A 269,171-nucleotide genomic window follows, 5' to 3' on the forward strand; every position below is an offset into this window, starting at 1 on the left:
AAATAATGGGATATGCTGACGTCAGCAACTCCGGAGGAATGTCGTGTAGTCCAAAACCGGCTGTTTGCTGTAGTCCTTAGAAACTGAATTTTTGCTTTGAACAAAAACTTTGCTTTGAACTTTGAGTGCTGTAACTTTGCAGATGTTGTTTATGCTCAAACAGCAACATTACACACTAGCTAAAGTTAGAAAAGTGAAATTGTGTTTTACCACCACTTTAACATTCAATTTAGTAACCTTTTTAATTAGTTATGTATTATATTTTCCCAGTGAGTCTGTGATGCTATGTTAGTTCATTTTTAATTATTTAAATTTTTTAAAAAGTCTGATAACCTTCCCCCTGTGCCGTTCTCAAATCATGTTAGTGATGCAAAATACCATTCTCACATGTGTAACCAAAAGTTTAAATATATGGAAATTCTAATGAGATCTGAATTTGCAGTGGTACTTTTTTTTATTATTTTTTAGCTTGATCGCCTCTGGTTCCCGTATGATTCTGTTTTATGGAGCAGAGTGCACAGTCAGTCATGACTTTTAAAACCCTATATAGGCATCATTCACTTGGTGACTTACAAATGCTGACAGGGAAAAACGACTGAGAATCACACACTACCAGACTTTCAAGTTGGTCCGGATGCAAAAAACTCAAGAAAAATGTACCTCATTTCTAGGAAATGCATGACGGGTATCAAGATATTCTCTGACTGCTAAAAATCTGTGCTGTGCCCATCACACACTACGCAAATCTGCAGACTGACTTAAGGGATAGTTCACCTAAAAATGAAAATTCTGTCATCATTTACTCACCATCAAGTCGTTCCAAACCTGTATGAATTCTTCTGCTGTTTGATATATTTTAAGCTGATTTAAAAAAAAACCAAAAAACATTGTTAATTTGTCATGTGGCACATGTTTCTGTTTGAGTTTGTTGTGTTCAGAACAACTTGAACGTCTGGTAGTGTGTGATCATCAGTCGTTTAGTGCAAGATTTCCAGTTTTTCTCTGTAACCATTTACAAAGTCGGCAAATAGGATGCCTAGTGTTCTAAAAAAATCGGTTTCTTTAGTCATGTTGTTTTCCAGCTTTTTTTTTTTTTAGTAACTAGCAATGACTAAACTGCAAATCGGAGGAAAAGTTGTGTTGTGTATTCCAGCCTTTATAAGAATGGCAATGAAAAGCAAAACACAATTTGACATTTCATAATGCTAATATATACATGTCTCACCAGGATATGTTCATACGGTCAAAAATCACCCAGGTTTGTTCTCCTCCTGTAAACATTGTTTGCATTCCTGATTTTCCAGCCTGTCTTTAAAGAGCCCTCAATCCAGATGTCCAGGTGGAATACCAACCAAAGCAGATTTCCACTGTGAGCAAGACTAGCCATGTTCTTCGTTTTTAATGATCACTTAACCCAGATGTACCATCACTTGTTAAAATAAAAAAATAAAAAATCTCCACATGTGAAATGTTAAGATTATTAAAATGCACTCTATACAAATTTATGTGAAATATAGAACTCTCAGAAGTATGGGATCAGCATAGTGTGTTGTTAAGGTTTTTTATTAAACCTAACTTGATAGTTCTCTCAGATGCTTAACTCCCAGTAGGACTTCTGAGTTTTATTTCGCCCTCTGAAAACACTGAGGTTTTCCGAGGTCTTGAGGCTTACACCATGCCTGGGGTCGGAGGGGGAGCAATGGAAAGAATGTTATCTCCTGGCTGACTGAGAGGCTGCGTCTGTTTTATTTAAGAGCTTTGTGGCACAAAGCACGTACATAAAGCTTTGTGGCACATGCTCCTGGCTGGCACACTGCATGCGTTTACCATGCAGAAAAACAACATTAAAAACGAACAATGAACTTAATGCTCTGAAATATTCAACAACTTGTTTTAAGGTAAATCCGCTTTGTCACAAAATACAAATAAAAAAAATATTATTTATCAAACATGGTTTCAAAACAATTCAGTATGAGAGGTGTGTCATGATGAATGTTAAGGAAATAGGCTTGATTTATTGTTCTCCCTTAAAACCCTGACCTCGTATGTGGTAAGCCTGTTAACTTTGGCAAATCCTATGTTAAATCTAAACACTGTTTTATGCGATTGCTGTATTTTTGTTCCTGTAGACACCTACCAGACGACTCGTTTTATTACTGTCACCACTAAGCTGCCGAGACCCTGCAGCTGCCTGTCAATGGAAACTTTGTCACTTCTCAGCAACAACTGCTCTATCGTTTTTATGACAGATTAGAGACCTTACTATAAATAGACAGAGTTTCGACAAAAAGGAAAGTCTCAAATTACCCATGATCCAAAGTCGAAGTATCGCATTAGAGCTTAATATATACCAAACAAGAGGCCAAAAATAGATGCATCTCTGACAGTTTACTGTATACACCATATATAGAGCAGTGAATGTGATCAGCTCAGCCGGTTTATATTTCGTCCACTGAACATTTAACAATATTTTATGTTATGAAAGGCAGTGTGACGGATAAGTAGGTTTAAATACAATTGTCTTTCTCTCTAAATTTAAAGTTAAGGTTTAACATTTGTCATTAAAATGACATTGGTGGTGAAATCAGTACTGGCAGCCAGTATAAACCTTGTAATGTTTACATTCTGCATGTGCATCCACATACCTCACCACTGACTATGGATCACTGCTGTTTTGACAGTTTCTCTAAACAATTCCTCTAAAGCAGCAGGGTGACAATATGGCCACTTAAAATACAGTACAACTTAAAGTTCTCTCTGTTGACCCATGTGAGCCTCTCATTTTTACTCCTCAATTAAACCTGCTGCATAATATGACCGTTTTACTGTCAGAACTCATTTTAATTTGGAGACAGATGACCAATATTATGCTTAGAGAAGGAAATGTCCAATAAATGTGTTATAAATTTCAATGTTTTTTTCTAGCTGGCCAGACTGTCACACAGTAACTATCTATCTGTTTATCTGTCTGTAAGGCATATAGCCTGCAATCAACCCTCAAAATTCAAGATTTTTGAGGTCAAGATACCAGACACTTAGCTTTTTACAAATTTTCATAATAATGCCAGGTGTCTTTCATTCAGTTTTAATTTACAAATGTGCATTGGCTGTTTGTATACTTCCCATAAAAAAATAACTGTTTTTAAGTGTTTCAAATAAAATGATGATGCAACACAAGGATATTGTTAATATTTATTTAATAAATTATTAGACTTAATTTAACTTTATTAGGGAATTATTATATTGAACAAAACACAACCTTAAAGTCGGCATGAAACGTATAGAGCGATAATCATTTATTCCCTCACATTCAATTTTTACTGAATAATTTTCATTTTGGGGAAATTTTATATTCATAAATGTAAGTGCCTTAAAACAAAGCCATTGCTGCCTTAAATTTTCAAGTACAATCAACTTGGATATTTAAGTCATTTAACTTAAATCACATTAAACTGACATAAAATTAGTTCAATCTTGTATAACTTGTTGAAAATTGCTTAACTTCTTTTGATGAGTTAAAACAATGTAAAAACATGTTGCCATAACTTATTGATCATATCATTTTTTTAAAGTTGAGCTCTGTTATTTAGGAATTTTATGTGATTTTGCATTGCCTTGTAATTGTGTTTTCCTGCAATAAATGTAATTTCCCTATTGTGAAGTCGATATCGGAGTGGGCGGGACTTGATTTTGTCCATGGGTAATTGGTTGGATGGTTGTGGTTTGTTATTGCTGTGATGTCATGTGAGTGACAGGTTGTCCCGCCCTCGCGCCATCAGAGAAGAGATGTTGCTGCTAGAGAGAGGGGAAGTTAATATGAATTTTAAAAATAATTAATATATACTGATAAATAATTAATTTATAATAAATACTGGCATATTCTATTACAAGTTTTTGATTTCATAGTGACTTTAAGATAGCAAATTCTTTTTCAAAGCCATTTGCACTTTGGGTAGATTCGAGGAAGCTGCGGTGACATCAGTTTACGTGCACGGATTCACCAATTTCCCGCTTGTGTCGGCGTAAATTTGTTCATGTAAAAGTAGCCTGCGTTTTTGTAACGCAGCCCTGACCCTGCAGTTCCCGCCCCCGTGTCCCAGCCTCAGCCTATTCGAGCGGATCAATGAGAGCTGAGCTCATATTTGAACTGCTGCACACAGACAAAAACTTACTATCGAAGACGGGGTAGAAAATAGAGACGAGGCAGCGGAGTATGGGTTGTCACAACAGCAAAAATTGTGGCCAGGTCCCCCGGAAAAGGGTAGGTCGTTTTAGTATTTTCCTAAAAAATGCAAGTTTACAGTGATACACGCAGCAACGTTAGAGATGTTGCAAATACACCACGTGTAAATGTATTTGTATTATGGGAGCCAGTCTTGTTTTGTTCTCTCAAATCACTTGTTACTTCCTCTCTAATGCGTTAGTCGATGCGAATGCTCTCATGTTAGTTTGTCGGCTTGTGAAAGTTTTAATTAGACACAGATGACGGGTTCAGCACTGTTGTTTAAAATGTGCTGCATCCGTTATGACCAATTTAAGGTGTGTGTTATCCTACATCTAAATGCTATCACTTCGCTCACTTTTAAATTGTTCCGCATTTTGGTCAATATAACAAATCAGGATGTACGAATTTGTATTTTAAACATTTACCATTATCTGCAAATATTATTGATTTAATGGTGTCGATAAATATACTTGGGTACAACGCTTAGTCAATATTTCATTTCCTTTATAATAGAAGTAGTCTACCTCTAGAACCTCATTCGCGCTTTAAAAATGACCATTTGCAAATGCAAGGGAACAATCCGTGCATTCCTGGGGCCTTTAAACATTCAGGGGAAATCTGGCTTTGATAGCGACAGGGTCAAGCTTTCATTAGCCCAGATTGCTGAATGATTTAGATTCTCTGGGCTCGAATGTGACAGACACAGGGTCCAAAATGTCTCACTGCAAGTTTAAATGTGACCTATAAACAGACAGAGTTCCTTCGGTCGTGTTAATCACATAGCCATGTGTCAGTATACTTGACATGGACAACTGGAGAAGTGTGAAAAGTCTCTGAAGACTAAACACAGAAAGCTTTACACTCACTATTACAGCCTGCGTTGGAGTTGCATCAAAAGCACATAACCACATGACGATGAAGTGTAATAAAGCCAAGGGTTCATTAAAGTTCCAGAACATTTGGTTCCCTGCCACAGAGAGCCAGCAAATGCATAACAGTGTTGTTGTGTGGATTACTGAATTATGAGATGGAAGGCATTTCTTTTCTTGCTTTTTATTTCTGAATTCTCATTTAAACAGTCTCACATGGCAGAGAGAATCTCATTTGACTCTTATTTGTTTTTCTTGATTGAGGGTGTTGGCTTAGGCGAATAGTATGTTTTTATTATATGCTGCACAAAATGTTGATGTTTAGCTGCTCTTTTCAATATGACGAAGGAGAAAGGTGACCAGGGGCCTAGTTACAAGTTATACTGTTATGTCACTTGCTTTGTACGAGTTAAGAGAGAAATTTAGTTCACTGATAGTCTGCGCCGCAGCTCTCAAATCTTATTTGTGTTTTAAAATTTGTTTTTTGTGGAAAGCTCCAGAAATAGTGTTGAGAAACACTTCTCTAATCTGAAGTCAGGAGATTTTGCTCTCAGTGGAGAGACATTTTGCACTTGTGAGTGTTTTGAGGCTGTGTAAGGCTATGTCTCGGCAGACATTTGGCATGTAAACTTCAAAATGTTAAATCACCTGTGAACAGTGCCAGCCTTCTTCAAACATTCACACTGGGATGTAGAGCTGCACCATTCTGGATGAATTAAGAATCATGAATTATTATTATTTTTTTTAACAGATCATGATTCTGAAAAGATAACTAAACATGTAATTAACTAGAGGTTCTGATGAAATGTTAATTACTTCGGCCTTTTAAAAAAATATTTAATTTGAATTAGTTTGAGTGAATGATACAATGATTCACTCATAAAGACTATGAATGAATCTCTTGAAATAAAGATTTGATGACAAAATACATTTTTTAACAGTCATTTGTCGCCACCTACTGGCATAACGATGCAATTGATTTATTATAATTTTTAAAGCTTTTTAATCGCTGCCTTTAGACATCAGTGTTTATATCTGCACTATAAGCTTTTTTTCCCCAATACTTCTGTGATTTGAATTATTGGAACAGAAATAATGATACTGTGGTTGAAAAGACTTTGTGAAGCTGTTTCATTCCTACAGTATACATAACTCCTTTCTCTGGGTCAGCGGCAGCACCAACGCAGATCTGAATGTTCGCTGTGATGTACTTGTCAAAGGTTTAATAGACATAGCTCAATCATAGCGATTGCAATCTTTTTATGATTAATCATGCAGGAATATGGCACATTCTTTACTCCCTATGGATTTGAAAGCGCTCTTCCTGAATTTCAGTGCTTGTGAAATGTGTGGAGAGCATGCTAAACCAAGCAATAACTGTGTTAAAGTTTTCAGCTAAATGAAAGCCATTGTTTTGAGAAGTTATATTGTGGTGTTTTCTAATTTAGCTTAGTATCCACTTTGGATGTACACTACCATGCAAAAGTCTAGGGTCCGTAAGAGATATAATAAATAAATGATTCCGCAAGCCAAGTAGCCCATGCATTAAATTGATAAAGTTTCTATTTCGCTGTTTATCATGGATATTAAGCATCACAACTGTTTTTAACATTTATGATAATAATAATAATAAATGTTTCTTGAGCACTGAGCCGCATAAGAGAATGATCTCTGAACGATCATATAACACTGAATGATGATGTACAATGATGCTGAAAATTCAGCTTTACGTCACAGGAATGCAATATATATAAAATGTATTAAAATTGTTATAATATTCCACAATGTTACTGGTTTTACTGTATTTTTATATTTAAAATTTATTATTATTATTTATTATTTTCAAATAAAGCATAAGAGACTTATTTAGAAAGAGAAAAAAACATTCTTACCCACCCCAAACTTTTGAACGGTTGTAAATGTGTGGGATTTGAATTTTTTGTTCATCTGTTTTTGTTCTTATGAATATGATCTATATAGAATAAGCAGTGGCCTTGTTTGTTAAAATGTGTATTATTTAGAAATGAAAAGTAAGATTTCAGTTGTCCTACCTATTGAGAAATACAAGTCAAGTTTTCAAAGTGAGCTGTGCTACTGCAAGTGATTTGTCGATGATGTCATGCTTGTGCAATCTTGAGTGCATATTTCACCGGTATTGTAAGACTGCTTTGGAATGCAACAAATATCAATTTATAAGACACTTGTGAAACAGTTGCACATGTTGATCCAGGTTGTTAGCTAGTTTTTGAATGATTAATCCCGTGTCTGCTGCCGTTACCTTCAATGCAATAAATCAAACTTGTTTTGTTTTTTTCTCTTCATTTAGAAAAAAAATAAAGCACAAGAAGGTGAGAAGCACATAAAGGACATCAAACTTCAAGATGCAAGTGGTAAGTGCTTTCTCCCATTCATGTCATGTGAACATGTGCATGATGCATCTGCTATGGTTATCTATTAATGTGTGCTTTTCATGCGTATGATTCAGAGCCCTTTGAATGTCCCACGATCCCATTGTGAAGTGTGTTGTTCTTGGCAGAGCCAGGCTTTGGTAGTGCTGCTGATGTTAGGTTGCAGGGACCTGTTAATAGTCTTGTGTTGCTGGCCGTAGGCGATCCTAGCTTGCGCTCATGGATATATTGTTTCAGATGTACCGTTGAGCAAACAATGTATTGTTCAATTGTTCTCCCCTAGTTACACACTCTTCTGAGGAGCAACGCTCTGGTTTGGAGAATCACTTGGAGACTTATGAGTGGCAGCTAAAGATACTACATGCAGTTTTGACTGCTTCAGGAGACCAGGAGAGAGAGCAGCTCCTCAAGGACCGTCCTGGAGACATTTGCACTTTAGTCCACAGCATTACGGAGAAGGTAGGGTGTAAATAAAAGCTCTTCGTTATTGAAAACCTTTTCTTTTAGTCTTGTGAATGGAACTCTCGTAGCAAGTTCATGCAGCTTCATGAAGCCATTCAAGAAAGACAAGTATTCTGATCCCAGATTATGTCAGCAGCTTATACATTATGGAGCTGTCAACAGCAATAAACAAGACGTGCTTTTCCATTACAGCATAATTGGGATCACGGCCATTTCTGCGCACTGTTGTTCTGATTGTCTGTACAGGGTTTGGGAATGTGTGCTGTGGTACATCTGTCCTTGTGCTAACCTCTGACCAACAAAACTAAACCTGTTTGCAGGGAGGGATGTTATTCATTGCACTGTAAAGAGGACTGGCTTGTGTGTTTAAACACCGTAGAACGCTGTTTGTTTTAACAGGGGGAAACAAAAGATGATGGGGGTCGGGTTACCTTTCACCAAGAATTTATTTGTGATCTAAAACCTTGTAGACTTATTTATTGTATAAAATTATATATCACTGTTAAGCTAGTTGAGTTAAACACGCACACACAAACACACACACACATATTTACTTAGCTATTTAAATGGGGACATTCCATAGATTTGTATTGTTTTTAATAAACAGCTTTTTTTACATACTATAATCAAAACCATACCCTAACAGAGAACCAGTCTCTGCATTGTTACAATTTAAAGTGTCCCTATAATGCTATTTTAAAGGTTCCTTTTGTTTTGGAGGTCTCCTGTAATAGGTGTATTTAACATGTATCCTAATTTTCTCATAATATACTGTACATTGCAACATCACCTAATTTCTCAGTGTCTGAAACAGTTCGATAAAAGATTGAGTTTCTCTTAACCCCTCCTTTCCAGGAGCCGACTCTGCTCTGATTGGTCAGACGGCCCAGTCTTTAGTGATTGGTCTATCACTTACAGTGCATTGGAAAAGAATTGTCATATTTGAATTTCAGCTCCGGAGGGCTTTTGAACACTGATACACAATGATGCAAACCGTAACGATGGCGTTGGTTTTACCGTATCAATTCGAGCCTGAGTCCTCATCCATGCAAAGTGAATTTCCTTTCACAGCGCAGAAAACGGCGTCTTCTCGACATGTCAACGGCAACATGAACTAAACTCTTCCAGGCCTCAGCTACAACTACAGTGTTTGAGGATCAAAGTTGTTCATGGGCAGTCAATGAAGACTAGGCTTGCATAATGCAAATTTCTTACAAACCTACATTGGTTTGTGCAGGAAGTAAGACTGGAATTAATGACAACTCGTTTTAGGCAGTTCAGAATCAGTTCTTTGTTTTGAGAGACAATAACTCCATTGAGACTCCATTCGTCTGCATTTTGATCTTTGAAACTTTGCTGACCTTTTACATTCACAAACAGCTATTTAAACGCTACACAAAAGATGATATCCTAAAAATAAGGTTTTGTCAGATTTAGCTTAGTTTCTGTAGAGGTTTAAATTGCTAAGCTAATAAAATGTTTTATTAATGTGATCGTAACGTGTAGTTTATTCAATAATAGTTAAATGTTTTTTTTAATTATACAACATGTGAAATAAAACTAAATGTATAGCTCTGCTAACTGACCGTTTTCTAAACATTTTTTATAAGGTACATCCTCGGATGCTTTTCTAAACCGAAAGAGTTCACATGTATGCGTGTTCGCTACTTTTTTTCACTATCCATTACAGCTATCCATTTAGTTTTGTAAATAATTTTTACTGTGGCATTTTTAATAATTAATAAATTTCTTCTTTTTTTTTTTTACAAGGTAATAAAATGTTCATGAGAAATCAGTCAAGTTTGTTTAAATATTTAACTGGTAGTGTATGTGATATTCAGATTTTGGTCAATAATTTGTCTTTTATTTTTTAACCAAATTTGGTAAAGGTTATTAAGTAAGGGATAATGTACATCCAGCCGGTTGTTATCGCAGAATAAACCCAGACAGGGTGATCAGGAAATATTGTTATTGTATATAATTCTTTATTTAATGAAGTTTTCTTATGATTATTTTAATTTCTGCTACTCTGAATTTTCCATGGTAAAAAAGCCTTTGCTGCTAAAATGGCATTAAATAGTAAATAAATAAATGCATGATGTCTTATGTTAACAGGTAAAGACTGAGATAACCACTGATCTAAATGATCTCCATGAAAAACAGATGAGGAGCACCTTAGAACGGCATCATAGCACAACTGAAGGTCAGAGCATGGCAGCACATGTAATACTAACAACAGGTGTCAAGTACTGACACAAATGTGAAGTACCAAGTTATTTTGTCTAACACATCTAGTAATTATAGCAATATTTATTAATTTGCTTTACAGAGCTACAGCGATTACACAATGAAGAGAAGAACGTTTTAAATGAGTCGCATGCAGCAGCTGAGAATGCTTTGAAGGTAAAGCATGTCTATTTGTAACATCACTTCTCTGATTTGCCTTAATTCATTTAATTGAGAACTGATCTAATATACTTCCAACGTCATGCCAGACTTGACTTTGAAATGATTGGTCTGAACTTTCTATGAACTCAGGATCAGATTGAAGGGCTGACATCAGAGCTGAAGTTGTTCAACGAGTTAAAGCGCAGAGCGGAGGAGTCCACACTCAAGAGAGACCTTCAGAGAAATATTGAGGTTTGTTATGAGAATGGAGATTTATTGTCAAAGCATGCTTCAGATAGCTGTAGTATTCAGCTGCATCTGTTTTTTCATCCCAGACTCATGGCAGCCCTGGTGAATTCTGGGAGCAGGAGCAGGAGAGCCTGTTATTTGTCATTGAAATGAAGCTTGAGCGGTTACAGGACCAGGGGAACAAGCTGCTGCAAATGGAAACACTGGTAACTTTTATTGATATCTAATTAGAGGGCAAGGCTGTAACCATCATGTAGACATAGACCAATTTAGACCAGATTAATATGCAGTTTTCAATAGCAGATTCTTTAATTTTAAATTTGATCTCTTATCTAAAACAATTGGTTACATCCACCTTGTTAAAGCTTTATACTCACTCTCTCGGAGTAAGATAAATTATGTACAGAAATGAGAGCAGGTGCACATAATTTGTGTATTCAAGTTGCCTATTTGAATGTGGCAAATTGACCTATTTGTTTGCAAATAGAAATGCTGAAGTTTCCAACTGAGGCCAAAACCTTGATGCACGTTTTAGTAACTTTCTGCTGCTTGTTTTGTACTGCTTGTCAGGTAGAGAAGAATCTCTCATTAGAGGATCAGCTCCTGCATGTTCTCCAGCAGAATGAGGACTACAGGGTCCGGATAGAAAACTACCAGAGCCTCATACAGTATGTTACCTTCTCTTTGCAAACTAGTATTTTAAAGTGCCCCTGTTATGCATTTTCAGATATTACATTTCATGTGGTGTTTATTTAGCTGTTTGTGATTTTGTAAAGGTCTTCAAAGTTTAGTGATCAAAATGTGCTCCCAAAAGAACGAATCGATCCTGAACTGCCTGAAACGAGTCGTCAATAATTCCACTCTTCGGTTCTGGAAGCTTCCCCTGGTGCGGGGAGCATGAACCGGCCTAGATAGAGGAAATATGAGGGGTTGGAGCCGAGGTTGTTGTTGTTCCCCCGGCTCGAACCTCCCGGGTTCATGCAGCCCCGGATCAGCTCGCGGTCCTGCTGCTGGGCTTGGATGAGGGCCTGGAACCATCGTTCTTGAACGTCCCTCACCGCCAGCAGCGCCTGGTGTTGTTCTCGGTGAACTCCCTGAAGCGCTTGTACCACTTCCGCAAATGGCGTTTGCATGGCGGTGGCATTGGTCTTCCTCCTCCCGGGTTTCGGCACCACTGTGATAACGTTCGGGGTTGTGGGCAGGAAGAAGACAAGGAATCGGCTGGCTGGGACTCTGTAGACTCTTTAATTACTTAAAGCACAAAGTAAAGGGCGGGGCTTTTAACGCACCCAAAATTAACACAAACTCTTGTCGTCGGTTTCGTCATGCAGTTTCTCTCTGCGTGTGCTCAGAGTCCCAGCGTGGGCAGCTCTCTCTCTCTCTGTCACTGCTTAACACCTGTCTCTTGTTTCAGTAATTGGGGACAGGATATATCACTTGGACTTGATCCACTTACTCATCCTCCCACTCTTTCTCCCAGCAAAGACTTTGCTAAACCACGCCCCCCTTGCCACACATATCTATGTAGGTTTTTGATACATTTGCATAATGCCAGCCTATGGTCTACATTGGCTGCCCGCTAACAGCATCTGACCCCTTTGAGGGTCACAGTATTTTAGCTGAGGCCTGGAAGAGTTTGGTTCATGTTGTCGAGAAGATGATGATTATCACTAAAGATTGGACCATCTGACCAATCAGAGCGGAGTAGGCTCTCAGAAAGGAGGGGTTTAGAGAAACTGAATCCTTTATCAAACAGTTTCAGACAGGTGATGGTGCAATGTATATTATGAGAAAATTGTGTTTTTTGTTTAACCTTGGATGCATGTAAACCTATTGTAGGTGACCTCCAAAACTAAATGATCAACCTTTAAAATTGCAAAATAGGGGCACCTTAAAGTATTGAAACAAACTTTTGTGTTTTTTTTTCCATTGGGAAACAGTTTAAGTTTTACTGTAAATATGTCATGTATTTTAAGTTGATCCTCTTAAAAACACTCTGCTTCTGTAGTGCTATTAAAACATTATTCTGCTTGTTGTCCAGGCCAACAATGTTTGGGACAGGACTATTCGTTTTTCCAGCCAATGACAAGAATTTTAGCTTTTCTGTTTGCTATTAAGTCGCACAAAAATGTAATGCATGATCTCGGCAAGTTTAAAGGACTTTATGAAGACTCCATATAGATGGAACGGACTCGCCATTATATATATATATATATATATATATATATAATGTGCGCATTTTCTCTTTTCTAGTCTCTTATACTCCAAATATGATAAAATGCTGTAATTCCAAGCTTTCCTGGTACATGAACATGTATACCTGGATTGAACATTTGTTAGCTCAATTATTTGTATGTGGCGCCACCTGGCGTTTTAGATTCATGATGAGCATTTCCCCTGCTATTTACATGATTGGCCAATTATGAGTTTGAAATTAAATGTGTGTGTGTGTGTGTGTGTGTGTGTGTGTGTGTGTGTGTGTGTGTGTGTGTGTGTGTGTGTGTGTGTGTGTGTGTGTGTGTGTGTGTGTGTGTGTGTGTGTGTGTGTGTGTGTGGTGCGTGCGTGCGTGCGTGCGTGTGTGCGTGTGTGTGTGTGTGTTGGGGGGGGGGGGGGGGCATGCATTCAGGTATACTCCACTTTGTGGGGACATTTTTTGCTCCCCATGAGAAAATCCGCTTATAAGTCTTATATATTTTTATTTTTTTACATGTAATGATTTTTATACTGTACAAACTATATATGTCTATGAAAACTCAACACGCGTGTGATGTATAGACTCCATAAACCTTGTGGTCCTCTTTCAGACGACTGTCCAAAGAGCAGAATGAGCTGCAGGAGGCGCTAGAGAAACGTTCTCTGCAGAACCAGAAGCTCAGCCAGGAGAAAGAAGAGCTGCTCTTTAAGCTCCTGCACCGCAGAGACTCGTGCTCCTCCTTCCACCTTCCTTCAGTCATACCCACTGAGGTGTCTCCCAGCTGACTGCAACATCAACCCTCGCTACTGTATCCTCACCCTGCCTCGCCGAGGTGCCTTAGAAGACCTTTTTTTTTTTTTTTTTAAGAGTGCTGTGAACATGCAGTGCTGAAATGGACTTACACTGCATTTTATCATTTTAACTGGCTAAACAAATATTTTTGTACATTTTATTTGAAGAGACAATGCTTATCAGGATTTTTTTGGTTTCATTTATTATTTGAAATGGCTGTGGATATATGCAGTAGTTATTCATGTTTAAAGTCTATTTTTTTTTTATTGTACACAGTGTAGTAGTTTTTGCCTATTATTTTTGTTTTATTATTATTATCTCTTTCCAGGAAACAGCAATCAAGCAGGTATTGTGAGCAAAAAATTGATTATCTTGCCTTAAGACATTATTGGAGCCCAAGCACTTGTACATGTAGCATGAATATTTGGTCTCTTTTCAGATGCACTTGCACTTTTTTTTCAGTGTTTTTATTCGTTCGAGAGATAATGGGCTTTTGGTGATAACCCGTTTGTTTTATTCTACACTTTGCCACAGTATCTTTGTTTTAAGTCCTGCTTTTCAGCAGTAGGTAAATTACTGGTGTCCTACTGGGTAAAATCCAGTCGTTTTAGCTCGGGCAAATGTTTGTCCATACAACCAGTACACATGTATTTCAAGAAGAGAAATTATTCTTGAAATTATTTCATACTTTAAAAGCATTTTACGCATTGCATCTGATGGCCTTCTTTTTTGCAGTGGTTGATTTGCCAATTTAAAAGCATGAGTGGTAAATGGTTTCCCTTTGTGCCCATCTCTCTCTCTCTCCCCCCTTTTCTTTAAACTATTGTGATTCATGCAACATGTTCTGTCATATATACTGTTTGTTAACTTCCAAATCAGTGCCTTTGGTGTTTCCTGTAAAAATCAAGCAATAAAAGCTGCATCAAAGGGATGGTATTTGAAGTTCTGCACATTTCTTCCAGAACAAAATATTTAAACCACACACATAATACTGTTAAATGACAACATAATTATTCAGCAGGGGAATGTTTTGTTAGAAAGTTGGTTGTGGGAGATGGCATGGTTTTACTTTTCTCTTTGTTTTTTTCTTTTCTTGAATGAATATCAGGTTTGGTCAACTTATTCTCCACATTAATAGATTTTATGAACTTCAAATTGTAGATTGATAGGGCTAAGATGTTATTACACAGACTTTGTCCCTAGGGGGCGCAATGACTCAAGATAAAAACAGGCGTGAGTATTTTGTTGTTGTTCAGACAAGTTTTCTGGGTGTTACCTGTCGAAATGTTTTAGCAGGATTGTTAAATATTGGTACATGTATGTCATTCGTCAGTCAGCAATTCACTGAAATTACTGGATTTCTGTTTTGTCATGAGATTGCGTGTGCCTCATTCACACATTATGATATTAGAATAGTCTGGTACAAACAAGACTTTTTAATCCACATAGATTAAATAATAGCCTACATTAAAGCTTTAAGATTTACTTTAGTTTTCTGGCCCACAACTGACTTTTCCCTTTATGGATACGGTCACTCACCTCACACAACTTTCACTGTTGCATGTAATGAGACGCTGATTGGTGGGTGTTTCTAGTGACAAATAAGAGCATAAAGCCTGGCTGATTGACAGATTGAGACGTTTGCCCTGTGGTGCCCCCCTATTACACTACACCAGCACTTAACATGGAGAAGAGCCTGGCTCTTTTTGCTGGTTGTGCGGATGTTAGGTTCACTGGTTCCCTGAATGTTTGATATGTTTGGACAATACCTGCCCAGCACTAAGATAAGCACAGGTCAGCCCCCTGTAGTGATGTCAGGAGGTTCCCAGAGCATTTAACAGCCACCTGGGAGATTCTCAAGTGTTTTCATTCCAGCCCAAGTGAACATTAGCCACATCTTTATATTGTAAATAAAACAATTTCTTTATTCAATTATTTTATGAAAAAGCAACAATATTAAGCATTTTCATATGTTTGCCCCAAAAACTATTGGGTAGGACTTAGTTGGTGAAAGTGCATTTGCTCATTAGAACATCAGGCCATGACTCTAAATAGCCTAATTTAAAATAGGCTATGCTTACATAAGATATCTGACAAAAAAAATTTACACGACACATTTATTCTTTTAATACAAACGAGGTGGAGTGTAGGCTAATATATGTACGGTCTGGCGTCAGAAAACTGCAGTTTTGTGGTGTTTGATCGCTAAAAATCAAACATGGCGTTACCCTGAGGGAAAAGCAAAACGCTTTTTTGCTATTTGAAAGCATTTAGTCAAATATAGGCTATTAATTACAGCCTTAAAATGTGCCTTCTAATAGGCTATTAATACTAATAGATTTTTTACTAATATACTTTTTTTAATACAAAAAATAACCCTTCTGTTCTTTTTATTTAATTAACTATTTGCCTAATAATAGTGGGTTAATAATAACAACAATTATTTGCATCGTAGGCGATAAGGAGCCTGTGCACCTTTTTAAAGGATCTAGCTAGGCCTAAGGAAAATTCGGGCTATTAACAAAGTCATTATTCTTTTACTAATGTAGTCTGTTACTGAATCGGTTTTCTAACTCATTATGTAGCTTAGGCCTAATGCTTATTTAGTTCTAGTTTTTAATGTCCCATATTGGCCTAGCTCGCGGAGACGTCTATTTGATGTGCGTGTTTTTATCTGAAAGAAGTATTTTGCTCATCGACGCATTTGTTTCCTGTCATATGTTAAATAGACATTTCAGAAAACGCTTATGATTTAGATAAAACTGACTTTTTAAAGGCATTTGTCACTTTGTACACAGCAGATTTGACTTTGGCTTTCCAGACAAAGCGCTCTTTAAAAGAAATCTTGGAGACGAACGTGTTTTAACCTTTTAAAAATCCTTTAAAAATCGAATCATTTGTAATCTTAAGAGCACGATTTTATCTTGGTTGTTTGCGTTATCTTGCCTATTTTTTTTTTTCATATTGATATTTAAAAATTGTCGATCTGCTTTATTAAAACAGTAGCCTATAAGAAAACTGTATTTTTGAAAGAGAAAATCTGTAATTCAATCTCTTGCTCCACTGAGTTGGCGGGAAGGCGCGCGAGTTTACTCACCTGAGTTTACGCGCTGTCCCTTTATGACATCATCACCAGCCACTCAAATGTAATACAATACCTGTCTTTCATTCCATTATCTGTTAATTGCCCACCCCAAGCGTCACCATATGCATTAACAGTGCTCAAAAAATTTAGTGTTGCTATTAACTCACATTTGCTCCCATGTCGTAATGCGAAATGCGTGCACTTTCGAGTGGTTTAATTTATTACAATTTCCGTTTATTAGGCTATATAGATAACCTTTAAATTGTCAAGGGTTGGAGGCATACACGAATTTTCTCAAATAAGATGATTGCTATTTGGGGCTGCTGAGTTGTTCCTTATCACTTTGACTTAGAACAAAAAAAAGGTGAAAATTGCACCCCGGGGAAAACAGCTTTGATTAAAAGGTGTGGGGCTGGTTATCACCCCACTTTTTACACACCATAATCAGCTTGATTTCCTTAACTCCTGTTTCAGTACGGCAGCATGATATTTTAAACACGATGGGCCTATAGACTGATCGAATTTAGACCAGTGGATCATTTCACAAACAAAAGGCTATACGATTTTTCGCTTTCACGTGAAGGAGAATACAATAAATAAATACATTTTAATAAATTGTGTTTTGATCGATGTCAAACCACTTTACACAACTTGTGTTTTACATGAACGTGACAGTGAGGTGAAATGCTACTCATTTGTTTGTCTAGATCTATTTTTACAAATGCACAAAATAGCCTATACACAAAAATAAATTTTCAATAATGAACATGTTTTCAATTTCTGAAAATTAATTTTGATATTTAGTAATCGTGTGTGGTCTTGATATGAAACGAAAAAAGTGTCTCATTAAAAGGATGAAATAAATAAAAGAAAAATAAATGTTTGCTTAATCACTATGGCAAGTTCTTTATAACTGATTTTAAATCAGTTTTTCTGTTGATATTGTTTTAAACAAGCAGTTTTGTTTAAAAAAAAATATTGTTCTTGACTGATATTCTTGACTCAATGTTTAAAAATGCGTTGCAAATCTTTTTGATGTATATGTAGCCTATATATATATATATATATAATGCGTTGCAAATCTTTTTGATAGGCCTATATATATATATTTATATATATAGCCTATATATATAGCCTATACATATATATATATATATATATATATATATATATATATATATATATATATATATATATATATATAGCTCTATATATCTTTACATAGCATATATTTACGATACTTGTATTCACATGTTTAAAGTGCAAGTAAAGCATGTTATACGTCTTTATGGTTACACCGCTTGACATCTTTAGTCATTAGCCTATTCATTAAATGCATTTTTTGTAAATAAATAAAATAAAATAAACATGTTTTTAAAATTAAACTAACATGATTACAATGATTGTACTCTATGAACGTTTGTTTTAGATTACAAAAATATTTATCCTTATTTGTCATTGATCCATGTTTCACAGTGACAGGCCCATTAATCATCATAATTCCTTCACATTTCTATAGGACTAAAAAAATCATGCTTAACCTCCCCGGAAAGATCTGGAGAAAAGACAGTTCTCACATCAACCGGAATACCCCTGTACCCCTGGTTTCACAGACGAGGCTTAAAGGGATAGTTCACCCAAAAATGAAAATTCTGGAAAACATTAGCCTACTATGGAAGTCAATGGGTCCATCCACTGTTACCGACATTCTTTAAAATATCTTCTTTTGTGTTCAGCAGAAGAAACTTATACTTTGGAACAACTTGAGGGTGAATAAATGATAACAGATTTTTTTTAATTTTTGTGTGAACTATCCCTTTAAGCTAGTCCCAGACTAAAATGCATGTTTGAACTGTTTTTACTAAAAGTAGCCTAACTTGCACTGACATATCTTAAAATATGTTTTGTCTCAAGATGCACACCAGTAATGTTTTCTTAAGGCATGTTTATGAAAGCTACTTAAATATCCTAATTGAACTAAGGCCAAATCCTGGGTTAATCTAAGCCTTGTCTGTGAAACCAGGCCATAGACTTCAGAAATGGAAGGTTTGAGCGTCTCTTGCTCGTGAGTGTGACGCCATCAGTCACCGCTAGAGCGCTCTGTGCTGCAGTCACGTGATCCTCCCAGCGCTGGCTCCATTCCTATAGTTCAGATCAGATAAGATACAACATGTTTGCACTGTCTACTCGTCTAATTTGTCGGGATGATAGCGCCATGTGTCTGGTTGGTTAATAAATCAAGAGATTTGACGGGTAGAGCTGATCATTGAAATGATATCCCCTTTTTGGTAAAACAACAGTAAATTCATCCCAAAAATTAATTTAGTCATCTTTATTATTCAAATGTGAATTATTTAAATGTGGAGGACTCATTATGAGGTAATGAAGGTACAGTGTAATAGTCCAATAACTTATTATTAACCTGTTGCCATTGGTATATTTTTTTTTAATATAGGCCTAATTTGTAACGTATAGCCTAGGCTACTTATTTTATACACTAAAATGCACTATGCTTATGCACTATGCTTATTTTTCCTTTTCTTTTAATCTCTGAACAAATTCATTATAGTTGCCACTTACTGGTTTCAAATATCCCAAATTTAGACAGAGCAGTAGACTGACAGCTTAGATGAGGTAGTGAATGAGTTGTTTCTGTCTCTTTGAAATATGTGCTCAAGGTCTTCAGAAACTCCTTCATATGTCTTCAGTTGCCCAAAGATATATGGTGAGTTATGGCATTTTTTGCATAGCTCTCATACAGGTGAAAACATGCAGAAGAGATCCAGTTTAGTTAATGGTACACCAACCCTGAAGCACACTGTCCCAAGGAACAAAACATACATTTTTCGTTTAAAAGCTGACTGTACAGTCTCTATTACTGCTAGACAAAGTTGGACATGAAACTGACACCACATACACACAAACTAAACAGCTATCACATATTAGTGCTAAATGGTCACAGTATAGACTGCTGTATTGCCCTCATGGGTTCAAGGACACTGGTGTGCTCTTAAAAGGTGACTCCCTAATGAGTCTGTTCTTGGTCGATACAGGCAGATTAATTAGACCAGGAAGTCTGTGTGCTTCATGAAACTGCCACCAGGGATCTTCCTCATGAGTTTTTCTTTTTTTTTTTTTGATGGCACAATAGACCAGTGTTTGAGGTCGCAGAGCATTGTGGTATAGCGATCACTGATCGTTCCCTGCACATTAAACTCTTGTTTAACGACACACATGGACACTCGTCCAAGTCCTCAACTTATTTATATTAACAATATTTTCCAGGATTAATAGCTTGTTGTCATCTTATAGTCCTGCAACTGTGGGCACTATACAACTCTGAACCCGTCAGATGTGATATTGGTGCCGGTATTAGGCAAGGATTGCACCTGTGGCGGCTGAGAGCGGGAAGGAACGTGAGTGACGTGTGTTACATCAGTGCTGGATGATGGACAAGAGATGCAGCTTAGCTACATTCCTTCCATACGCAAGTCTCTCTCTCTCTCTCTCTCTCTCTCTCTCTCTCTCTCTCTCTCTCTCTCTCTCTCTCTCTCTCTCTCTCTCTCTCTCTCTCTCTCTCTCTCTCTCTCTCTCGAGCTATTTCAGTGTATATCATATTTGAAAGAAGAAACAAATTTGGAGTCAATCATCAGCAAGGATGCTTTTCAAAGTCAGTCCTTTGATCAAACGTTTCCTGCCTTAATCCATCAGCCTGTTAGCACTTTTTGAGTCATTTAATTAAGAGCAAAAAGCCTTATACTTGAGATACTTGCTTATTTTTGCACCCAAAGTTGAAACTTCTGACATTTACAGACCCTCATGTCCTTATAAACCTGTATGATTTTCCTTCTTCAGTGTAACATAAAAGAAGATATTTTAAACAATGTCTCAGTGTATTTCCCGTACAATGCAAGTCTGTACAATAGAGAAACTGATGTTCAAACATTTTTTGCCAAACAATAATTCCAATTTTCCTATTTATTTTATTTTGTTTTTGTGGAACACAAAAGGAGATATTTGGAAGATTTCTTTTCTCTACAATGAAAGTCAATGTTTTGTTTCTGGACCCCATTGACATTCTTTGTAGTCAATGACTCACTTTTCACACAAAAAAATTGGTTGTTTCTAAAAAATTGGTTCTGCCATAAAATTTCACGTTTAGTCACCTCAAATATCCAAATTGTTACTTGGTGCAACTCCACATTACAAGTTGACTAAACTTAAAAGTTTAAGGCAGCACACACACTTACTTTTTTTTAATTGAAACAACAATTTATTACCAGAGAAATAGAGACATTGACTGTAAAAAAATTGCCAAACCTTAATTCCCAATTCCACGATTTGTATTTAATTTTATTATCATTTTGATTCAGTGTTTTATTTTTATTTATTTTTTTATGAAAGTCAATAGGGTCCAATGTTATTTGGGACCCCAGTCTTTCTTTGTAAGAACAAAAACAGTTCAGAAGAAATTTTTCAACAATATTGGAACAACATGGGTGAATAAATGATGATGGAATGTTAATTTTTGGGTTAACTGTCCCTTTAATGTAAATACTGGGTATTACAAAAGCAATGTATATGGAAAACTAATTCCCAGTTCAAAGATTACACCTTTCAAACATCAGAACGAACGATCTGAATGAAGCGGACGTCGTAAGAACACAATGTAATGCCAAAACAAACAATGCATCAACATGAAAACAGGAAAACAAACAAGAGATGTATAAAGGCTTAATTGTGCACACCAGGGAGCCGTTTGGGCTGGTTAAAGTCTCTATTTAAAGCCCGTCACCTTTAGGGATTTCACTGGAAACATACGCCACCACAGGAAGACCCCAGGGGCAACGGAGACACCCCTCTCCTCCCCTTAGCCCATCTCCCTTTTACAAAGGAGAGGCACCCTACCTTGACACCTGTCAACACATTAGGTGTCAAATAAACTACCTTTCAACCTGGGCCAGCAGGTAGGCAACTCAAAGGCCTTACTTGACAGCATGGATCAGTGTTCTTAAGTCCTTGGGCACAATACTAATGGGTTCTGTTGCCTCAAACTTTTCGACAAAATAAAGTCCAGCTTGAGACAGCCTGTATGTAATTTGTGAGTAAGTTTTATTGATATTTATCAGTTTGTAACTTTCTCAGAATTATTATTTTAGGAGTGTTGCAGCAAATCTTCCAGCTGTCAGGATCGCAGCTGTATGACAATAAATCTTTATTTTTTATTTTTTTATGGCTACTTAGGTGGTAATTTATCTTTGAAAATTCTAAAGGTGTCTGGTCTGGATCAGATAAGGCCACTCTGACATCCCTCCACCCCTCCTTCAGGGCCAGTGTGGCAGAGATTCACTACAGGAATGAATTGAGAAAGTAATTATACGTTTAGCACACTCCCTATTGTAGGGGAGACCGGGGCTAGTTGTCACATGGAGAGTTTGTGATGAGAGCTATATCACGACTAAGGTTTTGCATCATAAGTTCAATTAAACAAATGTGTGTTTTCTCTAGCTGTGGTTTTGTAGGTTGGCGCCAAACCCCAAATTCAAAACCCCATTTTAAATTAGAATATTTTTTGTGGACAGTAAGGATCATTCAGGTGAGAATTCACATGAAGGTTTTAGCGATTATTCATATTCATTAATAATAACTATCAGGTCAGGGCAAGTTGTCACATCATATGTTTTAATTGTTATATTGTAATACAAATCAATTAAAAAAAATGGTATATATTATTTTGTTACCTTTTACATTTTTTTTGTTGTTTCATAATTTTTGTGTTTCATAAATATTTGACTATTTAAATTAGCTGAAAAGGCTATAATAGCCTGTTTATTAGCAGTTGACAGTTTACTCCACTGTTGGATTACAACATTGAACCCCATTGACTTTCTTTGTAGTCATGACTCATGACTTGGTGAGTGCCAGCAGAGAAACTGACTTAATTTTAAAAATATTATTTTATTTTATTTTAACAAGATTTTAATCAAGTTTGAGTTTAAGTTTACTAATAAACATTAGTTAACTACATTAGTTAGCATGAACTAATAATGAACTGCACTTAATTTGGGCATTTATTAATCTTTGTTCATGTTAATTTCAACATCTTGTCAACATTAGTTAATGCACTGTGAACTAACATGAACAAACAATGAACAGCTTTATTTTTATTAACTACCATTAACAAAGATAAGTAATAAATACAGTAATAAAAAAACAAGTTCCTGTCTCGTCTGAATATAATGACACGTTAGTATGTGAACACGCAATGAAAGTACTTGAAGGGAAGTGATTTGGCATTAAAGCAAGTCTGGCTCCAGCATGGTTTGCAATCATTGTATTAGTCACAGAGGCGGTCGAGTGTATTACTGAAATTTTCAGTTGAAATATTTCTTTGAAAGTTCAGTTGAAAGTTGTCCAGGGTGGTTGTTAACCACTACCAAATAAAGTGCTGAAACATAACCCTTTAGAAACCACTTAATAAGAGTTTGAACCACTAATATTTAGATGTACTGCCTGTACCACTTTTACCGACATCTATAAGTTTGACAAAGTGGTAATGCCAGTTGATTTGACTGCAGCAGGATGCCTTTTGCGTCACTGGAGTGTAGAAACACGCAGTGCAGATGGTAACATAGTTGTCAGCCACCTATCAGGAGGAAACAAAAACATCCCGTGTCATAAACACTGACAAAGAGCATTTGTTTGATGTTGGACGCGTCCCAACGCAAATACAAAAACACTGATGAATCAAAGATATTGACATGCAGAATGTCATGTAACTGCTGATGGATTCAGCGAGTTTCATAAACCCAAGATTCATCTCTTACACAGCATGAGGAATGTTTTTTTTTTTCTTCTTCTGTAGGATGACTTGGCAGTCACAGCATACAGAAGGTACAACAGGTTTATGACTGAAATCTGGAAGAACATCCTAGAGATATCAGAGCTCAGTAGTCTTATGTGGTGTCTGGCTTTTTTTTTTTTTAATATTGCCATGTTTAGTCAAGCAATTTGTATGCTATAGTCTCTCAATGAATGGGAAAATTCTTAAATTTTGCTTCCTCTCTAATGACCTTTAAGTATGTCAGGACTTCAGACAGTGTTTCTGTGTGCTCGAACAGGCTGACAAGATCAAATATCTCTTAATGCTTGTAATTCAGTGTAAATCATGGTGACAAATGACTAGTACCGAAATCTTCCCATGGATTTTGGGAAATGTGAAAACTCACCCTGCCAAGGGGAGCTGAGTCACTTTAAGACAAATAAAAGTAAATGATCAGTTTATGGTGAAGGTGTTTCAAGTCCAAACTTGAATGATGTAACCTTTCATTAGCAAAGAATAGACTGTTTACTCAGTAAGGTTTGAATTAAAAACTCTTCAATGTCAGGTGCTTCAATGCCTGTCACCTGAGACACCACAGTCTGACTCGTCTTGCTTGAGGCCTAATCATTTTGGACTGCTCATTTGTCAGATTAGTTGAAATAAAATGCTGCATGGTTTTTTTACATGATTTTTCATGTCACTTTCCCAAGTATATTTCAGAAATGTCTTTTGGTTTGTGATGATGCATTTCATAACTCATTTGGAATTTCAGATGTTAATAATAAACAGAAATGTACTTATATTTTATAATAGCTAGTAATGTAAAACACAAATGCTAATAGTAAATGATTGATGGGAACCCAACTTTCAAGTCACCATGAAATCAAAATGGACAACTCTTGTTTTTTTAATGGATTGTTGCAGCATGATTAATCCATGCACATCATTATTTTTAAATTTAGCCTATGTGCCCTCGTAATCTTAAATCTAAATAACTTCCCTTCCCTCTTGCCGTGACATCTCTTCTCTGATGACGTTTACAGGCGTGAGGGCGGGGCAACCTGTCACTCAAATGCGATCGACCAATAGCAAACCACAACCATCCAATCAATTCCTGAAATCAAGTCCTGCCCTACATTTTAAAAAAAATGTATGTCTGCATGTCCATTCTTCCGTTAAGGTGAAAGGAAACCAATACCGACCAAAGAGTTCTGACAGAGCTTCACTTGTTCAGTGGCTCCACAAACACCGCTACTGAATTTACAGGATCAAATGTGTAGTTAAAGACAATACATATTAATGAATGAAATATAGTATCACACATTTTGTTTGTGTGATTTTATTTCATTTTACAAAAAGATTAAGTATTGTTACTAAATAAGGCAGAGTTGTCAAATTCCATTTATGCTCCAAAAATATATTAAATTGTAAACACACTTAAATATTGTTTTTCGAGTATTTTATTTATATTAGTCTGTCATGGTGAAACAATGCAACAGATCTTTTCTTCCATATTGTAATGTACATCGGAGTAATACAGATTATCCACAAGACAAAAAATGTAGAGATAGGACTTGGTGCCAAGCATCGGTTGTTGGTTGGATAAAAGCAGTCAATTGTAAGACAGTGGTGGGGTTTATGTAGACTAAATGATTGAAGTCCACCATAAAGGCCACCAGAGAGAAGGCGATCATTTCAGCGGAACATCCAATTACAAGGTCGAAAATTAAATAATAATAATAATAATATAAAGACATGCATGATGAATAGTTCACAGTAAGATCAGTTACATGCATTTAGAAAATATATAGGTTGAATTTTCATTTCATGGTGACTTTAAATTCAACAAAACAGTTCACTTAGACCTTTTTTTTCTTGCTGAATCTGAAGTTACTCATGAATACATGTGATGGGAATGACACAGACATATGGGTTTATAGACTATAATTGTTCACTGTATAATTAGACTTGAAAGAATCAATCAATCTGCGCCTGAAGGGACATTGATGAGAAATTAATGGAATGTGAGGTCTCTCACACAAATAATAGAGTTGGTGCCATGCCTTGTTTGAAAGACTATTTAAATAAAACTGGTATATGTCACTCACAACAGATAGACACAGCTCATTTTTAATAAACAAAGGCCTTGGCCACACACAAAACTTTGATATGAACAGCTTAAGCCACGCCTTTCAGTATCACAGGAACAGACAGGAAGTGAAAAATGACATGAAACATGAAACATTTCCTGATGCAACATGCAAAGGATTTGTAAAAAACGAATAGTAAAAGGTGACATGCTGCTAAACTTCATTTAGTGTCAGAGCAATTGTTAATGTCATTTGGCTTTGGTAACAAACCACAACGCTAGTGACTAATAACGCTTTAATTTGTGGTTGCTTCTCAGGTCATGTTGGGAACAGTGGCTGCGAGAGCAAACTCTCCCCGAACAGACACACCAGAAAACAGTTGGGGGATTAAGGCATCAAGCATGTGAAAACAGATGCTGCCTTAAATGAAAGCGGTTCTGTCATCTCTCTTGACAAGACTAAACTTCAAGGTCCACTGCGGGCACACAGGAATGATTTATCCCTCGTTTTATAAGCACTAAATATAAGTACATGCCCACTAAACAGAAAGAGAGCTAGTGAAAATCAAACATATGACTATTGTGAAGTTCCTAACATGGGGGGGGGTCAAAGTAAAGCATTTGGCCGTTGGAGGTGAAGAAATGTTAATCCTGAATTAAACGATCTGGCACTTTACAAAATACGAGACAATTACACGGATAATTATACCAAGCCTTCACACAGTGCCCGTGGGTCACAATTAGCATAATGCAGGCTTCACACAAGGAGCACTCAAGCGTCTCCAGGTGTGCCTGTTACAGTGCACAGACCAACTGAGAAGGTGAGGAGTGTGTGGTTGTGTATGTATGTGTGTGTGTTCAGGTGTGAGAATGTGTGTGTTTGTGGGGGCAGGAAGAAAGAAAGAAAGAAAGAAAGAAAGACGACTTGTAGCAAGAAAGATGACAGCCAATGTGATTTTGATCATCTGTCTTGATAATTTTTATAATCTAAGAATCAAAATTGATCTTTTTACATACATGTTCATTTTCTTGTTTTGCACGCTTCATGAGTACATGTTATTCCAAACATATACAGTTTTATCGTAAAATATTTTTGACCCTTAAACGTACACCTCGGGGCTTTAATGACCCGGGACGTCATTCACTACCCTCCTCCTCCTCATTCATTTTCAAGTTAGACATCTACTTTCTGAGCATTCCTCAATCAAATCATTATAAACAATATAAGAAGAAAAAATTATAAAACTATAAAAGAATGCCTGTTTTCCCTTTCATTTTTTGTAAAAAATTATATAGGGTTGCTAACAACCTGAGGTGTGTAACAGTGTAAGTATATTTTTCTGCTCAACAATAATTGAATATTTGATGACTGAATAAGTGCAATTCACCTTTATTCTTTAAGGTGGAAATGTCTGATACACAATGATGAAGTGTCGTTTCACTCATAGTTACCGCAGGCAGAAAACAAAAGAATAGGAAATATCATCAGCAAAACTTGAAATGGCTCAGTGATTTACTGCAGAACAAGTACTGAACACAGCAAATATTAGTGTCACTATCACTTGATCACTTGATGACTGTCACTTCTGGTGAAGAAGCTGTCAGCGATCAAAATATTGATTTTGAAGATGTTGAAAATGATAGTTTTGATAATGTGTTTGAGATGCTGAATGTACTGGGAAATGAGTTCTGATGAGGACCGTTATGATGGTATAAAACATCTGCTCAAACTGAACCCTTACAAGCTCCGAAAGGTAACAAAATATGCTTTATTTTATTCTTCTGTAATTCTTACTCTATTATCAGGAGAGTTTTATATTATTGCGACAGGTAGAGATCCACCCGTATTAGTTATAGATATGGGTCGCTAAAGACCCGGATATGTAATAATGATTGGCAAAACATTCATGCATTTAAGGGTCAAATATAATTACTTGCAGTAACCTTTCTTTTCCACTGATGTCACATAGACCATGTGGGCTGACAGATAATGTTAACCAATGTGCTAATTTAGCAAATTCTGATATGTAACGCCCACTTTTCCTAAATCAACCAATTCCCGATGGATAAAATCAAGTCCCAACCTGCATGTTTTCTCATTTAATATCCTGTTTCACGACACCACATTGCAGAGGTAAATTAGGTTGCAAACTGCAATTGACGTTGACTTCAATCATTTCTAAATTTCACTTCACAAAAAGCATAATACACTAATTATATACACCAAAACTCCTCCTGACACAGCTAAAAATAATCAGAGTTCCCTCTACAATTTCCACCAGAAATCCGATTAGTCTTTTGGGACGCATTTGAATTGATTTTTGTGCAGAAAACATATTTTGAATAACCTTTAGATGATCTAAACATACTAATTATGCAGTATTATAGTAGCATTTATTGGGGTTTACCTGTCACACAGCTAGTTCATATGTACCAGTGAGTTTCTAAATGGTGTTTAATTGTATGATTCCTCTAATAGGGGCCTTGGAAGCAGATCTTATGACATCTTTCTTACTGGATATTTTAGCCACCTCAGGACGGCCATCTGTACAGCCAGCTTGGCTTCTCTCATTAGATCACCGTCATCTATTGCAGACGACATGTTCACAGCCAAAACATCTGTCTTTACTGTCTATAGACACAAATAGAGCAAATTCACAACTAGGCAAAGTTATTTGGTGTTGTTTCACTCAAAAATGAAAATTCTGTCATAATTTACTCTCCCTCAAGTTGACCATAACCAGTATGACTTTTTTCTTCTTCTGCTGAACAGAAAAGAAGACATTTGGAAGAATATGGGTAACCAAACAGTTGATGGACCATTAACTTCTATAGTATGGAAAAGCCAATGGGATCAATCAACTGTTTGTTTACCGACATTCTTCAAAATTTCTTCTTTTGTGTTCAGAAGTAAATGATCACAGTATTTTCATTTTCAGTGAACTATGCCTTCAGTTCACTTAAAAAGTATAATTTACTCGTTTTGTTTACTATAGTTTTGTTCTTCTGTGCCATATAAAGAAGATATTTTAGTGACCATTGACTTTCATTGAATGGACAAAAAAAAAATCTTTATGTTCCACAAACTGTAAAAAAAATTAATTGTTGAGGGCAACTTTAAGCATCCATATTTTTAAGTTCTCTCAACTATTCTCTTAAAAGTTGTCCTAAATAACACTACTTTGTTTTGTCAAATTAAATTTCTTATCTAGAGATTTAGTAACTAAAGATTTCTTGTTGACGCTTAATATCTTAACTGAACTATGCTATATTTGTTTGTAAAAAAGCCTACACTTCATCCTACTACACAAAGGTAACCAGGAGATGTTAATAGTTGTAAAATGCTGTACATAGCACTCAACACCAAAAACACAAACTTCAAGAACAGTGACAATGAGATAAAAATTATTAATCATCACAAGCACCAATGTTTAAGTGAAATTATAATCCTATAACAGTACCTGTATAATGTATTTATTCTGCAATGCATGCTGCAAGAACTTTCAAACCCTTAACATTTCATCAATATTGTTCAATGTGAATTTATTTGTTCAGACAAGAGTGTTTAACTGTTGGGACAACATTTGCGGTAATTCTGTTGGTTTTATGTAGTTTTAATATTTGCGACTCAAAGGGTTTTGTATTCAAAGTATGTAGTTGCCTTTTTTTTTTACAGTGCGGAAGAAAGTCATGCAGGTTTGGAACGACATGAAGGTGAGTTGTCACTTTTGAGTGAACTATCCTGGTAAATCATACCCATGTTTTAAACATGTTAGATTAAAGAAGATCATTTCATCATATCAACCCACATAACTTTATCTGATTTATGTGGTGTTTTCCCTACACAGTTGACCTTTGAGTGATTTAACGTTGTAATTTAAGTACCGTGAAGTCATTGGTCCATCTGACTGCGTGTCATTATGGACGCTCTGGCTCCAGTCCAGGCCCTGAGGGCCGCTGTCACGGACATCATCAGGACTTCCTCTTCTTGAGCATCAGGGCCCCCTGCCAACACTACAGCCACAACAGGGGGTTTAAACCACTAAAGACTCCTCAGTCTGTCAGGTTTGAGCTTATAGACTCCTTCGGCTTGACATTCTGCAATCATTAGAAATGTTTAAACTGACTCCATAGGACATTTTCTGTGCGTTTCCAAAGCAATCATGCTAATAAATCAATCACGTCCGCTGCCATCTGAAGCGCAAATCATTTCCATTGTGTTTCCAACTCTTCAGTCAGATAATTATACAGAAAAAATTTGTCCAGACGCACATTGACAAGACATTGACATAACTGAGAATAAAAATGAGGCAGAGCATTCTCTCTGCTGAGCAATTCTGCATGCGGACAATAAACAATAGCAGCTCGCATTTGTCTCACCAAACTGCCAGGCGCAATGGTGCTCCTCCCCGCTGTAATTTATGCGGGGCTGAAAGCCGCTCCAGCGTGGATCAGGCCTTCTGCTGGTTGCACTCATCCTGGTGCCCAGACCTGTTCTCTTGTTCTTCCAAACAACTGTGACTGTTTTAATTCTGCTCACTGATTAGCCCGAATCAATTAAAATGGCCATGCTGGGCCCAACAGCAGCACAGCATGGGGCACTTAGAAACGCATTTATCAGTCCTGGCCTCTTAATCATGCTTTAATTACAGCGCGGCTCTAGGGAGATGAAGGGCTACATTAGTGCAGCGCTGCTTGTTCCTGCTATGCGAACGGTAAAGTTGCTTCACTTGAGCAAAATGGCTCAGTTCTAATGGCTAATCATAATTTTTCAGACAGGTAATAACGTTTAAAGTATAGGAGCCATTATACAAAACAACCTGACATTTTGGCAAAATGCTACTTTGAGTGTTGAACTAATTTCAGGTTGATTTTTAAACACGTCCGGCTTTTACTAAACACAATCAAACATGATGGTTATTTAAGAAATTCATGACTGGTTTCAGAACAGCAAAAGCTGTGTTGCATCATGAATTCAATACACTTTCTCTCCTGACAGAGACGGATTTAATGCTAAACTTTTATATAGGGTATCACTGAAGAATGGTGGAAGCATTGTTTTGAAGGCAAATCAATAATGATTGTGGTTTGTCAATTAAAGCTGCTTTTACTCTAATCCTCCCTTATTGTGGAAAGACTCAGGCATAAAGGGGAAAAAAGTGAATCGGTTTAATGCCATCTAATGACGTTACCTCCAAAATAGCCCCATACTGCTGGGAACAAGCTAATCCATGCCTGGTCCTTTTCTAGTGGTCGTTTTCAAACTAGCCGCCACTCCTCCCACTCCTAAACCTCTCATGGAGAGTGAATACAATAGACACCTGCAGGAGACGCCGTCATCCCAGGTTCCCAAAAACAACTCCCTCATTACGAGCGGCTGGACTGGAGCTCACTGTATTATCACGAGTGATTAGTGATCACTTCCTAGGCTTCAGCTCTGCGGTGAGTGGGCATTCCAGCGTTTGCGTGGCCTTTCATCTGGTCATCGCTTTCATGGCATGTGGTGTGATATGAAAACATGTTTGGCCTGAAAGACTAGTTAAAGATGCACTTAGAATGTATTGTGTATCGCATGTATCATCCTCATTTTAACATGTACGTAAATACAAATAAATTGAGTTAAAGTAAAGTATAAATACTTTATTAAAAAGTTTAAATTAAAATTAGAAATGCTGTCTTGGCAACTAATTGAAATTAAATCTAGCTCAGTCATGAAACTCTAGAGGGCACATGCTGATAGGTCCTTTACATACAGTCTGCAAGCGAACACATCATTACCGCATGACACATGCTGATTGGAATCTGCTGATCCTGTAGCCAATGAGATTGCTTGCTCAAAATTTAAATAGTCTGGTTTGGTGTTTGCTGTAAGCTAGTCCTGCAGCATGCTATCAGAGTTCCTCTTATATTGTGGATTATTTTATATGGTGTATTTTTGTTGTTTTATTTGTTTCTGCAAAGCGCTTTGAGGTGTACAGTTAAAGGCGCTATAGAAAATAAAGGTTATTATTATTAACTCCTCCACCTCCCCAGCTCCACCTGCCTAGATCTGATGCGGGATTTATGTATGTCTATTTATGCAGCAGCAGCAGCAGCAGCATGTCTTACATGCTCACATAGGTGTGTCTGTGTATCTATTAGCAGATACTTGCTCTGCAGCAGCAGCATCAATAATCAACAGCAGCGTAGCAGATCTAGTCCGCCAAGACCAAATAAATTAAAATTGCCATATTCAAGAACGTGCTAAAGCTATTGATTAACTACATGATTAAAATAAGTTTAAGTTCTAAAATGACTAAAACTTAAATAAAAATAAAATAAAAATTTGTAAAACTTAAGCTAAAATGAAAACTGAAAATATAAAAATAAAAGCTAATTCAAAATCTGAATAAATACTTAAATAGTAAATAATACTTAAATAATACTGCATCATTAGGGGCCGAAATGATCATATGACCAGACAAATATGACTCACTTAATAAATCTCCCGGTTATTGGACACTATTGCACTGAATAAATTAATCATGACTGACTGCTAATAGCTCATTACTTTTTTTTACTTAAAATTTGTCTAATTTAAAAACGTGCCCAGAGGGTCGGTATTTGATCGTCCAATACAATCCAATTCATGCATCCTATTGCCACAGGCCTCTTTAGCTCTCAACCATTCAGGAGCTGAAAAGAACACAGATTAAAGCTTTCCTTTAGTTGTCCCTACATAAGCCTGTCTTCCTCTGAAAGCCCCAGGGCTTTGATGATTCAGTTTTGTGACAGGTGGAATGGACATAAAGGATTCAGGAAATGAAGATATTTAAGAAGATTCTTAAATTGTTCTCTCTTTTATTGCATCAAAAGCTGAAACAGATTGGGAGTTAATTGGTCACATGAATTTATGCCTGAGAAAATATTTACTTCAAGTCATATGTTGGCAGTTCACTTAGTGTGACATTTAGTGTGAGATCTATGCTTCTCCAAATACTTTCAGCGGATTCACACACACGGAACGTCCAATCACAGTCCATATCCCACCACTTTTGGGAGTTGTCTGGAGAGAGTTATTTCAGAGTGTCGGCGGTGGAGGTAGAGCATCCTTGTGTGCCAAGAAAAGCCCTCGCAAGGGAAGAGCGGAGGACAGATGGCCCTTCCATTTGAAAACAGTGTTTGGTGTGCTGCAAGAGACTCTGGAGATAGTTTGGACTTTTCAGCAAGTTAAGAGTCACGGAAAGCAGATGCTTCTGCATATGGTTTTCTTCAAATGATTCATTTCATTAGTGTGACTAATGCCCTTAAAGTTATTAGGATTTATTTACTTGGTTAGTTATTCCCCTTAACTTAAGGTGGCTTTGTGTTTATCAACAATGAAGATCAAATCAGGTAGTTACCTAGCTAGCTAGCCTGTAATTGAGTTAGCTAACTATTTATCCTGTGTTTCTACCCTTCTGCCAAGGTCTTTGTGTTTACTTTCAGATCACTAGTTAGTTAGTTCATTCGTTCGTTCCACTATTCTATACCCTTCTGTCAGGATCCCTACGTGTTTACCTATCCCTAGATAATTATATAGTTAAGTTAGATTTTCTTTGTTTTGATCCTTCTATCAGGGTCAAGAATAAACATCAGCTCATTATTTATTCATTTATTTAGTATTTTGCCTCTTTCTACACTTATGTGTTTATCGAGACATCTCAGTTAGTTAGTCAGTTAGGTTTCCCCTGTTTTCATCCCCCTGTCCGGATCAATATATGTTTTATTAGTAACACTTTAAATTAGGGTACAATTCTCACTATTAACTAGTTGCCTATTAGCATGCATATTATGGGATATTGGCTGTTTATTAGTACTTATAAAGCACATAATAATGCCATATTCTCCATGACCTTATTCTCCCTTAATCCTACCTAATACCTAAACTGAACTACCTTAACTATTAATAAGTAGTAATTAGAAGTTTTCTGAAGTAAAAGTCATAGTTAATAGTGAGAATTGTACCCCAATCTAAAGTGTGACAGTTTTATTAGTTTTAATAATTAGTATTTCCTCTGTTTCTACCCTTCAGCCAGGGCCCCTATATACCAAGATCAGATCAGTTTGTTAATTAGTTATTTAGTTAGTTAAAGTTAGCTAGTTATTTTTTTCCCGAGTTTACACTTTTGTGAGGGTTCTGTTTATCGAGCACAGACGCTATCTCACTCCTCGGTTTACTTTTGACCCTTCTGTCAAGGTCTACATATGTTTTATTCGTTTTTAGCGATCGTTTTTATAGTTAGTTAGTTAGTTTTCCCTCTGTTTCCACTTCTGTAAAGATCCTTATGTGTTTAGGGAGCATAAGGATCAGATCACTTTGATCTGAAGTGGCAGATAATAAAGAATACAACAAGTCAGAGACAAAGAGCACAATATCAGAGACAAGCAGGTAATGAATATGGCATTTAGAGCAGAGGAAGTGGGCGTCCCTCATCAAGTGGGCAAACTCTCATTAGAGGTAAATCCTTGACAGATTTCACAAAGCACCCTTTTGAAGTCTTGGCTCACTCTGATACTGCCATTCAGAGTCTTCAGTTGTAAAGCTTCTCAGAGAGAGCAAAAAAACCCACATAAAACCATTTCAGCACTTTACAGAGTAAATCTGAATCTGAGGCGGAAAAAGAAATGAGTTTAATTTGGGCCATCCTTACATGCTCATAAACATTAAAAAAAAACTCTGTAAAATGTCTTTTGAGTGTGCGCTTACAGTTTATTAACACTGAGAGAGACAGACAAAAAAAAAACACATGCACATCTACAAAATAGAGAGTCATTAGGCAAAATATTAAGATGGCTGCTCTGAGCAGAAGTGCGGAAAGTTGCACGCTTGGTAAAAATACCTTCCTCTCCCTGGCAGAGGTGCCAAGCCCCGAGGCAGAGGGGGCGTGGAGTTTGGTGGAGCTTGCCGGCACCTCGGAAAGCCCAGAGCAAACAATCTGTCATGACAACAAGATGGTACCTTCATTATCGGCTTCATCGCCCCACACCTTCTCCTCATCAGCAGAACGGGCTGACAGCTGAGGTGCCAAAGCTAGGCGGGCACTGCTGCTCGGCACTCTGGGAAAGGGACCGTTCCTGGTGTGCTTGGTGTCCCAGGTGCTGCAGATCGCACATGCATGCGCATAAACTCACATGCAAAGTTATTGAGCTCAAACGCACATACACAAACAGACCAGCATGTACACACAGCCAGATACTGTTATTCCAAAAACAGTGGATATTACTATATAATTATCGAGCTCATTTGATACGGACACAGTCAAGGAGCCAAAACATTGAGCTGTTCATTTGCATTGTACATCATTCCCTAAAAAATTTTAATTTCAAAATGTTAGCGTATAATAGTATAGGCCTATATCTAAATATGACTAGTTTCAAGCCAAACTGGCTTCAATAATAAAAAATGTATTTTAGTGAAAAATATATATTTTTAAATATTATTATAAAGCAATGCATTATAATAATATTTATTTGCACAAATATATTTTTGAGACATTTAAGGGTAACACTTTAGTTTAGGGTCAAATTCTCATTATTAACTAGTTGCTTATTAGCACGCATATTAAAGGATACTGTTTATTAGTACCTATAAAGCACATATTAATGCTTTATTCTGCATGACCATATTCTACATCCCTTAATCCTACCCAGTACCTGGATCTAACATCTTCCTCACTAACTATTAATAAGCAATATTTATGAGTTTATTAAGGCAAAAGTCATATTTACTAGTGATAAAAGTGATATGGACCCTAATCTAAAGTGTGACCCATTTTAGTAATAAGGCATGCTGTTTGCCACATATATTTGGCATATAGAAAAAACATTTTGTTTCGCTGTATTGAAATGTGTGGAAGCTTGTATCCACCCTGGAAACTTCCTGACTTCTTGCTTTTTTCCACAGAATTGTGAGGGGGGAAAAAGGCAGAATATAAACGGGTGTTGCTGCAGAGCACACATGCATACGGAAAAACTCACATGCAAAGTTATTGTGCTCATACTTATAAGCAATCATACGCAGATACACAAACAGACCAGTATGTTCATACAGCTACAGATACTGTTATTCCAAAAACAATAAATAATCCCATTTAACCATCAAGCTCATTTGATATGGAGACGACTGCAGAGCAAAAACACTGAAGCATTAATTTGGATTGTAGACTAAACATCATTCCCTTATTTTATGGTTGGCACGCAACCGCTGCCATAAATTCAATTCCTGCCAATTTGTCTTTGTTGATAATTGGCTTGAGATGACAGGTTTGGTTGACGTTGAAGCAGCGGAACTGCAGCGACGGTGTTTTTGTTACGGCCGGGTAAAAACTCCAGACTCTGTGATCTTTGAAAGGTTCTTCGGGTCTAAGTGTTCCTCGTTTCCTCGATGTTGAGTGTCAGGGGTGTGGGGTCTGAGCTGTACACTTCCCCTGGGGCGCTGCAGGTGTGTAAGCCGGACCGACAGCGCCAAGAGAGTCCCGACATAAAGGAAGAGAAAATAAACAAAATACGACGCAGGAATGCCACATTAAAATTCTATGAAATCCCAAGCTGTCAGGCCCCTTTTGAGAAGCGAGGACCCTTTAAATCCGCATAGTGCTGATTCAGTGACTTCAGATGGAGGGATGCTATGTGTGAATCAGACAGAATTCCCTAAAGCATGGCATCCGGTGGGATAGGGCTGGGCCTCCTTGACTAATGTGCCTGATTTCACACAGCCCATATAACACCTTCACAACCGGCACCTGAACCCGTGTGAGTGCGAGTGATAGGAGAAACTCAAAGTGCCTTCTGCGAATATTGATTTTCAAGTTAAACCAATGATTTAGCTCTGATACAAACAGAAGCAGTCCTTACAGTCATGTTGTTAGTCGTTTGTGTATGTGCGAGTGCATGTGTGTGTGTTGTATCCTCACTGCCATAAAAACAGCTTGCGAAAGCAGCACGTGCACGAATGTTAATACACGCTGAGATGCATAAACAGGGCACATCACATTGTGTTTGTCATCCAAGTCACATTCTCACACTGTAAGTTACCCATAAACCTCAGAGATATGTTGATAGGCCTGTCATCATCTTCGCACAATTTTCTTCGCAACTCCATGCAACCTAATTAGAGACCCAAATGTGCCATTGACAAATGCAGAACGTCTCGCAATATTTGAGTACATGAACAATAAATTACCATAAACAATACACTAATAAAACACATTAAATTATGCCATAATCTCAAGCTAATTATGTACAGTCAAAACTAAATAATCACATCAGCCTTTATGAATTCTGAAAAAAAAAATTGTACTCCTATCCCAACTAACAAGGCAGAACCGAACACAGACTGCAGTTCAAGTTAGAGGCAGTCAAAGGCATCAAACAATTATATATATATTAGATTTTAAATACATTTGAAAATGTTCAAAACTGTACAGATATTCTTAATATTTGCATACACTACATATATTATCATTATTTGAAATATATTTTGGTTAGGAATTTTTTTTTTTTTGCCAAATGGGAAATGTGCTTTATAAAGGCACCTAAAAAGTTATTATATAAATCTTTATAAATTATATATATATATATATATATATATATATATTAATATATATATATATATATATATATATATATATATATATATATATATATATAAAATGTTGGTCAGTAGAGGTGATTACAAGCTTGTTTAATCATTTTCTTCAAACTGCAGAAAACGACTTCAGTATGAAAGTTTTACTTTTGACTATCATTTTATGTGGATCTAGGAAACTTATTGTGCTTATATAAAAAAAAAACAATACGAAAAAAGATTAGTTTCATAAGAATCATGATATTGAAGCTAATCTTTTTTTTAAGCTTCTCAAAGTAAACTGTTTTGTAATTAGTGTATCAAAAGTATTATGAGCCGGAAACAAAGCTGCGTTTCTTGACATCCCTCATAGGAGAAGGACAATAAGTCTGATGGAAAAGACTTGTCTTTACATGCCATCTGTCCTCAGCTCTGACGCTTGCTCTAATTACTGCTTCTCCCTTGGCTAATGCTCCCTCATTAGGCATCGGGAGCATGTGCAATCCACACAAGCACTGCGAAATTTGCACTAAAAACGCTAGCTGGAGCCATAATGGGATCAGAAAATCTGTCTGGTGCGAAAGGCAATTCACACTCGCGGCTAAACGCTCATTTTGCTTTTCTGTCTCTCTTAAATTTGTGCATCATCCACTACAACAACGCTGTTCCAATCTCAGATTCTTGCTCCAGCATGGAAGTTTCACTCGTGTCCTCCTGGATTGCACAGTGCTTCCTTAGACATGAAACTTGCATAGAAAGATAGCAACATATTGGCATTTCAGCAAGCACTTTCAAAGGGAATTGTTTTTGTTCATTCACCGTGCAACAGTGTTAATTGATCACTGTTCAAAACATCTGAGAAGTTTTCAATGGTTTATGAGAGCAATTATGAGTTTTTATCTGGAAAGAAATCTATGTTACTATCTTTAGGTGGGTGACTTCTTGCACACCACACAGCACTTTCTTGACTTGTTTTTCTTATTGTGTTAGATTTTTGTTGTTAATTCCTCCTGTTTTGGGAAACCAACAAAGAATAAAAGAAATGAAAAAACACTGAATGTTTGGAAGCAATTAAAACTCGCTTCTAAAAACCCGTATCAGTCAACAGAGGCAAAGGCTGCCTTTGTTCTAAGCTTAAATTTGTAATTGCTCCACAGCAGAAATCTGCTACTGTTTGCTGTTATCTTGTTATCTATCAAAAGAATGAGGCTCAGAAATGTAGCATCAGTTGTCATTATTAAAGCTCAAGGGTTTTCAATGCATTCCTCAGAAAGGACTGTAGGCATCAGTTGCCAGATATGATTTATGTACAATCAAAAAATACTAACCACTGATATGAAATCTCTGTATGTATATTTCTTTATTGTGATGGATGTTATATGTTCTTCACCACTTACCTTTAGTATTTAACGTACGTTGTCAATGCAGTCAAACACAGGTACCTTGTTCACTTCCTAGCTGATGTCACAGTGTTTTAATAAAGAGTAAAATCACATCTTAGTAGGATATAAGTCAACATTTGATCCACTTCCAAAGTTTTTTTTAATTGTTATATTTGTATCATTAGATATTGAGTAAGTTGAAAGCCAATACTCACGTTTAAAAGTGTAATAAAAGTTATGAGCGTCACTGGCGCGCAATGGATTCTGGGATAGGCTAGGCTGTGAAGGATCCATCTGTTGTATCCTTCATTGTCCGGGAAACGATGGACGCATTTCAAGGCCGCATTTGAAGGAGCCTTCGAATTTGGACAGCCAAATAAAGTGCTTTGGGTTTGAGTTTAAGTTTGGCTCATGATCTTGCTCCCCTCACTCCTTCCTGTCTATCCTACATTGCACTGTCTAATAAAGCAGTGGTTCCAAACCTTTTTGAGTCGAATTTGCATTAAAGGGAACTGAGTGTTGTTGAGGCAGAATATAAGATGTGATTTCAATATACATGTTAAATTTGTTTATCATTTTAATTAAGTTAAATTATTTTAATACAATTAATTTAAATAATTATTGAACTGAACCGAGTCAACATTGAACTGACTCAAAGTGAATAATGAAACTATTGAACTGAACTGAATCAATATTGAACTGAATTGAGCTGAATAATGACCATATTGTCTCCTGTAAGAGCTGCTTTATACCAGAAATTGAATTTGTTTCATAATTGATGAATTATACAACATTAACACTTTTATTTTCCTGTTTATGAAACAATGTGTATTGTATAAAGCGCTATATAGATAATGTGACTTGACACAAAACTAATATGTATATTGGAGGGGGCATGTCCCATTAGGGTGATCAGTCAATGACTACATGTGTCTGAGGTGGGAAAATATGACTTCCCTAAAGTTCAGCAGTAATCTTTGAAATTATTTTTTTAAACAGATGGCATAATTTCCTGAGATAGGCCTGTAATATTCAAAAACAGTGGTTAGCTCCTTCTTCAGAGCCATAGAGAAATCTTCAGAGGTGAGTGAGGACTGAAGCATGGCTCCAGTTCTGTACTGTTCCCAGCTCTCCTCTCTCCCACACAGAGACCCACACCCAGCCCCTGTCCATCTGCACCGGCAGGCACCTCAGCTGGGAGAGTCGCAAGCACCAGCCTCCCTCTTCTGTTCAGGTCAGAGTCCTTCACACTCAATGACATCATCATTGTCTGTCAGTCACAGAAAGCCGTGGGCCTCCTGTTTCAACACAGACTTCAGCCATGCCAACAAAGTGCCTCCAGCACTTAAAACCCAAGCATTACAGATGAACGCAGATCCGCTGTAGTGACACCGTACATCAAGAGACCTTCTTTACGTGGGCTCCGTTTGTTTGCTGCGCCGGGATGTGCTGAGTAGCTGGCCGCCTTTAATGTGTGCAGACGGCGATAGAGAGATGTGAGCCAATCCAGCCATCTTGTACTGAGGATTCAGGGCTGGACAAGCGTTTGCCATCTGTAGCTGCGGCAATGCGTGAGTCTGCAGCCAGCCCACATTGTGTCAGCAGCAGCAGCCCCGGTACTGAGGATTTTTAAAGAGCGCGTTTGAAATATCTCACCCCTTTCTGTTGTACACCATCACCCACTAATGGAGCATGAACTTTAAGGGGGTGACATCAATTACTTCAAAAGATATAATGAGTGTAAATGGTTTATCTTAAGTGCAAAAGAGGAACTGGGAAGGAGCTCATTATGTAGTCAGTGATTATCACCTGCGTATTAAGTGTTGTTAATAGTTATGGAAATCCTCATGTTACACTGCACTGGAAGTGTCATTATAGGGGCTCAATATACTTGCTTAAATAATGACGGAATTGTTTAAGGAAAAAATATATTTGTAAAAGGTTACATTTCAAATCTGTCATTTTTGGACATTAAAATACTTTCTTAGCCAAACAAAAATATGTAGAGAGACATTATATAGATATTAAAGGTAGCGGAGGTAATTTCCGGAACAGCTAGCAATAGCTTTATAGCATGAGGTACCACCCTTACTTCAGAGCGTCTCCAAAGCCACGCCTCCTTCAAAACACATGAATGCACACAGCAGAGTCTGCAAAGCGTCACGAGTTGAGAGACGGCGTTAAATTACCTCATGTCTCAAAGCACATAACAATACAATAATAATGATCATGACCAATTTAAAGAACACTTACCAGAATGCAATGATTGGATGAACATTTTATGGTCCTACACGTTCCACAGACGAGATATATATATATATATATATATATATATATATATATATATATATATATATATATATATATATATATATATAAATACATTTAGCCCACTTAACTTAGTGATTGCATTCAGGATGTGAAGAGACTTTCAAACAGCATATAACCAAAAAATTCTAGAACAAATCACCTACCCTGGCTTTTACATAAAAATGTACTCTACACGTAAGCCATTTTATAACTTTTCAAAAAGCTGAACACTTTGTTTTAGTATCATGACCAACCAGACATGGCAACATTGGCTCAAACAATGTTTATTTTTTTGGAGGGCTATTTTACCAATGGCAAATAGAGGAACAATTGGGAAAACTGTTTGAAACTTGAACTTCGACTGGCCTTATCGATCAATGAGATTTGCCGCTTGCAGTCAGGGAAAGAGTTCAAAACTGAGCTGTCAAGTTGGACACAGCAGATGAAGTGGATTAGATGCAGTATTTGTCCAATAAACAGACTCGTAATATAATTACATATGTAAACTTCAAAAATGTGAAATTATGAAAATGGTGATGTCATGCGAATTCTGTTTAGTCTATAAGCGCGTAACGTGTCTCTTTACAAAGTGACATCGCCACATACTGGCCTGGCATTAATAATACAGCGCTATGAAAATTGTTTTAACTGTTTTAAAATCATGGATTGAGACTGAGGCTGTCTTGAATGGGACCACTAAAATGACTCCAGTTATCAGGATCATCTGCGCAGGAACAAGTCCACAGGTGTTACCATAGCAACCCAGTCCACCTTTACTTCCTACCATCACCCTCAGGGTCTTCCAGCTGACAGTAAGGTGCTTTAAATCACAGCTCAGGCGAGAGAGACACATGCTAAAACTTCTAAAGTTTGCTCCTCCCCACTTTTCCATTTCTGTTCCTCACCTAAACGTTCTGTCATGTCGCACTGTATTAAAATAGCCACTTCTGATCCAAAAGACTTTTCTGTTTTAAGCCTTATTTAGAAATGATGTTTTCATATGTGATGGCTAACTGCTCTTTCGTGACATGAAAAAAATAGCTTTCCTACTATAAAAACTCTCAGAATTCTAGTCCAAAAAGTGCAATTATTGAAACTAAACAGACAGTAATGTAATAGTTAGTAATATTAGCTATGTTAAAGAATTAGTTCACTTCAGAATTAAAATTTCATGATAATTTACTCACCTCCACGTCATCCAAGATATTCATGTATGTCTTTCTTCAGTCGAAAAGAAATTAAACTTCCCAGGATTTTTCTCCATATAGTGGACCAACGGGTTGAAGGTCCAAATTGCAGTTTTAATGCAGCTTCAAAGGGCTCAACACGATCCCAGCCGAGGAATAATGGTCTTATCGTTTGGCTAGGCAAGACCCTTATTCCTCGGCTAGGATCGTGTTGAGCCCTATGAAGCTATATTAAAACTGCAATTTGGATATTCAACCCATTGGTTCCCATTGAAGTCCACTATATGGAGAAAAATCCTGGAATGTTTTCCTCAAAAACCTTAATTTATTTTCGACTGAAGAAGAAAAGACAAACATCTTGGATGAGTAAATTATCAGGAAATTTTGATCTAATCCTTTAACATGTGTACGTTTATATGCACAACTTTTGTTTCAATCGGACTAAATTCCTTCCGATTGATGAATCCAAGCGTAGGTAGTGTTTATGAACGCAAAACATGTGATCGAGTTGACGTGCGAGTTTATAGGCTGTCACAAACTTCAAATCGGAATAGATTTTTTGAGTTTCCAGCTGTTTGCGCCTAATAACTATTCTCCTACATTGGTTCTTTATTTGTTTTAAACTGCAGACTTAATAGGTATCTATTTATGGTCATAATTTAGAAACAATGAGCATATGAACCATTTTGCCGGGGCGTTGGACTGGTGGGACTTTGTCCTGCTCCACTTCACAGACACTGAGTGAAAGGAGAATTTTAGAATGATGGGACACTCATTTATATGACACTTCATTCAACATGAAAAACAGCTCGTTCCGTGCGTCATACGTTTTTAAGCTATTTCAAAGTCATCCACATGCGCAGTCCTTTCAGTTTTGGTTTTCAATTCAATCAAGTGTTTACATGTTCTCTCGATCGGATTAGAAAAGGAATAAACCACCCCTTTTAATCCGATCGAAATTTTGTTCGGATCGATTAAAGTGTTTACATGAAGGCTTTTCAGTCTGATTGAGCCTTCAATCTGTTTACTAACGGATTATTTGGTTGCATGTAAACGTAGCCATCAGATCGGTTGAACATAGAATTCCATCGGAAGCATAAACAGAATACAGTGATTATGTTAATGTGATTTTGCACATAGTTAGAGTAACCAGATAAGCTCAAACATTGCAGATCAAAATCACACACACACACAAAAAAAATCACACTTCTGAAGCTCATGCAACAGATTTACATATTACTCCAAAAGAATGAGTCAGACAATGTACCACAGATCCCAGTGAACAGGTAGGTGTAGTGGAGAGACTTGAAAGTCCCGCAAAAAAAGAAAGAAACTAAAAGCAATGATCATGTATACAGGATCGAAGAGGTTTGCCTGTAAACATCTTAATTTGCTTAATCCTTAATTACTCTGGTTATTAAAGACGACTTAATATGCATTATTTAACTTTCTTTAGTGTGTAATATTGCAGTTTCAGCATGAAAAAGATTTGCAAAGTAACAAAGAACAAAGTCACTCCAAAGGGAGTTCTATTATTAGTGAATGTGTGCTGTTTCTGGACTCCCTGAAACACCTCCATTGTAGTCTTGTGTTGTCATCTAGGAATGAACATGTCACAATATTCCTAATTTTAATAACAACCACCCAAGGCACAAAAAAAGAGGTGAGGCCTGGTTGAGTTGCATCAGGAGACTGTGTCTCATTTCTGAGACTGCATCCTCCGGGAAGTCTCATTTGTTGGCAGCATACATCATTGAGGCTGCCTCATTTCAATAAAGTAACCATTACATAACCAAGTCATCAAGAATTTACAACCTTCATCTGATACATTTTTGAAGGCATCATAGATGTATCCTTCTTTGCCTTTGATATCCCACAATTCTGTGTTTTCCATTCTGCGAAAGCATCGGCATCTGAAAGTTGCGGTTGTTGGTCAGTTTGTGTGTAAAATGCATTTTTGACCAACGTTTTCCACTTCTGATGTAATTTCTATTGAGAAAATACTATTGTAGTCTTTAAATATTTGCTTAGTTCTCACCAAAGCTCACTCTATTTTGCTGTTTATCATTAAACCGCTACACTGCCTTAGCCTGTCTGAAATCAGTTTCGTGATACCTTCATGAACAAACACTGTCTGCAAAGTCATTGGCTGAATCTGCAATCAGGATGTGTAGAATAAAACTACATTTAACACGAAAACAAACCCACAGCCAGTGTTTGACAGACTACCAACATGGAAAGTGCCACACACACGCAAGAAATAAATCCACATCAACACACACAACAACATTCACATTCGCACACAAAATAGAGTCGACATCCTTCCCACACCTGAGGTGGCGAAGCTTTCACCTCCCGATCGCATACAGGTGTGAAAGCAAACACAATGGATCTTTATTCAGGTTGAATCACGTGAAGTCTCATCAAACGCAACACAGGTGCACGGCAGACTTTCGGATCATCAGACACTTTAGAAGGTGGATATTTGATCTAATCACTCCATCAAGCAGCATGAGAAGGAAGCACCTAATCGTTCACTTCCAGAGAGCATCAACAAGGGTACACATCTGTAACAGGCCTGTGTTTTGTGTCATTCCATTAGGGAAATCAGTGCCGTATTTAACCCCATTTGGCGTGATAGGAAGACAGCAACACCAGCCGCTATATATACAAGCCTCAGCTCCGTTCGCACAACCCCCGTGGTCTCATTTTATGCAGTGCTGCATCAAAGGGGAAAAAGAGGATAGAGTGATGTTTACCTATTCACACCTCTGATGAGTGCAGGAGAATTGAATTCATGCTGAGAGTGGAATAATTGATTTGGACGGCAGCTGCACCAGGAACATCTGGGGTCTTTCTCACACCAGCACATCTTCTGATGACATAATAAAATAAGGATGAACAGCGAGGCAGAGTCATTTACACCAATATATCCCTGTAAATACATTCACATACGGCATTAAAATCTCAAAACTGTTCCCTAATGAAATGAATTAGCCTTTTCTTTACAGTAGTGGTGTGACTTTGTTAATCGAATCTTCAAATATATTATTTAAGTCATCTTTAATTATCAGATTACTATAAACACGAGTCAACATTGCATTTAGTAGGATTGTCACTTGAATGCATCGCTAATATCCAATTGGGGCGTACCGGTTGATGTTTGCGCCCTAACTTGGGGCTCTTTCCTCTTGTGCCCCGCTCCTGTTTCTGGCATCTGGTTCACTGAGTAAATTGGCTGTACAGACACCCTTCCTCGCTCTTCTCGGTTCTGTGGCGCTCCCATTTAAAAAGTGAGAAATTATAATTATCAGAATTATGCTTTTAATGATGCGTTAATTAGACTCCTACAGTGAGATTAGCAAGTGCTTATGAATTATTAACTGTGAAGTCTTTCCAAAATTTGAACAGGCAGGACGCACTAAATTTGCTTTTTGGTGATTAGCGTGATGGAAAATAACACAACAGACTGTGGTGCATATGCTTATGATTACAACTTTAAGTGCATTTATTTAACTCTATCACACACCGGCGGTTTTGTGCCAAGATTCTGTGCAACCAACTTCTTGGGCAAAGAGCCTTGCGCATTCGTACTTTCTCATTAACAGAAACATATGATGAATCATTCGCTGCCAAAAGTCTTTTTTAGCACACAGCAGATATATATAGCGAGCGCTCTTTCTGTTTGGTGTTTTCACTTTGATGCTTTGACAAGGTCACTGTAATGATGTATGTGCTTTCTTTGCTAATGTATTCGTCAAATCTTCTCCTCCAATCTGTCAGCAGCAGGGAAAACAATGAGGATTCATAGCGCACCTTACCGAACCGCCCGTGAGTGAGCACGATGGACGTTAAATAAACAAGCCTCCCTGCAGCCAATCCTGGCTCGTGTTACATGAGCAAAACCTAACAGAGCATGGTAAAACTATTTGGGTAATCCCTAGTTGTAATAACTAAGTCAACTGTTTTGAATTGAGAGAGCAGCCTCTGGACCAACCGCAGTGGTCATGGCCGCCCTCTTTAGCCCAGCGTGTAACGCTTGGTCTGAGCTGTCTAAACTTTTGGATGGAAATAGGCCTGCTAATTTGCAGGATGTGGGCACCACACCCCACTTGGCATGCATGAGTGAAGAGTGCACCCAGGATACATCACACAAAAGACCATTTAAAGGGAAGGGATAAGCCTGCTCTTTGCCCGCACTCCATTTTAAACAAATAACCAATAAATAACCCATGTCCAAATGGCCAATTTAGACAGCGCCAGCATCAATTGGTCTGCGGACTATTAGAGTGAAGTGAACAAAAGAGACGCCTGATTGAAGCCTACATCTGTGATGCCATGGCGAATGATTGAATTATTCCACAGAGATAACCAACACATCTTTCTCTTTTTAGTAATACATACGGGATATTCAGTCAGCTAGTTATTATGGCAAAATAAACCCAGACTGGGTCCCGATACAAAGCAGAGGGGTCTTGTATCAAAGGTTTTTTTTCACGTAGTAAATAAATGGACATGAAATATTGATTCGACTGGCCAGTGAAAAAGATTAGACACTGGACAAACATATTTAACACCAGAAAATCACAGATGACAAATCACAATCAAGTATTCCAGTTGTGTAATATACTGTATATATTTTAAATTTTGTAACATTTTTAATATATTAAAAACTGTATATATATATATATACACACACACTCACCTAAAAGATTATTAGGAACTCCATACTAATACTGTGTTTGACCCCCTTTCGCCTTCAGAACTGCCTTAATTCTAGGTGGCATTGATTCAACAAGGTGCTGAAAGCATTCTTTAGAAATGTTGGTCCATATTGATAGGATAGCATCTTGCAGTTGATGGAGATTTGTGGGATGCACATCCAGGGCACGAAGCCCCCGTTCCACCACATCCCAAAGATGCTCTATTGGGTTGAGATCTGGTGACTGTGGGGGCCATTTTAGTACAGTGAACTCATTGTCATGTTCAAGAAACCAATTTGAAATGATTCGAGCTGTGTGACATGGTGCATTATCCTGCTGGAAGTAGCCATCAGAGGATGGGTACATGGTGTCCATAAAGGGATGGACATGGTCAGAAACAATGCTCAGGTAGGCCGTGGCATATAAACGATGCCCAATTGGCACTAAGGGGCCTAAAGTGTGCCAAGAAAACATCCCCCACACCATTACACCAGCACCACCAGCCTGCACAGTGGTAACAAGGCATGATGAATCCATGTTCTCATTCTGTTTACGCCAAATTCTGACTCTACCATCTGAATGTCTCAACAGAAGTCGAGACTCATCAGACCAGGCAACATTCTTCCAGTCTTCAACTGTCCAATTTTGTTGAGCTCTTGCAAATTGTAGCCTCTTTTTCCTATTTGTAGTGGAGATGAGTGGTACCCGGTGGGGTCTTCTGCTGTTGTAGCCCATCCGCCTCAAGGTTGTGCGTGTTGTGGATTCACAAATGATTTGCTGCATACCTCGGTTGTAACGAGTGGTTATTTCAGTCAAAGTTGCTCTTCTATCAGCTTGAATCAGTCGGCCCATTCTCCTCTGACCTCTAGCATCAACAAGGCATTTTCCCCCACAGGACTGCCGCACACTGGATGTTTTTTCCTTTTCACACCATTCTTTGTAAACCCTAGAAATGGCTGTGCGTGGAGTGCCATTGAGAGCCACCAGAGGGCACTCCACAACGGTCTATTGTCATTCCCTCACAAACTACATCTCCCACAATTCTGTGCCTGGACTCATTAGCACTCATTGTTATTACCTGTGTCTCTTCTTCTTGTTTGCTCACTCTATATAAGCCTGGTTCTTTCTGTCATTCCCTGCAAAGTCTTGTTTAGTGTCACACTGCAATTCCAAGCATTTTCCCTGCTTTCATGTCTCTTGGATTGCTTACCTGTTCCGTGGATTACTCTTTTGCACGTGTTCCCTGCCTTGTTGTGTTTGTTTGTATGGACTACCTGCCTGTATTTGACCCTGCCTGTACTTTGGATTACGTTTTTGGATTACCCTGTTCAATAAATACTGCATTTGGATCCACAACCTTTATCTCTCAGAGCAATCTGTGACAGAAGACTTTGCCTATATGGATCTAGCAGTTAAGTTAGTCCATATGCGCCAAGGTAACCACACCGCCAAAGAACACATCCATATTTTCCTGGACATTGCAAATGTTTCTGAACTGCCAGATTGTTTTCTCATCGACTTTTTCTGTCACAGACTTAACCGTCCGCTCATGGACAAACTAATACAAGATGCTCCTCGAGGGTCATTCAGTGACTTTTTGGACTATGCCCTGCTTTTGTGTGGTTCCTCCTTCACTGTTGGGGAAGTTGAGGAGGACATGTCCCCTAAATGGTTTTTGGGGAGGGGCATCACACTCCAAGATACAGTGGCCACGGAGCTTGGTCCATCACTGTCACCAGCATGCCCAGGTCTGATGATTGCTAGTCCTGTGTTTTATGTACATCCCTGTCCTTTGGTTCCCACACCAGAGCCTGAGCTTCTTCATGTCATGCCTGCCGAGCCTGAGCTTCTTCATGTCATGCCTGCAGAACCTGAGCTTTTTACGGTCAACATCACCCTTCCAGAGTCCTCCAAAAAGATGGCCGCCATTTCTGAGTCAGCTTTGGATGATACAGTGCTGATCATCATAGCCAAGGCTATTTTGTGTGTGTGGGCAGCACACATCAACTCCATACTGTGACCCATTAGCCAAGATGACGCTGCCATTCCAGAGCCCTCAGACAAGATGACCGCCGCCATTCCAGAGCCCTCAGACAAGATGACCGGCGCCGTTCCAGAGCCCTCAGACAAGATTGCCACCGCCGTTCCAGAGCCCTCAGACAAGATGGCCACCGCCTTTCCAGAGCCCTCAGACAAGATGGCCACCGCCGTTCCAGAGCCCTCAGACAAGATGACCGCCGCCTTTCCAGAGCCCTCAGACAAGATGACCGGTGCCGTTCCAGAGCCCTCAGACAAGGTGGCCGCCACCACGCCTGTGTCTTCAGACAAGATGACCGGCGCCGTTCCAGAGCCCTCAGACAAGATTGTCACCGCCGTTCCAGAGCCCTCAGACAAGATAGCCACCGCCGTTCCAGAGCCCTCAGACGAGATGGCCACCGCCGTTCCAGAGCCCTCAGACAAGATGACCGCCGCCATTCCAGAGCCCTCAGACAGGATGACCGGCGCCGTTCCAGAGCCCTCAGACAAGGTGGCCGCCACCACGCCTGTGTCTTCAGACAAGATTGCCGCCGCTTTGCCTGTGTCTTCGGACAAGATGGCTGCCACCACGCATGTGTCTTTGGACAAGATGGCCGCCACCATCCCTGTGTCTTCGGACAAGATGACAGCCTCTGCCCCATAACCGTTGGATCCACCCCGGCCGCCTTCTCAAACTGCTCCGCTCGCTCCGCCCGCTCCGCCTCAGTCTTCAGGCCCTCTTCCGCACAACGGGCCTGCCCCTCCATCCGTCTCCGCTCCAACCTCCCTCGTGGACACTTTTAGGAGCGTCTGGAAGCCGCCACTTTGAGGGGGGGCTATATAACGGTCACCAGCTGGAGTGCTCTTTAGAGCCACCAGAGGGCACTCCACAACAGACTATTTTCATTCCCTCACAAACTACATCTCCCATAATTCTCTGCCTGGACTCATCTTCCCTCACCCTTTATAAGCCTGGTTCCTCACCCTATATAAGCCTGGTTCTTTCTGTCATTCCCTGCGAAATCTTGTTTTGTACTCACACTGCAATTACGAGCATTCTCCCTTGTTTCATGTCTCTTGGTTTTTGGATTTCTTGCCTGTTCCGTGTATTACTCTTTTGCCCGTGTTCCCTGCCTTGTTGTGTTTGTTTGCATGGACTGCCTGCCTGTACTTTGGATTACGTCTTTGGATTACCCTGTTCAATAAATACTACATGTAGATCCACAACCTTTGTGTTTTAGAGCAGTTTGTGACACAGACATCTTTGCTTTCATTTTTTTAAACTTTTTTTACACATTTTAGTGTTTTTGCTTTTTCACGACGAGGAACAATGAGAAAAAGATGAGATAAAAATCTAAAATAACCTATGACAAAACAACAAAACATGTGAGGATTTTTTTTATTTATTTTTTTACTTTGACTGGACAGGTAATGCTTAAACAGGATACAAATTTGTAAATGTTGTAGAGTTACTTAATCCTGTGAATATATATTAAAATAAAATATCTACTACCCTTGTGACCCATAAGAATGGCAATGGTAACAATGATTGTGTTCAATAAAAAAAGAGAGATAAAGTGCATTATCCTGACTATTATCAGCTGTCTAATAAAACTTTAGGCACAGTATTATACATTATCAATGACTACAGATAACACTCCATTACTAATAATTTTGGCTTTAGGGGTCCTTGACTATGAATGCACCACATCAATTACCTTAAGATGTTCTATATTTTAAATTTTGTGCTATAACAACTAAATGAACAAATGTTTAATTTGTTTCCTATAATACCACATTGCTTGGTGCATCATCATCCTGCATGCTAAACTTATATCTAAATATGTTACAATTTAAAAGTAAATCCACATCATTCTTAAGGGGGGCATCTTCTCACATCCTACTACTATAAACTCCTTCAAGTCCTGTCTCTTTGTGTGTGTGTGTGTGTGTGTGTGTGTGTGTGTGTGTGTGTGTGTGTGTGTGTGTGTGTGTGTGTGTGTGTGTGTGTGTGTGTGTGTGTGTGTGTGTGTGTGTGTGTGTGTGTGTGTGTGTGTGTGTGTATATATATGATAAAGGCCATTATTTTCCATAATGTAATGATAAAAATTAAACTTTCATATATTTTAGATTCATTGCACACCAACTGAAATATTTCAGGTCTTTTATTGTTTTAATACTGATGATTTTGGCATATAGCTCATGAAAACCCAAAATTCCCATCTCAAAAAATTAGCATATCATGAAAAGGGTCTCTAAACAAGCTATTAACCTAATCATCTGAATCAACTAATTAACTCTAAACACCTGCAAAAGATTCCTGAGGCTTTTAAAAACTCCCAGCCTGTTTCATTACTCAAAACCGCAATCATGGGTAAGACTGCCGACCTGACTGCTGTCCAGAAGGCCATCATTGACACTAGGGGTGTGCCATATCAACCGCCCACGATAATACCGGTATACATTTTTACATGATAAAAAAAGTGTCATATCGCGATATCAATGATATAGCGACGCGATGACGTATGGCGCATTTACGTTCCCTAGCACGCACAACTACAACACCTGTCTGAGCGCGAGAGCAGCCTGTCAGCCTCCGATGACGATTTAGCAATTTCACAAACAGCTTGAGTGTTCTGCGGGGCTGCCGACGCGCGTCTTCTCTCCCGCGCGTTTAGGAGTCGGGACATGACTGAATGGTCTCTTGCACAATCGGGCCATCAGTGCATCGTAACTAAATATAATTTATAATTTTATAACTATAATATAACTTATAATTTTCAAGTCTTCTTAATTCTTATCAGTTTAAACATTCAAGCGGTTTTAAACCATCCAGTAAGCTACTCTGCGTGCATACACAGAGTACAGCTCACGAGAAACTAAAGTTATTTTTTGCGGATTATATCGCTTTAATGGGGGGAAAAACGCAAAATTGTGTAAAACTTCCGGTCTTGGTAAGTATACTCATAAACACAGTCGGTTATCTATAAAACGCATGTGACAGTGTACCAGACAGTATAATGAAAACAGCAATGGTTCCGTGCACTAGCTGTAAAAGTGACAGCAGCCATAGGCTATGCGTCTGTCATTAATGTTTTCGTCAAAATAACAAAAGATAGCTTTAAATGTAATGAATGAGAATTATTAGCCTATGTATTTATTTTTATCAGGAAACAGAACTAAAAGACTGTGTTATTTTACATTTGATTTCTTTATTATGTTTCTGTAGTATTTCTGAATACTGGTGTTAGACCTACACACATTTAACATTTAATTCAAAGATTGAAATCAAGCTTCCTTGTGTTGTGTAAACTCTTAACAACAAAATTACCATATTGTAAAAACGTAATGAGTGAGCAAACATTTAGGCGAGATAAACATAATAAGAAAATTTTCAACAACAACAAAAAAAATGTCTATATCGTCATAAATATCATTATCGCAAATATTCTTGAAATATCGTGATAGAATTTTGAGGCTATATCTCCCACCCCTAATTGACACCCTCAAGCAAGAGGGTAAGACACAGAAAGAAATTTCTGAACAAATAGGCTGTTCCCAGAGTGCTGTATCAAGGCACCTCAGTGGGAAGTCTGTGGGAAGGAAAAACTGTGGCAAAAAACGCTGCACAACGAGAAGAGATGACCGGACCCTGAGGAAGATTGTGGAGAAGGACCGATTCCAGACCTTGAGGGACCTGCGGAAGCAGTGGACTGAGTCTGGTGTAGAAACATCCAGAGCCACCGTGCACAGGCGTGTGCAGGAAATGGGCTACAGGTGCCGCATTCCCCAGGTCAAGCCACTTTTGAACCAGAAACAGCGGCAGAAGCGCCTGACCTGGGCTACAGAGAAGCAGCACTGGACTGTTGCTCAGTGGTCCAAAGTACTTTTTTCAGATGAAAGCAAATTTTGCATGTCATTCGGAAATCAAGGTGCCAGAGTCTGGAGGAAGACTGGGGAGAAGGAAATGCCAAAATGCCTGAAGTCTAGTGTCAAGTACCCACAGTCAGTGATGGTCTGGGGTGCCATGTCAGCTGCTGGTGTTGGTCCACTGTGTTTTATCAAGGGCAGGGTCAATGCAGCTAGCTATCAGGAGATTTTGGAGCACTTCATGCTTCCATCTGCTGAAAAGCTTTATGGAGATGAAGATTTCATTTTTCAGCACGACCTGGCACCTGCTCACAGTGCCAAAGCCACTGGTAAATGGTTTATTGACCATGGTATTACTGTGCTCAATTGGCCTGCCAACTCTCCTGACCTGAACCCCTTAGAGAATCTGTGGGATATTGAGAAGAGAAAGTTGAGAGACGCAAGACCCAACACTCTGGATGAGCTTAAGGCCGCTATCGAAGCATCCTGGGCCTCCATAACACCTCAGCAGTGCCACAGGCTGATTGCCTCCATGCCACGCCGCACTGAAGCAGTCATTTCTGCAAAAGGATTCCCGACCAAGTATTGAGTGCATAACTGAACATAATTATTTGAGGGTTGACTTTTTTTGTATTAAAAACACTTATTTTATTGGTCGGATGAAATATGCGAATTTTTTGAGATAGGAATTTTGGGTTTTCATGAGCTGTATGCCAAAATCATCAGTATTAAAACAATAAAAGACCTGAAATATTTCAGTTGGTTTTGCAATGAATCTAAAATATATGAAAGTTTAATTTCTATCATTACATTATGGAAAATAATGACCTGTATCACAATATGCTAATTTTTTTAGAAGGACCTGTATATATTCATTTCAAGTTTTCATTTAAGTTGAATTAGAAATTATTCAGATTTCAGAAACGGCTTCCGTTGAATCAAGGCACTGCTGACATGCCCATGGCAATAACGGATTAACGGATTGTTGCATGGATATTAAGTACCTCCATACATAATGCAGTGAAACACTGATAGAGCTCAAAAAAAAAAAGAGTTCATCATATCAATTTCCCATCTGACAATGTGTGACTTATGAAGTGCATTTTAATGAACCATTGTTTCTTTGATATTTCCTGCTATGCGTTTTTCTCCACAGGGCGTCAGTGAGTGTGTTAGTGGGCCGGCGGGTAGAAAATAACACAATGCAATATATATTATATAGAGACCTCCGACAATCGCACTGAGCAAATACTCGTCGGCAGGTTTTGTTTTTGCACAGGTTATGCAAATCAGTCCTCGTTGGCTCACTGACTCGTTATAACATTAATTAACACAGTGCTACCTTGCTCAATATTTGGTAACAGAGCCACTGTCTGCGGATGTAAAAATTTACAGGATTCCAATTTTAATGAGGGAGCAGAGCACAGGTGTGCTAATGAAGGGATTGGCTCATTTGAATAAAACCATCCTGTTTGGGAGAAAATTAATTAGCAACACTGGAGTAAACGTTGACACCTTTGAACAGAGATGGTGAAATTATACCATAATGCAAATTTACCTTTGATGACAAAGGTGCTCCTGCCTTATATCTATTTAGTAAAGTTTGTTAATCAGCATCTTTGTGTTATCAGAGGTTAGTTAGCCTACTTAAGACATTCAATTGTGGGACTGAATTGCCGCCACATAAGCACTAATAGTCACAAGGTAGAGTTCAATAAGCAGCGTTTTTACAACTTTCCCTCTTCATGTTTAGTCTCCATTTGAGGCTAAATTTACATGATGCTCACTCTGCCCGTCTCAATTTTCCTGCCTGGATTACCATGTTTAAGCCTTATTTTCAGGAGACAAGACGAGCTAACTGCAGCTTATTAAAAACTATGAGGAGGAATTTTACTGACATTCAAGACAGAGCAGATAATAGGGAAATACCATGTATTTTCATGAAGTGTAGAGGAACGTAGTCTTAACCCGAGGCCTGATATTAAAACGTTCTTCTGAGCTTAAGGCAGCAATTAAGGAGCGTTGTGAAACAAGTGTTAGATACTCAAAAGTCTCTCACATGATACCTCTGAGTTTAACACTTTGAATACGCACTTGAGGCTAATGCTTTTCATAGTTGCTGTTTCATCCGCTCTATCTTGGAGGGACCACACATTTTCCACATCTACTGAAAAGTATGGCTATAAATCTAAAGCTTTACATTCAGAGGGCCTTTAGCCGATGGCTAAACAGCACGTTATCATCCAGTGTGGCTTAAAATAAATCAGTGAAAGGGTTTCTCCATATTTTTAAGCAACATGGACCAGCAGTCAGTCTTCTGATGCTTTTTCAGGACCCTGATTGTTATCTTGCAAAAGTTTTTGATTTTGCTTTACTAAAGATATAAAATAAAATAAATACTTAAGATATAAAATATTATTATATATATATATATATATATATATATATATATATATATATATATATATTTAAATAACTGTAATTAATTTCACAATTTTTTCAGCTCATTTTTTAGAAAAGGAATAATGTATATGCCCAAAAACTTTTTACTTTTATAAGAATAGAATTTGTTGTACTTATTTCTGAACCATGATGAAGTATATATACATCCACCATGTGACCATGATTGACCCCACTGAATTCTGATGTAATAAAATCAACTGCAAAGAATAAATCTTTAGTTATTGTTAAGTATAATTTAACCCATTCGGAGCAACTTTCTTTACACTTATAAGCACTTAAAAAGATCTCTGTTCATCTCTTTTTTTAGCTTTCAAATCCTGTGGCATTATGGGATATAGGACATATCATTTCATGAATACTAGTGCTGCGCCCCAAATCGAATAGTTCCTAGTACTATACTATGCGAAAAACAGCAAGCCAAAAGAGTAGTATGTCCAAATACATATAGTAGGCCAAAAATGTCCCCGGATGACATACTACTCCTGCTGAGATTCTTTGGGCATTCAATGGATAATATAGGAGAGGAGAGGATTTATGAATGGGGCTGAAGCGACGCTGGTAGGTCACCAGGGAGGTAACAACATGGAGGATACACGTAGTACATCCAAATTTCAATCATACTACCCATATTCATACATTTTGGCATATTATATAGTATAAATATGTCTATACATAGGCCTATAGTCTATTTATAGCATACTTTTTAATGGTCGCAAAGTAAATTAAAATTTAAATGTACCTACTCACACAGTACGCGATTTCAGACGCAGCATACAGGTGCTGATCATATAATTATTATCATCAAAAAGTTGATTTATTTTAGTAATTCCATTCAAAAAGTGAAATTTGGATATTATATTCATTCATTACACACAGACTGATAAATTTCAAATGTTTATTTCATTTAATTGTGATGATTAAAACTGACAACTTCAGTATCTCCAAAAATTAGAATATTACTTAAGACCAATACAAAAATAGGATTTTTAGAAATGTTGGCCAACTGAAAAGTAAGAACATGAAAAGTATGAGCATGTACAGCACTCAATACTTTTGCCTGAATTACTGCACCAATGCGGCGTGGCATGGAGTCGATCAGTCTGTGGCACTGTTCAGGTGTTATGAGAGCCCAGGTTGCTCTGATAGTGGCCTTCAGCTCTTCTGCATTGTTGGGTCTGGCGTATCGCATCTTCTTCTTCACAATAACCCATAGATTTTCTATCGGGTTAAGGTCAGGCGAGTTTGCTGGCCAATTAAGAACAGGGTTACCATGGTTCTTAAACCAGGTACTGGTTTAGAACATAACTTTGGACCACTCAGCAGCAGTCCAGTCTTTTTTGTCTTTAGCCTAGGCGAGACGCTTCTGACGCTGTGTCATCGTCAATAAAAAGAGAGCCGCACTTGATCCAGATCAAGTTGATAGATTGGTGTTTCTAGCAAACAATATTAAGAAATGAATTAGGCCTTACTCCTGTCCTGCCGCTGTTTAAGTCTTGACGTTATTGTTTGTGCAGTGCTGTTCCGATTCAGTTTTTTTTTCCATGTAGCCTTTTTTTGTGATTGCCTATGCATAGTGGAACTTCATATAGATTAAGTTGATAACCTGCTGTTTCAAACATTAAGTCAAAACATTTTTTGCAGACAGGCTATGGCCTGAGTCCTGTTTATGACTGTCAGACTGTTAATAAATTTGTAAATTTGTGATTGAATCTCCGTTACGGTGTTTTTTTCGGGGGGGGGGGGGGGGGGGGGCGCTCTCGTAGATATTCGAATACATTGCATGATATTTGATATCAGTTCGAATTTGATTTTTCTCAAAAGTGACAGCCCTACTGCCTTGTGGTATCGGAAATTTCCTACTTCCCACTTTTGAAGTCGATTACTAGCTCGTCACATTCAAGATCTTTGTTGTCGGAAATAACAGCAACTATGGAGGACACTAGGTTTATTCTTGCCTATAAATTGGGAAAATCTTATTAAAGCCATTAATTGGCCAACATTCACCACGCTATCTATAGTCATCTTGCTAACGATTGTGGAATTTCAGTCAAATACAGGCTATTTTTGCTGTGTATAATACATACATCAATGGTTATTCATGTAAATATGCACTACTTTAACGACGAGACATGGTAATGTAGCAGTTGTGAAAAAAACGAATAAAGAATACCAATTCTAGCCTCAATCACAATCATTCACCGCTCCGCCATGTTTAAAGTTTGTGGCCCACCCCATCTTGGGAACTTGGGTATTAAAAAAATTATCCCTGAACTTCCCAGTGGTAAATATGACTTGAGAGGGCATTCATGTCCAATTTTCAACTAGGAAACTTGTATTTATGATAATTCTGATAGCACATGAAGGCAGTATTAATCCATCTCTTTTGTCCAATTTCAACCACTTCTGTCCTGTTTTCTTTAAGGGGATGGTCTATGGGAAGGTAAATGTATGGATTTTTTTCAGATCTTCGGATCAAATGGACAAAATAAGCTTGTACATATAACATATGAACGTGAAAGGAGACGATGGAAAAACACACGGAGAGCATCAGCTTTTGTTTCTGCTCTGACAGCTGCAAGATCATGCCGAATGCTGTGAGTGAGTGTTTGAAATCTGGAATGGTAAGAGAACATTGCGCTAGGTACATTTTTCGTCTTCAAATCAAACTGGGATCTTCAGCTGAAGAAAGTTTACATCCCATCTGGCTAGCGCGTTTACCCTTAATGTTTATGTGTTAGGACAAGGCGGAGAGTAGGCGTGTGTTCGAGCGCATTTGACCAAAAAAGCAATACGGTCAATGCGTTTTCGACTATCTTTAGAAGTGGTCAAAAGTGGACAAGATCAAAAGTTTTAGACCTTGTTTTACACCTGTATTTAGCGTCATCCACTTATGATCCAATCGACCAAAACGCATCTTAATAGCCTACCATGTGTAAACAGGGCCTATTTGTCCATTCCGGTTCAGTTCATAGCACAAGTTTTCTGAGAATGCGGTAGTGCATCCTGAAAATAATGCACAGCTAACAGAAACCTTCACTGGCCTTTGGTGAATCACCCTTTTGAAAAAAACAAACCTCGAACTGTGTAGAGTCTATATTCAAAAAAGGAATCTGTGCCAGTCCGTGCAATGAAATCCGAACCACAGCGACAGACATGGCATACTTACTTGCTCAGGTGTCTTTTTTCTTTTTATACACCTTGTTGGAAATTTTTGGTGTCTTGGTATGCAACATAATAGATCCGCTCAGATAAGGCGATCACACAATGGAGATTCCGCAAATATTGGATTCATCTGCGCAAACAAGCAGTATCGAAACACAACTGGCGTAAAAATAACTTAATATCCGCAAGTGACATTAGTATGTTTCAACCACAGGTGGAGATAGAGACCAACGTTTTAATTCTAATTCTAAAGATATCATTGTAATTTTAAGCTATAATAATATATGTCTAATGTATTATTAGGAGCTAAGCAACACATTAAGTAAGTTTTTCAGCAGCATATGATGACCATCAGACAGAAGTGTAAGGATGCATTGTAAACTTCTCTGTCAATGGTCTCTTTCTTTACTGTCATCTATAAATATATATAGGAACTGTTAAATATAGTCACAGCAACCGGATTGCCGTGATGCCGATGCACTGATTTCCATCATAATTCTGCAACCAGAACCAGACTGGGCCCCTTAAATAGTAATGTGCTAGAACACAAATAGGGGATGCGTGATCGCATTGGAGAAAACCTGCTGTCGGGTGTTGATTCGCGCTGTCTGGTGAGTGCCAATGGGGACGCACGTCAGTTTTATAGCTGAGCTGGGAGGAGAGGCGTTGGCAGGGAAAGAAATGCGCTCATCAATGTTTATTAATCACCGGCATGATTATGATACTGTAGAATTGCAGTATTTTTATACACGTTGAGCATGCACAATCGTCTACAAGTCGATTTACTTAATTAGTCACAGGTCTGTGTGAAAGCCATGCAAAACTGTTTCTGGTATAAGCAAAAAGCCATGAGTGTCATTCTATCAGCTGTCACTCAAAGTCATCTGCTGGGCCTGCTTTTTCTGTTTTTAACACACACGTCAGAGTGTCTCAAGCTGTTTGCAAGGAATCAAGCATTGAATTTTCTACATGAACCGCATGAAACAAAGGAGCAACAGCTCACACATGTCAGAAAACTCACAGTGTATCCATTCAAATGACAAAAAATGCAAGACGTAGGTAAGTGATGGGGACAGGAAAAAGATATAGAATTTCGATATTTAAGAAATATCACGATTGCAAGTGTGAAATTATTTTTTATACAATAGTTCAATAATTGAGAGGTTCAAGGGTTAGTTCACCCAAAAATGAAAATTATCCCGCACGCTCAAGCCATCCTAGGTGTAGCTATATGACTTTCTTCTTTCACCCAAACACAACTGGAGTTATATTAAAAAATATCCTGGCTCTTCCAAGTTTAGTTTTATAATGGGAGTGAATAGTAACTGAGATTTTGAAACCCAAAAAAGCACATCCATCCATCATAAAAGTAATCCATATGGCTCCAGGGGGTTAATAAAGGCCTTCTGAAGCGAAGAGATGCGTTTTTGATAGAAAAAAATATCCACATAACTTTATAAACTATAATCATTGGCTTCTGGCCAAAGAGTGAACTCTGATCCGACGCATGACGTATTGATGAACATGGAAGCGCAGAAGATAGAGCAAAACAAAAACAAGGCTGGTCACAAATTAGAAGTCTAAAATGAGAATTCTTAAAGAGAAATGTCAGAGGAGCTTGTGTTTGCTGCCCACTGTGCCCAGCCATATTTGTTTGAACCACGAGAGACTCTCACCTAAGTTTACGCTATTCCTACATCATACGTCATACAATGTGTCAGAGGTCACTCTTCCGCCGGAACTAGACTCGTGTACGGGCGTTACCAGCGGAAGCTGGTGATTGTATTTTATAAAGTTATAAATATTTATATTTTTCTTACAAAAATGCATCGCTTCGCTTCAGAAGGCCTTTATTAACCTCCTGGAAAATCTCTATTCACTCCCATTTTAAAGCTTGGAAGAACAAGGACATTTTTTATATAACTCCAATTGTGTTTGGCTGAAAGAAAGAAAAAAGGATAATTTTAATTTTTTTGCCGAACTAACCCTTTAAATATCAAGTATTAAATACTAACATTTCTGACAAAGTGAGTCCATATATTTATTCTTTGCAAAAAAATTATATTTATTCTGCCAATCAAATTAGTGGACAACAATTGTAAATTGTATCTTTCGCTTAAAAATAGGCCAGCTAGTAAAGTCACCTACACATTCAGATTTTGCATAATCAATTACTTATTTTGAGCATTTATCAATACAAAAGATACGCCTAGTATATTAAATGAGTAATTATCATTCATAGCTTTTGACTGATTAACAAAGGTGCATACCATTTTCATTGCACAAGACTTCTATCTGCAAAGACTTAAATGATTGTTATGATTGTTTTGACTGCCTCACGGTCTTTGTCCATTCAACACGCTATTAACTGATATTTCTGTGTAATTACTCTGTCTGTGTGTTTAACAAACACACAGACACTCACAAAAGAAGCTGGTATGTTTTCAAAGAAGCAAAGCGGCATGTCTGCAATAATTCAAATATTTGTAATCAAAACAGAAAACTCTCACTGACTGTTTTGGGTACACAAAAAAGCCGGGCCAATCAAAATATTGTTGCGCAAGCAGAAAGTCAGAAGCAATTTACGTTTGAAAGATCGATTAAACCACTGATGAGCGTGCTTGGTTTAGCTCAAGGATTGTGGATCGCCAACAGTCATTGTGCATTAATTAGAGCTCCTAACACTGATTCACAAAAACCAATCAATTACTCTTCTAGACTTGACTGTCGGTACCCTATAATTGGGTGACTGCTTTCCTTTTCTCAAGTGCCCCGCAGCCAATCATTGCAGACCAAACAGGTGGCAGCAGAGGAAACAAGCTCTTCCAGTCCATAAAACTGGCTAACTAGCTCCTGAAAGTTGCCAGCCTGCAATTATCATGTCATTTGTGTTGTAAATCACACTGCTTCTTGACATGGTATCATCAGTTGCAGCAATTTCATGCAGCACATCTACCCCCCACCCTAAAAAAAGAAACAAATGCTAAAAAGTAAAGACATTTCAGGTCATTTTCACATGGAAGAATGAAAAGTACGTACTGGATTATGGTTTCAGTTTCAATAAACGTAGCTGGAATTGAGTAGCTGTGAATGTGGTTCATAAATCAGCACATTTGTGTGACATTGTCCCATATAGGCAGAAGAGATGGCCCTCCCTACTGTACGTTGCACAATAGACTCAAACGCAGGTAGCATGTACTTCCCCCTTCTCAAGTCTAAACTTCCCCGAATGCAGCATACCCACACACATACCAAATTTTTATCCTGTCATCTGGAAAAGGGCGTACAACATTTTTATAATGCCTTTTGTGCATCATAATACCAAATAATTCTGCCTTGGAAAAGTAATAAATCTTAAAGTAGGATCCTGCATTGTCGTGTTTTAATTTTCCAGTGGAAACTCGTAATCATGGCAACCCATAAACTAATAGCAAAAGGTTGTTAAGTTTAGTCATTTGCACAGTTATTCAGACAATTTTAGGAATACTTGTATTTAAAAAACACATAGCCTACCTAATTGAACATTGACATTGTTTATAGCCTCACTGAGGTACTGTATGTTCTTACCCTCTAAACACATGGTAATTGCTCAGCTGCAGTTGATACAGCCACAAATAAGGCAAATGAGTCACTGTTACATAGATAAACACCAAGATCTGATTTTTTTAACCCTCAGATATCATCAATTACACCAGCTTATAAAGAAAACATATTTGAATCAATAATTTTAACAGCAACATAAGCCATTAGATGACTGTCTATTAATATCTTAACATTTGCTCCAGAGAAACAAGTGCGATGCCATCTTGAGAATTTTGCGCTTGAACTTCCGTTGCTGCGGTTACTCTGTAACGTTATATGGCACTATCGAAGAATAATTAGCTGGTGAAGTGGGTTTACTCAGAGTTAACGAAAGTTACCATAAGCACTGTAATGTTTGAAGCGGGTGTCATAACAAATATAAACGGGAAGATTTTAAAACGAGCGGTTCATTAATTAATCAAGATCTTACCTTTATGCTGTGGAAATATAAACCGCAGTGGCGTAACTTTGCTTTGAAAAGTGGTGGGGACACCGCACAACTCGTTTTGCTATTTGTTTATTTAATAACCGAATTTACTTGGGGACTGAGTTCAGAGTTGGAAATACACTTAATTTCCACTTTGATGTAGGCCTACACACATGCTTGTATCACATTCACAAATATGTCTAGCATCCGAATAAGCAAAACGTAACATTCACAACACATCTAGGTTAGCCTAATAAATATATCAAAATACGCAAAATCAGTGAACTTGGGGACTGTTCGTTTTTTTATTTAAACGATCTGTAGTCAAAAAAGACTTGACCCTCCCATCGCCTGTTCGCCAGTAGGCTAATAAATTTTCCTATGACCCTCCAAAATGATTGTGAAAAAAGGCGACCCTCCCTGATAATTTATTGATTACGTTTGCGCTTTGCAAAGATGTTCAGTATGCCATTGTTTTTGGTTTTTTTTACAACCGGGATAAACGACTAAACTCCTGCTTTCTCATCTTAGTAGGGCTTTAACGATAGACCAAACCTACAATTCGGTTCGTATCACGATTTTTGATTTTAGATTTGAAGAAGAAAAAAAAACATGTTTTCGGTGCTGAAGCAGTGGTGATGCCTGACGCGTTCATGTAACATGGCGCTGCCAATAAAATATCTTAAAGCTGCCACAAAGAACCAGCAAAAGTAATGATTATGAATATGTCAAATATAGCAAGGAGACATTTTAATTGTTTATTAATAAACAAGTGTGTCGGCTGCAAAGATGAAGTTGACGATGCTGACTCGCGATCTTCACAGTAGTGAACGCGCCAGAGAGAAATGTACATTTCATGGATTAAATAAGCAGAGAGCAGTCTGTTTTCTTTCGTTTTGAATTGTTCTGTTTACAAGTAGGTCTAGACATTTCAAGCTTTCTATATATTTCTCAGGTCTGTGAGAGGCAAGTACATTTTACGCTGAGTTTCGGTTCATTTATGAGACGCGAGTCCAGTTCACGCGCCGGCGCCTCCGTGATATGTTATTTAACCTTTATTTAACCAGGAGAGTCCCATTGAGATTCAGAACCTCTTTTTCAAGGGTGACCTCGCCAAGACAGGCAGCAGTACAAACACATAGGTACAGACAAATAATGCAGAAGCGCTAACATTTCATGTAATCATTTAAAATAATGTTTACAGTCTGAGAGCATTTAGCCTACATATTAAGGCATCTGCCTCTAAATCTTTCATTTTGGATTTAAAAGCATTTAGCGAGATTAACTCATTGAGTTTCAAATCCTTTTGCAAAGTAGGCCTGTGCAGAATACAAAAATGCCTTCTTTCCCGTTTCCGTACGTGTCACGGTATACAAGTTCATTGCTTCTTTCTCGTCTCGTGTTTATGTTGTTGTATGAAAGCACGTGTGTAGTGGGCGTGAATGAGTGTCATTCCTTGATCCGCTCCAGCTGATCGTCATCACATCACCAGCTGCAGCCGATCTCATCTCACCATAAATGGATGTTGTCTCTCCGTGTGGTGTTCCTGTTGGATTCGTTGGATGTTTGTCTCTCCGTGTGGTGTTCCTGTTGGATTCGTCGTCGTCTCTTCGTTGGATTGTCGTTTGGGTTTCCACTGCACTTCACGGGTTCGTCTTCGACCATCGAGGTCCCTGCGTCATCAGTCAACACCCGTGTTCCTGTCTAGCTTTTCACTGTTCAATAAAGAACTGAGTTTGACCTGCGATTGCTTCCGTCCTGTTTTTGACAACCATGACAGTACGGGCCTTGATGATATATTTTCTATAGGCCTATTTACTTCTTATTTATTAAATCCAGGCAATTGGTTGATGAAACATTGATTAAAATTAAGATACAATTAATAAAAAACGAAATTCACTTTAATGAAAGGCTTTGTGCTTTCTGTTTGAGGTCTCTGTGAAAGTTTTAAAGTCGCTTTCAGAGCGGTCATGTCCCTAACGGAGAACTGTCACGTCCGTAACATTTTTTTTCCTCATAAATGGAACACGAAAAATAAAATAAAAATAATATTTTATGTTCTATGGAGGCCGACCATTCTTCATCCGGTTAGTATTAGGCTACTTTTGTTGTGCGTAGTGTAATTCATAGAATTACTAAAAAATATTTTGCCACTTAAAAGTTAAAGATTTTTTGTGTCATGTCTCGTGTATTTCCCTCATATTAAATATAAAACGCATGTGTAGACTGATATTTTTCTAATGTCTGGACTCCTTTATTAGGGGAGTATGGATATATAAACAGACGTTTCAGTATTAAACGCATTTTCTGAGAATTTATATTTCAAGTTATGACTGCAAATGTCACGTCCATAACGCTGGAATTGCCCAATTTTAAAGAATTTATCCTCAACTAGTTTTTTTGGGTGTAGGTCTACGTATTTTACTATGTTAACTTCAAATAATACTAATAGTAATTTAAAAATAGCTCTACGTCTTAGGCCACGTCCACACGAAGCCGGTGCGTTCCCTATCCGATTATTTTTTTTCCTTGTTCTAAAAAAAAAACTCCGTAAACACGGCGTCGTCTCAAGAAATATCTGCGTCATATCTCCGTGTGGACGAAACACCAATACGATAAAAAATGTATACGTATACAGCGAAACGCGTCTTCGTGTGGACGGGCCCTTACACATCACACTCCACTGTTATGGTGGCAATTTCAGTAGATTTACTCACTAACATTGTTGTGGGAACACAATAAGAAACTAAAATATGGTAGTATCGTGCTACAGCGCACATTCTATCAGCTACAGTTCTGGCGCCTCAGTCCCAATACTGTAAAACTCGACGTACATTCACATCACATATTAATGCAGCGGTAGTTCCACGCAGGAAACTGTTATTGGCAATCACAACAGATATTCATCATTGAGAGGACGTTGAAAAGCTTCTGACCGCCGGAAACAAATTGTTAAATTAATGAATTCGATTATGAAGGATGCCGATTTGTAGATTGTGCGTTTCCTTTAATATATACCTTCCGCAATCTATTTTTCAATTACTTTTAAAAAGTGGTGGGGACAATATCGAGCCTGGCAAAAAGTGGTGGGGACATGTCCCACCCGTCCCACCCGTAAATTACGCCCCTGATAAACCGGAAGACAGAACACAACAGCGCCGATTAAGGGGCGGGGCTACACAGATTTTTTCCTAAAAATCTCTTATTAATGCTTGTAGTAAACTTTTATTAGCTTCTTTTCATCAAAGAATCCTGAAAATTATCACAGTCTACACTAAAATAGTAAGCAGCAGAATTGTTTCCAACATAAAAAGATAAAATGTTTCTTGAGCAGCAAATCAGCATGATTTCTGAAGGATCATACTAAAGACTGGAGTAATGATGCTGAAAATATAGCTTGGCATCACAGGAATAAATTACATTTTAAAAGAAAACAGTTATTTTAAAAACTAATAATATTTCACAATTTTACAGTTTTTAAAGTATTTTTGCTCAAATAAATTCAGCCCTCACTGTAAAAAGAAGTTGCTGCCTTTTTTGCCTGACATTTGTAAGTACAATCAACTTGAATGTTTAATTTATTTCTACTTAAATTACATTAAACTAACATTAAAAAAAAGAGTTGGATGTTGAACTTATTAAAAAAAAAGTTGAAAATTGCTTAACTTATTTTGGATAAGTTAAAGCAATGTAAAAATATATGTTATCATAACTTGATCATACAATTATTTTATGCATAAGAGACTTAATTCTTTCAAAAAACATTAAAAATCGTACTGACTGCAAACTTTTGAACATAATTTAAATTATAAGTTTCGTGAAATGCTATTAATGATAAAAATTTCTAGAAATAAATATTTATCAAAGTAATTGTATTAGAAATTGCAATCACTGACCAATTTTGTTTTCAACATTTATAAGAAAGAGAATTAATAGCAATGAGCAAAGCTTTTAGTTGAATTATAGCAACATTTCACAGACAAGGACATAAAATGTATGTACGAAAAGAATTTGGATAACTTTGTCATTGGTTAGACAAACTTTGTTTGTAGGATAAATAAGAAGCAACACAAGTTTCGATTAACTTGATGAAGCCAAATCAGTATCCCACTCTCCGCTTGGCATCAGTCCAGATCAAATTACTGTGAGTTAGATGAATTATTTCACTTAACATAGTTGGGAAACATCACAGACTGCTCTCTACACCTACATGCTTCCAACCATCTGTTCTTTTGTTTACACCTCTTCATATCCATGGCAACAACATGGGGGCAGGTAGCTAGTCGGAAATATTTGTAAGTAGCATAGCCCTCATAAGATTAATGAGCATGTGTTTAAAGCAATGTGCTTTGACACAGAATGATATTTGGATATTGTTGCTTCACCATAAACTGTGATTCCAACAAGGAAGCAATCAGTCAGTCTAAACTATGTTACACACATAATTGAAAATTAGGCCTGTGTGATTGTCAGTAATTCACATATGTTGCATCATATCTGTGATAAAATCACCTGTGTAGTCTTCAGAAATAGCTCAACCTTCTATTTATCATCATGTGTTAACACTGATAGCGTCCTGTCTGTGCGATCATTACTCATACAGGCTGAGAGTGGTAATTTTGCATACACAAACACTGCGACTTCGGTGGCTATGTTACATTAGTGAAGTTTGACTACCCACACAAAATCTATTGGGAGGTTATACATTTGTTGTTCTCAATTTTATTTCGTTTCGATACGCTCACAGAACTCAGCTGAAACAGAATCTGCAAGATAGAAACAGTCTTTGTTTACACTATTTGAGTGAGATATGTTTTTTTTTTTTAATGGAGTGGATGTTTAAATTAAGTCTATTATCTGTCTGAAGTGTTGTGGCCTATAAATATGTTTTTTGTTTTTCTTGCTGTGTGTTTCAGAAGTGTTGTTTCCTGGGGACTTCTTTGACTAAAGACAATATGAATAGATTGTTCTTATATTATCTTTCACAGTTTATAGGCATTGCGACTGATAATGAGGCTATGTATTAACATCTAAGGTGATGCAAATATGCAAATTTAATACATTTCTGTCACTCAGGCCCATAGGGATTAGCTGGTGTAAATTACAGTACATAAAGGTGACATGGATGCATTTTAAGCTGACTGAAATATATGTGTGTGTGTGTGTGTGTGTGTGTGTGTGTGTGTGTGTGTGTGTGTGTGTGTGTGTGTGTGTGTGTGTGTGTGTGTGTGTGTGTGTGTGTGTGTGTGTGTGTGTGTGTGTGTGTGTGTGTGTGTGTGTGTGTGTGGCATCATTTATTTGATAAAAACAGTAAAAATGAAATGTGAAAAACGCTATTATTACCATTTAAAATAATTATATTTAAATATATTTTAAATTGCTCAAGAAACGTTTCCTATTCTTATTATCAATGTTTAAAACAGTTATACAGCTTAATATTTTTTGTGGGAACGCTGATCATTTTTTAGAAATATTAAAAAGAATAGCATTTATTTGAAATATACACTACTGTCACTTATAATTGAATGCATCTTTGCTGAATAAAAGTATACTTTTTTTTTTAAATCATACTTTTGAATTTTATTTGTGTATCATGGTTTCCACAAAAATTGTTTCTTGAGTGCCAAATCAGCATTATCTATAAAATTATTTTAATGAGCCATCAGATGAGATGCACAACTGTAAGCGAACCGTTAAATGATACAAACACAAACTAAATCAACTCAGAAACATATTTATGAGTGTTTTCACAGCCCAGCGAAGGTAATGGTGTTTGATACAGTGCTGTTTTGAACGGGTTTTGGCGTGACACTGTTTGCACATGTAAATCCAAAGGTGGAGTCGTTTGTTCACTGTCGAGCGGTTAATTGTTCAGTGAGCATGTACACTATTTTTGGAAGAATTTCTGTCTAATGACACCTGTCTGTTTTATTAACCAATTAAGCTGTGACTCAGGAATGCAAAAGCATAGTCTTGAAAAAAACAACAGACAAATCACTGCTAAATGAGCAGATTAGAACATAATTATAATAACAAAGGATAAATAATTCCTAAACAGTCTTTAAGTTAAGGTTTTATTATCTAATAGTCTGCAGAAAAAAGTTAAACACACACATAACAAAAGTTTCCTGAACAATGAAGACAAACGAACGGGGTTACAGTGCGTATCACCTTAAAGAAAACCCAAAAAAACAAACAATCTGCTATGAAGTGCTACAAACCATTCTGGGTCTTAGAGGTTAGACTGCTTTTTCCCCCTCGTATTTAATTGAGTAAAGAAAGAAATTCAAACAATTCCTAAGCTTCTCTAGTCCACTGATATTTGATCAGTTCAAGAGCCGTTGTGGTAACAAATATGAAAGAAAAATATTTCTCACACGATACATGTAAAATCTTCAGTAAGCTTTAACCCAGATGTAAAACACAAAATAAAATTTTGGGTTTGGAGCTCAAATGCATAGAAAAGTTCACTCATTCAGAATAAATAGAACCATTTCAAATGGATATCTGACTGATATTTGTCACTTTAAATTTGAAGTGTTTGCCTGCTTTCGTAAAAGAATGACATTGTATAAAATACGCACATCCATTTTTTTTAGAAGTACATCTATGTGTGATTTTTCATTCACAGACTGGATCGACTGGTGTTAGACTGTGGGGCTGGCACTCTAAATCAATTTAACACTACAAAACATTGATCAATCTATTCATTAAGGTGTTCATTTATTATTACTTTCGTCATCCAGTACACTTCTTTATGATGAAAATGTTCTGACTGATAACAAAGAAGCAAGAGAGAAATGAAAACTTACACACACAAAAAGCATACAAAAAAGTCTCTGAGATGGAATGTGATCCAAAATGAAGAGGTCCATGTGTATTGCATACAGAAGTCTTTTACAGTCAAGTCTTTCGGAGCAGTTCAGCTGCCGGCGTCCTTTGTTCAGTCGACTCTGACTCGGTTCCTTAGTTTACACACCAAGTTCAGTTCATCACACTGTCCGTCTGAAAAATATCGTTCTTTTTTCCTGTGGCAGAGATCCGTCAACATGACTGATGTTTATTACCAGAGATAACGCAGCCGTACGATATCAGTCTTCTGAAATGACGTCAATGTCCTCAGAGCTGCCCTGTTGCGTGGCCACCCTCCAGCGGCTCACATGCTGACTGCCCTTCCTCTTCTGCAGCGACTCTGGTGACTCTTCCTCCAACTTCTGTCTCTTGTGTTTGGTCCTTCTGTTCTGGAACCAGACTTTCACCTGAACAAGAACGAGGCCATTTCAATATATCAGCTTATCTAGCCACAGCCATAGAGTTGCATATAGAATTAATATATGATAATAGATAGTATATATTAGTAATAATATATATTAATTAATATGTTTTTAAAATGAATGTTTTAACTATTTATCCTTTTTTTATTAAAGCAAGTTATAAAGCATATCTTCCCCATGCTATTAAAATACTTTGGCGGCACATTATTATGCCATATAAAAACATGCTTATGCCTGCTGCTTATGTGAAATATGATTGTTGTTGATGTAATCTCTCAATCTGGTGAGGAAATCATGAATCGTGATTGCACGATATGTGGAAACATATTCTAACTATGTGTGCTTGACCGGGATAAAACAGTATGTAAAAAAAAAAGCAAACATCCAAAATAAAAGTGATTGTAAAAACAAAATGACTGATTGCAAAGGTTTACAGAAGGTGTCTAAAAGTCTGAAACCACTAGAGAAAATGCTTTGCATTTTTATAATTTAATAAAGGTAATTACAAATTATATTATCAGTATGAACATTTTAACGAAACTTTATTTGTTTATTTAAAAATCTATTAGACCAAATAAGAGTCGCTGCAAAAAAGTAATAACTTAATAACTAATTAAAAAGGTTAATTAAAAAGTCTAAAACCACAAGTGAAATAGCATTTTTATAATTAAATTAAAAAAAAATTGAACATTTGAACTAAAATTAATGAAAAAAATATATTTTTAATTTAAAAATGTATCTGTATAAAACTATATGTTAAAAAAAAAACATCCAAAATAAAAGTAACAAAATAACTAATTTAAAAGATTCATATATGAATATTTTTAAATTTAGATAAAAAGATTAACCTGTAAAAAAAGTTGCTGCCTTCCATTTTTAAGTACAATCAACTTGGATGTTCAAGTCACTTCAACTTAAATTACATTAACCTCACTTTAAAAAAAAGAGTTGAATCTTGTTTAACTTATAAACAAATTTGAAAATCGCTTAACTTATTTTGATGAGTTAAAGCAATATAAAAAACAAATGTTGTCATAACTTACTGATCATATATTTTTTTACAGTGTACCAGGCATCCAAAAGTCTAAAATAAGTTTCTTATTTTATCTCATAACATTTATTTATTTTATTTATTATTATTAATTTATTTTTTACTATCCCATTTCTTTCCACGTCCAGATTTCTGTTCCCCGATTTTCAGTGGTGTCTCAGACTTTTGAACCCCTCCGTATTTCACAACAGGCATTGCTCAAGCCTAACAATCCAACACAAGTACGTATGTGAATGTTTGTGAAGCCGATTGTGAAAATAACCAATAAATGCATGTTGTATGCTTTGGAATTTATACGGCCTATCCCAAGGCAATGAATGATGAATTGCTTCCGTCCTGTGAGGAACTAGATGAGTAAATGCGTGTTCACATCCCATGCCGTTAGCAGTGTGTGTGTGTGTGTGTGTGTGTGTGTGTGTGTGTGTGTGTGTGTGTGTGTGTGTGTGTGTGTGTGTGTGTGTGTGTGTGTGTGCGCCTCTGCCTCTTACCTGTGTCTCTGTCAGGCACAGCCCATTGGCTAACTGCTTGCGCTCGGCTCCCACCACGTAATGGTTCTTCTCAAAGGCACGTTCCAGCCGCAGCAGCTGCGACGGGGAGAAGGCCGTGCGGATGCGCTTGGGCTTGCGAGAGAAAGGCCCGTGTAGCAGCAGGTTTTCCGGGCTGCTGTCGTCACCTGGAGACAAGAAGCAGGGGAATATAAACTATTTCATAAAGTAATTTCAATTAACCCAATGGATACTTTAATAGTGCAAATGTATAAACGAAAATTTAAAACTTTCACAACAAAAACACAAGGAAATGTGTACATTTTAAAGATTTTAAACTGTGACTCACGCGCCAAATATGTTTACACTTTAAGAATCGTGCTGTTGAAATCCTAATGACATCATTGGATTGCTTTTTCCTTTTTGAAGGCATTACAAAATGAAGTGATGTGAATTCATAAAAGAATTTAATAAAAAGTCAGCCATTACGTTGACATTTCTTCATTTCGCAGATCTATTATCCAAAGGCTCTTTATGCTTTTATACAAAATAAGTGTTTTACATAGCATAACAATGCTGACATCAAGCACAGGATTGCATGTCTTAATTGAGCCACATGAGTTGATTTGAATAATTCCAGGTCAGTTCCAGACACGGCTGATGTAAAGTGTGTTCACACCGCATCATTCATCCCAACCGAACGTCTGTACACTCAGACAGCTCTCTGTGCATTCAAAGATGAGTCTTTAACCTTCGCCCCTCATAATATATGGCATTACCCTGATTTTCATACAAATGCAAGGCTGCTAAAAAATAAATAGACATCAATGGTTGAATAGATGCAAAAACATTTGTGATGAATATCTTAATTGTCAGTTAAGCAAATCCAAATCCCCTACATTTGGTCTGATTATATTCAACATGAGGCAATAGTAAAATTTTGTCCCCATCAGTATCAGGGCAAACGTGATTTTCGCTCGACCCCAGACAACATCTGGAGGGCAGAATACGTGTGCCGTTTATTGCAAACACACAAAGAGAGAAAAACATTTTTCATAAACAAATGGATGAGTAATTTATGTGACCACTTTAGTGTTTGGAGAGCTATGCTTGAAAGAATCTTCAGAAAGGTGATGACCGCAATCACGTATAAACAAAATATTCTCGCGGAGCGGTTACAGGGATGATAGAAGTGACAGACCATGATCTTTTGTCAATGAAAAAATAACCAAAAGGTTTCAACGTTCGCATCAGGTGTGCGACCGCAAATGTACATCGGTAACATGCAAACATCTCAAATAGGTGTTTGGTTTAATAACGACTTTTTCTGAGCACGCAATTCGGCTGGGTTTATGAATGCGGTTGGTCCATGCCCACACATAGGCCGTGAAGCTGCTAAAAACATCAGTGGCAATTGCTAAAAGCATATTAATGCATTAAATGGAAGTTATGAAATATATTCAGCCACCCAGAAATACTTTCACAATTCCAAAGGCTGGCTAAATCCTTTAAACGACAAATTTAGATAAACTAATTTAATCTAAATCCATAAAAGTTCAGTGTGGACAGAACCCATTGTATTTTTTTTAACACTGATCATCAAAAGAAAGCACAATGATGCACCAATTCTGAGCACAAAAGCTCACTAATGGCATCAGCGGAAGATGAAAAGAGGATTAGCATGAGGCTGTTCGGACTTTAAGTCTTTTAAAAACTCCGAAACCAAGCCTTTATCTGCAGACAATAGCTTTGAACTGACTCCTTTCAGACGAGCATTAAGCCATCACAGAGAAGCAACTTCAACTCTCAGCCTCAAACACAGCGATGCTTCATATAAACACATTTCAAGGCGTCCCACTGCGGAAAAGACAGTTGCAACATGTTTGTTTGCATGCACAGGATGACTAGTTCGTAATGGTCGCTGTTGCAAGCCTCCATTAGCAGAGACTTCCCAAAGGTCCTAATAATGTTTGCACTTTACTTCTATTTTACTAAAAGGTGCATATTTTCTGTCACAGCACTGTCATTGACAACTCCTCTCAGCTGGTGTGCCGAAAACGCTTTGAACACCAGAGGCAAAAACAATGGAGACATATCCGTGCAAAAATGAGGGGAGCAGGGCGAAAGAATGTAAATAATGAGTTCTACGCGGTTTGAAGGTGTTGAAAAGCCCTCCTTAAACCTTCCTCAAGGTGCACTGCGCGCCAACCAACCGAAACCGAATACTCGGTGTTGTAGTGGCAACTTTTAGAAACTTTAAAATCAAAGTGAAATCTTATTTGGTGCACGCTCAGTGCTCTCGGCCTGGCATCATCAGCATGTGTGGCATCACCTCCGTGTCTCTCGAGAGAGGTGGTGGATCAGACTAGTAGCAGGCCAGAACACTGACAGAGACTCAAGCCTCCTGAAGAGCTGGGAGACCCTCCGGGGGTTTGGACTCAAACACACACTGGCCTATCCATGGCAAGAAAGCCCCCAACACGAGGAAAAGGGAACCAGATGGCACCCGGATCAGCTTTACTACCATTCCCTTGGCACAAACAAGCTTGGTCTTGTCAGTGCCGTTCTCATTAGAGGCAGGGAGAAGGGTGGCCTATAGTGGGAAAGAAAGAGACTGTACCCTTTGGTCTCTCCTACAGAAAGAGTGTTCCCTGTTACACCGCCTCCCTGAAATTTTATCCAATATTTTACAGGCAATAAAAAAAAAAAAAAGTTATATATTTCCAAAAGATTTAACTGTTATTATCTGTTGTTATTGTTATTATATTATTACATTATTATTACATTGTTATGTAAGCTTTGGAATAAGGCCTCTAAAGAAAGACATCATAAATAAATCATTCTATCAAAAGTTAGACAAACTGCTGACAACACTGTTTACATATATATATATAGGCTATATGTGTGTGTGTGTGTGCAAAAGCATGCGTTTGTAACTTAACTGCTATTATTATATTATTACATTGTTACAATATTTTTTTAATTATATTGTGCTTTGGAATGCGGCCTCTAAAGAAAGACAATCATTTCATCTACAGTATCAATAGTATTAAAAGTCTGCTGATAACACTGTTTATACATCTATAGGCCTTATGTGTGTATATATATATATATATTAGGGGTGTAACTATATATATCGTGTCTATATATCACTATACAAAAATGCAACAGTATGTATCGTGGATAGTGATAATCTATATTGTGTATAGTTCACCCAAAATGAAAATTACTGTGTGAGAAAAAAATTCAATTTTACAGAGTTTTAGTGTCAGTACTTCATTAAACTACTATATATAATGTCAAATATAATGTATAATTACATTAGTGCAATGAGGGAATATTTGTGGGTCCTCCTGATAATGCAAAATGTCTTATGTTACCAGTAAAAAATGGCCTACACTATTTTAAATATATCTAGTCAGTCACAGAGTGCAAGCATATTCGGCTAAAATAATTTTTGTTAACGTTTTACCATTTGTCTTGGATTATCGCAATAGTATCGTGAGCTCAGTATCTTGATATGTATCGAGTTGTGACATAAGGGTATCGTCACACCCCTATATATATATATATATATATATATATATATACATATATACATATATATATATATATATATATATATATATATATATATATATATATAACTGCTATTACTATTATATTATTACATTATTATTACATTGTTCTCATATTATTACATTATGCTTTGGAAAAGAAAGACAATCAAGTCTGCTGATGAGACTGTTTATGCATCTGGAACCTCACAGATTTTTATTGTAACCTGAGAGCGCACAAATCTCAGAAAAATGCATCAGTGCCACTGTCACAGTCTGTGAATCGTACCCATAACACAAAACCCTCCTCATGTACAACAGCAGGCCGGTCTGGGATCCTGTTTACCTTGTCCCGCATGACGGATCCGAGGACATGGACACATCTCTTTTACCATTCAGGAAGTGCTAGAGTTAAAACCCATGGACACATTAGCACTGACACTATCCTCGATAGGTGATCCGTTCCCACACAATCCCCACGGCTGCATTTAGTCTTGTCTAAACAGTAGTTTTCTGGGTTATTGGACACCATCAGTGAGTGGATCGGCTGTGTGTGTAAACAAAGAGGCTCTATCTGAACCCCGGATCTGAGTAATAGTGACAACAACCTCTGACTTCCACCAATTACCTGAGCAATGCCCTCGAGGACTGTGGTGCAGCTCAGGACCATATAACAGCAAATGTGTCTGGGCTTCTCATCACAGCCCACCAAGCAGGCTTAAGGAAGTCAGACCGGCCAGAGCTACTGATAGCAGCTTTAACCAATTGCCTGGTAAATAGGACCTCCTAGTATTCATTACACTTTTTAAAAGGACTCCCCAAACAGGACTATCAAATCAATCAAACAATATTATTGTATTTGATTTTTAATAATAATAGTAATAAATTAAAGAAGTTTGAAGAAACATAATTCTCGAAGAGATGGAGATTAAAATGTACACAATTTAAATCAAATTAAAATAAAGCTCTTAAAGAAAACTTCATTTCAAGGCTGATTTTTTTTTTTTTAAATACAACAGCTGCCTATTAAATCCACGAGGTAAAGACCTTGTCCAAATAATTTTTTTAAAAGCTAACCTGTCATTAACAGTGTTTGCATTATTATGGTAATTGTAAGTGCTGCAAATGTTTATGAGCCTTAAAATAACAAATGTGTTTACTCTGTGGAAGAATCACAAATGTAAAAGAAAGATGTTGCATGTAGCACATCGAATAGCCTACCTCAAAAAATATTCACATGTAATTGTAATTAATTTTGTCCACCCACAATAGTGTAATTTAATTATTGAAATGGATTATGTATATCGTATAGCCTACATTTAAAAAAGAGAACGGAAACGACGTAGAAATACGGTGCATCTTTGAGAAGATACACAAACAAATATTTGCAAAATAATTCAAATAACAGTAAAATAATGTAGGCTACTTTAGTTTTTTTATTATTATTGAGAAATCTGTATTCAAATTATCCTAAACGATGGAACTTATCATGAAAGTATAATTTAAGTAAAAGCCTATAGCCTAATTAACTACCTACATTTATTTAATCATTCATATAAATGTATATGCTTCTGAAAACTGTGATAATAATCTTTCTTTATTTTAATAATCTTTAATAATGAATTATTTATATATTATAATACACAATGAGAGCTAAAAATGTTTCAAACAAACAGAATTTCTTTTTTGTATCGAACAACGTTCCATTCTTTAATAACAAGGCTATATATGTGCTCAAAATAAATGAACGCTCTTTCATAATGTTATGACAACAGCAAAAATAATTCACGTTTAGCCTATTGCTAATGTGGTAAAATGCATCTAATTTAAATTCAAACCATTTTTTAATAGACTAACACAACTCGCACGGCATCATTTTCTCATGAATCTGGAGTCCTTTTTTATTTTTTTAAAAATCGATGTTTATAAAAATAAAAATAGGTTTATATTCATCTGATTAGGTATTTATCGCATAGCCCGTGCGCATCGCAATATATAACAATTTTGATATGATATTAAAATAAAACATAAAATCAATATATAGGCCAAAGAGCTGCTTAAAACCACGACTAGGCTGCCTCATACTTAAACTCTTTTCAGTCTTTTTGTAGTTATTAAGCTTTTCTTAACTTCATGGGCACCGTTTCAATCTCTCACTCCATCTCAACATCCCAGAACTGATCTTTACCTTGGAATCGATGACCCAGATATCTGTTCCTCAACACCCACGGGTAGAAGTTGAGGGCGTCCCTCTGGTGAGGGCTGAAGAAGGGCTGTGTGGGGATCTGGAGGTGACGCAGAGACAGCCCGGAGTTGGTGGAATGAGTGGCCGGGTCTGTGAACATCATCTCTGGGCTGCTGCTGTACAGTGTCCTGCCTGAGTTCTGGAAGCAGCTCCCAAAGGGGGAAGGATGGATGGATTCAGAGAACCTCAGAGCAGTGGGTCTGATGGGCTCATCCGCAGCGGCACTTGAGGAATTGGAGTCTTTACCCACAAGAGATTCAATAGTGAAGCACTTCTTATTGTGCTGGAACATTGTGATGGGCAACAAAAAATACTCAGTCAATTAAATGCAAAAAAATCGAACAGGAAGTCAACCAATTGTGAACCCACGTCTAAAAAAAAGTCAAAAAGACAATATTTATATAGTCCCTCTACAATCCATAACTTCATAAGGTTCCTTTGGCTCCTTCAATTTCGTGGGATGCAATACACTTCCAATAGCTGCAAATAGACGTGTGAGATTCTGTCACCAGTTGTGTTTAAAGTCATTCAGATCTCATCTCATGCATGTCCTTGTCAGAGCAAACCTCGAGCATGTGAAGCAGACATCAGCTCCGATGCAGTCAGATCGCTGCGAGCTCTTGTGATCGATGATCCGTCAGCTTGTGCGCCAGCGCTCGTCATGACGAGCTAACTTCAATACCTGCTCCCTCAGAGCTTCGACAGCGAGGTGTGCTGCGCATGCGCAGATCGGCGAGCGCCGCACTCACACAATTACAGTCATTTTGTCTTGTGTAAAGAAATTCTGTAGGCTATTTGACCAGAAAGAGTTCAACAACACACGAACGGATGTGTCAGAACATAATCTATGAAGTTAGGATACCTAGCTACATTTAAAATGTGTTGAAGCTTTAAAACATAGGCTACTCTTTCTGATGCATGGCTTAGTGGTCAGCAGGTATTGCCATTACAATTTGTTTAATTTTATTACACTGTTAAATGTTTTTTAATATTTTTTATTTATTTAGGCTATTTTTGCGAAATAGGCTAAAGCAGGTGAAATGAATTTATAGATTTTGTTTTGCTAGGCTATAGTTTAAATGAACGGCCTCATAATTCGTCACGATAGCCTATTCATTTCGTTATTATTTGCCTATTAGGCTACTTTATTGTCTTCTTACAGCCGAGATATAGCCTATTTATTTCGGTTAATAATTTTTCACACACTGTATCATATTTATAAAAAATATTCTAAAAGTGTTTCCTTGCTAGGCTTCTGCATTTAAATGATCTATTTATCTTATGTGTCTAGGCTACACATTAATAGGCTACAAGTGCTATCGGTAGGCTACTCTGTAAAAAAATATGGTGTTGGTTTAACTTTTAAAAAGTAGGCTAGCCTAAGTAGGTTGCTTAGTTCATTGACATAAAATAAAAAAATGCAATGGAGATTGGTTTAAACAACAGAAACTCAAAATGTTATTTAAGTTGATAAGTTGAGACAAAAGAAACAATTTACAAAAAGAAATTGTATTGGACAAAAAAAGTCATTTTTTTAGTGTACAACCAGTAAGAATTAAAGCCTACACATGTAAAAATTCGTTGTAGCAAGTAAAATTATTAATAATAGTAGGCTAATAGGCTAATAATAATACAATATGCCAATAATAACAATAAAAATATTAAATATCATTAAAATCACACCACATGCATCCATGTCATTTTTTCTATTATAATTTGCAGCATTCACCTACTAGTTTTTTTTATTACCCTTGTTGTTTTAGCTATAAGGATACCTTACAAGTGAAGAAAATTATAGAGAGAAAATTATATATTTTTTTATTTGATAGATTTGTTTGATTTATGGGCCATTATGAGCATATAGAACATTAACTAGTGAAATAATCAATCTGGTTTACACATCTAACACTTATTTTTATTTTATGGATAGAAATCGCCATCATAACAAGAGAACTCAGGAATCTGAGCTTAGTTAAGGAGTTTATGAAGGTGTCTTAATGAAGCAGACACAGATCAAGGGAACCGGGCATTGATCTCTCGGCTTGACATGTCTCGAGTGCCTCTCCTTGTCTCATTTGTCAGTTACAAACGCAATAAGTTGTTGAGAGAGGATGGAGGCTAATGGGGTGGATCAGAGTCTCGGAAACCCTGGACAGATGTCACCCTTTTGAGAAGGAACAATCGTGGCTCAGGAGCCACACAAAAGCCCCCCTGCTCAGGCCTTTCACAATCCACCCAGCGGAAACCCATGTGAACCACGCAGGGCACAGACCCCATTGAGCCCCAAAGCAGCCCGTCTCCAGCCCTCTTGTGCCTCCCTTCTCAGTCCCTCTGCATATAATTAATAGCTTTCTCCGGCCAATTTTGTCCCCTTTGCCTCAAATACAAATGGCCATTAACATCTATTAATTTTGCCTCTGGCAATTGATTGCAGAGTGTGCACAGCTGAAAGGCTATAACAGTTGGAGTTTTTGTAAGCACTCTGGGTGTGAAGGCGAGTTAAAATGTGATTATTGTTCCCCTGCCTATGGAACTAACTGGTGTTAAACCCTCTTTGAACACGGAGAAGCCAAGATTGGTTATTTTACTAGTCATTAGCTGACTCAGAGAGGCTAAATTAAATGGATGACAATCAATACCTATTGACTTGAGGAACATTATAAAATAGCATGTTCATGAAATCCCTTATTCACAATAAAAAAATTAGCGAATTAAAGATACATTACAAAAAAGGTTGAATTACGCTATTCAATTGTAAAACTTCTCTTCTCAGATCATAAATAGAACTCAAATCTATTAATAGTGTTATCAGACAGCCACAGTAAAAACCTTTCTAACTGCCGAATGCATATATTTGCAAAGTATTTTTTTAATAGAAAGTTAATATTTTGCAATAATTCAGCTCTTGATTCTAGGATTTAGATAAAAAAGAAATAAATGCAAATATATATATTAGATAGTTGCATATATATATATAGATAACAACTGAAAATAAAATACAAATATAAATATGAAATATTATGACATTCAACATTTGCAAGATGTAGGGAATGTATTTGGAAAAACTAGGCCGGTTGATGTCAGGCTCACAGTCACTGTTTACTAAGGCACTCAGAGTTAGTATTTATTTGGTCGTGTAGCCTAGTCTGTTTATCCACTAATAACTATACAAAGTAAATGTATTAAACGTCATGAATGCTGGGACAAAAACTCAAGGATTTGATACAGGCTTTTTTTTAGTTGCTGTTCAGAAATGTGGGTGTGTGGTGCACCATTGTGTACAAACAACGCCCTCTGCTGTACCAATGAGTAAAAGACACAGAGCACATCCATTAACACAATGCATTTAGACATGCTTTTAAAATCGATAAATTAAAAACATATATGGCCGGCACTTAAATGTTTAAGTAGTAAAACGAACATGGCATGGTGTAAGTAGGTCTACATGAGCCGCCGGGCCGATAGACTTCATATTGATTGTGATTGTAATTGACTGCGTTTCCAAAGCCAACTATCGCAAGTTTGGTCGTTATTTGAGCTCAATGGAACTTGCTACCAAAGTTGGCTGACGACACTTTTTGAAACGCATTTTTGGACTGTCTTTTACCAGAGGCGCGCGGAGAAAGCAAGAGCTGAGGCCATATATTTTCTCTCAGAATTTAATTTAAAACCACTTATAGTTGCTATAGCTGCTCCAGCCTCCAACTTCTTTGACATTTCAAATTTTCTGAAGAGACTTAATCAATTTATACAATGCACAGATTGAATTTAGGCTTTAATTCATATATATTTATTCACATATACTTTATTCACATATAAACATCTATCAGTGAACAGAAAGCTCAACCAAACCTGCTTAACACATGAATGAACCTCATTGGTTCTCGCACATCAAGCAAACATGCTTCCATTTACCACAAAAGATTTAAATTGTGATTTACAATTGTGAGTTGATGCATATGTTTATATGAATAAAAGCCTAAATTGAATCTGTTCATCATTTAAAGCATTCGTGTCTCTTAAGAAATTTTGGCCTAAACCGCTCAATTCATACGGATTAGTTTATATCTCTTTATTAACTTTTTGAAGCGTCAAAGTGGTAGTTGCATTGCTGCCAATGGAGGGACAGAAATCTCTCAGATTTCATCAAAAAGATCTTCATTTGTGTTCCGAAGATGAACGAAAGTCTTACGGGTTTGAAACCACATGAAGGTGAGTAATTAATGACAGAATTTTCATTTTATTTTTATATTTAAAGTAACACTATGTAGTTTTTCAACCTTCATAATATATTTTCAAGACCATTGTGATGGTACATCGACTTACGTTAAATGAAACGTCTGCCATAGCCTGACAGTGTCTGTATGGCTTTTACTGGCACTATGTAACTTCGGGTTTCGGGTAGTAACTGGAGCACAAAAAGAACAACAAAATTCGACCGCTTTACGGCATACATAGTTTTTCTTCGTTTGTGATGTCTTTCATAAAATCATGCATCATACTCTACCTTGTCTGTGGCCATTGTTGATTCCAAAGCCGGTGCTGGATAAACGGCGAGCGTGCGCGTGCGACTGTAGGCTGAAGTAGGCTAAATTATTTACGACAGCGATAATGGACAATTCCGCTTCCAACCTGTAGGGCGACCGCAGAGGAAAAGTTCCTTGGTGTTGCTTTAAAGTTGCAACACCAAGGAACTTTTGCTTTAAAGCAACACCAAGGAACTTTTCCTCTGCGGTCGCCCTACAGGTTGGAAGCGGAATTGTCCATTATCGCTGTCGTAAATAATTTAGCCTATACCGCAGCCTACTGTCGCACGCGAGACGATAAACTCTGTTTATCCAGCACCGGCTTTGGAATCAACAATGACCACAGGCAAGGTAGAGTATGATCCATGATTTTATGAAAGACATCACAAACGAAGGAAAACTATGTATGCCGTGAAGCAGTCGAATTTTGTAGTTCTTTTTGTGCTCCGGTTACTACCCGAAACCCGAAGTTACATAGTGCCAATAAAAGCGATACAGACACTGTCAGGCTATGGCAGACGTGTCATTTAACCTATTGTAAGTCGATGTACCATCACAAGGGTCTTGGAAATATATCATGAAGGTTGAAAACTACATAGTGTTACTTTGAGCCTCGTCTGTGAAACCAGGGGCTAGTTATTATAGATCCATATTAGTCAGAACAAATACATAGTAGGCTACTCTCACTATGCATGCAACATTATCACAGTACCTGCTAGTTTGACACGTGAATCCTCGTTGAAGCTCCGCATTGTGTGATTATCAGAGAATGAAGAACATTAATTATTATTATCTTTGACATTCAGGTACAAGTTAATTAATAAAAATTAGCATTTTTTATTATTACTGATATTGGTTTTTTTCAGCGTATTAGAGTAAGACTAAAGTCCTTAAAACTACAAAAAAAGTAGTATGGAAAATTGATACTGTGACAATAAATGTTCAAAATCAAAACAAAAGCTTCATCATAGTCACATCCCTTTGACTCCAGGGGCCTATACCATGAAGCCGGTTTAACTGGCTAGACAGCTATGTTTCAGTTTAGTTTGCACCAACCCTGGGTTTTAGGCACCATGAAAGTGGTTTGGTTTATAGCAGTGTTCATCGCCATAGTAACTTGGCTAAGAGTTGCAGGTAAGAGATCTCAAACCGAAATTGGACCAATCAGCTGTGAGCAAAGGATAAAGTCACTCCACCTGTTTTCTACTCCAAATTAAAGGTCACTACATAGCAAATGATTTTTAAAGACAAAATCGTCTGGCTTTTAGTAACACTTATTTAGAATAATAATTTTGTATGATTTAGATATTATTAATCGATCTTACGTACAATTTTAGTTTATCAATTATTTTTACGCAGTTTAAATTAATAAATATATAAAGGTAATATAAATACGCTTTAGATTCAACAGATTAAGCTATCAAATGACTACATGTGAGCTTAAAAGTTCAATTCTCTCAATACCTTTATCAACTGTATGAACTAACTTCACAATTTTTACTTGCACTGATATAGCAAGACTTTTTCATTTAGTTGTCCTCATTCATAGACCGCTATTTTCTTCTTGCTGTGTAGATTTGTTTAAATTCTTAATTCTTTTCAATCTCGTAATATCCTGCAGAAGAGAGAAGTGAATTGCGCTGCTTCTCTCGTGAGAAATGAATCACAGTTTCACTCTCTCTGAGCATGCGATTGGCTGTTCGCTACTGATGTCACACCTAAACTCAGGATCAAAGCCTGAGTTGACAGATAGTTGATGATCAGCATCATGGTACTAACAAAGCCTGGTTGGATTGGTTTGGTTTTGTCAGCTCAAAACTAATTCTTTAACCCGGACTTTGTTCAACTACCATCATGGTACAGGCCCCAGCTCTTCTCCTCTTTACACATTTTTCTCTCTCTGGTCAAAAAGTATATTTAACTAGTACTTCAAATATTTCAACATTTAAAAGGCTTGCAAGCCCTTTGACACTTTAGGTCAACAAAATCCATCTTAACTCATTAAATAGTTATAAATAGCCATTCATTTGCTGAAGATAAAATTAAGCAATAGTTCATGAAAACACAACACAGCAAAGTTCATTAACTGTATAATGTTGTGGAGCTAGACAGGATCTAATGGCATGTACACAAACCTCCCTTGAAATCCATTTTCTTTTTTCTTGAAACATCTGAAAATAGAAGGGACAGAATGTCCCAGGAATGACAAATTCTCTTTCCACACTCAAACTAGTATTATTGCTCTGTAGGTGACTGTGTAGAACCCTGTTTTTTAAAAAAGACAAAGCAATTGTTGAGTCACATTTTCTTTATTTTTTTGGCAAACATGTTCTGTGCAGTAGTGTAGCAGTTTGTTGCCACAGGCACAATAATGCATCTTAGTCTGGACAGAGTACTCATTCACAGTTTTTGTTCAGGCATTGCTAATAAAAACAAGTATGTGACGTCAGAAGTTTATTAACATTTGCACCGAAAGCTGTTTTTTTGGATATGGCTTCATGCCTCCAGTTCATTGGGTCTCTACATAATCCTGTGAGTGTACGTTATAACAGCATTCCATGCGTTCTGAAACAAGGGGGAAAGTAAAAAGACTTGAAATAAGGAAACATTTTTTTATATATATATATATAAATACTGAATATTGTGCAAATACAAAGTACCCTTAAACCCATTTCATGTATATATAATATTGTCCTTTTCAAGACATGATTTTGAATTCAAGCAAAAAAGAAATAATTTTGTCAAGACAGGGATGAGCAAATACTCACAATTGCACTAAGAGAAACAGTTCAAAACAATCCACCACTACAACTGAAATATTATAAAACTCATTAAAAATCTGACATTTGGATGCTCGTATTTGCAAAGTTGATGCTGCAACCTCAGTGTAGTACCTGACATTGGTCCATAGATCAGTTAAAAAATAAGGCAGCACTTCATCATGGATGAAGTCAACAACACTGTCCTATAAAAATAAATCCTCAGAGAAAAGTTATTTTCCCACTGTCATGTATTCAAGTCCTTTTGGTTAGACAATCACAGAGTGACTGGCACTAATAATCTGTGAAAGCTTTTCGTGCCACCAGAATGCGTATCGTTTTGGAGTTACAGGTCCTGCTCAAGCACTTCAACTGGACTGGCACCATGGGGTCTGGCTGAGGTCACACTCTAGTATGATGCTGATGACAGTACATGGAGCTCCACTGATGGTCACTTCCTTTCTGGACTCCACCTTGTAGCGGAGGTTAGAGAGCCCACCCTCGGGGTCCACCTTAAACTGCTCCTGTCGAAAGCAGACAGATATCAATCCAAACATTGGGACGATGCTGTCCCGACATAAACAGCTACTGATCAGAAAACATCTGACAAACTTAGTTTCATTTTAGAAAGACTGGAAGTGTATATGTTTGTAAAGCTGTGTCGACATGCCTAGTCTTTATTAGTAGTACCTTTCCACACCTTACAATAATAATAAACTACAAAATAACACAAACTGAATCATGGGAATTATGTAGTGACCAAAAGTTCTAAAAAAAAACAATTTATATTTGATCTAATATATTTATATATTTAATTATATTTCTATTTTATCAAAATGTTTAAGATCATTATATATATATATATATATATATATATATATATATATATATATATATATATATATATATATATATATATATATATATATATATATATTATAAAGACAGCTTATTCATTAATCCACATCTTTATACCAATTTAAATATTGGCAATGTGAGTGAAATTAATCAAATTTAAGATTAATACATAATCATACCATAGCGTTAATCCATTCCTATCCATTTAAGGTATGCTACCATTTAAAACCTTAAAACCAGAACTTTTTGTTTTCGCATGAAAGCAATACATTTATCAAAAGTGACCGTGAAGACATTTATAATGTTACAAAAGATTTATATTTCAAATAAATGCTGTTTTATTTTAACTATTCATCAAAGAGTCCTGAAAAAAATGATCAGTTTCCACAAAAAATAAAATAAAAATCTGTTTTCAACATTGATAAGAAATGTTTCTTGAGCATCAAATCATCATATTAGAATGATTTCTGAAGGATCATGTGACACTGAAGACTGGAGTAATGATGCAGAAATACAGCTTTGCGATAACATGAATCAATTACAGTTTAAAATATATTCAGTAAATATATATATATATATATATAAAACAGAAAATGGTTATTTTAATTTGTAATAACATTTCATGTAGTATTACTGTTTTTACTGTATTTTTAAGAGACTTAAGAGACTACTTCTAAGGAGGTACTGAGGTGTTTGTAAAAAATAATTATTTCTACCTGCTTTTGTGCAGCGATCCGCTTCTGGTCTCTCTTCCTCCAGGCTGGATCATGGACGTGTCTAAATGTTTTAGTTCCTGTAGTAATACCCGTTGGCCTAAAAAGCTGCAGAGATTTGAATTGTCACGATTAAATGACTTATAAAATGAAACGGCACCAACTCCTCATAAATCCTATAAGCAGGTGCGTAGGAATAAATAGTGTAAAAGTGTTCAGTCTTTTGGTACCTCAAGTTTAGCCGTTTTTAGTCTTCTGAAAAACTCGTCATCTTCTCTTCCCCATCCCCAAAAGCGATTTGACATCCCATTGCACTATAGCAAAAAAATAATCACAAGCAATTGTAATTTGCAATGAAATTCTGTAGTCTTGGAATGAGTACTGAATGTACAAACGTATTCAGGTTTCTTACCATTTGATAATGTTTCTTGGTAAGCAGCAGGATCCCTCCCACATACGTCTTATAATGATATAAGGGATGGAGCTCTGGAGAGGCCACATGGAAAGGCCCCTCCTCTGGGAATCCATAGTCCAGATCCTCATTTTGGGGCAACAAGTCCACATCATGCATTGCAATGTAGTCCGTGTCATTACCACTTTCCATGTAGCCAACATTAATAAGAGAGGCACGATTGAACCTGACAAAAATGAGAGTCAAAATCCAAATTGTTTTACTCCATAACACTTCTTGTTCCTGCAAAAATAACATATTTATTCCTGCAATGATTCAAGTGCCCCTAATATGCTATTTTAAAGGTATAGTTCACCCAAAAAGAAAAATTATTCTATGACTTACAAGCCATCCTAGGTATATATGACACTCTTCTTTCAGACGAATACAATCGGAGTTATATTTAAAAATGTCCTGGCTCTCCCAAGCTTTAAAATGGCAGTGAATTGCCTTTTCATGTTTTGAAGTCCATAAAAGTGCATCCAGGCTATCCATGATAAAAGTGTGTTAAAGAAGAATGTCATATACACCTAGGATGGCTTGAGGGTGAGTAAATCATGGGCTAATTTTCATTTTTGGGTGAACTATACCTTTTATTGTGTCTCCTACAATAAGTTTACATGCAACTAAGGTCAAAAAACACTTTAATTTTCTCATAATATACATTTTCTCACTCTCAGTGTCTGAAATTGGTCAGACGGCCCGATCAGTTGTGATTGGTCTACTCTCCTCTGATTGGTCAGATGGCTTGATCTGTTGTGATTGGTGTACACTGCTCTGATTGGTGAGATGGCCTGATCAGCTGTGATTGATCTACTCTGCTCTGATTGGTCTTAACGTATCAATTCAAGCCTGAGTCCGTATCTGTTGGAAGTGCCTGGAAAGTGGATTTGCTTTCGCAGAGCAGAAAACAGCGTCTTCTCGACACATCGACAACACGAACCAAACTCTTCCAGGCCTCGGCTACAACTACAGTGTTTGAGGGTCAAAGTAGATGCTGTTCGTGGACAGCCAATGGAGACTATAGGCTGGCATTATTCAAATTTGTTACAAACTTGCGACCGTCCAAGGATGAAGTAAGACCGGAGTTACTGACGACTCGTTTCAGCAGTTCTTTTTTGGGGGAGACAATAACTAACTTATCTGCGCTTTGATCATTGAAACTTTGCAGACATTTTACATTCACAAACAGCTATTTAAACACCAAATGAAAGGTAGTATCCGTAATAGCATAATAGGGGCACTTTAAAGAATCACTAGCAAACACAAAAAGTGAAGACACATAGTAAAACTACTCACCGAAAGCGATCCACTTGGTTTATAATAAATATTTTATGCCGTATTTTCTTGTTGTTGAGGAAAGCATGCATGTAAGGGACAAATATAAGCAGCTCTTCGAAGCGCTCTCTGAATGGCACGATGAGGGCCATTTTGTGAGGGCCCCAGGAGGGGTCATCAGCAGAGGAGGGCTGTCTCTCTATGGGACAGGGCTGATGAGGGAGGTGGTTGTATCCAACAGTCTGGTTCATGTCTCCTGAACAAGTCAGCTGCACCCAAAGAAGGGACCCCAAAACAAACACCATGCAGAACCCGAAGAGCTTCCAGACGGTGCATTTCCTCGACAGAAAACTGCAAGCATTAATGCATTTGTGTGAAAAAAATAAATAATTGAGCTAATTCTGATATATCACATGTCAAGCATTCATTAAAAGGATAATAACAGTCCCCTGCAAACCATAAAATCAACGGTCAGCATCTGGTGGTTATACGGATGCCGTTCCAGACACACAAAAAGCACTTTAAATAACATATGACGTTGCTTAATGAGTGCAACCGACGTATTCCCTTTAAACCAGGAAGTAAGTGTTGCGACGAATCAAAGTACATGTTAGAATTCAGGCGAATACCGGCAGTATTAGTGGGAGGTACATTCTCATTCTTGAGAGCATTTGATTGAGTGCAGGATGAGTCATCAATACTTCTGATTAGTTTTCCTAGAAAATAAATACCATGCACTTGTATTGCTCAACCAGACTTAACCCCATAAAGTCTACTGTATGTTTGATACATGAATTTTTAAAAGGTTAGTTCACCAAAAAATAAAAATTCTGTCAGAAATTACTCTCTATGGGAGTACTCTCTATGGCCGCACAAAAAGTATTCTCGTCGCTTGATAAACTTAAGGCTGAACCACTGTAGTCACTTGGACTATTTTAAAGATGTCTTTACTAACTTTCTGGGCCAGCAGATGCAATTACCAAGCAGCCTTTGAAGGAGTGAGCCAGCTCTCAGATTTCATCAAAAATATCTTAATTTGTGTTCCGAAGATGAACGAAAGTCTAACGGGGTTGGAACAACATGAGGGTGAGTAATTACTAACAGAATTTTCATTTTTGGGTGAACTATTCCTTTAAGGCCTCTAAATTAGCAACATGATAAAAACCTGTGCTGAAAATCATACACTATGATTCTAATCTACTACATGCCCTATGTTGTCTGATTAATAGTTCATACCTTTTTAGCAAGTAAATGGCCTTTTAGTATAATTGTAAAAAACATTCCCCTTTAGGTTGTTGGTACACCTCTCATTGTTGGGAAATTTGTATTGATTTTTACAAAGTAAACATAAGAATAGCTTTTATATAGTTATTAATATTGCAAGATGAACACTTACTGAACTGACGTAACTTATTCTAAGAAATTATGCATATCAAATATTATCCATCAGGCTTTTGATTAACATTGATTTGATCATCTCTTAATCATCATTTTATTGAATTGCATTATAGGTTTTGCCTCCCACAATTGAAATAATAGAACTTTAACAATAAAACTAAGAATTTAAATATCTTACTAAGACATATTACTGGGAGATATGGAGTGACTACTGATATTTATATTCATTTTATGCGAGTAGTCTGTTATAAAAATCTCATTGATTTAGGATACATTACAAGCTATCATTTTTCCATCTTACTTTTTGGCCATACAAATGTCAGCAACTGCTCCAAATTGCATATTTTTGCTCAGCTTGGGCCTAGAATGTAATAGAATAGAATATTGAATATAGAATAGAATGTATGCGTTGTATTTTCCTCCTAGAGTGTGAGCTCCATTTTGAACCATAAAGCTTTATGCATCAAGTATTATATTGTATATAAAGCATATGCAAACTTTTTTTATGTTCTTATATATTTAGACTGAAGGTTCAATAAACATTTCTTCTAATTATGATTTAAAATGTCAGGCTTTACAGGGTTAAAACTCTTCACACTTAACGTCACACTTATACTCACTGAACCTCTCCATGATGCTGCATCCTTTGACTTTCACTTCTTGATTTTTATGAAACAAATGAAACAACTACTAGCAAACGGAGATTACATTTCTTTTCATAACCCACAGACCAGCATTTCCAAAGAATTACAGCAATTCAGCAATTGGAACAAGTTTATATATATATATATATATATATATATATATAGAGAGAGAGAGAGAGAGAGAGAGAGAGAGAGAGATCACATGTTTATATGTTATGATTAAAGCGTTTACCTTCTATCATCTTTGAAATACAGAACAGGTTTTCTCCGTGAAGAATACATCATCTTTGTGCCTGTCAGTGCAACACTGTAACGTTACCACTCATGAAGTAGTAGATCGCAATATCTTCACATATACAGCCTTATGACGTCTACATGTTAAAAAAAAATCAAATTTCTCGTTTGCAATAGTGTATTTTGTCTCTTTCCATCATGAATGATGTATAACTTTAAACCACATTCTTCTTAGTTGTCATTTTAAACGTTTTCTTGCATAGTAGGTGCGACGCCAGTCACTCTATCTCAAATCTATATAAACCTAATTCTTCCTCGTTATGTCTGATTAACGTTAGAGCATTTCGTGAGTTCAGTTACACGTCACTCATAACGGTACGACAAATAAAACGCGCACGATATCGCGTGATGGCTTTAGGACAACACGTCCGTCTGACACGTGTTACAAGCCCCTAACATACTATATAGTTTGACCTTATTTAATACGGCGTGTCATTGACGATAAACGTTCAAAAACTTAACAGAACGGTGACAAAAGAAAAAAAAATTACACGCTGGCTGGAATCGTCCGTCTTTAAAATATTCCTCTGGAAACAGTGTACGGAATAATGTTCCTAGGATTTTCTGCCCTAACAGTTATATTTAGTTTAGAGACATTATTAGACACATATTGCTATTTTTTTACAGTTATATGCACAAAGCGAAGGTCACCAATAGACAGTGGAAATCTGAGTGCAATGTGTCATGTAATAATGTACAAAATATGACTACACTCAAAAGCAATTGTGATGTGAAGTTCGACTCTTTTCCGCGAATCGGTTCTTTTGAAAAGTTCGTTTAATGAACCGGTTAAAAATATCAGTATTATTTTACGCTATTGCATGTTCATCCCCATAGTATTATGCACCCTATTAAAGTTGTATATGTAGGCACAAACTACTTTTTACGTTTACCGAATTGGACGCCTAAAGTGTAAATGTTTGGAATGCACTAATGTCTGTCAACACAACAGTGTTTCATATCATTAGCCAATCTGACCAAGGTGTGTAGTAGTAGTGATAAAACACTCCACTAGTAAATTAATTCCTCAACATAATTTTACCCAAACTGTGACGTGGACATTAAAACTGAGCCAATGTTGGGGGAGCGGGAAACTTTATTTTTGAGTGCAATTATGGGTTGATTTCTCACCAGCAAACTTTTCCCTCCCCTATCCCCTTAAAAAGGTAACCCCATTTCCCTGTGGTTGCTTATAAACTAAAATGACCAAAAAAAAAAAAAAAAAAAAAATACAATGAGAGGGCAAAGCAATTCAGTGAGCAATAATCGGTGTGACAAAACACTCAAAAAGCATGCTAATTATTATTTTCAAGAAAATACAATGACACCAGCTATGGTAACTAAAAAAGCAAACACAAATACATTTTTTAAATGTTTACAGTGTATTCTGGCCAGAACACTTTGAGGGGCAAATAATCTGTGAAATCTCTACATCAACCTGAGCACGTGACAACAGGAAAATAAAGATGTGAAAAAGAAAAATGACAATAATGTATGTGCAAGATATCATTACGAATTTCACAGGAAATTGAGGAAATCTCATTCGATTAAAATATGTCAAAACTTCAGTCAGATTAATAGACAACGGATAATGGGGATTTAAGTATTCAAGATAAAATATTTTTTTTCAATGTGCCAAGTGCTCACAATTAAACATTTTACCTTTTGATAACTACATTTTGCCATTTATTTAGATATATACACTTTAAACACACTTTTATGCAAAATCATTGAGGTCACTGTCAAAGTGTAGCCATCAAAAGAAAAGAACGCCTAATACTAACATGATCAAGATCACAAGGATGATTAACAAAAATAAAACGGGGGTATAGAAGAGAAAACATGAACCAATTTTATAAAGAATTTAAAAAAAGAAAACACCAAGAAACATTCACTCCGAGGAAAACTTTAAATATCATACTAATTACTGCATAACCAAACAACAGAAGAAATTTACACCTGCCACCAGGATAAACGCAGTTATTTGTGTCATGTAAATGCTTACGCAAATAATCCAAGGACATTTAGGAAAACATCACACTCACAGCCCAGATAATTTCTTCATCTGCTTTCTGAAACAAATACTACTGTTAACAACTTAAGACGCTATAACAAAAAAAAAAATTGTAAGGCAACCACTATGCAATTTGTGTTTTGAATCCATTATTTGAGTGCCTTTCACCTCAAAACAGTTTAGAACAAACTGTAATGCATTTCTGAACAGAAACTAGATTCACATCACTTGGGGTGCGGCACTGAAACGAGCAATGTAAAACCAATCAATGCAGTATAAACCAGGGGCATTTAGGGTGGGAACTGAACTGAGAGCACGTCGAGTTTTCAGCAGTCTTGACCACACAGGAAGCAGGCGATCTTCAAAATTGTGTGTACTATCAACATAAAAAAAATTCCAAATACAGTTCTATACTAATTTCTTGGCCTCAAAGAAGCTCTTGAGATGTCTCATTTGCCAAAAACCAATGGCCACCAGGATCAGCGTCTGGACGATAGACCACCACAGAACCCTCTGATTGGTGCTCTCGCTGGTTTGTCTGAAGCGTTCCTCGCGATACTGAAAGTAAAAAAAAGATTCATGTAAGGGTCATTCTTGTGCGCAGATGGCAATGGCAAAGTGTATTGCATGTTCCACTAACATGTTCTTATCTGCATCGGTGGAAGAATGCCCTGGAAATAATTTGGTTGCGTAGGATCTGAATCAGCCAGATCTCAGTTGCCCAACCCGCAGGACACTTACCCTCTGATAGTTCTGCTCTTTCTGGATCTGATCCACCTGCTCCATCAGCTGCCGAACTCTCAGCTGCAGCTCCGTGAGCTTGTCTTTCGCAGCAATTTCTGCATAGTTGTTTGTATGCTCACCAACTTGGATGTCCAAGTGAACACGCTGTATTGATAATTCAAAAGCAGGCATTGTTTATTAAAAAAAAAAAAAGATAAGCAATTTATATATATATATATATATATAGATATAAAATTTAATAAGATAAGCAATTTATTTATATATATATTATATATATACACATACATTATGAGTTGACAAAATATTAAAAACATTTTTTGTAATTAGTAGATTAACAAATCCTTACTTGCAATAATGTTTTGTCAATTTATCTGGAAGAAACTTTTAGCAATATACTTTAAATTTGGCATGAAACAGAGGTCATGATAGACTTTTCTTCCGCAATGTGACGTCTGAATGAAACGGCTTCCCAAACAAGAAAATTGTAGGGCGGGACTTGATTTTGTCCATTGGGAACTGTATGGATGGCTGTGCTTTGCTGTTGCTGTGATCTCATGTGAATGACAGCAGCGCCAGTAAACACGTCATCAGAGAAGAGATGAGATGTGGTTGCAATAGGGAGGGGGAAGTTGTTTTGATTAAAGATTACGAGGGCATATGGATTTAATAATAATGATGTGCAAAAATAAATCATTTAGCCTATAATAAATACTGCAATATTCCATTTAAAAAATTGTAATTTCACGGCGACTTTAAGAAAACCAGAAGATGTGATGCACAAAATTAACTCACAAGCATCCCACCAGCAAACAGAGCAAATTTGGAAGAATTTGAGTGCAAGCAGATTTGATGCTCTCCGGGTGTGTGGGAGGTGAAAATAAATCTGCCTTCAGATCCATACTGGCGGGACAGGATCACCTGAAACCCAGAAAAGATGAGCATGATGAAAAACAAACAAACTGGGCTTTTATTATTCACAAATCTTTCATCAAACAGACCTTCTCATCAGGATCTTTCACTTCCACGAACATCCCAAGTCCTTGAGTTGCAGGCAAATACTCTTCTTTCTGCTTGTCATAGAGCTGTGTTCGATAGTTACCTGTTTAAAACAGAATTACACACTTGTAAAGAGAGAGAGCAATGTCATAAACACAAACTACTTTGTTGAGCACCTAAACAGGTTAGAACAAACTGTAAGAAATACACTAAACACACGTCGTTATTATCTTGGAGTTTGATGAGGAGTTACATCATATTCACTTGATATTGCAGTACAGAATGTCACTTGGGCATTCATGATATTTCAATATCAGAATCTTATCTCATAATTTACATCCTCGTTTAACTTGAGTCAAAGTGGCAGGATGGATCACTATGGCGTTACCTAAGAACTAAGTTACAATGTTTTTAAAAAAAAGAGTAATAAGCTAATGTTGCTTACCAAACCAGTAAGCCGGTAGATGTCGGTATACATGTCCTTATGCTAATTCGTATAAATTATCTTTTGTAATTTCTTTTTTGTTCATTAAAGTCAAGCTGGTTGCCAAACGAATGAACTCTACCAGACAAACCTGCTCGTTAGCACTAGGCTAAGCATTAACGTGCACTTCAAACTTGGTTTATTCTGTTTCTCTTACTTACCTATTATCATGGTTTCGTCTGGTATTTCTTCTATGAAGCATTTCTTTTCAGTCTCGCCAATATGAAAGTACAAGGCAGACACAAAACTGTTGTAAATATTTAACAACACTACCAAATAAAGTGTAAACTGCATTCTGATTGCCACCATCTTGACACTACCGGTGATAAGTACACTGCGCCTGCGCAGAGACTCCAATGCCACGTAACCCATCGTCGGCCATCGTCCAATCACAAGCGGAAGGTGCAATCCCGAGATTGTACATGGTCATTGTAGTTTAGTGGTGGGGCTTTTGATTCAACTCAGTGAACCGAATCTTTTGAAACTTTCAAAATGATTTGTTTAGTTCAATGGCCAGCAGGTGGCGTGGCGGGGAAAAGTTATGAGGTTAAATTATCTAATTTTGTGTCTCTGGAAAACAGCGATCTTTATGATTGTATTGTGTTGAATATACATTTTTTTCTGTCTATTTGTTAATGAGGGGTTTGTGGAGAACACGTTATAGTTTTTATTTTGAAATAAAAAGATAAAATTACTATATCAGCTTCATAAACTACAAAAATAACTTTATGATATTCACTTTTAGATGATCAGGATGGTTACTTTGTAAGATAACGCTCTATACATCCCTGTTTTTTGGTTCCAGGTTATTTTTTAACCATACTTTCTATAAAGACTATAATTAACTAGGCTATGTTATGAAAGATATATATATATATATATATATATATATAATTTGCATATGAATGCATTTTGTTGCTGCAAAGATGTGTCCAAGGATTAATGGATTGGTCAGATGCCAAATTTAATTTAAAACAAATGAAAACGAGGCTGTAAGCGATACAGTCTATTTAAGGTGTTGAACTGTTTTAAAATCTTAGATGACATCTAATTTTCACAGCTGAAGTGTTTCTGCGACACCACTAGATTGCTCCAATGTTTTTGACGTCACTAGAAAGTTGTAGTTAAACTAGGCCTACTAGAAGATTCACAGAATTAAATACTCATATTTGCACTAAATCAACACTTAAAACGGTTTTGTCTGATGTGTCAGAGCTTCGTTCAAGGCATTCAACTGTTAAACACAGACACAACACGATACAAATTTTAATCGATCCGGAGTTGTTGGACAAAATCATTGATAGTAACATTTTTATTATACTAAAATATTTCTCAGGACAAATAATCATTTCAGTCCTGGAATTAATTTTGAGGGGTAAACCCTCCTGTTGCCCTCAAATCCGATAACATCTTTTACCCACTGGGGTCAATTTGACCCCAGTAATTTAAACCTCCAGAATATGATTTTTTTTTTTTACAAAGGTTTGTGTCTCAGGTAATTTATATCTTTGTTGACTACTTAAATAACCTTTTAAGTTGACATCCACCCACCACACATGCAGATATGTCCGAGACTGAACTCAGGCGATCCCCGCGGTACAGCGGAAGTGGCAGGAAGACGTAACGTCTCAGTTCCCTACGCAGGGAACGAGGGTTACATACGTAACCGAGAGGTTCCCTTCCGTTGTCACTCCGAGTTACGTCGGATGACGACGAATGGGGTTACCAGTCTAATCACGCCACCCTCTCGGCTGTCTTCCAGTGCCCTGCGTAAATCTGAGATCCCTGTCGTGATACTGGCACGGACGAAGGACTCCTATTTAGCACAGGAATACCAAGGTACACTGGGGAGCATATCCCATAGCTTTATAGGAAATATGCAATTATTGCCAACCCAGAGGGGGGGGGGGGGGGGGGGGGGGGGGGGGGGCGCTTAGAGAATACACATATGACCCGAATGAATGCATATGGAGAACACTGGGGTGTCCAGCCGCAGGTGGAATATTTCAACCCCAGGGGTGGCAAGGTGGCTTGCCAAGGGAAAGACACATGCTCAGAGAGGCTTACAGTGGAAATACACATGTGGGGGTCGCTCAGGGGAGGGACCATGCACACGGGAGGCACCTAGCTGACGCGCAGGCAATAGACACTGGCGCCGATGTCAGGAGTGCTGGAGGAACTCAGGGCTTTCGGGGAAGCTCACCTGAGGAGAATATCGCACATTTCCAGTCCGTGGAGTGGAATGGCGAGCAAGCGAAGACACCTGAGTGGGTCCAGTACTAGCTGGTTGAAGCGAGTACATGAGAGGACACTGGCTCCACTCGGAGATAGTAGAATCTGGCCAATGTGTTAGGTGTCGCCCAGCCTGCAGCTCTGCAGATGTCTGTTAGCGAGGCGCCATGCGCTAGAGCCCAAGAGGACGCCACACTCCGGGGAGTGGGCAGTCACACCAAGGGGGCACGGTCGACCTTGCTGCTGGTATGCCAAAGCAAAGGCGTCCACTATCTTTTCCAGTGAGAGAGCCTTTCCCTTCAGCTTCCCACCAAAACAGACAAAAAGCTGGTCTGAGGTCCTGAAACACTGCATTCTGTCTACATAGGGGCGGAACGCACGTACTGGACAGAGCGGAGAGCACGTACTGGACAGAGCAGTGCCAAGGCTGGGTCTGCCTCCTCCAGGGGCAGCGCTTGCAGGTTCACCACCTGGTCCCGGAAAGGAATGGTAGGAACCTTGGGCACATATCCGGGCCGGGGTCTCAGGATCACGTGAGAGTAAGCAGCCCCGAATTCCAGGCACGCTTCTTCAATGGAGAATGTGTGCAGGTCCCCTACCCTCTTGATGGAGGCCAATGCAGGCAGGAGTGCTGTCTTCATTGACAGGAACTTAAGCTCCACTGATTTCAAAGGCTCAAAGGGAGCACTCTGCAGGGCATTTAGAACCACTGAGAGGTCCCAAGAGGGAACAAGAGGAGGGCGAGGAGGATTCAGTCTCCTCGCTCCCCTCAGGAACCTGACGATCAGGTCGTGCTTTCCTACGGACTTACCTTCCACTGTAACATAGTGTGCGGCAATAGCGGCAACGTATACTTTTAGGGTGGAGGGAGACAGCCTTCGCTCCAACCCTTCTTGAAGGAAGGAAAGCACGACACTGATCGAACATCTCCGGGGGTCTTCTTGGTGAGAAGAGCCCAGTTGACGAAGAGGTTCCACTTAGCGTAGACATGTCTCATGGACGATGCTAAGCGGAAGTGATGGTAACCACCACCGCTGGTAGTAGGATACTCAACCTGCCTCATCCCGTCCAGGAGCCACACGTGGAGGTTCCAAAGATCAGGACGAGGGTGCCAAGGGTGTTTAGATGTCATTTTCAAATGAGAGAGATGGAGAACATAGAGAGCACACAGAGCACAAAGAGAAATGGTTTAGAAAGCTTCTGTTCATGCTTTTACAATGTTTGCTCCTCCCCTTTGTTTGGTAAACCCTGAGAATTATGTTTTCCCCTCCCCCACGGCATCGGGGGAATAAATTTATGTAAAATTATAATGAACATTATACAATTATAACATGTTATAGTGACCTCAATAAAACAACCAAAACAAATGTGTGTGAAATTTTAATATTTCTTATGTTTTATACAGCTAAAAGAGCCTGGGGTCAAATTGACCCCAAGGAACACCGATGCTTCAAAATGTATACAGGACATTGAAAAAATATCAGAAGGTTAATTCTATGTTTACAGAATTGTCCCCATTAAATTAGGAAAAGTCATTAAATCTGAAGCATTTTTTTTTTTTTTACATACGTTAAACATTGAATGGGGTCAAATTGACCCCAAGGATAATAGGAGGGGATGAATGTATAGTACAACACATGGCTAAACTAATACAAACAAAAAAGGAAAACACATGATTAACAAGTCAACTGTTATAGCTGCTTTATTTTCTCACCAAAAGCTTAGTTTTACAGTCACTGCCCATTTGCTCTCCAACAGAAAACTTTTGGGAACTTCTTTCAGAAACTGTTGTAAATCAGTGCATTGCAATCACTTCATATGCGTCAAAAAAATAGCAAAAAGGACTTAAGAAACAAACTCACAAGGCTGAATTCTTGTTGTTTTCCTGCAGAAATTCTAAAAATGACAATTTGTTTTCTTCTTTTCCCCCCAATATTGGTTAAAAAACAAGGCTGAAACAATATACTGCAGAGAGAAGGGACCAGGGTAGTAACTTTAGAAAATAAGCTAAAATATCTACATTGATTGGATCAATTTAAGAGATCAATTCATTAGTTTGATTTCTTTTGCAGTCCATTAAAACCCTCTTAAGTAAATCATACAGGTTGTACACAGCATTATTAGCACTCCAGATCAGAACAAAACAATGAGTAGATGAAACAGATTAAGGATCAAAAACAATAATAAAAAAATAAAACCACCAAGAATTTAGAAATGTAGTGTATACACAGCATATACACAGAAATAAAGATATACTACTGTTGAACACATTGGAAATGTGTAATCTACTACATGTAAGCAGACCCAAACTTAGACAGACCAACATAAAGAAAGGTTTCTTTGAAGCCACCAATCCTACTCCATCCAATCAAGCACTTCAACAATATCAACATTTGTACAGCTGTTCGAAATTCACATTAATGTTTTTCACCTACAATCTCCAGAGTTCTTTAAAATCCAGATGTTCAGTAGAACCTCTTGTTCCTCTCCTGACGCTTCTGAAAGACGACAGCACCAACAACTGCACAAACCACAATTCCCAGCAGGGCACACAGAAGAAGTAGGAAGACCTTCCAGCCAGTGAGGGGTGAGCTTCGAAAATTTCCCGTTGGATCATCAATATTGTCTGTTTTGTGGGAGAAGAAATGTAAACATGACAAGCAATTGAATGAAAAATCCTTCTACCAACTATTTGAATTCATCAGCTGTGTTACCTTTTGGTGACTTGAGGAGACTGACACTAGGCTCGATCTTCGTCCAGTCCTGGTTGTCCTCCTCAGGAGTATGTTCTACCATCAGCTGGTACATCTTCATAGAGATGATGTCATGGTTATCTGCACAGAAGAAACACTGCCGTGATGTCTGGCAAAAGGCATCAGGACTACTGTGGAGATTTTACAACACTTACCAGAGAGATCTCCTGTGGCCGCAGAAGACCCAAAATAGTATCCTGTAGGGAGGCGGACGCCCCCAATATCAATACATTCTCTCCAATCGTTCCTGTCATCCACATCTACCATAATCTGTGAAAACATAATATACAGTAGCTGTGAAAAACCTCTATACATATTTAATATAATAAAGGACTTATCATAAGGAACTCAAAACATATTCTCCACTGAGCTGTTGCTAACTTCACATGTTTCTTTAAAGCATGCAAATATATATATATTAATCCTAAGGTTCAGGGAATGGAAAACGAAAGTCATGAAAAAAATGGTCATAACCGTTTCAGTGTTTTCAAATTTTTGTAGTTTACATGGAGACGATTAAGGTATCATTTTCAAAAATGTGCAATTTGAAACCAGTTTTCAAAAGTTTGCGTTTTCAGGGCCCAAAAACGCCCTTGTCGTGTAAATGAATGGAATGATGGATTCTGATTGGCTGTCAATGTTTTTTTTTCGTTTATCAACTGAAGTTGTCGCTATAGTTGTCGTCCTTAGTGTGAACGTGCCATACCGTTCAAAAGTAAGTAAGGGGTCAAAGTAAAGGGTCAGTAAATTGTCGTTTTTTTTATAAAGAAATTGATACTTCTATTCTGCAGGGATGCATTCAATTGATCAAAATTGACAGTAAAGACATTTATAATGTAAATATAACAAAATATTTATATTTCAAATGAATGTTGTTCTTTCCAACTTTCTAATAATCAAAGAATCCTGAAAAAATATTAAGCAGCACAACTGTTTTCAACATTGACGATAATAAGAAATTTTTCTTGAGCAGCAAATCAGAATGTTTTCTGAAGGATCATGTGACACTGAAGACTGGAGTAATGAAGCTGAAAATTTACAGGAATAAATTACATTTCATAATATATTAAAAAAAAAGAGAACAGTTCTTTGGAATTGTAATAATATTTCACAATATTACAGTTTTTTTGTTACCATCCTGATTATTACTATCTACAATTATTGAGCTCTTACCGTAAGTCTGCCTTTGGAGTATCTAACAGCCAGATATGTGTCATGATCTTTGTTTCTGACTTCAACAGAGCATCCTCCCAATTCAGTAGACCGGCCATCTTTCCCGTGATCGTACGGCAAGGAGCCGTTACTCACCATTGCAGAAATGTAGGGAAAAGAGCGCTAGAGGACCAAAATGAATATGAACAAAATTTATTTCATTGATTTTTTTTTTCTATATTGATGACAAAAATACACTGAAAGTTACCAAATGATGGTACTTTGTACCTTTATACAGCTGTTACTGAATAACACAGAATTATCTAAATTTATAAAAGTTCACTGCTAAACTACTAAAATCAAAAGAATAAACAGTGCATATTTTTTACAAAATGCTTCAACAACTAATGAATGATAAGGGTAAGAAAATGACATGGACCACATGATGCAGGCAAAACAAAGAAAGCATTGCTTACTTGAAAAAAATGTTGAAAGATCATTTCGGAATATAAAGCAAATCAAAAGAGAGTGAAGGGATAGTCCAAATAAAAGATATTCTCCTCTACTCGAAGGATTGTTTCTCTCAGTCCAACATCTGAAAGCAAATACCTGGCACATAATCCTATTCAAACTATCCCTTGAAGTTCAGTTTACAGATGAGGACAAAACCTCAGATGAGCAGAAGTAGACCAAACATGCCAGAAGTCCAGTATTCTTAACGCTTCAAAACATATTTGGTAGTTTGGATATAGATATCCTTGCATTTTAGTCTCAAGTCAATTTCTGATCATGAAAAAGCAAAGCTTTCATTCAGATGACGGTACAAAAACACAAACATTTTACATCTCTCAACTCACATCCGGAGCCTCATCGTTAGGGTATGTGTCTATAAAAATGGCCAACCCATGGAAATTGCCACTACTTCCAAACACGGTGCCTGTAGAGAAAGAAGGACCCATGAGTACGGCTCACTTACATCCAATCCTTGGAGATCATTGCGGAAGGTATCCACAAAAATAGCCAGGCCTACAAAATGGTCTTGGTTTCCAAAGACTGGGCCTAAATGAAAGTATGACACAATCAACTGCAGGGAAGAAAGAGCAGACTTGCAAATGGATTACAGATGGACTACACACACACACACACGCACAGACAGACAGCATTATAACTCATTACAGTTAAAATCATGAAGTGCGCAATGGAAATGGTCAGCGACAGTGCTCAAAACAGGACCTGAACCTGCAATTTTCCTTCACAGGATCACAGCTTTCAAACTTACCAGGATGTAGTCTCTCCTTCGTGTACCAAATGGCAAAGCCATCTCCATGGAGATTCTTCTTTCCTGATCCATGAACTTTAAACTGCACATGCATCTCCCAATCCTTCAAATAGCATGGCTACAAAAGGCAGAAAAGTAACATTGCTCATATAGCTTTGTTTAGCATTTGTTAAGATGCTGTATTCTGGGGAAATTTCGCAATCAAAGACCATTCGTTTAAATGGGAATCACATGATCGTGAATTTCGCACGAGGGCGAAAGATCTCCCAACTCAGATTTTGCATCGGGTTCAAGTTGGATACATGAATTGAGAGTTGATCAACAGGAAGATACTTGGTTTGAACGCAAGTGTGAGATGCATTTGACAACATACAGTGGACATTATTTGCCAGTGAAATTTCACGTGACATTTCTCTTATTATGTGATCTAAGGGTTCTTTAAGACATTAATATTAGTACTGCAACTTGTAATGTCAAATAAAATTATTATAATTATAAGGGATGCACCGATAACACTTTTTCCAGAACAAGTCCGATACGGATACTTTTATTTTTAGTTCTTGCCAATGCAGAGTACCGATGCCATATTTTATCTTTAATTTAATAGCACAGTGAATATTTAGAGCCGCTCCAGCAGGGCTCAATCAGAGCATTTCGTCATTTTCTCTGTCTTTTGTTGTTAGATTAACATTGAGGACAAAGACAGCAGTAGGTTTAACAGGCTGCTGTCACTTTAAGAGCTAAACGTATCCGACATACTGTTACACAGATTTTATTTTCAACCGTTTATATTCACAAGACATAACCGATTGTGTTTCACAAGGATACCTTCGTATTAAAAGAATTTGAATCTTTTTTTTCATATTTTATTTAAGTTAACGTTTATTTTTATTTAAGTAACAAAACCTTTTTTTGGTTTTAGTTTCAGTTTACTATAAAAACCTCAATTTTAAAGTCCAGTTTCAAACTCAAAATAAAACACTTAAACTTATTTACTTGCATGTCATGTGACCATTAAGTGGCATCAGAGAACCGTGAACATGCAAATGTGTGGTTAAAATATTGACATATTAAAATCTCACAGGGTACTTCAATACATTTTTTACATCTAAAGGGTTCGGCTGACAAAAAAAAGTTTGTGAACCCCAGCTAGAGGTTTTTAGTTCTTCAAGGAAGTTTTACTCACCACTGTATTCCAGATGGACCCTTGTTTGCTCCTCTCATCCGGAGTTAGACGCACATACTGGCTGGTTACTAAAGTACTTCCCCAAAAGTCCCACTGACTTGAGGGACTCGTTCCAACACCTGATCGTCAGATAAATGAATAACCATATAATTTATTCACAGAGAGTGTCTTGGATGTCAGTCACAAGGTTCTCAAGAGTGTAATGTGAAGCTTGTCCACACACTACAAACCATGAGAGCATTATGAGATAAACATGAACAAGACATCACATACACTGGGGTTAAAAAGCCTGAGACCACAATGAAAATATTGAATTGTAAATTTACACGCTGTAAACATTTGTTTGTCATTTTACATTTTTATTTTAAAAATGCTGCAAACTTTTGTAAATGCTGTAAGATGTAATTTTACTGTGAAATCGTCTGTCAAATGTATGTTTTTGGAAATAGAAACTATTAATAACCATATAATTTACAGTGAAAAACATTAAAAGGACATTACCAAAAGCCCCTGAGATTATATCACATGACATGAGATTATATTTTACCTCTGACTTTGTTTTCAGAAATGTAAAATTAGGGGGTTTTGTTACAATTTTTGTGTTTTAATTAATGTTCATACATTATTTTATCCTCATATATGTTACCCTGATGGTGTTTTGTTTTTGACACAGATACTTGTATTTGTTTATTTTTGCACAAATGTGAGGTGTAAATATGTGCATATTTATATAGTGTATAAATAACACAACTGCTTTCTGCTACTTTTAAAATATTTGGATATATTTGCGCATGTATGGATGTACAAAACAGTCAATGTGCTATGCAAGAATTTTTATTTATTTATTTATTTATTTATTTATTTTTACAATTAAATAGTGTTTTGAAAATGTCCATGCTCTGCGCGTGAAGGCAGATTCCTTTACAACCTGCAATACAAATGCAAACTACCCTCACCTGTTCAAATAAAGGCGCTGACTAGTTTTGTTTACACTACGTAACGTTAGTGTTCCTGTAAATACTCTACTGTAAACTACTTATTTCCCTGTGGTACATGCTCCCAATAAAATACATGATCTATGACATTACAAAATAAAAGGTGAAATCCTACTCAAGGTAGTGAACAGAAAACTTTAGTGTTTAGTACGTTAGTGAGGATGAGGCTAAATGAGGTAAGAATAAACAACACTAGCAGGACGCTACAGCAGCTACTCACCCTGATATGGCTTAATGAGCGAGTGCTCCCGCTTTAAGTGCTCCGCATTCCCGTCCGTTATATCTGAATATACGGAAGAAAAGTGGAGTAGCCATAAAAGTAAGAGCATTCTGTGACACGCCGGGATTTTACGAGTTACACTTGGTTGAGTATGAAGCCATAAAGCTGGGCTTCTTTCTCGTGCCATTTTTAGCGTCTTCCTTCCTCCGCGCCTTCACTTCCTGCGCAGAGAAGAAGAGGCAGGCTGTGTTTCAAAGCCTAGTGAGCTGCCTACTTAGACAGGATATTTGGGCATCATGGGCACGAGCATTCTTACGCATAAAAGCGCAGTCCAAGTAGGGGGCTCACTAGGTTTGAGACACAGCATCAACATTTACTTTTCAAGATGAATTGTTTTGTTTTAATATAAGTTATAATTTGTTGTAAATTTGCCGTTTATCAATTAACATGCACATATGTGTTGGTGTCCAACATTCACTTTATATTTTAAAGAAAATGACTAAAATTAGCTGTAGAGCCGAGTTTCAACTTGTCTGTAAAGTGGCAGACATCTTTCTTTTTTGTTTGTTTTATGTTGATCCATTAAACTATGTAATATATATATATATATATATATATATATATGTGTGTATATATATAAATTTTTACAAAATACTTAAACTAAAAAATAAAAACCTGAATAAGCTAAATGTAATTCCAGCAACAACAAAGCACAAGCATTTTCTTACTGAAAAGTGGTTTTATTTTGAAAACTAACTTTACAGCCAAGGCACCTATTACAACATTTTATTGACATGCATGTTTAACCAGTTCAACATCATAGATCAGTGCTTGCTCAAGGACCTTGTCCTTATTCTGGCAAATGTCACATAATGCAAATATACAATAAATGCACTTGAGAAGAGAATTAATATCATATTTATAACAAACATTAAAAATGCACAGCATCCTTTTGGCAAATACATAAAACATAAAATAAATTATCAGTAGGCAGGAATGCCGCAGGGAAGAGTTTTAGATGTTTTTGTTTTTTTGAATCATAATGCTTAGCAACATAACAAATAAAGAGCATGGTGCATTATGTAAGCTTTTTTCCGCTACAATGTTCTGCGTGAACATCATTGATGGGTTGGGCATATTCTGAATGCCAATCCCTCTGGAAAATCTTCTGCAACTGGCTCTGAACGGTTTGCTGGCCCTGTCCCACTGCAGAACCTGTCTGATTCACAACAAGCCCAACCCCTGCCGTCTGGGTGAAGTAATTCTCAGACCAGTTGGAAGTTCCTGTAAAACACAATATAACACTCGATCATTGTAGCAGGATTATAAATATGACATTCACTTTATTGCACAACTCATATTCACAGTGCTTCAAAAATGTAAACATGGACTGTTTCCGTCGGCAGGTTTTTACGATGAAACCTGCCGTCAGATTGCAGGAATATGGAAAAGCATGCAAATGTGAAATTGTGCATGTAGACAGCTATCATACCAATGTGAACAACTCGATCAGTCACCATGTACTTGGCATGGTTGACACGTGCAAACGGAATCCTCTGCTGCTCTCGTGTTGAGGGCACCTCGAAAACTTTCTGTATATAAAGGGTTTATAGGCATTAAATCACCAGTGGTGCCTTGATTTATTTATTTATTTTAAATATAAAGAGCAGAGAAACGTACAGTATAAATGTTGCATCTCAGAGGGGGCTTGTTGAGGACTGACAGAGACTGAAGAAAGACAAACATGGCACCAGGAGAGTGACTCCAGCAACTGACCAACAGCTTCACTTCAACACCTCTGGTACAAGCAGCCTCACGAAGGGCCGAGTCGATCACAGGCCAAAACCTAAACACCACATACATGCACATTTAATACAATTTAAAAATGATTAATGTTATTTTAGTATTGAGATACAATTTTTAAAAATATATATATTTTAAATTAGTTAATTTTCAAGTTTCATTTTAGTTAAATTATCCGTAATTTTGTGTTTTTGTCATTTTTATTAGCTATTGATTTAAAAAAAGGACATATCTATACTTTTTATGAATTTTCATTTCAGTTTTAGTTGTAGACATTTTAGTACATCGAAATGAGAAATGTCGCTTTGGCTACTAGTTGTAAGTCGAAGTATTTTTTAAGTGCCTCTAATATGCTTATTTTGGATATTACCTTTCATGCATTGTGTAGTATAGCTATTTGTGAATGTAAAAGGTGTGTTTCAAAGATCAAAGTGCCTAATAAATGTTATTGTCTCCCAAAAGAAAGAACCAATTCTGAACTGACTGAAATGGGTCAATAGTAATTCCAGTCTTATTAAACCAGTCTTACGAGTCTTGTTTAAATGTCATTGGCTGTTCGCAAACAACGTCTACAAAGACACAAATTTTGGTTCATATTGTCGACATGTCGAGAAGACGCTGTTTTCTGCACTTCTAAAGGATGAGGACTCGAATTGATACGGTAAAACCGACGCCATCTTTACTGTTTGTATCACTGTGTGTCAAGTGCTGAAGAAGCCTTGGCAGATAAAATTAAAACATGGTAATTGTCCTTTCATTTCTGACATGCGCTGTAAGTGGTAGACGAATCACATGGTATTACCATCTGACCAATCAGAGCAGATTAGGCTCTCGGAAAGGAGGCGTTTCGAAAGGACGAATCCTTTAACGAACAGTTGAGGAAATTAAGAAAATTAACGTGTTTTTTGACCTTGGATAAATGTAAACCTATTGTAGGAAAACTCCAAACCTAAATTAGCAACCTTTAAAATAGCATAATAGGGGCACTTTAATATTTAATTTTATTTCGGTTAACGTTAATTTCAATTTTTATGGTTTTAGTTTTACTCAATATCAAATGGTAAAGATTACCGAACGGGCTCCGTGAACTGGGACATGGGAAGGTAGTCCATCACAGACACATAAATGAAGCGCTCAGCATCAGTAATCACTGACAGGATGCTTGAGAGGTCATCAGAACGCCCATATGATGATAAAGGAGGAGGGGAACTCTAAACGAACAAGTCAAAAATTGCCATTAAAATATTTCAAACATTTCTGCTCACACAAAAAAAATGCATGTCATGTTAAGAAACAAATGAAAATGAATGATATAGAACATACATACAGTCCATGCAATGTATTCATTAAAAAGCTAAATTTTTCAGAAATGAAAAAGGTGACAATATGACAAAAAGACAACCTTTCTACACAACGCATAAGAAAAACTCATTATGGAATAAATGAAAACCAGCCAACACAAAAGAGTCAGAGAATGAGTGGAATTGTGAGCGGGTTGAATAAAATGATTGCAAAACATGCAATGAAAAAATATATATAATGAATATGGTGAACAAAAACCAGACCAAACAGTAAAGTCAACTTGTGAGAGAAACACAACTCACAGACAAATAGACACGTGCAGGGACACCGTTGAATTTAACAGCTAATGGGTACTTAGAACTGGAGAGGGCGGAGAACCGGCCTGGCCAGAAAGGAGGTAGAGATCCATTCTTCTGAGCTCCAATGTCCCAGTACACGTCAAATATCCGTGAAGCGTCCTGTGCTAGACAGCTGCAGTCTTCCACAGTCACTCCAACCTCTTTCACCTAGTAGAAATATTGACTATATTTTAGCATAAGCATTTATATATTTATAGGATTGTTTATTTGGGTTGATGGCCATTTTGACATTATAGTCTAATAAACTGCACTGAATAATGAATAAAAATAAATAAAATTACATTATGTACATGTCAAGGGCATTGCATGTCAACAGAAACCTCCAATAAGATCCATTTACCATCCAATAAGATAATGATATTGATAGATATTGGCTGCGTCCGAAAGCTGCCCTATCGAGCAATGACTTTGCAGGAACTTTGCAACACAAAACTGATTGCTGTTTCACCTGCGCAAGTTCCTCGTTAGTTTCCTAGGTTGTTAATTAGTTTCACACACTAGCTCTACTGTCACATAATCTAACACACAGAATTGTGGGATATTGTAGACACCGAAGGATAGCATTTTCCAGCGTCCGGACGCAGCCTTGGACTCACCTGTGTAAGAGAACGCCAATCCATGTTTGCGCTCCCTAAATACATATGCTTCTTATCCACAACCCACAGTTTGGTATGCAAAATGCCTCCAGTGATGCTCTGCAGGTCAACTCCCCTGACGTCAGCCCCTAAAAGAGAAAGCACAAAGCAAGTAAGCTGAAGGGAAAAGGCTGCACAACATCCTTTCAAACTCATTCAACCTCTTACAATTCTCAATGTGTGCAACAAACATGCTGTTGTACCTGTTGCTACCAGTTCGTCTGTGTCTGCAATGTATGGCTGAGGGGCGTTTACTGCAATCTTCAACTTCACTCCTTTTGGTTCCAGCTGCTTCAGTTGGTTGAACACTTTTTTGCCCTATAGAAAAGATACAAATGAACTGCCTTCCCATATAATCAGGATCAAGACTATCCTATTATTATCATATGCCGATAACAAATGTTCTAGAGCGCATTATTCTCACTTATGCACAGTAAATTGACCATGGCACAACATACCAGCAAAGAGGAGGGCTCCGTAAGGCCCATGTCTGAATCTCGAAGTGTGAAATAGAAAGCACCAATGTGGACAGAGCTGTTTGCTCTGTTTAGTAGATTAGTCCAAGTCTCTGAAATGCTTGGAAGGTGTGGCGAGCCTGAAGGGAAGCTGAGGCCCTCTGGGACACTCTCAACAAGAGTGAGCCTGATAAAAGAACATTTAGAAACACATTTAAACATCTCAAACTCACCATTTAAAAAGTTAAAAATTCTTCAGGATCCGTTTCCTCACCTACAGTCAGAGATGCACGTCTCTTGAGGCATCCAGAAACGTTCCAGACAGTGAAGCTCCAGTTGTGACATCAGGTGTGACATGGATTTAGGGACTCCATACTGCCAGATATGCAATGCAAATCCACCAAAAAGAAGGAGAATGGAGGGCACGAGGCAGAAAAGGAAAAAGCTCCTTCCTTTTGTCTGCTAAAACAATATAAAAATAAAGTGAAAGACATACTATTTACTTATGCTAGCATCTATCTAACAAAGACATATGCAGATATACGTAAGTGATGAAATTGCTGTTTTGTGGCTTTTTCATTTCACATATCTTCTTCTGTTGAAATTCTGTTCTGTCTTTGATGGCAAAACAAATATTTTAAGGCAACTAGATTTAAATACTTCGAATTTGTATATGCATGCAAATCAAAGAGGTCAAATTAGCCCAGAGAAAGACATTCTGGTCTGCAGATATGGCTTTAAATGCAGTATTTTTCTTTCTTACCTAGTATTTTTGTCACGTTTCCAGTAAAAAAAATAAAAATAAACATTTTTAGAACAAGATACATTTACTTGAGGAGCAAAACGACTTGTTTTGTATAAAAATGATGTGAGTTTGTACTTAAATCAAGACAAAATATCTTGGTAGCCCATTGGCAGTTATTTTCCCTGTTTTAAACAGAAAACTGACTTTATTTTGATAAATCATTCAGAAAACCTAATATATTATGCCTTGTTGATTCTTAAGTAAATGTATATTAATTTAAAAATGTTTAGATAGTTGTACTGGAACACAAGAAAATGATTTTCAGTGATTCCCTTCTTCAGGGTAAATCTATGTCTGTTCACTTAGAAAGGTAATTGCATGCCTTTCCTCAACAGGAACAACAATAGTATGCTTGCCTAAGCAAACACCATTAATTTTGCATATTGCATGTAATATAATTCACCTCACCTTTGAGGGTGTACACGTTTTGGCCTGGGTGTGTTTTGTGGGACTAGTATTGCCAGTTTTGGTTCCCTGTCGTGTTTCTTTGATGCATTTTTTACTATCTAAAGGTTTCTGCATCTTAGCGGTTTCATCCTGACCACTAACTGTGAATCCATCACCCTTATCTGAAACAAAGCACTGTTCCACATTGTACTCTGTGACACGATTTTCTTCTGTCCAATGTGATTGGGATACACTTCCTTTTTCCTCACTCAAAGTTTCTTCAAAAGCTTGAGCCGAGGCCTCGCGTTGATCATCAGAGAAGCACGAGCTCAGATCCTCTACAACATCATCCTGTGCCGACATCTGCTCATCTTCTGAGACGGTCTCTGCACTTACAGTTTCAAATTCAGAAACAGGCTTTACGACGAGATCATTGGTCTCATAGATGTCCCTGAGTGGGGGTCGCTGCAGTGGCATGTCATCCTGATCAGAGTCTTTTGTAATCTCAGGCGTTTGATCAAGGGATTCATCTACTTTCGGAGCTAAAAGAGTGGAGGTGTGATCCGAGATATCACCTTCAAAGAGAACATCAGCAAGGCTTGTGGGTAAACGAGCCGATGGTATGGGCAGTGCTTTTTCTCTCCCCCCAGATACTGACATTTTCCCTCTTCCAGCCTCTGTAGAGCCAGCTTTCTCTTTTTGGCCCTGCTGGCTGGATCCATCCATCTTCAGTGATGACTCTGCAGTCTGGATGGTGACTCGCTTGCGGCCCAGGGAGCTTTGAAAGGTAGGAATGCGGGACAACGGTGGTCTCCCTGCTTTACGGGATTCCTCTCCATCCTCCTTCCTCTCGGACGTTGCTTTCTCATTCGCTTCCTCGTCTATCAATTGTTCTGGTGATCTAAAATATACATCCTCTGGTTCCTATAGCATAAGTTCAAAAACATAATATAATGCAAAAACATAACATAATGGGTGTATACACATGCAACATATATATGCAATTTGTTGTTTGTATACATACACTTTGGTACATATGTGTGAGTTGTTAGCAATTATAAAATGCAAGACTGTAGATATATAGATAGCATAAAGGTTGTATACAAATAGTGTATATTTAATTTGTTGTTTGTAGACACTCTTTACACTTGGATACGGTATGCTATTATCAAGTATGAAATGCAAAATGATCTAAGATGCAAAGACTGTAGACTTGAAAGATAATATAATCAACTCCATATCCCTTGATCTCTAAATGCAAGACTGGTTAACAAGTAGCAAAACGTTTGTCTAACATTATGCAAGGTCAGTAGAAGGCGTGTGCGACAATCTGAAATGTTTAAACGCTAAAGAAAAAAGCTGTAACCATTTTTAAACACCAAGCCAGCAAGTTTGAAACCCTAGTTAGCACGCAAGCTACTCACCATGACCACAGGCGATAACTATTCTCAACGTATCCGTAACGACTAACTATTTTCAAAAATAAAACGGTAAAAACAAAACGTATGACGAGGTGGTAAACTTGTTGTCGGTCCAGGCGGATACAGTTGGTAAAGGAGATGCTGTATCTGTCTGCGACGTGGCTGCAGAACTACAGCTCACAGTGCTGTACAGTGAAGAAAAGAGAGCGAGAGAAAGAGAGAGCGATAGGAAAAAGTGAGGAAGAAAAACCTCGCCTACTAAACACGCTATGAGTTCAGACGTTATAAACCACCTCTGACTCACAGCCTGCGAATATATACTGACCGCACATCATCAGTGCGACTGACATAACTCTTGATCATATTATGAAATTATGAGTTCATCAAATACAGTAGAGTGTGTATATATATATATATATATATATATATATATATATATATATATATAACTTAAAATGGTGTTATTTAAACCAAGTTGTTGATTTGCTCGTTTTAGTCAGTTCGTGTAATGAAAAGCAAGTTTAAATCATAATGACAGGAAGGGATGACTATTGACATGATGACGGTTATTGATGGGATGGCGCAATTGAACTAACCGCCGTTTCTCAGTAGTAGAAGTTCCATGTTTGATTGATTGAGGGCTCCCCTACAGGCCAAAAGCGGTAATGCAACAGGCGTTTTTCATGCGTCCTGAAAGACTTCAATTGACGCCCTCTACCACTGTAAAGCCTGCCCAGTACATAATGCAAAATAATTCCTAAAAAATTAAGGTGGCGGATTTCTTTGTTCCTCTTTTCCCCTTTTTGAAACTCCTCTGTACCTTTGAAGAATTTGGTGAGAAAGTATTTTAAGGATAGCATCGTCGTGTTTTCGTTACCATTCTTCGTAGTGGGCGTGGTCTTGCATGAGGAGGAAGTCACGTTTGTTTACGTAATTACCAGTATGTACCGCCTGATGTCGCCATAGATGAGTCCGTTTGAAAACGCAGTGCATAAACACCGAAAAGGACTTTAGTGATGAGGGAAAGGATTTATTGGATGTGTCACATAGATTACATCGTCGGTCATGGTCATTTGTAAGGTATTGTTGAATTTATTTGTGTAATATTTTAGGGGATTGTTTTATAGAATGTGTGTCACATATTTATATCAAAACCGAGACCGACCAATGAACTAGCACATCGATTTTAAACTCTTATCTAGCAACGTTAGCCACACAGCTAGCCACTAGTCTAAACAAGTGGCTAGATGTCTAAACAAAGTCATTTTGATACAATGTTTCAGTGCTAGAATGAGTTAAACAGTTAAAAACTATTAAAATCTGTGCTACACACCGTGCAGATGAGCAGGGCTTGCGAATAAACAAAAGTCGGGCTGTCATTCGCGACTGTCAAATCAATGGCTGTTGTCAGATTAAATAGGCTTTTGTTTTCGACGAGGAAGATGGTATTCTGGGAATTCAGTGTCAGTTTTTTAGTTGATGTAAAACTTGGGTGTGTTACTGTAGTTACATTAAACGCTTTCACTTTTATTTTGCAGATCAAAGGTTGAAAAGGGAAATTCTCACAAAGGACTTTTCAGAAGTGTGTTTTTCTCGTCGTGCAGTTTGATCCTGGCTTCACCATATATGACAGAATATCATATAATGATAATCAGACAAACACAGGACGGCTGGATTTCTTTGACCATTTTGCTAATATGATTTACACTGACATTTTATGCCATTTTAGTTTTATTTTATTTTGATGCTTTGGTTTATACATTGTTTTGTATAATATTTTTCTCACATCCATCATCATAATGCACACTTCAGTTCCACCTTCTCCCATGAAACCAGCCGTGGCCCCATCAGTACAGCTGGGTGTCACGGTTCTTTACGCCTGTCTCTATGGGGGTCTTTTTTTAGTCGTATACATTCAGCTTTGGTTGCTGTTACTCTACCGGCATAAGCGATGGAGCTACCAGAGTATTTTTCTTTTTCTTTGCCTGTTCTGGGCAGCTCTTCGCACAACACTCTTCTCGTTTTATTTCCGTGATGCCCTTGCTGCCAACCACCTGTCCACTCCAGTCTACTGGCTCCTTTATTGCTTCCCAGTGTGCTTGCAGTTTTTTACTCTGAGTCTCTTCAATCTTTACTTTACTCAGGTAAGTCAAGTAAAAGTTACATATAGAAAGATTTGTAAGATGTTTGCTCGGTTGAGAAATCAATCCACTCCCTAAAAACAATGTTTCATTTTGACAGGAGTTGCTCAAAGTCAGAAGTGTATACAACATTGAGCCCAGCAAAGCACTGTGAGTACATTCACGTACATGCATATTAGTTAGTGCTGTCAAGTGAATAACATAATTTAATTAATTACATGATATGTGATGATTAATTAATCGCAAATTAATTTGCACATTAAATTTAGCTGAGAAATTTCGCCCAAAAGATAAAGTCTTTATTGTGTTAAATAAGAAAAACATCAAATAGTTATTATAAAAAGTAGATTTAGAATTAAATATTTTACATATTCAACATAGAATTTATTACACATAAACCTTTAAGGTTACAACAGCCATGATTTTTTTCAGAAGCTGCATCTGAATTGGTATTTAGATATATTTACAGACTAAAACAGTTTGGTTACCAACATTCTTCAAAATATCTTGTCATAAATAGACATACAGGTCAATAAAAAGTCATACAGGTTTTGAAACAACATGAGGGTGAGTAAATGTAAATAAACAGAATTTAAATTTTTGGGCAAACAAATTTTATACACGTTATTTTTTCGTAACTAATTAAATATCCTTAATATTAATGGATATCATTTGTTTAATGAGAATTGTATGGAAGCTTTTGTCTGCCACAGAATAAAACTAAAAAAGGTAATTGAGACTTTTTGTCTCATAATTCAATTTTTTTTTCTCAGAGTTGCAATTTTATATCTCACAATTCTGAAAAAAAGGCAAAATTGCAAGATGTAAACTTTTTTTGTTTTTCTCATAATTGCGAGTTTTGTTACTCGTAATTCAGAAATTTTCTCGCAATACCGAAATCCCACAATTGTGACTTTATTCCTCAAAATTCCAGGTTCATAACTCATGATTCGGACTTTATAACTTGCAATTGTACGTTTATATCTCGCAGTTCAGAGTTTATATCTAAACTCGTAATTGTGAGGAAAAATTCAGAAATGCGAGTTTATATCTCAGAATTGTGACCTTTTCCCCCTTTTTTTTTTCAATTGCAAGTTATAAAGTCAGAATTGTGAGATAAAAAGTTGCGATCACCTTAAGATTTATTCCGTTGCAGAAACAAGTTTCCCAAGAATTGTGTGTTTGCGTGTGAACTTTGACTTCCAGACGGGCGGCTCGGTGTGTGTATGCCACCATGAGTGTCGTCTTCCTGTGCGTCAACATAGTTTCCGCGAGCCTCGGAGAGCATGGAGGTTCTGGTGGAGCTGGTGAAAATACTTGGAGGCTGGTTTTGCTACGGGTTCTGGTTAATGACCTACTGTTCATTCTGGAAGCTGTGTGTCTGGCTACATCTCTGCTCCTGTTAACTCGATTCTCGTCCACCACCACCACCACCCCTTATCTACGCAATAAGGTACATACTTTGCAAGGACTATCGCAAATCTATTTTACTTGTTTAATCTGAAATATTCTGATGTAGTTTATGGTACTCTTTGGATAACAGTGTCTGCTAAATATCTATTCAAGATTGAATCTCTGTTGCTGTTCATGATAAACAAGACAAACGTTGGTAAAAAAGCATTATTTCCAGCTGTGTTGTGTTTGCAGGGGCTTTGCCGGACTGTGGTGTTGGGGGCAGGTGTAATCTTGCTCTTCTCTAGCAGGGCTTGCTACAATCTTGCAGTGCTGTTTTTGTCTCTGAATCATAAAGTCGAGGCTTTTGACTATGACTGGTACAACATTTCTGATCAGGTGGGCAGTTGCACTTTGTTGGTTGCTAATGAAAGGGTATTTCTATCACTGGTCAGTTTGTGATGGTTGCGTGTTCTTCTCGAAGGCTGACCTTCAGAGTGAACTTGGAGACAGAGGCTACATTATCTTTGGAGCAGTTCTTTTCATTTGGGAGCTGCTACCTACCGCCCTGCTCATTCTCATCTTCAGAGTTCGCCAGCCTCCTCAAGAAAAGGTCTTTATCTTTTATTTTGCTCATACATTACTGTTAACCCTCTGGTACTCTTTGGTCAGTTTTGACTGAAAAATTGGATGTTTTTTATTTAGAATTTTTTTTTGAATTTTTTACATCATGGTACGAATGAATGGTATGAAACTTTGTAAAGGCTTTTGCACTTGCTTTGTGAAGAAGAAAAAAATCATGGACATGATTTGAAAAGGTTGAATGGTCATGGAAAACATAGTCATAATGGTACTCACATTCAAAAATGTCCTCATTGGAAATGAATTTCTAGTGGAAACCTTTGGTATTGCACCCACATAAATCAAATTTTTTTTTTTTTTTAGATATCAAGATATTTTGATTTATGGCTTTTAATTTCTCGCAGATCTAGAGTAAAACGTGTTTTGGAAGATAGTTAAAATAGTGTTTTTGTGCATTTTTCATAATAAATGTAAAATTCTATAACTTTTTTTTTTCACTTCAGCAATAATCTGCCCTGTGTTTTTAAAAAGAGTCAAAAATGAAGTCTGTGCTCCATAGTATTAAAGATTCATGGCAGTTTAAGTTGGAAATTTAATTTTCAGGTCTATGTTCAAAAAGTTAATAAATGGATTATAACTACTGCATAAAAATGATTTAGTTCCATAAAATCCCCCCAAAAATATAAAATAAAAAACAAATCTTAAATAAAAAAAATATATCAAACTAAAATATAGTATATTCATATCTTTGAAATAAATAAAAAGTGTAGGTAAATTTTGACCACCACATGAAGAACACCAGAGGGTTAAAAAGTTCAGAGGCAGAGAGATTTGTTTTTATTAATACTTATACTCGGTAAAGACATTTATAATGTTACAAAAGATTTCTATTTCATTTCTATTCATTAAAGCATTATGATAAAAATTATCACTTTTTTCCAGAGAAATATTAGCTGCTTTCAACATTGATAATAATAAGAAATGTTTCTTTAGCAGCAAATCACCATATGAGAATGATTTCTGAAGGATCATGTGACACTGAAGTAATGATGCTGAAAATTCAGCTTTGCATCACATGAATAAATTACATTACAAAATATGTTCACATAGAAAACAGTCATTTTGAATTGTAATAATCTTTCACAATATTACTGTTATTACTTTATCAAATAAACATAGGCTTGCTGAGCATAAGAGACTTCTTTCATTTAGAAACCTTACAGACCCCAAACTTTTGAACATTAGTGTACATTTTCTGTATTTAGTTCCATAACAAAAAAAGGATGAAAAGCAAACGAAATGAAGAGCAAACTAGTTTCGCATCTGCGAATTAAAAATAATATATATATATATATATATATATATATATATATATATATATATATATATATATATATATATATATTTGCATTAAATGTTGGCTTCCTCTATTTAAAAAAAAAAGGTTTGATCTAGTGACTTTTTTTAATCCCCACAAAATATAAAAATTAATTTTAGTTCAGTCATTAAATGTATGAAATGCGTTTTTAATAAAATAATAGGTCTGAGCACAAAAAAAGTCACGTCATTGACATGTTTGCTTTGTTTATTTCAGAACTGCAGCCCGGCCATGTGCAACACACAAGCCTCACAGTTATATTTCTTTGATGATCCTCGAGGAATGGATGATGACACGGCTTCTCTCTGGAGCCACAGTATCAATCCTCATAGCAGGTAATGTGTTCGTCAGGCTTTGAGTGTTACAACTCAGAATATTTGACGTTAAAAACATTTATGGGATCAGTAGTGATTAAAACCGAGTGTCTGCACCAACAGCTGGTTTGGGTCAAGTGAGACGACTCCACTCCTCTTCAACAGGAGCGACCAGATCAACCAACACCACTCGCTTTACTCCACTCCACAGACCTGACCACTATGCAAAGCTGCAGAGATCTTCCTCTGACCTTCTCAGGCAATAGCACAGCATTACCTCTTCCTGTTGAGTAGCTCAATAGGTTTGTTTGCACTAATATGCATCAGAAGCATCTATACTTCTGAAATTGCACCTTGACTTTTTAAAGCTGAGCCCAATTAGACTAGATGCTCATGATAAAAGGGACCAGATGATGAATTTACTACAAGGATTAAAAGGAGTTATAACCACATTTACCTTTTTATCCTTCATGAGAGATTCTTTGAAATGTATTAACAGATGTATGAACTTTTTTTGTATATGTGGGATGGTGACCTTCCATTTCAAATGGTGCATATGGAAGCAATAGATTTGTTACTTTGTGCTCTGATTTTTGCCAATTTACTTTAATAAAAAACTAATTTAAATATTTTCATTTTTAACTAGCTTTTTACATATTTATGGTGCGTTCATGTATTGATGGAATTTCAGTAAAGACTAATTACTCAGACTTTAGAAACTGAATATCTATAACTCATTTGACCAGTTGTGATGTCATAAACATATAATCTTATCTGATTAACAATTTTAATATTATCTTAGGTTAATGCTCATTATTAAGTCTCTATTACGTTAATTTGTTCATATTTTTGTTAAGACTATAAACGTATAAAAATCGTATTGAATGTACACTGCCATTCAAAAGGTTCGGGTCGGTATGATTTTTTTTGTTGTTGTTGCTTTTGAAAGAAGTCTCTTATGTTTAGGGCTGCAACTAACGATTATTTTGATAATCGATTAATCGGACGATTATTTTTTCGATTAATCGATTAATCGGATAGAAATTAAATTAGATTTTTTTTATTATAACTAAATAAAACCGTAAATCAGGGTATTTATGTGTAAAAGTGTATTTTAAAAAGTGCAAAAGCCACACATTGAGTTTTACTAATATCAATATTTGCATTGTTTTTAATGATAATTGCTGATGGCAAGTTGACAAACATGATTATTGTTAAAAAAATGATATCCAACATATTATGTTTTAACACAATTTTTGTTAAAACAAATTTACACAGACATGTTGTTCAGATGTGAATATCTGAACTAAAAACAAACTAAAAACATCTAAAATATATAATTCATTTAATTTTTATTTAAAATTAATTATATATAAGGAATATAAGGATAAAGAATATAATATATATTATATATAATATATAAAAGAATAATATAAGGATAAATTGATTAAATAAATATAGAAAGACTGAAAACAATTGTGTGAACGTAGAGCCGCAGTAGATCGCGTTTGAAAAACAATTAAAACTTAGTAGACAAATGCTATAAAAAGAGAACGGAATGGAGGTAACGTTACCCAGCAAGCTAACAGGCTTGAGTAAAGGACAGGAGAAATTATGCATTAGTGCACAAGCATTCGCTGAAAACCACTGAGTACAGTGACTAAAAAACAATATTTTACTGCTGCTGTTATTAACAGCCTTTATATTTAGTTCTTCTCTTTGTAAAGACCGTTTTAATTTAACCTATTTCTGCGGTAGCGCTATTTTAATCCATCACTTACGTTGCGAGCGAACTGATTGCGCAACCTGATGCTCGAGACAAAATACAGACATCCCAAGATCCCGGAAGTCCCGGGAGTCTCCCGCATATTGATTGCGGCTCCCTGATGCCCGCGAATTAGTTCAAACTCCTGAAATCTAGAGCGCGCATGCGAGATATAAGAGACTGCTCCAAACCGTGTAGCGCGCGCGCTCGGCAGAGCGCCTGAGGGAGAGAGACCTTGCGTGTGTGTGCGTACCAGTAAACGCTCCCCGTGACGTAAGCAGACCAACTAATCGATAATGACATTCGTTGACAACGATTTTCATAATCGATTATAATCGATTTTATCGATTAGTTGTTGCAGCCCTACTTATGTTCACTAAAGGCTGCATTTATTTGATCAGTAATATTGTGAAATATTATTGCAGTTTAACATGTTTTCTATTTTCACGTAACAGCATGAATTTTCAGCATCATTACTCCAGTCTTCAGTACATGATCCTTCAGAAATCATTGTAATATGCTGATTTGCTGCTCAAGAAACATTTATCCAGGATTCTTTGATGAATAGAAAGTTCAAAAGAACAGCATTTAGATGCATGATACATCGGAAACCATATCGGTATCGGCCAATATATGTTCATTTTTAATGTTATCGTTATCAGCCCGATAAGAAAATTTGGCTAACATCGTTTCCTAACTACACGCGACGCACAATAAAATATATCTTTTCCATGTTAATCAGAGTTTTCGTCCTAACTAGCCACGACGGCGACACCTGACGATTCTATTTTAGAAACCGTTTCTATTTTTCTGTGACGTAAGAAAATCACATTTCGTGCGCATCTCGCAGTCGCATCTAGTGTTGACAGACAAATTATTTTTCGCTGGAATCTTATCGCATCGCGTCTGGTTAGGACACAGTATAAGAAATAAAACGATAAATAATGGATTATTTCCTTCAGCTGAGACGCTTCAGATACGCTCTGATGTTTTTGAAGTCTGTCATATAGGCTACATGAAATTATGAGAACATCATTATAATTGTGAGATTGGGACACGGTGAGACTTGTTTTTGTAATCAGGCTCTCAAAAATTATATAAAAATTTGGATTCAGATTTATCGGCCAAGATGTCTCTTATCGGCTCTAAAATATTTTAAAAAATGGTCAGTTATCGGCCAGAATGTTCACATCGGTGCATCACTATATTTATTTGAAATAGAAAATCTTTTTGTAACGTTGTTTATTGCTTTAATACATGCTTGCTGGATAAAAGTATTAATTTCTTTAAAAAAAATGATTTGACCTCAGACTTAAAAACAGTAAGTTAATACTTCATAAACTTACCAGACATACACAAGACTGTTTCGGACAGTTTATTGTGCAGTATGTACATATCCTCCTATTAAAACACTTTATACATTATGTACATTAAGTTAATTTATTCATATTTGGTTCATGGTCATCTTTTACCCACAACCAAAGTAGATCTAAGAAAACAAAATCTATTATGTAGAGCTAGAAATAAAGAAAATACACAAAGAAGGGGAAAACATCAAATTTTAAGGGCACATGAGAAATCCACAGACCTTGTTGATCCTCTGAGAAACAGAAATCACATTCAGAGAGGAAAGTCTCGCCAATACTCGATTCAATAGTCACGGCTGACCTTCAAGGTGCAAAGTTTTTTTTATCCTTTAAATCTTCACGCATTGTTACCCAGAAACCAGTTCTCTACCCGAGTCTTCTGTACACGTGACAATGACAAATCCTGCATACACTGGGAAGTGCCTTGATGTGCCTCATTTAGATAACATCTAAGAACACATGAACAACTTTCCTCAGATAATCTGCATGACAGCACCTCAACATGACAAGTGCCCAAAAAAGTCCATAAAAAGCGTTTTCTACTGTCATGTATTTAAGTATCACATCATCAGTGGTCAGGAGTGGGCGTAGTCTCCAGTTTACGGAGGCGACGCCGTCTCAACTCAGCGGCGCTCGGCTCGCCGTCATCTTCATCTCCCTCCATCCTGTCTTTGTCCTCCTCTGTGGTTGAGTCTGGTCGAGAAAAGCCTGTAGCTCCATTCACAGATTCACCTAAGAACAAGAGAATACAATGACCCTGCTACTAACATGCGGCCCAGGCACCTGGTGGCCAATTGACTACATAGTTTATATATATATATATATATATACATATATTATATATACACACATATATATAAACACACACACACACGTATGTATATATGGAGCTATATGTACTGTAAGAAGTATGTTTTCAGATATTATGACTGTGTAATTCACTGTCAGTCATGCTGTGTATCAGGGGGCGGGTCAATTCAAATATTACTCTTTTTATACAATATTAGCTGTGGCATTATTTGTCCTTCTTCCACTCACTGCTCTGAGCCTCGTTCTCCTGACTGGGGGTTTCCGTGTTGCCCGGGGAGGGTGAGGACTCCATATTCACTGATGCACTCGTCTCACCAGTGTTGGTTTCTGATCTTGGCGGACTAAACAGGAAGTTTAGAAAGAACAAAAAACACGGGGATTTCAGAGGTAGGAACTGGACGTGCCACTCTCTATCAAACCTTAAGCAACACTTGCATACCTTAATGTAGCCACCGTGCTGAGGTAGTGGTGAATGTTGAGCATGGCGGCATCCAGCAATGTGTGGATGTTGTGAAGGCACTGCAACCTGGCTTCCAAACCTCGCCTGCCCTCCTGCTCCAGTTCTCTGAGCTCAGCCTCGGACATGGTGGATAGAGTTGATGGTGGCGGTGGCATGGATGACACTAGTAAACAGAGATCACAGTTTAATCAAAATCTGACCTGGAAGGTTTCTAATGCATTTGTTCTACATGAAGGTTTATATAACAAGAAAGCATTTTGACATACTAAAAGGTGGAGGTGGAGGCATCGGCAGCCATGGAGCTGATGGGAAAGGTGGCGGCATGGAAAAGGGGAATCCAGGGATAGCTCCAGGAGCAGCAGAGGCGCTGTCTGCAGTCGGCTGAGTTGAGCTGCTGGCTCCTGATTCTACATGACAGATGGTGAGAATTGTTATGAGAATCATGGGTATTCTACATTTTCACACGGAGATAAAACCGATGCTCACCTGATCCCTGAGCTCCATCGGTACTAGTGTGTGGCGTGTCAGTTGCTCCCTGTGCACCAGGGGCAGCAGGAGGAGGTGCGCCAGGGAAGGGACCCCAAAATGGAAACAGCCCCGGAGGAAACTGAGGCATCATACCTGGAGCAACTGCACAGACGTGTACGCATACAATCTCAATTAGCAATCTCAAAACAGCCAAATATCATCAGATTAACCGGCCTGGTCTTACCATTGACAGGTGGAGGTACGGGGGCATTAGCAGGAGCAGCAGGGGCAGGTGCTTGCGCAGGGGCTGGGGCTGGATTCTGATTTGGCTGGGATGCTCGGAGGACATCCATACGACAGGTGGGACATGTCTGCTGTCTTTGGAACCATGAGCGAAGGCAACTACAATGAGAGGAAAAGACCATTTGAAATATGCATGCAGATATCAACACCCAAGGAACTGAGATTAGTCAATCAGTGGACATGAACCTTGAGTGAAAGATGTGGTTGCACGGCAGTTTCTTGGCTCCAGTCACCATCTCTTCTCTGCAAATGATGCACACATTGTCGGTGGCTTGCAAGTCTTCAGGGGTGGCATCAGGATAGCTGTGACAAAGCATGGCAACCAGCGATTTGAGAAATACTCCGAAAACTATTAGTACATAATCAACACATTGAAAAAGGCACAATATTAAGAAAAAGGCTAAATATAGCCTCCAATAAAAACAGATTTAATTTTTCTAAAAAAATAATAAACAAAAAACAAAAAAAATATTCAACAGCATAAAATAAAAACATTAAATACACAATAAAATAGAAAAGAATACAAAAATAAATGAATGCTAAAAACATTTGTTAATTAATAAAATAGATGAATAATAAAATAAATTTTTAAAAGTAATTTCATATTGAAAGAGATTTTAGATTATTTTAGAGAAACACTCACAGAGTATTCATATTACGAATGGCTCGTCGAGACATGATGGCGTCTGTTACTGCCTTCTTGAATTGCCTGATGAAGACAAACATTTTGCACACGACAAAAGAATAAAGACAAGCTAGACAGCTGTGCACAGCTGGAATCTGATTATGTATCACTCACCTCATTGCGAGATACATGGGCCGAATGGCAAACAGAGGGAAGGTGTGCACTTTTATCATTATGGTCATGAACGCCACATACAAAAGCACCTTGATGAATCCTGAAGGATAAATATAATATCAGTCAATCTGTAAATGGGCTTATTTGATACATAAGCATCCCATGCTCTGGTTCTCTAGTACGTACCTGTAAAGAGCTCTGTGTACAGCATGTAGACAGCTTTATTGTCCCATGGATTCTCACTCTGCAGATCAACTGTATGTAAGGTGTACTTGATGAAGGTGGTGAGGACCATAGTCATCAGAATCGCATACTGAAACAAATGCAGCATTCATATTACTGTGAAGTCTATGGCATTTTAAAACTCGAGTAGTATAAAATATGTTCTGATTTCTACTTCATCAAGTTATGGGCCACCATGTGAGAAAGTTTAGGGTCAATGGGCCTTTCAGTAATATTAATGAAATTCAGTTTAGCAGGATCTCACTCAAGCTAAGACATAGTAAAACTAGAATTAAATTGATGTTCACCTCAAATCCAAAAACCAGCTGCACTGATGCCCCTCTTGTTATAATGCTGTGACAAGCATGATTGACAAACAGAAAGTCTAACACTCCCAGCAACACCATAAGAGCTGTACCAGAAAAAAAGAACAGTAGTGACACGCTCATGAAATGATGCAATACCACAACACAGTGACTCCAAATAAGGCAGTCCAATGTCAAATGCTTTAATCTTTAAAATGCAGGTGCAGCTCAAAAAATTTGCATGTCCAAAAAAATGACTAGGTAAAGTAGTTTCATAAATAAAAAGGAAGTAGAGATATACTGGTGCTATAGAAGACAGGCCGCAGCAAACCCAGTCATAATGTACTCACAGAGAACTCTGAAGTGGAAGACCCATGAGATATTTGGACTCCTTTCCATCTAAAAGTTAAATAAAAACATTAGAAAAAAAGTTAGAAAAACAAAATGATGTTTTTTTTTTTAATTAGGGCTGCCACTAATAAATATTTGATAGAGTTATTACTTGAGGCAATCATTTTTGGTTCAAATAAAGGATCAAAAGTAATCAATCATATGGTTTTATAGAACAACTCTTAAAAAACAATATACTATAAACAATAAACTTGTTTATATTGTAATATAACAAATGCCTGCAGGGGAGGCCAACGGACTGGTGTTGTTACCAAGCGTGCCACACGAGTCCTGAAAAGTGAAGCCAGAGCAGTGTTGCCAGATTGGAAATGTCCAAGTATCGTACCTTAAGTTCAAAATTATAGTATTTGGAAGAAAATTATTGTACAAGAGTTAAACACGGGGGTGGGGTGGGGTTCAAGAGGCACACACGCACATTTGCACACTTAAGCAAGGTCTCTCGCTCTCTCCCTCTCTCAAAGTTCTCCTCACAATCATGACGGTAGAGGTAGGATCCACTTGTAGATCAATGAGTAGAGAATCCCTATGTTTACAATGACCATCATTTGAAGTGTCACAAAATTCAGAAATTATCGTACATTATGGGATTTTTTTCATTATTGATCGTACATCGTACAGAGGTCAAAATGATCGTACAAATACAATAATTATCGTACGTCTGGCAACACTGCGCCAGAGTATCTCGATCACCCCCAGGCTGCTGGATGTAGTAGAGCTCATAAACCCCGCCTTCTCCATATTACGCAATGAACGTGAGACAAACTAAACAATCAAATTACACTTCCAATAATACTTTTTTTTTTTTAATCACGCTGATGTTAGTACAAGTGTTTGTTCTTTAAATAAGTTTGGTTTTAGTTAGTTATTTGATGCTATAAAAACTGATTTTTTTATGGTTGTTACACTTTACAGCATGATAAAATCCTTGTTTAATATAGGCCAAACAACATTTATTTTCAAATATCCATTTAATTTTTTATATTTGGCCACTTCTTTATGATAGAAATGCTACAGCCACTGTAATTCCTTGAACAAGAATATGTGGACATTAAAACATGCAAACTTGGCGTGGGTTGAAACTTTTATTTTGAAATCGTGATGAACAGTTCGCACATTTAGAAACATTGATGAATTCTCCTGTGTTGGCGTGGGTTTATAAATGATTCACCTTACAAATTTGATTAAATGATGCACATTGCGTTCCCGGATGATCGTTTTAAGCAACTTAAACTCAAGATATGCAGAGACGGAGTTTGAGACGAGCAGCATTTACTGTGAACAAAGAGCCGTAACTTACACGCATGTAAATACTATGATATATATTAAACCTGCAGTGCATATATTTAATTGAATCACATCCAAAAATTGTGACAGCCCTATGTGTGTGTGTGTGTGTGTGTATGTGTGTATGTATATATATACATATATATATATATTAGTATATAAAATTTCAATATTCACTCACAAAATCCACCCTGTCCTCAGCCAGCCAATGGAAGCACTTGAGGAAAAGCAGCAAAGTGAAAAGGGCCACAAAGCGAGGGGAGAAATCATCCCTGAAGACGGTAAAGGCCAAGCAGGTCTCCGTCACTGCATACCAGGAGCGTTCAATCAGGTGCTAAACATATAAAGAATATAAAAATGAGAATGACAAAAATAAAAAAATAAATTGTCCTTGCACATTTTGTAAATTTAGACACCAACCTCCATTTCAGCAGCTCTTAGTTGCCCGAAAAAGACCTTCCGCATAAATTTCCCCAAAAGGAAAACCAACACGAAAGCCTGAATGTATAAAACCTGTCAACGAAAAAGTACGGAGTTAAGTGTCCACCTGTTTTTCCATCAACATGTGATACTGAATGAACTAATGGCGACTTACTGCCATACTAGGACTGCTTTTGGTGAGGTACACCACAGTCGGGTAGAACTGGTGCTTGAGGAAATAGGCATGGGCAATGACTGTGCCAGTCAGCGCCAAACTGATGGTCGTCACAAGAGTGGCTCGCACCATCTTGCACTGCTCTCAAAAAGGACACGAGCTTCAGAATCAATGATGAGGACAAGCAACATTTCATGACACTCAAACAAATACCAGCATATAAACAAGTTCAGCAGCAGGCATGTCATCAGCTAAAGAATGAAAACCTGAGCACAACCGGCAATTATTAACAAAAAAATATTATCAAATTAAAACTAATTAAAAATATTTTTATATCACAATAATATACATTATTGTACTGTACAATAAAAAACGAGTACTTAATAATCATGATAATAATACATTTTATTATAATAAAATGTTATAATACAAGTATTAATTGAATTGTTGTAAATAATAATGTTAATTTACAGAACTACAGTGAAATAATAATTGAAAAATGTATGGTTGTCTTAAATTCTTTGTTTTCAAACGTTAAACCACTGAGTTTTTATTTTGGCTAAAAAAATAAAAACGCAGATAACCCTTATTGCTTCTCTTTGACAACAACAGATTTATAAATGGTTCTGATTAATCCCAGATGCAAATTATATAAAGCGACTCAAACACACAGCACTTGCAGAGTAAGCATTTACTGTAAATCAAAACTGAAAACAGTGCAGTTACAAGAACTTTAATCATATAGCAGCCTGTGTGATGCATGTATAAACATGCTGTATGTATTTACAGGGCTGCCTTAACTTTTGAATTCAGCTTGGAGTGAGAATGAGGGGTCTCATGAGCTTGTGATTCGATTTCGATGTAGCCTAGATTCAATATCTAGTCATTTGGATATACATGGATATAGCACTTTAATTTACTCAAGGGGAAAAAATTGAATGTTGTAAACTATACAGGGAACCCTGTCAGCTGGTACATTATTGTTAAAGATTAATTAAAGGGATAGTTCACCCAAAAATGAAAATTCTGTCATCATTACATATATTTTGAAGAATGTTGGTGGTAACCAGAGAGTTGACTCACCCATTGACTTCCACAGTATTTGAACAGTCAACAATACGAAAACCCGTGTAAGTTAAATATGGAAAAATCACAAGCCTCGAATAGACATTTCTAGTAGACTGAAGTGAAAGTAAAAGCCTAAATTACAGTATGCATATGCAGGGATGGGCAGAATTTCAGATACATGCATTTAAAATACGTATTTGAAATTTAAAAAAAATACTATTTTTTATTTTAAAGCATTTGCAAAAAATCCATTTTTTTTTGTAATAAACTGGTCAGAAATAAGTATATAAATGGCTGCTATTTTGCATACGTTTATTTGTAATTGCCAGCAAAAAAGAAAGAAAGAAAGAAATGCAATCCCATCTCTGTGCATATGTATAAACAACTAGGCATGTTTTAAATATCACTAAAAGCAGAAATTACTCAAATTAAGTTACATTGTATTATGTTTGTCTTTTGAACACTTAACTTAACTGCAGGCTGTTTGAAAAGAGCACCCATTACATTAGCACCTAACGGTTACATGAATGCTACGAAAGACAGTATGACAGTCGTTATTAATCTACAACACAAATAATAAATACTAACTAAATCGGCCAAGACGTGTTTTAATAACCCGACCATATGCTGGCATGTATGAACTGGCCGACTAGCTAAATGCAGTCAGTTAAGTTACTGAGATGACAAGCACTGTCTTACCTACAGCCGCAGGAATCCGCTATTTCTGCTTTAGAGAGATTATCTCTTTTGCGTCCTTCTTCTTATGACAGCGTCGTGCTTCTATCCTTCCATCGAAAGCAATCTTGTTGCTTCCAAACTCTTGCAGTCACGGCTACGTGTTTATTTTTCGCTTGCTCTCGAGAAAGGCCACCTCACTTCCGGCCAGAGCTCATTCCTGCCAGTAGAGTGAAGACAGCACAGCAGCTTTGAGACTGCTGAACCGTTCGCTACGGTTACGCCTACAAGAGATTCCATTTCAAAATAAAAGCATATCAACGTCGGTTCAGTTCGCTCGTTCGTTCCAGCGAACCGGTTCTTTCAAAAGAGCTCGTTTCAATGAACCAGTATTTTTCACTGGTTTTAAAGATTTGCAAATACAGCCGGGAATGAATGAAATAATAATTCAACAGATATAAACGAACATAAAAAGGTTTAATAAAAACATTCAAATATTTACTATTAATATAATATTTTACAGTAAAGTCACCTTAATTTACATAGCGCTTTTAACAATATTGTTTCAAAGTAGCTTTACACAGTGATAATAGGAAATTAAAGTAACAGATATTGTTTTGGCTTTACAGCAGCTCCAGAACAAAGTTATTGTCTAGCTAAAGTTAGTTAGCTCGACGGCATACTTTCAAACATAAAATTGCTTTAAATATTGTTGAACTTTGCCTTTAAAATTTATTAATGCTTACTTCGTTTTTAGTCATTCTTGTTTTTGGAACGATTTCTGATCATTTATTAAGGATCACATCATGCCCAGCTTTCAGTTGTATTTTGGAAATGTTTCACACACTTGTGACATACTAACATTACCTATGTAGGCCTATATTAGTATGTCACAAGTGTGTGAAACATTTCCAAAATACAACTGAAAGCTGGGCATGATGTGATGCTTAATAAATGATCAGAAATCGTTCCAAAAACAAGAATGACTGAAAACATGCTTCCGCATGTAAATGTACAAAATATATCAATTTCATAATGAAATGCTTACAAGATAGTAATTGCAAGGGTAAAACGTTTAAATTATGGATTATTTATCATGGATTAAATTTCAAGAAATAATCGGTTTGTGAAAAGGTCGAAAACAGACTTGTTTAAATGACGTAATTGCGTCAATAATACCAGTCTAAGGTCCATACACTTGCATTTTTTACTCTATTCATTGTTAGTCGCAGCCATTAATAAAGACACTATAAAAACATAGTTTATAACCAACTATTCTCTCATAAACATAGGTAAATTAGAACCGAAATATAATTAGCGTGTAGGTAAATCAATACTAAAATTTATTTACATATCTTGGCTTCATTATGTGCGTGCGAGAACGCGCCTCGCTCGTGCACATTGCCGTGAGGGCGGGGAATCTGTTAGTAGAGAGCTGTCAGTCAAGTCATGTCAGTTTTTGTTTTTACCTTTTTATTATTTACGCATTGGGTAGGTACATTCATAAAACGATCCAGTTCGTTCAAATGCTATTTAGTTGTAACTGAAAATTTACATTATTGTTATTATTGGTTACTTGTAGGTGTCCTTGATACAGAGTAACTACACAAGTAGGCCTACTGAGTGATATACACTAACAACGTGTATGGTTAGGTTTAATTGCTTGTAATTTTGCATAATTTACAGTTATTTCTATAGTAAGTGCATGCAACATGTATGTATAAAAAGTAAAATAAAGTGTTACCTTATTATTTTGGAGAGACTGTCTGCAATGCTCCTCAAATTGATGTTGTCTAAACTGTGATTTTAAAAGAAATGCCTAGTACTTAAAATACTACTTGTCCAGTAGAGGGAACCAAATAACAGACATCATGGTCCAGTTCTGTCTCCATGCCCACGGATTCCACTTTTAGGAATTTGTATAGGAAACACAATCATGCTACACTAATGAAATACAAATCTACTATACGTGTAAACTGTACCTACGTAATTTTGTGTTTTCTATATTCTTGATTTATAAACTGCAAGGACATATTCCACTAGCCAGTAGCCAATAAAAGCTTACGTCTCAATAATGATATCTAAATATGTACTTTTTAGAGTACAACAGCTTTTTGAAATATATATATATATATAAAAAGTCAAATTACCATGAATTTATCAGATAAAAGAACTTTATTTAAAAGCAGTAACTTTGATTTGCCTTAAGGCAACAGATGCTATAAAAAGGAAACAATTTGTAATGAGCTTTGAGTCTAACAGTAAACATATAAAGGGGGAAATGCCTTGCGAATAACAGGGATCAGACAGCAATTAAAAAGATTCTCATAGAACTAGGAAATTGCCATTTTCAACTGGTGTAAAGTGAAGTAGAGATACATGAAAGCATGTCAAATTCATCTACTAGATTACCTACAGTTAGAGAAAATCAGTCATACAAGCATAATTTTAAAACAATTGTATGCAAAAATCAAACAAACATGAAGGTAATTGCTAAAGCAGTAGTCAGTCCATTTTGTGTCACTGCCTAGAATTTTCCTCTGCCAGATGTGCTTGTGGCCCCAGTTCATTCTTCTCCTTCTGAACGCTGCAGGATTCGGTAACCCTTCTGCAGGTAGTGTAAACAGTTCAGCCCTTAAGACCTCATTTTCTTTCAAAAGTGAAAAAAAAGAAAGAAAAATGCTAAAAAAACAAACAAACAAACAAACAAAAAATCCTCCCAGCCCAGAGGGGCCCATCATTATGAGACAGAAGAGATGGGGTTCAGAGGAGAACCCATTTGTGTAAGGACCTTATCCAGCCACTGGAGGGGACCGTGGAGATGCACTTCTATCCAGCAAGGGGTGCTCGTCACATCTTGTCTGTGATACTCGGCGCCCCAGCCCTAAACAAATATTAAAAACAAGTGAGATTTTTTTTACATTTATTCCAAAATTTATTTTTATGCTTTTTGGGCTTCAAAATCTAAGGTACCATTCACTCCCATTATAAAGCTTGTTAGAGCCAGGACATTTTTTTTTTATTATTGTGTTTGGCTTACAAAGCCTTTAACAACTTAAACAATATATTTAATTTGTGAAGTGAAGTTCAGCTGTTCTTTTTAATAGTCAAATTATTTTCGTATCATCAGTCATCAATCTCATTAAAGGGGGTCACTGACACGAATATGTAGCCTATTTAATTTCACCAAGCTGATTACTTATTTAAAAAAACAGAATCATCATGTTTCAGGCCATTTCAAGTTTGATTTGGACATGACAAAGAACGGTTGTTCACTTAATTTTTAATTATTCTTCCCATTAACGCCATCATTTTGTTGATTCAGACCCATTCGCGCACGCGCACAAAAACAAGAGTCAGGATTTATCGCACAAACCAATCACATCCAATCATAGCGTGATGGAGGCATTGCCTCCTCTCATGTGACATTTTCAATTACCCCTCACTACACCCACCGCACGCTTTAGGGTGTCTGTTAAACCACAATGGGAGCAGAGGCACAAGACACGCAGACTCTCACTGTAACTTCACCTGCTGGTGTCACTGTTGGACAGTGTTGCTTAAGAAAAACAAGTGATTAATACACTTTTTTAAGTCACATTTTGTAATTTTGCATTGTTTTATTTTTGTAATATGGATTAATTTATATTAATACTGCCTCTCCTGCCTTCTTGAAGGAAACGCCCCTGGTTCTTCCTCCCTGAACTTTCAATGGTGAATGACCATCTGAATACTAAAGTGGTGATACTCGTACCTTTACAAAGCTCATGCGGATGGTGCACATCTTGGTGAGCTCGTACACGGCCTCAAAACCATGGTTGACAGACTGAGCAAGCAGCTGAGCAAATTCTTGGTTGTTGAAGATCTTGAGGCTGCAGCCACTGGGGATTTTGCAGACAGTCGTGGGGTGGAAGCCATGATGGTAGTTGCAGTTCCGGCTCTGGACGAAAATGCTGGTGTCACTCAGACACTCTGCATACACTTCTCCTCCGACATAATACAGGTGGACACCTGAGGGGTCAAATACAGGAAAGATGTAGTACTGAAATATTCTATTATAGAGTAAAACTCAAAAACAAATTCAATTCTTGTAGGTTTTCTGTGGATATAATTCATAGCGAATCGTAACAGTCTAACAACGATTTATCATTGTAATTAAACGTATTCTCTTCAAGAACATTTATTTATCTTGTTAGGTGTGGAGATGAGGAATTGTTATTCTAATATTAACACAATTGTCTTCTTTGTTATTCAACCAGATCACCCACCATAAATCATCTGAAAGCTTTTAAAGGGCCATACAGCACAATAACTATAATAGTTTAATTCTATAGAATAGGGAAGTCCACGCAACGGCTATAATGATAACACAGAGGAACAAAGCGTTTTTCCAGAACATAAAACAGATAATCAGAATCCACACGCTTCAGTATTTAAAGCAGCACACGACATAAATGCAGTATGCGCTATAATAAACAGAAAGTTATCATGTGTTGAGGTCGTTTTAGGTCATCATGCTGACAAGCCTTTGCTGCTGTGTTATTTTTGGATTTATATACTATTATAGTTATCAGTATTTTGAATTTAATATTTTCAGTTTTCACATAAATTTCAGTTAAAACTTTTTTTCTTTTTTTTTTGGAAAAAATATTTTTAAATAGGTTTAATCGATTTTCAGTTTTAGTTCAGTTAGTAATTTTAGTATATTATACTTATTTCTTATAATACTTTTTGATTTCAGCTTTATTTCATCATTAAAATATTGACGACAGGACATCTTTCACCTCCCACACTGGGTTTCATAACTCCTACTGGTTTCCCAGGACTGGGTGAAATAGAGCACTTTGTGCACAGTAACTGCATGCATACCTTTGCCAATGTGGCGGCGGGTGTTTTCAATGGTGGAGTTGCGATTGACATTAGAGAGCAGGCCCAGGCAGAAGCGGTTCTTGTTGTTGGATGGGTCGGTGAATCCATCAACCAGCACGCTGGTGGAGGAAGCGTGGTAAGCCTCTCCCACACGATTATTCAGCTCATAGTACACAATAGAGCACCAATGACTGGGCTCTTCATACTCCACTGGCTGCACATCTGAAAGAGGAAAATAAAACAAGACCTTGAGCTTAAGCCATCTATTGTTTCAACTCGCTCAGATACTTCACCACATCAGCTAGATAAACATACTGGAGAGATTAGAGGGGAATACCTGCCAAAGGGATTTAACCATTACAACAAGCAAACGGTGTTAGAAATTCAGGTTGCCCAAGTCACGATGACAATCTTTTTAACTCTATTTTTGTGTAACATGCATGAGCTTTCTCAATTTTGTGACCTACAATCGGACTGTCTGGCTTTACAAAATTGCCATGCACAGGTTTTATTTTGGTCTGCCACAAAACAAAGTTGTGTTTTCAAAGTATCAGGTTACTACAATGAGTGCTTCTGAGAAAAAAGTAGTCATTTGATTTGCTAAACGCCCCCGGATGTTATGTACAAAGAGTGAACTGTTGTTGGTCATTTTACTAGTCCTTTCTAGGGCTGGGATTTAATACATTTTCCTTTTGCTGAACCAATACATATTCTTAAAGTTAAGTTTTTTGTTCAAGTTACAAATGTATATAATCAGCGAGTTCATCATGAATCCATCTTCCAAACCTAAGCATAAACGAGAGAAGTATCTCCGGCTGCAATGTTCTTCCGCAAGACTGATGCAGTTCTCTTTATAACCGCTAGAGCGGCAAAAGTTACATAGCGTACCTTTAAATCCTAAGATTGATCTTGTAGTTAAAGCTGTTTTTAGTTGAAGTATGAACAAAACTTCACTAAACATTTGTAGTGCTCCTACTTGGTGCTTGGTGCTTTTGATATGAAACAAAAAAAAAAAAAAACCTAGAGGAGCATTTTCTAAATACACTATATTACGTAATCATTATATTTCTTTCAACCTGTTAGTGATGTCCTAATGCATGTTTGAATAAATTCGTTACGAAAACAACAAGATATGACAGCCATCGTTTAAAGTGCCCCTATTATGCTTTTTCAGATATTACCTTTCATGTTGTGCGTAATATAACGTTTTATACTTATTCTTTTTCTACCAAAAGAATGAACTGATTCTGAACTGCCTGAAATGAGTCATAATTCCAGTCTTATTTCCTGTGCGAACGTATCATACGTAGGTTTGAAACAAATTTGCATTATGCCAGCCTATAGTCTTTATTGGCTGCTCCCGAACAGCATCTACTACAGATTCGTGGGAGTTCTTTATATGTTCTTTGATATCACACCTGGACCACTTTTGATTAGGATGGTAATAGTTTCTTACCCCCTCTGGGCATGTTCTGAGGAACCATGCTGGAGCTGCCAGTCTCCATGGACTGAGACCCGTCCTGTCCCATCTGCTCATCTGGAGGCATGTAGGCAGGAGGAGGGGTATCAGCTGGTAAAAAGACACCAGAGAGAGAGAGAGAGAGAGAGAGAGAGAAAGTGGTCAGACGATGAAGCCTGCTGCAAACAAATGGGCTTCCACTGCAATCCCCTGGAGCCTCAATTGTGATTATTCTTTACAGGAAGCTGCTTCACATCTTATGGAAACCTTTTAGTCTCAGATTTCACAAATCCCTTACATCAAACACCCACCATGCATATATTCAAAATGTGGAAACAGTCAGAGAAACAAAAAAACACTTAAAGAGAAGCTTTTTCTTGACAGTATAATCCGAGCAAGTGTGAATACATGAATGCAGGTTGTTTATTATGTGGACATGCATATTGCTTTAGAAGTGTTTGTTTTACCATCTATGAATGCAACCACTGATGTCACATAGAATAGCAAATTGCATTCAAATACAATTTCTTCCAGAAACTGATTATAGCTAATAAAAGAAAGCCGTTTAAAAACAAAAAACACCTCTGGCTCTAAATAAATCCATGGAAGACGTTATCTAATGCAAGAAGAATTTTAAAAAGGGTTTAATAAGTTAATGGTACTACTTTCCAGACAAATTCAATGAAGCCAAAGGAAAACAGCACTGTCACGTCAAGAGCACTATCAAGAGCACTATCAACTATATCAGATTGTTGTTTTTTACATGAACAAGTAAAACAACGTTATGCTGCTTTTCCTTTGAATTTTTTGCTGTAGAAAAACGGATCACTCTGAATAAATTATTACCACTGAATTACACTACTGTTTAAAAGTTGGGTCAGTAATTTAAAAAAAGTCTCTGATGCTCATTAAGGCTAATATTGTGAAATACTAATACATTATTTTTGCACAGTAATGTTTATATGTTGATGCTGTTGGAACCGCAACCCAAAGTGGAACCAGTGATTATCCCACTAAAGACTGCTGTTGACACAAAAAGGACCTTATATTGTATAACAGTTATATTCACATTGTACATGCCATATACGTCAAAGCTTCAAGTACTTTCATTGTTTAATCACTGAAGCAGATCAGATGCTGCAATGAATCGAGCAATTTCTATGAATAAATCCAGCTTTAGTTCTAACCCACAGTGCTATAAAACATTGTTGCCCTTCTGCCTGAGTGCACCAGCCTACAGAAGCATGCATCAGCAAATCACTCTGATGCAGAATAGAGGAAGTGCGGGCCAGTGCCAAGTGATGGGCACCCACCAGCAAGACTGAAGTCCCTGGGCTTTAGTGTGCTGCTTAGCTGGCATTTCCATTGTTTACTGAGAGCAATCAACACTGCACAACTCACCGTCCGTCATATCACGGGTTAATCATTCAGCGTTACGCATCCATTTGCGATTGCAGCAGCAGAGAAAATAAAAATATCTGTTTGCCACTGGCAAAAATATCCCGAAAGGTCTATCAATATCTTGACTGGTGTTGTGTGTACCTGGGAGCTGGAAGGGGCTGGATGGCCCAGAGCTTGCTGGAGAGTTGGGGTAGGTGCCACTGCTGGCGGGAGACGGAGGGTAGGGTGAGTTTGGAGAGATGGGGAAGGAGCTCCCTCCGCTGTGTTGCTGGAAAGACTCTGGAAAGGTGGCGTTTAGAGGCATGTGAGGCTCATTGTGACTCAGGTTGCGGAACTGCACTAGAAGACTGTGCTGAGGGTTGAACTCGCTGTGTCGTGGCACCAAAACTGGAGGAAGCACTGAGAAAAGATGATGACATTTTAAACATCCTATCATTCTATTTTAAATATTTATGGCAAAAAACAAAAATCCAGCATCCTTGACATCTGTGTGTCAATTGGCTGGCTCGGGCTCCGAGGTAATAGCTGAGGCACAACAGATCAGTTTTCCAGCTTCAACAGAAATGTGTTTTTTCTCCTGAGTGACATGTGATATCTGCCCTTGAAAAGCTCAATACAGTGTACATCTCAATCTAAGCAGAGGGCAACAGAGGTTACAGAGATCAGAGGGCCTCTGGAGGCTAAAGATATCTGATAGTCAACACGGTCTTTACCACTGGATATGCAGAGGAAATGACAGGCCACATATCCTCAAAGGGTACTTGTATGTTGAAAAATCTTTGTTATTTTGTCTGATTTGTGTTTGCTTGCTGTCAACAGTAGCTTCTCAGAAAAAAAAAAACACTGAGTTGACAGACAGATGAAATCAGTTGATAAGGATTTAATGATGTGTGATTGGTCAAATGAGTTTTAACACTGTTCATTAAAAAATATTAAATTGCTGAGACTAAATAGCGATTGGTTGAAAAATACACTAATATTCACAAGTTTGGGGTTAGCAAGTTTAAGTTTTTTTTGGGGGGGGGGGGTTGCAAAGATGCATTAGATTGATAAAGTGACAGTAAAGGAAAAAATGCTGTTCTTTGGAATTCATCAAAGAATACTCAAACGCATCAGTGTTTCCACAAAACTAAGCAGTACAACTGTTTTTTAGCATTGATAATACATGCATCTTGAGCATCAAATCAACATGTTAGAATAATTTCTGAAGGATCATGTGACACTAAATGTAGAGTAATGATGCTGAAAATTCAGTTTTTAGCATCACAGGATTAGATTACATTTATTTACAACTATATTTCAATAGAAAGCAGTTCTTGTAAATTGTAATCATTTTTGGTTACACTTTATTTTGATTGTGAATGACAGTTAGTTGACATGTAGCCGCAAAGTTACTTATAGTTAGTAGAATGTCTAAAGTGGACTATCAAAATAAAGTGTTACCTAATTTTTCCACAATATTACTTTTATTTTAACCAAAATACAAAACATAAAAAAATGCAGCCTTGGAGAGCATAAGAGACTTCTTTTAAAAACATTTTTTTTTAAACTTACTGACTACAAACTTTTGAGCTTTGTAGTGTACATGTATCACTCTTCCAAAAAATTAATAATATTCTTAATATGACAAAACATTCGTGTAGAAGGACTTATGTCACGAGTAATTTGAACACACCGGTCATGACTTACCTGGACTTTCTACTCTTTTGTAGTGATATGGGTTGATACACACTTCTTTCTGTTTGGAACCGAACGGATATTCGCACACCTCGAGGGGTTTGAGCTCGTGATGGGACTGCAGGTCAGGCCAGCGCCACACACGGCAGTAGATGACGTGAGGGAGGCCTTTCCTGTGGGACACCTGTAGCCGCCCGTCCAGCGACCGGGGGATGGTCACACATTTGCTGGGCTGCCCAGGACTGCTCAGGGCCTTTTCCAAGTCCTCCATGGCACCCTTTTTCTTCTTCAGTTTCTTCACCAGGGCATCCACAGCCTTTTCCGCCCATTTTTCCTCCTCGTCACCCTGCTTCCATCCCAGCAATCGCTTCACCGCCGGGCTGGTGAAGGAGAACAGACTGGACATGGAGGTCATAGTGCCGAGCTGCACCAGGAAGTGGGATCTGAAGCTCTCTCGACCAGCAGTGTGCCAGGAAGATGATTGTGTGTGTGTGTGTGTTTGTGTATGTGGGGGGTGGGGGTGGGGGGGGGGGGGCGGGGAGTGGACAAGCTTAGCCTTGCAGGACCAAGGACAGGAAGTTGAGGCAGGACGCAGCTGCTGGTGCTCAGGGCTCAGGAAGGCCTGCAGTGAAGCAGGGGGTTGAACTGGGTCACAACCACTCCGAAAATTAGTGTAAAGGGCAATTGAGAAATTAAGGCTGAAAACACAGATGAGACAGCTATTAGATATTAGAGACTAATCCATGCCAGATATGGATTGTGGCCAGACGTTGAAACTTCAAGAAGGGGCACCTGGAACAAAAAGAGAAACTGACATTAGTTTGGAAATAAAATATGTGTAGGCAATTTGTAATGATGAAAAATATCTGACAGGAGAGACTTGATTGGATCTTCAAGACTCCATCTAAAAATAGTTTAAACAACAAAAAACATGCTAATCACATTTTTATTTATAACTACTGTAGTTTCTTATTTTAATTTATGGACGCTCCTAGCTACTGCACATTAAAACAAAAACAAACTGTCATTACACCAAATAGCCGATATGAGACTTCAAATATTGTTGTGGACAATGGAAGGTCTTGGAGTCACAAAGGTTGTTGAGAACCCCTGATCTAAGATATAGACTATCCCTTATGCATTCACATAAATTTTAACTTGAGTTAAAATTACATTTTATGGATGACAAAAAATTACCCTCCAGCTATTCAGTATCCAATGTTCGGACAATACAATTAGACTACTTACGAGTTTTTGACCAAACCTTTAAAACCACTATAATAGTGCCCACAATGATAATTATAGCCATCTTAAAATAATAAAAAATAAATAAAAACTGTGTCCAAAGGATGTGCGCAAAAAAGCTACCAGCTATTAATTTATAAAAACAACACACGTACGCGCACATCTGGGGTCTTGCAGATAGCTGTTAGGATGTACCCATCTTCCATGTGTTATGGTGAACTACAACAGACTCATTGTGTTGGATCTGTAAGCAACAGCCTCCCGCTGCCCCACCCAGGGAGGTCCCAGGGCGAGAGTGAGCGGGAGCACAGCACAGCTGTTGAAAATGTTGCAAATGTAACCAGGACAGAGAGGATATAAGACCTCTGAGAGGCACTTCCTGTAGCCACATCCCTTCCCCTTGACCTCTTCAGCTGCCAAACATCAGCCCATTGGCTCTTCGGGACAAAATGTTACTATTCAAAGCACTCTCCACTCCCAGACCACTACGGTGTTTGTCCTGTCAAAACCACACCATGCTTTATGTAAAATGAGAAGAATGATGGATGAGTCATCATTATTAGTGAAGGCAAGCTACATCTAAGATGGGCGAGCAACGGCAAACATCAACAAAAAGTAAGTAAAGTAGGGAATCTCTTCACATTTCGCCATCAGTGTTAGTACAACAGAGCCGCCCCTATATTGTTCAAGCCCTGTTTGCGTACAGGCACGTATATACAACGGAAGCAGGAGCACTCAAACAAGCTCTGACATTAATAGCACAAGCTTTAATTGACATGTCATTGTCTTCCACCAGGAGTACAAATCAAATTTTGCAGTCGATAAGATAAAATGTAAAATGTGTTCAATTAGGGCTGTCAAGATTCCATGATTTAATTTGAGCAACATTTTTTTTTTAATCCTCAATTTCAATTTGCCCGTGTCGTCAATTTGAAGTGTCGCATTCCACGGACGAGAAACCATGAACAACTTATTAGATCACAAAGGCTGCAATTCAGTTAAATAAATATATACGTTGCAGGTTTCAGAGTAAAGCGCAGTGCTTTAATTATTTACATGCATGCAGGTTACTATTTTATTTCTTCTCAGAACAGCTCCGTTTATAGTAAATGCTCCACACAAACTCAACGGTTTAGGTAGGCCGGTAGGTCATTTAGGTGGGCGATATATTGTCCCAGAAATAATTGCAATAAACGATATTATTGTCAATAATTCTCTTAATTCTTAAGCATATTTATATACTGAAAATGTTGTAAAAAAATACATATATAAAAACTTATAATAAAATAAACATTTTCTAACAAAAAGATTACAATTAACAAGTAGGCAAAAACAAATGCACGAAAGAGACTTATATGAAGTTTTTTCCTTCGACAGATTTTCTCCTGACCTTCTTTTCTTAGTGAAGTAAGGGTGCACACTATTGCTGAAAAACACAAACCCTTAGTAGTCACATGTTCACGTGAGCAAAGGCACATATGCATCAACAGGCCAGATCTGCTGATAAAACTATTTTTGTAGAGGCATTTAAAAAAAATTTTTTTAACTTGAGCACCGCATGATTATGATGCCGTTACGCACGAGATACTGCAAAAGACGTCGGTCAAACATGTCCGTTTACATAGAAAAACAATGTAAAAACCGAGCAGTGGCATGGAAAAAAATGCCTTCTCTGTCAAAATGAACAAGACACTCGCGACTCGTCCCCTGTGGAACAGCCTTAACACTAGCTGTGAGCGTGCACCATTTTGTGCTGTGACATCCATATAGCCCTTATGTAGCCACGCCCCTTTTCAGCGCTGAGCTCGTTGTCTTTTGACTTCCGGTCTGTATTTTCACAGTGATCTTGCGTAGTTATGAATGAACGGCTCGTTTAATAAATTTCCAAGGTCCATTTGTTAAGACATATGCTTTACAAAGCTTATGATAAACATTAAAATGCTCATGATAACTTTCGTTAACTCTACAATAAGTAAATCAACTTCACCAGCTAATTACTCCTGGACAGCGATGCCATAGAAATATACAGAGCGAATGCAAAAACGGAAGTTCAAAGACAATATTCTAAAGATGGCGGCACCCTCGTTTCTTTGGTCTTTTTCCACATTTTGTTTATGCTAGAGCCTCATTCCAAAACAGATTAAATTCATTATTTTCCTCAAAATTCTACAAACAATACCACATAATGACAACGGGAAAGAAGTTTGTTTGAAATATTTGCAAATTTATTTAAATAAATAAATTTTAAAAAACAGGAAACCAAATCACATCAGCCTTTGCCATGACATTCAAAATTGAGCTCAGGTGCATCCTGGTTCCACTGATCTTCCTTGAGATGTTTCTACAACTTGATTGGAGTCCACCTGTGGTAAATTCAGTTGATATGACATGATTTGGAAAGGCACACACCTGTCTATATAAGGTCCCACAGTTAACAGTGCACAAACCAAGCCATGGAAGACCTCTGTAGACCTCCAAGACAGGATTGTATCGAGGCACAGATCTGGGAAAGGGTACAGAAAAATGTCTGCAGCATTGAAGGTCCCAATGAGCACAGTGGCCTCCAATCATCCGTAAATGGAAGAAGTTTGGAACCACCAGGACTCTTCCTAGAGCTGGACGCCCGGCCACACGGAGCGATCGAGGAAGAAGGGCCTTAGTCGGGGAGGTGACCAAGAACCCAGCGTTTCTCTGTGGAGAGAGAAGAACCTTCCAGAAGAACAACCATCTCTGCAGCACTCCACCAATCAGGCCTGTATGGTAGAGTGGCCAGACAGAAGCCACTCCTCAGTAAAAGGCACATGACAGCCCACCTGGAGTTTGCTAAAAGGCACCTGAAGGACTCTCAGAAACAAAATTCTCTGGTCTGATGAAACAAAGATTGAATTGAATGGCAAGGGTCATGTCTGGAGGAAACCATGCACCCCTCATCACCCATCCCTACAGTGAAGCATGGTGGTGGCGGCAGCATCATGCTGTGGGGTTGCTTTTCAGCGGCAGGAACTGGGAGACTAGTCAGGATCGAGGGAAAGATGAATGCAGCAATGTACAGAGACATCCTTGATGACCATCCTCTGGACCTCAGACTGGGGCGATGGTTCATCTTCCAACCGAACAACGACCCTAAGCACACAGCCAAGATAACAAAGGAGTGGCTACGGGACAACTCTGAGAATGTCCTTGAGTGGCCCAGCCAGAGCCCAGACTTGAACCCGATTGAACATCTCTGAAGAGATCTGAAAATGGCTGTGCACCGAAGCTTTATTCCTATGATGGTAAAGCTGTATTCTCAGCATCATTACTCCAGTCTTCAGTATCACATGATCCTTAAGAAATCATTCTAATATGCTGATTTGGAGCTTAAGAAACATTTATTATTATGAATGCTGAAAACAGTTGTGCAGATTAATATTTTTTTGGGAAACTTTTTTCAGGATTCTTTGAATAGAACATTCCAAAGAACAGTATTTCTTTGAAATAGCAATCTTCTGTAATAAATAAAAGTCTTCACTGTTACACACTAAACTGTCTTTTGATCAATTTAATTAGTGATCGACCGATAATGATTTTTTTTATAACCAATACCGATTATTTGCATGTTTATGTGCCCGATAACCGATATGCAAATCTAAATTACAAAAATTAAAATATGGAATCTAAATTACATGAATTTTAGTAGCTATTTTAGTAGTGTAACTTAATACTCCCAGTTAAGCAGAACTAGGTTGTAGAGTAGAAAACAGAGTCTTTCAGCATTCTGCTCTGTAAGCCTGCTTCGTTTGTTTTCATAAATGGTAAATAAATCAAATTACAATAAAAAACATTTATATTATTACATTATATAATTTATATCTAAATTATACATATAATTTATAAGCATCATCAGCAACAATGTTAACAATAGGCAAAATAAATGTTAAAAGTCTAATGTTTTCATATGGAGAAAATAATTGACAGGGGAGTCATATCACCTTTGCAGAAATGTAATTAATTTAAACAGTTTCAGAAGGTTTATGTGCCGTTATAGGTTTAAACTAAGAGTGAGGAATAATTCCCTGGGTAATATTAATTCACTGAATAATATTAGCTGGAATATAACATTGTCAGGAAAGTAACAAACAAAACAGCATATACATCATTGCATTTTCCAACTAGTATGTTATTAATAATTAATAATATTTTTGTAGGTCTAGATCATGAAATGCTTTCTGACAAAATGCTGTTTATCTATGCGCATTTTCACAGAACTATATATTAGGGCTGGGCGATAAATCGATTTTATCGATTAACTCGAATGTGTAGTTTACACCGATTTTTTTGAATGAAAATCGGTTTTCTCTTTAACAACCGCCGACGCTCCCATCTGGGCTCCCGTAGTTCCGACCGGGCTCAGCGCTTGCCATGATAGAGATACACAAACAACATGGCAAATGAGCAAGATCGCGGCAGCAGAAGCACACCCGCCGAAAACATTTAGGCTACAAGCTGAATCTGCAGGGCCGCCAACTCTCACGAGTTCACTGTGAGAGACGCAATTCTGTCACTTTTTACACGCTCTCACGCCACACATCCATTTTCTCATGCCGAGAAAAATCGCGAAGCAAAGAGGACACTGACACCGACAGAGAAGACAGAGTAGGTTACTATCGATATGAAACAGATTCTCAGCTCTCAGATTCTGTCAGTTTTATTACAAAATTCAAACAATAAACCCCGTTTTGGCGCTTGTAAATGTGACGTGAAAGAACGCTGGCAGATCTCAGTTCAAGCGGCACGTGAACCGATCATCCGTTACTCATTACTACCAACTTACCGAGATGTAATAAAATCGATCGATCAGTGTTTTTCAACCGCGGAAAGATGTCCATAAAACAGCTGGAGAACAACATGTCACGTAACGTTACATTTACCTCAGGATGGCTTTTAATGACCCATAGCACGCATGTTAGTTAGACGCATTATAAAATAAAATAACGCATTATATTTAATTTGAGTTAGTTTTAACCTTTAATAATACCAGCTGACAGGGCTCTCTGTATGTTTACAGCATTAGGTCTTTTTCTTTTTTTTGGGAGAACAATTAACACATTAACGTATCTACTGTACCTATTTATCCAAAGGAATTTATAATGAATCAAGATCAGAATCAAATCACAAGAATTGAATTGAAATTATGAAATTTGTGTTAAGCAATAATAAAAACAGTAGCATACCAGTAAACTTAATAAAATTATGTTTAGTTACCAAATAATTTGACAATCACAATACACTTATTGTGATGCAAGTTTTTTTTTTTTTTTTACACATCCCCCCCATCCCAATCCACCCATTTTATTTTATGCTACATTTTCATTGTTTTCAAAGACTAGGGGTGTAAATCGGAGCCTTCATGACGATTCGATACGATACCGATTTCTTAAGCCAACGATTCGATTATTTTCGATACTTCAGAATTCCCCGCGATACGATTCGATACGATTCAATAATCGATATTTTTACATGATATCTATTAAGTTTCAAATAAATCAACAAAAATGTTTATAATTTGCCTTTTATTGAGAATACAGGAACAGTATTCTATTCACATAATGTGTATGTTGTGCTCAATGCACTGCAAATAGAACAGCAAATATAACAGTTACTGCATTCAGTTCAAAACTTGATTCTATCGAATCCTGGTGTGTTTCCGTGCATCTTACGTCATCGCAAACGTGCACGACGCATGATAGAAAACAAAACGCGGGTCAATATATTGTGTTTTTTATTTTATTTGGTGCTATTATGCACAGCTGAGTGAACAACACCGGTTTACTGTGTGCCGCATTTGGCTTTTTGCTGATTGCAAACGCAGGAGACAGTGGATTTCCATTAATGTGTTGCCCTGAGTCCACGCGCTATGTGTGTGTGAATACACTGCAGACTCTCTCTCGCTCTTATCCAAGGTAAATTATCAACACTATCAGCCCTTACATGTGTTTTATTTAACTAAATACATCATAATCAGCTAAAAAGAATGCGCAGGTCACTTACTTCCTGAACAAGTACGCACCCGAGTCCGTGATGCTTTCACATTCACGCGAGCCGCGGCACGGTTCGAGTGCAACCGAACTCAGCGCACCTCCTCCAGGCAGTCTCGGGTTCGGTATCCCAGTGCGCACCAGGGTCAGCGTGACAGACAGCGTTTACATAATTAGCGATTTTTCATGCGAACCGTGCCCGTTCCGAGTTGGTGTGAAAGCACCCTAGACTTTTCAAGTAAGCTGTTGAAGTATCCTTTTGTACACGTTAGCGCCTGTTTGTTTACGTTAGTAACTGCTAGCTTGGAATTCGCCGACTAAGTGACTGAAGGTGCATTCACACTGGCAGTTTAGTTACGTTAGCCCAGTGCATAACAACAATCGTTTGTACGCATATGAGCGGATGCTGAAAATAGACAGGCGGCAAAACAAAAACATTAATCGATACTCTTGCGGACGGATCGATGCATCGAATCGTCGGCTGTATAATCGATGCATCGATACGAATCGATTAATATTTACACTCCTATCAAAGACAGGGCCTGTCCTCTTGTCTTTTTGGCTTGTTGTTTCTGATTGCACTTTAATGGAGATCAAATCTCAGAAGGGAATATTAAAACAAAAAAAAGTTAAAACTTGTTTTGAACAATTTTTTTGTCATCTACAGATTGATTTTAAGTAGGGAGAGAAAAAATCGATTTAAATCGTAAATCAGATTTGTGAAAAAATCAGGGATTTTTTTTAGGCCATATCGACCAGCCCTACTATATATAGGCTACTCAACCGCGATCGCGCGTGCAGATAATAAATAATTAATTTCCATAAAGCGGTATATTTAGATGTGTATTAGCGAAATAATTGCTATGTAGTAAATGATAATATAATCTAGGTTGTTTAAACAAGATAAACTTGTCAAAAGTTTCATTCAGTGGCCGTGCTTGAGCATTCCTGATCATCAACCCGTGCTCATCAATATGGAAAACAAACTTTTTTTCGAGACTAATGGTGAGCAAATACAACAGATAAAGAATTAAATTCAGTGCTTTTATTTTCAACATGCACTCATTCATGTCTGTTTTATTTAATTCATGTAAAGTTACGTCTTTATTGGGGCAGGACATGACGGATTATGCTACGTGACTCCATGAGTTCGTCTCAATTTTTTAGAACCAAGCTGCATAAACTATATCAGGCATTTGTGTCAAACCTCATTTCTGCATGCCTGTTATGTTAAATAAAGTTGAATAATTAAAGCAAAGCAAGTAGAACAAATACTTTACGTGTGCACAGAGTTGTTGTTGACTGATCTCCTCAGACGCGGGCTGCAATGGCGGAATTCTCAAAACAGCCACAAGATGGCGCCGTTTATCGGCAAATCCGATATTACAAAACCGATACCCGATTATGGGAAAATGCTTAAATATCGGGAAAAATATCGGGAAAACGATACATCGGTCGATCACTAAATTTAATGCATCCTTCTGAGTTCTGAATGAATGTGCTAAATTATTTTTAAAAAATGGATCCCAAAGTTCAAGAAAAAATGGATAAAGCCTACAAAAATTGCAGCAATAGTATGGCAGTTACTAGCAAGTATATCGGGATATGCATTTCGAGGGTTTCAAATTTTAAAAATAAACATTCAAATGTATTTATAAATTCTTCTTAATTTTTTTTTTTTTTTTGCATTTGCAGTAAGACCACTGCATGCATACAAGAATGGGTATGTGTCAAATGTTTACTGGAGATGTATTAAGTCACATGACATGAGCAAAAAAACTACTCGTTACTGTGGAAATAGTACCTGCCTTTCACTGGAGGCAAGTGTCAACTTCATACCCTGTTTGTCACTGACGTAATTTTTACGGGACGTAAACATTCCTCTTCTTGGATACTTGCACATACTATTTCATAGCTACTATGATAGGAACTGACAACTCAAGCATACAGAAAAGCTATTGGTAAAAATAAATCTAGAGATTTAGTTCCTGAAATCTTCCTGAGATTATGTTCAATGGGACAGCACACACCAAAACGTCTTGCTTATCAGCAGAAACAAGCAATCAGCTTGTAACCAGCACACTCTGCCTTTATTGCTGAGGGACTAATGATAACAAAGCTTTAACAATAGGAAGTACAGGACTCAGATCAGCAATATAGAGGCTCAATACACAAACGCACACTTCCCTGTTCCCTATCTCCATCCTGCCTTCAAACTCAGCTGCTCCACTTGCAAAATAAGCAGCACAGAAAGCATTTCCCATATTGATTTTCTAGCAGTCACTAAAGCCTCCCACTTAAAGCTTTTACTCTTTCTGTGCTCTTATTTCATGGCGAGGAAGCAATTTTGCTTTAAAAAGCGAAGAAGAAATGTTTGGCTTGAGTCTAATAATGTCATTAAAATCACAATTGACAGTCATCTGCTTCATCCCAAATAATGAAAATAATGTTAAGATTCTGAACACAACCGCAACATGATTATCAGAAGATGTGCATCTTAATGCTGCTTCATAATTATGATATATATACACATTCAAGGGCAGTGCCATTTGTAAAATTACTCATGAAATCAGCTTTCTAAATCATAATAGAGTCACATTTTGACACTAATGTAGAGCTCCAGACCAAGGAAGAGGCGCTTTTGTTCTCTACTGGATCAACTGATTTATTACAAGGACTGTCGTGTCGTGCAGTCGCAATGCCTCTAGTGGGCTTCAACCCATGCATTATCCTTAAAATCAAATTACGGATACAATTAGGTATAATAGCCAGATTGAAAGAGCCATCTAACATTTCAGTGACATTTAAGAGCACGACAGAGGCAAGGCAAAAGCGCAGCCTTGCAATTTTATCAGTTCGACTATGATCAGACAAATAACAGCTTTCTTACAAACCCAGAACAAGACCATTTCTCTTTTTGTAAATAGGGTCACACCCATCCAACACAAAGATGCAGTCGTTACGAGGGGGGCTGTTTAATTGCTTGACAGCATCCAGTCTCTCCATCCCTGGAGCCTTACATCGTCGACACTAACAGATCACATAAACAATAACCACCCTATTGTTCTCACTGGCTCGAATACTATCAAGAATGCAGAGAAAAACACATTTCTAATGGTATACATCTTCAATGCATTTAATTAAATTCAACTGATATTACTCATGATCAGGTAACAGCTCAAGATGGACAACAGATGTGAACACTCACATGAACATCTATGTGACAGATGTTAGGCTACACGTTGGCAGATATTCAGACCGCAAATTCTGCTATTGCAAAAACTAGGCGCTAAGAACAGACTAAAACTGTAGAAGCAAATACGACCAGATTTTTTAAGCAAATATCATATCATCTACTTAAACAAATGCTTGACCATGTGGCATACTCAATGGGTCTCATTCACTAACCGTGCGCAAGTAATGATTTGTGCGTCCAACATTTTTACGAACAAATCATGATTCATTAATAACATTCGTTCTAAACGTAGGAACAACTGAAACCACACACGTACACAAAAATCTCTGGGTGGTCTTACAAACCAGTTTAGATGACAATTTAAACATACATGTTACATATTAAATATAGGCTATTTCATTATAAAATATATGTATACACACACATTACTGTCATTTCATAATGACATCACCACATAACCACACTTGTGACTATGGGTCGACCGATATGTGATTTTCAGGGCCGATGCCGATATCGATTATAACAGATCAAGTAGACCGATAACCGATATTTTAAAACCGTTAATGTCAAAATTAAGAACAACAAAGAGTTTTGACAAATACTTTAAATTATTTTAAACATGTTAATAATAACATTATTATGATTATTATTATTAATAATAATAATAACTAAAGAAAATGTGCAGGGATCACCCAGCCGCTTTGTAAAACTTAAAGACTCTATTTTAATGGTTAAATTAAATTTTAGTTATCAAAAAGCATTTCTAATTAATTTAAATCAAACTCATTCAATTTATTTACAGTTTCATTCAATTTATTTACTTTTTACAAAAATTACATGTTTAGGGCCCTATGAGAAAACAAACTTTTATTTTGACGGGTTGCCGTGGAGATATTTGAGTTTCTGTGCGTTTATGATATGACGATAACTTTTCTTAGTTGAAGCTTTAAAAAGCTCATGAAGTGACTCTGGAGATGATGTTTATGCAATCATGTCCTCATATAATGATGCGGCTGAGGCATAAAACAGCGCAAGCGTCACGCGTGCTCCATTGTGTGTGTGTGGTAAATGAAATCACGCATCTGCACCATTCATTTAGAGACACACAGGATTCATAGTTAAATAGTCTTTTTGCGGTTTGAAATTCGATTTGATTTGTACTGACCTGCTTTTTATTAATTCATCAAGAAGTTGACAAATTCCATGACATTCCACTTTATACAGTAAATTCCGTTTTTATTACTGGATTCCGCGATTCGGTCCGTGTTTTCATCACAGGACCCTATTATTTTGAGGTGTTTTGCAACTTCAGTGTAGTAATTTATTGCTACTTCAGCAAAGTCTGCTGCTGCCTTAACTTTGAGGGACAAGACAACTGATGCGTGATCAGTGCAGCAGCTCCAGTCAGCGAGTGCTGTCGGTGTGAGTGCTAAACTTTCAGTGCCTTCAGCTTTCCGCATTGATTGGCCGGGCTCGCGGCTCCCAACAAATCAGATGTGCGGGACATTGCATTGGTCTAGTCTACAGAGTGGTGAGTTCCGACAGAGGTGGCTGCGTCAGAGCCAAGTATAGCGCATTTCAAAATTAAATTATTTTATCGGCAAATCGGTTTGAAAATGGCCGATACCGATAACCATAAAAATGCTCAATATCGGCGCCGATAATCGGTCAACCCCTACTTGTGACACGCACGTATAAGGATTGAGTACTCAAAGAATTTTTTATTTAAAACAGACTACAAAACTGTTGTTTAAGATGAAAATAGCATCGCTGTTCATCAGCATTTTGTTGTTTCCATGGCTCATTAACAAAGCATTTAATGACACTAGTAACAATACGATTACAAATTATTTTAATAATAATAATAATATCACTAAAATTGTATAGGTCTAAATAGAGTCTTTAGGTCTGAACACAGCACAAATCAGTCATCTGTGAAAATCAAACGCAGTTTCAAAACCCGACTTAAAATACAACAACTTGTTTGATAAGAAATACTGATTCTTCTAATTTTTTCACTGTCATTTATGTATGGTCCACAAGAAAATTATTAAGCCAGTACATTAAGATAGTTGATAGGCTACCGTTATCAGCTTATGTTGAGGTAGATTCATCTCATGATGCCAAAAGCTCAGTTTTTGCTTTCACTTTGACTTTCATGGAATAAGTAAGCACGTTTACATGCACGCTCTTAACTCGATTATGCTTAAGCCAATGGCTTATTATATTAATAAACGGTTTAAGCATAAACCGATTGACACAGCTCGATTTTTGCCCCATACCCCGATTTCTCTCAGCATGTAAACATTAACCTGCTTTCTTTGGGCTTATTGAAGTGTGCATAGGCTATATGACTGGCTATATGACAGGAAAGCTTCCTTACTGCACATCCAGACAGAGCGAGCTTTTTGTGATAGCTATAGGAAGGAGGAAATATATAGCAATCTCCGACTCATTCTTGAACCAAGAAATTATAAAAATGTGTTCTCATCTCATGCAGAAGTACAGTAAAATGCTGTATCTGTATGAGAGGATAGTGTCCGTAAGTTTTCTGCTGACATGCTGAAATACTAACCAATATCGTCGATATAGCTATAGCTGTGCAAAAAGATGCAGATATACGGCTGGTTAATCAGAAGTCTATATTTGTAATAGGTTTTTGTGTGTGAACTTGTTTAGAGGATGGCACACTTGGCATTGCTCGAGGATCTTGCTGCGAGAGAGCATCATGTTTACTGAGAGAGACGAAAAGAAAGCCCTTATATGGACAGTTTTGGCATGGTATATTAACATTTCTAACCTCTGGCACGTGGTCGCTCATTTAGAATACTCCAAATTCATTAACGTAAGCACAAATCAATTTGCATAATCTGTGTATGCACGTGTTGTGAATTAGTCGGAATAAATACAAATAATCTACGCAATTATTAGTGAATGAGACCCATTGTCTGTAAAGTTTATTTTCATTCACTGGATATTTATTGTTATGTATATGTACATTGTTAATCTTGTTTATAATGTTTACCAACCCAGACTGTTTTTTTTTTTTAAAGAGAGCGGAGTAATACCTTTAAGTAAGACAGTCAACGTTTACTCACCCTTAAGTTGTTCCAAACCTGTATGACTTTCTTGTGTGTAACATAAAAGATGCTATTTTGAAGAATGTTTGTAACCAGACAGTTGATGGGCCCCCATTGACTTCCATAGTATGGAAAAACTGTAGAATCTAAATATCTGCTTTTGTGTTCAGCAGAAGAAAGAAATTCATACAGGTTTGCAACAACGTGAGGGTGAACAACTGTCCCTTTAAGTAAGTTAAGACAGCCGTAAAAGATAGTTATTTAGCAAACACCATGCAAAAAAACACCAAAGAAAACAGCAATATCACACTTACAAATAAGAATCTTACTATGTGATGCACGAAAGCCAGGTACATGGTGATGCTGCTCTTTAAATGCACTCAATCTTTGTTAACATGTTACAAGCTGACCGTTTCTAAACCTCCCCTCTGCCAAGGTCAAAAACAAGCTGATGACTTTCAAATGCTGTTTCTACAAAGGATTGACATTGATACTTTAAAAAAGAAAGTAATTTAAAGTGTAGCATCTGTCGTTGTGCATCAAGGCCAGGGAAAACCTTCCTTTTGAAGCTCTTAATCTAAGGTTTAAAGAACGCTCCAACAATAAACAAGTCTCAGACCACATGAACAATATTTAAACCTCAAAACGAACAAAAAACACCTATTCATATCTTTACAATCTTCCTCACAACTGCTTCAATGATGAACTTTGAGAAGAACACCATGGATATTCCCAAAAGAATGCAAATGTGGATGAATGATAAAAGCTCATCACACCAGCTCAAATGCTCGACCGAAGACAAAAACTTAAACTTTACCCCTCAAATGGACGATTTGGTCGCTAAACGATAAACAAAACTCTGTGAATGTGCTTTCAAAGGCTTAATGTCAGACAGAGTCACTACTTGTCCCTCAAAACCGAGGTAGCTGCCCATCTTGGCAGCATCTTGGGGCATCACAAGCACGTTTAGCAAGTTTGAGCCCAGGAAGAACACTAATTTTTGAGATTATAAAGCCCCATAGTGCTGTCTGAGTGGGCAGCACACACTAGGTTTTGAGACACAGCCAGAAAGACACGCCACGACACGCACATCTCTCCTCACAAGAATGCGAACAGTCACTTTCTTCTACTACACACCAATTATTATTAAATACACTGTTGTTTATTTGATCCTCGTGGGGTTTTGTATGTAAATATGTGCGGATCAGAGATGAACCGTAAATAATATGTATTGGCTCGATAAACGAGAGGAGTGAAGCTAAGCTACAATTTAGCCGCAACTTTGTGGAATTGAGTTCAAAACATATGGGTATTAATTTTAAATTCAAACCGCTTTTATTTTTTTATAACATTATTCGTTTGCAAAAGTTTCTAAAATCACAACGATATATTTTTGGTTAAATTTTTGTTTCGTTTGTAACGTTATTTCTCTATTGTGTAAAAACTTAACTTACTGATAGCCGAATTGCTACATAGCCAGTTAACGTTAGCCATTTACATTTGCGGTTTAATTAAACCCAAATAACAATTACAACCTCACAATGCTGCATATAACATGTTATAAATATTTAAAATAGTATGTGTATAAAATGTACATATACTTCGTTCACGTGTTTTCCTCACCTCATTCGTACAAAAATGAAAAGAAAACCCCAACAAGGAAACTTTTCCAATCACTTCTCAACACCCCCTGCGGAAAAGCCACCATCCCTACTGGAATAAAGTTGATAAGTGACCGCTGAACCGTCTTTATCGGCTAGATGTATTATCATTAGATTGCATACCTTTCATGAAATGGTGTAGAGTCTGTCGACCTTTGCTCTGTTTAACAAACACCGACATGAAGGAGTTTTTTCCCTTCTTTCCCTCGTCTCTCTCTCTCTCTCTCTCTCTCTCTCTCACCCGTCCTGGCGTCAAACAGACTGGAGGCGAAGCACATTAGTGCATATCCATCCGCCCATTTGACAACCGACCACTCTTCTTCCTGCCTGCAGTCTGCAGATGCACTTGAGATGATCAAAAGAAAGATGACTGTGATAAATGGAGTATAGTATGTGAGTATGATGGTTTCTCTATTGTGGCTGTAGGATGGACAACATCAGAAGGCATTTACTAAGGGGAAAATGCCTGTTCTAATTAGATCAGAAGGCACTGTATGATGGCGAAAGTAACTCTATTGCAATTTTCAACTGTGTTAAAAAATAACACAGTTTCCTAGTATGTGCATTTATTGCCGTGTCGTGCCCCACATATAGCTGACAGTATGGTTTTCATGTTTCCAATAGACAGATATCACTGAATTATCCTATCAAAAATAGTGTCATCAATACTGACAGAACGAAGTAAATAAAATGTTAATATACCCCTGGTTTTATGGTTGGCAATTTATAAAACAGGCGGAAATGCATTTCTAACACAGTATTATTTTAGGCATGTTATTATTTTGATATTTTAAAACGGGCTTCTGTCATTTTATTACTTTCAACATTAGGCGCCTGTCTTATTTTATGTTACACGTCTATTTATGTGAAAATACCACATACATTCAGGTCTATAGTCGACTCTAGATATAAAGGCGGAAGGATACAGTTGGTTGCTATGTTATGCCTGGGCCGTCTTGAAGTTGTGCTATGGTCAAGTGACGTCACGAAACTTGGCTCCACTCTGTCTGGCTTTTTAAACTTCAGTAGTGCAACAGCCAATAGAGAGTGGGTAACGCGGTGTTTGCTTACTCGCGCATACACACGAGGTCATATTCAAATTAATTAGTTTGCCCATCTGTATTATTACTGTATTAAACATTTAGACCTATATTAAAGTCCATAGTAGGCCATCTATCTATCTATCTATCTATCTATCTATCTATCTATCTATCTATCTATCTATCTATCTATCTATCTATCTATCTATCTATCTGTCTGTCTGTCTGTCTGTCTATCTACTAGTGGTTGTACAAATGTATCTATAATCAATATAAGTATATAGCATACATTTAAGTTTATTATAACCCTTAAACAGGCAAGAGTGGAAAATGCTAAACAAAAAAATAATTTCATTTCATTTTTTTATATCATCTGGACTTAAATAAAACATATCCAAAAGATTTTTTTTTTTAAATTTTGATATATTTTGGATTTTATGAGTTGTATCTCCTGAGACACTTTGCCTGATTAAAAAAGGACCAAGTCATTAATTTGTTAACTGTTATTGCCACTGTATGTTTAAAACAATTATATCCCATACTTCACCTGATCTAATGTTTACAAATTATATATAATGCGAATGCTTACGAACTCAAGATTCAGCCCGTGAAACCCGTTTTGAAATTGGACGTTGTGTTACCGTAGAAACGGTACTCCAAATTATTTTAATGGGCTCCTCCCCTTTTGGGCATCTCATGTTTCATAATTTATGATCAAAACCTTTTCTAATCTTGACAAAACACATATTGTCAGAAAGGTCTGAGTCTCAAGGTTCCATATTTTGTGACAGAAGGGATATCTGGACAGACATTTATTAATTTGTTATGGCAGAATGCATACAAATAAATTCAATGTAATGTAAGTCACCCGGTGGCTATTTTTGGTATTATGCCTAAACAAAATCTCATGGGAACTTCAATTTTTGTGACATCAACTTCAAATTTGGAACACAACTTGGTTAGATATATGGCTTTGATTTTATAGTAATTTTATAGTAAAAAATATTTTGTAAAATACATATTTTATAAAAAATAATAAATATTAAGAACAGTATTTTTGATTTAATGTAAGATTTAAACTTCCTTAACTTGTTCATTCTTTCATTTTTTGAAGTCCTTTCACTTCAGCAATAATCTACTAAACAATAAACGTGCTAAATAACAACATGAACAACATATTACTTAATTTTCTCCTTCAGCACCTTAAGGCAATGTTCACAATTAATGTTAGCAGTATTCTTTTTTTGTTTTCAGAAGAAAAGTAAGTTTTATATATATTTACTTATCTCAAAATCTGAATGCTCTGCACCACTGGCAGCCATGTTGGATTTAGGTCAGGCTGACTAATTGATCACAAAAAATTTGAATCAAATCATGTGACCAGCATACTCAAGACAGACTAGGCTGTCAAAAGTGATCAGAGAATTTGATGAAAAAATCGTTCTTATGCCCCAAAAAAGACAATAAAAACTATGTATCTCGTGAGACAAGTTGCCTGTTTTAGGGATAATGTCTGATCTATAGCATTTAGTAACAACTCTAGTTCTTGGATAAATAATAAGAAAGTGTTTTAACAGTAAGTTTCACACTAGTGCTTATTATGATAAAGTTGCATTCGACAGACTGCACAGATGTGAAAACACCTTTAACTGACACAGAGTTTTTCTCAGGGTTTCTCTGTTTTTTCAAGAAGTGAATGAGAAAGCATCTCAAACAGGGTTATGATATTGTCCTGAATGAGCCCAGGGGTAAGTTTGGATTCAAATTCACATGATTCACATTTATCTGAACATTCTGTTGACATTCTGTTCCCCTGTTGTGATCCCACGTATACACTCTTTGCTCTGGCTTTTTTTTGTCCTATACAATGTGTCCTATACAAGATGACCCGCAGGGGTGTCACTAGGGCCATTTTAGGAGGCCCACTTAAATTTCCACTAAGGCCCCCTAAACATTTGCGATTAACTAGTATGTAATATGTACACTAATTCATGATCGCCTCAGTACCATTTAAAGCTCATTTAAAGCAGTACCATTCCATTCTTGAATCTGTAGCAGCAGAGGGCCAGTGTCAAAAGCGGAGGACAAGGTGTGTGCATTTATTGATAGATTGTTATGATATCTGCGTTTGTGTAGTTCTTTGTCATAAATGCAGTTTACATAATATGATGCGGGAGCAATTCAAGACGGTTTCCCATTCACTGTCTGGGCTTATTTATCTACCTATTTATTTATTAAATTATTTAATAAAATTCCTTTCATCTAAATGGCGTTTAGAGACTTTGTCTTTTCCTACTCTTGCTATACTTCATTGGCTTACTTCAGTGCAATAAAAGCAAAACTATTTGTTATAATATTCAATTCATAATAAATCCAAAAGGAAAACACACTATTAAAGTGGAGAGGAAATGGCAAATTATAGGTGGTCCTCTGCAGCCATGTGGTTATAGTGGTAATTTCATGTCATTTTCATGTTAAATGTGTTTATTTTTGACAAAAAATATTTTACCCACATATTGCCATTCTAAACAATTACATTAATATCCATTTTGTCTAATGAATATTATTGAATATTAGCTGGTTATTTTAAATTGGCAATTTAATTAAATATTCAGGGATTGACTTGATTGGTAGTGTAGAACCTAGTGTATTGTTCATGCCTAGTATACAAACGATATCTAATGATATTTTTTAAAACATACCCTCATTGGGGACTGAGTCTCCCTAATATTGAAATCCTATAATCACCCCTGATGACCCGTCCACTTAGGCTGACCATTGTTACACCTTATCCTTGTAGCCCCGCCCAATAAAAACATTTATTTATTTTATTTTTTAAATCACAAGAACACTAATAATTATAAAATAATAAATATTTTGAATACTTAAATTTGTTTTATGTTTACATGTTTATATTTTTATATGTTTATATCAGTAACTATAATAAAACCTGGGAAACCAGTAGCTTCAAGTCACATTTATTACTCCAATAAAATATTTTTTTATTGCTCTATTATCCAGGTTTTCTGTGTTTCTCGTTGGATGGAACATGAAGACATATCCTGAAGTAATCACCAGGGGTCAGTCTTTCTCTTCAAAAAAAATAAAAATAATATATATATTTTTAAAAATCGTTCAACTTGATGTAAATGGTTCTTTAAAGATTTACTAAAAACTGTGTTTTAAAACACACAACAATAATGCATATTAGGATACAGTACTATTTTTCACAGTTAATTTTGGAAAACAGTTTTGAACGACTGAAGACACCTGAAGTAAGAAACAACAGCGTCAGAGGCCACAAGTTTATTAAGTGGTATTAAATGAACCATTACTCTTCCTGACTGGAGCGAGATGTTTTTTGTGCAGTTTAAGGTGATTAAGTTTAATTTCTGTTCCTGTTTTACTTTGCTTCTCCCCCTTGTCCTCGCAGATTTTGTTCATACAGGGTTCAGGCTTTCACAAGCTGAAAGTTTTATGGATACTGGAAACCTGGTTCTACAATCTGTTCTCACTGGGTGTCCTGAATGTGATATAAGGGAGCTATTGTGGGTCAAGCCCACACAGCAAAAGGCCAAATCAGAGGGCAACATATGTAGAGCAGTTCATGCATGTTGTCAAAGTCATCCACCCAGATCACAAAACATCTGTGTCTGTCTGTAAGGAGAGAAAAAGGACTCTTTTTGCTTTCACACATCTAAACAGTTTGTCTCTTTTATGTCACTGCCTTTTTGAAGGAACACTGAAGCTGGCTGGTTTCTGTTACTGCAAATAAAAACTCCCTCTATCACTCTGGCTAAAAGAAAACATCTGTACGCAATACAAAGATTTAATTTGTAACTCATGACTAGCATGAAACGACTGGCACTTATGTTTGAAAGTAAGCTCTGCCTTAATTGTGCATATTCCAGGCAAGGTTCAAGTTGCCAAACAATGACATTTTGGAAAACTTTGTGTCTGTTGGATAGTTCGATCAGTACACTGTAAAAATGGAATAGTGTCTGAGGTTGTTACATTATATTTATACTTGATCTAACCCTTAAAAATGACTGTTTTGTGTATAACCAAATGAAGTCAGGTAGAGTCAGACACATTAAATAATATTTTTGACTTGAATAGAACCAGTAAATTTAGAAGTGACCAGATATGAAGCACATTTTTGATATACAGAGAGTGAAAGAACACATGATATTGAGCCATCAATGGCCACACATGTGTTTTCCATTAGAAAGGAGATAGATATCATACAATAGTCATGCGTGGGTCTACTAGAAACATTTCTTTTTTGAGTGCAGAGAATTGTAAATCACCACTGATATCGCTATATAACAACACTTAAACTGGTTATCTGATTGATTTAAATGCAGGCGGTCAAAATAGTGGACAAAACTGATTACTGATTACATGTCTGATTACTCTGGATTGATACCAAAGGAAAACAGACATCAAATGATTTATAAAGGTCCCAGGCATACAGTTTAATCCTGGATTTAATACAGATGTAGACTTATTAGACTTGACATTTGTTTCCGCGCAGTGTTGTAATGATTTTAACTTCGTGGTTAAACATTTCTAAGAGGAGATGATGTATCTTCAATATTTTTTTCAGCACACTGAGCTTTGGTTGCTGCAGTTGTGGTCAGAATTAATGGCACCCCTGGTAAATATGATCGAAAACGGCTTTAAAAAATAAATCTGCGTCGTTTATCCTTCTGATCTTTCGTTCAAAAAAATGTGCAAAAATCTGACCATTTCATTGAAGTAAAATAATTGAAAGTGGGGGGGGGAAATCACATTATGAAATAAATGTTTTTCTCCAAACACGTTGGCCACAATTATTGGGACCCTTTTATTAAATACTTTTTGCAATCTCCTTTTGCCATGATAACAGCTCTGAGATTTCTCCTATAATGTGTGATGAGTTTGGAGAACACCTGACAGGAGATCAGAGACCATTCCTTCATACAGAATCTCTCCAGATCCTTCAGATTCCCATGCAGATCCATGTTGGTACCTCTTCTCTTCAGTTCACCCCACTCATTTTATAGGGTTCAGGTGAGGGGATTGGGATCCGTAACACATTTTTGTGTTGATTTTGATGTCTGTTTTGGATCGTTGTCCTGATGGAAGATCCAACCATGGCCCATTATAAGATTTCTAGCAGAAGCCGTCAGGTTTTGATTTTTTATCTGTTGACATTTGATAGAATCCACAATGCCATGTATCTGAACAAGAAGTCCAGGACCTCCAGCAGAAAAATATGCCCACAACATTAAAGATCCAACAGTATATTAAATTGTAGACATGGGGCACTTTTTATCCTTGTTTGCACCAAACCCATCTAGCATGTTTGCAGCCAAAAAGCTCTTTTTTTGTTTGTTTCATCTGACCACAGAACCCTGTGCCGTTTGAAGTTCCAGTCGTGTCTGACGACTGAATTTGCTGGAGTTAGTTTTTGGATGAGCGAGGAGGATTTTTCTTGAAACCCTCTCAAACAACATGTGGTGATGTAGGGGTTGTTTTATTTATTTTTTGGTAGGTTTCTGACCCCAAGGCTCAACTAATCTCTGCTATTCTCCATCTGTGATCCTTGGAGAGTCTTTGGCCGCTCAAACTCTCCTCCTCACCGTGCATTAAAAGATTAGTTCACCTCAAAATGAAAATTTCCTAATAATTTACTCACCCCAATACCATCCAAGATATCCATGTATTTCTTTCCTCAGTGGCAGAGAAATTAAGTTTTTTGAAGAAAACATTTCTGGATTTTTCTTCGAATAATGGACTTCAATGACAACCAGCGTTTTGAACGGTCTTTGAAGAACTTCAACGGGCTGTGCACAGTCGCAGCTGAGGAGGAGGACTTTATCTTGCGAAACGATAGGTAATTTTCAACAAAAAAAAAAAAAAAATATATATATATATATATATACTTTTTAACTACAATTGTTCAGATTGAGCTGATCTGCAACGCGCTGGGAACTACGTCATCATGTTGAAAGGTCAGGATCAACGTCACGGGCGCCAGCGCAAGTACGTTGAACACATTCAGCCGATGGGTGGGCCTAGCTGGCTGAAAGGGCGGCATTTTCTTGGGGCGACCCAAAGCCGAACTGGAACGTTTTGGCAAGAAGTGTCGCATGGCCTGCGAAGACTGCGAAGCACAGTTTGGACGCGGCATTTGGAACAACGCCATTGAAATTTTGCAGCGGCGAGCACACTGTGCGTTTAAAGGATATTAGCTGTTTTCGCCGGATGGCCGCAGGAGAAGAGGTGTCGTCAAATCGAGAAGCTTCGAACAGAAGGCTGAATTGCTAGTATGCAGAGTCACTCGTTCCGCTGATTGGGCTCGTCTACGGCGAATGCTTCAGAAGGTGAATCAGCGAAGAGAGTTCGCTGAAGGAGATTAAATCTGATTATTATGGCGAAATAGGCTGCTTATATAGTCATTAGCCGAGCCCATTCTGGCGTGTCTTGGCGAGAAGCGTCCTGAAAGGATCGGTGTGTAATTTAAATGGTTCTAATAATTCCAACATAATTGAACATTAAACACTATTACTCACTATTAAGTCTCCTCCTTTTCTCATCTTGCTCAAAAACACATAAAATAACACTTAATTTCAACATTTACTCTCTTGAATCAGCCATATGCAAAGCATGCTGGGAACTAACAAGCACCAACCAATTTCAGTTAATGCGACAAATCATTAATGTAATCCCAACACAAACAGATTAAGTACACTTACATATTACATATATTTAAGTTGATTGAACATAATCAAATTAAGTTAGGACAAAATGTATAGCAATTGTGTTGATGGAGCTCGTTTTAATTCACTAATTTGAACAAGCAGCACATTTTTTTTTTCAGTCATTACAGAAGCTCCCATTAACTAAAACCACCTGCACCTGGCAACACTACAAACATGGAGAGATTATTTGCTTGACTTTTAAATTTAATATTATATTAATAATTGAAGGACTTTTCTGTTACTTTTTACAAAAAAAAAACAATATTGGGTCTCTGGGTAATGTTTAATGTAAAATCCAGGTCTGGAAGCAGGTATGTTTTGGATTGATGAAAATTTACTTTTAAGAAAGAAAACATAAAGAACTTCTTTAGTCATGAATAATAGTAGCAAGCAGACTTTTACATGATCATCTGAGTGAGACTTTTAATTACCACACAGATTAATCACCACGTTATGACAATCCACCACATTGTGAATTCAGCTCAGTGAATTGACAAATTGGCTTATAACAGACAGAGCAAACTACATTCAAGGGCACTGACTAGTTATGTAAACTATAACTCTGTGGTAACAAAATGGTCATTTTATTATGAAATATGCCGAAAGGGATCTTTGTTCTTTTTTTTTTTTTTACAAACTAGCTTTGTTACAACATGACAAATAATCTGCACAAGTTACAGGTTTTACATTGTAGATCATGGGAAATGAAGACATACATTTGGTCTGTGTTTTCATGTGCCCAAATAGCATTTGTTCCAGCTTAAACCATGCAAACATGCTACAGGTATATCAAATACAACAACCAAAAACAATAAAAAGAAATACAAAATGGTAATAAAAAGTGTCGAACCAACATCTGATTCAAATAATTCAGACTGAAAGTCCAAAACAGAAGTTGAATGAATATCCCAAACATATGAAGTGCCATAACAAATCGCTGTCATCAAGTTAAAAAAAAACATTGCTGTTCATCCAAGGGTCTTTGCCATGTGAAAAAGTTACAATGCAAACTGTTTTCCATTTTCAGAATTCTGTGTTGTTGCCTGGATTGTCTTAGTCTTCTGATTATTTCTCCACTGCGCAAAATAAGACATTGAACTGTGTGTTTCCTTCTTCTTAAAATGGTGGAGGTTAAAATGAATTGGAGTTTTACTTTGCAGAGCTACGTTTACTGAACACGAGACATTGCTTTGCTGCTCTGACTTCTCAGGACCTTCTGGAAGAGATCATCTGGAATGTAACAAGAAATATATTAGGATTCTTTTTTTCTTTTACATCTCAATACAATCACAAGCAAAAGATGAAATATATCTGATTCTTTATTTATGTAGGGGTAAAGAAAAGTTAAAGTTAGTGAACAATGCATACCATTTTTCATTACATGAGTCCCAGCCTGGGATGGAAAATTGAGAAGATATATTTCATTTAGTTTGACAATAATTAATATTTATAAAAATTTTTATTAAATAAAGGCACAGATCTATTGGATAAAACTGTTTATGACATTATACTAACCCTAACAGAAGAGGTGCGTCTGATTGTTGAGCCTTCAGCCTGGTCACTCACAATTTTAGGAGCTAAAACAGAGTGGCACGTCACACTGTTATGAAGCTCTCAAATAAGATATTTATTATCAAAATGTTTAAGAAAATGTGTCTAATGGCTTACGCAGTGGCTTTATGATTACATCAACAGCATGTACAACTCCATTGGTAGCCATCAGATCACCTTCCACAACAGGCACCCTGTTCACGTATATGGTGGAGTTACGCTGAAAGTCATACACAAAATAATTTATTAATTATCAAATGAAATCAGGAATATTTTACCCATAAATTAATATTCTGTCATCATTTACTCTTCCTGACTTTGTTAAAAAAACATGTTATTTTTTCTCCAAAAGGAGAATTTTAAAGAATCTTCAAACAGACCTTGTCTACAGAATGGCAGTTTTGAATCTTCAATTTGAAGATTCGGCAGATTCATTAATTCTTTGATGATTTATGTGTGTGTGTGTTCTGCAGAATAACAGCATATAGTTCAACTGTGAGTAAATAATGACTGAAATTTTATATATATACACTACCGTTCAAAAGTTTAGGGTAAATAATATATAAAAAAAAAAAAAGAAATTAATCCTTTTATTCAGAAATTATATATTAAATTGATCGAAAGTAAAGACCTATAATGTTACAAAAGATTTGTATTTCAAATAAATGCTGTTCTTTTGAATTTTCATTCTTTAAAGAATCCTGAAAAAAGTATCACAGTTTACACAAAAATGTTAAGCAGCACATGTGTTTTTCCAACATTGATAATAATAGTGCTTAAAATTCATCTTTGCAATCACATGAATATATTAAATTTAAAATATATTAAAATAGAAAACAGTTATTTTAAATTGTAATAATATTTCATATATTATTATTTCACATATATATTTATATATATATATATATATATATATATATATTTCAAAATAATACTGTTTTACTGCATTTTTGATCAAATAAATGCAGCCTTGGTGAGTAGAGATGCGCGGTTGGCGGTTATAGCCGCGGACTCCGCGGATAAACCGCGGATCGGGCGGATGACGTGACGGAAAAAAATATTTTAATTATATTCGGGCAGGTGGCGGGCGGTTTCTAGTCTCGCAGCTGTCATCAGCAGCGCCTTGTATCAGCGGATGGCGGGCGGGAAAATTGGTCAAAAACATTGCTGCGGATGGATGGCGGACGGATGATGAGTTTTGTGATGCGGTTGCGGATGAAATAATAGCCCATCCGCGCATCTCTATTGGTGAGTATAACAGACTTCTTTCATAAAATTCTACTTCTATCGAAGACACACAATCTAAAAAGCTTTTTTTTTTTTACTCAATAATTAGATTAAATTGATTGTGAGTAGTGAGTACTCACAGTGCCTAACTCCAGTTTATCGCCTGCAATGGGCTTCATTCTGGTATGTGAGGTCACAGCGCCGCCGACCAGGAACTCTTCACCAATGTGGTATTTCAGAAGGTTTGCCAGCTCCTTGGGGTCTCCTATGTACAACATAAAGTAGCAGGGAAACAACAGATGTAAGTGTATGCTGCACATGCACAAACACTTATACTGCTGCCTTACAGAATTCCCAAATCTGACCAGCTTGTGTGTAATCATGCACTGAACATCTGTTTTATGAACACATATGGTGAAACAAGAGTGGCAGTTGAAAGACATTACTCATGAGTTTGTTGAGGTCGGCCGGGGGCATTGCACTGAAAGCAGCATTGGTGGGGGCGAAGAAGGTGTAGGTCCCTTTTTTGTTCAGGAGTTCAGTCAGCCCTGCTCTCTGAATGGCGCCAACCAAGGTGCTGTACGGATGAAAGTTCATTAAAGCACATTATTAGAGTATATCTTTAGGCTATAAAGACTGTTAGCTAGACTGACAGCTCAAATTCCACCCAGGTCATTAGAAATCTGAAGAAATTACAGCCTCAAGTTTGAACATGCAACTACATTATCATTATGAAAAAAAAAAAAAGTTTTTAGTGACTGACATTGAGGTCTTTGAATGTGGGTGAGAAACGGCAGCTGCATATTTCCTTTCAATAAGACCGTGAAAACAATTAACCCCTTTATGGTGGAACATTTTTTCTTCTAGTTTATTTTAATAGGGCATTTAGTGTAAAGCACCACTGATTTTACTGAAGTTTATTCTCTCCAAATATCTCTAGATAAGCTTAAACAGTCATTCGCATTTTATTTAAAAGGAAAATGAAAATCCTGTCATCATTTACTAAACCATCATTTACTCATGTCATTCCAAACCCACTTTGTCTTGTGTGAAATACAAAGACAAAGACAATTTTTTTGTATTTTGTCTTATTTCCATATAAGGACAAGGTCGTTTGGGTGTCAAGATCCAAAAAGTAACTGTAAAAACATCATAAAAGTAGACTATACGACTTATTAGCTTTGGTGTGCAGGTGCCTTTTGACAGCAAACGCCATTTGTTCTCATGTGTCTTCTGACCAAATGCCATATTTGATTTCAGAGCAACAGCGGAAGGGAAGATTTAGTGAATAACAGCACCCTCAAGTTGTTCCTAACCTGTTTTGGTTTCTTTCTTCTGCTAAACACAAAAAGAAGATATTTTGAAGAATGTTGGTAACCAGATAGTTGACGGCAGCCATTGACTTCAATAGTAGGGAAAACATACTATAGAAAGTCAATGGGGACCAGCAACTGTCTGATTCCCGATATTCTTTAAAATATCTTCTTTTGTGATCAGCAGAAGAAAGAAACACATACAGGTTTGGAACAACTTGAGGGTGAGTAAATTATGACAGAATTTTCATTTTTGGGTGAACTATCCCTTTAAGACTTCACTGTAAGGAGTTTTCTTTGAATATGAATATGTTTATGATCTTCTTACCTAAAACGATCATCTGCCTTTAGGACATCCATGACAGTTCCCATGGGGGGTGCCAGGACCTTGTCAACGACGAACATATTCGCATAGCGTCCATTTTTGTCATGGGCAGCAATGCAAGCGTTCTCAATGCACAGGTTCTGCAACATCCAAGCAAGTGAAATGGTTAAGGTTATTGGTAATACAGATCAGCACATTTGTTTCAAAGCTCTCTTTTCTCACAAGACTGATGATGCATGAAGTGGCCTGTGGAAAATGTTAAGGTGATCCAAAGGAGAGGTTTCCGGTGGTCTGGGAATTCCATTACAAAGCAGAAATGTGAGAGCGCAGACAGAACTATACCGCTCTTGCTGCCAGCTACAACATGGCTAGAAATAAAAAACGTGGCTCTTATGTGTGTTTGATGGATTGACATGTAAAGACTTACATTTCTGAACACAAATACTCTCAGTTTCAATCCACCAAGAGTCTCCAACTCCTGCCCATGGTAAAGGCTCTTGGAGGAAAACCTCTCCTTGAGAATGTGGTTTCTCAGCAGTTTCTTCATGTCGGGTGTCATGGCCAAGCTCTTGTCTGCACATAAATGATACAATTACAGTTATTTCAGAGTTTCTTAAAGCTCATTTGCTATATTAATGAAAATGGAGTGATCCAACCTTTAAAAGCATCATCCAGTGGGGCTAATAAGGTCACAGCCTCAGAACCAATGAGATGATCAGTAAGACCAGCATCTTTAAAAAGCTTTGAGGCTGTAGTAACAACAGATCCCTCTGCAAGCTCCAGGAGGGTCTTGGCTAAAACAAACAAGAAAGCCCAGTAAAGCATTAAATACAACATGGTTAAATAGTAAACTAAAAATAAGAGCGTCCATGATACCGAAAAGAAAAAAAACTATTTTGAAAAACAATTTTGGGCAAAATGTAAATGTAAATATGTAAATATTTATATTTACAAACATCATGTATAGCAAACATCACCAAAGTCCCTTTAAGGGATAAAATCAATATTTTGATCGCTGACAGCTTCTTCACCATCAAGTGACAGTGAGACCAATATTTGATTGCGTTCAGTATCAATAAATCACTGAGCCATTTCAAGTTTTGCTGATGATACACCCTATTCTTTTGTTTTCTGCTTGCGGTAAATATGAGTGTAATGACACTTCATCATTGTGTATCAGACATTGCCATGTTGTGGAATAAAAGTGAATTACACTTTAGTCATCAAAGATTAAATTAATGTTGTGCAGAAAAAATATACTTACACTGTTACACACCTGGGGTCATTAGCGACCCTATACAAGTTTTACAAAAAATGAATGGGAAAACAGGCATTATTTAATATTTATTTATTTTTATACTGTTTAAAATGAATTGATCTAGGAATACTAAGACTGTTGATGTCTAACTTACAAAAATGAATGAGAAGGAGGGTAGTGAATGACATCTCAGGTCACTAAAGACCTGACTTATGTGTTGAAGGGTTAATACAGCAACAAAATAAAAAAATGTGTCATGACACTGACCATAAAACAGCATCTAAAAGTCTCCTAAAGATCATACCTGAGTCAGGGATGAGGAGTTCATTGATGTAGTGAACAACTCCATTGGTTCCAAGTCTATCTTTCTGCATGACGATGGCTTTGCCGTTGATGGTCATCTCTGCACCATCACAGCCGACTTCCAGCACGGAGCCCTGCAGGGTCTCCAGAGGTGTTCCAGCCACAATGGACTCAGCACAGTGCAAGTTCTTCAGAATGTGGTAATTCAGCAGATCTAAAGTGGATTGAGTCCAAAAAATGATGACAAGGTGACAGCACATCTCAACATCAGCACAGCTTTTCTACTGGAAATAGACATACCATAATAGTTGTTCTGGAAGAAAAAAATGAAACTGCTGTTGCAACATCTGGGAGATTCACAAGTGCACATTATTAATTACAAAATGTTTATCTTCATAATCTTTTAGTAAAATGTAAACTTTCTTGGCTTCTGAAACATTTTTCTGTTCTGATGTTACAAATGAATCTCTCTTACCTCCTCCCACCACCTGGCTCCAATCTGGTATGCACTATAATGCCAACTTTTTTACAATCCAATCACTTCCCAATGGATAAAATTAGTCCCACTCAACATTTTTTTTTCTCATAGAATATCTTGTTTCACTCAGAAATGCATCACATTATGGAATTAAAATGGGTTGTGACAAGTGCCTTATGCTGAAGAAGAACAAAAGTACCTTTAAGAGCAACAGGATCTCCCAAAATCCTGGTCAGTGTTTCTGAAGGAATCTTCTCAAAGGCTTCATTGGTAGGAGCAAAGATGGTGTAGGTACCCTCGTTCTCCAACAGATTTGTGAGACCAGCAGCAGCAACGGCAGTCTAAATGAAAAGGGAAACAGTCATTCATTGTACTTTGTACCATTTATACTACATTAAATTGAATGCCTATTGAACCAGTAAATTCCCTCAATCTACCCGTAGAGTGTCCAAGTCATCATCGGTGTCAATCAATGTGTTGACATTGTTCGTAATGGCGGTGATGACTTTGTCAACAACATGCACAATTCCATTGGTGGCATGCTGGTCTGTCTTCACAAGCCTCGCACAGTTCACTGTCACAATCTGCAACAAAACATATGGTTTGGTAATGTACAGACAACTTCACAACAAATCATTTGTAATAAAAAAAAAACATGGTAACCCTTGTTTAAAGTACTTGCAAATCATGAACAAACTATTATAGTTTATTCATAGTTCAAATATTGTAGTCACAACATTGTTAATATATTAATAGGTTATATACAAATAGTGAGTTCTACATGGTGGACTTAATACTTGACATTTTCCCATTTTCAGTGGCCTAATCTAAAGTGAGAACTATTTACAGTTAATAAGTTAACCAAGCATTAAAAAAACCTATAACTCTATACATATGGGCTAATTAAACAATAATTAGGTTAATTACAGTGACAAAGAATGAAGAACTGCATTATTTCATGATTGTAAGGGTTTTTCAGTGACAAAAAAAAAGTGCTTGTATGGGACTAAATAATGATCAATAGATAACCTTTTAATATATGAACAATGTAGAGACTATACTATCAGTATATAACCTATTAATATATTAACAATGTAGAGACTATAATATATTTCACTATAAACTAATAGTTTGCTAATTATTTGTAAGTACTTTATTACTGTATACATATAAACAAAAAACGCTAGTCAACATAGTATTAACTAACTATAGATAAAGTAAACAACATATTTCCAGTGAGAAAATCTAAACAAGACTTGGTTAAAGCAGCAAACCGATTTCATTCACATTTGACTTACTCCGTTAGAATAATGGTGGATGTGAACATCAAAGTCCTGATACATGGAGGAGAATGAAGAGCCATGCTTGAGATCGTCAGAAGTCAAGCGTCTGTTGATCATGTGATAGTGCAGAGCGTTGAGGAGTTCAATGTTGACGTTGCTCACCAGGGCATCCAGAATTTCCTACAGCACATTGAGCTAATCTTGATATTTCTTACTATTTTTACAGTTTGGTAGACAATACATAATGTTTTCTGGGAACTATTTTACCTACATAGCCTGAATACGACAGGCTATGAACACTTTATTTGTTCTACATGATCTATGTAGCATTGCTGGGAACTCACAGTGGGAAGCGCAGCCCAAGCCTCATTGCTGGGAGCGAAGAATGTGAAGCTGCCGGGTCCTTCGATCTCCTCCTGCAATTTCGCTCTTTCAGAGTACATCTTAGTAGTAGTGGCTCCAACCACACCCAGGGTTTTATAGATGTTCGCCAGAGGTAAAGCTTTGAAAAACAAATCAAGTTTGTATTGCTATTTCATAACAAACCTCTTTTAATGCATGCAATTCTATTCACATACCTGCTGGACAGCCTTTTTCTCCAATGGCCCTCTCATAGCCAGGGCAGCACTCATAGCTTATCACCCTAAAAAAAAGATTTAACAAGGTCAAAAAAAACATTGTTATACACTTAATTGAGTTTTACAGAAGATTATGTGCAGATCCCATTAGAAATGGGAGTTCTTCAAAAACGTCTGCAGGAAATCAGGTCTATTCTCTCTTTATTATTGCGAGGGCTGAAGCGGAGACAACCAACACACTCCTCGGTGTGTTTTAAACTGCATGGCTTAAGCTATACTGTACTTCTTCATTTTATTTCTCGCCAGATATTTCCATGATAAATAAGGTCTATGCTTGAGTTGGTCTTAGAGGGTAATAAAATCTAATTTCCTTTAGATGCTGAAGAATCCAGAGGCATAGTGTCGGCCAGGGGGAAACTCCGGAGAGGGAACTCTAACACCAGTAGTTCTGCCAATAAAAACAATGGGAAATTCCAAGGAACCACCATACAGAGGTGCAAAAGATTGATACATATAGCGTTTTCTTAAACGTTTCCATTTCAGAAAAAATGTTATGATCACTTACTAATGCGGCTAATCTTATATGCACAATAATTTTAGGTCACTACTAATAATTCAATACTAAAAAATGAGTCATTATTTATAATCTATTTTGATTTTCAAAATTTAATTGGTGATCTTTCTTTGTTTGAAATAAAGTTTGATTGATTGATTGAACTCGAGTTGTGAATGTGAGTTTACATTCTGTGATGAGATAAAAAGATTCGCAACAAATGGCTCTTTAGAGAAGATTCTTTTTTATGAACTGTTTTCACTCTCATTAATTGGTTTAAACCAGTGCCGACACTCCGTCTAAATCAAATCAACATCTGACTCGCTTACTGAACTCCACTTTATATTTACTTTCAGCATTGTCCATATAAATATACTGACATACTGACTCTCCACTAAAGTTGAAAAATTAATTACTCATTGGCCTGTTTTGTTTGTTTGTTTTTCTAAGAATTAATCATTGCATTATTTCATGAGTCTAAGGGTTTTTCAGTGACACAAAAAAGTGCTTGTACGGGACTAAATAATGATCAATAAATCCCTTTTAAAGCCTATAGACTTAAAAGTAAAATATGTCTATGCCTATTTTAACAATATGCTTATGCAACAAATCTGCTATATTACATAGTTTTCTTGACATATTATAAAACAGCTCTTTGACTTATTTGTTTAACATATTCTGCCGAAGAATCCTTGAGGATACATCGATAATGTGGAATGAGTGGTATGACCACTTAGAGACAAAGGTATTTGAATTATATATTTTTAAAGGTTGCTCACATACCATTTGCAACAAACTGTTAGCATACTAGCTTGAGTAACCCACAGCATCTTAGGAGTGTGATAGAGTGGAAGACTAGAAGGCAAATCTAAACAAAGACAACAATCCTGACATTCAGGCATGGGGTAGACTTGTAAAACGCACGGAAGAGGAAAGCAGACTGAACTGATTATCAAAACAGATGGTAACTCAACTCCTGTTTGTCTTCCGCCAACATAAGCAAAGATGGTAGCCATGGATTTCTGACAAAATAAACAGCTAGGCCACATACATATTGTGCACTTTCAAGTGGTGTGTGACAAGAGGTTCCAAGAAGTATTGTGAAAGTTGTATTATACTAGATTATGTTGAAATCTATTTTCAGTGTATGAATGGTCAGCTGATTTATCATTTGCGTCTTCTAAAACATCCCACTTCCCATATATAAAGGATATCTAAAGTGACAACATGATTTCTCTGATAACTTCTTCTTAAATTGGAAAAAAGAGATGACAACAATCATTCCTAATTTGATTAAATATCTTAATAAATTAATGTTATCTTTAAAAGCACAAACATTTGCAAGGTTTGCTGAAGTTATCAAACCATATTATCACCATTATATATCAAAATAAAGCACCTGAACCAGGTGTCTAGCAAAAAGAGAGCACTAGGGAGTAAATGCTGAAGAAAGTAATTAGTCTCGCCTCAAGTAACCTGGAAACATCATGTTCCACAGTACTGACCTTTATAAACCAGTCATACAAAGAGTGCAGTTATTCCCACAAAATTCCTCCCACCCCAAAACCTCGAAACTCTGTAAATCAAGTGAGCTTCAGTGTCACAGAACACAACCTTGGGGTTTCCTGAGGAAGGTACATCCTTCCACTGCAAGCCTTCCTTTTTTTTCCACACAGAAAGACATCAGAAAAACTCCTTGAGACCCGGTCAAGGATTTGTGTGCATTTGGGGATACAAGGCCTTCTACAGGTCTCCCAACTGAAATAATTTCCTAGAAGCAAGCACCCACAGCAACTCTTGACTTCCTTCTTTCTTTCTTGAGAATTGCTATGAAAGAAACTCTGTTTAAAAATGGGGAAGATGAATAAAACAAATCCTTCTCTATCTCAAGATTTCGCTGTACAGTCTTAAATTTTGTTCTTGATCAGAGTTGCCAAACACAAAGCTTTTAATCATTTGAATAAAGAAATAATGAAAAATGACAAATAACTACATGAATAAATATATTATTCTAAGTCTAAGTCTTTCTAAATTATCTACTATGCTAATATCCTTATATTTCTGAAATGGGAAAAATCGTGTCACTCTTTCGCAGCATTGAATTTTTTATGTACTACCATTCAGAAGTTGCTTTTAAAATGAATGAATGCTTTTATTCTGCAAGGATGCATCACACTGTTCAAATGTGAGATTAAAGACATTTATAATGTCAAAAAAGATTTCTATTTCAAATAAATGCTGTTCTTTTGAACTTTCTGTTCATCAAATGGTAAAACAATTAAAACAATAATAATGTTTTCAACAAAAATATTAAGCAGCATAACTGAAAGTGAATAATAAATGTTTCTCAAGCACCAAATCAGCGTATGAGAATGATTTCTGAAGGATCATGTGACACTGAAGACTGGAGTAATGATGCTGAAAATTCAGCTTTACCATCACAGGAATAAAATATATAAATTAAAATAGAAATCATGCATTTTAAAATGTAATCATATTTCACAACATTACTGTTTTACTTTATTTTTGATCAAATAAATGCAGCCTTGATGAGTATAAGAGACTTTTAAACATTTTATAAAAAACATTTTATTAAAAACATTTAAAACTTTTGAATGGTACTGTAAATATGCATTGCATATGGTGCAGTAAACAGTAATTCAGCAAAGTATCATCAGCCAGGAGGACACATGGGATTATTCAAAACTTTTGCAACTATAAAAATCCCAAAACTTGTTGGTGCAGCTACTTTAGCATGCACACCTTATGCAAGCAACATTAATCTCTTACATAATGTCTCCAAATGAACATTCCAGACTCCATTCCAGATTCCAACATTCTTAATAACCATCCATCATGGAACGTATTTTACCAAAACGGCAACTTCACCAATTTAAACTATCCCATTAAATCTATGATTTTTATTTGTCTTTTAAAAGTATAATTTTTGTTCTTGTATTGTAGACACTGAACATGCGGTTCCTCCTGAATATATATTTTTATGTGGAATGTTCATAACACCTTTCCCCCCTGTGGGGACATTAAGTGGCTGTCAATCAAACAATGTTTCTACAAGTTGTAATTGTAATCCAGGTCTTGGAGCAATGAAGAGCTATTAGACAGAAAGGCACACAGATTTGTCAGCCTCGCATTAATGCACTGTTCAGGATGTTAGGCAATTTAACCCTGTGAAGACTGAAGCCAATTTCCAAGAGACATATGGTAACCATTACTACACAATGTTCTTCTATATCTACCGTCAACTTGAACTCAAATACCCTCTTCACTATTTCATACAAAAGAAAAGAGGCCTTTACCAAAAAAGTTAAGCTGTCCATTGTGTAAAATTATAACTTTATGAGCTATGCAGCTGGTGGAAAATTGAGACAGAAAGATGTCAAAGTGTGTCCTACAACAGTCATTAACATTTTAACAAGACATTTTCTCTTCATCACTTCAAAAGGTTGCAATTTGGAAAATGCTTCACCAAAGTCATCAGAAGCTATGAATATACATATCTCAGGGTAATAAATATTATTTAGTACAACGCATGATGCATTTTAACTCCTCTGTGAAAACTGTGTTGGAAAGGTGATATAAGTTTATTCACATATTCATATCTCAGCACATTCTGGCAGTTTAGACGAAAATGCTGAAAATAACTCCTTAACTTAAACTTCAATCTGGTTCCATAAATGTGGGGAAAAGACTTTGGTATGACACAGGTGAAATATTTTCCATCTAGTTATGTCCTGAGAGATTTTTCCTCTGCAACTTGAAAAGACAATGGTATTATTTTACCTATGAAGAAATATGTATGTTTGGTACTTCAGCACAGTAAAATACTGGAACATGTTTGCAAAATGTTATCCTGACAACTACCTGTCCGATAGATAGATAGATAGATAGATAGATAGATAGATAGATAGATAGATAGATAGATAGATAGATAGATAGATAGATAGATAGATAGATATCATTTCAGATTTTGAATATTAAGATATCTGTGGTAGGCTAACTCACGTTGGTTTGCCACAGATTTTGCGGTGATACCATTGCTTGCAGTTGGTGAAGTACTTCTTATCCGTTCCTTGAATCTTCTGCATAGCACAAACATTCGGGCTGCAAAGCAAATCAAATAAACACACCCTTTTTTAAAAGCTCCATGCATTCTGCTTAATGCATTGTGCAGGACTAAAGAAAAGGTACAGCTTTTTACTGTTTTTGTGCATATAAATCAGAGGGTCATATAACTTTATTCGTGCTCATTGTTTTAAATCCTATTTAGGGAACACAACGGATATCAGTCTTTAGAATGATCCATGAAAGACTCAAGTGTACGAACACAGCAAAACAGCCCTTACCCATGAGTTCTTCCTCTTATCCTGCTGTGCTGAAGAACCGCTTGATACGGGGATTTCGCGGCCAAAACTGTCGCGATTAATGTGATAGCCAGAGCAAACAAAGTTAAGCGCTTCATTTTGCGTCCCTGCACGCGCACTCCACAGCGGCGCTGGAAGCGGCAGTAACCGGCTTTAAATACCGAGCGAGACCCCTCACTCTGGTGCTCTGGGAGGGGCTTCAGAGGACAGCAACACAATTTCACTTTACAGACACAGACACATTTCACTTAAAAGTATAATTTTAGACCATTATGATAAAGCTCTGATATATTGATAATGATAAAAGTCAAAATAAATGTAAAAGTGTAAAGATGGCCATAAAACATTGAATAAAAACTGACCTGTTTATAGGCCTATGCATTTTTTGTATTAAATAGTATTTTCATTTGAACGATTTTAATGAAATTGTCATGATTTACAAACACTGAAATTCTATCATCATCATCAACAACAACAACAACAAATCTAACCTTTTCTAGTCATATGATTTGACGTTAAAAGTTAAGTGTAATTTTGGGTCTCAATAGCCTACTCTATGTCACTGTTAGTTACCATTTACGGACTTTTCTGTAAGTAACAATAAATGTAGGCTAATAAACATGAGATAAAATTAAATAACCACCTGGGTTAAATGTGCAACTGAATGTGAAAAAATTGATTTTTCACACAAAAATAGATACTGAAAAGAAGTGAATTTCCACATGACATGCCACATGACATTTCATTAGCTTGTAGACTAAGACATTATCAATCAATAATACCCATCGTAGTTTATATTTTCCACAATTAGGTCATAAAAATAAGGTGCTTTTTGTCTCAACTGAGTACCATGGTCCAGTTGAGACACCCATTTTTAATGATGTAAAGGTAACTAACAGTTCATTGCAAATATAATAAATAAAGACAAATAAAGAAAATAACAATTGGGCAACATGTTTGTTTATTCATCCATTTAAATTCATTAATTTTATTTAAATTAGCACTGGTTAAAATTTATAAAACAGGAACAATATATTTAATATATTCATTAATAAGACACAGTTTAATTATCACAAATATCAAATTTTATTTTCATTTGCGTCCTATGCTGGCTAATTAGGACGTTTAAACTTTTATGACAAGCAGCGTGTTTCGCAAATCGCGGGTAGCCTACAGATACACGTGTATCTCAACTGTCTGGCCACCTCGCACATTTCTCTAGATTTTGCGGGGACCTTGCATGACACAATATCATGAAATATGCCAATTTTAGGGCACAGAATAACGTTTGTGATGATATCAGCTACGTTGTTCAAATTTCCCACGCTCAAAGAGGACACTATGCATGTGCACAGCAAAAATCACAATTTGTGCTTGCTGCACTGCACGCAAGTTTAAGGTGTCTCAACAGTGCACATGTCTCAACTGTACACAGTCTATAATCTCAAGGAGTGAATGTTTAATGAAAACAAACTCAAAATAACACGTCTTAAAATACTGGATACAAAATAGAACAGAACAACCAATATAATACTGATGAGAACGGACAATGAACTGAACAAACTTTTAAATAACACAAGTTAAACTAATCAACGAAACAGAGAACAGGTGCAGATCATAATCAATCAATGAAAAACCAAACTCAACCACAGGAAACAGAACCAAACAAGTGCAAAATCCAGGAAACCCACTCAAAACAGACATTAAACCCAGAATCAGGAAGGTGCGTCCTACAGAGTGCAACAGAAGAGGACAGGAGGGGGTTTAGGAGGTGGGTGCAGGGCAAGCACAATGACACAATGAAGAGTGTCATGCACCTGACAATCTGACATGGTTGGCTCGAGCTCCAGGGCGATTTGGGGCTCTTGGTTCTCGTCATGCAGGCTAGGGCTTAGCATCCGTTGGGACGATGGCTGCGGGTGGTGCGCTGAATTCCTCCTCTCTCTCGCAGATGGTGAAGGGGGGTCCATTATGTAAAAGAACCCAATCTAAATATTTCTTGAACGACCCTTGAGGTCCGTCTCCGGGAAGATCTCAACACGGAGACACAAGCATACCCTGAGAAGAAAAAACACACATGCTGTCATCATTATAGTGGATGAGATGGTACAAATCCAGCATGTGTTCTGTCCTGTATTTTACCAGCAGTGTGTTACCCAGCAATTTTTTCATAGTGCAGAATAATACCTTGATAATTCACCATATTGTGATTGTACTAGTAGCATTCTTAAATTGGATGGGGTATCGTAGCAAGGGAGCTGTTTCTTGTTTTTTAAAGGTAAAACAAACCTCCATTTTAGAGATTTGTTGGTTTGCATACCTAATGCTGTGAGTAAATAACCTCAACTCTGACCTTTAAAGACTCAACAGAAAAATGAATTACACAAAACGAAATTAAAGCTATTCTGAAATTAAAATGTTCCCTGATAAACCTCACCAAAATCTTCCACCTCACTTGAGCAGAGACACTTGTAAGCCGGGGACACACTTAATGACTAGCTGAAACATTCTAAGACTGAACTGAACACACTTACAGACTGTTTCCAATGACTGGAGCAGATTTTAAACATAGACTGTGAACACTGACCGAAGGCAACTGTCTCTGACTCGGCACAATTGGGCTTGAACAGTTGTAAGATTCAAATTACTTTAATAATCGGCCTTACAGTCGTTAAGTGTGTCCCCGGCTTTAATCAAAACATGTTGGACAGCACTCCATTACTTTCAGAATTAATAAAACAGTTATCATGTCTGGTTCAGGTGTTAGGCTCTTTGAAACATTTGCACTCACTTTCATTACAGAACAGAATATATAATAATATACCAATATACTGTATATCTGAACAGACGGATAACTCTTAACCTTTTCTCCCATTTCCCTCACAATGCCAGCACACATTACATTACTTTTCTCTCCTTACTGCAACACTTTTCTTTCAAATGTGTTTACAATAAGTATTTAATTGTGCAATAAGGTCAAGTTTTCAATCCAGTTGGATCACATGAGAGGAAATGGGACAATAAACACTTGATTTTTCTTTGGGCATTAAAATATTTAAAAACAACATTTAGTTCAGCCAGTTACACTTTTACAGCTTCTTTGATCTAGTGTGGGATATTATGTGGTTAGTTATGTAATCTTCAAATCCACTATTGTAAACTAATAATAAATATGTGTCACTGAAAAACGAATCATTAAATGATGCTTATTCGAATATACCTTTCATGTAGTGTGTGTGTGTGTGTGTGTGTGTGTGTGTATGTTTGTGTGTGTGTGTGTGTGTGTGTGTGTGTGTGTGTGTGTGTGTGTGTGTGTGTGTGTGTGTGTGTGTGTGTGTGTGTGTGTGTGTGTGTGTGTGTGTGTGTGTGTGTGTGTGTGTGTGTGTGTGTGTGTGTGAATATGCTGCTGACGAAAGAAGAGCAAGACCAGCGTTGGGTTGAGCATTTCCGAGAGTCTTTGAACCAGCCTGAGCCAAAGAGCACTTTTTTGTTTTTGACCTCAGGGATTTCTCCCCAGAACTACAAGTGAAAACAGACACAATGACAGTTGACGAGGTGGAGCAAGCGGTGAAAAAATGTAATAGCTCAAGACAGCAGGTCAACCCTTACGAAAAAGAAGTATACTTCAAGTTAATTTTATGTAGTATACTTAAGTAATGCTCAAGTATATTTTTAAGTATACTTTATGTAGTAAGTATACTAATATCAATACTTGTAGTAAATTTGTAAGTGTACAATTTCAATACTGCTTGGTACTAAATTGGCCCACTTTTAGTATATAAATGTATACGTTTAAGTGTACTATAAGTGTAACAGTAGTAAACTTTAAGTACACAACTAGGTTTTCTAAATTCCTATGTGCACTACCAGTGGACTAGCCTACACAAAAATTCAGATACGCAGAATTGGAAAAATATCTGTTTTATATCAAGATTCTAATCAATATTTTCAAACAATGTAAGTTTCATAAGACTGTATATAAAACTAGTATTAAAAAAGTATATTTAATAGGCTACTCAATGAAAAGAATTAATACAACTACTAGCCAAGTATACTTTGAATTCCTAATTATACTTTTAAGTATATCTCGATCAAAAAATTTAGTATAAGTAGCCTACAGGTCAAATATGCTTGGACTTTTCTCTCAGTATAAGTCAAGTACACTTAAGTAAAATTTTAAGTACATTTCTGAGAAGTGCATAAAGTATATTTTTTAAAGTACATAAAATGTAGACTGAAGGTATACTTTATTATTTTTTTAGTTTAAAAAAAGCATACTAATAGAACACTTGAATAAACTTCTTTTTCGAAAGGGAAGACTAGATTCCCGCAGAAATTCTGAAACATGACGGATCTAGTGTGATACAAGCACTGACTGATGAATAAACATTGGAAAGAAGAACAAGTACCAGATGAGTGGCGCCAAGGCCAATCTGGACTTTTCAGATGATTTTGTACTACAAGCAGAATCTCAGGAAAAGCTATAGCAACTTACCACGGTTAGAAAATTTTCACTTAAGATCGGTCTGCAGATCAATATCAGAAAGACTCAAGTGATGCAAATGAACAGAGAAGACGAAGATTGATGCCAATTACCATTGGCAACCAGCTGCTCAATGATATAGACCGGTTTACATACTAGGACAGGAAAGCAGAGCCGGACGTAAACCAACGCAATGGCAAGGCAGCCAATGTGATTCATTAGCATGTCACTCAAGATCCACCTCTATATGTCCATTGTGTTACCGATGGCAATCTATGCCAGCTTGTGATATCTGTCAGGAATTATTAAACAATAAAACAGACGAGACAGGAGTAGCGATCTTCATCCATCTTCTTTACTTTATTCACTTCCGTTCTCACACAAATTACGTCAGAACACAACACTTCAACAGTTCAGACTTTTTCTTCCACATAGTAGTCCACAGTATAATTTACTCATGAACACAACACTGCAAGACCTGTAAAAACACTGTACATTGTCCACGAGTTTGACATGTTCCACCAGCCTCAGATGCATTTTCCACGTCACATACCACGACTGCATTACTAACGAACAGATTCTGCCCAGGGCTAAGCCTAAAACCCACAGACTTTCCTCAGTTTTGTCTGAACGTTGCATCAAACTGGCAGGTCACGTTCTGGGGCAATCGGAATGGATATCGCCCAATGGACGCTAAAGTCGAGGAAGGCCAAAGAAGACCTGGCAACCTACATTCAAAGAGGATGCGAGCCGGCGTTAATTAGAAATAATCCCATGCAACCAATCGCAACCAACGGAATACGCTTGCTGCCCAATGTGCCCAGTAGCGCAGAAAGACTTAAAGAAGACGACAAAGAAGTGTGTTGTAGCTGTTTGGGAATGTAAATGGTCTGCCAAATTTTAAAGATCAAAGTGCATGACAAAATAAAGTTATCTCGTAAAAGAAAGAATTGATTCTGATCTACTGAAAAGAGTTGTCAGTAATTTTAGTATCACTTACTGTTACATATCTACTTAACAATGTAACAAATTTGCATAATGCCAGCCTGTGGTCTTCATTGGCTGCCTGTGAGCCTCTACTTTGACCTGCTCTCAAACACTGTTGGCCTGGAAGAGTTTGGTTCAAGTTGTTGACATCAGCGCTGAGAATCCCCTTTGCACATTTAAAATTGCTGTCCGTATTATTGTGTTTCATGTACTGAGGAAGCCTCTGGAGCAGAGTTTCCGACACAATGTAAGCAGCCGACCAGTCATAAACAAACTGGGCCATCTGACCAATGAGAGGAGATTAGGCTTGTGAAAGGAGGGGCTTAGAGAGACTGAATCTTCTAATGAACCATTTTCTGACTCTTTGAGAAATGAGGTGATGTGCAATGTATATTATGAGAAAATGTAAAGTATTTTTGACTTGGATGGATGTCAACCTATAGTAGGAGATCTCCAAAACTAAATTCATTCATTGACCATTTCATCCGTACCCGACGCTTAGTGATCTATGGACCATCTCATATGCAAGAGACTGTCCATGAATTTTCTTGGCAATAATTTTTCCGGGGTAAGTTGCCAGGTCTTCCCCAAGCCTCCCCATTACACACCTTTGGACAATTTAGCATCCCCAATTCACCTATACTGCATGTTTTTGGATTATGGGGGAAACCAGAGCACACAGAAGAAACCCACACAGAGACAGGGAGAACATGTAAACTCCACCCAGAAAGGCCTTCTGGTTCAGCCAGGACTCAAACCAGGAACCTCTTTGCTGTAAGACGACAGTGCTACCCACTGAGTCACTGTGTCGCCCAAAACAAAATTGCAGCTGATTTCGACAATAGTCCAAGAGATTATCTAAAACAAACAAAGTGTCAAAGGCAGAAGATGGTGTGTTTGAACATATTATTGTTTTTATTTTTATTTTATTTTACAGTAAGTTCTCTAGAACTGGTACTTGGTTTATTTTGGGGTTACCCTATAAATCTAGCAGCAGTGGTTAATGACCTCTCCTCATTTCCTCTTGCCCGATGCTCCATAAGCTGTTTGGTATTTAGAGGGGTAATTCCTCCTGAGTGCTGTGGGGAGGGGTTTCCCCTTCTTGCACTGCATGTGTATTAAAGCTTTACTTTTATACTAGACTTTGTTTTTTTGAAGCTTATCGAATAACACGAATATCTACTGAGTTACATCAAAACCATTATGGGGTTATTTTCCGATTTTCTTTCTTTGCAGCGGGGATCCAGGATGCTGCATTTTACGGTAGATCATTATAACACAGATACCTGCCACGTCAAATACGATATCATACATACAGCCCGACAAACATGTTTGAACAAGAAAGACATCAGTCTTATCAAAAGTATTTTGATTAATATTAAATAATAAAATAAATAAAAATAGTAAAGTTGGTTAAATTTTGTTCAGTGCATGAGTTTAAAGGAATCTCTTTGCATATGTTGTATATTGCAGCGATTAAAGTAATCATTTTATTTTGTAAATATATCAAATTTTAAAAACTTAAATAACAATTAGACATTAGAAACCTGCTAAAAAAAAAATAATTTACCTGCTTTGCCACAGAGTATGTTGAAAGACTAGTTTTTAATGTATTCTAAGTTTAATGGGAAAGTTTTTGATCGCATACATTCTCTGGAGAACCATTTAAAACCTACTTTTATGCAACAAACCTGCCAACTGTTTTTTTCTATCCCTTTTTTCTTACACAATAAACATAAATCTTTTATGTTTCCACAAGTCTTTATATTCTACCGAATGCGAATCCAGTCTCCAAATCTTATCTGATCTTAATAGCATTTCAGTGAATGGCATCTGTTTAATACACTACGTGTTCTACACAAACAATAAGAAAATCTCCAATAAAAAGTGTCTAATAAAGAATATCTTCAGTAAAAAAAATTTTTTTTAAATTAAAAAAAAAATCAACATTGATTGACAGTCTAATTTACTCACTATTTCTTATTTGTTATTTCATGTCAGAAATGAAGTATGGCACATTAACTTGTTGAGGTCTGTTTCTTCTATTACTTTTTATGGCCATGTCCAGGAGTTGCAATGGGGCCTAGTGTTTAATGTTCAGCTCAGCTTCAGCCAGGGAAGAGCACATTCCTTTGCACTAAAACCTCCAAAGGGAGAAGGAAATACCCATTTGTCCTTTGAATTTTGATACCTCAATGCTTCAGATGCCCAGGTAACAAAAATTAGTGGAAGTGGAATTTTTACATTCCACATCAAGACATTTGATATAAATCCCTTTGTGTGTTAATGTAGTGTGAGCTATACAAGCTCTCCTTTGAAGCTCCATGCATGCGTTTCTCAGTGTTTTCCCTGCCCTTTTCACACTTTTTTGAATTAATCGTTCTTTCCTTTGGTGATTCAACACTTGTGTGTCATCAGAATCATTTTAATGGATTAAAAAATCCCCATGCAGCATCCTGTATCACTGCTGCTTTCAATATTAAGTCGCGGGTACAGGGGAATGGGTTACCTTAAGGGGAAACAATTAAGTGTGTTTTTCCACTCTCTTTGGGGTATACCAGTAGTCCCCTTACTGTCTGGCATTACTTCCTGCTTCGAAGATCAGGTTAACTGAAACCAGAAAACAATTTAGCAAGAATACAACACTGACCCTAAAAAATATTTAAAAAGAAAACATCCAAAATGGACATGAAAACAGTGAGTTATTGGATCCCTGCTATAAACAATCCGAGAGCATCTTTCCAGTCAAGTTGATGAATCGGCCGAAGAGGTCAGCTAGGCGGAAATCTGTTGAGACAATTCAAAATGTACTTTGTTTAGTGCCCAATGTCCTCCAGAAAGGGTCATTTTATTTTTGCACATTTTTCGTGGATTGCATCCTCTCACATTGTCTGTGTTTATGCCTGTATCTGAGTAATATGGCTTTTAATCTAATTTATTTTAGTTCTTAATACTTCAAGTGACTTAAATGTTTCCAAATAAATGCACGTCATTATTATTGCTCACTTCTGTTTAGATAGAGGGGCTGTCATACAGTGAAAAAAGTGAAACGACCGTTAAAGTGTATTATATGATTGAAAATCGTGGCTTAAGGTTTAAACCTGTATTTTTTTCTGTTTGTCTAAAATCAAATAACACCATCAAAGAAAAAAATAAACTAAATATTTTTTCTGAAATAGATAACAGAGTGTTAATGTGCAGAACACATTGCTGACTGGGTGTTTATACATTTTTCTGGCATTTTTTTGTTTGTTTGTTAGTAGATACATAACACTGACGAAGGAAAAGAGCTGAAACGTTTGTTAACTTTATCTCCTGTCTAATAAAAGATTTTTAGAGTGCAGACCGTTTTTCATTTTTGAATTAGTACAAAAGAGAAAATATACAAAAAAAAAAAAAAAAAAAGATCACAATAAACCTTAAACCTTGAATGCATACCTTAGGTCTTTAGTGACCAGGGATGTCATTCACTACCCTCCTCCTCATTTATTTTTTTAAAGTTAGAAATCAACCTTCTTATTATTCCTCAATCAATTCATTATAAACAATATAACAAGAAAAAACAAGAAAATGATAAAAGAATACCTTTTTTTCCCATTAACTTTTTTTGTTGTTGTAAAAATTGTATAGAATAGCTATCTATCATTGATGGCAGAATAAGTGCAATTCAACTTTATTTCACAAGGTGGTAATGTCTGATACACAATGATGAAGTGTTGTTTCACTCATAGTTACCGCAGGCAGAAAACACAAGAATAGGAAATATTATCAGCAAAACTTGAAATGGCTCAGTGATTTACTGCAGAGCAAGTACTGAACGCAATCAAATATTAGTGTCACTGTCACTTGATGGTGGATCTGGAGAAGAAGCTGCCAGCGATCAAAATATTGATTTTGAAAATTATAGTATTGAGAATATGTTTGAGATGGCGAATATGAGCTAGATGATGAATGTACTGGGAAATGAGTTCTGATGAGGACAGTGATGATGGTATAAAACATCTGCTCAAACTGATCCCTTACAAGCTCCAAAAGGTAAATAAATATGCTTTATTTTATTCCTCTGTAATTGCAGATATTATCACGACAAGGAGAGATCCATATGTGATCGAGGGCCAAATTTGTAATAGTGATTGGTGAAACATGCATGCATTTAAGGGTTAAGGTCTATCAAATTTGTCTTTATTTACAGTAAGTAAACTGAATAAAACATTGACTGTTAAAATGTTTTTGCTTTTTTTCCTACAGTCATAGCCAGCAAGGAGATGTGGAACCAATGAGCAGCTTAACTTTATTAGCCCATACAAGGAGGAAATCCAAAAAGGCAAAAGCCACAGGAACAGGGAAACCTGCAACAGATTCACAAAAGCAAAGACAATAAACAACAAGGAAAATAAGGAAAACTGAGAGCTAAATACACAGGATAACAAGCAACTTAACTGGAAAAAGATGTACAACATAATAATTTACAATGGCAACAAATGAAGAGCGGGAATATGGGTGTCACAGTTTCCCTTTGTTTCGACTTTGTGTTCGTTTTGCACAGTCTAATCTGTCGTCATGGACACTAATGTGATTTGTTATTCAGTTCAGGTGTGTGTCTTTAATTATCCTCATTTACCTGTGTAATTAAGTTCCCCTGTTTCAGGTCAGTGTTCTCAGGTCTTGTCGAGTGTTATGGTTGTGTTTGATTGCCTCCTGAGTTACGAATACTAGTAAAGATCTTCATCTTCTTTGTTGTGTTTTTTGCTACACCCAGTGCGTGACAATAGGAAACAGGAACAGAACACAGGAAAATGAGAAATCAGGAGATCAGAGCCAGTCTATAGGCCTATCTATTTTCAGTCTTATTCTTCATGAAAATAAACCCATTAACAATGCAGTAACAAAAGTAGAAATATCAGCCACAACAGTGCTTTTTTTATAGGGGAAAATGACTGCCATGAGAATTTTAATGAAATAAATTTGAGAGACTTTGTAGTTGACGCAGGATCAGGATACTGAGGCTGATGCCTTAAGGGAAAAGGTCAATATAATGTGCTCTTGTGGGCCTTTACTCTCAGGATTCCTTTAACATGTGTTATGGAAAAGTTTGATGAGAGTCATAGTACTTTTAACAGAGAAAAAGTCTAGCTGAACCTCTGAGTGTTTATTACACTTCATAACCACTTAAACTTAAACCACAATATATTTCAGTGGCAGTTATGTTTAGACGTATGAGACGAGTCATACTGAATGCCCTTGTGTGACCCTAATGGAATGAATCAGTCTACAGTGAACCCTTGTATTGCTGAGCAACATTACAGGACAGGGAAAGAGGAGACCCTGTATGATCTCATGACCCTGCCACATGGTGGAGGAGGAGGCTGAGATCTTCTCAAAACATTCCAGCAACACAGCAAAGCCTTTCTGGACAGCACATAGCCTATACGATTGGTGTGGACGTGACCAGAGGCTGTCTAAAGATAACCGCAGAGATCATCTAGCAGTGATAAAAACAAACCCCTTCAAGAGATAATTTAATGAGACATCTAAATATAAAATGGAGTGGTGAAGGTCTAATTACTGCATTGGTGGTTTGTATTGTTGCAGTATGAATATTATTTATTTTTGCATCCTAAAGAAGTGGTTCTCTCAATCATTTTGACTCCAAGGCCTCCCATTGTCCACAACAATATTCAAAGGGCCCCCATGTTATGTTTCTGCTGTAAGGACAAAGTTTTGTTTGAAAGCTTTCATGACTTTTCCAGTTGTTTGTGATTTACTGGATTTTAATTTATTTGCTTAACTACACTTTAAAAATGTATCAGTTGACTTAACTTAAAAAAAGTGAGGAAACCCATTCCCTTAAAATTATAAGTAAATAAACTTCATGCATAATTGCAAAAAAAAAAAAGTTATTGTAAGATTCACATAACTTAATTTTTTCAATTACGCATGACGTTTATTTACTTAATAATTTTAGGGCAACGGATTTTCTCAGTAACTGTCATGAACACACACAGGACGAGGGAAAATGCAAGTGCAGTAATTTATTAAGAGGGCAATCCAAAATCGTTGTAATCCATGCAGAGGTCAAATATCCAGCAGGAACAGACGACACCGGCCCAGGAACAGACGACACCGGCCCAGGAGCAGGAGCTCATGAACGGGCGCAGGCCCAGGAACAGACGACACCGGTTCAGGAGCAGGAGCTCATGAATGGGCGCAGACACTGGCTCCGGCTCTGGAACAGCGGACACTGGCTCCGGCTCTGGAACAGCGGACACTGGCTCCGGCTCTGGAACAGCGGACACTGGCTCCGCTCTGGAACAGCGGACACTGGCTCCGGCTCTGGAACAGCGGACACGGGCATGTCCAGGATCCGAGCCAGACGCTCCAGATCCAAGAAGGCAGACGGCTCCGGCTCTGGAACAGCGGACACGGGCATGTCCAGGATCCGAGCCAGACGCTCCAGATAGTCCAGATCCAAGAAGGCAGACGGCTCCGGCTCTGGAACAGCGGACACGGGCATGTCCAGGATCCGAGCCAGACCCTCCAGACAGTCCAGATCCAAGAAGGCAGACGGCACTGGCTCTGCCTCCGGCTCTGGAACGGGTACTGGCTCTGCCTCCGGCTCTGGAACAGGCATTGGTTCTGCCTCCGGCTCTGGAACCGGCAAAGGCTCTGCCTCCGGCTCTGGAACAAGCAATGGCTCTGCCTCCGGCTCTGGAACCGGCAAAGGCTCTGCCTCCGGCTCTGGACCAGGCACTGGAACGGGCACTGGCTTTGCCTCCGGCTCTGAAACAGCAGACACTGGTTCCGGCTCTGGAACAGGAGACACTGGTTCTGGCTCTGGAACAGCAGACAGCAGCAGGATCCGAGCCAGACGCTCCAGATAGTCCAGGTCCAGGAAGGCAGAAGGAACGTGAACAGTCTCTGGCTCCGGCTCTGGAACAGCAGACACGGGCATGTCCAGGATCCGAGCCAGACGCTCCAGATAGTACAGATCCAAGAAGGCAGACGGCACTGTCTCTGCCTGAGGCTCTGGAACGGGTACTGGCTCTGCCTCCGGCTCTGGAACGGGTACTGGCTCTGCCTCTGGAACAGGCATTGGCTCTGCCTCCAGCTCTGGAACCGGCAAAGGCTCTGCCTCCGGCTATGGAACGGGTACTGGCTCTGCCTCCGGCTCTGAAACCGGCAAAGGCTCTGCCTCCGGCTCTGGAACCGGCAAAGGCTCTGCCTCCGGCTCTGGAACCGGCAAAGGCTCTGCCTCCGGCTCTGGAACCGGCAAAGGCTCTGCCTCCGGCTCTGGAACCGGCAAAGGCTCTGCCTCCGGCTCTGGAACCGGCAAAGGCTCTGCCTCCGGCTCTGGAACCGGCAATGGCTCTGCCTCCGGCTCTGGAACCGGCAATGGCTCTGCCTCCGGCTCTGGAACCGGCAATGGAACGGGCACTGGCTCTGCCTCCGGCTCTGAAACAGCACACACTGGTTCCGGCGGAACAGGAGACACTGGTTCCGGCTCTGGAACAGCAGACAGCAGCAGGATCCGAGCCAGACGCTCCAGATAGTCCAGGTCCAGGAAGGCAGACGGAACGTGAACAGTCTCTGACTGGACAGACGACAGTGGTTCCGGCTCTGGAACAGCAGACAGCAGCAGGATCCGACCCAGACGCTCCAGATAGTCCAGGTCCAGGAAGGCAGACGGAACGTGAACAGTCTCTGACTGGGCAGACGGGACGTGAACAGTCTCTGACTGGGCAGACGGGACGTGACCAGTCTCTGACTGGGCAGACGTTACATGAACAATCTCTGACTGGGCAGACGGAACGTGAACAGTCTCTGACTGGGCAGACGGGACGTGACCATTCTCTGACTGGGCAGACGGGACGTGAACAGTCTCTGACTGGGCAGACAGAAAGTGAACAATCTCTGACTGGGCAGACAGAGGTCTCCTTCTCCTCCGTCCCTTCAGACGGATAGCTGCCGCCTTTGAACTGGACAAAACCATCGATGATGTCCCAGCGCTCGATGAGACCAGTGGTGAAGCCTCAACTGCCCTGATCTCCTCATGCCTTTGTGAGGGAGCAAGCTCGCTACGTGGAATCCACATGGTGACTGGGGACGAGATCAAAAATGACAGCTGGATTTCTGAGGACGGAGTCGTTCTGTCACGAACAGACACAGGACGAGGGAAAATCTAAGTGCAGTAATTTATTAAGAGGGCAATCCAAAATCGTTGTAACCCATGCAGAGGTCAAATATCCAGAGAAGCAATCCAAAACAAGAACGGGTCTAAACAGACAAGAAGTGTGGTAACACAAAACAACGACTCCGTACAAATACTAACACAGACAGGGAATGTATACACATATCTAACAAGACTAACACAGAACAGCTGGGAACAATGATTAGGGGGAATAGCTGAGTGCAATGAACTGATGAGTGACAGTGACAGACAGAATGCTGCGAATTGAAGTCAAATGTAAAGGACACTGTGAGAACGAGGACCTCTAGTGATAAACAAGGGAACACAACCAGACACTGTGACAAGTAACTAATCACTTTTTACAGTGTAATTCTCACAATCTACTTGACAAAATATTTCAGAGCTTGGCGTCACTAGAAAAATGCGTATTCTAATAGAAATGCCCATGATGTTATAAGAATTTTCCACGCCTATCACAATCTAAAATTAGGATACCAGTTTTTTCAAGACAGTGGGAACATTATTTCTTCAAATAATTAACATAAGAAAAATCTTGATTTTCAGTTGTTTTGTCTTATTTTAATTTTTATTTCATCTTATTTTAAGTAATCTAAGGGCCTCATGAGCCCCGGCCCCTTGGTTGAGAACCATTGTCTCGAGGGGTTCATTAGTGCCCTCTTATGTTATTTAACCAAGTCTTGTGCTTCTGATATCAGCAAAATAATGTCATATAGGGTACATGTCACCATTATGTTCTGTGTAGTTTTATGGTAAAATAAACTAAGACTGCCCCAACCGGGATTCCACATTAAAAAATAGATGATATTCATTTCCCAAAATTGCTTTATTGTTAAAGAGAAGAAGAAAGTCAATAGTTATGTTGTTTCTGCACTGTTTGAGGTGATCAAATAAGCAAATGGTCATCAATTGTAGAATGGGAACATATGTGGGAAACTGAGAGCCATTTCAAACAATGGGGTGTCCGAACATCATTAACATACAGACCTCAGCTGTTACAACAAGAGCAATTTCATTTTCATTAGGGGTAGTAAATTGTAACAAGATAAAAGATTTGAGTTTAGGATGTTCGGGGTTCACTCTGGAGAAACCCAAGGTGCTTCACATACTTCACTGTTTAGTTTATTTGTCATGGTTTTCGTGTTTATGTCTGCCTGAGTTCTCGTTCATTTGTTATGGTTTTTAATTGGTTTAGCATCTGTTCCTTGTTTCAGTGATTATCATTTCTTGTGTATATAAGCCCTCAGTTCTTGTTGTTTGTTCAGTATTGTTGTGTACTCATTATGAATCACCTGGCGTTCATTAAAGTCTCTTTGTTTGTGTCATGTGTCTTTATTGTTGGATTACACAGACCTGTGACAGTATAAAAGCCTCCAAAATAAGACTAAAAATCAACAAACCCCTATTGCAGTGGTTCTCAACCGTTTTGACTCCAAGGTTCCCTTTCTCTAAGATAATAGCTGAAGGCCTACCTAAGCCAGGGTTCCAAGGTCCCAGAAAAATGTTCACCCCGACTCCAAACCTGCCCAAATGGAATGCTTCCCACAAAGGTCCTTGAAATAAAAGTCTTATTTTATTTATTGTAATAAATCACATTTAAGTGATTTTATATGTAGCCTACTAGTTTATATGTAATATGTATATATAATTACATGTATAATTATTTAATCTGTATTTTATACCTATTCAGTTATTTAAAAAAAAATAAAAAATAAAATCCTGTTGTGGGTAAAATTCACATAATCTCTATTTAAGAAAAGACATCAAACATACATCTCTCCTTCGCGTAGTCGCTCTTTCAGCGATCCTTATAGGTTGCCAGGTATTCATAAGGATCAATTCCTACAGTAAATTTTTATTTATTTTTCTTTGTCTAAAGCTAAACTTTTTCGTGGCCAATACATTATAAAAGTAGCCAACCAGAAAAAAGGAAAACTGTGGCTCTGTAATTTTTCCAGTGACTGCATTTTCAAAATATTCCAATTGTGCTAGCTAGACAATCGAGTCCCTGGCAACACTAATCTAAGATGATATGCCCCTCTGCTGTAATAAAATTAAATATAAAGTCAGTTTAATGTTGTACACCTTTAGTGTTTTTTTTAACATTATGATTATGTTAATATTACTACATTTAAGTATTTTTAAGACATATTGGGGCCCCCTGGGAGTTTGCTGAGGCCCCCAGTTGAGAACTATTACCCTATGGTAACACATTTAGTGAAATATATACATTTATATAATCATATAGACCGACAGATAGATTAAGCAGACAGTGTACTGATACTCTAATAACTGGTAGTTCACTTAATGTCAAAGTTACTTATAGTTAGTAGTATAATTTAAAGTGGACCGTCAAAATAAAGTGTTACCGTGTATTTTGCTGTAAGTGTTTTTCAAATTAACAAAGGAAGGGGATTTTCATTGTTAAAGCTCAAGAAAGCAGCAGACTGACAGCCTATTATTTGGCTCCTGCAGTGGATTCCTTGAGACTGACATTGCTCTTTCCCATGATGTGACTGACAATAACAGACTGCTTAATTGAGGATGGGCAATGCTTCATACTGATGACTCAAGTGAAGATAAACCACCCAATACCTCATTTCAGTGCACACAAAAGCCCATTTTATTATTATACTGAGCTCCAGAGTTTATGAAGGTAATTCCCAATCCTGAAATCCAAATATAAAATTTATTAACATTCCCTTAATATCCAAACAAAACAACATGTATTATGTTTTATGATAAATGGGAGTTTCAGGTATACGTTTACAGTTCATCTGACATTTAAAGGCCTATATTTCTTATTAGGATTAATATTTTTTGGTTGCTGGGTTCCCTGAATGTTCTGGCTACGCATTTTACGGGGTTTGAAAGAAATCTGCTTTTAAAATTACACAAAAATAGTGCTTCTAGACCTGTGGCCCGTTCTTCGTAGCCTACGTCGCTAACTCACAGCTGGATTTCATTGTTGGCGATTTGGCATGATCTTGGATTGTTTGGTTCTTCGACGCTCATCCTGGACTTGCTGTCATAGCAACAGGTGCTTAAACTTGAACTGGTACGTCCTTTAGCGCAGCGCGATAGTGTAGGATACTTTCTGAGATATATATTTGCGCATTATTATTTTGTTGGAAACGCACATTAATGTTCGACTCGTCGGAGCCGGGCTTTAACAATAGCACAAAATGTTTGGATTGTCCTAAAATTATTTTGCAAGTGGCTCTTTCCTTTACACTATTGGAGATATGGAGAACTTGATGAAAAGTGCTGGCTGTCGTGTCATTCGAAAAGTTTACCTAGTTTTTAGTTTTTTTTGTGGCATTTTGCAAGCCACTTAAGACCCAAGATTATAGGCTTTTTTGCCAACGCAAGTACATTATAATTTTAAATGAAGGTCATGCAATCATGACCATGCCGATTAATATATGACTTACAGTAGCCATAGAGTGCCGAAGTTATGACTTCACTTTTTAGGACAACTCAGAAGTTAGCGGCGCATGGGTTCCCTCGATCGTAAAAGCTATGCATTTTCCCCATAGACTTTTGGAAAATTGCAAAAAATAAGCCTATATAAAGTTTAAAAAACCACAAGCAGACACAAGTTTAAAAAACCACAAGCAGGTTATAACTGGTGTGTTTTATAGATCAAAACGTGAAAATATTTAGATGCTTTGTTAACCACAGACCTTATTTCAGGCGATTTAGCAAAAACCCATTCAAAAAACCCATAGACTTTAGGGCGAGGGAATCGGAAGTGCTAAAATGCTAACTCACTTACGCGTTTTGGCCTACAAAGTGACGTCATAACTCGGGCACTCTTACCCCTTTTCCACCAAGGCAGAGCTGTATGGGGTTAGAATTCGGTCACAATTCTTGATCACCCCGGCTGGGTCGCCTAGGGGAGGGGGTCTGATTGTTGAAAGACCCGAAACCCCCCGTGATCCTAGGTTACATCACCGATGATATGTCCAGGTGCACCAGACGGTGTATCAAAAACCTTCTTTCTGGAACAACCAGTGACTACCAGGAACAGTCTGGTTGACCACCAAGTACAGAATGGTGACAGCTGGAGAGACAGCGGACAGCCCGGAGAGACGGCATCGGGGCAGTGAGGGGTAGCATCCCAAGCTGCACCTTCTGAGAAGAAGGAACCCACAAAAGCTACGAATCGACCTACAGGAGATATACCCCTAGGGATTCCCGAGAGGGGGGGACGGAAGAGAATCCCACAGGACGGATCAAAGGATGACGACACATGGCAATGAAAATACGACAACGATAATGGAATGCATATGTGGCAAGATATGCAAGAACCGACATGGCCTGCGGATCCACCAGGCCAAGATGAAGTGTATGCAGAAGGGGGTAGAGTCACAGCGCACAGGAACTACGCCTGGTGAGACGCAGGAGGAGCCAGGCCCGGAGTCACCCCACAGTGCCCGGAGCCTCCAGGTGATGCAATCACCTGATGCACACAGGACATCAGAACATCGTCGGGTGAAGTGGCCCCAAGCTAGCAAGGAGAAGGAGTGGCGCCAGTTTGATCTAGATGCAGATACCATCTTGGAGGCAACTGCCAAAGGGAGAGCTGATCGACGCCTCAAAACGATGACTACAATCATTATCAGCTTAGCTGCAGAGAGATTTGGACTTGTGGAGAAGCGAGCAACGAAGCCCCCCTATACCATGAACAACAGAGCAAGTAAGATCAATCAGCTCAGGCAGGAGCTGAAGAACTTGAGGCAGCAGTTCAAGGCTGCAAGCGAAGAGGACAGGGGACCGCTTGCGGAGCTACGCAGCATAATCCGCAAAAAGCTGATGACCCTGAGGAGAGCTGAGTGGCATAGGAGGAGGAGGAAGGAGAGGTCCAGGAGGAGAGCTGCCTTTCTAGTGAACCCATTTGGATTTACGAAACAGCTGCTAGGACAGAAGCGCAGCGGCCAATTCACCTGCTCTAAAGCTGAGGTTGACCTCCACCTCAAGCAATCCTACAGTGATGAGTACAGAGAGCAAGACCTAGGCCCCTGCAGGTTCCTGATTAATCCACCTGCACCGGCTATGGACTTTGACGGGAAAGAGCCAGGCTGGAAGGAGATCCAGGAGGTGGTCAGAAGGGCAAGGGCAAACTCCGCTCCAGGGCCCAGTGGAGTACCGTATAAGGTTTATAAAAACTGTCCAAGACTACTCCACAGACTCTGGAAGATCCTGAAGGTGATTTGGAGGAGGGGAAAGGTAGTAGACCAGTGGAGACAGGCAGAGGGTGTTTGGATCCCGAAGGAGGAGAAGTCTCAGAAGATCGAGCAGTTCCGGACCATCTCACTGCTGAGCGTTGAAGGAAAGATTTTCTTCAGCCTCATTTCCAGGCGACTGACAGACTACCTCCTGAAGAATTCCTACATCGATACAGCAGTCCAGAAGGGAGGAATCCCAGAGGTACCTGGATGTCTGGAGCATACAGGGGTGGTCACTCAGCTTATCAGGGAAGCCAGGGAGAACAAGGGGGACCTGGCTGTGCTGTGGCTGGACCTCGCAAATGCCTATGGATCCATACCCCATAAACTGGTCGAAGAGGCACTGAACCGGCATCATATCCCGAAGAAGTTCAGAGACCTCATCCTGGACTACTATACCAACTTCCATGTGAGAGTCTCCTCCGGAACAACAACTTCAGACTGGCACAAGCTTGAGAAGGGAATCATCACTGGCTGTACAATCTCAGTCATCCTTTTTGCACTCGCCATGAACATGCTGGTGAAATCTGCGGAGATGCAGTGTAGGGGGCCCCTCTCGAAGTCTGGAGTTAGACAGCCACCCATCCGAGCCTTCATGGATGACCTGACAGTGACCACAACATCTGTCCCAGGCTGCAGGTGGATCCTGAATGGCCTTCAGGAGCTGATGTAGTGGGCTCGCATGAAGTTCAAGCCGGCCAAGTCAAGGTCCCTCGTGCTGAAGAAAGGGAAGGTCACTGATAAGTTCCACTTCTCACTTGGCACCATCAAGATACCATCACTGACAGAGGAACCTGTGAAGAGCCTGGGGAAGGTGTTCAATTGTAGCCTGAGAGACGCAGCTTCCACAAAAGCGACCAACCAAGACCTGGAGACCTGGCTGGCCGCGGTGGACAAGTCTGGCCTTCCTGGCAAGTTCAAGGCCTGGATTTACCAGCACGGCATCCTCCCTAGGATCCTCTGGCCCCTCCTGGTATATGAAGTCCCCATTTCAACGGTGGAAGGCTTTGAGATGAGGATTAGCAGGTTTCTGCGCAGGTGGTTGGGACTGCCTCGAAGCCTGAGCAGCATCGCACTATATGGGCAGAACAACAAGCTGAAGCTTCCCATGAGCAGCCTGAGCGAGGAGTTCATGGTGACACGGTCCAGGGAGGTCCTACAGTATCGGGATTCCAGTGATCCAAAGGTTGCCCAGGCTGGGATTGAGGTCAGGACAGGGCGGAAGTGGAGGGCTGCCGTGGCAGTGGACCACGCAGAGTCAAGGCTACGGCAAAGGGTGTTGGTGGGTGCAGTGGCACATGGGAGAGCTGGCCTGGGAAGCAGAAGAACTTCTCGTTACGACAAGGCAGAAGGGAAAGAGAGGAGGTCCCTGATCCTGGAGGAAGTGCGTGCAGGAGTTGAGGAGAAGCGAGCTTGCCAGATGGCTGGGATGCGTCAACAGGGCGCCTGGACAAGATGGGAGCGAACAGTGGAGCGCAAAGTCACATGGACTGAGCTTTGGAAGGCTGAACCCCACAGGATAAAATTCCTGATCCAGGCGGTCTATGACGTGTTGCCAAGTCCATCCAACCTCTTCTCCTGGGGAAAAGTGGAGACACCAGCATGCCCCCTCTGCCAGAGGAGAGGAACGTTGGAACACATCCTGAGCTGCTGTCCAAAAGCCCTGGGTGAAGGGCGTTACCGCTGGCGGCATGACCAGGTCCTAAAAGCCGTAGCGGATTCTATCTGCAGTGGAATTAGCCACAGCAAGAGCCTTCGCCCAGTGAAGACCACAGCCTTTGTCAGAGCTGGGGAGAAGTCAACACCAGCTGCCCGGGGCACCTCCTCTGGCCTGTTGGCAACAGCGCGCGACTGGGAGCTGGCAGTTGATCTGGGTAAGCAGCTGAAGTTTCCTGAAGCAGTTGCCATAACAACATTAAGGCCTGACATTATACTCACCTCAGAGGCCTCCAAGCAGGTAATCCTCTTAGAGTTAACAGTGCCTTGGGAGGACCGTATGGAGGAGGCCAATGAAAGAAAAAGGGCAAAGTACTCCCAGCTTGTGGAGGGTTGCCGGAGCAATGGGTGGCGGGCAATATGCCAACCTGTCGAAGTGGGATGTCGAGGGTTTGTGGGCCATTCCCTCTGCAGGGCCTACAAAATGCTTGGCATCACAGGGGCGAGTCAGCGAAGGGCCATCAAGTTGGCCACTGATGCTGCAGAAGTAGCATCAAGGTGGCTGTGGATCAGGAGAGGAGAGGCATGGCGTGTAGGGTAGTAGCGCTACCTGGACATAAGCTGGGACTTGATCACCCCGGCTGGGTCGCCTAGGGGAGGGGGTCTGATTGTTGAAAGACCCGAAACCCCCCGTGATCCTAGGTTACATCACCGATGATATGTCCAGGTGCACCAGACGGTGTATCAAAAACCTGAGCGCGCAAGATTCCCATTTTGAGCGCGCAAAAGGGCATTTCGCACACGCGTGACCTGAGTTTTGAGGACAAATGTTCGTCACGCAGATAAGAAAATATTTCGAGCGAATGAAAATTAATTTTGCGTTTAAAATAAGTATTTGGATGTGGGCAGACTTTCTCTTTTGCATCTGCAAAGTTTCACTTTCTTGTTCCTTTCGTACCAGCCGTACGCGCTCTCTAAGCACAGTCTGCTCGCTTGCTCAACACAACCCAGCATTACAATATGCCATAATTACAGCCAATCAGAGATGAGGCTGCTAAATTCTGATTGGCTGGCTTGAAAACCAATCACAGGACTCCCTGCATCACCGACTGTGGAAGAGGAAAAGACATGGTATTAGATGTTTATGTTTAATTTGTTTAATGGATTGAAAACTTCAATTTAAGTTCAAGTAAACAAAAACATTCACAGCAGAGAAGTTCTGTAAAAACAACTAGCATACTGAAAAAAATATACTGTATTTTCTTATATACTATTAGGATGGATAGTGTTCACATTGGGATGCAGGCTTATTCCTCTCATTGCAATCTATGGTGATTTTTTCCACCTAAACCACGGCCATGTCAATCACTGTACTGATTGCCTACACCAAACACTGATCCCTAAACCTACCCGTCACTGTAACCTAAACCAATGAAATCGGCTGCATGGCGGGATTTACGCTAAAGTGGTTTGGGAAAAAAAATCACGCCCTCTCTCTGTACTGGACCTTAAATGGTATTCTGTTGCTTAAAGCTGTAGCTCTATTACTAATAGCTTACATATTATTCTATTGTTGGAGCTCTGTAGTTTAATTGTTATTCTTACATGGCTTGGTTGAATACTAATATTGAATGCTGTCTGTTATTTCTTGATAACAGACCACTGCTAAGTATAACACACCGTTGCCATGAAAAACAGAGCATTGCCATGGACACAGTTCTGTTCATTCTGGAGCAATACAATCGGTTTTTAAATCAATAAACTTCTTTATTTATCCGGAGATCGGCCGGTTACGCTATTACCTTATTCCAAATCGGCCTATGCGTGACCTCTAAAATGGCCGCAATTACCCACAATGCACCGTTCCATGACGTCTACGCCCGAGCTCTATTACCTCAGATAACTCAATCCAGCTATACTAATCATAACCGGCAGGTGTGTTCGAAGAACCTAATTTGGGTTCCTTAAAGGGTAACTAAACCCCTGGTCAGAGCCTGACTCCACCCACTGGCAATATTTGAAAATGCTGGAAAAGTGGGCGTCTTTCTTTAGGCAAGGGTGTGGTTGACTGGTGCGTTACTGGTGGGTGTTTATAAATCATGCAATGAAAATGATGCCCTTCTCCCGACCCCACCCCTAAGACCTACCCACACTGTGACGTGGGCAAATCAGGTAACGCGGTTGAAAACGCCCCTCTGTTTATGGCCTCGCCCCCTGATTTGGTAACTCCTATTACCGTCTGCAGAGACCTCTATTTGAATTGCTTACATTACAAACCACCGCAACATCCAATAGGAAAATTCAACTGCAGTAGCCACCGTTCAACCTGAAGAGGGCAGCACTCAGACGTTTTTACACCATATATTGTAGAATTAAAACACTTTAAACCCAAATGTCAAAAAAATTACTGTCAATCAATGAACAGCAATAATAAAGCCCCAGTCTTACAGATTATTAACTAAAAAAATAGTTTAGGGTTTAGTTACCCTTTAAGTAGCCTACTAATCTGTAAAAAAGCAGACTTTTACTTTCCCCCTGCACAATATGCTAAAAAAAAGGAGTAAGGCTGAGAGAAGGTGATAGAGTACGAAACAGTAGACGCTGGATTCAGGCTACACCTGCACAGGTTAAACAAAACAGGCACGGAAAAGACATCCTTTGAATTGACAAACATGACACCTGATCCGTAGATCATCAGCCAGTCTGACTAAATGAGCTCTTGTAGACTGCTCCACCTGAAAAACGACATGTCAGTAACGTGATGCCTTACTTATATAATGCCTCTCTCCAGTATGGGACTGATGCAGGACTGAAGAGGATGCTCAAATCCACCTGCTCCATCATACATTAGACATAACACTATATAGTAACCTTATGCGCAGCAGTTAGACTAAACTAGAAAACGGATTTTTAGACTAAAACTAAGTGGAACACGACGATAAGTGGTGTAGACAACACAGACGAGCGGATTAGTGGCATTTATGAGAGGAGCATTTAGCCCTGCAGACACTGATCCACAGCACCGGGAGGCAAGATGCCAGTTCAGATACCGGACGACACCGATTTCTTATCTTTCCGAGAACAATGTGAAAGTCAGGATGGCTGGGTCGCCCGTTATAACAAAGGAGTAGTGACGGTGTGGTGTAGAGACGAGGAGTGCAAAACTGTGCAGAAACTCAAGGCAAGTGCGTTGCAATGCGGATACTAGTTTGTTTACACTCTGCTTTCAGTCCACAGTGGCATCCGGGTCTAAAATGCGACCAACAGTATATTTGCGATATTAGGCTACATTATCTGTATATGAACAAATTGAATTCTGAAATTCGTTTTTATATATTTTTTTGCTTAGTAAACAAAACCTTGAATGCAGTGTATGGTATAGACTATGGCAAGCTGTTTTAACATGTATTCTTCATATATATATATATATATATATATATATATATATATATATATATATATATATATATATATATATATATATATATATATGCTACTTTTACTTTTTTAAATACGAGTAATCCAATAGTGACTAGCCTATCTGCTCAATTAGTCACCAGTAGGTCGAATTATTTATTAAATACCAGTTGGCCTACCTACTTTGTTACACAAATTACATATGTTTGCCATTGAATTCAAATGGGATCTGTGGTTCAGATATTCACTTCCAACTAGTATTCAGTTATTATCAATCTGTTTCAACTCTGATAATAATAATAATAATGAGAAATGTTTCATGAGGATCAAATCAGCATATAAGAATGATTTCTGGAGGATCATGTGACACTGAAGACTGGAGTAATGATGCTGAAAATGCAGCTTAGCCATCACAGGAATAAATTACATTTTAAAATATATTACAATATGAAATAAATATAGTAATATTTCACAATATTGCTTTTACTGCATTTAATCAAGTAAATGCAGCCATAGTGAGCATAAGAAAATTATTTCAAAATAATCTTTAAAAATGTCTTACTGTCCCCAATCTTTTGATTGATAGTGTATGTTACTATACATTTTTGTTGTTGTAAATGAGCTAGTTTTTATCAGATATCTACTTCAGCCTCAACCAGTATGGTCCAAAAAGAGGGGGCTACACAAAATTTAGCATGTAAACCAAAGACTTAAATATACAATGCTTGTGAAACAGCAGTATATCATTGTGTGCAGTGAAACAACAAAAAAAGGCAGACATTGTGTATAAACTACAGTATATCTGATAAGCTCCTGAACAGTAGCTTTCCTCACAGACTCCAGAACCTTTTCAGAGAAAATCTTAGAGAAACAAACAGGGATATGGTTATGGGCCATTTGCCCAGGGGAAACTCAGCGTACAGTGAAGCAGGCCAGGCCTGACTGCTTCATGATCCACAGTCTCTGAGATGAAAGACAGGTCTCTCAGGAACACACTGCACCCATGAGATGTGCTGAAAAATTAAGAGCGGAAAACTGTGGTAACAGCAGGCTCAGATGAGGAAACATGAGCCCCTCCTGCTGTCTTACCAGAGTTTGGCTCTTTTTCTGTGTTTTTTTGTGTGTAGAAACACTTATGTTGACCTCTCTGATAATGGCTAAAAGCGGTCCCGATGTGAGGATCTATATTATGCATGAGTGCTGTTTCACCAACGTTTCAGGCAGGTGTTGTTAAAATTATTTAGACCCGTTACGGCTGCAAAAATGAAAGAAGATGACAGACCTTCTTCAATAATTCACGCAGCTCTCCGGGGCACTGATGCGTTCTTTTCATGAATAATTGAGCTTTGTAGGCTTTGACGACATTCCATTCATAGAGACTAAATAAAACTTGTTCCAAGGAACCCAATGGCAATGAGGAGGGACTGATCAAGCTGGGGTTGTAGGGGGTTGGCCATAAATTATTAAATGATGCCAGGATAGAGTTGATTGAGTTACACGGTTACTTGCGTCTCGGAGTCATACAATATCTGATCACATTGCATTTGATGTATTCATGCTTACCTGACCCTCCTCCCAACCCAGGCAGAGTTAAAGGATAAGGTAGCTAAAGTATACCTGGAAAAAAACGCAGATTTCACTCGACACAAGCTACATGTAAGATTGAAATGCAAATACATGTTTAAATTTAAAGCTCCACTGTATCTCTCACTCTACTGAAGATCCTTTTATACTCACTGTTTGCTGTGTCAACTGGTACTCTTTGTGACCTGACATGGCTGAGTCACCCAGAAAGCAGGGCTTTTAAAGATAAGGGAATGAATAGATCAATGTATAAATGGTAGCTGGCCTTTGTCAGCACAGTGAAATGCTTTCATTTTTCATCTGCCCGGTAACAGAATGCATTCAAAATCTGTCAGCACTTTATCACGACAGCACCAGAGGGAAAACTACAGGAGATTTTTTTAACGCTGAACACACTTTGTGAACTTTGTATTCAACTGCAATGGAAAAGTTCTTAAGATTTGAAAGTGTCAATGAGACCATGTCTGTTTTTCCTCTTAGATGAGAATCGTGTGCAAGGACGTGACAGCAGAGACTCTCTACGACGTCTTGCACGACACAAGCTACCGGAAAAAATGGGACTCCAACATGATCGACACTTTCGATATTGGAAGACTGACAGTCAATGCAGACGTAGGATATTATTCATGTGAGTCACTCCTTTGTCTGGGTTAGAACTGAGCACCAGTACACTTTCATTATTATCATTAAGCCAATATTTGTGCTTACTATGAGTAAAACGTAGTACAGTACATTTAATGATAAATAACTTTAATGATAAATACGTTGTTTTTTTTTTTATCGTCGAATAATTCTGATGTAGTGCCCTTTGATATACTGCGCATGAATATCAGCACTAATTTATAAAGAGACATGGATACGAGTAATTTAAAGCAATAATACAAGAGGAATGAATTGCAAAAGAGGGATGAAAGAGTATTAAAATACATACTGCAAATCTATACTGCAATAGATGCCAATATTTTAAGAAAATTATGTTTTAAGTTTTTTTGTGAGAACATCTTATACAGCACAAGTGTTAGAATTATTGTATGCCATATGAAATTATTATGCATTGGTTCAAGTTTACCTTTTTGCTTTTCATGGTTTAACAGGACTCTAAATCTTGCCCTTGTTTATTTACAGGGAAATGTCCAAGTCCATTGAAGAACAGAGACTTTGTCACCATGCGGTCATGGCTTCCTCTTGGCAATGACTATCTGATAATCAACTACTCTGTCAAACACCCGGTATGTCTCTGTTTGGTCTGGATTGTTCAGTCTGTAGGAGCACTGATTTTATTAAACATTTTGGCACAGCCAACAAATATAGTCCAGCACAGTATGTCAGTTGGTATGTAGGTCAGCCTCAGGTCTTGAGTCGCTTGAAACAGAAGAGGCCAGATCATTGACAAAAGTCTGACAGAGGTATCTATCACGCTGTCGGGTGACCGAATCCCCATGATGTAATGAATAACCACATGTCTAGCATCAACATGATTTTGTCTTCTTCATTTATCTTCTCTATTTAAAATCTTACTCAAGACGTTGATTTCTTGCTTTTAAAGGGAACCTATTATGCAAAATTCGTTTTACTTAGTGTTTGAACATATATGTGTGTCGGCAGTGCACAACCCCCCTATAATGGTAAAAATCCCCTCACTCCTCTTTTTTAATCCCCATAAATCACAAGCAGTGTCTCAGAATAAGCCTTTTGAAGTTTAAGCGCAATAAGATGTGGAAGATAACTTTGTTTAATGCTCATGGGACGCGCCGTCTGACATCCAGCTCTCTGTGCGCGTGCTTCTGATGTGTGCGCTCAGAAAACCATATATCAGAAGTTCACACTGATATGGCTTTAAAACAAATGCAAATAAAAAACTTAAATGATGACGCAGAACTGCAATGTCACGTGAGCGATACCGCGATAGAGATGATAATCAAAGCAAAACAGATGTTTCAGTTTTTGATAGAGTATCTGAGGCACGAGCTGTACAGGCTCCGCCCTCTTCTGGACAGCGGGGTGAGGAACAGTAGCTCATTTGCATTTAAAGATACATGCACAAAAACAGCATGTTTTTCCTTACACTCAAAAATTGGCATTTACAACATGGTATAATAAATTATCTGTGGGGTATTTTGAGCTCAAACTTTATAGACACATTCTGGGGACACTTATATTACATCTTGTAAAAAGGGGCATAATAGGTCCCATTTAAATTGGAAATAAATCTGTAAATTATACAGCTCTCTTCATTCTGATTGGTCAGTCATGTTAATATTGGCTGTCGACCATGGCCATGCGTATCCTTTCATCCGGGTAACTGAAACTGGTAACATATTCTGGTGCTATCTTATGTCTTAGTTATAAATTGTTTGTCAAATTGACCACTAAGGATTTCAGTATTAATACTAACTGCAATATTGTTGCTTGATTGTTTTATACGTTGAAGCAATTATTTTCCAAAGGCTGGAATACACTACACAACTTTTACAATCTGAACAGAACACTACTTGCTGAGTAGACTTTGTAAATGTTTATACAGAGAAAAGGCCCGTTTACACAAATGACGGTAACTATAACAATATAGTTCTAAAAAGCAGAGTCCACACCACAACTATAACGATTACAGCACAGAGGAACGATATCGTTGGAATCACTTTCACAATGATTTTCCAGCTGATGGATGATAAAATCATTGACAGCCAATCAGAATCCATCCTGCATTAAAGAGCTGGAGCATTTAAAGCAGACATAATGAGATAACTGCAGCGTGTACTTATGATAAACAGAACTATAAAGATAACTATAATAACGATAACTAGTGTCAATATCAACAGCGCGTGATATCGTTCTGTTTATTCTAGGCGTGCCCTGCATGCTTGAGCTCTTTGGTGGATTCTGATTGGCTGTCATTGTTTTTATCGTTCATCGGTTGAAAAAGAAAAACGTTTTTTTTCCAAGAATTTCCAATGATCCTGTTTATCTGTGCCATTTTCGTTATTTGTTATGTGGACTCTGCTAGTCATTTCTCAATTCACTTGTATGCTACGTTGGCTATTTATTTTGTGCGTAGCCATATAATAAGCTTCACTTTAAAGTTTATTTTGCAATAACGACAGACTCTACTTAATACGTCAGCTGTTTGGGTCAAATAATGGTCAGACTGTTTGTATATTTTATCCATTCTTACAAATTTAAACATTTAGTCATTCCCATGAAACTAAATTCTCATTGTTGCTATTTTTTCAGGAATATCCACCAAAGAAGGATTATGTCAGAGCGGTGTCGTTACTCACTGGGTACTTGATTCAGTCCAATGGAGCAAACTGCTGTACTCTTTATTACTTGACGCAGGTGGATCCACGAGGTGAACATTTCTCAGTATCATTTACGGGGGAAAATAAATAAATAAAGGTTTCACTTTTACGCTGGAGTCACAGTGACAGATCACCCCTTCTTTTGGTGGAAAAGTACACCATGAACATGAGTGTTTACTTGACACTTACACTGTTTACAGTTTCAGGCCTGTAGAGTTGTTGCCGTATAAATAACGTCATATCATTTTAAAGAGCGGTGCAGTTTCATCATGGTGCAAAAATGCATGTGTTTAGACTGAAATTGTATTTCATGGTGTAATTTTATGTAATGTCTTATAGTCCCGGCCATCTCCATTTTTCTTCTCCGTTCAAGTCTGCTCTTGTGCTGTACAGAGGAAGCCTTTGAAACTCCTACTTTACACATATTTTATGAATTTGCTGATGTCATCTTTTCCATGCTGCTCTGAGCAATGGCTTTGATTATTAATATCTTCCATTGCTGTGATGCACCAGCTGTTTGTGACCTGTGGGACAGACACTTAGATTCAGTTTATTGCAGTTGTACAGTAGACTTCAGGGACAGAGAAACAAAATGACAGTATATACAATGTCCATGAAATGGGTTTATGACAGCCGGGTATAAAACACCCCCAAACTTTCATTTTACTTTATTTTATTTTCCTAGCAGTGCTGCTGTGCATTTAGGATACGCAAAAGACATTCAGGGGTGCACACCTTTTTATTACATTTATGGTGATATTTGCATATATTTTTTACAGCAGAATATATTGTTTCAAAACTTTATCTTGATTTATTTTCAGGATCTTTACCCAAGTGGGTAGTGAACAGAGTCTCACAGTTTGTGGCACCAAAGGTAAGAGCTAAGTGCATCGAAATATAATTAATTTAATCATTTATTTAAATAATATGTGTAAATAAAATAACACATATTATGTGAAATTTTTTTTTTAAGAATGATACATAAACTTTGGGGTTGGTGGGAGTTTTTACAGTGTTATGCTCTTATACAGTAATATTGTGAAATATCATTGCAATATTGGTCGATAGCGTATGGCAAATTTTAGTGCATTTCAGTTACAAATGTACACTAATGTTCAAACATTTGTGGTCTTTTTAATATTTTTGAAAGAAGTCTCATGCTCACCAAGGCTGCATTTATATTTTTAAACAAAATACATTAAAAACATTGAAATATTATTAATATTATAACAATTAAAACAAACCGTTCTCTATTTGAATATTTTAAAAACAAATTTATTCCTGTGAGGTCAAGTTCCTGTGCTGATTATTGTTTGCATCACTCAACAGTCAAAATGTCAGTTTTCCTTTGCTGCCATCTGGTGGTTAGAAATGTGCAGGTCATACAATATTATCTGTACTAGCCACAGAATATTAGGTTTAAAAAATAAAAGAAGCACGTGAGAAGTGCATGATCCAGATTTTTTAACTTCTTTTTTTTTTTTTCTCAAAGGCCATGAAAAAGATTTACAAAGCCTGCCTAAAGTACCCAGAATGGAAGCGGAAACACGACCCGAATTTGAAGCCGTGGAGGTACCCGGAGCAGAACACGCTGCCCTGCATCAGTGTAGCTGACCTGACAGTGCAGAGAGCAGATTCACTGGAGAACATCGATGAGAGCTGTGTGAATGAGGAGAAGGCCCAGCACCACAGTGATGATGATGAGACCTAAGATAACTCACAGTGACTCTCCTCGTGTTCTGTGTGCATGTGAAAGTGAGTGTGTCTCATTCTCAGATGAGGATGGTTCCCTTACATTTATTCTATAAATCATACACTCATAACAATAGTGTTTTGCAGAGATTTAAAGACCTCCATTCTATGTCCACACACTGAAGAAGGGTCTGGTTGTATCAGACATGTTTAATACTTTTTATAGTGTTTGATGAACTCATTCAGTATAAAATGTCTTACACAGTATCAATACATACCCCAGAAGTGTAGCTTTATCACTCTAAGTTTCAGCTCACAATATGAATGTAATTGTATTAGCCTACTTATACACTCTTAACAATAAAGGTTCTTTATTGGCATCTGTGGTTCATTGAAGAACCTTTAACATCCATGAAATGTTTCCATTCCAGAAATGGTTCACTATAGTGTAAAATGTTCTTTAGATTACTAAAATGTTCTTAGTTCAAACATATATTTTTTAAAGTCTATGGTTCAACCTGGTTCTTTTAAGAACTGGTCACTGGAAGGTTCTTTGGGGAACCAAAATGGCTAATCTATGGCATCACTGCGAAACCCCCTTTTTGGAACCATTATTTTTTAAGAGTGTTTGGAGCACAACTCATTCTGTCAAGCAGTTGTATAACTTATAAAACCATTTTTTCCAGCCCTGCATTCTGTGGTGAGATTTCCTGTGTGAGGTTGCAGATAGCAAGGACTTCCTTAAACGTCCCTTAAAGTGACAAAAATCTGCCTTGAAGAGACCTCAAGGGCTGCAAAAATCAGTTATGTTTAGTACATTTGAATCTCTCTGTGTGTGCTTTTGACTCCATGGCATTTTTCTCAATGTATTAAGAATAAAAAGTTTGTATTTCTAAAACTATTTTTTTTGTGGAATTATTTATTTGTATAAACAGTGTTTGCATCTAAAAAGTTAATGAAATTCTATTTAGTATTTTTATATATGACCATTTATTTATTCACTTGTATACCGGTACATCTCAGCTTTAAATATTTGTTATATCTGAGTAGAAATGTTTTCCTCTTATTTTTTTGTTTTGTTTTGGCAATGAGCAAAGCTTATTCAAAACGGTATCCTTTTTCTTCATCCATAAATGTACTGTTGGGGACCACTCCTCAAAACCTCTATTGTCTCAGACACTTCCTGCTTCCCATTTGAAACTGTTCCTGCCTACATCAATCAGATTGGGCTGTAGGGGAGAAAAGGAAACTTCATAAGTGAACCCTCCGGCTTTCTCACAACAAAAGTCCTATTGCTTTTGGTGCACAGATCAAGCCTCTCGTCACATCATCTTCATTTTAAACCTAAAAGCACCCTATTGTGAACTTTCTGTGACGTCACTTATTTATGACAGTATGCGATTTTATCTGTAGGATTTGCATATTTAAGAAGTGTTAAAACATTATTTAAATATTTGCATTATGATACACAAAAATGATAGCTATTAACCTAAAAAGACAAATGATGACATTTTATTCTAAAAAGATTTAAAATGAAACTATAACTTTAAAAAAAGACCAAATCGATTTTGTCAAATTAAATAGACATAGTTAAATAATGTACCAAGAGTGTGAAAATTAAGGAAAGTTGATTTTTTTAAGTTATAAGTTCACAGGTCAAAAGTATGTTACACACATAAATACTCATCATTTAATGTTGATAATGTTGCCGAGTTTAGCTAAAACTGTCAGTTGTGTTGGTTTGTAGGCAAGGTCAAACTAGACAGTTAATTAGCCTTAAGGACTATTGTTGACGATTCGTCAGTCCTTGTGGTAGTTGTTGTCTTTATTTTGCAACTGGTTAAACGTTTGATTAATTATTGTGTGTAGTTTATATTGTAGAACAACACGTGAAAGTCAGGCTAATGCTAACCACAAACCTTATTTTACTCGTAAACCATAAACCGCCATTCTACAAAAGCCACAGGAAACTCCTGAGGGAAAATTGAACATTTTATAGCTGTAACACATAATTTCTCCATTAACGCGTAGGCTAATTCTTTATTGTAGATGGAAGAACAACTTCACCATTCTTTACGTGGTTTAATTGTGAATTTTTAAAACTGTGATATAACCTAATTAGGTTTAGGCATTTGAACGAAGATAAACAATCGGCGTCGCTGTCCCTTTAAGAGCTCAGAGTGAGTTCTCAGCTGCAGCGCAGTGCGTGCACCGAATCTCCGGCATAACAAACACAACTATCAGCAGCTCAACACTCAAACTTTCTCCTGCACTTCTCCCATTACTGGAGTAAGCTTAAAACGCTCCGCATCAACAGAACGCGATGTCGCGGAATATGTAACACCATCTAATTAATTAAGGTAAGGTAACTTAATCATTTTACATTCAAACTTATATTTGACATCTAACAAGCTGTCAGGTAGCAGGCAGTTTTATTCATATCTAAAGGTTGCCCAATGTGTACAGTGTGTGTAACGTTACAGTAAGATCTAAAGTTTATAATACAACTTTATTTACAACTCATTTTTCATAGTACAGATCTCATTGTGGTCTGAAATCATCCCAGACCTTGTGAAGAAGGTGAACGGGCTGTAAAGTAAAGGTTATTTTTTTTAGTTAAGGTCGTGAGTTTAACTATTACCCAGCAGAGTGTTGACTGTTCAGATGGAGTTCCATTGATTCTCATGTCAGGATCAACAGTGCATTCAATCCTCGTGTATTGCAGTGTACTGAAAGATTCGCTCTGTAGGGTGTTGCTCACTGAGGAATCCGATACCCAGAGGCTTTAGCCTACACTCGCTGAATGGCACAGTTTAGTTGAAACTGAATTAGAAACACTCAGAGCTAATTTGCCAGTTCCTTACAGACACAACAACTGTGGGAGGCTCCAGGGAATTTGCAAGAATAACATGCCATTTTGAAGGCCTCTGCAGAAAACATGTTCTTCCAGCAAGTGTATGCCTGATGTCCAGAAACTCTACGTGCACCCCCCACTTTTTTGGGAGAAATCATTACTTTTAAAGTACAAGTGTGTACTTTTAAAATTGTTCTTGTACCCCTGTATATGCCATAGGCGTATGTCTAACTGAGCAGATTCCCAGATGCAGATTAAGTTCTCACAACATGGACGAGTGTATTAATTGTGATAAATCTCTTGTTGCATAATCTGACCTGTATTTCCCTCGGTGCTCTTCATGACACTTGGAGGATGGGAAATATATTCAAATCTAGCAGAGATTTGACCTTTGGAAAAGTGTACAATCTAGCTAATCCAGTGATATTATTTTGTATGATTGTTATTGAAATAATGCAGTAATTTAGTTAATCTGATTAATTACATTTTTTTAGGGTTATTATAACAGAAAAAAGTGCTAGGCTGTATAATATAATATAATATAATATAATATAATATAATATAATATAATATTACATTAAAAAGTTTGGTGTTGGTAATTTTTTTAATGACTTTAATTTTTTTTTCTTTTAATGTTTACCAATCCTAAATAGAATAAAAACAGTCATATTGTGAAATGATATTACAATTTACAATTTAAAATAACAGTATTCTATTTGAATGTATTTTAAAATGTAAGTTACTCCTGTAATGGAAAAACTGAACGTTCAGCATCATTACTTCAGTCTTCAGTGTCACACGATCCTTCAGAAATCATTCTTGTTTGTTGATTTGCTGCTCAAGAAACATTTCTGATTATTATCAATGTTGAGGACAAGTGCTGCTTAATATTTTTTATGAGAAAATGTGATACATTTTTCAGAATTCTTTATAATATAATATAATATCACAACATCCATCTTTCTATCAACACATTGCACAAATAATTGTCAAATAAAAATGTCAAATATACTCTAATAAAGGCACTGAATAAATAAAATAAACATAGTTGCATAAAACAAACAAATTTTAAAGAGAGCGGAAGATTGTAGTGAATGTTTTTGCATGCGTTTTGATGTACTGTGTGCATGCATTGGCTGCTACAATATTTGTTAGTTCTCTCCATTTTGTTGGACATTAAATGATCTGATAGGACTTAGGCTACATGCGAAAGCGAAGATTATCTAGCAGTAGTGTGGTTTCAGTGCAGTTAGGGAACTGAGATATCTGAATATGTGTTTGAGCAGAGGTCCAGCGTATTAAAACACAAGTGTGTTCTGTCATCTCAGCTACGCGGCCTCCACCAGTTGTGAACAATGACGTATTGTGTCACACAATAGTGCTTCACTGTTATTTATCCCCCATTGCACACTGCATCCCAAAAGTCTCCTTGATTCCTGCATTTCACAAATTGCTTTTGACTCTACAGCTTCCACTTATTGTTCGTTCTGGAAGCCCATGGATGTTTGAGTAGGATGTGAGGGAAAGAAGTTTTTCTGGTTTGGCTCCATCATATCCCACAGAGCGGTGCAATCAATGGGTCTTGAAGCATGTTTTTTCCATTAATGAAAATAAAAACAACAACAAATGATAATGCGAAATATTAATAATAATAATAAAACACTCTCATGAGACTGAATTCCACTAGCCGAGGTTTTATTTGATTTATTTGTGAAGGTCTTCACTTCCTGTTGCATGTTTTGCCTAGATGTACAAAATCTCCAAAGTGGTTTAAATCTCTGGAGACTATTAAACATTTGAAATGCAAATAGTAATTTTCTGCTGATAAAGATTGCTGTTCAGATAGCAACCCAAGATCTTTCAGGGCTCATTCTGTCAGATACATATTTCCCCTTCCATTAAGTTCTGGAGAACTAGTCCATTCCATTCCATTCCATTATGGTTTTAGAGAGTGTTGTTTTTCAAATAAACTTCCTATGAATCGAGTGGGTGGAATTGAAACACAGCTTTTAAATTGAAACACAGCTTTTAAATTGTTCCCAAACAGGGCGTACAGCATGAGTTGCCATCAGTGTTGGTGTTAGCAGGACTTATGACTTAGGGCCTATATGCATTAATAAAAATGGGAAGACATGCATGAACAACATAAGTAATTCAAAATTAAATGCATGTTTTACTTGAGGTACTTGATTTTTGGGAGACCTGCCAAAATGTCTGCCGACATGAAAAATCTAGGTTGCAGAAATACCAGCTTAAGAGAGCTTAAAGGGTTAGTTCACCCAAAAACTTTAAATTATGTCATCAATGACTAACTCCCAAGTATTGATAAATTGTTTAGCCTATGTGTCCAATTGTTAACATTTTAATCTGAAATGCATCTTCATGCTAAGGAACAGTTGTGAACGAAAAGTGTGTGTGCTAATGTTTTTTGTCATTTTCTATACAGTGACTGTGTACGTTTGAATACTAGCGTAAGTCTTGTTTACTCCCTTCATTTCAAGAAAACATGCATCATCACTGGCTTTATTTGGTAATAGTATTCTGAAAGAGCACAGGAAATGTCTATATGAGTGGCTCTTTTATTGCATAAACTCATGTGACCATGAAACACCATCTTATTCTGTTAGCAGCTTTGGTGTCTAGCATTTTGATGCATGTAAAAAATGGTTCAAATTTCATTTATTTTGATGGTTTTAAAAATCAGATGAGCTTGTCAAGGAACGACTGATTAGCCCAGGTGTTTTACAGGTATAAAAACATAACATATTTAAAAAATCTTTAAATCATAAGTATAATTGTATTGCAATTTTTTTTACCATTTTATAGATTATATTTTAGATCTCATAACCCTACACCAAAACCTAAACATAACCACTTTTATAAAAAATGTAACGGGCAGAAAAATGTACATTGCATATTTAGTAACAGAAAGAATACTGTAAAATAAATATTTTGAGCCCTTAATCCCACTCCTACCTCTAACCCTAACCGTTTCTTAAAAAATATAAAAATAATAATAAATAATAAATAAAAAAACATAGGCCTTCACAGAAAAGTGATTCTGTTCATTTATTAATTGCAAAAATGTAAACGCCAGTATCAAAGCAGTCCAAACGACAATGTGTGGCATTCTCAATACTCTTAAGTTGTTAATCCTTGAATATCTTATCCAGATCCACTCCGTGAAGACACGCGCAACTTATTGAAATGCATATCACCCAAAACACAGCATGTTGCAATCAATGACAAAGGCCCTGTCCCAAATGGCACTGTTCAAATGCACTTACGATCATCTTGTGGACTTACAATGGCCACCGCATGATCGTGCAGTCCACGAGACCGTAGGGTGTCCCATTTTTCATTGTAGGTTTCAGAAGGGTGCTCTTCCTGAAAAACAGCATTACATCATGAAAGTGCAGTATCGTAGAAAGACTGTGAGTGTTTTGGGTGCCATTTGGGACAAGTCCAAAGCAGGCGAGGGCCAATGAGCCTTTGATATCCCTGATGTAAACTAGAGCTGCACGATTCTGGATAAATTGAAAATCAAGATTTTTTTTTACGATTCTCCCACGATTCTGAACAGACAATTAAACAAAATAGCATGTAATTTTCTAGAGGTTTAGACAAAATGTTAATTGCTGCAGTTTATTTAAAATTTTCAAATTTGAGAGCTTTCTGTCCCTCCATTGACAGTTACTCTGCTACCGCTTTGACACTTCAAAAACTTTATAAAGGGATTGAAAAATTGATCCATTATGATTTTAGCGGTTTGAGACTCAATCACTTCATATGATGAATGAACTAAAAATCTTTGAAGAAAGTCTTACGGGTTTGGAACGACATGAGGGTAATTAATGAAAGAATTTTATTTTTTGGGTGAACTATCCCTTTAATTCCATGGAATAGATTAAACAAGTATTCGTAAATATTCATACATCTGTGAAGTTGTTCACACATAAATAATTTACGTTTTAGTTTGTCAATAAATATCAACATTGTACGTTTTAGTGTTAATGCCAATTTACATAGTTTGGTTTTACCATACATTACATATGAATGCTCGTGAGATCACGTTGAACCTTCTGGCTGCGATGATCTCCTCTTTGTATCATGCACATTCTCTTTTTTTCCTCTGGAGTGGGAGAGTTTTGTTTGAGGGACAGCTGTATCCTGTGTATTCAGTAGTTCGGAGAAAACCCAGATCGGCCATTAAGATAAATATAGTTAGGGCAGGGCGGACAGAGCAGAGCTGGGGCACAGTTTTCCCAGCAAAATACATATTGACTGTTGTTTGAGATGGTGGCCATCTTGCTTTGTTTACTGGCTAAGTCAAGATGTGGAGGAGATGATTTGAAGATACAGATACGGTGCTGCTGGAATGAGATGGTTCTGGTGTCCGGCTGGTTGCCTTACCATCTATAGACCTTCATCTACGAGAACAGGCCTGCCCGAGACCGTCTCAATCTTGTCTGCAAGCGACCCTTCCCCCGGCATCCTCAGGTCACAGCATGGAGGGAATGCGGTCATTAGACAAACACCACCCCGTTTATAGTGCGTCATTCCTCTGCGTCCATGACAGTGTTTTCTTATAAGGCTGTAGGGTGTTTGGGATGGTTGCTTACTTACTTTTGGCATCAGTCAAAAAATTATATTTGACCGCTCCTGAGTCTTCAAAGCCTATAGGATTTTTTTTTAAACCATTTAATTGTTGATTAGACAAAAACTGTAAGTCTGTATGTAATGGCAGTCTTGTTGCTCTGTACCCATAAATCAAAAAGTAATGGCATACCTTTCCTCAACAAGCATGTTTTGAGGTATCATTCATGTTTGTCTGAATTCTGTCATCATTTACTCACCCTCATGTTGTTCCAACAGTTTTTCCCTTCTGTTGAACACAAAAGAAGACATTTAATAAAATGTTGGTAACCAAACCAGACAGTTGATGGCCATTGACTTCCATATGATTTTTTTTTTATTCCTACAATGGAAGTCAGTGGCTTCTGTTTACAAAGAAAATGTAAATGTAAAATCACCTATTTGGCAATATTTTGGATTCAAATCCAATGCTAATAGAGAACCTGCAAACATTGATAATAGTTCTATGTTTAATAGCGAGTTTGTCATTGAACTGTTTTGTTGTTGTTGTTTTTTCATTAAGAATAATAACAAACCTACCATTCAAGCATTTGCCCCCTGAATTGCCGCTAATCGCTGCACGGGCATTCAAAAAAAGCTGCATTTAAATGCGAGTTGGAAAAGGGGGAAAAACTCCAATGTCCCAAACCCCCTCAGTGATACCGGTATTACCGGTGTTGTCACACCCGATTACTCGTGGGGTAATTTCCTCATCGGCACGTCCCTAAAACTTGAGGGTGAGTAAGTGATGACTGAATTTTCTTTTTTGGGTAAACTATTCCTTTAATATTATTAGGCTAAGCAATAATATTACTTGTTAAACCAATAATAAACAGATGAATGTTTTCTGTGCTGTCTGTTGAGTAACAAATCTATTGTCTTATACATTGCACTGTGTGCAATGTAAGATAGCATAGTCCCCTTAACAGCACAACTGTAGTACATGCGGTTGCAAGCTAAATCGAATACTGGGAACCTGCACATCAACCCGATAAAATGTGGCTTACTATATGGTTGTGCTTTCACTCAAAATGTGTGAATAGTACAGCTATTAGGAACTCTTTTGTAACATTACAAATGTTCAATCTAACTGTTGATCAATTGAATGCATTCTTGCTGATTCAAATAAATCTTACTGATCACTTTTGAATGCTAATGTAAATAAAATGTCACATAACAGCCACTTTCATGACACTCAACAATCTGTCTTTTTTTGGGCTCCAAACAAGAATCACAAAAATCATCATAATTCAGTATGCAAAGAGATGAAAGAGAGCAGACCAGTTGCAACTCAATAGGCAAATATTACAATGACATCACTGCTGGTTACAAACTTTAAGTATAAATGTAAACATTTACGAAAACAGACATCATCGTTAGGATTGAAATTATCTATAGAACAAATTTGAGTCTGTAGATTAAGGGATTTGGGCAGAATTAATTGCAGATGTTTTGTCACTGGTTGGCTTTATGATGACAGTGTTGCTAAAGGGAGTTTTTCTGCATCGCTGCTAGAGGAAAAAGAAAACACCCAGACCCATTTCTCTCCTTTCCTCGGGTCACACTTTATCAGTCCTCCTCACAAGCTTCCTGCCTCCCCCCTCACCGTGGGATCCGGTGAATCAGAATGCCCGAGCCAAAGGTTAGCATCCAGAGTCCAGACAAAGGAAGACGAGGATATGACTCATCAACCTTTTTTAACAACCTTCTAACGTCTGCTTTTCTACTCAGACTCAGTTTTGTTGAGTGAAACAGACCCTGTTGACAATATCAAGGCTTTTTAACACGTTTCTGACTTTTATTGTGTTTTATAATTGCGGTGGAGTGATTGATTGATTCATCTCTGCCACAAATAGAAAGTGGCACCGTACATGCTCAAAAGTACCTCCTATTGAGATTTCCTTGAGAGAGAACAGTGTAAATCCTTTGTGGATTTGTACACCTTGTGATGACAGTTTATCCAATCATCACACCCACCCATCAGGCTCCGCCCCTTTTCACGAAATGTAGCAGCTCTCTGTCTCTGGGTTTGGCCGTATGCCACTCGTAGCCTTGAGATTCCTCGTAGGCCACTGTTCTAAAGTTTTATCTCTCCATAGGACACACAGTCAGAAATGTTTACAGAACGTGTTCTCTCAGTCTCACTCCTGAATTTATGCCATCCCCGCCGAACAAGCTTTGCCCCACCCATGTGGATGTTCTCCCAGGCCCACCCTGGTGGAGTCTGTTTTCTTGACTGTTGCTAGTTCCCACAATTTTCAACAGCTTTCCTTTAATGAATGGAGGCTTCTTAAAATAGTCCTAAGAAATATGACTGCATTGTCGTTCCTTGTATGCTCCCCGTTACAGCTTATCCTGATATTCCCATGTGTTTCGAATGCTCGTTTTCAAATCATGGTACAAAGATTTGTTTTTATTCAGTCACTGACTTTTTTGTTCCAACGCAGTGGTTTTAAGAGTCTATAACCGGGGTCATGTCCTCATCTGGAAATGTCTGGGTGATTCAGTCTCAGCCCGCTGAAAAATGCTTTTTGTCATAAAAGACCATTAACCTCCCTGCAAGGCTGCAACTATCTGCCATGTCATTTGTTCATCAAATTTAAAGGTGGACATTACACATTTAGTTTTGTAAGATATACATTACCGGTTGTCTTTGCATTTAGGCGGAATGCTAGTATAATAACAATAATAATATATTTAATGTATTTTACATATTATTAATTTACTAGGGGTGTAACAATATATTGTATCACAATATATCGCAATACAAAAATGCAGCACTATGTATCGTGGATATTGAGAATCTGTATTGTGTATAGTTCACCCCAATTTTTTTTTTTGAGGAAAAAACTTTTATTGTTAGTACTACATTAAACTACTATATATATAACGCAGTGTGGGAATATTTGTGGGTTCTGATAATAGCAAATGCCTTGTTACCAGTAACAAGAGGCCTACATTATTTAAGATATATCTAGTCAGTGACAGAGTGCAAGCATATTCGTCTTAAATAATTCTGTGGCTTCAGAATCATGAATATTTTTATTCTGGTGTCACCATTGTCCTGTGCTTTGGGTTGCCAGCACCAAGTCCAAACCTATTCATTTCCACCCCCTATGTAAAACAAAATTTTGCATTTTAATCAACAGTACAATTTTTGTTAACCCTTTACCATATGTCATGGAGTATCGCAATAATATCGTATTGTGAGTTCAGTATCGTGATATGTATCGTTATCGTGACATGTATCGTGACATGATCGGGTGGTGATGGCGCAGTGGATAAGACACATGCCTTTGGTGTGAGAGACCTGGGTTCGAATCCACTGTGAGACACCATTGTGTCCCTGAGCAAGACACTTAACCCCTAGTTGCTCCAGAGGCGTGCGACCTCTGACATATCTAGCAATTGTAAGTCGCTTTGGATAAAAGCGTCAGCTAAGTGAATAAATAAATGTATCGAATCATGACATGAGGGTTTTGTTACACCTCTATAATTTACTACATGGAAAAATTCCTTTCAAAATCTACCTTCCATTAACCTATTTTCTTTGCTTGTTTTCTCAGATGAAGGACTGGCGTCGTCTGCTGCTCTTGGCTGGAATTGCTGCTGTTTTGCATGCAGCCTAAAGAGCACCCATGCACACTATGGCAACAATCGGTCCATGCTCCGATGCAGAGGACCTGTTGGCTTCCATCCACCTCGAGAGATATCTGGACCACTTCCGTCAGGCAGGCTTTCTCCTCGCCCGAGACTTCTGTCATGTGGACAATTTCGCTCTGAACAGGGTGGGAGTCACTGCCACCGGCCACAGGAAGCGTATCCTTAAACTGGTCGAGCACATTCAGCTGATCTGTCAACATCAAAGGAAAGAGTCCTTGCTAGATCGCTGTAATTCAGAGTCCGCTATTCACGAGGTGACCCCTGACAATGTGGAGCCTCTTTCTCCTTCAAGACACCCTGGCACCTCTTTAGAAACCTTACGTAACAGCTCTGCCCCGAATCTTTGTGCACAAGTGAAGCGCTCATTCTCCGAGCGTAGCACCAGTGTTGTAAAGCCGGTACCAAAACCAAGAACTGTCTTCCACAAACTAAGAGCAGAGAAACTTTCTTTACCAACACAACATGAAGCACAACCTCGCCGAAAGTCATCTCAGGACCCGCTTGTCATAGTTGCAGAAGATTCATCCTCTACTGCGTCCAGTACAGACACTGTTGAAACATTTACTGAATCAAAAAACGTCCATTGTGAACCAGGTTTGAGTAATACCACTTCAACCCCAGAGACTGGTGGACCGTTACCTCCAGTGCCCCCTAGGTTAAATCGAGGAATTCCCCCATCCACATTCAGGAAAATGTCGGACCAGGAGGATCTCAGCACCCCACCTGACTCCCCCTCTAGTTATCAGTGCTCTCCCTTCACCAACACACCTGGTTCACCTCCAAGTCCTCCCTGCTCAGAGCTAGAGATGGTCTCTAATGAAATCTACTGTGGCACTTTACCAGGCACTCCACGTGCGTTTTGGAGTCGCTCTTTACCCGTTCCCCCTCCGCGCCAGGAGGTCAGCCCGTCCACTGAAAATCAAAGGTAAACTGTTAAGTCTTCATTGAAATGGCATTAGGGGCTTTCGTACCGGTGGACCATTTTCATAGTTCCTAGAACTACTGGTGGAAGTACCCGGATTTTGGCGTTTTCGACCGCAGGAACTAGGAACGATTTTAGGTCTAGGAACTCCTTTTGGAGGAACTAATTTAGCTCCTACTTCAGAGTAGGGTCTTAACCAGCACTATAGGAACTATCCGTGAAGTTAGTGTACGTTGATTGGCTGAACGCACGCGAAAAACACCAGCTCTCGCCATTTAGCTGTGTTAACGCACAGATTATAGCCTATATATTTACTCCACAAACGAACTCTACGAACATGGAAAACAGTGATAGATGGGCCTTTTTAACCTTTACGCTAAGGAGAAAATCCAACACAACTTTGAGGAGACCAAGCCAAACATGATGTATTTCTGCTCAGCTAGCAACACTCAACCACACGGCATACGCTAATACCTTTTCGTTTACTGTCTTTCTATGTATAATAGTTCTACCTTAATAACGTATTAGACAGGACTGTTAGACAGAGTTCCTACTAACGGTGCGAATGCAACCAGGAAAATGTTCCTAAGGGAGCCATTAGTTCTCGGGGAACCACCCTGGTGGCTAGTTCCTAAAACTAAGTTCCTAGAACTACCTTGTGCGAAAGCCCCATTGTTTTTGCTGAACATACCAGCATGCCATAATGTTTAATTTCAAAGATTCTGCTGGATTTAGATCCTTATGACTATCCCTCCACAATTAACTAACTTTCTCCTCCAATAGCACTTTAGAAAAGTCCAACTCAACTGAAACAACCAGAAGAACATCTGGTAGGTTTATTAACACACAAAGTTTTATGATTTACTCCCCTGAAATTTGTTCCTAACATTTGTTTCTTACATATCTTTTTTTTTTTTTCTGAACAATGATATACATTCATACATGCATACATGCTCTCATTCAAAAAGTTGGGGTCGGTAAGAATTTTTTTTTTTGGAAAGAAATTAATTCAGCAAGGACACATTAAATCAATCAAAAGTGAGAGTAAAGACATTTATAATGTTACAAAAGATTTGTATTTCAAATAAATGCTGTTTATTTGCACTTCCTATTCATCAAAGAATGGATTTTTATCTTAATATTAATGTTTTATCTTATCCTATGTTTTTTTGTTCAACTGGCACAGCATCTGCTGAGGACGGAGATGAAAAGATCAACCCGTACTGTGAAACTGTCTTCCACAGCAAGCGACAATATCAACATTCAGAGGTGAGAGACTTGAAGTGAGCAAACTTTATTTTAGAGTGAATTTTAACTTTATGTACTCAAATAGGTGTGTTTTATTTATGGTTGAATATGTTTAGGTTGACAGGACCACAATTGAGGAAAAGACTACAAATAAAGAGGATAAAACAAGAGATCATGGGTAAGTCCAATTATTTCCATGAACGTTTAAATTGACTGTTTCTGCAAAATTCAGCAGAATGTTTGGTATCCCCACAGTGTTCTATCCAGCTGTTCATCCAGCTAATAATTCTAGTTTGTGTTCATCTAAAGAAAGTCATGTACTTCTGGGATGGCATGAAAGTGAGTAAATGATGAGAGAATTACATTTTTTGGGTGGGGTATCTCTTTAAGTCGTGTTGATGCCTTAGTAAGTATGATTTAGCAAAGTGACCTCCGTAATGTGGTTAAAGCGATCTGAAACGATCTTATTTCCATTTTAAAGGAACAGTTCACCGGAAATGAAAATTGTCGCATTTACTCATCCTCATGTTAAAAACCCTAGAACTTACTTTTTTTCCACGAAACGCAAACAGGGCAGTTTAGCTGAATTTCCCTGCAACTCTTGACTCTTGTCTATAAAATGAAAATGGGGAAGGATGCTGTCAAGTCCCCATGTTACCATATGAAAAAAAAATAGCATAAAAGGTGTCTATATGGCTCGTGCTATACTCCTTAATATAACATATGATAGCTATGTTTGAGGAACAGACTATTAAAAAAAATAGTAATAGTTATTTATAGATTATTTTTTTTTGAAAAATGTATCTTGAACTAAGTTTATTTTTCTCAACAACAACAATAATAATAATAATAAATAAAAAATGACTATATGTTATGTCAATTGTACTATATTATATTTATGCTTTTGAACAAGAAAAAAAAACAATTAGACAGTGGGATAAGAGAAATGTTTTAAAACTTATCTTAAATTAAAAATATTTGACATTTATGTATCTTCAGAAGTAGTGATTGGACAAAAATGTTTTGGTATATGGATACCTGGACAGAGTTCAGTTTTCACTGCTGAGTTCCGTTTATTCTTTGTAGCTCTAGAATAAATAGAAAAGGAACAGCAAGGTAATTTCTTAATATGTACAGACTCTAAATCTTGTCTTCAAGCAACTGAGTCTCTGAAAAATGACCATAATTGTCAGTTTAAAAGGAAAAGTGGACTTTTTAAATAAGCATGGTTTTAATATTGTTTTTTGTTGGATACCGTGCCATATGGATCTGGCTGGGAATGAACTGGCAGATAAAGCTGCTGAGAATGACAGATCTGATGTTAAACCCATACTGAGTTTGTATATTTCCAAAAAGAGGCAAATGGGATGAATGTGTCCATAACAAATTATTTTATGAAGTGAATCCAGTTATAAATGAAAGATCTATCCATTTTTTTCTTTTTGAAGTTTAGAACTGACTAGACTCTGTATACAAGATGTCGAGTTGGTCACTCAAGACTTACTCTCATGTATATTTATTGTTGAAAGCGCCTTTATTTGCCTTTACAGTATGTGGTTTTTGTAAGTCTTCCTCAATTACAAAGCATATTTTAATTGGAATGTCCTGCTTTAAATTATATTAGGCAATGCTTTTATTCAGAAAGTATATAAATGGACATTTAAAAAAAGGTTTCTTCTGGGAAAATATCATTTGTTTTATCAAATTTTAAATTGAAACATTTTATATAACTGGTATTATTATTGATATTATTATTGTTGTTAATTTTTGTTTAATTTGTTTGTAAAGATAATATAGTTAAATAATTGTATACAATTAATTGAAATCTTATTTTTATAATGAGTATTGTGCATTTTATTACTCTTGAGTTTGCCATGAATATAGCCTTTGCTGGTATGGTGTTAAATAATGAATGAATGAATAGTAAATAATAATGAATCAATAATAATACATAATAAATAAATAATAAACAATAACTAAATAAATACATTTTCTGAAAACAATCATTTTTTGCTGCTCGTTATTTAACTTTTTTTTTTAAGGATGGTTAACGTTACATATTTTTACTTGAACATGAAACTGTTTAATTGTATTTTTTTTTGTATAGTAATCTTACTGTGCAGTATATATTTTAAACCTCCTCACACAGGCAGAACCATCACTCGTGGCTCAAGCGTCTTGATTCTCCAGGCTACTGCACAGTGGGTGAACCCACACCGGGCTCCCACTCGTTCTCCCTCCCTCATAATGAAGCAGACGAGGACCACATCATCTCTCCCTACGCCAGCTTCACCTCGCTGTCCGAGCGGGCGGCACCTATCCTCAGCGGCTGGCTGGACAAGCTCTCTCCTCAAGGGTACGCCCCATCGGGGCTGCTACTCTCCTCTCATCTCTGCGTCTCCTGCACGCTCCTCAATGGCTGTTTCTGCTCCCTGTCTGTCCTCTCTGGCCGGTTTGTCATCACTTCACGTGTTGTGTCTGTCTCCTGCTGTTTGTTCCTGTCCTCTGCTTGACATCTTCCAGTGTCTAGATTCAATTCCTCCTTAAATAATTTCAGAAATGTGACCTTTGTAATGTGGTTGTTTTTCTCTGACGTCACATTTGTTCCTCTGTTATAGAAACTATGTGTTCCAGAAACGATATGTGAAGTTTGATGGGAAAAACTTGATGTACTATGGTAGTGAAAAGGTATGATTGCATGTGATAAAACTCAATGCCATCATTCCATATCATACTTTTATCAATCAGTATTTTTTTTACTCTTTCCACTTTTAATGTCAAGGTTTTTACACCAGAACAGTCATAATATTATCTACTGTTTAAAAGTCTTATATGCGCACCAAGGCTGCATTTTATTTGATCAAAAATGCAGTAAAAATATTTGAAATGGAAATTCTTTCTTTTGTACCATATAAATGTATTTACTGTCACTTTTGATCAACTGAATGCTTCCTCAGTGAATAAAATGATTAATTTCTTAAACATCTGACCCCAAACTTTGAACAGTAGGGTAGTTTTTCCACCCTCCCTCTGAATTGCTTTGAAGTAAACCCAGTTTTTGCATGCGTTTACAGTCAAATATAGTTTTTAACTGCTTGCTCCACCCTGAGCATTGAATAGTGTTAAACAGCTGAACAACACTGAATGGATGTTGTTGACGTGCAAAGGCCCTTTTACACCAAACGGGGAACAGGAGAGCTGAATGAATTGATGACGAACAGTCTATTTACACCTAGAGTGAAACCTATATTCATTGAGCTGAATGAAAAGCAAATTGCCAGAACAACAGATGGTGGTGATCCACGACCAAATTCACCTGCGTGTTGAACCTTTCAGCTCAGCTGGTCTGGGAAAAGTTGTTACTTTGTAATCATTTAAGGTTTGCAAGTTAGTTAAGTTTCAGTAAATCATTTTTGGGCTGGGTAGAATGGTTTGTGTTCCCACTGTTACAGTACAGCATGCTTTCATAGTAGAATTAACTGATTCATCATGAGATATATGACCCCTTTAAGCACTTCACGCTGCCTGAAGACCTTCAGAATATAAACAATTCCTAAATTCCATTGTGTTTTTCTGCAGATGTCACATATGTTGGTACACTGTTATTCTTAACACAACTGGTCTTTTTCTCCCAGGATACTTATCCCAAAGGTGTGATTCCCTTAGCTGCCATACAGATGGCCCGCGTAGCCAAAGACAATAAATTTGAGATTGTGACAAGTCACAGGACATTTGTGTTCCGAGCTGATAATGATGGTAAGCGCAGCATTTTCCTACATTGACATTTATGGATTTGGCAGACGCTTTTAGCGACTTATGATGCGTTCAAGCTATTTGGTTAATGCATTTCCTAGGAATCAAACCCATGACCTTGCTGTCGCTCTATTGTTTGAGCTACAGAAATGCTTGTTTGAAAAAAATATTGAGGTGGGATACGGGTAACGTTAGGGACAGGTTTGGTGAGATTCAGTTACAGAAATTAACTACAGCTGTAATTACATGCAGGTATTTAAAATAAATAAATAAATACATGTATGCACACAATAAGTGCATTGTATCAAATGATTAATTTAAATGTTACTAAATAGTAGTTAAATACGCATATAAAGTGGGGCCATCTTTTGTCATGGCTAATAATATAGAATTGGAATGGGTCTTTAGAAAGTGTTTTACTGCTTATTTAAAATTGAACTAGGGCATTTTTGAACCTTATGATCCTTCTTTATGCCTTCTTGTAGTCCAGAGGAGCAAATGGTGCAGCATGTTGCAGGAGCGGGTCAAAGAACAGCTGGTTTTTGGCCGCCCACGTTTTGGCCCCGGCAGTCACTGCCAAAAGAGTGGCTCCCTGGAGCTTAAAGGAACCAAGTCAAAGATCTATGCAGCAATTATAATGGAGCAGATCTGGTTGTACAAGAGTGAGCAGGTGATTAGTTAATCATGTTATAGTTAATTGTGTTATAGCCATACTACTCTGAATTTAGTACCAGTGATTTGCTTTACCTCTTTCTTCTCTCAATGTGATTCAGTTTTAGTGTTTTAAAAGTATTCTGAACTTCCTATAGCATATGTAAAAAGTATCTTTAAAGATTTGCATCATGGAGGCTTGATTGCTAATTTTTGAATTAAGGCTTACCCTTTGTCATGTGTTTTACAGTGCTTTAAAAATGGGATTGGAATTACTCTAATTGAGGCCAGAGGTGCTACAATTCGTGATGGGAAGGGCAAGAGCTTTGATCTCATTACTCCTTATAAAACCTTCAGGTAAACAGTTCAAGTCACGCTATGCTTATGTTAAGCTTGTATGTGTTTACTCCTATGCAATTTCCAACACTGCAAAAACATTGTTTAATCAGTGATTTGTCTAGTTTCAATTTAATTTATCTTGAATTTAGTTTCTTTTTCTTACTCCTTAATTTAAAATAAGAAAAATCAACTAGCCAATGGGGTTCGCAAAATAAAATTAATGTATATTCTTTAAAAACAAGTCATATTATCATGCACAGCTTTGATTCTCTAAAAAGACGTTTAGATATTTTTACTGGAAAACGACAAATATTTAAGAAAAATGGAAAAATAAAGATTATGAAATATATAAAATATGTTTATATAATTGATTTATTTATTTATATGGACACTTTTTATTTCGATTATGATTTTTTAGAAATCTTTATACGTTCAAAAGGTTGCGATCCGTTATATTTTTAAAATGTTTTTGAAACAAGTCACCAAGGCTGCAATTGATCAAAAATACAGTACATGTGAAATAATATATAAAATAACTGTTTTCTTTTTTAATATATTTTATAATGTGATTATTCCTGTGATGACAAATAAATCATTCTAATAGGCTGATTTGCTGCTCAAGAAACTTTTCTTATTATTATCAATGTTGAAAACTGTTATGCTGCTCAATACTTTTGTGGAAACACAAAACACACACACACACACACACACACACACACACACACACACACACACACACACACACACACACACACACACACACACACACACACATATATAAACATAGTTGATATAAAATCAATTTTGATCTGTTAAATTTCACTGCACACTTAAAGCAGTGAAGTCATTCAGAGGTCTTTTCTCACTAAGTAACTATGCCAGACTAGAGACAATTAATAGGATCCATGAAGGCAGAGCATTAAGAGGGTTTTGTGCACCCTCGCAGCTTTACGGCAGAGTCGGAGCGAGAGAAGAGGGACTGGATGGAGGCCCTGCAGGAATCTATTGCAGAAACACTATCTGACTATGAGGTGGCGGAGAAGATCTGGTCCAACAGGTCCAACAAGATCTGCGCAGACTGCAAAGCCATCAATCCAGACTGGGCATCCATTAATCTCTGTGTGGTCATCTGCAAGAATTGTGCAGGTGTGTGTGTCTGATGTGGTGGTGTAAAGATTGGGTGTGTTATCAGCTCGATTGTGTTTATTATTTAAGTTTATAAAGCACAGTGAATTCAGCTGAATTAGACTAGAAAATTCATTTAATAGTTGGTGTGAGATATTTAGCATTTTCAAAATAGTGACTATCCGGCATGGGTGACAGCAGTGCAGTGTGTCTTGGTTGATACAGATGGTATTAAGAGTTTCTAAGCTCATTTAAGAGTTCATATGAGTTCCTCCGTGCTGTAAACTGCAGATAAATGTGGCTCAGAGGCACCATATCAGGAAGTCTTTATGGGACAAACAGAATGAATGGTGCATGGAGAGTGATGTGGTGCCTCTTTTGTTCTGTCTGCCTGCAGGCCAGCATCGAAGTCTTGGCACAATGGTGTCGAAAGTGCAAAGTCTGAAACTGGACACCAGTGTGTGGAGCAATGAGATCGTTCAGGTAGAGGTTGCCATGAGTTTTTTTGTTTTTTTTCTTCAGTGAAATGATCCTTATATTCCAGTTATCAGGATTCCTGATGATATCCCCCGTGATTTTACTACACTGTCTTTTACAAATAAGGCCAAGATGAACTGTTATGTTTATATGTTCTAGCTCTTCATAATGCTTGGCAACGATAGAGCGAATGAATTCTGGGCAGCCAGACTTCCTGTGACCGAGGAACTGGACTGTGATGCCTCCCCAGAACAGCGGAGAGAGTTTATCACCCACAAATACAAAGAAGGCAGATATCGCCACCCTCATCCCAGTTTCAGCACCCAAGAGGAACTTCTTAAGGTAAAGGATAAACCCTTGGCACTTACAGGGGACAGATTATGCAAAATCTTTTAGATTTTCTTCCTTATTCCTCATGAGCTATTGACATATCAATATCTATTTAACAACTTGATGGAGTTATTGCTCATTCCACATTTAAAGTAGTCAACCAATCATAACAGAGATTATTTATGTATAAAAGTCTTTAACAGTACAGAACCAAATAAAAAAATGAAATGTTTCAAAATTACGGAGCCCCTTAAAGGGACCTTTGCAAAAATAAAAAATCGGCAAACTTTCGTGTGAGCACAAGACACTTTACGTGCGCACGAGAAACTTTTGCGGGAGGACGAGAAACATTTGCGTGCTCACGAGAAACATCCACATGCTCACGAGAATCTATTGCGTGCGCACAAGAAACGTACAATTTCCGGTTTATGTATACTATAACCTATTTCCTTTGCACTGGCTTCACTGCCATTTTACTATGTAGAAAACGAGAGTATGAATTATTAAAGATCTATTTGCTTAAAATGTATTTTTTGTTAGAGCAGTATATCTCTAATATCACGGCTTTATGTCTGCTTTTACGCTGATGGTGCAATACGTTTGTGTGCATTGTCCTATATGTCAAGTTCAAGGGTCCATAAAAAAGACTGATACAGTAAAAAAGTGCTCAATTTTCTTTTGTTAGGACAGTATGTCATATTTCAAGGCCTTATGTCGTCGGAGAAAGTTTAATAGTTCATAAAAAAAACATTGGTACAGTAAAAGTGATACATTTGGATTTCGTTTGAGCAGTATTTATATTGTCCCATATAAAACTTTTTACTGTACCAATATCTTTTAATTGGCAATTAATGTACTAAAATTTTGTAATTAACAAGATCGAAACACCCTTTATTAAAACACTTTGTTGGATTTAACGCATCCTTACAGTTGACGGAGAAATGCTGATTTTCTTCATTCAACCCTAACAACGCTTATTGCGAGCAGAACCATAGACATAAAGGACTATAAAGCGCTGTGTTATATATCTTTATCAATTCATAAGCATCCATATTCTCGTTTACTTCAAAGTAAAATGGCAGTGATGCACAAAGGAAATGGGTTTTAGTAGCCTATACATAAAATGCAAACTAAATTCCTGTGCTCGTGAAATAGTTTCTCGTTTGCTCGCAAAAAATTTTCTTGTGCACATGTGAAAGAGTGTGTGTATATATTAAAGTGACAGTTTTAAAGCACCAAATTCTCAGGGAATTTTTAAATTATTGTTTTTTTTAATTTATTTTGCATTTTAATAATAATGATGGTATTAATAATATTTATTAGCACTATTACTACTACTATTTATTATTATTATGTGAAATTAATCTTAAAGTCCTGAGTATTTCTATAGTAAATATAAATTGTTCTCGATAATGCTTAGTAATCATGAATGACAGGAAAGGGCATGGAAAAGTCAAGGGATTCCATTGTTCAAAAATGTGGAAATCATATATTCTTGCTAAGAGTCAGCAGTGTCTGAAACCTTAGTGTAAACCAATACAGGTCTTTAACACAGATAACAGTGAGCGAATGTTTTGAGTGCCACATAACCTCAACACCTTTGCACAATACATGCGTTTCCCCTTCCTCTTCTGCAATAAACCCTTGATTTTGAAATACACACAATACTTCCTTAAGTGAGAGCTGCTGTGAACTATAGCAGTGGCCATTTCTCTGTGTAATAGCTTTGCTTCAAAAGAAAACTTTTAGATCAGTCCCCACTGGGGCAGTGAGGACATCCTGTCTTAATATAGCCAGAGCCATCTAAGTATTATGCCAGCGGTCAAGCCAAGATTAGTGTGTAGTATTCTTTCTCAGGACTTCACCAAGGCTATCTTTTGTGTATTCGGGCTACCTATACCCCCCCAAAGAATAAGCGATGCATGTGCTGTGAATTGTAAATAATTAAGAAAGCTAATAAAATGACTGCAATGAATAGAGGGATTTTTGGAAGAAGCTTTGAATGTCCTTTGGCTGAATGTGCTATTAGCAGTGCATTTGTTTAAGTGTGTGTGCGTATGTGGTCTGCCTGCAGGCGCTGTGCACCGCCGTGACCGAGCAGAACCTCCTGAAGACAGTCACTCAGATTTTTGCGGAAGCTGAGGCCGTTCGACTCGCTGACGACGCTAATGGAAAAGTTAAGCGCCTGTCCCCACATTACTCATACACACAGTCTGCAGGTATGATTGAGTCCTTTCCAGTACTTCACTACAGCAATATTTCTTAAAGGTGAAGTTTGTAATTGAATTGGTACCAAACAGAACTGGAAAAATTATCTAAATCCCAACAAGGGAAAAGTTAACCTATGAAAAGTTGATTTATAGTTACTATAGGAGAAAGAATTTGACGTCAATAAAATTACATACTTCACCTTTAAATGATTAGTTCACTTCAAAAGGAAAATTCTGTCATCTTTTACTCGCCCTCAATTTGTTTCAAACCTGTATGAAGTTCTTTCTTCTGCTGAACACAAATGAAGATATTTCGAAGACCCCACTGACTTCCATATTATTATTTTTTTCTACTATGGAAGTCAATGGGGTGCATCAACTGTCTGGTTACCGACATTCTTCAAAATATCTTCCTTTGTGTTCAGCAGAAAAAAATAATTTATACAGGTTTGAAACAACTTGAGGGTGAGTAAATGATGACAGAATTTTCATTGTGAAGTGAACTATTCCTTTAATATATATAAAAATGTGATGCAAGAAGTGTGAAGTATCATACTGCAATTTTCTGGATTTAGATTCCTGTGTCTATGATGAGATCATGCAGCCCATCCTGTACTCCGGATACCTCTACAAGTCAGGCTCCTTGAACAAAGGGACATTATCCCGCAGAACCAGAGACGGTAGGCGACTGTGACAAAAACCAGCCTTGGCAGTGATTTAGGAGCCGAGTGTACCTCTTCAGTATAAATAAAGTTGTTCAGTACTGTTTCATACACATCAAAATGTGAGAATATTAAATTCACACAAGGTGCACAAAGTAATTAAAAATCATTACAAAAGTGATGATGCATTAAAAAGATTTTTTTATAAGAAATGAATACTTTTAATCCGCAAAGATGCATGAAATTGATCAACAGTGACAGTAAAATAATTTTATGATATTCTAAAATATTTCTACTTCAAATAAATGCTGTGCTTTTGAACTTTCTATTCATCAAAGAATCCATACAAATATTTCCACAAAAATATTAAGTTACACAAGTTAGACATTTTTCTTCAGCATATTATACTGCTCTCTGAAGGATCATGTGACACTGAAGACTGGAGTAATGATGCTGAACATTCAGCTTTACCATCACAGGAATAAAATGCATTTTAAAATAGATTCAAATATAAAACAGTTCTTTTTCACTGTGATAATATTTCACAATATTACTGTTTTCACGGTATCATTGTAGAATCTTCAGGAAGGCTCAAATATACTTTAAAACGGTATTGCAAGTGGCTGCATTATAACCACCTGATCACTGATTCAAAACAACTGTGAACTTTAGACTGACATCTAATACAAAAAATACAGAAACAAAAAATACTTTGTGTATATTTAATTGCTACTGGTATACATTCAGAATGTTATATTCTGTTTGTTGCAGATTTGTTTGTTTTTAATTAAATTTGTGGCTTTATTTTACATTTTTTCAGCAGATTTTCAAAAGTACTGGTGTTCGGTGGAGAAGTCTATTCTCTTCTACGAGTCTGACAGATGTCACGAGCCCAGTATGAAGATCCATGTAAAAGACATCATCTGTTTAGGAGTTAACAGGCCAGATTCCAGCAACAACAGCGGCTTTATTGACAAGTGGGTGTCACTGCATAACAGAACATCCTTCAGGACACTTTCAGATTTAGAAATGGTCATCGTATCTTACATCATAACATTTATAACGATCTGATTCTTGTTGTTCCTTTCAGATTTCGATACACTTTTGAACTTTACTTAACATCTGATAAACTGATTCAGTTTGGCTTGGAGACTCCAGAGGCGTTGCATAGTTGGGCGAAAGCAATAGGGAAGGTAAATATTAATCAGTCACAAGATTTCTTGTCACACCAGTGCATTAGATCTCACCTCGGTTTTGATCTCTGACAGGCCACCACACCTCTCAGCTGTCACTGCCTTTTGGCGCGAGAGTTTGAGCGAGTGGGCGTACTGCGCTACAAGGCCATGCTAGACCCGCATTGGAAAGAAGGCTTCTTTGTTCTGCAGAAGTCCAACCTCTTCATATGCCCTGGGAATGATGGAGCCGCTGAGGATATTATAAACCTGAAACGCCTACAGGAGCTCAGTGAGTCTGTTAGCTAAATCACTGACACTGATTCGATATATCAGAGAAAATAATGCTGCTAAATTTATCCTCGAGGACTAATAAAGGAGCTATGTACTTATCCGTCTTTGTCTTGGGTTCAAGGCATTGCATCAGAAACGGAGAACCATGAGAAGAAGGACATTCTGGTTCTTGTTGAGAAAGGAAGGTGGGTCTTTGACTTCAATTAATGCACATTTTAAGCCAAATTAAACCCATTTGCTTTCTTAAAGTGCCCCTATTATGCTTTTTTGGATATTACCTTTCATGTAGTGTGTAATAAAGATCTGCAGAGTTTAAAAGATCAAGGTGCAGAGAAATTAGTTATTGTCTCCCAAAAGAAAGAACCGATTCTGAACTGCCTGAAATGAGTCGTCGGTCTTAATTCTTGCAAGAACATACGTAGGTTTTTAATAAATTTGCATAATACCATCCTATGGTCTTCATTGGCTGTCTATTTTGGCCCTCAAACACTGTAGCTGTAGCTGAGTTTATGTTGTTGACATGTCAAAAAGATTCTGTTTTCTGCGCTGGGAAAGCAAATCCATTTTGCATGGATTTGGACTGATACGGTAAAACTGACGCCTATTGTTAATGTTCGTATCACTGAATCAAGGGCTGAGGAAGCTTCCGCAGATGAAATTTAGATAAAGTAATTAAAGTAAAAAGTAATTTTGTTTCCAACACGCATTGTAAGCAGTGGACCAATCACAACAGACTGGGCCATCTGACCAATCAGAAAGAGTTGGCTCTCGGAAAGGAGGGGTTTAGAGAGACCGGATACTTTATCAAACCGTTTCAGACACTGAGAGAAAAGAGGTGATGCTGCAATGTACATCAAAGTGTTTTTTGACCTTAAATGCATGTAAACCTATCGCAGGAGACCTCCAAAACAAAATTAGGAATCTTTGAGTTGTGTAATATGGGCACTTTAATACATGTCCCTATTTGCAAATTATCGCATGTTATTACAAAGAAGAAAACGTCCTACTAAAAAAAGAATGACTGTGCCTGCAGGACTCTGCATCTGCAGGGCATGGGCAGGACCGATTTCTCCCTGTGGTACGCAGACATCCAGAAGTCTGCGGGAGGGAAAGGAAACAACCTTAAAGACCAGCAGCTCAGCAGAAATGACATCCCCATCATTGTAGACAGTTGCATTGCATTCATAACCCAGTATGGTGAGAAGATGATGTCTTTCTGATTCATGTGCTTTATATTATATTCCCTGGGCTATAACATTAACATTAGAATCTAACTGATGTATAACTCTCTTACATAGGTCTGGGCCATGAGGGTATATACAGGAAAAACGGTGCAAAATCCAGAATCAAGCTTTTGATGGAAGAATTTCGTACAGATGCCCGTAATGTGAAGCTACGCATTGGAGATAACTTCATAGAGGACGTGACGGATGTACTGAAAAGGTTCTTTCGGGAGATTGATGATCCCATTTTCATGGCTGATCTTCACCCCTTCTGGAGGGAAGCTGCCAGTTAGTACAGTAAACTTCATACAAACCTTTAAATATTATGGGTTACTATCAGAAGATCGATAAATATTATGGGTTACTATCAGAAGATCGATAAATATTATGGGTTATTATCAGCATAATGTCTATGACGTGGCATGCTAACTATTGCAAGCGATAATTTTTATGGAACATACACCGCTGTTCAAAAGTTTTTTAAATGTTTTATTTGCTGCATTTATTTGATCCAAATACAGTAAAACAGTAATGTGAAATATTATCACCATTTAAAAATGTTCTCGGATTAAATGTATTGAAAAATGTAATTTATTCCTGTGATGGCAAAGCTGAATTTTCAGCATCAATTCTCCAGTCTTCAGTCACATGATCCTTCAGAAATCATTCTAATATGATGATTTCATGCTTGAGCACCATTTATTATTAATTATTTGTATTAATTTATTATTAAAAAAACATTAATATCTGTTGACCCCCACATTTTTAATGAATTGGTAACTTAGCCAGATGTTCTTCCACCTGGAAAAAGACAAATAAAAAAAAGTTTTGAAATTCATCTAAATGGTTTAACAATAATACAAGGTTCACATTGTACGTGTATTGTTAATTGTAAATATATAACAAAAAATGGATTTCCCAACCATAGACATAATGTTGAAAGCAACCCAGAATATTCAAATAACTGACAACACAGATATTGTATTTTTTTTAGTTTGTGCTGTCTCAATGATTTCTCATACTATATTCAGAGATACCTGTAAAGGCGCAGCGTTTGGACCGATACAAAGAGCTGATTCGAGGTTTACCACGCGTCAACAGGACTACTTTAGCTGCACTCATCAGTCATCTCTACAGGTGAGTCTTCATTCTGAATCAGGTCTGCTTTTGTAATTATAGCAGCTCTTGCACTGCTGTCTCTTCTTCTCTCTTAGGGTACAGAAGTGTCTGTTTTGTAATTATAGCAACTCTTATACGTTGTCTCTACCTCTTTTTAGGGTACAGAAGTGTGCTGATCTGAATCAGATGTGCACTAAGAACTTGTCCCTGCTGTTTGCACCCAGCCTGTTTCAGACTGATGGAAAAGGAGAACATGAGGTCAAAATCATAGAAGACCTCATTGATAACTATCTGTATATATTTGATGTAAGTGGACAACTTCATGGCATGATATTATGACATTTTACTGTGTTAAAGACCTTTGCAAAAAAAGTGCTGTGGTGCAGTTATACGATAATATCAGATGACAATACAGTAGCTTTGATATATCATATACAATGTAACTGAATGATTTGCACGGTATTCAAAATTAATTAAAAGAATACCATAATAATAAGGTGGTACAAAAAAAACTACAAAAAAATTGGTAGTTTAGTTAGAATATGAATAATGTTTGTTAATTGTTTTGTAATTTTTTTAAATGTGTGTGTTTGATCAGATTGATGAAGAGCATCAAACTCAGATTGAACTGGAAATCAGTTTGATAACCACTTGGAGAGACACGCAGGTAGAGCAATTTATATGTAATATTTTATAATATATTTTCTCTCTCTTCCTATCTCTCTTTAATACATTATAAATTATTACTATTATTATTTTTCTTGTAGCTCTCACAGGCAGGGGACTTGATTATTGAAGTTTATCTAGAAGAAAAAATACCAGATTGCTGCATCACTCTAAAAGTAAGGAATCATGTCTGAAAAATGATAAATGCATTTGTGTATGTGTGTGTATAAATGAATATATGAAGACGACTTCTTTCAGAAAATATAATGTGATATGTTTTGATGATTATTTTTTAGATAAAACTAATGTGAAATATTTGAACCAATTTTTCACTTCTGCATTGTGCCAATATTTTTTAAAATGTACAAATATTCCTTATTATTATTATTATTATTAGTAGTAGTACACCAGCATATAGATGGACTCAAATCTAACATATATAAAATAATATTGTAGTCAAATCTTTATTTCATCTTTAGAGAAGTCTGCTTCATGTCTGTATGTGACTGATTTTTGACTGAGTTGCTGTTGCACAACATTACCACATGGTGGCAGATTGAAACCATTATTGCAAACCCTTATGTGTCACTCCACAGGTGTCCCCCACTATGTGTGCTGAGGAGCTGACCAATCAGGTGCTGTATATGAGAAATATTCCTCCTGGGGAAAAGGATGTGTGGATGACCTTTGAGGCCATAGAGGAAGGAGAGCTGGGTAAAACCAAAATGCACCCCAATTTGTTTAAGCACAAGTTTACTTTGATTGCTCCTCCTAATTTCAGTAATAAACAAATTTTTTTTTGAGGCTGGGTAAAAACAGTAGATAAATGCAGGATGTCATTTCTGCAGAGCGACCTCTTCACCCCAAAGAGAAGGTTCTGGAACAAGCTCTACAGTGGTGTAAAATGGCAGATCCCAGTTCGGCTTGTCTGGTGGTGAAGAAGGTGCCTAGAGGAGAAGCTATAGACATTTTCACAGGTGAAAAGCATATTCATTTCATCAGATGAACTGACTTTCAGAGAATATAATGAAGTATTGTGATGAATGTATTTTTAAAATGAAAACCCAAGTTTAAAATTTTCCGGTTCTGCATTGTAACAAATTAATTTTTATATGTACAAATATTCAATATAATCCCTCCACTAATTTGAGGTTTTAAAATGTAAAAAAAAGTTTTTCTTTTTTAAATGTTTTTGAAAAAAGTGTCATGTTCACCAAGGCTGCATTTATGTGATCAAAAATACAGTAAAAACAAACAGTAACATTTTAAAAATTGAAATATTTTGTAATATAAATGTCTTTACTGACTTCTTTGATCAAATTAATGCATCCTTGTAAAATAGAGGTATTATTTTCTCTCTCTCTAACATTAAAAAAATTGGGATCTTTTTTTGTGTATATAAGAATCTTAATAATATATAAGTATATTAATAATAAAATATACAATATAGCATGACAGTTATTACAACACAGCATCCAAACACAAAGCTCTAAAACCATTTTTTGTCACATAAACAACACCTACTGTTGTATATTTTGTTCTCTGTATTGTTGTTGGCTTTTGACCTTGTAACTAGTGTATCTCTGTATTTGTGGGTTGCAGCCTATAAGAGTGAGATTGTGAAGACTGGAGTACTGAAGTGTCGGGAAGAGCCGCCCAAACTCTTGCAAGGAAACAAATTCCAGGAGCGATCATTCCAAATTAAGGACCACAGACTACTCCTGCTAAAGGACAAAAAGGTATGTGTACAGTTCATTATCAGCTTCAACATAAAAGCACATTACAGAAGACGGTGAACTGAACATTTCAGCATATTTCCCACATCACAGAGCAACAAGCCTGAGAAAGAGTGGCAACTGAAAACCTTGAAGATTTACATGGGGATCAGAAAGAAGTTAAAGCCACCAACAAAGTAAGATGCATGCTTCACAATTCTGCTTTTAGATCAAATTAACATTCTTTCCGTTAGTGAACCTTATAAAACTTGAAATAATGAGTGCATTTGTTTGCAGATGGGGATTAACAGTAATGCTCGATAAACAGCAATTGTAAGTATTATTTAAATGTGTTATACTGTACATGGAATAGATCAGGAATCCATAATGCATTTATAAAGGTTGCCTTTTAAATACTTAATTCTGATTGGTCAGTTTCTGGATTCTAAATTCTGTAGGATGGCTAAAAACGTCTCAGGTTATGACCGTAACCCTAGTTCCCCAAGTAGGGAACGAGACGATACGTCGATGACGCTTTGGGAACGTCCCTGCGTGATTGCGTCTGAAGCACGTGTCAACTAGTCCAATGGCGAGAGTGAACGTCACGGGCTGGTGACGTCATGACCAGAAAAGGATAAAAGTACATCCGGTTAGAACTCCGCTAGCCTTGAAAAAGGCCGAAGCAAGTCGATCACAGGGATGTAGGAAGTATGGCAAAGTGACGCATCGTCTCGCTCCCTACTCAGGGAACTAGGGTTACAGTCGTATGACGCTTTGGGAACGAGAATGCCCGAATGCCATACGGCCAAGAACCTGTCGTGAAAAACTGTCACTACATGAGAACTCTAGACCCAGGAGTATCCATATCTAAGTCCATGTCAAATCTCCAACTCTTTTTAGTGAGGAAATGGCTAGAAGGAACACAGTTTTGAGGGTCAGAAATTTTTCTGAAATGGTATCAAGAGCCTCAAAGGGAGCGATAGATAAACCTTCTAAAACAAGAGCCAGATCTCAAGCTGGAACTCCGGTACGCACTGCAGGCCTCAGCCTCAGTGTTCCACGAAGGAAACGTATAATAAGAGGATCTCTTCCAATAGATAAAGCCCCAGAACGGGTATGGTAGGCAGCAATAGCTGCAACATAGACCCTCAGTGTGGAAGGAGAATACCCTGAAGCTAAACGATCTTGCAGGAACTCAAGTGTGGAACCACTAGTGCAATTAACTGGATCCCATTGTTGTAAATTACACCAAGTAGTACTTTAAAACTTTCCATTTCAGGGCATATAGCTTCCTCGTGGATGGAGCTCTGGAGTTAAGTATGGTCTCTACAACCTCGGTTGAGAGACCACAATCTATGAGTCGGCCCCCTCAGAGGCCAGACCCAAAGGTTGAATGTTTTCTGGACGGGGATAGAGGATTGCTCCCCCCGCCTGAGATAGAAGGTCCCTCCTGACCGGCAGCTCCAGTGGAGCGGCGTCGAGAAGGGGCATCAGGTTCGAAAACCACACTCTGCTTGCCCAATAGAGAGCTACTAACAGAACACTCACTTCGTCCAGGCGGACCTTCTCCAGAACTCCTGGGAGCAGAGCGATCGGGGGAGAAGCGTACAGACGTAGCCTCGGCCACGTCTGCACCATTGCATCCAGACCCAATGGGGCTGGTTGCGTGAGAGACAACCAAAGTGGACAGTGCATCGTATCTTGATCTGATGTCCCGGAATATAAACTGCTCTCAGGGAGAGTAACTTCCCTAGGGAGCACAAGATAATCTGGTGCGGCAGTTTGTATTGTGGATGTGAACGCAGACCCCCTAGATGATTTATATATACCACCGACGTCTTGTCTGTGCGAACAAGCACGTGGTGGCCCCTTTAGTCTGGAAGGAAATGTCTTAACGCATTAAAGACTGCCATCATCTCCAGGCAGTTTATGTGCCATGAAAGATGACTCCTCCAAAGACTTTGAACTGAGCGGCCTTCCATTACCACTACCCAGCCCGTGATAGAAGCATCTATCGAGAGCGAAACTCTATGGCAAAGAGCTCCTAACACTGGACCCTGGGATAGAAACCAAGGTTTCCTCCATATAACCAAGGCACGGAGACACCGCCGCGTTATCTTGATCATACGGAATTGGTCCCCCTCGGAGAAAACCCCTTGGTCTTGAGTCACCACTGTAAGGGCCTCATGTACAGCAGGCCGAACGTTATAATGTTGGACGCGGATCCCCTGTTGATGGCGAGGGAGATACTGTTTGAACGCCTCCACTTGCTTTTTCGCCTCCTGAAACCTGTCTACAACGGTGTTGACAGCTTGACCAGGAGACCATGAGGCGATAGCGGGGCATCCAACAGAAAATAATTGTCCTTATCTTTTACATCTGACAAATTTAACCAAAGGTGCCTCTCCGAAGACACATTAGCTGCCATCAACCGCCCAAAAGCACGAGCGGCCTCCTTTTTTGGCTCGGAGAGACAGATCGGTGGCCTGATGCAGTTCTCGAACCACGTCAGGCCTCGCCCCCTCGTCAGTCTCAAGGTCCCTCAGCAGGTCAGCCTGGTATGCTTGTAAAATAGCCATGGTGTGAAGACATGCGTCGGCCTGACCTGCTGCCGTTTATGCTTTACTCACTAACATTGATGATGTCTTGAAGTCCTCAATGCTGCCCACTAAGCCTTTAAAGGACAATGCCAATGCTGGAGAAAGATAGGTAGCAAGTGGTCGCTTTACTTTTGGTTTCGTTCTATAACCATATTCATTTAGCCCCCTTATATCGGAGTATACGTGAACCTGAGGGCTAAAAACTCTAGATGAATATGGCTTATTCCATGGGAAAAAAAGGAAGTCCCCTAGGTGCTAGGTGTGAGAAAGCGCTCGTCTAAAAGGCTTTTGGGACGAGCGCCTTGTTTCTCGGCTGGTCATTCAATATTCAACTTATACACAGCTCGAGTTAATGCCTCCACCAGCTCCTCATGCACTGGGGAAGAAGCTGGAGTTTCTTTCCCTATTTCGATGCTCAGCACATCCCGTCTCAAACCCCGCCGTGAGATCCATTTGCGATCCCCACGATAAGAGCTTCTGTGCTGCCTCGGCAAGGGAACCGCAGGGAACGTGGTTGGCCGCAGGGAACGCTGTGCTGCCTCGAACCGCAGAGAACGCTCACCTGAAAACTCTCATCGAAAAATGACAGGCGAGAGCGGGGCGTGCGAAGCGGCAGCCTCTCACAATGCTCACAATCAGCCCCCTTGAAGGCTAACAGAGCATGCTCCGCTCCCAAACACATCAGGCAAAGTTTGTCTGTATCCCCACCTGTAAGATAACGAGGGCAGGGAGAAGCACACAACTTGAATTATTGTTCGGACGCCATTTAGATATAATATTGAGCTGTATGGTTTTGTGACTGTCAAAACTGTCTGTCATATTTATTGTTGTCCAAGAGCGCTTGCTGAGGCACAGAAGTTAGCGCGGTTCTAACCGGATATGCTCATACCAACTTAATCACTTAGGGTATTAAATAGCAGTCCCAAACTAGTCTCAATAACTTATTTAATAGCCTTACCATATAGTTTATTCATAGTTTTATACAATTTATGTATATGTTAAGTAAAGTGGGACTGTGTGTTTGTGTGTGTGTGTGTGTGTGTGTGTGTGTGTGTGTGTGTCAACCATTTTTGAGAAATAAATTTGCTTTGGTTCAAATCCCTAAAAATTTGGGTCGTGGCTTAATGACCATGTGAAAATGTGGGTCCCATGGCCAAACCAGTTGAGAACCACTGCTATAGACTTTATAGAAAGTGTCTATTTATAGCTACACTTAACCATAATCGCTCTCCTTGACCTCACAGGTACCTTAGCTGTTCCTGTGAAGCTGAGTTATGGGACTGGATGACTAATTTACTAAAAGCACAGGTACAGCCCATTTTAAACTGAACATATCTGTACATTCATTGAGCTTTCAAAGTCGTAATTTAACAATAACGTCCTCCCTCAGAATGATGATCTGCGCCCACCTGTGATGAGACGGCACTCTTCCTCTGACATTTCCAAGCAGAAGTTTGGCACCATGCCGCTAGTGCCCATCAGAGGAGAGGAGAGCAACACCAACTCCACCATGCTCTCTGCCAACCAGACTCTGGTAAAACACAACAGCTTCCTCTAGTGGCTCGGTGCATGTCATGATTGCTTGTTTTTGCTTTGAGATTTAGCTTTTTTTTGGGTCTTTGTGTGTTTTTGCAGAGAAAGCTTCACACGAGAAGAGCACTCTCAATGTTCTTTGTAAGTATTTTTTTTAATCTGCAGATGAATCCAATACAGTTCATGTAATTCCTTTTTCACCTTTGCATGCAAGTTTGTTGCCATTTGTTCAATACGGTTAGTCACAATTACTCTGATTACAGTGGCTGGTCAAAATGTAAAAGTAGGAGGTTTGAAAGTATCAAATGACCTTTGCGTTTAACAAGCGCTCAAAAGTTTAGGAGTGCGCTCTACAAAAGAGCCTATACTTAATTTAGGAACTCCCTTTGACTTCCTTGCTCCTTCCCCCTCATTCCTGTTGGGAAACCAGGGTTTCCTGATATGACAGGATGCGTTTGTGGGAAGAATGCTTCTACTGCATTGTTCTGCAACTGTAGCCTTGAGGGAGGGCAGGGAGTTTTGGGAAAGTGCTGCAGCCTCTGGTGTGTCCTTGCCCAAAAGCTTTTCGCAAATTGTCCGCGGGCTTCATGCCTTTGTCCTCAATGTATTCAGCAATTATCTTGATGCTGTTGCTCTGATGCGGAGACAAACGTTTAAATTCAAAAAAAGGAAGTAATTTGTTTTGAACATTTTTGAGGGGTGATCCCTTTCTGTGCTTGTCCCGCTAACCACAAATACTTGTGTTCGCATAATGGTAGATCATCTAACCAGATATCTGGCAGATTAGTTATTTCACGAGATAAAAGTCACTAGTGTGTTCGGAACCCGCATGTTAAAGGTGTAGTTCCTGTTATCTTCTGATTTTAAGAGAATGATTTGCTTTGGAGCAAGGAAATCAGCTCATGAGCTTACTTGTATTTTATAAAAAGATAGCTTAAAAAGTGTGTCTGTATGGATGAGCTTTACATTCTGTTGTGAAAAAGCAGATAATAAATATTATTTTATTATTTATTCATTTACAATAGTTATAGCATAAATTAAAATGGCAAATTTAAAGTAATTAATAAAGATGTAATGCCATATAATAAAAACAATAGTGAATTATCATCATAAAAACAATATGATGATGATAACAACAATAATGTTACAATAAATAAACAATAATTAAAACTAAGACATTTATTGTAAAACAATAAATAAACACAATATAGTAAAACTACTACTACTAGTAGTAGCAGTAGTAGTAGGTCCATATAATTATAAATAATATAATATAATATAATGGCTCATTATTGCAAAATGTAATGCCATACTATAATAATATATTTATAGTTTATATTATTATGTGATATTATAAGGTTAATACAATAGTATATTCACTATAGTATGACATTGTAATAATATAAAAAAGCTTACAAATATTATAATACAAATAAATAAAACAAATAATAAAATAAAGGAATAATTCAAAAAATACGAAAGTTTAATATCATACAACAACTACAATAAAAATAATAAACAAGTTAATAATAATAAGTTATTTATTACAATTATATAATAATAATAACAATTACAGATATGTGTTATTTTTTAAAAGACGTTAATATGATTATCATTATTCATTGAATATCGTGCATGTTGCTTTTGTTTTAAATTAAATTCAACTTATTTGTATGGTGTTTTTCACAACTTTTATAACTATTGCATAACTGTGGTGACCTGTAATGGATGGGTTATTGGTTTAATATCTTAGCCCAGTGCTGTTGTGTGAAATATACTACAGATATCGTTTTGACATCCTGGTATGCCTTGCCATTGTCTTCTTTTTCACCCTCAGCCCATGAAGATGCAGCAGGACTCGTTTGAGGAGCGCATTGAAAGCCCCGAGCCTTTGTATGAGGAGGTGGGCGACTTCGGTCTGCAGGTGCTCAAATCTTTGGAAACGAGTTTCCTGTCCAGTGCTCACGCAGAGACCCAGGAGGTTCCCGCACGGCCCGTCAGCCTGGGACAGAGGAAGACCACCTCCCTGGATCGCATGGTTGGGTCAAACCCACTGCACTCTCTGTCATCCTCTGGCCAATCTCTAGACACCCTGAGCCAGGATGACTCTCTGCCCGTCCCAGGTAGGCACAGGTCACATAGATCATGTAGCCCGCAACAGGAATTGCTGTTACAGGAACTGTCCACTATGTTCTGCAAGAAAGCGGAGTCTGAAGAGCAGCACAGTACTGAGAACCTTAGAGACTAGACAAATCTCATGAGCAGTTTGCTTTGGAACTTGAAATTGCTGTTATGAAATTGCCATGCGTATCTGTTTGAAACCGGCTAGTATTAAAATGATCTGTTTATTAGTATAAAACATTACTATAAAGTATTGTGCCAAAGCAGTCACTGGATTTAAGATACAAATCTCTGAATCTGTGTTATAATTGTTTTGTATAAATTGGTTAAATCTGTGTCGGCATGTGCATTTGTTGACTTTGTTACACTAAAACCGACCTCTCAACATTGTAACGAATTTCCTTTTTTTGTATTATTATTATTATTATTATATTTTATTGTTCGATTATTTGTACCTAAAGATAAAATTACTTTTAAGTTTCACTAAGTAACTTTTAAAAAAAATACATTTCTTGGCTCAGTAACATTGTATTTTCTCTATAACTGTAAGAAATGATTTGTTATGCATGTAAAGCAAAGCATCTGTGGTCTGTAATACATAATTAGTGGAAAGCATTTACAGAGATATTCCTGGACTGCTGATTGAATGACTACTGTATGTGTGCATTTCATTTCTCCTGGGATTTTGACCAGATCTTTTTATATGTATACTGTTTATTATATTTATTAATTTATTTATATGGACTATTTGATATTTCTCAGTGTTTGGAAACAGTGAAGTAACATTATTATCAGAAGGAAGGCAATTTCTTCAATTGGACTGGAACAGTAGAGGGCAGTATAGATACAGCATGTGATGTCCTGACAATCTATAGCATTTTCAGTGCATAGATTTTCACTTCTCTTTACAGGCATTTATTAAAGGCATGTACAGTTCTATTAAGTCTCGTAACAAAATAAATCTGTTCTTACCCTGAATTTTTCTTCTTTGTTATTCAATAAAACATTTTTTTGGAGTGTTCTTCCAATGTGTAAAGGAGTTTTTGGCCCTCTTTTTCCAATAGATAAGGAGCACTACTCTACTGAATTCCGTACTGCTAAATTTAATTGCTTATAAGATAAAGTGCTAAAATGGATTTTGTATGGTATCACATGGTTTACTCCATAAGGATACTTTGATACTTACTTTTATAGTTTATAGCATAAAATGTTTCCATGCATTGATTCATTTTGTTTATATGTACTTCTGTGTTCTAACATTTTGAGTTTAATTAGTCTAAATGTATTTTTTTTTTTAGCCACTAAAAACAACTTTTCGCTGGTTTATATTGAGTCCTTGTGTGTAAAAATAAATGCAGAGCAGAGGCATCAATATCAAGATAATTATTGGTCACATTAATTAGTATCCTAATGTATAAGATAAAACTACTGTATAAATGGGTTTGAGGTATTGACTTGAGTCTTCAGGTGTGGTAAAGGAAGCCGTTCGAGTAAAAACGGATTATTTTTGGTTATGAGAGCAAGCATGTAAGCCTGGCTGAGGATCGGTCAATCAAAAGTGTCTTTTGGGGAGATTTGACTTTAAGAGTAATCTTATTATCCACACTTTTATCTGGACACCTCTGAAGTAACCTTGTCATGGAAGGGATAACTCTCATTTCCTCTCAGATAATCTCTCTTTATGTCCAAATCAGTCAATTTTAATTTTGAGCATTCAATTGTTCCCTCCCAGGATAAATGAGAGAGAGAGAAAAAAACAAAAAATAATGTATTACATTATCATTATGATATCTGATGCTATGGATTTGATGTTTTTGGGAAATGGGAGACCCATTTTTTTTTTTTTTTTTTTTTTTTTGGAGGACCAAAAGTTGAAGCTGGGTTTGTATTAAGTTGTGAGACACTGAAGCCTTTTATGAGAATACTAACAATTAAATGTCACCAATTTCATGGAAAATACGATCTTTGTGATTATTTGAATGTGGCTCTACAAATCAAACGCTTGACCCAGATTTGGCAATATGAGGAACTTTCCATGATTTATTATAATTATTGTTATTTTGAAACATTAGAAATGCATATTCCATGTTTTTGTTATGAGAACTCTTAAATATGGTTAATAAACTATTTAAGTTCCTACAGAACCAATATTTGATCCCAAAATAACTGTTACCCATTATATTTTAGTTTAATTTTTATTATTATTTAATTTTTATATGTAATTTATTTATTTTTTAAATTAAATTTATATCTAAATTAATTTTTTATTGTATTTTAATTGTTTAAGTCTATACATGCATTCATTTAATTGTATACATTTTGATGTTTATTTACTGCAATAGCAAAATTCCACAAATCAGGGTTCTCAACTATATTTAAACATGTCCCAAAGCCTTGTGAGGTCTGTGATCAACATTTGGTTACATCTAAAGGCTAGCACCTCTTTCACATGTTGAAGAAAAGAAAAACTTCATTTACTGACATAAAAAAAAAAAAACGATTGTTTTTTTCAAGCCATGTATTCGTTGAAATATTTACATATTTTTCATATTCCCTTTGATTTTTTGTTTTTTTTTCTCATTTGGTATTGGTTTTTAATACCTGGCATTGGTTTTCTAATGTTACCATCAAATTTGACAGAAAAATTGCAGCTGTAAACTCTTTCCCCATACAGTTGGCAGAACACACAGATATGCACCAGTTTTTTTTTTTGCGAGCGTTCAGCAAGCTCCGAGTGGGAGCTCTTGTTTGAGTTGCTTTGTAAGTTTGGGGTCTTTTCTAGGGAAGAAGGGACTGCAAAGACAAGCCCCAACAAGAGCTTAGAGGATTAAGTTCATTCTCACTGCCAATTCGTCACCTTCCTTGTGCCCTCTGCTAGTGGTCTCAATGTGCTGCAGTGTTTTGTGGTGGCTGATTCACTTCAGTGAACAATCATAAGAAACATCAGCTCCTCCAAAAGCAGGAGGAAAAATATCCTCGGGGTTTTAGTCCCTCATCGAATTCAAGGGGACAAAAAAAAGTGCTAAATCATGAAGTTGAACGCAAGCTGCTCGGCCCGCGAGCCGAACAATGTTGGAGTATTGAAGATCCTTAGTGAGCCTTTGTATCAATGTGTCAGTTCTGTACTACTTTCTGTACCAAAAAAAAAAGCTGATTATGAGTATTTGTTGTCAAGATTGTCAATCTAATGCTCATGTGACCCAATATGCATGTCTCAGGACTGAAATCTCTCTTTGGTGCAACGTTATTAACTCCATGAATCAATTGAGGAAAACGCATCAACGTCAAATCGTTCGAATGCTTCGCTAGTCTTAAATATTTAAGCGTTTCTTTCTCTTCTGGGCTTTTGAATCACCTTGAAAGCGAATGTTGAGATGATGGACAGTTGTCGAGTAATGACACGGCTCGGTCTTCTTGCACTGGGCACCCTCTTGTGAGCAAACACTTATTGTTGAGTCTGTCTGTGTATGAGTACCCCGCTCTGAAAGGATTCATTGAGTCCATGGATGAGTAACCTCGGGCTGCTCGCTCTTCAAAAGGATCCTCTAGTGTGTCTTTGAAAGCAGACTCCTTCAGTGTGAATCTGAAGGGGGACTCTACACCCATTTAACAGTGGTTTTGGAGTAAGCCTCACACTTGGGGTGTCTGGCCCAATGGAGAGAGATAGAAGCTACAAAAAGGTGAAGAAACCACAGGCTTACCGCAGACCAGGATTTCGTTTCAGTCTCGAGGAGGCGCTGCCTGTTTCCAAGCCCCACGACAATTGGGTGTAATTGGAACTTTTGTCTGAGTAGCATTTCTTCAAAGACAAGGGAGCCTCTCGGATAACCGCCATTATAGTTGTCCTTTGGCCTGGCAATTAGGATTTGAATTAGATGGTCACAAACCGAACCCTTAACACTCGTTTAATGTGACCCTGGAGTACAGTCGGTCTGATTTTGGGGCGACACACAAACAATGAGTATGAGAGCACTAGTGAAAATGCTTCTGTTCTGCATTTTGCTCATGTAATGTGAAATGTTTCATTTCAAATGATGTCATCAGCATAACAGTTTGAATAAAAATAGTTGGGTAGCACTTTAATTTACAGTCCTGGTCCCCATATTATAGTAAATAGCTTAACTGGGCAATAACTAGGTAATAACCCTGAACTCACCCCTAAACCTTACCTTAACTCATGTAGTTACCTTATATTAAACAGTACTTTCTTAGGTAAGTACACTTAAGTAGATGTACTGTAAAATAAAGTGCAGCAAAAAGTTCAATTACAAGACTTTTATGAATTCCAGAATTTCTTAGAATTGGGTTTGCTTTATGACGGCAGCAATCAAACGGAGTGAATGAAAAAGTATGTGTAAAACCAGATGATCATGTTTCCAAATCCTTAAACTTGGTCTCTTTTTGCCGAAGTTAAAAAGATTTTTTTTTCTTTTCAGATTTTAACGTGGTCTCATATTTTTGGATCTCTCTAATGTAGCTTCAAGGGACGCCACAGACAGCTAAGTAGACAAGGCTTTGGAATATATGGTTATATTATTTAGAGATGCTGTTTGAAGAAAAACAAGCTAGCCAATATAGTAAATACAAACGTCATGAACAATTTTAGGCCATTTTCCATTGATTTTCTCATTGTAAAAATGATATGATCAAAACATATGAAGAAACATTTTACATTGCTTTAATCAAAATAAGTTTTACAATTTTAATGTAATTTAAGTTGAAATGACTTGCATTTTTAAGTAAAATCAACTTGGATGTTTAAGGCAATTATTATTATTCTAAGTTTTTACAGTTTATTTGATTTATATTTGCCAATTTTCAGAAGTTTAGCTCACCAAGGCTGCATTTATTTGATCAAAAAACAGTAAAAATGGTAATATTGTGAAATATTATTACAATTTAAAATAACTGTTTTCTATTTATATATTACAATGTAATTTATTTATTGTGAATCAAAGCGAATTTTCAGCATCATCACTACAGTCTTCAGTGTCACATGATCCTTCAGAAATCATTCTAATATTATGCAACTATCACAAGTTGTCACAATTCGTCATTAAACTGCTAGATTATTAAAACATTTGATAGCAGCAACACTTGGAGAGATATTTCACAACCTCGAAAGGCATCTTGAACTTATACTGGCACTTATTGGAGAGGATATTGTGCAAAAGCAAAAGATTTCAGTGATGCCATTGTAGTAGTGACAGTCAGACATAATGAATTCTGTGAGCAAGAAAGTATTACAGAGATAAAGTGAGTAGAATCTTTTATTAGGCTACTGACTAAACATTTCACCTGATTTAAACATCATTTCCCATATATACCGTATATATATATTTTTTAACTTTTCTTTAAAAAAAAAAATCTTTGCAAAACCACACTCCAGTTTAAGATGAAGTAAATATAAAGGGGCATCCACACTAAACTTTACAATCGAATGTTGGAGCCTGGAAACACAAGCTCAGTGTGTTCCAAAGTTCAAGTTTGGTGAAATCTGACCTGCGAATTTGTTTCAGAAGATGGATACATCACAACATGACCTTTAAGCTAAATGAAAAGAACACAAACTTTAAAGCTGCAGGTTTGAAGTCTTGCAGGAAAGTCTTGTTTTTGATTTTATGAATTATTTATGTTGAATTTATGGTTTTTAAAAAGTGTGTGATGACACATCACGTCCGTGACCGTGTCTGAAGCAATTCTGCGTGCTTAAAGTGTAGTTTGACTGCCCCTTAACAATCAGACAAGTAAATTTGTTCACTATCTCTATGTGACCTTGAAAAGCGTCAGTGCACCTGCACATTTTTCCTGATCACGGCGTGCGTTCGCACTAATGAGAGTACGATTTGTCTTTAGTTAGCCAGAACGTCCCCCACAAAACAATTGCATCCTGTTAGTTGCCCCAGTTATTTAAAACAACTTGAGCCTGTTTAGATGTGCCTGAATTATCCAAATCTGCATGGGGACAGCATTGTTGCACACATATATCCCTGGAGGGATGAGCCTGTAAACACCATGGCGGCATTCTTCCCTCGGCCCCGAATTTCCCCCTCAGCGCCCAGTCGATAAATAAAGGCAACGTTAAAGGGGTCTAATCCCGGGGATGACCCCGCTTTGTCACTTCACCTCTCCAGAGCTGAAGGGGGACGGGTGGGGAGAAAAATGGGGGAAAACGTTCCACATTAAATCCACAACAGTGCACGTCTAAGCTGTCACCTCTGTAAATGACCTCAGGCCTCGAATGGAGAAGACAGCAGAAAAGGACACACTTTATAACTCGGGCTCAATTCAGCCCCGAAGGCCCCACCTCTTATTTTGGCTGCACAAAGTGTTGTTGCTGGCTTCTCCGTACATTAATCTTCAACCCCCCGCTTGTCCCCCCCACCTCCATCTCCACTTGGACGGCTCCCTCTATTGTAGCCCGGCTCATTGTAATGTGAGCCTGACTTCATCTCTATGCACCGGCAGGCAGGACTGTCTTTTCCTCTGTCCTGCAATCCCCCCCTTCGCCTCGTACCCCTGCCTTAATTGCCTCGGACCACCAGTATGTTGCGGCTGCAGATGTCTCTCTCCTTAATTTGCGTAGGGAGCACAATCAGCCCCATCTGCTGCAGTTTTTCCTTTCCACCGGCGGCCCCCCTCCCCGAAGAAATCACCTCTGCTCTCGCTTAAGTCTCTGCGGTAAGCCCCCCTACCCCAGAGCCAAAAAAGCCACAACTCCTACTCCTCCTAAAGAAAACCTTGTCAGTGGGGCTGGGATTGAAAGCCTATCAAAAAGCTATAGAAGAGTGCTTTGCTTCAGAAGGGCACAATCGAGGGGTTGGTGTGAAATGAGGGCCCCCTACCAGTTTACTTTTTTCCAGCGCTACTCCCTGTCAGGCTTCTGAAAGAGGCTCGGGCTACAGAATCGGGGACAGATGGGAGGACTTCAGGGAGGAATAATCAGAACGCGCCGCGGCCGATAAAGGTACTGCGTAGCGCCGTTGTTTATACAAAACAAAATAAAGTACACAAGCATAAATCCTCTCAATGGGCTGTGTGACACTCGGCCAAAGGCAGGCGGGCGGACGGACTCCCCCCGGACTTGCGCCATGTCTGGCTCTTTCCACGTTGTTTAGGAGCAAATGCAGATGGTGTGTAACAAGGTGGGCTTTTCAGGTTTAAAAAATTAAATCCTTTCAGAGATGATATTTAAAAGTTCTACGAGAGAATATAATTTGTGCAATAATAGACATACAGAGCAATTACTCTTCGAGTGACAGATGAACAGAACAGGCATTTTGACTGACATCTCCAGTCAAATGCCCATAGATTGCATTGGAATGGACACTGAGAGTTGGGAATGATTGATGGTGCATTGGAAGACAAGAGAACTCCCTGTTTTTGTGCATTTTCATAATTTTAAGAGACGACTTTTGTTCCATCAAACAAAGATCTTTCTAGGTTTTTTTACTCTTTGTCTTTCGACTAAAATGAGGGTGTGAGATGAGTGAAGCCACTGTCACCCGTGCAGACCCTTATTATGGAGGGTTCAGTGAGCATTTGTGTCAGTTCATGTGTGCAAATGATTCTCTTTTCTTCCTTTTATTTCAACTCTAATTCTAAATATATTGAGGACGTTTGTGGGCAAATGACCGCTTTCAATCATGTCTGAGATCTTGTGGATCTTGTGGATGTGGATTTTTGTGCAGCTGGACCGTGTAAAACGATGTAAAACAAACTTGTCGGACTACATTTTACACACAAAGCAATTCATGAAATCATATGTACAAATGTAATGTCATACTAATCAAATATATAACACATATTGTCGATGGGTGCCAGAGCATTGCTATGTGGTTGCTAAAATTTTGTGAGGGGTATAAAGTGTTTTCTATGAGGTTGCTAGAGCATTCTGGGTTGTTGGTTTGTTCCCAGTGTCCCAGTCACACGCACAGGAACATGAGTTTCGTCCTTCATTATGGCTCCTTCCAAATCAGTGAAAATATGTCCTCAATTAGACCTGCCTTTTTGCAAACTTAATCTCTACCACCATTGAGGGTTTTAAGTATAAACGATGTGGCATTCTTTTAATTATATCAATGTAATATATCTTTTTTCGCTTTGTTCTCTTTCTCTTTCCCAACTTTGGCAAATTATCTTTGCAATTATTTAAAATGTTTACATTCTAAATCAGGCTAAATATGTCTAGATTTAATGTCCTAATATCTCATGAGCTATTTTTAGCTGCATGCCAGTGCATATCTCCCGTCACATGACTCTTTTCTACTCATGTTTGTGATTTTCACCACTCTGGCACTTACACCAGATGGCACAGCTTAATCCCCTGACATTAGTTAGATAATGTAATTGACAAATAAAGGCTTCACAACTATACTAGCCCTATGCTCAACCCCCACAGGTAGCATCATAATCCCTTTAAATAGTGATATGATAGAAGAAGTGAAATGATAGAAGCTGCCTAAGGCTAGACTAATGACATTTGTGCTTCTTCCTCAACTTGCTAAGAGCTGACTGCAGTTTTGATGAAATATAAACCCTGAAATGAATGCAATTCATATAAATCCTAGCCTAGCTAATAAAATAGCTTCTGTATACGCTTCTATGTAAGTATTGCATGATCAAATTAATGTACAGTGACCCCAAAAATTATTTAGAGACTTAAGACACTTAAGGCACTTTTATGTTTTTTGATTTTTTATTTTGTTATACACTACCTTTCAAAAGTTAGGGGTCGGTAAGATTTTTAAAGATGTTTTTAAAGAAATCTCGTATGCTCACCAAGGCTGAATGTATTTGAGCAAATACACAGTAAAACAGTAATAATAACTGTTTTTATTTCATCATATTTCAAATTATGTTATTTACTCCTAGTGAAGACAAAGCTGAATTTTCAGCATCATTGCTCCAGTCTTCAGTGTCACAGGATCCTTCAGAAATCGTTCGATAATGTTATATATTATACAGTGATCATACTATCCTCATATAGTGATATTGAAACACATTAAAAGCTAAATATTGAGGAATGTGCATTGTGCAATAAAGAAGTACTTTACATAAAGTTAATTATATTTGATTAAATTTATATCAGTAAGTATCAAGTGTCAGTAAATATGATAATGGATTTGCACTACTTAGTATAAAAGAAAATTATTTTAAATACATTTTGGTATAGAATTTTTTTTTTTTACTAGGGTGGAAATAAATAAATACTAAAACTGAACAAACCTAAAACTAAAATGCAAATAAATTAAACCTAAATGGTAATATTAAAAAAAACGAATAAAAATGACAAAATCACAACAAAGTTACTGAAGATTAACCTAAAATTAAAAATAAACATTGGAAATATAAAAAAGCTATTTCAAAATATAAATAAAAACTCTAATAGTATATAAATAAGACTAACATAACACTGCTTCGCACATTCAATAAAAATAGCCTAAGACAAGTTGAATAAAGCTGATCCATTGAGTCATTGTTTTGCAGATTTACACGACAACGTTTTCAACTAAAAACTGAAAGAATTTATGCGTTTTGCCATTCTTTTACACGACAACAGTGTTTTGGGGGCCTGAAAACACAGACTTTTGAAAACTTTTTAAAGTGCAACATTTTGAGAGCGATACCATTATCGTCTCCATGTAAACTACAATATAACGAATTTGTGAAAATGGTGACGTCATGCGCTTGCGTGCTACATGTTCAGTCTAAAGGCGAATAGTGTTACTTTACAAAGTAACATTGCCAACTACTGGCCTGACATGATTATTACAGCGTTTTTAGTCATTTTCATGGATCCGTGTGAACGGGGATCGTTTTGACAATGATGTCGTCTGCACGTGATGTTTTTAGTTCATCGTTGTCGTGTAAACATATCCTTAGTTTGATATTTTGTGTCTAATGCAATGACATACAGACCTTTTAACTGTGATTTGAAAAGTGTCCAGTTATTTTTTGGGGCCATTATATGGACCAAATAAAAACATCACATTACTAAAATGGTCTAAGGATCATGATGAGCAGTTTTTATTCCTACAGGTGTTGTTATCTGGGGAATACAGTGCTAATTGTGCCATTTTCCTTGTCGGATCCACCGTGACAGACCTATGTCTGGCGAGGGACAGTGGGGACATACAGTCCTCATAGGTGCGAGTGGCACTGACACTCATAATGAAGGCTGTAGGCCTCGGCCCTGTCACAGGACACGAATCCCCCACAGAGCCCGCTTTGCTGTGAAGCACCGCCTTTTGTTTGCCATTTATTTACCTTGCTTACCCAAGCCATAGTGGTGAGAACAATGAGGTCTAGATCAACAGCTCCTTGAATGGCTGCGGCTTCTTTATCCTTTGCCTCTGAACACTGGTTACCTCCGAAAGCCAGTGATTAAGATCCCAACGGGCTATCTTCAGTTCAAAAGCACAAAGGAACTCCACTTATCCAATAAAGAGTCCCACATTCTGCATCCGTAGCTTGTTGCCGTTAGATATGGTGGTACGAGCGCCACGTGAGACTTTAGACACTTAACACACAATTATCATCTTCAACTTTGGGTGTTTTTTTCCACTACTGTTCAAAAGTTTGGGTTCTTAAAGCTGCATTTATTTGATAAAAATACTGCAAATATTGTGAAATATTTTTGCAATTTAAAATGACTGTTTTCTATCGTAATATATTTTAAAATGCAAATTATTCCTGTGACGCAAAGCTGAATTTTCAGTAGCCGTTACTCCAGTCTTCAGTTTGAGGAATATTAAGCATGGTCTTGAATGCACATGCATGCCATTTATATATATATATATATACATGGAACGATATTAAAATTATAAAAACTGAATACTGAATGAGGCTGAACTTAGCCTTTGTGTTTTACAATTACCATTGATCTTCACAAAGTTTATTAATGCAGCACAAGGTTTTTTTCTTCTGTGATGTTTAGTTTCCCGAATATTGGAGGTTGATTTGGCTGCATGGGGTAGAAGGGAGGTTTGGGAACCGGTGGTCCCAACCAGCTGCATGGCAAAACGCCGCCCATTCCCTGCTCAACAACAAAAGATGAAAGCGTGTCCTGCTGGGTGGCAAAGACACCAGGTGACTAGAGCAACCTGAAGGGTGAAGCCCAATATTCCCTAATGCAGAAAAAAGCAGGATCCCATTCTTTGGCCACCATTTAAGCATTTTGCAAAGGGGAGTTGTTTCCACAGCTTTTTAAACATAACCACATAATCCTTTCCCTCTCTAAACACACAATAGAGTGGTAAGAAGGTGGCACCGCTGAAGCCTTCCATAATACAAACAAGCATTATGGACCAATGCACACGGGTCAGGTTTCACAGAGGAAACCAGGATTGTCTGCACTACTAAGAAACATTCAGTTTTTATTTTAAGTCATCATTGCACAAAACAAGTGCTAGGTATTTGAAGTAATAAGTTTGTGAAGTTTGAAAGCATACTGTGCAGCCAGTCATTATAACGAAGCAGAAGAATGATCAGTTAAAATCCATTGAAATATACATATAGTAAAGGAAAATGTGGGCTTCATTTTTGGCTAAATATATGGGCGAACTCTGCAAACATTGACAAACATAATAAAACAAAGGAAAACACTTTTTAAGTTGTTGTTTCAAAAAAGATTTCCAATGGACAGTCCGAGACTCGATTGAGTTTCCATGGTTTTTTTGACCAATGACTAGCAAAACACTGAGAGTTAGTGGCAGGTTGCATAAATGGCATGGACTATAGTTGTAAAATTTCATCAATTTATTTTTTCTTTAATGATGGCCCTAACTTTTTAAAGTCAGTTACTTGAAATGGGAAATTGGTCTAATTTGAATCGGAAAACGAAGACTGATTGCATTTTGTCTCACTGTCAAACTAGTTCTTTGTTTTGAATTGTCTTAAAATGTGTATATTTTAATTGAATACAATATAATATGTATATTACATTATTTTGTTTGGCATTCCGTTGTTCCATATCTTTTGCTAATCCAAAAGCAAAGGGAACAATGAAGCTTTTTAAAGACATTACATAACCAATATTAGGTGTTTCCATGGTATCAGAATTGTTTGCATTTTGTGTTTACACAGTGGTCAAAATAATAGGTTCAGAAGTTCACGCGATAAACCCGACTTACAAAGGGAGTCCACAATTGTTACTGGGGGTAAAGGGGAATCATAAATGTGACACTATCCTTTTCTCCATACTATATTTCTTTCATGTCCGCATATTGTCTATTGGCCTTTATAAAAAAGGGTATTAAAAATTAAAAGTACTAGCTGAAAAAGTCAATGATACTGAGGTAAATAAAAAAAATGGAATAATGACAAAAATGATAAATTAGCCTACTAAAAATGTATAAACAATAAACAAACACTGGCTTCATAATTAAAAATAATCCAAATTAAATTAAAAATAAAATTGCATTTATAATATTCTGTGTGGAATATATTATAGTAGATTAGAAGTAGATAACTATGAAATTCAGCCCTTAGGGAAATAAGAAAATAATTTAATGAACAAATAGAATGGTCAGATTTATTTTGCCTATTAAATTATAATGCAGTGTTTTATTGGTGTCAGCATAATGTGCACATCATCATCATCATCATCATCAACATCAACATCACTGTTGTTGTTTTAAATATTGAAGTTAATTTTTATGCTTAGATTATTGGCTATAATTGATTCAATAGCTGATATGTTAGAGATGGAATTTCCATTTTTTAGGAAAGAGTGTGTGTTGATTGTGTTAGGGGTATTTTCTTATAATGCAGGGTTGAAATTAAAGCAATAAGCCCCGCGAAGCCGTGATTTACAGTGAATTTAGGACAGCTAAAGGGCGTTGTTAGGCACGAAGAGGAGCGGAGTAAACGCAGCTTTAAGGGGCTTATTGCTTATTTATTCATAAAATAAACACTAGCAACAAACAATATAACATTATAGTTCCAAAGAGGTTGCCAAGCAACATATGCAGCTACAAAGAATCCCAAACGGCAGTTGCGCAGTAATACTAATGTAATGCGGTCACAGGTGTTTGTTAGTTGAGTAATTTACAACGGCTTCGAACGCGGCTCAACCAATCAGAATCAAGGACCGGAATTATCCGTTTTTGTAAATCTTCATTTACTGGTCAAATATATTATTTATGTCTAAATTAACCTCAAGTTGAGCTACACCAATAAAATCATTTTGTATAGTTTGTTCAGATCATGAAATAGTTAATAGCAGCATGCGTCCTCTTTTTACAGTGTCTGAAAGATGGTTTAGGGTGTGTCTCAGTCCTTGAATTGAGATGCACTTGCAACAGAACATGTGCACTGATCATTGCACAGACTGTCAACTTACAGTAATGCGTTGTCAAAAGTGGAGTCACACATGAAGACGATTATGCTTCACTGCAAACCTTTATCTTGTCTGTCCGTCATAGACAGGCAGTAGAACTGATGACTCCAGACCATTACCCTGTGAATGAGAGGTGGCAGGTCTAGTTAGGTTGGGAAGGGTATTCGGCAGTATGTTAATCATTCTCGTGACAGAGTACGGTCAAGAACCCATCAAAAGCCTCAGTGTCAGGTCCTCAGGACGAATGATGGATGCTTGCCCCTCTCTGAGCTTCCAGAGGAGTGATCAGCAGCCTCCTCTGGCTTTACAATAATGAGGACAGGAAGCCCAGTTTGAAAAAGAAGTGCTACGTCAAGAGTGGAGTGGGTTCCTCAGCCTTGAATAAGAAAAAGAGAGGTCACGATTGATCAGCAGCTTTATTGATCATTGCTCCCACTGCTCTTCCAATCTGGAGGTGTAAGTTGGGCAGCTGAGGCGTCGCACGAACGTCACACCCCAGGTACTGTGCTCACTTTGCATTATTCCTCTGACAGGAGGATTAAGAACGCTCTTTAGTATGCACTGGAAATGCTGCTATATGGCTGGACAAACATTCAAACTTATATTCAAATCGGAAATACAGGGCTGGACAAAGTAACATCTAGCTAAATATTAATGTAACTGGGGAACCTATAGAAGGTATTTTGTGTCTTAATGTTAATACAATTCCTCTTATTTATGTCTGCAAAAAAAAAACAATGCATCTGATATAATCATCATGAGAAAAAAATACTTAGAGAAACATTTATATATTCTCCACTACATTTGCTATAAGTTACAGCTTTCTCTATTCTATCAGGCTAAAGACTCAAACACATGCTAATACTTCCCATTGACAGTGACAAATGGTTTGTATATTAGTCTGAGATTAATATCCAGTTTGTCCCAACAGTGGCCCCTGAGCATTGTGGTATACATTCTTTCCTCTTGTATTACGTTATTATTTAATAGGTTGATAGGCAAATTAGGAAATAATTATATTTATATATAGCCTTTTTTTGCTAACAATGTAAAACTATGGCTATTTGCCAAAATAAGTCTTCTTCCTTTGACAGCCATTTTAATATGCAAATTATTTTGTAAGTTTGTTAGTATAGAAGTGTAATTTGTAGCTAGACTAGCAAATACTTACAAATACAAGTCCATAGGTTGAAGATGCTAAATGAAACAAATGTAATGCCAATTTTAAAGTCGCCATGAAACCAAAATTTTTTTTTTTGGCTTTTAGTATATATATGTTAACCTTACTGTTATAAGCTAGTGTGCTCCAAAACAATGACAACATATAAGTGTTCAAAAATTACAGTCTCCCACAACCGCCAATATGGATCAATGATTGTGATGACATCACTCTGCACTTCAGCTTCTCATCAGATTTTCTGTCCAATCAAATGCTCTCTAGAATCTGAAGATAGCGGCGGCTAAAATCTGTTAATTGTTCACACGTTTACTATTATCTACATCGTGAATGGCACATAGTGCACTATATTGGGGATAAGGACACGATTCATACAGTGTAATTATGCTTTCCATTGGGGCGAATGAAGTCTGGTTTCACATCAGTGTCACACAACCGCCTCAGCACACACACAGTCTGCTCTGGTCACGATAGCACAGAGCGGATCATATGCGCGAGTCGGCGCACACCAGAGAACGTATCGGACACATTTGAATTCTGCACAGAATGCTGTATTTTAAAGTGATATGTAGGAGATCAGGAGGAGAAATTTTATAGATTAGGAGGAAACTGCGGCTTTACCAAGCTCAACAGCTCTAACTGAGCTGTGATATAAATGAGACGATATTGGTTATTTTAAAAACGGGGAGGAGCTCTTCGGTTTGTCTCGACCTGTCTTCCTGTTTCGTCAACCCGTTGAATAATGCTGCATGTTTCAGGGCACTTGAGTGGGCCTTTAATGTCACAGATTTCTCTCTGGTGACATATGCTGGACTTCATCAATCATTTAGTCCACTGAAACTCCACCCCTTTCCTACAGTCGACTGCAAGATCGCATTCAGATGATCTTCCACCGTTAAGTCAATTTACATTTCACTGTCATGTCAATCACAGTGCCGATTGCCTACTACACAGTGCTACAACAAATGCTAACCTCTAAACCTACCCTACACCTTAACCAGTGAAGGGTGGGATTTTCTCGGAACTGATCAAATCAACAAACAGGAAACAGGTCTTATTGCATCCACTTGTCGGAGAAAATGTTAACAGCAGATTTGACCATGTTATATTTACTAGTGGCGTTTTATTCTATTTTAATAGGCCTCCAAATGTTAATGAGAAGAAGAATATTTTCAGCATATGCGACGGACATGGTTTATGCTATTTTTGCTTCCTCCGTTAGAAGGCATATTGCGTAAAACAGCTGTGTCTGAAATCCCCCCTATTAGCCTTAAACAGGGCACTATTTTAGGGGACAGCCATTCCAACCAGAAAGACTCAGGAGATATGTAACAAAGTATTATTTATTGACAGCCAAACAAGCAATCATTTATAAATTTCTTTGGCGTAGGCCCCGTCCGTAGTTCATAATCTGAGGGTAGCGGAACTGCATTTCCTGCCTGAAGACGAAGGGAGGTATGCACAGGACCATCCTGGTGGTGGTGGGGAGGATGCATCTGCAAACTCAAACGTGTGTAAATACCAATCTTTTATACAGGGAGTATAAGGACGTGATTGGATAGAGGTGAAGGTAATAAGTGATGTAGTAATTGAGTCTTCCTGGCAGAACTTAATGCTAAAGCTTTCATTTCTAGTGGTGTCCAGAACCATAGTGGACGTTATTGAGTGCACTCATTCAATCCCACAATGCACCGCAATAACGAGTGTACAACCGATGTACGTTCAATGGCTCGAGAATACCCATAATGCACTGTGAGAGTCGCACGCTGAATGAATTCCCGCGTCTCGCCAGGAGATGGCAGCTGTACAGATGACAGCTAAATCAAATCATACAGGTATACATTTTTTTTTTAATTATTTAATTGTTTAATTAAGGTTTATATGCTAGTTTCCATGGCGGAGTTCAGGATAAATTTTTCATTACTACTGGATCTGCCAGTTTGCTGTTTCAAATAATTATTATTAAACAGCAAGCACAAACTAAGGAAAATCGGCAGCCCTTCCGGCGCACTCAGTGTCCGAATTCACTCACTCGTTTTGGAATACAGCATATATTTAATAACGCACATACCAAAAACCTGATCCAGAAGAGATGCAACCTGTTTTACAGAATACGGAAGTATGTTGCTACAGGTAACTCTGCCCACTCCAATGGAGTAAACATCATCAAACTTTTGATAAGAGGAGTGGAAGATTACAATCGGATATTATGACAAATCATTCAGGTTTCACAAAGGCACAAAGCATAAAAATCAAGACGTTTGGTGAAGCATCATCATGGCTGTCATGAGGTAGGCCTATGTGAAAACGAGGCATTTGTGTTGCAGCCCGTTTACAGGCATAAGAGTGCGTGCAAAGGGAGACTGATTGGCTACGTTTTGTGACTGATTGTGTTGCTAATGCTAACACAACATTTTTAATACGTTGGGCAAATCTCTTGTCGCTAGAGTTTTGTTTGCTACCTTTTTAGATGCATACAACAAATTTTTAAGGCGTTTTAAGGCATTCTAGTTGAATTATTAGGAAATAGAATTTAACATGACAAATAAAATTGACATTACAAATCTAAGGAGCCTTTTTCCATTACAAAGAACCTTTAGTGCAATGGAAAGATTCCATGTATATTAAAGTTTTTCATGGAATCATAGATGCCAATAAACCTTTATTTTTATGAGTGTAGATGTGCCTTTATGCTCATGCATGTGCATCACGTGAGGCTCATGGCTTGAGTTTTTGTAAAAAAAATTATGTCAGTATGGGCCCTGTCAGAGAAATCTCTGACACACATCCGCTAACTAATCGGAATAATCCTGAATACGCATTCCTAAATGTGATTTGCTTACATACAACTTATCTTCTATGTGACACTTCCATTATTTTGTTAACACATTGTATATGGCATCCGGGTGGCTGTCTTAAAAGTAGTTAGATGCTCTTTAAATGTGATCCATTTGCGATAAAAATATTTTCTTGATCTACACAAGAAAAAACCAACACAACACAAAGCACATTTTAAAAACCCTGATATGTTTGAAGAACAGAGGGATCTAGAACCTTCAACTCAAAGGTCCGGTGTGACGAATCCCCTGAACTGCAACAAAGAAAACTCGGCTTGGCCATGATATGTGGTCTCAATTCATTTTCCACTTTTTTAATGGTGGAAAACAGAGATGCCTTTCCGATTTTACCATGTACCATTTGCCCCCTGTTTCATGTGGCCTTTTGCCCTGATCTCTCCCTCCCCTCCTTAGTCCTGCCAGCATCACAGAACTTGCAATTATTGCCGATTTCTAACTTCCCCTGGAACTAATGTGATAAAATCTAAGAAAAAGACAAGGTAGACAAAGAGAAAGATGTAGCCCTGGGCAGGACGGCTAGCAAAGGTCTAAGCCAAGGCAACAAGTGCCTTTGGGACCTAATGGGATTTTCAGGGGCTTGCATTGATCTCCTGCATGCCCATTCACAGAGTCTTTTGGCAGCCGGACGGCACACTTCAGCCCCCCAGCTCTCTCTGGTGCACACCGAGAGCACAAATCCCCCCCCCCCCGTGCAAAAGCAGATCAGCCGGGGTCACAGCTACAGGTGATACTAATGGACAGAGGATCCGTTATTAGTCTGAGAGCGCTGAACCTCTGCATATGGCACAACTCACTGCTGGTTAGACAGATAAGACTGTACATAGAAGGAAGAATTATATCATATTTTACGTATAATTTGTAGTTTTCCAGTATAAGATCTTAAGGCTCAAATAGCACATATGGTGCCTAATGCTCTAGCAACAAAAAACTGGTTTTCATTTATAACAGAGGTGGTATCAGATAATAATGCCATGATACTTTGATACTGTTGCCTGAAATGGACACTTTTTTGAAGTGTCATTGATTGGCATGAATGTCATTGTATTATATACAAAAGATTAAGTGGCATCTGCAAAAACATGCTGAAGATCTTAAAATTCTTACAAGTGCTTTTAATTGACTGGTCTCACACGATTTTTTTAGGCGATATATGGCATCTGTTCTCTTAAGAGTAACTAACCACAGGTGTACTTCGTCACATTAAATATATGAACATAATCCAATAACGTTTGACAAACCAAAAAGTGTAATGGTGGTTCATTTTTAACAGGATATCTAATATTTTACCTTATCTATTAAATATTATAGCTACCTAAAAGCAATTTGTTTGTGAACTTTTTTCTTACTGTCTGAAAAGTGTTGATGCTGAATTTCTTAAATTAAATGTCACTTAGTAACACTTTGTTACTATGCAAAAAGACAGAAGTGTAGCGTAAGTGTTCAAATACTTTTTTATGTTATCAGGGTACTGAATATACCATGGATTTGATGATTTGTCACTAGATAGCTTTTACACTAAAAATAGCATTTTTTTTTTTCCGGTGAACATTTTTTATGGTTCATTTATATGAATTCACAATTAAGTAGTAAAAGAGACTCCAGAGAAATTATAATGTAATGAAAACACACTTTGAATGAATTTTGGTTTATTGGTACATTTGCACAGAGCTACTACCCCACACCAGTGTTCGTCATTGCTCTAAATGTTACCATAACAAGAGCGCGAACACTTGTTCATTCATCAGTCTTGCCACGTCTGTTGTTACAGCATGTACTGTATATAGACAAGTGGGTTCATTCTTTGCAGCGAGGGCTTCCTTTGTGTCACTGACGGCCACAGAGAGAGCTCCAGGGCTTGATCTCAGGGTGGGCAAATCTGACAGCCCACACTTTGAGTCGAGGGGGAAGGGAGCCAGTAGCTCTGTCAGGCAATCTTCAAGTGGCAAAGCTTTTCAAAGCTTTGTTATCCACTTTGGGATGCCCCTTCTGACCTTACTGTGGACATGCTTAGCCCTTCAAGGAAATGGAGAGGGATCTAGGGCGTTCTGTATTGTCGTCCGAGGGAAGCAGGGTTCAGACTCGCATGACCGCCATTCCCCAAGGAGCGGTCGGGGTGAAGACCCGGCACAAAGGTGAACCAGGGGAGTTGTCATCGGACACATGAGAGAAGCAGAGCAGCAGAAAGATTTAATGTCCACAAGGCGACCTCCTTGTTTTGCGAGGCTGTAATACACAGCGCCTATTCTCTCTTTGTTTTACTTTTCCTTGTACAACCATGCCGTCCCTCTCTATCCTTCTCTCTAAAAGCAACAAAAAAGAGTTTCATTGAACTGAATCTGTATTTTCAAGCTTGTAGGTCAAGGGAAATAGAGATTCAAGTGAAATGTGTTTGTATAGCTTTTTCACTATACACAGCAGTACAAAGCAGCTTATGTCTGTAATGCATTTAAGATTCAGCTGGTGTTTTTGATCTAAAAATCTTAAACTTTAGCTCAGGTTCTCTATTTCCTGGTTTCCGGGTTTCCTGGGAAGGATTATCTAATTTGTTTCAATTGATGTGTAAATCTGATTAGAAACCATTAGTTAGAGATGTTCAAAATTTTTAGGCAGATGCTCATGTGATTAGAAATTGTGATAATGATTTCAATATTGAAAATCTGATGGCAAAAAAAAACAAACTATATAAGTCTGAATTTTACCCCAGAAAGTATGTTCCAAAAAAAAATGCTGAGTGGCTCTGTTGTTAATTCTCTCTTTTCTTTGCGGTTGGAGGAAAGATCATGGTAGAAGCAGGTGTTACACACTCCTTTATTATGTGCCAAATCTGCAGCCACCAATTCCCAACACCACGCAGTAACAAATGCGCAACAGTTGGCTATTTCCAAATCTTAAAAAGCCAAACCAAATCCAACTTTGTGGTTCATTGAAAAGAAAGGTGAAGAGTAAAAGTTGTGCTCCATCTCCTTTGATTTAACCCTTGCTTTGAGATACTGCCCAGTCTGGGTTCATCCCTGGCACACCAATAGCTACACACAAAATGCAATTAAAAGAAGCTGCCTTCTCATTCTCTGTTCCAGACACTTTCACTCAGAGCTTAATCCGTCCCCCAGCTTTAAGACCCTTATGTGATCTGGGACACACGGTTCCCATTCACACCGCTTCATCCTGCTCTTTTGTGTTCTTAATCGTTCCTCAGTATTAAGCAGCCTTGGCAGCCCAATCCCCTTACTAACACACAGCCTTGGCGCTTTGTTAGGTCCAGGCACATCACCCCCCATCCTCTGAGCTGCGTGCTGCCCCTCTGCTGCCCCTCTCCTGCCTGAGAGGCCCTCCTTCACGTCGCCCGGCTTATCCCATGTTGCTTCACGTGCCAGTTGTGTACCCGCAGACACGGAGAAAGGGGCCTTAACAGACAAATGGTGAAATCTTCTCCATCACTGTGGTCTCATGCACTCACAGATATGCGAAATGTTGCACCTGAGTGCCATACCGGTTAGACTTTATTTTAAGGTGACGCAGTTACATTACTTAATAAAATATTTAATATTAATTAACTACATGTACTTACTATAGAGTTACAGTTGGGGTTTGGTTTAGGGTTAGTTACTTGTAATTATGCATAATTTATTACTATAGTAAGTTGTAGTAACGTGTAATACTTCACCTTAAAATAAAGTGTTACTGCCATAACTGCTCATATCTGTTCTGTTCTTTGCATCTGCAATCCTTAAATGAAACTATATGTGACTATTAAAGAATTGTTGTAAATATTGTAAATATAAAAAAATTCTGAATTTAAATAAATTGTGCACACTGAATGTTGTAACTGCTGCAGACATATTGTTCATTTTATGCACTTGTTGTCAGAATTCTCTCTCTCTCTCTCTCTCTCTCTCTCTCTCTCTCTCTCTCTCTCTATATATATATATATATATATATATATATATATATTAAAAAGTAATTTATTCCTCTGATGGAAAAAGCTGAATTTTCACAAGCAATTACTTCAGTTTTCAGTGTCACATGATACTTCTGAAATCATTCGAATATATCTAATATGTAATATTTTTGTTGAAACCTTGATACGTTTTGTTTTCAGAATTTGATGAATAGAATATTTCATTTATTTGAAATAGCTATTTTTTGTAACATTCTAAGTTTTTACTGTCACTTTTGATTTGAAAAGAATGTATTTATTTATCTTACTGAGATAGTAAGTATTTGAAAGTATATATAATTCAGTCAAACAGAACAACTGATATTTGGATTATAACCAAATCATTCTTTTAGCAATTAAAAAAAACTGCTTGCTTCACTCGACTTTATTTGGATGACTATATAACCTTCATAGTCAAAAAAAACAAAAAAAAAACAGTTTTGATATTTCTGTGCATTTTGTAAGGAACTCTGTACTGACAAACTTGTAGATGACACTTGCTTCAAAATATTTGGATTCAAAAATATAGTGATAAATTGGTTCGGTACATAACACATTCAAATATCAGTAAAACATTGTTTTCTTCCTTTATCATGAAAGATTATAGCAGAATGCATTTTACCGTGTAACACAATAGATATAATTTTTAGGGTCTGACTTCATTTCAAAGCACCATTAACTTCAGTGAGCAAGAAAAACAGTATAGAAGATTGTAAAGCCATTAAAAGAATATTTTCCCCTCTCTTTGTTTTTATTTCCCTCTGTCTCTCTCCAAGTGCTCCTCCACACAACTCTCAGCCACACAAACAAATGCAAATCAGTCTGAAAACTTTACATAATGTAACTCGGACCCCTATTTTAGAACTGGCTTGAATGGCTCTTAAAGGGGGCCTAATTAATCTAAGTATAGAGGCAATGGGCCCTCTTGGAATTTTTTTCCTTCTTTCTCTGTTCAGAAAGAAAGAATGGGATCAGGCCTCCCCTTTCTGTCCAGAGAGGAGTCCGCCTCATTCAGCCATTTATGTTAACATTACTGAATGTTATACCCCGTGGGTGAGCAGAATCAATCACTCCAACTCTGTCCTCATTCCTTTTTAACTGTTGTAAAATGTGCAGTGGTGCAAAGGCGTCAAAAGATATATAGCAATATTCGCAGTTGTTTTTGGCCTGCACGTTTTAAGCAGCTAAGAAAGCCTGGTGCTAGAGTTGTCAGGTGCTGGGGTGACCGGAGAGAACAATGGGAGAAGAGAAGCAGAAGGCTCGAGATGAATGCTTTTGGTAAATCAGTAATAGAGCTAAAGGGCATAGCCTGTGGGGAATTTGCTGGCTTATAAAAGAGCTTTAAGAGGCCTTCATTCATATGGACCCAAAGAGATTTGAATTGCCCCCTTCACAATCACTTGAAAGGCAGAGCTCAGGGTGTTCCGAAACAAAGTGGAAATCACGCTGCCTTTCAATGGCTCTAATAAGCTTTTAACTATTTTACATTATGGCGTTACCCTCTTCATCTCCTCTCCACGAGGCATTGTTTTGCCATGTAGCAGGCCAACTTTAATGTGTGATTTATACTTTTCTTCACGGTGTATTTAAACAAAAAAAATTTGCAGAAGCCAGACGCACAGCTCAACTGAATGGGCTTGATTCAGCTTTATTTTATAAGGTAGAAAATGGGCTTCATTATTTAACCGACTGCTGGGCCATTGGTGAAAAAAAATAAAATGATACAAAAGACTCCAGTTTTCTAGACATCATGCATTGTTTTCGTGACATTTTACTTCATGAGCTACAAGAGCTGTGATATCTGCAGGCCTTTCCGATCAAAAATAAGTCTTGCATAACTAGCGCTTAATATTTTTATACAGCCTAAAAATGGTCATTTGGTTACCAAAAAGCCTCTCTGGAGATATCAAGCGGTTTTTTAAAGGCCATGAGTCACAGACAGCATCTCTGTTGCCATGGTTGTTTTTATTGCCCTGGAAATTGCTCCTCTCCACAGTCTGCAGGGGTCATGGGTTCAGCTGTAGCCTGGCTGCACCTTCAACTTCTGCGCACCAAGGCAGTGGATGATGGGAGGAGATGCGAGGGAGCCGGAGAGACGCACAGCCAGAGTCCTCGCCCTCTGGATGACACTCTGAATTTTGGGGATCCCTCGGCTGTGTGGACATTAAGAATTTCATGGTAATTGTTGAAGACAAGGAGGAGGGCTTGACCTCCACTGGCCTGATTGAGTTCTCATAAAAAGCCCATAGCCTGGCCCCATTGATGCCCTCAGACTGTAAAAAAACCCATTGGTCTTCTGAGTCGTGAAGTTGAGCAGATTAGAGTGTAACAAGTTTTATGTCAACTGCCTTTATTTAAAGATTTTTCTGTATATTTGTGAATGTTTATGCACCTATTTGTCTCCTGTAAAGCACTTTGTAAACCTTAAAAGCAGGTTTGCCGTAGGCAATAAATAGTTTAACTTACCAAAATAATGTGATAATTGTAGATTTGCACACTATCATTAGGCACAACTTTTATTTGATTAGCTATCAAGTCTTCTGATTATATTAATTTGCTGCTTTGAAAAGACCCTTCTTGGATCGTATCATGCGGTCATCAATATTCAACATCTCTTGGGACCGCTTGTATTATCTGTATTAAGATCTCGCCACACTAATTTGAACATTTCTGTCATGTGGTTTACATGTATTTTTGCCAGTTCATTTCAAAACCACGTTTAAAATGCTCAACTTCACGAGTATTGGGTTAGTTTAGCTATAGTCAAGAAATTTATATGAAATTTCTTACATCTTTTGTTTTCGTTGTTAGGTTACAAAAGTTTTTTTCCGCTCAAGTCATATTATTCTATAACAGTGTATGTATATTTGCATATTGCATGATTTAATGTTTGTAGTTTGCTACTAAATGAATTACACACACACACACACACACACACACACACACACACACACACACACACACACACACACACACACACACACACACACACACACACACACACACACACACACACACACACACACACACACACATTGTGTTTTTGTTTGTTTTCATGTTTTATGGGGACTTTAGACATCATGATTTTTATACAGTACTGTATATTCTATCCCTATACCCTAAACCTTTCCATTACAGAAAACTTTATGCATTTGTACATTTTCAAAAAAATATCACTTAGTATGATTTATAAGCTCTTTTCTTCATGGGGACCAAAAATAAATAAAAAACTCCACAAAGATATTGGATTTTGCCATCATTGTGGGGACATTTTGTCCCCATTACGAAGGGTTTACCTGAACCACACACACACACACACACACACACACACACACACACACACACACACACACACACACACACACACACACACACACACACACACACACACACACACACACACACACACACACACACACACACACACACACACACACACACACACACACACACACACACACACACACACACACACACACACACATATATATATATATACATATAATGTTACATGATTTCATGTTTTTAGTATGCTAGTACATGAAAATTTAGTATGGCTAAAGTAATTATAATGGATAAATAATAGCATAAGCACTAGTCAAGTTCTTATAAAAGGCTATACCCTTGAATTCGAATAGTTTCCAACTGGTATTTTAATTACCAATGTTAAATACGTGCTTGCTAAATGGCATTAGTCACAACCGACAAGTGATATGATCAACATAGCCTGTTGCCACCAAATTGATTAATTGGATAGTTATCTGTAATTCCAGGTCACCAGAGAGCAGAGTGAGACATCAGTCTTACCGTGGCATAGCGTTGGTGCAGGTGCAGGGTCACGGAGAGATGGAAGACGGGGGAAGAGGTTATCTTGTGTAGCACTGAGAGGGGAAAAATCACATCTGTTTATCCAAAGCTGTGGCTTGGATTGAATTTCCCTGATTTTTATCTGGAGTCTCAGAGGAGCTGCCTCACCAGTGGGAGTGGGGTGAAAAAGCCATCTATTTAGCAGAAAATCATAGTTTGCGTTCGAGCAGCTGCATGGCTTCCCTTTTGATTGACACTTTCCTGTCGCCGTGGGCTGGGGGGCATGGGTCGTTCCTCCTTGCCCTTGAGGAAGATAGAGGGGGCAGGTGAGGCGCAGGTGACAGTGCGTGGCGATACTGGCGAGAGCTGCTCCTCCTCTACCGGTGGTTCTGCTCTCATAGGCACTCCAGTCTAACCAGACAGCACTTAACTCAGTCTACAGCACTCGTAACCTGCTGCCCTCCACTTTAAAGCCAATTTGAGATGCATCCGTTTCAAGCACAGTGCTAGTGTATTGGCAAGAGGACATATTATGATAAGATCTTGTGACTGATAGCTAAATGAGACCAGTATTGTTGTGAAGTTAATCGTTTCAACTTAATGGAAATGCATAATTGAGCAAATCCATGGGATTATACACTGTCTTTGCAGATCTTACCAAAATAATTTTTTGGTAAAGAATTGTATACTTTTATTCAGCAAGAATACATTGAATTGATCAAAAGGGACAGTAAAAACATTTATAATGTTACAAAATGCTGTTCTTTTGATTATTATATTCATTGGTTTCCACAAAAATATAAAGCAGCAGTGTTTAACATTGATAATAACAAAAACTGTTTCTTTAAAGGCAAATCAGTGTATTAGAATGATTTCTGAAGGATCATGTGACACTGAAGACTGAAGTAATGATGCTGAAAATTCAGCTTTACCATCACAGGAATAAATGTATTTTTTAAAGTTTATTAAGACAGAAAACTGTTGTTTAAAATGTAATATTAAGAATATTTAAATTTTTACAGTATTTTAATCAAATAATTGCAGCCTTGGTGAACATAGGATATGTTAAACATTTATAAAGGTTAAAGTTTATTTGCTATTTTTCCCCTTTAATCCTGCACTGTAAAAAAGTTGCTGCCTTAAATTTAAGTACAATCAACTCAGATGTTTAAGTCATTTCAACTTAAATGATATTAAACTGAATTTAAAAAAGTTATTTTAATATGAGTTAAAGCAAAATAAAAAGATATATGTTGTCTTAGCTAATTCCAATAACAAATCATTTTTTTACAGTGTGGAAATGTTTAGTATTTCGATAATTAAAAAAAAAAGTTATATTGTTAAATGAAGAAATATTTTTGATTATTTCACCTATCAAACATACATTTGTAACCATGTGAACTCTTTTGTACAGATGATCAGATTTTCTTGCTTCCATTGAAGCTCAAGCGCTTTTTGGATCGTCTCAACTTTTGGCCCCAAACACATATTATCACATGAAATTGAGAATTGTCGTATGGTCACACACGAAAAAGCCTTCACAAAGGTACAAACGAGGATGTATGCATGCATGTGTGTTTAGAGGCGGAGGCTGAGTGTAGGTGTGTGTTGGTGGCTTTCCATTACAAATGAAGACAAGATATCTTTACATACTGCAGCCAGCCACTTGGAACCGGCAGCCCTCGGGCAAGGGCCCTCTGTGTCTTTGTCTGCTTCTCGTTCTAAAGTGGACTCCTCAAGCCTTAAACCAGAGGGATGGCCTCTTCCTCAGGTTATGGGTGACATATGCCTAATCTACCATAGAGGAACATCTGCACTCGCTGCCTCAGTACAGGTGTAGGTGCTTCTCAAATGACTGAACCAATGAGGCGGCAACTCTCTGGCAATGCATTATGGTGTCGCTAAAGCACTGGATACACAAAATAGAATCACTTTGCATTAGTGAGTGGCCACTTAAGACACAAGAGCCCTGCTGTTTTTAAAGTTCAGGTGTATTTACAAAAAAAATACTGAAGTGTTTGTAACCTAACTGAACAATGAAGTAGTTTGAATTAGTGTTTGTTTGTGATAGTTAAAGTCAAATTAAATTTATTCCTGTGATGTCAAAGCTGAGTTTTCAGCATCATTACTCATCCTTCAGAAATTATTAATATGCTTATTTGATGCACAAAGAAACATTTCTTATTAATTTGATCAATTTTGAAACCAGTTGTGCTGCTTAAAATTTGTGTGTAAACCACAATAGAAATGTAAACCACGATTCTTTAAATGAATAGAAAGTTCAAAAGAACAGCACTTATAACTTGAAATACTATTATGTTTAACCCTTAAATGCATACAGGTCCTTAGTGACCCGGGACGTCATTCACTATTAAAGTTAGACATCAACCTTCTTATTATTCCTCAATCAATTAATTATAAAAACAAGGGGGGAAAAATACAATTATAAAAGAATGCCTGTTTTCCCTTTTTAATCTTTAAATTTAAAAATGTAATCTTTGATGACTGAATAAGTGCAATTGACTTTTATTCCTCAAGATGGAAATGTCTGATACACAATGATGAAGTGTGTTTCACTCATAGTTACGGCAGGCAGAAACAAAAGAATAGGAAATATGATCAGCAAAACTGCAACGCAATCAGCAAGTACTGAACGCAATCAAATATTAGTGTCACTGTCACTTGATGGTGGATCTGGAGAAGAAGCTGTCAGCGATCAAAATATTGATTTTGAAGATGTTGAAAATTATAGTTTTGAGAATAAGTTTGAGATCACGAATATGAGCCAGATGATGAATGTACTGGGAAATGAGTTCTGATGAGGACAGTAATGATGGTATAAAACATCTGATCAAACTACAAGCTCCAAAAAGTAAAAATATGCTTTATTTTATTCTTCTGTAATTGTTACTCTAATATCAGGAGAGTTTTATATTATTGCGATAGGATATCCATTCGTAGATATAGATCTGGGTTGTTAAAGAATATGTGATAATAATTGGCGAAACATTCATGCATTTAAGAGTTAAAATACTATTTGAAATACTGTCACTTTTGATTAATTTAATGCATCCCGATAAATGAATGTATTTATCTCCACAAAAAAAAAAAAAAAAAAAAAAATCTTTCTGACCCCAAACTGAAAATATTAGATATTATAAAGATATTCAAACGTATTATTTCAGAATTTTATGTTTTACTATATCTCTTCCCATCATTTAGGAACAATTAATTCGGCCATCTTCTTTTAAAATATCTATTTTGATGTAATCTAATATTTTAATCTAATATTATAAACAACATAAGTCCATCTTGATAGATAGATAGATAGATAGATAGATAGATAGATAGATAGATAGATAGATAGATAGATAGATAGATAGATAGATAGATAGATAGATAGATAGATAGATAGATAGATAGATAGATAGATGGATAGATTTTTGCCTTAAAAACTGACTGTAGTTTAAAGGGGGACATAGTAATGCCTCACATTTTTTGCAACATGAATTTGCACTTCTTTTCAGTGTTTGTCAATGTGTGTTTCTTCTGCATTTGCAAATCAAAGCTGCTGGCATTAGCATCCCAAATAAAAGCTAGTGTTGATTTGAGGAAAGGTTTGTATGCTTTAGGCTAAATTCACCATTATGATACATCCATGAGAAAGCACCTCTTGCTCCTAGCAAGAAATAAAACACTAATGGACTCATTTCCACCTTCATAAAGTCCAGGGGAAAGCACAAAGAGAGGACACTCAAGGTGTATGGGAGGAAACCAGGATGAGTGGAGCAGCCTGTGGCAGAATACAGTTAGTTGGATTGAATCCTCTGTCAGCACACTGAAGAAGGGCCAAGAGGTCCTTTGACTTTTGACATTCCTGGCACTCGCTGGTTCCTCTCCACGGACAAGTGAACACAAAACAAAGGTTGAACTGTCGTAAAACTGACTGTAGGAGGATTCAGAGGGAGGGTCTTGAGAAGTGGGGCTTCAGTTCTAACAGACAAAGAATATAAAGTGGGTTTACAAATTGAGAACAATGTTCAGGAATTTACAGTGCGATCAATACTAGCCCATTGTGGCCACTGAAAGAAGCGACCGAAAGTGTGCAGCCAAAGTGCTTTAACTGGAATTTGGACACATTAAATCTACCTGTTGATAAGAGATTGACTCAAAATCACTTACAACTTTAAACCGTTACGCACTATAAAATCAGATCGACTTCAAGGAGAATTCCAGATTCTTAGATGCTTTTAGGAATAGATGGCTTGTTTGTGACACCTGTCTCCCCAATCAGACTTAAAATAATCCTCTATTTTCCCAACAAACCATTAGCTTCCCTAATGATCCTGTGCTCCTGTTCTCAATGACTCCTTTACGTCCATCAGAGCTCAAGGTGTGAAGGTTTCTGTTTAGGTGCTAAAGGGAAGGATTGCACTGATCTAAAGGTGAGTTTTGCAGAGGGCAGGACCATCCAATTTCCAGCACTCATCTGTTAATCTCTGTTTAGGATAAGGCCCCAAACAGAATTAGTCACAGATCTCCAGGGTTCAGGAGAGCAGCCTACAACCCAAAACAAGCAATGAGGGCTGGCTGAGGTTTCTGCTACCCCTAAAGCTCAGGCTTATCGGACAAGAGTCATGAGACTGCTGCGAATCAAAATCATTCAGAGTAATTAAATGTAACAAATAAAAAATCTTAAACATTTGATCAAACTTTGATAATTGTCTTAATATTTTGAACAGATATATTCAAACTACATTTTATAAAACTCATCTGCTAAGTGTAGATAGTTCATCTATTTCCAAAATCATGAAACAGATCAGTCAAGAATAGAAAATTATTGGAAATATTCAAATCGGGAATATCAGAATGCATAGTTTAAGCATAAATACGTCAGCACATGTTTTTCAACTGGATTGGCGTGTTTCACTCGCCTCCCTGATCATACCGATTCGAGCTAATTTATACTCACATGCATGCGTTATGTATTATGCACGTTATTGTCTTCGACAGACAGCATGCTTCCAGCAAGCAATAGCCATAATTTCTCCGTCTATAGGTTAACTATAGACCCAATATAGTCTGACTATGAGTAACCTTCTTTTAGTCAAAATAACCTTGATTTTGGTTAAATGTCATATTTGCCTAAATAACTTGCAAGATGTAGGCC

At 37.6% G+C, this 269,171-nt stretch overlaps 12 protein-coding genes and 2 pseudogenes across 20 annotated transcripts; 6 read left to right on the forward strand and 8 right to left on the reverse strand.

Annotated features, from left to right (window-relative positions):
• Positions 1–4,069: 4,069 nt before the first annotated feature.
• Positions 4,070–14,519, forward strand: ccdc69 (coiled-coil domain containing 69). The gene is made up of 9 exons (XM_077235974.1): positions 4,070–4,261; positions 7,421–7,484; positions 7,786–7,961; positions 10,080–10,167; positions 10,294–10,367; positions 10,503–10,604; positions 10,688–10,807; positions 11,172–11,269; positions 13,407–14,519. Exons 1-9 carry the CDS (start codon positions 4,214–4,216, stop codon positions 13,579–13,581), a joined length of 945 nt encoding a protein of 314 aa, XP_077092089.1. The 5' UTR covers positions 4,070–4,213; the 3' UTR covers positions 13,582–14,519.
• Positions 14,520–68,334: 53,815 nt separating this feature from the next.
• On the reverse strand, positions 68,335–77,592 carry emx3 (empty spiracles homeobox 3). Its single transcript, XM_077235975.1, has 3 exons — positions 76,830–77,592; positions 71,088–71,272; positions 68,335–69,533 (listed from the first exon to the last, which is right to left on the reverse strand). The coding sequence occupies exons 1-3, from the start codon at positions 77,176–77,178 to the stop codon at positions 69,366–69,368; spliced, it is 702 nt and encodes a 233-aa protein (XP_077092090.1). The 5' UTR covers positions 77,179–77,592; the 3' UTR covers positions 68,335–69,365.
• A 6,110-nt stretch (positions 77,593–83,702) lies between these two features.
• On the reverse strand, positions 83,703–90,303 carry b4galt7 (xylosylprotein beta 1,4-galactosyltransferase, polypeptide 7 (galactosyltransferase I)). The gene is made up of 6 exons (XM_077235976.1): positions 89,746–90,303; positions 87,493–87,822; positions 86,155–86,380; positions 85,973–86,056; positions 85,746–85,850; positions 83,703–84,695 (listed from the first exon to the last, which is right to left on the reverse strand). The coding sequence occupies exons 1-6, from the start codon at positions 89,796–89,798 to the stop codon at positions 84,540–84,542; spliced, it is 954 nt and encodes a 317-aa protein (XP_077092091.1). The 5' UTR covers positions 89,799–90,303; the 3' UTR covers positions 83,703–84,539.
• A 582-nt stretch (positions 90,304–90,885) lies between these two features.
• On the reverse strand, positions 90,886–94,385 carry tmed9 (transmembrane p24 trafficking protein 9). Its single transcript, XM_077235977.1, has 5 exons — positions 94,207–94,385; positions 93,564–93,664; positions 93,358–93,483; positions 92,563–92,709; positions 90,886–92,379 (listed from the first exon to the last, which is right to left on the reverse strand). The coding sequence occupies exons 1-5, from the start codon at positions 94,352–94,354 to the stop codon at positions 92,230–92,232; spliced, it is 672 nt and encodes a 223-aa protein (XP_077092092.1). The 5' UTR covers positions 94,355–94,385; the 3' UTR covers positions 90,886–92,229.
• Positions 94,386–97,963: 3,578 nt separating this feature from the next.
• On the reverse strand, positions 97,964–104,089 carry lman2 (lectin, mannose-binding 2). Of its 2 annotated transcripts, none has more exons than XM_077235979.1 (8): positions 103,863–104,089; positions 102,648–102,766; positions 101,462–101,579; positions 101,040–101,119; positions 100,204–100,365; positions 99,186–99,300; positions 98,992–99,111; positions 97,964–98,903 (listed from the first exon to the last, which is right to left on the reverse strand). In XM_077235979.1, exons 1-8 carry the CDS (start codon positions 104,047–104,049, stop codon positions 98,743–98,745), a joined length of 1,062 nt encoding a protein of 353 aa, XP_077092094.1. In that variant the 5' UTR covers positions 104,050–104,089; the 3' UTR covers positions 97,964–98,742. The 2 variants fall into 2 exon arrangements, with proteins under 2 accessions (XP_077092094.1, XP_077092093.1); XM_077235978.1 differs by lacking the exon at positions 101,040–101,119 and adding an exon at positions 101,159–101,241 and having other exon boundaries at positions 103,863–104,088.
• Positions 104,090–104,581: 492 nt separating this feature from the next.
• Positions 104,582–111,333, reverse strand: pld7 (phospholipase D family, member 7). 2 transcript variants are annotated; one of them, XM_077235980.1, is made up of 11 exons: positions 111,033–111,333; positions 109,630–110,532; positions 108,691–108,878; positions 108,420–108,603; positions 108,165–108,279; positions 107,923–108,050; positions 107,270–107,473; positions 106,737–106,876; positions 105,543–105,708; positions 105,355–105,454; positions 104,582–105,146 (listed from the first exon to the last, which is right to left on the reverse strand). In XM_077235980.1, the coding sequence occupies exons 1-11, from the start codon at positions 111,033–111,035 to the stop codon at positions 104,941–104,943; spliced, it is 2,337 nt and encodes a 778-aa protein (XP_077092095.1). In that variant the 5' UTR covers positions 111,036–111,333; the 3' UTR covers positions 104,582–104,940. The 2 variants fall into 2 exon arrangements, with proteins under 2 accessions (XP_077092095.1, XP_077092096.1); XM_077235981.1 differs by having other exon boundaries at positions 108,691–108,875; positions 111,033–111,286.
• Positions 111,334–111,982: 649 nt separating this feature from the next.
• On the forward strand, positions 111,983–117,467 carry gpr137 (G protein-coupled receptor 137). The gene is made up of 8 exons (XM_077235982.1): positions 111,983–112,109; positions 112,568–113,173; positions 113,271–113,320; positions 114,377–114,623; positions 114,818–114,961; positions 115,047–115,175; positions 116,739–116,857; positions 116,960–117,467. Exons 2-8 carry the CDS (start codon positions 112,829–112,831, stop codon positions 117,051–117,053), a joined length of 1,128 nt encoding a protein of 375 aa, XP_077092097.1. The 5' UTR covers positions 111,983–112,109; positions 112,568–112,828; the 3' UTR covers positions 117,054–117,467.
• A 2,496-nt stretch (positions 117,468–119,963) lies between these two features.
• On the reverse strand, positions 119,964–127,656 carry syvn1 (synovial apoptosis inhibitor 1, synoviolin). Of its 2 annotated transcripts, none has more exons than XM_077235983.1 (16): positions 127,393–127,656; positions 125,626–125,763; positions 125,451–125,543; positions 125,212–125,364; positions 123,686–123,734; positions 123,339–123,442; positions 122,995–123,121; positions 122,809–122,908; positions 122,653–122,718; positions 122,196–122,312; positions 121,951–122,108; positions 121,725–121,868; positions 121,505–121,645; positions 121,218–121,401; positions 121,007–121,119; positions 119,964–120,700 (listed from the first exon to the last, which is right to left on the reverse strand). In XM_077235983.1, exons 2-16 carry the CDS (start codon positions 125,755–125,757, stop codon positions 120,537–120,539), a joined length of 1,845 nt encoding a protein of 614 aa, XP_077092098.1. In that variant the 5' UTR covers positions 125,758–125,763; positions 127,393–127,656; the 3' UTR covers positions 119,964–120,536. The 2 variants fall into 2 exon arrangements, with proteins under 2 accessions (XP_077092098.1, XP_077092099.1); XM_077235984.1 differs by having other exon boundaries at positions 125,626–125,785; positions 127,393–127,601.
• Positions 127,657–129,524: 1,868 nt separating this feature from the next.
• smad5 (SMAD family member 5) lies at positions 129,525–152,247 on the reverse strand. 2 transcript variants are annotated; one of them, XM_077235985.1, is made up of 7 exons: positions 152,097–152,247; positions 136,787–137,566; positions 135,239–135,496; positions 133,694–133,807; positions 132,238–132,459; positions 131,123–131,379; positions 129,525–130,252 (listed from the first exon to the last, which is right to left on the reverse strand). In XM_077235985.1, exons 2-7 carry the CDS (start codon positions 137,187–137,189, stop codon positions 130,109–130,111), a joined length of 1,398 nt encoding a protein of 465 aa, XP_077092100.1. In that variant the 5' UTR covers positions 137,190–137,566; positions 152,097–152,247; the 3' UTR covers positions 129,525–130,108. The 2 variants fall into 2 exon arrangements, with proteins under 2 accessions (XP_077092100.1, XP_077092101.1); XM_077235986.1 differs by having other exon boundaries at positions 151,936–152,113.
• Positions 138,604–141,083, forward strand: LOC143744173 (uncharacterized; annotated as a pseudogene).
• Positions 152,248–160,158: 7,911 nt separating the features above from the next.
• On the reverse strand, positions 160,159–173,197 carry tgfbi (transforming growth factor, beta-induced). Of its 2 annotated transcripts, XM_077235987.1 has the most exons (17): positions 172,996–173,182; positions 172,655–172,753; positions 168,079–168,143; positions 167,845–168,002; positions 167,516–167,680; positions 166,655–166,801; positions 166,417–166,558; positions 165,741–165,953; positions 164,835–164,972; positions 164,606–164,751; positions 164,182–164,318; positions 162,987–163,117; positions 162,681–162,805; positions 161,431–161,533; positions 161,278–161,339; positions 161,131–161,155; positions 160,799–160,992 (listed from the first exon to the last, which is right to left on the reverse strand). In XM_077235987.1, exons 1-17 carry the CDS (start codon positions 173,109–173,111, stop codon positions 160,931–160,933), a joined length of 2,034 nt encoding a protein of 677 aa, XP_077092102.1. In that variant the 5' UTR covers positions 173,112–173,182; the 3' UTR covers positions 160,799–160,930. The 2 variants fall into 2 exon arrangements, with proteins under 2 accessions (XP_077092103.1, XP_077092102.1); XM_077235988.1 differs by lacking the exon at positions 161,131–161,155 and having other exon boundaries at positions 160,159–160,992; positions 161,257–161,339; positions 172,996–173,197.
• Positions 173,198–191,018: 17,821 nt separating this feature from the next.
• LOC143744174 (uncharacterized) lies at positions 191,019–194,208 on the forward strand (annotated as a pseudogene).
• Positions 194,209–196,365: 2,157 nt separating this feature from the next.
• stard15 (StAR-related lipid transfer (START) domain containing 15) lies at positions 196,366–204,469 on the forward strand. 3 transcript variants are annotated; one of them, XM_077236013.1, is made up of 7 exons: positions 196,366–196,757; positions 199,058–199,205; positions 199,703–199,806; positions 201,809–201,926; positions 202,698–202,750; positions 203,369–203,631; positions 204,255–204,469. In XM_077236013.1, the coding sequence occupies exons 1-6, from the start codon at positions 196,611–196,613 to the stop codon at positions 203,585–203,587; spliced, it is 789 nt and encodes a 262-aa protein (XP_077092128.1). In that variant the 5' UTR covers positions 196,366–196,610; the 3' UTR covers positions 203,588–203,631; positions 204,255–204,469. The 3 variants fall into 3 exon arrangements, with proteins under 3 accessions (XP_077092128.1, XP_077092129.1, XP_077092127.1); XM_077236014.1 differs by lacking the exon at positions 204,255–204,469 and adding an exon at positions 203,716–203,790; XM_077236012.1 differs by having other exon boundaries at positions 203,369–204,469.
• Positions 204,470–205,784: 1,315 nt separating this feature from the next.
• arap3 (ArfGAP with RhoGAP domain, ankyrin repeat and PH domain 3) lies at positions 205,785–239,858 on the forward strand. 2 transcript variants are annotated; one of them, XM_077236009.1, is made up of 34 exons: positions 205,785–205,928; positions 214,624–215,645; positions 216,426–216,472; positions 216,829–216,911; positions 217,007–217,068; positions 219,040–219,246; positions 219,509–219,578; positions 220,526–220,646; positions 221,129–221,313; positions 221,545–221,651; positions 222,580–222,779; positions 223,156–223,241; positions 223,395–223,577; positions 225,640–225,784; positions 226,351–226,455; positions 227,258–227,414; positions 227,528–227,630; positions 227,706–227,901; positions 228,025–228,088; positions 228,937–229,100; positions 229,202–229,414; positions 230,158–230,263; positions 230,404–230,551; positions 230,844–230,912; positions 231,013–231,087; positions 231,508–231,625; positions 231,760–231,888; positions 232,514–232,650; positions 232,741–232,823; positions 232,924–232,959; positions 236,471–236,534; positions 236,617–236,760; positions 236,862–236,900; positions 238,597–239,858. In XM_077236009.1, exons 2-34 carry the CDS (start codon positions 214,696–214,698, stop codon positions 239,005–239,007), a joined length of 5,007 nt encoding a protein of 1,668 aa, XP_077092124.1. In that variant the 5' UTR covers positions 205,785–205,928; positions 214,624–214,695; the 3' UTR covers positions 239,008–239,858. The 2 variants fall into 2 exon arrangements, with proteins under 2 accessions (XP_077092124.1, XP_077092125.1); XM_077236010.1 differs by having other exon boundaries at positions 227,261–227,414.
• The last annotated feature ends 29,313 nt before the right edge of the window (positions 239,859–269,171 follow it).

Source organism: Siphateles boraxobius, unplaced genomic scaffold, assembly GCF_051911475.1.
Source record: "Siphateles boraxobius isolate OS27281-9 unplaced genomic scaffold, OSU_SipBor_1 2, whole genome shotgun sequence".
In the NCBI taxonomy this organism is placed as follows: Eukaryota; Metazoa; Chordata; class Actinopteri; order Cypriniformes; family Leuciscidae; genus Siphateles; species Siphateles boraxobius.

Bases quoted from the DNA above. Each gene is read 5' to 3' on its own strand.
- tmed9 (XM_077235977.1), bottom strand. From the start codon at position 94,354: ATGGTGGCAATCAGAATGCAGTTTACACTTTATTTGGTAGTGTTGTTA. The intron at 93,665-94,206 runs GTAAGTAAGAGA...TGTTTTAAACAG, and splicing joins AGACGAAACCATGATAATAG to GTAACTATCGAACACAGCTC. The intron at 93,484-93,563 runs GTCTGTTTGATG...TCTGGGTTTCAG, and splicing joins TGAAAGATCCTGATGAGAAG to GTGATCCTGTCCCGCCAGTA.
- ccdc69 (XM_077235974.1), top strand. From the start codon at position 4,214: ATGGGTTGTCACAACAGCAAAAATTGTGGCCAGGTCCCCCGGAAAAGG. The intron at 10,168-10,293 runs GTCAGAGCATGG...TTTGCTTTACAG, and splicing joins GCATCATAGCACAACTGAAG to AGCTACAGCGATTACACAAT. The intron at 11,270-13,406 runs GTATGTTACCTT...GTCCTCTTTCAG, and splicing joins AACTACCAGAGCCTCATACA to ACGACTGTCCAAAGAGCAGA.
- stard15 (XM_077236012.1), top strand. From the start codon at position 196,611: ATGCCAGTTCAGATACCGGACGACACCGATTTCTTATCTTTCCGAGAA. The intron at 196,758-199,057 runs GCAAGTGCGTTG...TTTTCCTCTTAG, and splicing joins AAACTGTGCAGAAACTCAAG to ATGAGAATCGTGTGCAAGGA. The intron at 199,206-199,702 runs GTGAGTCACTCC...GTTTATTTACAG, and splicing joins AGACGTAGGATATTATTCAT to GGAAATGTCCAAGTCCATTG.
- emx3 (XM_077235975.1), bottom strand. From the start codon at position 77,178: ATGTTCCAGCACAATAAGAAGTGCTTCACTATTGAATCTCTTGTGGGT. The intron at 71,273-76,829 runs GTAAAGATCAGT...TCTTGTCTCCAG, and splicing joins TCTGGGTCATCGATTCCAAG to GTGACGACAGCAGCCCGGAA. The intron at 69,534-71,087 runs GTAAGAGGCAGA...GTTCTTGTTCAG, and splicing joins TGTGCCTGACAGAGACACAG to GTGAAAGTCTGGTTCCAGAA.
- arap3 (XM_077236009.1), top strand. From the start codon at position 214,696: ATGCACACTATGGCAACAATCGGTCCATGCTCCGATGCAGAGGACCTG. The intron at 219,247-219,508 runs GTACGCCCCATC...CCTCTGTTATAG, and splicing joins GACAAGCTCTCTCCTCAAGG to AAACTATGTGTTCCAGAAAC. The intron at 221,652-222,579 runs GTAAACAGTTCA...GCACCCTCGCAG, and splicing joins ACTCCTTATAAAACCTTCAG to CTTTACGGCAGAGTCGGAGC.
- tgfbi (XM_077235987.1), bottom strand. From the start codon at position 173,111: ATGAAGCGCTTAACTTTGTTTGCTCTGGCTATCACATTAATCGCGACA. The intron at 164,973-165,740 runs GTATGATCTTTA...TGTTTGTTTTAG, and splicing joins ACTCCTCATCCCTGACTCAG to CCAAGACCCTCCTGGAGCTT. The intron at 160,993-161,130 runs GTATGCATTGTT...GTTACATTCCAG, and splicing joins GACTCATGTAATGAAAAATG to ATGATCTCTTCCAGAAGGTC.
- lman2 (XM_077235978.1), bottom strand. From the start codon at position 104,049: ATGGCACGAGAAAGAAGCCCAGCTTTATGGCTTCATACTCAACCAAGT. The intron at 100,366-101,158 runs GTAAGTGAGCCG...TTGGTCCTCTAG, and splicing joins ATGATCTCCAAGGATTGGAT to CGCTCTTTTCCCTACATTTC. The intron at 98,904-98,991 runs GTAACACAGCTG...CCCACAAAACAG, and splicing joins TCTCCTCAAGTCACCAAAAG to ACAATATTGATGATCCAACG.
- syvn1 (XM_077235983.1), bottom strand. From the start codon at position 125,757: ATGGTGCGAGCCACTCTTGTGACGACCATCAGTTTGGCGCTGACTGGC. The intron at 123,122-123,338 runs GTGAACATCAAT...CATTTGTTTCAG, and splicing joins AGCTGGTTTTTGGATTTGAG to TATGCGATTCTGATGACTAT. The intron at 121,402-121,504 runs GTATGTCAAAAT...TCTGTTTACTAG, and splicing joins GCCTCCACCTCCACCTTTTA to TGTCATCCATGCCACCGCCA.
- pld7 (XM_077235980.1), bottom strand. The intron at 108,051-108,164 runs GTACAACAGCAT...TTTCTCTTTTAG, and splicing joins AGACGAACTGGTAGCAACAG to GGGCTGACGTCAGGGGAGTT. The intron at 107,474-107,922 runs GTGAGTCCAAGG...TATTTCTACTAG, and splicing joins ATTGGCGTTCTCTTACACAG to GTGAAAGAGGTTGGAGTGAC.
- smad5 (XM_077235985.1), bottom strand. From the start codon at position 137,189: ATGACCTCCATGTCCAGTCTGTTCTCCTTCACCAGCCCGGCGGTGAAG. The intron at 131,380-132,237 runs GTATGCATGCAG...TTGACCCCTCAG, and splicing joins CCGCCGCCACATTGGCAAAG to GTGTCCACCTGTATTATGTC. The intron at 130,253-131,122 runs GTACGAGTATCA...ATATTTGTTTAG, and splicing joins TCCGCATGAGCTTTGTAAAG to GGCTGGGGCGCCGAGTATCA.
- b4galt7 (XM_077235976.1), bottom strand. From the start codon at position 89,798: ATGATGTATTCTTCACGGAGAAAACCTGTTCTGTATTTCAAAGATGAT. The intron at 85,851-85,972 runs GTACCAAAAGAC...AAATCTCTGCAG, and splicing joins TAAAAACGGCTAAACTTGAG to CTTTTTAGGCCAACGGGTAT. The intron at 84,696-85,745 runs GTAGAAATAATT...TGCTTTCGACAG, and splicing joins GGATCGCTGCACAAAAGCAG to GAGCAGTTTAAGGTGGACCC.
- gpr137 (XM_077235982.1), top strand. From the start codon at position 112,829: ATGCACACTTCAGTTCCACCTTCTCCCATGAAACCAGCCGTGGCCCCA. The intron at 114,962-115,046 runs GTGGGCAGTTGC...TTCTTCTCGAAG, and splicing joins GGTACAACATTTCTGATCAG to GCTGACCTTCAGAGTGAACT. The intron at 115,176-116,738 runs GTCTTTATCTTT...TGTTTATTTCAG, and splicing joins GCCAGCCTCCTCAAGAAAAG to AACTGCAGCCCGGCCATGTG.